This window comes from Bombina bombina, chromosome 6 (genome assembly GCF_027579735.1).
Source record: "Bombina bombina isolate aBomBom1 chromosome 6, aBomBom1.pri, whole genome shotgun sequence".
Classification (NCBI taxonomy): Eukaryota; Metazoa; Chordata; class Amphibia; order Anura; family Bombinatoridae; genus Bombina; species Bombina bombina.
In genome coordinates, this window is record NC_069504.1 from 402,189,697 (window position 1) to 402,473,057 (window position 283,361).

General features: G+C 38.1%; 1 protein-coding gene across 1 annotated transcript; it reads left to right on the plus strand.

The window, feature by feature from the left end:
- Nucleotides 1–82,590: 82,590 nt before the first annotated feature.
- On the plus strand, nt 82,591–241,109 carry NSG2 (neuronal vesicle trafficking associated 2). Its single transcript, XM_053717142.1, has 5 exons — nt 82,591–82,775; nt 83,212–83,362; nt 85,469–85,588; nt 238,046–238,156; nt 240,777–241,109. Exons 2-5 carry the CDS (start codon nt 83,234–83,236, stop codon nt 240,966–240,968), a joined length of 552 nt encoding a protein of 183 aa, XP_053573117.1. The 5' UTR covers nt 82,591–82,775; nt 83,212–83,233; the 3' UTR covers nt 240,969–241,109.
- Nucleotides 241,110–283,361: the final 42,252 nt, after the last annotated feature.

Consider the following 283,361-nt stretch of genomic DNA (forward strand, 5'->3'; position numbering starts at 1 on the left):
GGGCCCTGTCGACAATTAGTTCTTGTGGTTGAAGCGTGTCTAGGATCTCTTTGAATAGCCCTTGTAGATATCCTAGTAGGTCGGTTGGGGTGACCGATTCCGGTATCCCTCTAATTCTCAGGTTATTGCGGCGTGTCCTGTCTTCGAGATCTGCTAGCTTGCCTTCTAGGTCTGTGATCTGTAGCGCCAAGTTTTGGGAATAGTCAAGCAGGTTAGAGTGATCTAGAGAGAGATCTTCATGTTTCTTTTCCAAATTTTCAGTGCGCTCACTCACTGCAGACATATCTCGTTTTAGTTCAGTTACCGATTGTCTAAGTTCCTGACGGAGAGAGTTGTAGTGTGTGTCCATTTTGTCTGAGAGGGCCTAGATTGCATCCAAGAAAGTTGACTGTGAGAGGGAAGAACCCTCCCTGCGAGGATTATCTGACTTAGGTAGTCTAAGAAGTGAAGTTGTAGAGTCTCTGGAGTCATCCTCTGAGTTTTCCACCTCAGAAGTAAGTTTGCTGTGAAAATGATCTGTCAGGGTTCTCTTAGGGTTTTTTTGGGACTTTTGTTTTTTCCTCATCACATTTGCCATGTTTAATCAGGGGTTTAGAGGTCCCACCACCCAGTCTGAGTAGATGAGATAACAAGGGCCCAAATTTTGTTGTTGCCTGGAGGGCATAAGATCCCCTATCCCAGGTGGAGCAGCTTTAGCCTTGCATTATATTTCAATCTTAGCTCCGCTAGAATATAGGGTTAAATGCTTATGACTCAGTGCCTATGTGCGACCCCCTCCCAGGGGAGTGCCCCCTATTGGGCGAAGTGGGGAAGGGGAGTAGGGTATGACCCGCTGTCACTAGGGGCAGCGGGAAAGGGGGGGGAGGGTGTCTAGGCTTGGTGGATTGTTATCTCTAATCAATGATTTCAGAGGTGATAGATCTCTCTCTGCTTTCTTTCCCTTTCTTCTTCAGTGGTGCAAGGGAAGGCGATAAATGTTAGAGGTCTGATAGCCTAGGACACCCACAGAAACTTGGAATCCCCTGTTGAGTGCTATCTTTAATATTGATGTTGGCAGTGATCAGGGTGATAGCATGGTTGGGGGGACAATCATATGATGGCAGTGTGTATATTTTTCAGTGTTTGCAGATTTTCAGCCCTGCTAATGAGTCAAGGTGTCTTCGCCCCCCTGGATCTTTTATCTCAGGGGTTGGTGTTATTGCGGTTGTCCTATCATTTATGTACTGTACCCTGTGTTAAGTTTTAGCTTTAAAACAGAAAATGGTATGTTACTGTCTGAGTATTCCTGATAGTTAAAGGATCTTTTGTCCCCTGCTCACACCCTCTTCCTATGCAATGCGTGCAGTGAAAAGATTTTTTTTCTTTTTCTTTCCCCTTCCCCTTTAAAAGTTTTTTAAGGGCTGTGCTGGCCACGTGGGTGTATGCCTGGTTCATGTTTGGGTCTCCGGACAGGCCTCTGATAACTAGAAGGCTAACAAGAGGACGGAAGACTCACCCGTTGTGTACTTGTCTTGTGAGAGTTGCAGCCTCCGGTCAGACAATGAGGAGGGCCCTGCGGTGTCTGGGTGATAAGGCCCAAATATGGCGGACTTTCGCACCAAGAGACTCCTGGTGATGTGACCGGCCTCGGTGTACTCCTCTCTAAGGGTGGCGTGTGGCTGATTGTAGAAGATTGGTGGGTCAGAGGGGTCTCTACGTTGCTGCGGCTTGTTGTTAGTGGTAAGTCTGGGTATTCAATACCTTATATGCCGCTGTTGCTAATGGGAGCCTGGATCTCTGTACTGCAGGGGGTCCTCACTGTGTTGTCGCTGATGTTCAGTGTCTGTGTGCTATTCCGGAGCGGAACCCCGACCCTCCGGAAAGCAACACAGATGTTGTCGTTAGGTTTCCTACCAAAGCACTGGAGTGGTGAAGTTTGGTTTATGTGCTCTGGCTGCAACGGCTCGATGGTGCCGTGGGGTCTATGCCTCCTAAGTTATACTTTTGGGCTGTGAGTGAGAATTTCCTCTCACACAATCGCTTCCCTGCTTCTAGTGTGATATTCTAGGAGGTAGAAGTCAGTTTAGCAGCAACCTAGGGAGTATTCAACAGTTTTTTAGTAGAATATATGAGGAGCTCTTAAGAAAAGCGTCTCCTCAGCTTGACGGTTAGCTCCACCCCCCGTTTTATTTTATTTTGATAGGGTGGGCAGTAAAAGAGCTGAATGCCCTTTTAAGGGCAATGCCCAACAAATGCTCTTTTCAGGGCAATGGGTAGGTGTTAGGTTATTTTATTTGGGGGAGTTTCTTTTACTGTTAGGGGGGGTTGTGTATTTTCTTGTAAAAGAGCCGATTATCTTGGGGCAATGCCCTGCAAAAAGCTCTTTTAAGGGCTACTGGTAGTTTATTAGAGTAGGGGGTGCTTTTATTTTGGGAGGCTTTTTTTATTTTCATAGGGATTAGGTATAATTTTTGTAAAATGTGGTCATTTTCTTTTTTATTTTCTATAATCTTAATTTTTTTTATTTTCTGTAATTGTAGCTTAAAGGGACAGTCTACTCCAGAATTTTGATAAGACTGTCCCTTTAATTTATACTTAGTTTATTTGTATTTTTAAAGTAGTGTTAGGTTTTTTAAATTAATAGTAACCTTAGTATTTTGTTAATTAGGTAATTTGGGTTCATTTAGGGGGTTTTAGGTTAGGGGGGTTAGGGGTTAAGTTTATTGCGTTGTGGACTTTGGCGGTTTAGGGGTTAATATTTTTAATAGGTTTATTGTGTTGTGGGTTAATGGCGGATTAGGGGTTAATAGTTTTAATGTGTTTATTGCGTTGTGGTTTAATGGCGGATTAAGGGTTAAAAGTTTTAATAGGTAGGCCTAGATTTGGAGTTTGGCGGTAAAAGGGCTGTTAACGCTCCGCGGGCTTTTTTCTGGCCGCACCATAAAATTAACTCTGGTATCGAGAGTTCAAACAAATGCTGCGTTAGGCTCCAAAAAAGGAGCGTAGAGCATTTTTACCGCAAATGCAACTCTCGATACCAGCGGTGCTTACGGACGCGGCCAGCCTCAAAAACGTGCTCGTGCACGATTCTCCCATAGGAAACAATGGGGCTGTTTGAGCTGAAAAAAAAACCTAACACCTGCAAAAAAGCAGCGTTCAGCTCCTAACGCAGCCCCATTGTTTCCTATGGGGAAACACTTCCTACGTCTGCACCTAACACCCTAACATGTACCCCGAGTCTAAACACCCCTAACCTTACACTTATTAACCCCTAATCTGCCCGCCCCCCGCTATCGCTGACCCCTGCATTATATTATTAACCCCTAATCTGCCGCTCCGTAAACCGCCCGCTACTTACATTATCCCTATGTACCCCTAATCTGCTGCCCCTAACACCGCCGACCCCTATATTATATTTATTAACCCCTAATCTGCCCCCCTCAACGTCGCCGACACCTGCCTACACTTATTAACCCCTAATCTGCCGATTTGCTCACCGCTATTCTAATAAATGTATTAACCCCTAACGCTAAGTCTGACCCTAACACTAACACCCCCATAACTTAAATATAATTTACATCTAACGAAATTAATTAACTCTTATTAAATAAATGATTCCTATTTAAAGCTAAATACTTACCTGTAAAATAAATCCTAATATAGCTACAATATAAATTATAATTACATTGTAGCTATTTTAGGATTAATATTTATTTTACAGGCAACTTTGTAATTTTTTAACTAGGTACAATAGCTATTAAATAGTTAAGAACTATTTAATAGCTACCTAGTTAAAATAATAACAAATTTACCTGTAAAATAAATCCTAACCTAAGATATAATTAAACCTAACACTACCCTATCAATAAAATAATTAAATAAACTACCTACAATTACCTACAATTAACCTAACACTACACTATCAATAAATTAATTAAACACAATTGCTACAAATAACTACAATTAAATAAACTAGCTAAAGTACAAAAAATAAAAAGAACTAAGTTACAAAAAATAAAAAAATATTTACAAACATAAGAAAAATATTACAACAATTTTAAACTAATTACACCTACTCTAAGCCCCCTAATAAAATAACAAAGCCCCCCAAAATAAAAAATTCCCTACCCTATTCTAAATTAAAAAAGTTACAAGCTCTTTTACCTTACCAGCCCTGAACAGGGCCCTTTGCGGGGCATGCCCCAAGAATTTCAGCTCTTTTGCCTGTAAAAGAATAAATACAATACCCCCCCCCAACATTACAAACCCACCACCCACATACCCCTAATCTAACCCAAACCCCCATTAAATAAACCTAACACTAAGCCCCTGAAGATCTTCCTACCTTGTCTTCACCATACCAGGTTCACCGATCCGTCCTGGCTCCAACATCTTCATCCAACCCAAGCGGGGGTTGGCGATCCATCATCCGGTGCTGAAGAGGTCCAGAAGAGGCTCCAAAGTCTTCCTCCTATCCGGCAAGAAGAGGACATCCGGACCGGCAAACATCTTCTCCAAGCGGCATCTTCGATCTTCTTCCATCCGGTGCGGAGCGGGTCCATCTTGAAGCAGGCGACGCGGATCCATCCTCTTCTTCCGTTGTCTCCCGACGAATGACGGTTCCTTTAAGGGACGTCATCCAAGATGGCGTCCCTCGAATTCCGATTGGCTGATAGGATTCTATCAGCCAATCGGAATTAAGGTAGGGATTTCCTGATTGGCTGATGGAATCAGCCAATCAGAATCAAGTTCAATCCGATTGGCTGATCCAATCAGCCAATCAGATTGAGCTCGCATTCTATTGGTTGTTCCGATCAGCCAATAGAATGCGAGCTCAATCTGATTGGCTGATTGGATCAGCCAATCGGATTGAACTTGATTCTGATTGGCTGATTCCATCAGCCAATCAGGAAATCCCTACCTTAATTCCGATTGGCTGATAGAATCCTATCAGCCAATCGGAATTCGAGGGACGCCATCTTGGATGACGTCCCTTAAAGGAACCGTCATTCGTCGGGAGACAACGGAAGAAGAGGATGGATCCGCGTCGCCTGCTTCAAGATGGACCCGCTCCGCACCGGATGGAAGAAGATCGAAGATGCCGCTTGGAGAAGATGTTTGCCGGTCCGGATGTCCTCTTCTTGCCGGATAGGAGGAAGACTTTGGAGCCTCTTCTGGACCTCTTCAGCACCGGATGATGGATCGCCAACCCCCGCTTGGGTTGGATGAAGATGTTGGAGCCAGGACGGATCGGTGAACCTGGTATGGTGAAGACAAGGTAGGAAGATCTTCAGGGGCTTAGTGTTAGGTTTATTTAAGGGGGGTTTGGGTTAGATTAGGGGTATGTGGGTGGTGGGTTGTAATGTTGGGGGGGGGGGGTATTGTATTTATTCTTTTACAGGCAAAAGAGCTGAAATTCGTGGGGCATGCCCCGCAAAGGGCCCTGTTCAGGGCTGGTAAGGTAAAAGAGCTTTGAACTTTAGTAATTTAGAATAGGGTAGGGAATTTTTTATTTTGGGGGCTTTGTTATTTTATTAGGGGGCTTAGAGTAGGTGTAATTAGTTTAAAATTGTTGTAATATTTTTCTTATGTTTGTAAATATTTTTTTATTTTTGTAACTTAGTTCTTTTTTATTTTTTGTACTTTAGCTAGTTTATTTTATTGTATTTATTTGTAGCAATTGTGTTTAATTAATTTATTGATAGTGTAGTGTTAGGTTAATTGTAGGTAATTGTAGGTAGTTTATTTAATTATTTTATTGATAGGGTAGTGTTAGGTTTAATTATATCTTAGGTTAGGATTATTTTACAGGTAAATTTGTTATTATTTTAACTAGGTAGCTATTAAATAGTTCTTAACTATTTAATAGCTATTGTACCTAGTTAAAATAAATACCAAGTTGCCTGTAAAATAAATATTAATCCTAAAATAGCTATAATATAATTATAATTTATATTGTAGCTATATTAGGATTTATTTTACAGGTAAGTATTTAGCTTTAAATAGGAATCATTTATTTAATAAGAGTTAATTAATTTCGTTAGATGTAAATTATATTTAAGTTAGGGGGGTGTTAGTGTTAGGGTTAGACTTAGCTTTAGGGGTTAATCAATTTATTAGAATAGCGGTGAGCTCCGGTCGTCAGATTAGGGGTTAATAATTGAAGGTAGGTGTCGGCGATGTTAGGGAGGGCAGATTAGGGGTTAATACTATTTATGATAGGGTTAGTGAGGCGGGTTAGGGGTTAATAACTTTATTATAGTAGCGCTCAGGTCCGCTCGGCAGATTAGGGGTTAATAAGTGTAGGCAGGTGTCGGCGACGTTGAGGGGGGCAGATTAGGGGTTAATAAATATAATATAGGGGTCGGCGGTGTTAGGGGTAGCAGATTAGGGGTACATAGGGATAACGTAGGTGGCGGCGCTTTGCGGTCGGAAGATTAGGGGTTAATTATTTTAAGTAGCTGGCGGCGACGTTGTGGGGGGCAGGTTAGGGGTTAATAAATGTAATACAGGGGTCGGCGGGGTTAGGGGCAGCAGATTAGGGGTACATAAGTATAAACGTAGGTGGCGGTCGGCAGATTAGGGGTTAAAAATTTTAATCGAGTGGCGGCGATGTGGGGGGAGCTCGGTTTAGGGGTACATAGGTAGTTTATGGGTGTTAGTGTACTTTAGGGTACAGTAGTTAAGAGCTTTATGAACCGGCGTTAGCCAGAAAGTTCTTAACTCCTGCTATTTTCAGGCGGCTGGAATTTTGTCGTTAGAGCTCTAACGCTCACTTCAGAAACGACTCTAAATACCGGCGTTAGAAAGATCCCATTGAAAAGATAGGATACGCAAATGGCGTAGGGGGATCTGCGGTATGGAAAAGTCGCGGCTGAAAAGTGAGCGTTAGACCCTTTAATCACTGACTCCAAATACCAGCGGGCGGCCAAAACCAGCGTTAGGAGCCTCTAACGCTGGTTTTGACGGCTACCGCCGAACTCCAAATCTAGGCCGTAGTTTGCAACGTTGGGGTTGGTGGATTTAGGGGTTAATAATTTAGTTATTATTTGCGGTGTGGGTTTGATGGCAGATATAAGGGTTAATAGTTTAATTAGGCTTATTGGGTTGTGGGGGGTTGTCGGTCTAAGGGTTAATACATTTATTATTAGTAGTGAGAGGGGGGGATTGCGGATATAGGGGTTTTTACGTGTCGGGCTTATTTTTGTGAGTGCCGTAAGTCACTGGTGACTCCAGAAATTTGTATTTATGCTCATTTCTGGACATCACTAGTTTATCCGACTATATTGGTAACAAACATTTAATCAAATCTTAACATAATACCTAGTCTTACTATACCAATATGGATATCATAGAGCTTACTAACTTTATCTTGGCACTTTATCACAGAACATGGATCTCATGATACAAAGTCTTAGAGAAATTCAGACTGAAAATGAATACCTCAGGAAATTTATTAAGGAACATATAGCTGACAAAACCTCCTCATCTGATATTGCGCCCGAACCCCAGGTGTGTCCTCCGAGAAATTCTCTGGTGAATTCCTGCACATTATACTTCTCTCTAAAACCTAAAACGTACCCAACAGAAAAGGTAAAGGTACTTACAGTCATATCTTATCTAAGAGGAGATGCCTGCACTTAGGCAAATGAATATTACGAAAACAACTATCCCATCTTGAATTCCTTCGACTCTTTCTTTAATCAGATGTCGCTTCTATATGAGGATCATAACAAACAGAATACTGCTGAAACAGCTATAAGACAACTCCGTCAAGGCAAACGTCCAGTTGAGAAGTATATTACAGACTTTAAGAGATGGGCCCCAGACACCCTTTGGAATACTCCAGCATTAAAAAATCAATTTCGTATTGGATTATCAGAATCTTTTAAGGATGAATTGGCTTGTGCTGACATCCCAACTGATCTTGAATCTTTTATGACATTATCTATTTCAATCGACCGTCATCTCATGGAGATAAAACCTGAGACCTAGATTTGGAGTTTGGCGGTAGCCGTGAAAACCAGCGTTAGAGGCTCTAAGCTGCGACTTTTCCATACCGCAGATCCCCTTACGTAAATTGCGTATCCTATCTTTTCAATGGGATTTTTATAACTCCGGTATTTAGAGTCGTTTCTGAAGTGAGCGTTAGACATCTAACGACAATCAGATTGAGCTTGCATTCTATTGGCTGATCGGAACAGCCAATAGAATGCAAGCTCAATCTGATTGGCTGATTGGATCAGCCAATCGGATTGAACTTGATTCTGATTGGCTGATTCCATCAGCCAATCAGAATATTCCTACCTTAATTCCGATTGGCTGATAGAATCCTATCAGCCAATCGGAATTCGAGGGACGCCATCTTGGATGACGTCCCTTAAAGGAACCGTCATTCTTCAGTTGGACGTCGCCGGAAGAAGATGGGTCCGCGGTGGAGGTCTTCAGGATGGAGCCGGTCGTCATCGGATGAAGATAGAAGATGCCGCTTGGATCAAGATGGTTGCCGGTCCGGATCGCCTCTTCTTCCCGGATAGGATGAAGACTTTGGACCCTCTTCTGGACTTCTTCAGTGGATGTCTAGCCCCCGCTTGGGTTGGATGAAGATATCGGAGCCAGGACCGATCGGTGATACCCGGTGAGGTGAAGACAAGGTAGGAAGATCTTCAGGGGCTTAGTGTTAGGTTTATTTAAGGGGGGTTTGGGTTAGATTAGGGGTATGTGGGTGGTGGGTTGTAATGTTGGGGGGGGTATTGTATGTTTTTTTTTACAGGCAAAAGAGCTGAACTTCTTGGGGCATGCCCCGCAAAGGGCCCTGTTCAGGGCTGGTAAGGTAAAAGAGCTTTTAACTTTAGTAATTTAGAATAGGGTAGGGCATTTTTTATTTTGGGGGGCTTTGTTGTTTTATTAGGGGGCTTAGAGTAGGTGTAATTAGTTTAAAATTGTTGTAATATTTTTCTTATGTTTGTAAATATTTTTTTATTTTTTGTAACTTAGTTCTTTTTTATTTTTTGTACTTTAGCTAGTTTATTTAATTGTATTTATTTGTAGGAATTGTATTTAATTAATTTATTGATAGTGTAGTGTTAGGTTAATTGTAGGTAATTGTAGGTAGTTTATTTAATTAATTTATTGATAGTGTAGTGTTAGGTTTAATTGTAACTTAGGTTAGTATTTATTTTACAGGTAATTTTGTAATTATTTTAACTATTTTAGCTATTAAATAGTTATTAACTATTTAATAGCTATTGTACCTGGTTAAAATAATTACAAAGTTGCCTGTAAAATAAATATTAATCCTAAAATAGCTACAATATAATTATAATTTATATTGTAGCTATATTAGGGTTTATTTTACATGTAAGTATTTATCTTTAAATAGGAATAATTTATTTAATAAGAGTTAATTAATTTCGTTAGATGTAAATTATATTTAACTTAGGGGGGTGTTAGTGTTAGGGTTAGACTTAGCTTTAGGGGTTAATACATTTATTAGAATAGCGGTGAGCTCCGCTCGGTAGATTAGGGGTTAATAAGTGTAGGCAGGTGGAGGCGACGTTGTGGGGGGCAGATTAGGGGTTAATAAATATAATACAGGGGTCGGCGGTGTTAGGGGCAGCAGATTAGGGGTACATAAGGATAACGTAGGTGGCGGCGCTTTGCGGTCGGCAGATTAGGGGTTAATTATTGTAGGTAGCTGGCTGCGACGTTGTGGGGGGCAGATTAGGGGTTAATAAATATAATATAGGGGTCGGCGGTGTTAGGGGCAGCAGATTAGGGGTACATAGGGATAATGTAAGTAGCGGCGGTTTACGGAGCGGCAGATTAGGGGTTAAAAATAAAATGCAGGTGTCAGCGATAGCGGGGGCGGCAGATTAGGGGTTAATAAGTGTAAGGTTAAGGGTGTTTAGACTCGGGGTACATGTTAGGGTATTAGGTTCAGACGTAGGAAGTGTTTCCCCATAGCAAACAATGGGGCTGCGTTAAGAGCTGAACGCGGCTTTTTTGCAGGTGTTAGGTTTTTTTTCAGCTCAAACAGCCCCATTGTTTCCTATGGGGGAATCGTGCACAAGCACGTTTTTGAGGCTGGCCGCTTGCGTAAGCAACTCTGGTATTGAGAGTTGAAGCTGCGTTAAAAATGCTCTACGCTCCTTTTTTGGAGCCTAACGCAGCCTTTATGTGGACTCTCAATACCAGAGTTATTTTTATGGTGCAGCCAGAAAAAAGCCGGCGTTAGTTTTTCGGGTCGTTACCGACAAAACTCCATATCTAGCGGTGAGAAAGGTATAACAGACAGTATTTATAAGAAGCCCCCCACTCCAACTTTAAGTCTCCCAACAAGACCTTCTGAAGAACCAATGGAAATTGCCTTTGTTAAAGACCCTCTCAAGGCAGAAGAAACAGCCAGACGTAGGTTACTTAATTTGTGTTTATATTGTGCCGCCAAGGAACATGGAGTAAAGGACTGCCCTAGTCTCATGAGACAAAAAAGGGTAAGACATATAATGCCAGTACCTATCAAAATAATAATATATCAAGTACCTCTTCTCTTGTATCTTTTTATATCTCCCTACTGTGGGATCACCAACAAGCTGTGATAGACTCCGGTGCCACAGGAAATTTCATAAATTAAATTTTTGTGCACTTATTAAAATTCCTTTAATAAAGAAAAAGAATTCACTCTCAATACGTGTGGTTGATGGCACTTTTGTTAAATCTGGCCCTATAACACACCATACTAAAACAATTCTGGTAAAAAATTCCCTTTGGAATATTGCAGTTTTGATGTAATTCCATCTACCTTGTTCCCAATTATCTTAGGTCTGTCTTGGTTAAAATTACATCAGCCTACTATACATTGGAATGCAGGTTTAATTTCTTTTGAGTCCTCATTCTGTACTAATAAATGCTTTCCTAGTCATTCCATATTACAAATACAGGATCAAAACATACCACATTACTATTCAGATTTTAGTGACGTGTTTGACAAGATTAAAGCACAAAGCTTACCCCCACATAGGTCATATGACTGCCCAATTGACCTATTACATAACTCTACAATACCCTATGGTCATATCTATCCATTGCCAGATCCCAAATTAAAACATCTCAAAGAATACCTAAACGAGAACCCAAACAAAGGGTTTATTAGACCATCCACATCACCAGCTGGTGATAGGGAATTAAATAAACGCAGGTACCCTCTACCTCTAATTCCTGAACTTATTGAACGCCTACAGGGAGCTAAGATTGAGTGGCTCATGGCTTTCCGTACACGTTATGGAAGACGATGCTTCAGAATTTGCAATAGGAGCAGTACTCTCCCAAAGGAAATCTTCTAATGCACCCCTACATCCTGTGTCATTTTATTCCAGAACCATGAATTCAGCAGAATTGAATTATGTTACTTGCTATCAAGGCAGCCTTAGAACACTGGAGACAACTTTTAGAAGGTACCTATTCACCTATAATAATCTACACCGATCATAGAAACTTAGAGTACTTAAAAAGCAATAAGACTATAACTTCCAGACAGGTATGTTGGAGTATTTTCTTCTCCAGATTCGATTTCATTATCACATATTGACCTGGAAGTAAAAACTCAAAGGCTGATGCTTTGTCTAGAAAAGACCCCAGATCCCACTCTTTTAAACCACCTACATCTATTATTCCTTCTAATAGGTTCATTGGTCTCACTTTAGACAAGATATCATACTTTAAGGATCATCAAGGAAAAGATTTGACTACATCCCAACTTAACCTCCAAAGTGGTACAGATGGTCTTCTTTATCATGCTCATCAGCTTTACATACCAGTTTCCCTTAGGGATGAAATTCCCTCCACAGTTCATGATTCAGCCTTATCCGGACACCCAGGTTTCCGTAAAACACTTCATCTCATTTCTGGTTGCCTAAAATGGCTCATTCTGTAAAGCAATATATACAAACCTGTTGTATATGCATACAATGTAAATTTCAAATAATTAATCCTTATGGATTTCTCCTCTCCTTACCCATTGCAGATAGACCATGGCGAGATATCGCCATGGATATCATAGTAGATCTTCCTCCATCAAATTTCAATACAATTCCTGTCGTAGTCGACCTTTTTTAAAAAATGGCTCATTTTGTAGCTACCCATGGTTTACCTACTGCCTCAGAAACTGCCTCAGAAACTACTAAACTCTTCCGCAATCATGTAGTAAGTTTACATGGCTTACCAAATTCCATAACCACCAATAGAGGTTCTCAATTCACCTCCAGATTTTGGACAGAACTTTGACATACTCTCGGCTCTCGGCATTAAAAGGAAATGAAGTACAGCTTTTCATCCACAAACCAATGGTCAGACAAAAAGAGCTAACCAAACATTAGAACAGTATCTACGTTGCTATAGCACCTCACAACAAGACAATTGGTCCTCTTTATTGTCTACTGCTGAATTCTCCTACAACAACACCATAAATTCCTTGAGTAAATTAACACCATTTTACATAAATTATGGTTTCCATCCTTCATATCATCTGTATCAGAAGAATGAGAGTTCCTCACCTTTGGTTAATGAAACCATTAACTCCATCGCTGAAGGATTCTCTCTACTCAAAGAAACTTTGCTAAAAGCACAAGAAAAACAAAAGCTTTACTACGACCTAAGGAGAACAAAACTTCTGGAATACCAACCTGGAGATAAAGTGTGGCTCTCGACCAAACACTTAAAATTATCACTTCCTAACAAAAAGTTGGGTAGTCTTTTCATTGGACCATTTGTTATATCCAGTGTTCTCAATCAGAATGCAGTTACTCTCGATCTTCCACCTTCCTATAAAATCCATCCCACATTTCATGTCTCCCTCATCAAACCATACTTATATGTCAGACCAGATTCCTGACCTTGGATGGATTCTTCTCCTCAGCCTGAAGACATTGAATATGAAGTTGACAAGATTCTCGATTCTAGGTATCACCGTCGTGTCCTCCAGTATTTGGTACACTGGAAAAGATATGGAACGGAGGAGGATTCCTGGGAACCCACTTCTAATTTATCGGCTCCTAGGCTTATCCATTTGTTCCATCATAGAAATCATGACTGCCTAGAACCTTGATCTGCTGAGCGGTTCCTTGAAGGGGGTGTTCTGTCAGAACACTATACGAAACCTATGCCTTTAAGTTTCAGCTTACTTGTTTAGCATCAGCCTAGTTAAGGCTCCTCCTTACATAGCTCATTGCTAGGTAATTTGTATACTCAGTGAGACGTATCCTTCTATCTTACTGACCTCTAGCCTTATAGAAATATTGTTATCCACAGTGTGATCCAGAAACTTGTAACTCAACCACCTAGATTTGATTCCGTTTTACTTCCACTTCTTGGGAACTACATTCACTTTGTTTTTCCTGCATCATCCTCAAAAGCAATGACGGTAAGCTTACTCAGTTCCTCCGACATCTGACGCAGTGAAGTCATCCAGGCTAGACACTGCCTGTGGATTCACGTACTGACACGGTGCGCTGCAGCTGCAAACAAAGTATGGTAAAACAACATTATAGTGCTGTTGTTTCTGCTTTATACACAAAGACTGCCTTATTCGACTTCAACTTATTTCCAAGGCTACCTGATACGAGGTCTATCTGCATCTTATACCTGCAATTGTCTGCTAAGAATATTCTCTCTGTGACTATCTAACAAAAGTTACATTACTAATTATCAATATATATATATCCTTTGTATGAATTTACAACAATCAAGTTTTATGTGAATGTCTCCAATCCAATTTGAGTTGCACTGATCATTTGTTATCCTCTTCATTATAAACCCTGTATTCTCTGTTTGACTTATCCAAGTCACCCTCAGATCAATGAGCATATCAAGGTGCTTAATTATAACTCAAATCTGTGGTAAGGTGTGAGACTGAGTGGTTATATTGGTAACAAACATTTAATCAAAGTTTAACATTATTCTACTTGTGTGCATAACTGTGTATTCCTTTACCTATACACTTACCTGCCCTAGGCAATATGTCTCAATCTACTAAAAATAAACCGCAATATCCACCAAAAAAGGGGGTGATCGATCATTTTAACCCTATCACTTCTGTTCTGCAGATTGAATCTAAAAATCCTCCTAGATCTGAATCTGCTGAGTTTGCACTATCTGCTATGCAAGACATCCAACAATCATCTATAGCAGCAGTCACCCCTGCCTTCATACTTGACTCTCTGAAGTCTCTATTGGATACGCACCATGCCTCATTATTAACTAAACTCTCGGCATCAACTGCCGAATTGAAGAAGGAATTCTCTTCCACCAACAAACGCATAAACATCTTGGAAAGAAAGTACGATGATCTTGCAACTGAACAAACAAACATCCTGACTTTTACACAACACCTATCGGACTATTTCGACTTGGTGGAAGAAAAGATAGTTGACATAGAGGATAGATCTCAGCGCAATAACCTTAGGGTCCGAGGTGTGCCTGAGTCTATCTCTCAATCTGATCTACAGCCATTCCTAAAAGAGCTATTCCACTGTCTTGCTCCAACAACCACTGAGTCAGAAGACATCCTAGACCGAACACATCGCTCACTCAAACCTAAAGGCTTGCCTGATGGACAACCATGCAATGTAATAGTCAGACTACATTATTTTACTTACAAGGACAGAATCCAGAGAGTTCACTTCCAAAGGCCAGCACTTCCCGAAAAATTTAAAAACCTAAAAATATTTCCAGATCTTTCCATGCGAACCCTGCAGCAACAGAAAACCTTTTCAGAAGTCACTTCCACATTAATGAAAAATAACATCAGATACAGATTAGGGTTACTCCATAAAACTGTTGATCTTTAAGGATAACCAAAAGCACACCGCACTAAACACCTCCCAGGGTTATGAACTCTTACAATCCTGGAGCCTAATTAACGCTCAAGGAGAGACCCGCAGATACCATCATGCCAATTAAGAGCTACAGTCTCAGACTGAACATCGGCCGATTCACAAGGACAAACACGCCAGCGGAAGACCGCAAACACAGATTGGACAGCTCTCCCTCAATGGCACAGACTCAGTTCACCAGATTCCTGAAAGACAGTTCACTGTATAGAACTATACCCGTCTGAATCTGATTCTAGGTCTCCTTGGATCCTGGAAATGAATATTCCAACCCATTGAGACTAGTCGATATGTATACATTTAAGTATTTTTCTTTTGTGTCTCAATGTGTATTTAAGAAATGTTAGCTATGCTAATACAAATTCACTTAAACCTGGACTTTAACAACTATCCATTTGTGCTTTTTTTTTCTTTTCTTAATCTTGTGTGGTCACTTAACAGGAAACTTGAAATGTTCCCTGTGGATTAGAAGATAAGCTAAGGACATGCTTTTGACATTCATTTTAATAATATCAAAGACAGCATTACATACAAATTAATTAGCACTCTTGAGTAAACCCAAAAGATCCTCACTGGCAAAATCATTAGAACACTGCTCTGAGTGACTAGACAACCAGAAAGAAGAAGCAGCAGATACATCAGCAATAGAAATAGCAGGCCTAAAAAAATATTGTGCTTGTAGAAAGGCCCTTTTGAAAAAGGATTCTAACTTCCTATCTAAAGGGTCCTTAAAGGGACAGTCAACACCCAAAATAAAGTTGATTTAATCATTTACTTGCCACTCATCCTTCTTCCTATTCTGCAGTCCACAGTGAATAACAATTTTTTCAAAAAACTAACTGCTGTTCAGGTAAAAAAAAATCAAACCCAAACTCCTCCTAAGTTAACGTCATTTTGAAGCTGATTGTAACAGCAAATCACATGAGTGTTGGCCACGACGACTCATAAACGTTCACGCCCAATTGCGCATGCGCATTTATTTTGTATCATCACTAGTGGCCACTTTATTCAAGGAACTGTATAAAGCTTCCTATTTCAGTGACAGTTTCTGTATGAAAGAAGAAAAAAAAAGGACACTTTGCGCATGCGTTTAGCTAAAGGCTCGTCATCAAGTTTGGCGGGCACAATAATATTTGAAACAAGCTCCGGGTAAGAAGACAATGGGAAGAGGAGTTTGGGTTTCATTTTTTTCAAAACTGCTCAAATTCAAATTAAAAAAAATAGCGATTCATTGTGGACTGCAGAATAGGAAGAAGGATGTGTGGCATAATCGTGTGGCAAGTAAATGATTAAATCAAGTTTATTTTGGGTGTTGACTGTCCCTTTAAAGAAGTGCTGTCTTCCAAAGGTATAGTAGTACGCTTAGCCAGAGTGAAAATGGCCCCATCTACCTTAGGAACGGTTTCCCACAGTTCAACATTAGAGGCAGGTAAATGATATAACTTCTTAAACCTTGCAGAAGGATTAAAATAATTACGTAGTTAGACCATTTTTTAGAAACTATCTATACCTGGAATAGGAAAAACTCAGGGGTTCTAGCAACAGTTTTTTAAAAACTGAATCTAAACGATTAGAAGGCTTATCCTCATAACCCTTACAGTATTTAACCCCTAAAGTAAGTAAAACCTGTTTCAAAGGAGAAAGGATATGTTCAACTTTAAATAAAAAAAGAGGACATATCAGGTTCAACATCAGAGGAGGATTCCTCACCATCAGAAGAAACATCCCCCTCTGAAGAAACAACAGAATGCCTGACTTCAGGGGACATTGCACTAGTAGAAGGTAAATTCTTTTATGCTTACTTGAAGGTGGTAGAGCTTTAGAAACTGCAGATTATATGAGATTTTTCACACCAGGAGCAAAATCTGTAGCGTTCACAAGTAAGGAACAAACAGAAGAAGCAGTAATACATATAGAATCAGCATTAGGTTGATCTGAATGTATTAACATAATTAAACATGAGCCACATAAATAAGCTGGAGGAGAAACATTAACTCATTTACAATAAACACACTTTAATATTGTTAGGAAGGTGTTCTGGGGACTCAGCTTCTAAGGTAGATTTAGGGACTGAGTCAGAAAACTCCATTATAGCATTGAACTGCAATATAATAAAATATAACCCCTTAAAAAAGCTCTTGAGGACAAAACTTACCCACAAGAATGCACAAGCTTTTAATTGCTCTCACTTCTCTGGTACCCCAGTCTAAATCTTTGCCTTTAAATGAAGGTGAAGATTGAGGTGCTCCAGATTCTTTGATGGAAGGGGATTCTCAGACCTATGAGTGGCCCAGTTTTTCCCACACAGACCCAGGAAAGAGGAGAGGAAAATTTGGAGTACTGGGCAGTAATGCAGGAACACCCTCTGGAAGTTAGTCACACGCCTGCCACAGGTGTTGTGGAACTTGTCTCTAGCCTCCTCCTGTTAGGTCAGTCAACCTAAGGTGTCACAATCAGAGGGACTTGTCCTTAGCCTCTTCCTGGGTTTGTCTTTGTACTCCTCTTTCAGATCCCCTTCTGTTGTTTGTACAGCACTAGATGGGCTCTCTACTAGATGCAGCTTCTGTAACTAGTAAGCATTGGTAGAGTGGGTTCTTATATTTTAAGTGACAACAACATTTTTGCACTTGCATAGCCTGATAAGGAAACAATCTATTTGCATGTCCTATTTGAGGTACATCATATCCATGGGACACATTCATTTACAGACATTACATATACTAATTCTATGGGTCTAGAGTTTTAGGAGACAAAGGGGTAGATTTATCAACCAGCGGATGCTGCTTTCTGCGCCCATCGTTGCAGGCTCGCCTGAAACGGAAGTTAAGAAGCAGCGGTCATTCTAAGTGGCGGACTGAAATCATCCAGATCCAATATGATCGGGATAATTGACACCCTCGGTGAGCAAGGGCGGAATTGCACAAGCATTTCACTAGAAATGCTTGTGCAATGATAAATGCCGACAGCGTATGCTATCGGCATTTGGAGAGGTTGAGGGACATGATTCGCTACAGCGAATCATGTCTGCTCAACTTTTGATAAATATGCTATGTTTTTTCAACAATGTTTTATTCTCCATTGACTTCTATGGGTGAATACATGCATGTGCAAGCAAAAACTTGTTAGTTTTTTCACACTATTCGGGTTAACACTAGCACAAAATACATTTTTTTTTAACTTGTAATATAAACACACCCCGACAAGCGCAGAAATTAAAATCCTAGCAGAGTTTTTGCTATTTAAAATAAAAATAAAAAATACTGCGCCACTTGTAATCTAGCCCTTAATATATGTATATTCCATATACACAATAAAATGATTTTCGTGGTTTTATATTATTTGTCGTATTAATTGTGTACTTTATATGGAGATAAAGTGATAGATACATTTAGATCCACTTTACACAAAACAAAATTGTGTTTGAAAGTTTTATAATTCTGTATGGATCTTAATAGGTATTCTAACCAAATTAATACTTTTTTATTTTATTTTTTTCCTTCACAGGATTCTGTTTCCATTGTACAGGGGAGTTCTACAGATTTCACTGTAGGAATTCAAGATTCTCTGCAATCTACAATTCCTGAAGTCTGGGCAGCTATATCTCCTACATACAGTATATGTAGAGTATCATGTCCGTTGCACATCGATAAATGCTGACAGCATACGCTGTTGGCATTTATCATTGCCCCGGCAGTTCTTGTGAATCGGCCGCTAGCAGGGGGTGTCAATCAACCCGATCGTATTTGATCGGGTTGATTTCTGTCCGCGGCTTCAGAGCAGGCAGACAAGTTATGGACCAGCAGAGCTTGATAAAATCAGCCCCTAAATGTCATACTACAGTTGACATCTGTTTTATTTACTGATTTTCAGTCAGAACAGACCAGCTACTATAAAATCAGTCTTACTCATGTTTGTTTTCTGAAGGTACGTTTCTGATTATCAGGAATCTAATCCTGATACAGAATTTATATGGCTAAAGAGGTTTTTAAGTTTCTAATCCAGCTATTAAACAACTCTTAATACATTTTATTTGATTTTCTCTGTTATTGATCAACCTAGGTATATTGCATGTTTCTTAGGCAATTTCAGATTTATTTCCTAGAAATAAGTCTTCTCAGAATTGTATTGGTTCCAATTTTCTAGCCTTTAAAAGCTGTTTCCAATATTAGCTTCTATTGTAGAGCTTTGGGAATCTTTCTCATTGTGGATGTGACAATTTCCACTTTATCCATTTGATTTCCTATTCTCTTTAGAGGATAGTTCTTCAGCAAGGCTCTAAGGATAACACATTTTTTATTTTTTTTCCTTAGTAAGGCCTTTTTTCTTCAAGGGTTTTCCTTTTTTTTATATACAGATTTGTATAGCAGTCTCTCCACTCTAATTGAAATTTGTCTAATCTAGTTTTAGATTTTCTTCTTTTGTGGAATTTAGTGGAGCATGAAAAGTGGGGGGGGGACAAACAAACATCCTAATCACGCATAAACCTGATCGTGTTTTCTCAATTGCGCTAACCTAACATAAAATATTAATATTTCACATTCCAATGTTCTTCACATAGCAGAATATGTTCCATTTATTCATAAATACATATTTCTATATATATTTGATGTTTTTTGCTAATATATATATATTTACATATATATATATATATATATATATATATATGTGTGTGTGTGTATATATGTGTATATGTGTGTATATATGTATATGTGTGTATATATATATATATAGATAGATAGATATACAGTATATAGGAATATATATTTAAAATACATTGGAATGTGAAATATTTACAGTAAACACATTATTAAATATTAATATGCATAACATATATAATATAACAATATACATATATATACTGTGTGTATATATATATATATATATATATGCATACAACTGATTTTACATGTTTTCAGCTACTTAACTGCAAAGAGATCCAATCCACTTTATATTTTCATATATATATATATATATATATATATATATATATATTCATTATATTTTTAAAAAGAAAAATATATTAACACAGCAGAGCTATATGAGAGTACTATGTATAAAGTAGGGGAATACAGCACTCAGCACAAAATACTCCTGATTGATCTGATATGCAGATTAAAGGCTGAAACATTTGTATCCAGAAACAAAAACAACTGACACACCTCGGTTAACTCAAAAAGCCATGATATTTATTCCTTACAATAAAACAAAGCGAGCATGCAAATGTCACAACACATATAGAACCCCCCTGCAGTGGATAGACTAACCACAGTATATATGTTAGTACAAATACTGTTAGATATAACATGAGCTATGAAATGACAGAGATACATTGATATGCAATAGTATGAGGATTGTGCCAACAAGTAGTGACTGAGAACACCGATAGATGCATATATCTATTATAAAAGTCCTGATGAAAAGACTTGATGTAATAGGATTCCTTAGAGTCTCTAAGTCACTGATAAGGCATTAAAAACAACTGGTAGGAACTGACATTATCGAGGTGAGAACGTCCTCAAACATAAGTTAGCCAGATATCTCCAATCTCAGAAATTTTTAGCTTGTTATCCTTGAGCGGCACATGTAATTGTAACAAATGCATACGACCTTGTTTGTTGAAGCATGATCCGGGTATGCTAGGCAAAGAGGCATTCAGATAAGTGGACCGGGACTCCTCCTCTGACGTCCTTTCAATCCCAGCAGGTAGCGGTCTGTATCTTTGCTCAAAAGAACACAGGTCAGACTTGAAGCTCCGTTTATGGGTAAAGCTGATTTTCTTACGCCTCTGCCAAGAACTTTTCCGGCTCCTTTCGAATATGCACCCGCCAAGCTTTACAGGTGCTATACTTCTGCTGCTTCAGAGTGATTAGGTTGATGCGCGTTTCGCCCCACAATGCTGTGCAGTCGGGGCCTCGTCAGGACTATCAATCAGGAATTGAACTTGCTGCTTTTATTAATTGCTCACCTGCCAGTATAGAGAGGTGTTTTTATGCCAGCCAATCATCTTTGTTGAATGTATGACACCTTATTTTAAGAAAAACTGTTCGTTTATTACCCTTCTCAACCACTTTGATATTTACCTATAAAAAACATCAGGCACAAGGTTGATATGGATAAAAATACAATGTTATATCCATGGCGGTTTAAGCATGGTTAGAAGCAAGTTAAAAAGGAAACAAAAAATCACGGCATTTACAAGAAAACCGAAGTATGTCAAAATGACACATAAGAAAAAAACTAACTATTTTCTTCTGTATCTAGACAAAAGGTCTAGAGTAAATTAATGGGCACACTATACAAAGTGTTGATTTAAAAATAAAAAATTGTTCGAAGTATTCCTTAATTTAAAGGATACAATTGTTACAACATATGACGCTTAAATCATATGGATTGACTGAGATGCAGCTTATGAACTAAGGAATTCCTTTTCACATTAAATATCCCATAGTTTATATTTATATAGATGGTAAAGGTTGTTGATAAAAATATATGAAGAGGTAAGTTATGTATTTAACTATATAGTACTGTCTACATTCGCTAGAAAAACTATTTTAATTTAAGAAGGTGTAACATATCTCAGCCTAATGTCACTATCCCATTAAGACTTCCTTCTCTGACTGCTGCATTTGGGCAGTATTCACATTCAGCTTGCTTGCCTGCCTGATTAATCATTCATGCACCTGATTACCTCAGCCTCTTTTTAAGCCTTCTCAGGTCTAATGTGCTTTTGCATTAACATTGAAGTAGTGATCCTGAACAACAGAGGTCTGTGACTGTTTCCTGTATGAATTTACCAACTATTTCAACCTACAGCATTTTCTATTCCAATGCCTAAAATCATCAAATCGCAAGTATCCAAATAATTCCATTTTCAGTTTCCTGGACACTGCTACTTAACAAACTCAGAACTTTATTATAAATCAAGCATACTTTTGGTTATCATCACTCTCTAATTACAACAGCATCTTACTCAGAACTTTATAACTATTTCTCTGCTACAAGTTGTCATTGCTGAAATATCCTGCTGCAAATATGTTAACATATTCTGAACTCTGCATCTATATGTTCAATTAAAAGCTTTCATGTGATTCTCCAATATATGTTCAAACAGTAATTGATGCCTTAAACTTAACTTTCACCTGTGCTGCTCTGCTAATTACTGACATACAGCTCTTTATAATATTATATACTGTGAACTTGCAACAAACCAAGTTTGCATCTAAATGCACAAACAGTAATTAATGCCTAAACTTGCAGCTTGTCTAAGTACCTGTGCAGCTGTGCTTAAACTCTGGCATACAGCTTTATTTTGGTTATAGGCTACCGCCGGTATTTGGAGTCACTCAAAATAGGGTCTAACGCTCACTTTTCAGCCGCGACTTTTCCATACAGCAGATCCCCTTACGTCAATTGCGTATCCTATCTTTTCAATGGGATCTTTCTAACTCCGGTATTTAGAGTCGTTTCTGAAGTGAGCGTTAGACATCTAACGACAAAACTCCAGCCGCAGGAAAAAAGTCAGTATTTAAGAGCTTTCTGGGCTAACGCCGGTTTCTAAAGCTCTTAACTACTGTACTCTAAAGTACACTAACACCCATAAACTACCTATGTACCCCTAAACCGAGGTCCCCCCACATCGCCGACACTTGAATAAAAATTTTTAACCCCTAATCTGCCGACCGCCACCTACGTTATCCTTATGTACCCCTAATCTGCTCCCCCTAACACCGCCGACCCCTGTATTATATTTATTAACCCCTAATCTGCCCCCCTCAACGTCGCCTCCATCTGCCTACAATAATTAACCCCTAATCTGCCGACCGCAAAGCGCCGCCACCTACGTTATACTTATGTACCCCTAATCTGCTGCCCCTAACACCGCCGACCCCTATATTATATTTATTAACCCCTAATCTGCCCCCCTCAACGTCGCCTCCACCTGCCTACACTTATTAACCCCTAATCTGCCGAGCGGACCTGAGCGCTACTATAATAAAGTTATTAACCCCTAATCCGCATCACTAACCCTATAATAAATAGTATTAACCCCTAATCTGCCCTCCCTAACATCGCCGACACCTAACTTCAATTATTAACCCCTAATCTGCCGACCGGAGCTCACCGCTATTCTAATAAATGGATTAACCCCTAAAGCTAAGTCTAACCCTAACACTAACTGCCCCCTAACTTAAATATAATTTTATTCTAACGAAATAAATTAACTCTTATTAAATAAATTATTCCTATTTAAAGCTAAATACTTACCTGTAAAATAAATCCTACTATAGCTACAATATAAATTATAATTACATTGTAGCTATTTTAGGATTAATATTTATTTTACAGGCAACTTTGTAATTATTTTAACCAGGTACAATAGCTATTAAATAGTTAAGAACTATTTAATAGTTACCTAGTTAAAATAATTACAAAATTACCTGTAAAATAAATCCTAACCTAAGTTACAATTAAACCTAACACTATACTATCATTAAATTAATTAAATAAAATACCTACAATTACCTACAATTAAACCTAACACTACACTATCAATACATTAATTAAATACAATACCTACAAAAAAATACATTTAAATAAACTAACTAAAGTACAAAAAATAAAAAAGAACTAAGTTACAAAAAATAAAAAAATATCTTCAAACATAAGAAAAATATTACAACAATTTTAAACTAATTACACCTACTCTAAGCCCCCTAATAAAACAACAAAGCCCCCCAAAATAAAAAATGCCCTACCCTATTCTAAATTACTAAAGTTAAAAGCTCTTTTACCTTACCAGCCCTGAACAGGGCCCTTTGCGGGGCATGCCCCAAGAAGTTCAGCTCTTTTGCCTGTAAAAAAAAAACATACAATACCCCCCCCCCAACATTACAACCCACCACCCACATACCCCTAATCTAACCCAAACCCCCCTTAAATAAACCTAACACTAAGCCCCTGAAGATCTTCCTACCTTGTCTTCACCTCACCAGGTATCACCGATCCGTCCTGGCTCCAAAATCTTCATCCAACCCAAGCGGGGGTTGGCGATCCATCATCCTGTGGCTGAAGAGGTCCAGAAGAGGCTCCAAAGTCTTCATCCTATCCGGGAAGAAGAGGCAATCCGGACCGGCTGATCCAATCAGCCAATTAGATTGAGCTCGCATTCTATTGGCTGATCGGAACAGCCAATAGAATGCGAGCTCAATCTGATTGGCTGATTGGATCAGCCAATAGGATTGAACTTGATTCTGATTGGCTGATTCCATCAGCCAATCAGAATATTCCTACCTTAATTCCGATTGGCTGATAGAATCCTATCAGCCAATCGGATTTGAGGGACGCCATCTTGGATGACGTCCCTTAAAGGAACCGTCATTCTGCAGTTGGACGTCGCCGGAAGAGGATGGGTCCGCGGTGGAGGTCTTCAGGATGGAGCCGGTTGTCATCGGATGAAGATAGAAGATGCCGCTTGGATCAAGATGGTTGCCGGTCCGGATCGCCTCTTCTTCCCGGATAGGATGAAGACTTTGGAGCCTCTTCTGGACCTCTTCAGCCACCGGATGATGGATCGCCAACCCCCGCTTGGGTTGGATGAAGATTTTGGAGCCAGGACGGATCGGTGATACCTGGTGAGGTGAAGACAAGGTAGGAAGATCTTCAGGGGCTTAGTGTTAGGTTTATTTAACGGGGTTTGGGTTAGATTAGGGGTATGTGGGTGGTGGGTTGTAATGGTGGGGGGGGGTATTGTATGTTTTTTTTTACAGGCAAAAGAGCTGAACTTCTTGGGGCATGCCCCGCAAAGGGCCCTGTTCAGGGCTGGCAAGGTTAAAGAGCTTTTAACTTTAGTAATTTATAATAGGGTAGGGCATTTTTTATTTTGGGGGGCTTTGTTGTTTTATTAGGGGGCTTAGAGTAGGTGTAATTAGTTTAAAATTGTTGTAATATTTTTCTTATGTTTGTAGATATTTTTTTATTTTTTGTAATTTAGTTCTTTTTTATTTTTTGTACTTTAGTTAGTTTATTTAAATGTATTTTTTTGTAGGTATTGTATTTAATTAATGTATTGATAGTGTAGTGTTAGGTTTAATTGTAGGTAATTGTAGGTATTTTATTTAATTAATTTAATGATAGTATAGTGTTAGGTTTAATTGTAACTTAGGTTAGGATTTATTTTACAGGTAATTTTGTAATTATTTTAACTAGGTAACTATTAAATAGTTCTTAACTATTTAATAGCTATTGTACCTGGTTAAAATAATTACAAAGTTGCCTGTAAAATAAATATTAATCCTAAAATAGCTACAATGTAATTATAATTTATATTGTAGCTATATTAGGATTTATTTTACAGGTAAGTATTTAGCTTTAAATAGGAATAATTTATTTAATAAGAGTTAATTTATTTTGTAAGAATAAAATTATATTTAAATTAGGGGGTTGTTAGTGTTAGGGTTAGACTCAGCTTTAGGGGTTAATCCATTTATTAGAATAGCGGTGAGCTCCGGTCGGCAGATTAGGGGTTAATAATTGAAGTTAGGTGTCGGCGATGTTAGGGAGGGCAGATTGGGGGTTAATACTATTTATTATAGGGTTAGTGAGGTGGATTAGGGGTTAATAACTTTATTATAGTAGCGCTCAGGTCCGCTCGGCAGATTAGGGGTTAATTATTGTAGGTAGCTGGCTGCGACGTTGTGGGGGGCAGGTTAGGGGTTAATAAATATAATATAGGGGTCGGCGGTGTTAGGGGCAGCAGATTAGGGGTACATAAGGATAATGTAAGTAGCGGCGGTTTACGGAGCGGCAGATTAGGGGTTAAAAATAAAATGCAGGTGTCAGCGATAGCGGGGGCGGCAGATTAGGGGTTAATAAGTGTAAGGTTAGGGTTGTATAGACTCGGGGTACATGTTAGGGTGTTAAGTGCAGACGTAGTAGTGTTTTCCCAATAGCAAACAATGGGGCTGCGTTAGGAGCTGAACGCGGCTTTTTTGCAGGTGTTAGTTTTTTTTTCAGCTCAAACAGCCCCATTGTTTCCTATGGGGGAATCGTGCACGAGCACGTTTTTGAGGCTGGCCGCTTGCGTAAGCAACTCGGGTATTGAGAGTTGAAGCTGCGTTAAAAATGCTCTACGCTCCTTTTTTGGAGCCTAACGCTGACATTATATGGACTCTCAATACCAGAGTTATTTTTATGGTGCGGCCAGAAAAAAGCCGGCGTTAGATTTTCGGGTCGTTACCGACAAAACTCCAAATCTAGCCACTAGTTTGCATCTAAGTGTCAATCTTTTACTAGATTACTCTGAAGCCTGAACATTCCACATTGCTATATTTTTTCTCTCATGGAATCCTGCAGTTACTTCTATTAACTAACTATAAGTCACAGTGAAGTCAGAATATATTGTATACAAATGTTGCACTCTCCATTTATTCTACAATAACTTCTAGCAACTATGAATCACAGAATATCATCTATCCACGTCCAGGATACTCTTCCCCGGGTCAGGGGTCGGTGTCTTCAAATCCCTACCACTGCCCGAGGGTCTGTGTCCTGAGCGCATGTACACCGGATCATGACAGAATGTTAATGCCTAAAAAAGGGATCCGCAGTGGTAGTGGATGCACCGACCCTCAAAGGAAAATAAAAAATTACAACATATCTCAGACCCAAGCAATCCCTAAAGGAAAAACAGAAGATTTTCAAAAATTTAAAGACACAGTACTCCCATTCTAGACAATCCTCTACTCATGTTTGTGGTTACCATTTTGGTGAAACTGATCCTGAATCTGACTATGAAAATGAAGAGGATTTAACCATAGCTTCAGCAGAAAAAATTCAGATTTTTAAAGATTTAAAGAGACAGAACCACTTTTCTAAAATGTCATCTGTTCCTCAATTTCATGTCTACCATTTTGGTGAAACTGATCCTGAATCTGACTATGAAAACAAAGAGGATTTAACCATAGCTTCAGCAGAAAAAATTCAGATTTTCAAAGATTTAAAGAGACAGAACCACTATTCTAGAATTTCATCTGTTCCTCATGTTCGTGATTTCCATTTTGGTGAAACTGATTCTGAGTCTGACTATGTAGCTGAAGAGGATGCATTCATAGATTCAGCAGAAAAAATTCAGACCTTTAAAGATTTAAAGAGACAGGACTACTGTTCCAGAAAACCATCTACTCCTCCTGTTTGTGATTCCTATCCTGGTGATACTGATTCTGAGTCTGAATATGTCAACAAGGAGGATGACTTCACAGATCCAGCTGAATTGGCATTAGACTGGTATGAGCGCAACTTTAATTCGCCACAAACTCAGACAAAACCTCAACCTATTTGCTATAATGACATCCTTGGTTGTTATATTTACAATATGGATGATACAGACAGCTCCCATCATGAAACCTCTCATGGAAATACTGATCTTCCTATTTCTGATATTCCCATGGAATCGTTAGATTGGACAGATTCAGAGCTGGAAGAAAAGACATCTGGTTTACAGACAGCTGTTTGGAGAAAAGGTCCCCTCAACTACTATGCTGATTTATCACATCAGAATTATGCATCCAGTGATGAAGAGGATTTCTGTTCTCAACCTTACTACAAGCCACAATGGCAGCAACCTAAGAAGCCACAATGGCAGCAATCTAAGAAGCCTCATACTGGGAAGAAAGATCAGTTATCTAAGCTCTCTAAGAAAAAGAAGAAGAAGAAGAAGAAGAAAATCTTTCAGCCTACAGAAAATCAGAAGTGCAAAGAGGAAACTCAGCCTGAATCTCCTGTTTTAGTTTCTGTTGTACCAGACCCTCTCTTGCCTCATGACACTGTCAACACCGAGCTGGATGATGTCTCTAGTCACCATCTGTCTGTTCTTAAAGCATCTAATGGTATCTCTTCTCAGACTCTACAACAACTACAAAAACTGTTTCCAACTATTGATTTCTTGCATCCCACTCATGCTGCCTCAATGTCTATAAATCCTGTGCTAGAAACAAAAGATAATTTTGTTCCAGATATACAATCTAACAGTTTACCAAAGATAGTCCCTGGAGAATTTAGCTCTGATATTCAAACTCAAATAAGTATGCCTGCTGAACCCCAGACAACTTCTCAGTCAGAATCTTGTGTCACAATTCCTCTGCATCTACCTGAGTGTGGCATATTTCAGTACACTTCACCTTCTCAAAATTCTTCTGTTACTGCATCTAAGAAATTGTTTCCCTTGGGAGATACTTTGCACCAACCTACATTTTCTACTACATCAGTTTCCTGTACAGGAATTCCTGATACTCAATCCTGTGAGGACAACTTTGAACCAAGTTCGCAAGTGGACATTCTTGAACCTGAAACTTGTACAAAAGTTCTTCAAGAAGATTCCCCTGTGCCCATTCCTGTTCCTGTTTTCCATGATTACAGAGAGTGCAGAATTATTAGGCAAATGAGTATTTTGACTACATCATCCTCTTTATGCATGTTGTCTTACTCCAAGCTGTATTGGCTCGAAAGCCTACTACCAATTAAGCATATTAAGTGATGTGAATCTCTGTAATGAGAAGGGGTGTGGTCTAATGACATCAACACCCTATATCAGGTGTGCATAATTATTAGGCAACTTCCTTTCCTTTGGCAAAATGGGTCAAAAGAAGGACTTGACAGGCTCAGAAAAGTCAAAAATAGTGAGATATCTTGCAGAGGGATGCAGCACTCTTAAAATTGCAAAGCTTCTGAAGCGTGATCATCGAACAATCAAGCATTTCATTCAAAATAGTCAACAGGGTCGCAAGAAGCGTGTGGAAAAACCAAGGCGCAAAATAACTGCCCATGAACTGAGAAAAGTCAAGCGTGCAGCTGCCAAGATGCCACTTGCCACCAGTTTGGCCATATTTCAGAGCTGCAACATCACTGGAGTGCCCAAAAGCACAAGGTGTGCAATACTCAGAGATATGGCCAAGGTAAGAAAGGCTGAAAGACGACCACCACTGAACAAGACACACAAGCTGAAACGTCAAGACTGGGCCAAGAAATATCTCAAGACTGATTTTTCTAAGGTTTTATGGACTGATGAAATGAGAGTGAGTCTTGATGGGCCAGATGGATGGGCCCGTGGCTGGATTGGTAAAGGGCAGAGAGCTCCAGTCCGACTCAGACTCCAGCAAGGTGGAGGTGGAGTACTGGTTTGGGCTGGTATCATCAAAGATGAGCTTGTGGGGCCTTTTCGGGTTGAGGATGGAGTCAAGCTCAACTCCCAGTCCTACTGCCAGTTTCTGGAAGACACCTTCTTCAAGAAGTGGTACAGGAAGAAGTCTGCATCCTTCAAGAAAAACATGATTTTCATGCAGGACAATGCTCCATCACACGCGTCCAAGTACTCCACAGCGTGGCTGGCAAGAAAGGGTATAAAAGAAGAAAATCTAATGACATGGCCTCCTTGTTCACCTGATCTGAACCCCATTGAGAACCTGTGGTCCATCATCAAATGTGAGATTTACAAGGAGGGAAAACAGTACACCTCTCTGAACAGTGTCTGGGAGGCTGTGGTTGCTGCTGCACGCAATGTTGATGGTGAACAGATCAAAACACTGACAGAATCCATGGATGGCAGGCTTTTGAGTGTCCTTGCAAAGAAAGGTGGCTATATTGGTCACTGATTTGTTTTTGTTTTGTTTTTGAATGTCAGAAATGTATATTTGTGAATGTTGAGATGTTATATTGGTTTCACTGGTAAAAATAAATAATTGAAATGGGTATATATTTGTTTTTTGTTAAGTTGCCTAATAATTATGCACAGTAATAGTCACCTGCACACACAGATATCCCCCTAAAATAGCTAAAACTAAAAACAAACTAAAAACTACTTCCAAAAATATTCAGCTTTGATATTAATGAGTTTTTTGGGTTCATTGAGAACATGGTTGTTGTTCAATAATAAAATTAATCCTCAAAAATACAACTTGCCTAATAATTCTGCACTCCCTGTATACTACTAAACCTGACATCAAGGTGGACTCTCCTGTTTTTGACCCTGGTATGGGTATTCCTTTGTTTAACCCACAAATGGGTGTAATAATACTTGATCCTGAAGATAGCCATGCCCTCTACTCAGAAGCGAGTATGGTTCTTGGCTGTAAAGTGGGTCTTGTTAATTCTTCGTTTATGAACCCTGAAGAAAGCCTTGCCCTCTGCTCAGAAGAGAGTATGGTTCCTGGCTCTAAAGTGGGTTCTTTTCCTTTCTCTATAGTTGAATCTTGCCCTGGCATGGGCATTCCTTCACCCAATCCTACTGAGGATATTCCTGAACCTTGCCCAGATGTGGGTACTTCTGAACCTTACCCTGGCATGGGCATTCCTACACTTGATCCTATTGAGGATATTCCTGAACCTTGCCCAGATGTGGGTATTCCTGAACATGGCCCTGGTGTGGGCATTCATATACCTGTTCTTAGTGAGGACACTTTTGATTCTGAATCCAGTAAGGAGACATTTCATATTGAATTAGAAGATGGCAAGAACTGGACAAATCTTGCACTCTACACTCCTATCTCCTACTTTGAAGAAAGCCCTGCTATTGCGTTAGAAGTGGCTATAGCTTTTTCTTTTGGAGTATATCTAATCCTCAGCCAAGAGGTTAATTCTGAGGATACTCAAATCTCTGACCCAAAGGTGGTTAATCTGGTTATCAATCCAGAATACTACATCTCTATTTCTGAAGCTGAGGACTGGCTGCCTTTTCATTGGCTATGTACATGGTCATCTATCATGAAGAACATCCGCCTATCTACCCTCAGGATGATTCTGTGGTAGGAACCTCATTGTATGTTACGTTCATGCATTCTCACGATGACTATAAAAAAGTTGACTTCAAGTTTTGCTTTCATCATTGTCAAGATCTTTTGATACCTGAATTACATGGCCTTTACTTCGTCATTCAACTTTTTCAAGAGATCTCCAACCCTCCTTTCTTGATTTCCGATTGGACTCACTACCTCCATACACCTACTACCGGTTCTCCATATCATTTTTGTTCTCTCTCCTTTTGGATTGTATTGGGCGCCCGGAGGTCGCCTTTAAGGAGGGCGATCTGTAACATATCTCAGCCTAATGTCACTATCCCTTTAAGACTTCCTTCTCTGACTGCTGCATTTGGGCAGTATTCACATTCAGCTTGCTTGCCTGCCTGATTAATCATTCATGCACATGATTACCGCAGCCTCTTTTTAAGCCTTCTCAGGTCTAATGTGCTTTTGCATTAACATTGAAGTTGTGATCCTGAACAACAGAGGTCTGTGACTGTTTCCTGTATGAATTTACCAACTATTTCAACCTACAGCATTTTCTATTCCAATGCCTAAAATCATCAAATCGCAAGTATCCAAATAATTCCATTTTCTGTTTCCTGGACACTGCTACTTAACAAACTCAGAACTTTATTATAAATCAAGCATACTTTTGGTTATCATCACTCTCTAATTACAACAGCATCTTACTCAGAACTTTATAACTATTTCTCTGCTACAAGTTGTCATTGCTGAAATATCCTGCTGCAAATATGTTAACATATTCTGAACTCTGCATCTATGTGTTCAATTAAAAGCTTTCATGTGATTCTCCAATATATGTTCAAACAGTAATTGATGCCTTAAACTTAACTTTCACCTGTGCTGCTTTGCTAATTACTGACATACAGCTCTTTATAATATTATATACTGTGAACCTGCAACAAACCAAGTTTGCATCTAAATGCACAAACAATAATTAATGCCTAAACTTGCAGCTTGTCTAAGTACCTGTGCAGCTGTGCTTAAACTCTGACATACAGCTTTATATAATATTATGTACTGTGAACCTGCAACAAACCTAGTTTGCATCTAAGTGTCAATCTTTTACTAGATTACTCTGAAGCCTGAACATTCCACATTGCTATATTTTTTCTCTCATGGAATCCTGCAGTTACTTCTATTAACTAACTATAAGTCACAGTGAAGTCAGAATATATTGTATACAAATGTTGCACTCTCCATTTATTCTACAATAACTTCTAGCAACTATGAATCACAGAATATCATCTATCCACGTCCAGGATACTCTTCCCCGGGTCAGGGGTCGGTGTCTTCAAATCCCTACCACTGCCCCGAGGGTCTGTGTCCTGAGTGCATGTACACCGGATCATGACAGAAGGATCCATATTCAATTCTCTCATTCAGGCCAAGAGGGGACACTGTCTGAAGCACATATGTCCATCTTGCTTCTTTTTTGAGAAAACATGCATTATTATCCCCACCTCTACCATTCATGATCCCATGATCAATTGCTACAAACTTTAAGGAGGAAGTATTACTATTGTGGACATCTTTAAAATGTCGTGCTACACTAGTGTCTCTCTCATAAAGGATATCATCCCGGTGCTCCTGTATCCTGTCCTTAAACATGTGTTTGGTTTTACCTACATAGAACAGGGGACAGGAGCAACTCAGGAGATATATTACACCAACGATGTTACAATTAGAAAAGCATCTAATGTCAAAATGTTTCCCAGTATTTGCTGAAAATGTTTTACATTTGCGCATATAGGGACAGTATACACAATGTCCACAAGGAAAGTTACCCTTTACTTGTTGGTGTCTATTCAACCAACATTTTTCTGGTTCTGACCTCACAAATCTACTTTTGACTAACTTATCCTTTAAGTTAGGAGATTTCTTTGCAGTCAATAGAGGTTTACTTCCAACTTTTTCTACAATTTTGTCATCAATTTTCTTAAGAATGAAAACTATATTAGATTCATAACCACTTACAACTGCCAATGGCAAAATATAAGAGAGATTTTGTCACACAATTGGCATTTGCTTTCCCTTGATGACAAAATTGTAGACAATGAAAAACATGAAAACAGTTGTGATATCTGTGAAATACAATATTTGTCTGGTGTCTAACAGAGTTTTGAATCTATAAATGTCATTACATCCAAGTTGTGAGTCCGGGACCACAAGACATTTTAAATGGGAGAGTTCAGTGCCCATGGTTTGTAAATCTTGTGGTCTCTTTCTTAGATTTGCATTTTTCTTTTACATTAATAATATAAGTGCATCGTAAACAAACATTTTTTCGACCCTGCCTACCTGTTGTTGGTATATGATGTGTATTTAAGGGATAGGGGAGAGAAGTGTAATGTTTGGTTGTGTGATAAAATTTTGATGGTCAAAGCGTAGAAAAAGGAGAAAAAAGGAGGAAGAAGAAAAAAACAAACAAAAAAAACGGCCATGATTAAAATAAATGTATTTGATTTTACAAAGTGTTATTCCAGATAGCTAATAATGAAATTCTCATGAATTTCTAATTTATGCGTTTTCAAATAATGATACCTCTCTAGTAAGATTATATCATTCACAAGATGTTCATTTGTATGACCCCTATTCTACCTAACCAGGATAGTGGTTTATTCTTCCATGAGGAGAGGTCTCTGGAGATGTCATTTGTATAGGGTTAAATTACTGCTTTAAATGGTCATTTTCATTCCTTAGTCAATCTAGGAACTTTTCCTTCCATGAAGGTTATTATGGTATCCATTTTTCAAAGATTCTATACAGACAGGACTTCTTTTCTCCCCTTTTTTTGTTCTTGCTCCTAAAACTATTTTGGTTTTAAAAACTTGACCTATTTTCTTTGGAGTTCCTACTTTCAAGATTAATTCTGTTTGATCCAGTTTACCCTAGTTAATAGGGTTAGTTTATTTTCTCTTTTTCCTATTTTTGTCTTTCCAGATAAAAAATTTCTTTTTGTAACTCTTGCATTTGGAACTTACTATACCTCCCTTTATTTTTATATGGGTTCGGGGAACTCCTTTGTATGTTTTAAGACCTCAGTGTTTTTCATTGGTTTCATTTATTGTTCCAGTCTTTTATTGAGAGCCTTTGTAGTCTGTACTATGCAACTTTATTTTGCAGACCAATGCAGATCCAAGTTCAAACATCTTGTTCTGTCTTCCATTATTTTCCTATGTAAGGAAGTCTGGGTGAAGGGTTTCATCTTCAAATGCCCCATTGCATGTTCTATATCAGCCTTATAAGTTTGGGTTGCTATTTCCTAGGTTTAAACATTACAGTCTATTTTCTTAATTAACCCTTTTGGACTTCTCTGTAAAACAGTTTTTGTTGTAGTTGTTTCTTCTCATTTCCGTTTTTGAGAGGAGTTTTTTCTTCATCTTTTGGGTAATATTTTCGACAGATGCTAATCTCTCTACTTCGGGTGTAGTCTGGGTTGAGGAGAGCGCAAGGTATTGGTTTCCTCAGGAGGGTTGAGATTACAGATAACTAACTACGTTCCTTGTGCAATCCTATTTCTCTGACTACACCCTTTTTAAATAGTAAATAGTAAACCAATAGTAATAGTAAACCAATGTCACTGCTGTGGCAAATTGTGACCTTCTTAGGTACCCTTTAGTTTCCTTACTAGGTTTAAAAGTTTTTTGCATTTGCCTTGAACCGACTGCTGTTCTTTTTCTGCATTTCAGTTTCTAGGAGTGATTTTTTTTTTATTGCTTCAGTTTACTATTTCTTCATTTTGGAGAAAGGTTAACGTCAAGTTTTATCACGCACTTTGGTTTATCAGTAATTCTGATTGCTCCAGCTTGATCATGCAGAATTAGTTATGCAGGCCAAAAATCTTTTCAAGCCTATTGGTTTAAAGGGACATTTTTTTTTTTTAAATCTTTCCTTTAATTTGTTCAAAATGATCCACTTTACCTGCTGGAGTGTATTAAATTGTTTACAAGTATTTCCTTTACCCTTATATTGGCATTTGAAATAGTTGATTTAGCCTGTGGTATCCCCACCTATTCTGAAAGTTTTTGGCCTTAGGTCCAAGCTATAGATAAACTGTGTAAACACAGCCAGCAGAAGAAATTACACTCCCAGTGGGGTGTAGAAGAGATAAGGTAATACAATGTTAATTTTCCATTGTTCTCTCTAAGTATTGGTCTTTGGTTTATGGACATATATAATATAAACAAGCATGTATATGTACACAATGTGATAAAGTAATGAGGTCTGATTATATTTACAAGCTCAACTCATTTTATTAGGTTGTGGCTTTAAAACACAAAACTAGCTAATTAATATGCACAAATAAACCTTAAAAAACTAATTATCATACATTTTATACTCTGCAGTTGGTATAAAAGAAGAAATTGGAAACACATTAAGGTAAAAACTATTTTACAATATACTGTCCATTTAACAGCCCAGAGGCTGAACTTGTAAAGAGGCTAAACCTTTGAACAGGATATTTTAATCTTTTCTTCAGGCTCGCCAACCTGTAAAACGTTTTATTTTTTTCTCCAGCTTTTACCCTTTTATCTTAGCTTGTCCTATTTATATGATTTTTTACCTGTATTTGTTAACATTTTAAAGTATTTAAATTATTTCAATATGACTAGCTAAGGACTTATCTGCAAGTTCCTTATAATGTCTCTGACATTACGATCTTTGTTCTACTTCTAAATAATTTAAAGTCTAAGGTGTCAATTTACTATTGTGCGGACGGACATGATACGATGTAGCGTATCATGTCTGCCGCACATCGATAAATGCAGACAGCAACACCGCCCACTGCAGATTTGCGGCCAATTGGCTGCTAGCAGGGGGTGTCAATCAACCCGACCTCAGAGGCGGCGGATAAATTAAGGAGCAGCAGTCTTAGGACCGCTACTTCTTAACTTCCGCTTCAGGCGGAACTGAAACGGAGTGGGTCGGAAGCAGCATTCTCTGTTTCATAAATTGACCTCTAATAGTTAAGAGTTTTTCTGTTCTTGAGAACCTTATTGATTTTGAGAGTTCAAGCTCTTATTTTGAACCTTCGAATGGTTTAAACATTCTATTATATTGAAAGTAATTGTTTCTTGTAAGATTCCTTATCTTATTTTCTATTGGGATAAGGCGTTCTCATCCTATTAAAAATAAATAAATCAAAAAAATAATTTGTCCATGAGCGCAACGTCTACAGATGTTGCAGGACATTTTCTTCCAAAATATTCCCAGTTTTTTCTACTAGATAAGTTCCCTTTTGGGGGCCTTTTCTAAACTTGGGTTTCTGTTGTTTAGATTGCACAATAGCAACATGATATTCTTTGATCTACTTTCTGTTGGTATAGCTTTTTGCAGGTTCAACAGTCTTAGTGGCTGGTAAATAGGTGCATGCCTTAATTTTTGTCTTACCAATTTACTCATGAAGAAAGGAAGAAAAACCGAAGAAAAACCGGAGCCAAATTGCCAGTGCGATTCAAGATTTATTCATGCAGGTAGGAGACAACAGGTACAGTTCCTTCTATTTGACGCGTTTCACGCATGCATACATGCGCTTCCTCAGAGATAGTTACCTGATGTCACAGGTGAGCCTAAATAGGTTATGTTATCCAATAGGAAAGGGCCATGTTCACTCTAGTTGAAAAGAGAGTAGCAATTGGACTCAGGTGTGACATACAAGTACATTTGCAGATGGCAAAATAGAATGGTAAATGCATTTTCCAAAACACATAATACTTTTCACCAATATTACATTATATACACAGTTTGACTAAACTAACTGCCAAATCATTGCTAACAATAGTGTGTAGAATGTACTTTATAGTGATCTTATAGCTAGTGATTAAAAGGTAAATAATACAGGGAATAGATTTTTTTATAATACAAAAATAATATTTTTTTTGATAATAAAGTTAGAAAATAATAAATTGATAAACAAGAACATAAATGAAGAAGGAATAACAAGAAAGGGAAGAAAAAGAAGAATAAAGATAAATAAGGGTATGTATAATTGTATAGTCTAATATCAAAGGGTAAGTCAGATTTAAAAGAATAAGTGCTTGTATATGCACATTCTTAAAAGTCATCTATCTAGAATCCTATTTGATTCTATGTGGTGTATGTTACTTCTTGTGTAGGGAAACCCCACATAGATACTGATTGGCTTGTAGAACCTTCATATATTTATCTCTTAGTTATTCCTTAAGTACAAAGTGTCCAATATGGTCAGGGATATCATTGTATATATATTTTTTTGTATATGTTTAGATGTCTAGATTGTTAGATACAATCCATCACATTATGAATAGTAATAGTTGTAATGGTAAAGGAAGGGAACTGTGGGAAGATGAAAGATATCTTATATGTATTAGGCTATCATATAGGTAGTCTTTCCAAGGATGTTTGGGACAGTGGTGAGGTACATATTGTATTGCTAATGGAATGTGTATAAATCTAAGATTGTAGATGTTAAATTCATTCTACAAATAGGTATATATCATATCCTTTATTCTACAAATAGGTTTACGTCATACCTCCTATTGATACCTGTGGGTGTTCTAGTAGCTAGCACAAATATCCAATAGACCTCCCTTCTAAGTAGGGTTTTAAGTATATCTCCTCCCTGAGGGTCCCTATTTATACATTCAATACCTTGGAATGAGAAATTGGTTATGCGAGCTGCATGTGTATGAAAGTGTTTCGCTATTGGTGTTCTAGGTATTTTTTCTTCTATGGAGGTAAGGTGCTCCCTTATCCTGTCTTTTAGTGGACGGGTGGTTATACCTACATATTGGAATTTTCATTCTTTGCAAGTTACTAGGTAAATAACAAATGTGGATGTGCAATTTATTCTGCTCTTTATATGATATTCTTTTCCTGTTTGAGTTGATAAGAATGTATAGGATTTGTTGGTATACATGCAGCTTTTACATGGAATGTGTCCACATTTGTAAAAACCAGTAGGCGGTGTAAGCCAGTTTTCATGTGTAAGTTCCTTTTTATTAATTTTTTTCTTTACTATGTCACCTATGTTTGTGGCTTTCTTAGCTGTAAATTTTATCTTATTGTCTAGTTTGTACCTGAATGTAGTGTCTCCATTGAGGACTGGAAGATATTTTCTGATAATTCCACAGATTTTGTAAAATTGTATACTAAATCTAGTTGTAAAGTATATAAAGTCTGTGTCTCCTTTATCAGTGTCTCCATGTGTCACATTCGTGTTTGGATGTATGTTCTCATGTGGTTCTCTTTTTGTGATCTGCTTCATATTTTCCTTTACCTTATTTAATAGGGTATGTCTATTCATTTTAGCTACCTGTATCATTCTGTTGAGTGCTGTTTTATTATAACCTCTAGCTAGGAGTTTATTGGTTAGTTTTTGGGCTTCATGTTTATATAAATTGAGTGTGGAACAGTTCCTGCGTAATTGGAGAAATTGGCCTTTTGGTATCCCTTTCCTCATGTGTGGTGCATGGCAGGAATCTGTTCTCAAAATGGTGTTTCTAGCGAGAGGTTTACTATAGTTAGATATATTGATGTTGTTATTAACATCAATATATACATATAAGTCTAGATATTCAATGCTTCTTTGGTCAGTCTTATATGTGAACAAAAGGTTTAACTCATTATTGTTAAGATGTGTTATGAATTCTGGAATTGTGGTGACTTGATCATCTTTATAGATCAAAATCAAGTCATCAATGAACCTTCCGTATGTAATAATATTGGGTTTGAGATGTCAATTTACTCATGGACTGCATAGCTTAGATCTTAGTTCCCAGGAGTATTAGTTTATGGACTCTCGCCACCCTATGAAAGAAAACAAAATGAATGTTTACGTGATAAATTAATTTCTTTTAATAGTCGTGAGAGTCACTAAGATCCACGCTTTAATTGTTTTCTGGTAAGCAGCAGTTTTTGTATGCACCTGCTTTGTCTTTCTTACTTCACTATTTTTCTCCTTATCTCGACTATACATTAGATTTGGATACCAGACAGGTGAGAGTGATTTAAAGCAGGGGTCGCCAACCTTTCGGACCTAAGGGACCACTAAAGTCACAATTTTGAATCCGTTGGACAACTAACATGAATTTTTTTTTAAAGGTACAAACCTCTATAATGTGTGTATATATATATATATATATATATATATATATATATATATGTATATATTTCCACCTTTTTAAGAATTATTTTTTGGAACTGAATGACAGAACTGAGAGAATACTTTCAAATGACAGATGAAGAATGAGTGCCAACTTTTGAGCTGGAAACAGAGAGGCAGAAAGTGGGGGAAAAATTACGTTTAAAAGGACCACAAGACTTTCAAGTTACCTTCCAAGTTAGGAATTATTCAAAACTACTTATGATCATGGACAGACATTGGAGTCATAAATTAAGTTTATATCAGAAAGCTCTCAATAAGGATGTTAGTTAACCACGACTGATGTTACTGGCAATTACTATAATACTGGTGGGACATGGCTAATCTGCTGGATGGCAATTACTGGAATTTCGGTGGAATGGCTTTGTGCGTGGGAAAATTATTAGAATGAAAAATAATTATTATTTAATTAAAGAAAAAGTAGATGGAGGGGAGAAAGGCACACAGTGATGTAAGTCCATCTGAAGGAATTAGGAAAAGTACTAAAAAGAGACAGGTAAAGGGAAGAAAATAAATTAAATATGAGAAATTTTTTTTTAAGATTTTCTTTTTTATATACTTTAATTCCACTATTTTAAGCCAAGACTATACCAACCTCTGCTGGCTTTTGAATGGAAGCATCTTCCACTGAACAGCCCGCCAGGTAGGAGGAGTTAAAAATACAATCTAGCTACACAAGTTGTGCAGTACTACGCAACGTGCGTAGGGAGATTGTAATTTAAAGGGACAGTCAACACCAGAATGTTTGTTGTTTAAAAAGATAGATAATCACTTTATTACTGTCAGGGTATCTGTGAGTAACATTACATAAACTACAGATGTATCATAGATATCTAATATTTCATTTTGAAGCTAAAAATCCAATTTGATATGAGATGGTCTTGGCTGGGTGAAACAACCCGCATTCTTTTTGCTCTGAAACATTTGGTCATTAGTTCAAGCAATTTATTTCAAAGAGATGGTCATCTATATGGATGTGTATTGAAAATCTTAGATCAGACATAAGATACCTTACTCCTGATTAACATAACATCTGAGAACAGAGGAATTGCTTTCAAAGACTTCCTGCCTAAGGTGTGAAGTTAAAGTTCCTATCAGATCACAAGCCAGAATGTCCCAATTATCCATTTCAAAGGAGGCCTGGGTAAAGAATTTTTCCCTTATCTAAAAAAAACAGACGGTCCATCTATAGGAATAAGGGAATACACAAACATTCTCAAAAGATAGGTGCTCATACCATCTAGGTATAAATTAGCCACTGCAGAGTTTCCCATATGCAGCTCCCAGACAAGCTGGCATTTCAAGTAAGAAATAGCAGGGGGAAAAAAACAGAGAGACATGTTTAACCCTATGAGTGCTGAAAACATATAAGATATTAAACCCTGATTTTAAAAAGAGAAGTTAGAAATTCATCTATATGAACTGTATACTGTAATTCTCAAAAATGTAACTGATACTCAAACTGTATAAATATCTATAAATGTATATTTCCATTGGATCTAAGAGATGCCTTTCAGATTTGTAATAAATTAAATGAATAACTGCATTAGTATGTATACATGCTTGACTCATTTCAAAATAACAGCATCTGTTTCTTTATTTTTCAGACAATAAGATATCCTATGAATATTGATCATAAACATGAATATATGCACTCAAAAATTATTAGGAATGTGAAACATGCTGCGTTTGTATGAATATAATGCCAGGATGTTAAATACTATGATTCTGGGGAGAGCAAATGATTGACAGTGTAACTGCTTATTGGTATGATCACTAGAAACATGCTTGTATTTGGTATTGGAATAGTCAGAAAAATGACATTATATTATCCCATCTATAATTAAAATAGTAAATGATTAATACAAGAAATTAAAGTAGTTTAAATAATGACTTTATAAGGATGTATTTAACTGTGGCAATAATTGATGGTGAAACTGCATTTGCGGTTGTCTACTGCCCCCTAGGGGATTAAAACTGGTATGACAGCCAAATAAATTAACTATTGGAACACATGCAGAGCCAGATGAGCCAATCAGGGAAAAGCTCCGTTAAGGGCCTATCGAATTTATCACCTATGATTAGAATAAAAAGGGGTGGGATTATATTGCATGATATAACCCCAGGCAAGAGGGAAAAAAAGGACTCTGGTGCTGAATTTTGACTGACAATCTGTTGCCTTGGGATCCAGTCTATTATAAAGCAATCTGGGAGTAATTTTTATCCATCTTGCAAAAATTACCTCTTTTAATTTATGAGGTGAAATTGGATTTATCAGAGGAACCCTGGAAGAATTGATTTGCTTATTTGGGTGAAGTATAAGAAACTGTTAAATATATAACTTGATATTTTAAAGCAAATACATTCATTGTTGCCACAGTCTAATTGCAATTAGTAAATTTAAAAGGGCATAGTTGTATTTCAAGCTTGTGTTTCATAGCCCTGTGTAGTTTAAAACTAGTCTTTTGTATGCTAAGTAATTAATTTATTTGCTAGTTAATGTCCTTTGTGCTGCATATTTCTAAGTCAGGCCTATTATTGTAAGTACATCTCTCTGGTGTGCATTAAGTTATTGGCAACTATATATATTTTAGAACTTGCCGTAATTGTAGCTAAAAGAGATTTTATTTCAGCTCAGAGAAACTGGCTGTTAATGCACCTTGTTATATTGTTTAACTAAGTACTGTTAAAGTTAGTGATCCATACTCTGGTATTTCAATGTGGTATTTTAATGTAATCCATTGTGAATAAGGTAATTTGTAAAGGTACATTTTTATAATTTAAGTGTAGAATATAGTAACAGTTTAAGCTTGTATAGTTTGATTCATATCTGGTTGCTATAAATATAATTCAATGTGTTTATAACTTTAACTAATATAATAATATAATATAATTATATATAATATAATATAATTATATATAATATAATTTTAAATGTTTCATATATGCATTTTATTGGGGATTTGTTTTAAAGAATAATTATTAAATATATTGTATTATAACCCGGCCATATACTGACATTACCCATTCCCCAGTTTTGCATAACAAACACAGTTATAATAATACATGTTTTACCTCTGTGATTACCTTGTATCTAAGCCTCTGCAGACTGCCCCCTTATTTCAGTTCATTCGACAGACTTGCACTTTAGCCAATTAGTGCTCACTCCTCAGTAAATTCATGTGCGCGAGCTCAATGTTATCTATATGAAACACATGAATTAATGCCCTCTAGTGGTGAGAAACTGGCAAAATGTTTTCAGATTAGAGGGGGCCTCCATGGTCTAAGAAATTAGCATATCCTAGGTTTAGCTTTCAACTAAGAATACCAAGAGAACAAAGCAAAATTGGTGATAAAAATAAATTGGAAAGTTGTTTAAAATTACATGCCCTATTTGAATCATGAAAGTTTTTTTGGACTTGACTGTCCCTTTAACTCATCCTCCATATTTTTTCACTGATGTCCAGCCAGGGGGTGACACCATCAGAGGAGATTAATTCCTGCTTGATGGTGTCAAGGACCACCAACATCTTCTCTTGGACCACCAGTGGTCCATGGACAACTGGTTGTCGACCGCTGATTTAAAGCATGTGCATTGTTGGGTATCATTGCTTATTCCTAGTGGGGAGGAGTTGAATCCCAGGAGTAATACTTTGTGGACTCTCACCAAAATGAAAGAAATGAATTTATGAGGTAAGCATAAATTTTGTTTTTCCGAGACACACTACCAAATTAATAGGGGACAGAAGGATTTAATTTATTAGTTTAGGTTGGTCTCTGGGTTCATTTTCTCTAGTAAAGTAGGTGTTTAAGGGATGAAATGACTACCATATATAAGTATATTCAAAATATGTACAAGAGAGTTGATGGGGAAATTTGCATATCAAAGAAATTTAAGCGAGTTTTGGGCAGGTCAATCTTAAAATGTCTGTTGATTTTTCTTTTGTACTAGCTGCATTATGGCATCTGATGGTCACTTTCAGCTCCTATTGAAGTCAATGGAGCCATTACACATTTATTTTTGTTCAGCTCACACTGCAGATATTTACAACTTTCGGCTAGTAGAATGCTGATGTTAATGAGCAAACATGTATGTTTACCTTTATTATGTGAAAATGAATGCCCTTTACAACTAGCATAGCAAGTGATATACTTTTAAAACATATAAAACAAATACATTTTGAATAAAACCATATGAATATTTTAGAATGGTTTTGACAATAATAATAATATATGCAGTGGGTTTGTGATGTCTAATGGACGCAGGTCGCTATTTTAAACAATGCAGACTTAAAGGGACAGTCTAGTCCAAAATAAATTTTCATGATTTAGATAGAGAATGTAATTTTAAACAATTTTCCAATTTACTTTTATCACAAATTCTGCTTTGTTCTCTTGGTATTCTTATTTGAAAGCTAAACCTAGGAGGTTCACATGCTTTAAGGCTGCCTTTTCTCTCAGGGCATTTTGACAGTTTTTCACCACTAGAGGGTGTTAGTTCATGTGTGTCATATAGATAACACTGTGCTCACGCACGTGGAGTTCAGGTGAGCCAGCTCTGGTTGGCTAAAATATATGTCTGTCAAAAGAACTGAAATAAGGGGCAGTTTGCAGAGGCTTAGATACAAGGTAATCACAGAGGTACAAAGTGTATTAATATAACTGTGTCGGTTGTGCAAAACTAGGGAATGGGTAATAAAGGGATTATCTATCTTTTTAAACAATACAAATTCTGGTGTAGACTGTCCCTTTAAGAGTTATCATTTAAAGCACAGAGTTACATGTACTACATCTTATATAGTATATTTGCTACACTGTTCATGTAGCCTTTTTTGTAGGGAAGACCAGAGACAAGCTACAGATAAGAATGAGAACTCATCGAAGTGCCATATGTGCCGCTATAAGTGCCTGGCTGTCATACAATATTCACTATGTCTATTCACTGAATATAGTATCCATGGTCCTTGATTTAGACAGTATACAAATCTTGCTTTGATTTTGATAAGTTATTTTTGTGCCAGTGTAGTTATTATTGCTCAATACCTAATATTTCATTTTTAGGCAGGTTTTGTATGTTAGTAATTTAAAATTTTAGAGCTTTTCTGATTTCTATCTATCTACAGGATGCTTATTCTTAAGATATATTTACCCTGCTCATTTACATACATAGCAGATTTTAATAATAGTGCAGCTTTCTTTTTTTCTGGCTTTGTTTGCTATATCTATAATGTGCAAATATTGATATGTGCTTTGCAATCTAGGATATGAGACTGCTCTTTGTGACGCAATGTATTTTTTAGTATGCCTACTGGTTTTAATGTAAGCAGCTCAATGCTGTCTGGTTGTTATAGCTACAGGATGGGGGCGTGGCACAGCAGCCGGCTCCATGGCTGATGCTGGATAGGAAGTGAAGGTCTGATATGCCGCTGGGAAATAGATACACTGTCATTTTTAATTTTGTATAAATATGTTTACAAGTGAGAGCACTTTTTATTGTTATTAGTTTTGTTTGACGATGGGATTGAAGTCCTGAAAAGGTACATAATTAAATTCCTTCCATTTGGATAATATTGTTCAGAAAGGGAATTGTTTATTATTTGATGTGCAACCTGCCTTACATCACAGAGAAGTGAGTGCTCAGCCTGCAGTGTGTATGAATATAAAATATATTAAATCCTGAAAAAATATATGTAAAGAAATAAAGATTTCATAATTTTTAAAAATTATTTAGGAAAAGATTTCATCTGAAAACAGTCTAACATTCATGTAAGTTCATTCATTATTTTTAAATATGAGTTGATCACAGGTGGCACACAGAAATCAAGTTATACCATATGTCTACAGTTGCTAAGCAACATACTCTGAGATGCTAAAACTATCAAGCTGCTCAATGTTAAAGGGACATTCCGGTCAATATTGAAATGCACAAAGATGAATTACATATTTGAATAGAAACATATTTGCAATATACATGTATTGTCGAAAATGCTTCTAGTAAAAGTTATCACTGTTTTAGTGTTAACATTTTTCTCTGTATGTGCATTTGAAATATTGCTAGATATTCTTAGTGTTTTGGCATTTCAAATACTGCAGCTACTCAGAGCATCAGTGGGGTTTGTATATCATAGTATCAAGTGGGGGTGGGGAGCGCTAAGAAAGCTATGAGTATGGACGTGTCTATTCTCAATGATATTACTGTGTGTGTCTCAGCAGTTTTGCTAGTATGATTAGAATATTAGTCTCGTGTTTGTGTAGAATTTGGGGGTCGATCCGATAAAAATCGTCGCCGGCGACGCCGATATTTACGCTGGTTTGGTATCACATATACGGCGTAACCTAGAAGTTACGCCCGTATATTTCTGCCGTCGCCCGTAGTTTTTTGGGCCATAGGCAGGTATACCAAACCAGCGCAGTTTGGTATCCAATATGCAGCGTAAGGACTTACGTGGCGAAAATGGAGAAATCTTACTCCATTTTCACCTCGCCACAAAAAGCAGCCGTAAGAAGCCTTACGCTGACTATTCGAGCCCCGTAACTCCCTAAACTAGCTAGAAAATAAACCTAACACCTAACGCATGCGCAATGTCTATCTACCTGTCACCCGCGATCTGCTAAATAAAACCTAACACCTAACACATGCGCAATGTCTATCTACCTGTCAACCGCGACCCCCCCCCCCCGAAATCCCTAATAAAGTTATTAACCCCTAAACCGCCGCTCCCGGACCCCGCCGCCATCTACATAAACTAACCCCCTACTGTGAGCCCCTAAAACCGCCGCCATCTACCTTATCTATCCCCTAATCTGACCCCTTACACCGCTGCCACCTATATAAAAATTATTAACCCCTAATCTAATCCCCCTATACCGCCGCCAGCTATATTAATATTATTAACCCCTAATGTAAGCCCCTTACACCGCCGCCATCTCTATTAAAATTATTAACCCCTAATTTAATCTACCTACCCCGCCGCCAGCTATATTATCTATATTAACCCTAAGTATATTATAGTTAATATAGTTATTACATTATATATATTAACTATATTAACCCTAATTATATTAGGGTTAATATAGTTAATATAGTTACTATAGTATTTATATTAACTATATTAACTCTATCTAACCCTAACACCCCTAACTAAATTTATATTAAATTAATCTAATTCATATTATAAACTAAAATATTCCTATTTAAATCTAAATACTTACCTATAAAATAAACCCTAAGACCTAGATTTGAAGTTTGGCGTTAGCCGTGAAAACCAGCGTTAGAGGCTCCTAACGCTGGTTTTAGGCTACCGCCGGTATTTGGAGTCACTCAAAATAGGGTCTAACGCTCACTTTTCAGCCGCGACTTTTCCATACCGCAGATCCCCTTACGTCAATTGCGTATCCTATCTTTTCAATGGGATCTTTCTAACTCCGGTATTTAGAGTCGTTTCTGAAGTGAGCGTTAGACATCTAACGACAAAACTCCAGCCGCAGGAAAAAAGTCAGTAGTTAAGAGCTTTCTGGGCTAACGCCGGTTTCTAAAGCTCTTAACTACTGTACTCTAAAGTACACTAACACCCATAAACTACCTATGCACCCCTAAACCGAGGTCCCCCCACATCGCCGACACTCGAATAATTTTTTTTAACCCCTAATCTGCCGACCGCCACCTACGTTATACTTATGTACCCCTAATCTGCTGCCCCTAACACCGCCGACCCCTGTATTATATTTATTAACCCCTAACCTGCCCCCCACAACGTCGCCTCCACCTACCTACACTTATTAACCCCTAATCTGCCGACCGCAAAGCGCCGCCACCTACGTTATCCTTATGTACCCCTAATCTGCTGCCCCTAACACCGCCGACCCCTATATTATATTTATTAACCCCTAATCTGCCCCCCTCAACATCGCCTCCACCTGCCTACACTTATTAACCCCTAATCTACCGACCGGACCTGAGCGCTACTATAATAAAGTTATTAACCCCTAATCCGCCTCACTAACCCTATAATAAATAGTATTAACCCCTAATCTGCCCTCCCTAACATCGCCGACACCTAACTTCAATTATAAACCCCTAATCTGCCGACCGGAGCTCACCGCTATTCTAATAAATGTATTAACCCCTAAAGCTAAGTCTAACCCTAACACTAACACCCCCCTAAATTAAATATAATTTAAATCTAACAAAATTAATTAACTCTTATTAAATAAATTATTCCTATTTAAAGCTAAATACTTACCTGTAAAATAAATCCTAATATAGCTACAATATAAATTATAATTATATTATAGCTATTTTAGGATTTATATTTATTTTACAGGTAACTTTGTATTTATTTTAACCAGGTACAATAGCTATTAAATAGTTAAGAACTATTTAATAGCTAAAATAGTTAAAATAATTACAAATTTACCTGTAAAAGAAATCCTAACCTAAGTTACAATTAAACCTAACACTAGACTATCAATAAATTAATTAAATAAACTACCTACAATTATCTGCAATTAACCTAACACTACACTATCAATAAATTAATTAAATACAATTGCTACAAATAAATACGATTAAATAAACTAGCTAAAGTACAAAAAATAAAAAAGAACTAAGTTACAAAAAATAAAAAAATATTTACAAACATAAGAAAAATATTACAACAATTTTAAATTAATTACACCTACTCTAAGCCCCCTAATAAAATAACAAATCCCCCCAAAATAAAAAAATGCCCTACCCTATTCTAAATTACTAAAGTTCAAAGCTCTTTTACCTTACCAGCCCTGAACAGGGCCCTTTGCGGGGCATGCACCAAGAAATACAGCTCTTTTGCCTGTAAAAAAAACATAAAATACCCAAACCCCCCAACATTACAACCCACCACCCACATACCCCTAATCTAACCCAAACCCTTCTTAAATAAACCTAACACTAAGCCCCTGAAGATCATCCTACCTTGTCTTCACCTCACCGGGTATCACACCGATCCGTCCAGAAGAGCTCCTCCGATGTCCTGATCCAAGTCCAAGCGGGGGACTGAAGAGGTCCATGATCCGGCTGAAGTCTTCATCCAAGCGGGGCAGAAGAGGTCTTCCATCCGATTGAAGTCTTCATCCAAGCGGCATCCATCCGGAGCGAAGCGGCAGCATCCTGAAGACCTCCACCGCGGAACATCCATCCTGGCCGACGACTGAACGACGAATGACGGTTCCTTTAAATGACGTCATCCAAGATGGCGTCCCTCGAATTCCGATTGGCTGATAGGATTCTATCAGCCAATCGGAATTAAGGTAGGAATATTCTGATTGGAATAAGGTAGGAATATTCTGAATGCAAGCTCAATCTGATTGGCTGATTGGATCAGCCAATCGGATTGAACTTGATTCTGATTGGCTGATTCCATCAGCCAATCAGAATATTCCTACCTTAATTCCGATTGGCTGATAGAATCCTATCAGCCAATCGGAATTCGAGGGACGCCATCTTGGATGACGTCATTTAAAGGAACCGTCATTCGTTGTTCAGTCGTCGGCCAGGATGGATGTTCCGCGGTGGGGGTCTTCAGGATGCTGCCGCTTCGCTCCGGATGGATGCCGCTTGGATGAAGACTTCAATCGGATGGAAGACCTCTTCTGCCCCGCTTGGATGAAGACTTCAGCCGGATCATGGACCTCTTCAGCCCCCCGCTTGGGCTTGGATCAGGACATCGGAGGAGCTCTTCTGGACGGATCGGTGTGATACCCGGTGAGGTGAAGACAAGGTAGGATGATCTTCAGGGGCTTAGTGTTAGGTTTATTTAAGGGGGGTTTGGGTTAGATTAGGGGTATGTGGGTGGTGGGTTGTAATGTTGGGGGGCTTGGGTATTGTATGTTTTTTTTTACAGGCAAAAGAGCTGTATTTCTTGGGGCATGCCCCGCAAAGGGCCCTGTTCAGGGCTGGTAAGGTAAAAGAGCTTTGAACTTTAGTAATTTAGAATAGGGTAGGGCATTTTTTTATTTTGGGGGGCTTTGTTATTTTATTAGGGGGCTTAGAGTAGGTGTAATTAGTTTAAAATTGTTGTAATATTTTTCTTATGTTTGTAAATATTTTTTTATTTTTTGTAACTTAGTTCTTTTTTTATTTTTTGTACTTTAGCTAGTTTATTTAATTGTATTTATTTGTAGCAATTGTATTTAATTAATTTATTGATAGTGTAGTGTTAGGTTAATTGTAGGTAATTGTAGGTAGTTTATTTAATTAATTTATTGATAGTCTAGTGTTAGGTTTAATTGTAACTTAGGTTAGGATTTCTTTTACAGGTAAATTTGTAATTATTTTAACTATTTTAGCTATTAAATAGTTCTTAACTATTTAATAGCTATTGTACCTGGTTAAAATAAATACAAAGTTACCTGTAAAATAAATATAAATCCTAAAATAGCTATAATATAATTATAATTTATATTGTAGCTATATTAGGATTTATTTTACAGGTAAGTATTTAGCTTTAAATAGGAATAATTTATTTAATAAGAGTTAATTAATTTCGTTAGATTTAAATTATATTTAATTTAGGGGGGTGATAGTGTTAGGGTTAGACTTAGCTTTAGGGGTTAATACATTTATTAGAATAGCGGTGAGCTCCAGTCGGCAGATTAGGGGTTAATGTTTGAAGTTAGGTGTCGGCGATGTTAGGGAGGGCAGATTAGGGGTTAATACTATTTATGATAGGGTTAGTGAGGCGGATTAGGGGTTAATAACTTTATTATAGTAGCGCTCAGGTCCGGTCGGCAGATTATGGGTTAATAAGTATAGGCAGGTGGAGGCGACATTGTGGGGGGTAGATTAGGGGTTAATAAATATAATATAGGGGTCGGCGATGTTAGGGCAGCAGATTAGGGGTACATAAGGATAATGTAAGTAGCGGCGGTTTACGGAGCGGCAGATTAGGGGTTAATAATAATATGCAGGGGTCAGCGATAGCAGGGGCGGCAGATTAGGGGTTAATAAGTGTAAGGTTAGGGGTGTTTAGACTCGGGGTACATGTTAGAGTGTTAAGTGCAGACGTAGGAAGGGTTACCGCATAGCAAACAATGGGGCTGCGTTAGGAGCTGAACGCGGCTTTTTTGCAGGTGTTTGTTTTTTTTTCAGCTCAAACAGCCCCATTGTTTCCTATGGGGGAATCGTGCACGAGCACGTTTTTGAGGCTGGCCGCGTCCGTAAGCAACTCTGGTATTGAGAGTTGAAGCTGCGTTAAAAATGCTCTACGCTCCTTTTTTGGAGCCTAATGCAGCCTTTATGTGGTCTCTCAATACCAGAGTTATTTTTATGGTGCGGCCAGAAAAAAGCCGGCGTTAGTTTTTTGGGTCGTTACCGACAAAACTCCAAATCTAGCCGTAAGATAGCTACAATATAATTAATAATTATATTGTAGCTATGTTAGGGTTAATATTTATTTTACAGGTAAATTGTTAATTATTTTAACTAGGTATAATAGCTATTAAATAGTTATTAACTATTTAATATCTACCTAGTTAAAATAATTACCCAATTACCTGTAAAATAAATCCTAACCGAAGTTACAAATACACCTACACTATCAATAAATTAAATAAACTACAAATATCTATCTAAAAATACAATTAAATTAACTAAACTAAATTACAAAAAAAACACACTAAATTACAAAAAATAAAAAAAAGATTACAAGATTTTTAAGCTAATTACACCTATTCTAAGCCTCCTAATAAAATAATAAAGCCCCCCAAAATAAAAAAAATTCCCTGCCCTATTCTAAATTAAAAAAAAGTTCAAAGCTCTTTACCTTACCAGCCCTTAAAAGGGCCTTTTGTGGGGCATGCCCCAAAGAATTCAGCTCTTTTGCATTTAAAAACACATACAATACCCCCCCATTACAACCCACCACCCACATACCCCTATTCTAAACCCACCCAAACCCCCCTTAAAAAAGCCTAACACTACCCCCCTGAAGATCTCCCTACCTTGTCTTCACCACACCGGGCCGAACTCCTCATCCGATCCGGGCGATGTCTTGCTCCAAGCGGCAAAGAAGAATTCTTCCTCCGGCGATGTCTTCCTACAAGCGGAAAAGAAGAATTCTTCCTCCCGGCGACGTCTTCCTCCAAGCGGCAGCAAAGTCTTCTTCCTTCCGGCAGCATCTTCCATGAAGCGGCATCTTCAATCTTCTTTCTTCGCTCCGCCACCGCGGAGCATCCATCCCGGCCGACGACTGAACGACGGAATTAAGTTAGAAAAATCTGATTGGCTGATTGAATCAGCCAATCAGATTCAAGTTCAATCCGATTGGCTGAACCAATCAGCCAATCAGATTGAACTTGAATCTGATTGGCTGATTCAATCAGCCAATCAGATTTTTCTACCTTAATTCCGATTGGCTGATTGAATCCTATCAGCCAATCGGAATTTGACAGACGCCATCTTGGATGACGTCATTTAAAGGAACCTCATTCGTCGGGAAGTCGTCGTGCCGGAAGGATGCTCCGCGGCGGAGGAGCGAAGTAAGAAGATTGAAGATGCCGATTTCCTTGAAGACGTCGCCGATGGAAGAAGACTCTCTGCCGCTTGCTTCAAGACATCGCCCGGATGGAAGAAGACTTCACTGCCGCTTGCTGGAACACATCGCCCGGATCGGATCATGAGTTCTGCCCGGCGGGGTGAATACAAGGTAGGGAGATCTTCAGGGGGGGTAGTGTTAGGTTTATTTAAGGGGGGGTTGGGTTAGATTAGGGGTATGTGGGTGGTGGGTTGTAATGTTGGGGGGTGGTATTGTGTTTTTTTTTTGCAGGCAAAAGAGCAGTTTTCCTTGGGGCATGCCCCCACAAAAGGCCCTTTTAAGGGCTGGTAAGGTAAAAGAGCTTTGAACTTGTTTTAATTTAGAATAGGGTAGGGAATTTTTTTTATTTTGGGGGGCTTTATTATTTTATTAGGGAGCTTAGAATAGGTGTAATTAGCTTAAAAATCTTGTAATCTTTTTTTATTTTTTGTAATTTAGTGTTTGTTTTTTTTGTAATTTAGTTTAGTTTATTTAATTGTATTTTTAGATAGATATTTGTAGTTTATTTAATTTATTGATAGTGTAGGTGTATTTGTAACTTAGGTTAGGATTTATTTTACAGGTAATTGGGTAATTATTTTAACTAGGTAGCTATTAAATAGTTAATAACTATTTAATAGCTATTATACCTAGTTAAAATAATTAACAATTTACCTGTAAAATAAATATAAACCCTAACATAGCTATAATGTAATTATTAATTACATTGTAGCTATCTTAGGGTTTATTTTATAGGTAAGTATTTAGATTTAAATAGGAATATTTTAATTAATAATATTAATATTAGATTTATTTTAATAAGAGTTTAGTTAGGATGTTAGAGTTAGATAGGGTTATTATACTTAATATATATATAATATAATAACTATATTAACTATATTAACCCTAATATAATTAGGGTTAATATAGTTAATATAGCTGGCGGCGGTGTAGGGGGATTAGATTAGGGGTTAATACATTTATTATAGGTGGCCGCGGTGTAGGGGGATGTAGATTGTAGGCAAAAGAGCAGTTTACTTTGTGACAAAGCCCCGCAAAAAGCCCTTTTAAGGGCTGGCAAAAGAGCTGTTACTTTGGGGCAATGCCACGCAAAAAGCCCTTTTCAGGGCTATTTGTAGGGTTAGACTTAGGTTTAGTGGTAGGGATAGTTTAGTATTTTAGGGGTTAAATAATTTAATATAGATGGCGGCGGGGTAGGGGGATTAGATTAGGGGTTAATAATTTTAAAATAGCGGCGGGGTAGGGGCTCACTTTAGGGGGTAGGTAAGGTAGATGGCGGCGGTGTTAGGGGCTCACTTTAGGGGGTTATAGATTTAATATAGCTGGCGGCGGTTTAGGGGTTAAAAACTTTATTAGGTAGCGGCGGTTTAGGGGTTAATACATATTTTATTGTTAGGATAGTGAGGGGGGATAGCGGATAGAGGGTTAGACGTGTCGGGCTATGTTAGGGAGGCGTGTTAGACAGTGCGGGTGATTTAGACTTTAGTCAGGTTTTGTAGGCGCCAGCAGTTTCTAACGTGCCGCAAGTCACTGGCGACGCCAGAAATTTGTACTTGCGCAGATTTCTGGACATCGCTGGTTTGTCAGACTTACGGCACGTTAGCATCTGACGGCGACATATATGGGATAGCTCGAGTTGCGAGCTGAAACTGCGGGCGACGCGGGTTCCCTCGCTTGCGCCGCAAACTGCGATCTATATCAGATCGCGCCCATAGTATCTAATGACTCCTTGTGAGTTAGGTGATGATTGTTATAGGTATTAAGTGTTGCCTGCTGGCTATTTAGTTTGAACTATAAATATCTTCAGGTGATTTATATAGTGTATATCTATCACTGTGTTAAATCTGTTATGAACAATTATCAGATAATTCCTTATAATGTGTCGGTTTATATATTATCAAATTAGTGCTTATATATTTAGTGTTGGTTTTAATTGTTTCACCTACGTGACAAGTATCAACATGTGTTCAAATATAATTTTGTGATCGCATATTTGCCAAAAAAGAAATGTGCAAAAATAGGTGATGTGAGAAAAATATATATATAAAATGATATTATAATTGTTTTAGCACACAATTAAAATAAAATATGCAATGAAAATGTTTATTAAAAAAAGTTTTACTTCTCAATCTCATACAGAAACAAAGTTAAAATGTTGCAATAGTTATATTATTCAAAGTAAAAATGTTGCGATAGTTAAATTATTCACACATTGTCAATAACCATCTGTTACAATATAAAATTGTGTTTTTTAAAATCTCAATCGGAACAAATTTCCTTTAGCACAAATGTATTAGATCATAAAATTTGCTGTATATCGGTTTAGCTATAGCATTATTTGCAGTGTTATTATTAACTGATCAGTATACGTTTAAGTTATGGCCATAACCATATGTCCCAGTTTAAAAAGGATTGTATCCAAATGTCCAAAATTCGGATGTATTATCCTCTGTATATGTGAAAATCAAGTGTCGCTCCCCCTTACCGGACCTCCGATTGCTCTTACCTCCTTTTCTTTGTATCAGTGGGTCTTGGGAAGTGTGCTTGTATTTCTCTTTTTAACCTTGTATGAGAGGAAAAATGGAACTCGTCTCGAGTCGGCGTCTCTCTGTTTAGTTGTTCCCGGCAACTACTTCCTACCCAATCCTGTGTACTGTCCGTTCCACGTGACTCTGGAGAGCCTATCGGGTAACCGGATCGTGGGGGGAGTTGTCTTCTTTGAGCTTGCTTTATCGATGGAGCCTGTTGTATCCACACTGGATTGTCTTATGTCTACGCGTTTCAGCGCTTCACTGCGCCTTTATCAAGACTTCTAGTGTGTGTATGTAACTTGGCTCTTTTATGGTTCCGGTTGGGCAGTAAAACTCCTCCCATTTTTCTCTTTTATTTTGTTAAAGGACCAGATTCTTGCGAAGAGATTGTTTTTCATATTAATTTAACTTTTGTGCTTATTTACAGCATAAATTAAAGGAAAACAATTTTTCATGTATAACATTATTTGGAATTATATAACGTTAATTACATACATGTTTGGATTCTTATTTCAAATGTCACTTCAACATACGATCTGGATTAACTCTCCTAAATCCTTTAGATTCAATTATTCCAAATGTTACTCCTGAGTGTCTGCTAGAGAGTCTCTACAATTCTTTAAGCAATTTCTATATAGTATCTAGATTTATTATTCTGATTTAATAGCAGGGACTTTTGGTGACATGAAAATAACTTTTTATGGTGTTAAAACACATCCAATTCAAATCTATATGGTATTTGTTTCTAAACAAAGGTTATGTGGTTTCCCATTCGTCCATCACTATATTAATGAAAGCTACAGATGTCGAACTATATATAATTTGATATATATGAATTATGGGGATTGTATGTTTGATATTGTTTGTTTCGTCCCTATACATATATATGTATATATCAAAAGCAATATATATATGTTTTAATCGTATTTCTCCCGTTGTGTTTACTATTTTATTTAGTTTTGTATATCTATCAATTTCTTTATAATTAAACACTTGAATAAATGTATTTTATCATCTAAATAAATGGATTTAAGTCCAATTCTGCATTGAGATCATTGGGGTTCAGGGTATTGAATTTAAAGATTAATTCTGCTTCTTTGAGTAACAGAATTTTTTCTATATTTCCTCCTCTATTGTTTATTACTTTTTTTATACCCCAGTATTTAAATCCTATCGTTTTTTTGTCATGTATCTCTGTAAAATGTTTTGAGAGTAGATGTTTACAGTTGCCACGTTTTATATTAGAGAGATGCTCTCTTATTCTGTCATATAGTGGACGACTGGTTTGACCCAAATATTGCAAATTGCATTGGCATTGTATTAGATGGATTATGTTTGTATCTGAACATCTAATTGTCTCTCTTATGGGATATTCAAAATTGTTATTAGAAGATCTAACTTTTTTATCTTTTTTCCCAAACTTACAAGCTTTACAGCTGTTACATGGGAAAAAAACATGTAGTTTATTTCCTAGTAAATCTTGGTCTCTTGATTTTATAGTTTTATTAAATTGGCTTGGTGCTAATATACTTTTCAAGTTTGTTGTTTTCCTAAATAATACAGTTGGATGTTCGTCTATCACATCAGTTAAAAGTGGATCTTTTCTAATTATGTGCCAATGCTTATTAAGGATCTTTTTTAGGATTTTATAGTCATCATTATATTCTGTTATAAATGATGCTTGTTTATGTGAATCTATTCCTTCTTCTTTTTTTGTATTCCCCGTGTACAGGGAGTGCAGAATTATTAGGCAAGTTGTATTTTTGAGGATTAATTTTATTATTGAACAACAACCATGTTCTCAATGAACCCAAAAAACTCATTAATATCAAAGCTGAATAATTTTGGAAGTAGTTTTTAGTTTGTTTTTAGTTATAGCTATTTTAGGGGGATATCTGTGTGTGCAGGTGACTATTACTGTGCATAATTATTAGGCAACTTAACAAAAAACAAATATATACCCATTTCAATTATTTATTTTTACCAGTGAAACCAATATAACATCTCAACATTCACAAATATACATTTCTGACATTCAAAAACAAACAAAAACAAATCAGTGACCAATATAGCTACCTTTCTTTGCAAGGACACTCAAAAGCCTGCCATCCATGGATTCTGTCAGTGCCCAAAAGCACAAGGTGTGCAATACTCAGAGACATGGCCAAGGTAAGAAAGGCTGAAAGACGACCACCACTGAACAAGACACACAAGCTGAAATGTCAAGACTGGGCCAAGAAATATCTCAAGACTGATTTTTCTAAGGTTTTATGGACTGATGAAATGAGAGTGAGTCTTGATGGGCCAGATGGATGGGCCCGTGGCTGGATTGGTAAAGGGCAGAGAGCTCCAGTCAGACTCAGACGCCAGCAAGGTGGAGGTGGAGTACTGGTTTGGGCTGGTATCATCAAAGATGAGCTTGTGGGGCCTTTTCGGGTTGAGGATGGAGTCAAGCTCAACTCCCAGTCCTACTGCCAGTTTCTGGAAGACACCTTCTTCAAGCAGTGGTACAGGAAGAAGTCTGCATCCTTCAAGAAAAACATGATTTTCATGCAGGACAATGCTCCATCACACGCGTCCAAGTACTCCACAGCATGGCTGGCAAGAAAGGGTATAAAAGAAGAAAATCTAATGACATGGCCTCCTTGTTCACCTGATCTGAACCCCATTGAGAACCTGTGGTCCATCATCAAATGTGAGATTTACAAGGAGGGAAAACAGTACACCTCTCTGAACAGTGTCTGGGAGGCTGTGGTTGCTGCTGCACGCAATGTTGATGGTGAACAGATCAAAACACTGACAGAATCCATGGATGGCAGGCTTTTGAGTGTCCTTGCAAAGAAAGGTGGCTATATTGGTCACTGATTTGTTTTTGTTTTGTTTTTGAATGTCAGAAATGTATATTTGTGAATGTTGAGATATCCCCCTAAAATAGCTATAACTAAAAACAAACTAAAAACTACTTCCAAAACTATTCAGCTTTGATATTAATGAGTTTTTTGGGTTCATTGAGAACATGGTTGTTGTTCAATAATAAAATTAATCCTCAAAAATACAACTTGCCTAATAATTCTGCACTCCCTGTATAATAAATTTTATTTGGGATGTTTTCATCTCATGGTCAGAATTTAGATAATGTTCAGATGCTTCAATTCCTAGTTTATGTTTTATATTGGTATATAATGAATTTACGTCACAGGTGACTAATGTGTATTCATTTTGCCATGTTATATTTGTTATTGTGTTGAGAAAGTCTGTTGTGTCTTTGAGGTATGATGGTAGAGATTGGACATATTTTTGTAAAATAAAGACACCTCCAAAACTAATAAAGGTATATTTAATCTGAGTAATATACCGTTGAACAAAGAACAGGAAGAGATCTTAGCAAAATGATTATCCTTTGCTCCAACCACTAGATTGAATAAATTTAATACTCTGATCAACGCAAATCAATTTATACATAAATTAACCCTAAAAAGACATTTTTTAAAGAATCCCCTAAAAAGACAAACACAAATCGACACAGGCGCATATGTCCACACGACACTCAAACCCAAATCACAATATTATCCAACACATGATAAAGGAAAACATATTGAAATATTTTAAAAATAAATAAAAGAAGAGATATACAAAAATGTGAAATTAATAAAAGAAAACTACCAAATTTAACCAAAAAAGAAAGTTCCACATTAAATTAACTTAAAAATGATCCAAGAAAGAGAAATACGAGCACACTTCCCAAGACCCACTGATACAAAGAAAAGGAGGTAAGAGCAATCGGAGGTCCGGTAAGGGGGAGCAACACTTGATTTTAACATATACAGAGAATAATACATCTGAATTTTGGACATTTGGATACAATCCTTTTTAAACTAGGACATATAGTTGTGGCCACAACTTAAACGTATACTGATCAGTTAATAATAATGCTGCAAATAATGCTATAGCTAAACCAATATACAGCAAATTTTATAATCTAATACATTTGTGCTAAAGGAAATTTGTTCTGATTGAGATTTTAAAAACCACAATTTTACATTGTAACAGATAGTTATTGACAACGTGTGAATAATTTAACTATCGCAACATTTTTACTTTGAATAATATAACTATTGCAACATTTTAACTTTGTTTCTGTAAGAGAAGTAAAACTTTTTTTAGTAAACATTTTCATTGCATATTTTATTTTAATTGTGTGCTAAAACAATTATAATATCATTTTATATATTTATTTTTCTTACATCACCTATTTTTGGCAAATATGACATCACAAAATTATATTTGAACACATGTTGATACTTGTCACGTAGGTTAAACAATTAAAACCAACACTAAATATATTAGCACTAATTTGATAATATATAAACCGACACATTATAAGGAATTATCTGATAATTGTTCATAACAGATTTAACACAGTGATAGATATACACTCTATAAATCACCTGAAGATATTTATAGTTCAAACTAAATAGCCAGCAGGCAACACTTAATACCTATAACAATCATCACCTAACTCACAAGGAGTCATTAGATACTATATTCTACACAAACACGAGACTAATATTCTAGTCATACTAGCAAAACTGCTGAGACACACAAAGTAATATCATTGAGAATAGACACGTCCATACTCATAGCTTTCTTAGTGCTCCCCACCCCCACTTGATACTATTGTACTTCCATCCGACATTGGGAGGATATTGATATTGGGGTAGCATTGTGAGCCAAGTAGGTCTGGCATTAGTATTACCACACACTCTTAGGACACTGACTTATATATCATGTCAGCAATTACAAATTATGGCATTACCAGACGGTACAAGCACCTTAGGATCTCTGAGCTAATGCTGTGTTTAAAATGCTGGCGCACAGGGCATACTTAAATACACCTTTGAAACAACTATAGCTTCTATTAGAAGCATGTCTGCTAATACACGTATATTACAAAAATGCTTATATTCAAAACTGAAATGTATCCATGTGGATTGCAATTTTGTCTGGAATGTCCATTTAATCCTAACCCTAATCCATTTTCCTGTCAAATTAAATGAAGAAGTATGCAAAGTTACAAAAAAAAGCAAGATGCAACTATTTTACATCAGCAGAATTTAGTAACACTTTTTGACTCAATTTTAGTTTGCCATGCCTTAGGGGTAGATTTATTAACTGTGGGGTGGACATGATCCGCTGTAGCGGATAATGTCTGCCCGTCATCCCTAAATGCTGACAGCATAAGCATTTCTGGTGAAATGCTTGTGCAATGCCGCCCCCTGCTCATTCGCAGTCAATAATCTGCTAGCAGAGTGTGTCAATCATCCCGATCGTATCTGAGGACGAGTTAAGGAACAGCGGTCTTAACACCGCTGCTTCTTAACTTACATTTCTGGTGAGCCAGAAAGCTTGCGCAGAATAAGCAGCATCCACTGCTTCATAAATATAGCCCTTAGCGTAAATAGCGGTTACCTATTAAGGTTAGATGTCCTATTCCACAATAAATGGATGTTTGGCAGGAATAACAGTCATGCTCTGAAACGTTTGGAAATAGTAGTGAAGTTTAAAAAGGGCTTTGGGAACTAGTGCAAAACGTTCATTGTAATTTTTAATGTATTGATATTTTTTCTTTATATTTATTGATGTTACAACATTTATACATAAACTGTAAGTATAGCTATATTATATAACATCACTCAAGAAACAATTTTGTTATATAATCCCTGTCATAGTATTATTTAAGAAAAGGAAAAACATTTAAATTTTGCAAGAAAAGTATACATCTCTAAACCGCACTACCATCACGATCCTCTCATCTGAATGATCCTCAGCATATGATCAAGAAAAAGAGAAAGGGGGAGGGGGATGAGGGCTCCCAGCTTCACACTGGGCTCTCCACAAGTATAGCCACAACTCCAAGGAACGCAGGGGATACATGTTTAGCGTGATTGCCTGTATCCTGCTATAGCCTCAGTGCTGAAATTTGTACTGGTCCCAGTAAAATCTAACATTTTGGAAGAAATCACTTTTTTGTTTCCTGTTATAGCCATACCCTTCCAAAGCTAATAATTCCTCTGTTACGTCAATCCACATCTGTGGGAATTTGTTTCGACTTCCACAGTCTAGCAAAATAAGGATTTTGGACTATTGATTGATATTTGAAATAATGTGGTTCTAATTTTACGATCATCTGACGTTGCTAGTTCCCTTGTTCAGAGAAAAATTGCCTGATATTCCGTGGCAGGATTGACCTTGTTAGACAAGTTTCGGCTAAAATAATCCACTTCCAGGTGGTACCTAGGCTATAGAACAAACAACTGAGCTGTTCATTGTTGGCATATTGCTTCTCTTTCTGTATGTAATTCAGAAGTTTACAGGGACATTTAGGTTTATAATTAAATATGGCTTGGGAAGCCAGTAAAGTAAATTGTGCCCCAAATTGGTGTTTGCCAAGCATTTCCATCTCACAACAAAAAGGTTGTACATGTGCACAGGCCCACCAAACATGGAACATATCTCCTCTGCCTCCACACTTTCTCCAACAGAATTCATGCGTAGATTGTAATACTTGTTTAAGACGAGCTGGGGTTAGGTACCAGCGTGTTAGTATTTTGAAGTTTAGCTCCAACATATGCAGAGAGACTGAGGATTTATGTGCCCTAAGGAATATCTGGTGCCATACCTTGTTATCTAGTTCTCCTCCTAACTCTGCATTCCACTGCATGATATAGCTAGGAAGAGTCACCCAGTGGAGTCTACTTAGTAAGCATCTGGTAAATGCCAAAGATCCCCTTAACGGTGTATTAGCCAAGCACCATTTTTCAAATTTTGTAGGGGGTCTAAGAAAATCTTCTTTGTGTGGGGACGTGTTAATAAGGTGGTATACCTTTGCATATTCAAGCCATAAGGAGAAAGCCTCCCTACCACACAGTTAAAAACTCTCACTCTAGGTATCCTCAATATTTGTGAATTTAAAGAGACCCAAACTTTTGACTTAATAGCATTATGTCACTCCAATTCTCTTTTGAGAGTAATAGCTTGGTAGTATAGCAAAATATCTTGTAACATCTAACTCCCCTTTCCCTAGTGGTGTATATATCATTGTTTATTGAATGCTGGGTTTTGTAGATATAAGAATTAAGACACCTTTGCAATTTACTATCAAAGTTAGGGGAGAGTGAAGAAGGAACCACTTGCATTATATAAAGGACTTTTGGCAAGATGGTCATCTTAATAGCCTGTATCCCACCAAACCAAGATAAAGTTTTCACTGTCCAGTCTTTTAGTGTCTTTTGTATGTCAGTAAGTGTTTTCTGATATTTTAAGTTAGATAAGTGACTTGGCTGAATAACAAAGTTGGTTGTAATTTATATAGGCATACTGTCTTTAAGCATTCATAGTCTATGTCAGATAAAGTTATATTCAACATTTCTGACTTTTGCTTATCAATTCAGAAACTGGAATGTTTACCAAATCTATCAAACTCAGACAACAGATAGGGAAGTGAAGACTGGGGGGAGCCGGACAGGTACACCAACACATCATCTGCATACATGGACAGTTTATACAATTTTGGACCTATGATTGTACCTTTAACATTGTTCTGTCTAATGTGCACTGCAAAAACCTCCATGGTCAAGATAAACAAATTGATTGAAAGCGGTAACCCCTGGCGTTACCTTTATGAATCACAAAACGTTTGGAGAGGGGTTCTTTTACCTTTACTCTGGCTTTGGGATGCGAATATAGATGGAATATATGGGAGGTCATTTTAGGAACAAATTTAACTTTTTCCATCATTGCAAAAAAGAATCTAAAATTTAAGCGATCAAATGCTTTTTCTGCATCAAAAATAGCCTAAATATCATTGAGTTTGGAAAAGTCCATTATTTGCAACACTCTGATGGTGTTGTCCCTGGCCTCTCTATGCAACACAAACCCTGCCTGATCCACATGCACAATGTCTGATAAAATACGATTTATGTGATTAGCCAATATTTTGGAATACATTTTCAGGTCAGTGTTCAGAGGGGAGATTGGATGAATGTTCCACGGGGACATAGGATACTTATTTGATTTTAGTATAGCAGTAATATGTGACTCAAGCAACTCTTTAGAAAAATTACCCCTATCAGCTATGGAGTTATAAATGGTGTTGAAATGGGGAGCCCTCAACTGCCAAAACATGTATAATATTTGTTGTTAAAGCCACAAGGCCCTGGGCTCCTCCTGGAGGGCAAATAATTGATGGCAGCTAAAACTTCTTGAGTGGTAATATAGAGTCCCAATTATTTTGCCATGGAATCTGAAATTTCAGGAATATCCGCTTGAGCAACAAACTCAGTCATCCCATTTGAGGATCTATTGGATTTAGAATGTTGTATAAGGCAGCATAAAATATACGGAATGTTTTGGCTATGTTGCAGCACTCTCGCTTCACCCCACCCTCTGCTGTAGACATTTTGTGTATGTAGTTACAATAAGTTTGTTTCTTAACTAGCCAGCAATGGTTCTGATTTATTGCCTCCCTCGTAATACAGTATATCTTTTTGAGATTGTAGTGCTCAAGCATATGCCTCTTTCGGGAGGAGCTCACATAACTCTTTCATACATGTTTACAGTTGGTCTGTAACACATTGTAAGGAAATTTTTTATGGTTCCTCTCTGTCTCTCACTTTAACATACATAGTAACATTAACATAGTAGATGAAGTTGAAAAAACCCAGAAGTTCATTAAGTTCAACCTATACAAATCTTAATATACTTACAAAAAAGCTCCAGTTGATCTTAAATTAATCCCATTAAAAATGTGACCAATTCAACACAAGCAATTGAAGCAATCGTATCCCTGAATTCTGTTTCTAGCCAGAAATGAAGCTACACATTTTTAAATGTATGTAAGGTATTGACATTTACTACCTCCTCATCAAATATTCTAATCAATATAATCCCTTATAATCTCCACTATTGATGGCAGACTAACTGGTCTATAGCTTCCTGGATCAGCCCTGCTTCCCTTTTTAAAGAGTGGCACCATATCAGCTTTACGCCAATCCTGCGGTATTATGCCTGAGTACCTTAAAGGGACAGTCTACACCTGAATGTTTATTGTTTAAAAAGATAGATAATCCCTTTATTAGCCATTCCCCAGTTTTGCATAACTAACACTGTTATATTAATATACTTTTTACCTCTGTGATTACCTTGTATCTAAGCCTCTGCAGACTGTCTCCTTATATCAGTGCTTTTGACAGACATGATGTTTAGCCAATCAGTGCAGACTCCTAAATAACTCCGCAGGAGTGAGCAAGAATGTTATATATATGACACACATGAACTAGTACTGTCTAACTGTGAAAAACTTTCAAGATGCTCTAAACTCAGAGGCGGTTTTCAACGGTTTAGAAATCAGTGTGAGACTACCTAGGTTTAGCTTTTCAAAAATATCACCTAGGGAACAAAGCAAATTTGATGATAAAAGTAAATTGGAAAGTTGTTTAAAATTGCATGTCCTATCTGAATCATGAAAAGTTTTTTGACTAGACTGTCCCTTTAACTACTAAGAGCTATTATAGGTGGTTGTATAATCTTAGAAAATACTCCTCGATGGCCAATGTTATCTTGTCAACAACTCTTGGGTTGTGGAGGAGTGCTTTATCCAGCCTCAAAATAAATGGGTTTAGCGGGGTCATACACCAATAAAGGTAGGCCTGTCTGATCTATAAAGAAATAATCCAGTCTTGAAAAACTCCACAGGGGTGTGAAACAATGTACAGTCTCTTGTATACTGTTGTAATAGTCACCATGTGTCTATTAGTATAACCTCTCTATGTTTTCTATAGCGTTTAAAGTGTGTTTTGAAGAAAGTCTAAGTGCATGGGAACAATCCAAGGCTGGTTCAAGGGCAACATTATTATCTCCCCCTAAAAATGATTGTACCTTTTTAATTTCAAGCAATTTTTTGAGCACCTCTTTAAGGAAGGGAGCTTGGTTAATATTGGGGCTATAGACATTGAACAGTATTATCTACCCTCTGAATTTGTATTGCCTTGAGTATTAACTGGAAGAGAAGTTTTCTATGTAATAAAATACCCACCACAACTGAAATGGGAGATTACCTAGATGTGTACTGATGCTTCTAGGCTTTAGGGAAGTGGGTTTCTTGGAGAAAGATTATATCCCATGGTGTTGTTTAAACCAATTCAAGGCCACTGAGTCTTTGACCTCTAGTTATCAAACCGTCAACCGCAAATACGCTGGAATTCTGCAGCGTATTTGTGGCAAGGCTGATTCGCTGTAAATATCAAGCCCTACAGCCCGGCAAAAGTAGAATCTAGTGACGTAAGCTACGATCCGCCGGACTCAGTCCGACACAGATCGATTCTTACGTCACTCCAGATGTTCCGAACGCAAGTTTGGCACAATCTGACTACTTTCTTTGACTACTATCAAAGAACTAGCAGGTACGGTCGGCACTTTTCCAGCCCAGCGTACCTGGTTTTCAATCCGCCGCCTCCCATAGGAATCAATGGGAGTCTGACAGCAGCGAGAGCTCATGTTCGCTGCTGCCCGATATCCCATTGATTTCTATGGGAGATGTCTGCACCTAACACCCTAACATGTACCCCGAGTCTAAACACCCCTAATCTGCCCCCCTACACCGCCGCCACCTACATTATATTTATTAACCCCTAATCTGTCGTACTGACACAGCAGCCACCTACATTATACTTATTAACCCCTAAACCGCCGCTCCCGGACCCCGCCGCCACCTACATTATACTTATTAACCCCTAATCTGCCACCCCCTATACCGCCCCCACCTACATTATACCTATTAACCCCTATACCGCCGCCACCTAAATTATACCTATTAACCCCTAATCTGCCACCCCCTATACCGCTGCCACTTACATAAAGTTATTATTGGATCAGCCAATCAGATTGAACTTCAATCCGATTGGCTGATTGAATCAGCCAATCGGATTATTCCTACCTGAATTCTGATTGGCTGATAGAATCCTATCAGCCAATCGGAATTCAAGGGACGCCATCTTGGATGATGTCCCTTAAAGGTACCTTCATTCGGTGTTAGGACATCGTTGGAAGAAGATGGCTCCGCGTTGACTGGATGGAAGATGGCTCCGCTCCGCTCCGGATGATTGAAGATAGAAGACACCGCTTGGATGAAGACTTCTACCGGATGGAGGACCTCTTCTGCCCCTCTTGGATGAAGAGTTCAGCCTGGCTGGGTGAAGACTGCTCAAGGTAGGGTGATCTTCAGGGGGTTAGTGTTAGGTTATTTTGTAATTATTTTAGCTAGGTAGTTATTAAATAGTTAATAACTATTTAATAACTATTGTACCTAGTTAAAATAAATACAAAGTTGCCTGTAAAATAAAAATAAACCCTAAGCTAGCTACAATGTAATTATTCATTATATTGTAGATATCTTAGGGTTTATTTTACAGGTATGTATTTAGTTTTAAATAGGAATTATTTAGTTATTAATAGTAAGTTTTATTTAGATTTATTAAAATAATATTAAAGTTAGGGGGGTGTTAGTGTTAGACTTAGGTTTAGGGGTTAATAAGTTTAATATAGGTGGCGGCGGTATAGGGGGGCAGGATAGGGGTTAATAAGTTTAATATAGGTGGCGGCGGGGTCCGGGAGCAGCGGTTTAGGGGTTAAACATTTAATTTAGTAGCGGCGGGGTCCGAACTTAGGCTGGCGTATTGGGGCTGGCGAATGCAGGTAAGTATGGAGCTTAATAACTAGAGGCCTCTGGGTAATCAATCTTTAATTATCAACTGACATTCTATAGTATGTGGAATGTGTTTTGCAGAGTCTAAACAGTTTAAGGGTAGTTACAGATTTTGATTTGTAGCTGCGGGATGTCACTTCCCCGCCGGAAGGGAGATTGTAAAGGGATCATCTATAAAGCATGACTGTGGGATTGGTGCAGTGAAGAAAACATTCTACAATAGTCAGCAATTTAATGAAAAACAGCTATCCTTTATTGAAGAACTATTATGTGTAATTTTATACCATAACTAATTTCGATTCCAGGATTCCTTTTATTTCCAAAAACAGGAGATGGCTATGGGCTTGAATGTCACACCCTCATATGCCAATATATATATGGGCAATTTTGAGGAGAAATGTATTTATGAAAAAGCCCTATTCATACAATATGGTAGAATATGGTGGAGATATATTGATGATATTTTTGGCATATGGGGGGGGCGACATCAAGTCATTGCTGATTTTTGTGAAATAATTAAATAACACTGTAAGAGGTTTGAAGTTCACTATCGAATATAGTGAAGAATCTATCAGTTTTTTAGATACAAAAAATATATAGAGATCATAATGCCGTGAGCTTGAAATGAGATATTTAGAGTAAGCAGATAGAAATAACATACTACAATATTCCAGTTTCCATAATCCCAGACTCATTGAATCGCTACCTAAAAGTCAATTAATCTGTGTAAATAGGATTGTAAGCGATGACTCTATTATACAAGACAGACTCAATACTATGGGGGGAAAAATGCAATTTGTAGAGAGGGGGTACCCACAAACCCTTATTGATAAAAAGATAAGCAAAATATACAAGGCAAGGAAACAAAAACCAGTTGATGTAAGTCAGATAATGGAAAGTAAGAAAGTAAAGGATAATTCCAATAGGATGATATTTGTATCTCAATTTAATCCCAATAGCAGAAAGATTGAGTCAATTATGAGGAAGTATTGGCATATCTTGCAACAATGTAATACCCATGTACCTGAATTTCAAAATTTCACAATAATGGCCTCTAAAAGAGTGCCCAACCTTAGGGATAAATTATTCAAAACTGATATTGGAAGCACTAAGTAAAACATACAAAGTTATATAACAACAAAGAATCATGGCAGTTACCCATGTTTGAATTGCAGTAATTGTAACTCCATTATTAGAGGGAAGGAATTTCATCACCCAAGAACTGGATATAAATATCAAATAAATGGTTATTATACCTGCAATTCAACTCATGTGGTTTATTTAATCAAATGTCCGTGTTCCAGAATATATATTGGGGAAACGACATGTAAGAAACGTGATAGGATTAATGAACACCGTTAAAACATTAGGTGTGGCAATACGAATGCCGCTTTTTCCTCAATTTTTTTAGAAAAAGGTAATGTAATTAGTCAATTATATTGGCAGGTTATAGATTGTGTCAGGAAACCCAGGGGAGGTGGTAACTAGTGATGTCGCGAACCTAAAAATTTGGGTTCGCGAACAGTGAACGCGAACTTCCCCAAAAGTTTGCAAACCGGCGAACCGGGCGAACCGCCATTGACTTCAAAGGGCAGGTGAATTTTAAAACCCACAGGGACTCTTTCTGGCCACAATAGTGATGGGAAAGTTGTTTCAAGGGGACTAACACCTGGACTGTGGCAAGCCGGAGGGGGATCCATGGCAAAACTCCCATGGAGAATTACATAGTTGATGCAGAGTCTGGTTTTAAGCCATAAAGGGCAAAAATCACCTAACATTCCTAAATTGCTTGGAATAACGTGCTTTAAAACATCAGGTATGATGTTGTATCGATCAGGTAGTGTAAGGGTTACGCCCGCTTCACAGTGACAGACCAAACTCCCGCAGCGGGTACAACATCATCATCATCACACCGTACATCCATGTGTGTAATGCTGCCTGACTGAGACATATCCCTGTTATCTACATTCTCTGGCAATAATGGTTGCGCATCAATCATTTCTTCCAACTGATGTGTAAATAACTCCTCTGACAGATCAAGTGAAGCGGCTGTGGTGCTAGTGTTGGTGGTGGCGGCACGCGGGCGAGTGGTAACTTGAGAGGTGCCCGAAGCTAACCTGGAGGAGGATGGTGCGTCAAGGTTCTGAGCGAAAGCTGTAGAAGATTGGGTGTCCTGTGTTAGCCAGTCAACTATGTCCTCAAAAATGTTTGAGTTCGGGGTACGTGGCCTCTGAACACCGGGCATTATTCTAGGGCCAAAGGGAATCACAGCACCATGAACACGACGGCCCCTGCGGGGTGGCCTGCCTCTGCCTGTCATTTTTTTTTTCGATTGGTGGTACTATGCATGCAAGCTACTGTGACAACAGATATGAGTAGCACTGTGCACTGGCAGAAGTTAGCAGAGTAGACGCTGTAGGCCTGACACACGCTTGCAGACAACTAACTGCTATTCAATCTATTACAGTCAAAATTGTATTTTTTTTTTAAATGTACACTACTGTTACACCAGATATAAGTTGCACTGGTGTGACACTGTGCCCTGGCAGGCACTGAAACGCACACATGTGAAGGAAACTGACTGCTATTATTTAACACAGTCAAAAAATTTTTGTTTTTTTTAAATCTACACTACTGTTACACCAGATATGAGTTGCACTGGGGTGACACTGTGCCCTGGCAGGCAGGCCCTGAAAGGCACACGTGTGAAGGAAACTGACTGCAATTATTTAACACAGTCCAAAAATTGTTGTTTTTTTTAAATCTACACTACTGTTACACCAGATATGAGTTGCATTGGGGTGACACTGTGCCCTGGCAGGCAGGCCCTGAAACGCACACGTGTGAAGGAAACTGACTGCTATTATTTAACACAGTCAAAAAAGTGTTGTTGTTTTTTAAATCTACACTACTGTTGCACCAGATATGAGTTGCACTGGGGTGACACTGTGCCCTGGCAGGCAGGCACTGAAACGCACACGTGTGAAGGAAACTGACTGCTATTATTTAACACAGTCAAAAAGTGTTTTTTTTTTTTTAAATCTACACTACTGTTACACCAGATATGAGTTGCACTGGAGTGACACTGTGCCCTGGCAGGCAGGCCCTGAAACGCACACGTGTGAAGGAAACTGACTGCTATTATTTAACACAGTCCAAAAAGCGTTGTTTTTTCTAAATCTACACTACTGTTACACCAGATATGAGTTGCACTGGGGTGACACTGTGCCCTGGCAGGCAGGCCCTGAAACGCACACGTGTGAAGGAAAATGACTGCTATTATTTAACACAGTCAAAAAAGTGTTGTTTTTTTTAAAATCTACACTACTGTTACACCAGATATGAGTTGCACTGGGGTGACACTGTGCCCTGGCAGGAATGCCCTGAAACGCACACGTGTGAAGGAAACTGACTGCTATTATTTAACACAGTCAAAAAAGTGTTGTTTTTTTTAAATCTACACTACTGTTACACCAGATATGAGTTGCACTGGGGTGACACTGTGCCCTGGCAGGCAGGCACTGAAACGCACACGTGTGAAGGAAACTGACTGCTATTTTTTAACACAGTCAAAAAAGTGTTTTGTTTTTTTTTAAATCTACACTACTGTTACACCAGATATGAGTTGCACTGGGGTGACACTGTGCCCTGGCAAACAGGCCCTGAAACGCACACGTGTGAAGGAAACTGACTGCTATTATTTAACACAGTCAAAAAAGTGTTGTTTTTTTTTAAATCTACACTACTGTTACACCAGATATGAGTTGCACTGGGGTGACACTGTGCCCTGGCAGGCAGGCCCTGAAACGCACACGTGTGAAGGAAACTGACTGCTATTATTTAACACAGTCAAAAAAGTGTTGTTTTTTTTAAATCTACACTACTGTTACACCAGATATGAGTGGTGGCACTGGGCAAGTGGGCACAGTATACGCTGTGAGCCTGACACACACGCTGGCAGGCAGGCAACTGCAATTAGATTACACAGGAAAAAAAAAAAGCAGACTGATGTTCTAGCGGTGCTGACCTTACAGCAGAGATCAGATGAGTCCTTCAGGACTGTAGTGGACACTGAATACACTAGCCTAGCTATCAATTTCCCTATTAAATCAGCAGCAGCTACACTGTCCCTCCTCTCACTAAGAATGCAGCTTCCAAATGAATCTAAAATGGATGCTGTCCAAGAGGTAGGAGGGTCTGGGAGGGAGTGTCTGCTGCTGATTGGCTGGAATGTGTCTTCTGACTGTGAGGTACAGGGTCAAAGTATTACTCAAGGATGACGAATAGGGGGGTGTATCAAACATCGCATATGTTCACCCGCCACGGCGAACGCAAACATGCTACGTTCACCGGGAACTATTCGCTACATCACTAGTGGTAACTGGGAAACAATGTTAAAGCAAAAGGAGTTATTTTGGATTTGTAAATTGGATGCTATGATTCCTAATGGGCTAAATCAAGAAAAAGTTTTTTTCTGTTTGCTTATAAAGTCCCTTTATATTTGCTGATTAAAGATTGATTAAATGCTAAAAAAAAACCATTTCAAATGTATTTATATAGAGCAAAAGGTTTCTGTTTGTCTGATTAACTACTGAATTTTACAATGAAATAAATGGATTGAAATTCCAGCTGATACCTTTGTATATATGACACTATATTTTGCAACATTGTGTGTATACATACTGTTACATTGTTTTTAATATGGCCACTAGTTGGCAGTGTATAGAAATATATATATATTACCAAGGAGAGAGAGAGTACAAAGTGACATAATGTATTGTCACTTTAAAGAAAGGGGCAATTGCACACAGGATATATATTAGTAAAATGTTTTATTTAAAAAAACTATCAATCAAATTTAGATCAGCAATCTTGAACAAAATATCTTGAACAAAACAACAGTACCAACTTATAACACACAACTTAGTAAGACTAAATGTAACTAAATAGCAAAACAAGTGGAAAAATGTACCCTATTACAATGTATGAGAGCAAAATGCTGCACAAAAAGTTCTCAAGAGGAGGGACCACAGCCAAATGGCTGCACTCAAGGTCTTATTACTCACACAGTCCCCAGAGGATAGCAGTAGCTTGCAGAGGTATACCTCTTAACTTGAGGGAGTAAGTTGTAACACATCCGCCATTCACCTTCTTTTCCCCGGTCCGTGCCGGTTCGTGACGTAGAAGGTGGGAGTAGTAATCTTTTTTCTCTCTTCTCCTTGATTGGTATTTGGTGTTTCCAGTTTCAGACAGCCTCTGGGAAGAGTTTCCGGACATTCGTGTTACACCCTGTAAAGAATGTAATATTTGAGAGGGTTGGATCGGACATATCTGTTGGCATGTAAATACAGAACTGTATTTTGGAAATCCGAATATTTAAACTGTTTTTTGTATTGGGAGAAAGGTGTACCAAATACATCAGCTGAAAATCCTTACAACCTATGAGACAGAGTGTACGGAACACTGACCAATCAAGGAGTAGAGAGCAAAAGGATTACCACTCCCACCTTCTACTCCACAAACCGGCACGGACCGGGAAAAGAAGGTGAATGGTGGATGTGTTACAACTTACTCCTTCAAGTTAAAAGGTATACCTCTGGATCTAAAGCTTGCAAGCTACTGCTATCTTCTGGGGACTGTGTGAGTAATAAGAACTTGAGTGCAGCCATTTGGCTGCGGTCACTCCTCCTGAGGACTTTTTGTGCAGCATTTTGCTCTCATACATTGTAATAGGATAAATTTTTCCCCTTGTCTTACTATTTAGTTACATTTAGTCTTACTAAATTGTGTGTTTTAAGTTGGTACTGTTCTTTTGTTCAAGATTGCTGAGCTAAATTTGATCGATAGTTTTTTTAAATAAAACAGTGCAATTGCCCCTTTATTTATAAAATATTTTACCAGGAGGGATACATTGAACTTTCTCTCGTTTTTAAGTATGTCCTGGGTCCACAAAACATTGCATTGATACAATAGGATACAATAAAATTCAAAAACTATAATAATACACAATAGATGCAAAAATTTTACATAGAACAGGTAAGAAATATATAATCAACCATGACAGGTGCATTCTGTTTTGAGATATGTAGAGAGGGATCTCTTAAAGGATATTAGGCTTGGGGAAGGTTTGAAAGTGTGCCAGAGGTCATTCCATAACTGTGGCGCTCTGTAAGAAAAGGTGGATCGAGCTGCTTTCTTTTTGTATTGAGGCAAGCTAAATAATGTGTTGGTACCGGATCAGAGGTTATAGGAGGTGGGAATAGCCGGGGAGAGCATTCTGCTCCGGTAGGGTGGGAGCTTCCCAGAAATAAACTTAAACACAAGGCAGGAAAGATGGAGGGTGTGTCTGGATTCCAGCGTCAGACAGTTTAGTTCTTTTAGCATGTCACAATGGTGGGTCTTGTAGATACATTGTAGCACAAAGCGGCAGAACGAGTTATACAATGTATTAAGTTTATTAAGGTGAGTTTGCGGTGCAGGTGCGTATTCTACGTCCCCATAATCTATGATAGGCATCAGCATTTGCTGTAAAATAATTTCCTTTACTGTAGGGCTGAGGCAAGATTTGTTTCTGTACAGGGCACCTAATTTTGGATAACGTTTAGATGCAAGTTTTTCTATGTGGAGGCCAAAAGATAGATTAGGGTCTAACAAAATACCCAACTATTTGAAAGAGTGGACTGCGGTAAGCGTGCAATTGGATTTTGTTTTGATGCGTAGATGAGAATTTTGTAATTTGTGTAATTTAGGCCCAGTTCCAAAGATCATCAATTGCCCCTTTCTTTAAAGTGACAGTACCCTATGTCACTTTGTACTCTTTCTCTCCTTGGTAATATATATAACTTTTTAAGGGATGCATCGGATTTAGACTTTAAGTAGTATTAACTCCTCCCTCTTTTTCTCTTATATATAGTGTATAGAAATAGTTGGGTTTTGTATATATGGTATATGGTTTGGCACACATGTTTATTGTTGCTGGTAAATGGATGTGTATTTAAACACAGTCATCTAGATTACGAGTCTTGCGTTAGCCTTAAAAATCAGCATTGAGGGGTCTCAACACTGCTTTTTAACGCCCGCTGGTATTACGAGTCAGGCAGGAGAGGGTCTACCGCTCACTTTTTTTCCCGTGATTTTAGCTTACCGCAAATCCTCTTATGTCAATTGCGTATCCTATCTTTTTAATGGGATTTGCCTAACGCCACTATTACGATTGCCTGAAAAAGTGAGAGGTAGACCCTCTCCTGGCAAGACTCCTACCGCATATAAAAGTCAGTAGTTAAGAGTTTTATGGGCTAATGCCGTAACATAAAACTCTTAACTAAAGTGCTAAAAAGTACACCCATAAACTACCTATTAACCCCTAAACCGAGGCCCCCCCCCACATCGGAAACACTTAACTAAAATGTTTAACCCCTAATCTGCCGACCGGACATCGCCGCCACAAACCGCCGCACTCCCGCCTCGCAAACACTAGTTAAATTTTATTAACCCCTAATCTGCCGACCCCAATGCAACTATATTAAATTTATTAACCCCTAAATCTAACCCTAACCCCCCCTAACTTAAATATAATTTAAATAAAACAAAATTAAATTACTACAATTAAATAAATTGATCCTATTTAAAACTAAATACTTACCTATAAAATAAACCCTAAGCTAGCTACAATATAACTAATAGTTACATTGTAGCTAGCTTAGGATTTATATTTATTTTACAGGCAACTTTGTATTTATTTTAACTAGGTACAATAGTTATTAAATAGTTATTAACTATTTAATAACGTCCTAGTTAAAATAAATACAAATTTACCTGTAAAATAAACCCTAACCTAAGTTACAATTACACCAAACACTACACTATAATTAAACTAATTACCTAAACTACCTACAATTAATTACAATTAAATTAAATAAACTAAATTATGAAAAAAAACACTAAATTACAGAAAATAAAAAAAGAATTACAAGAATTTTAAACTAATTACACCTAATCTAATCCCCCTAATAAAATAAAAAAGCTCCCCAAAATAATAAAATTCCTTACCCTATACTAAATTACAAATAGCCCTTAAAAGGGCCTTTTGCGGGGCATTGCCCCAAAGTAATCAGCTCTTTCACCTGTAAAAAAAATGCAATACCCCCCAACATTAAAACCCACCACCCACACACCCAACCCTACTCTAAAACCCACCCAATCCCCCCTTAAAAAAACCTAACACTACCCCCTTGAAGATTACCCTACCTTGAGCCGTCTTCACCCAGCCGGGCACAAGTGGACATCCAGAGGGTCCAAATTTTCATCAGATCCAGCCAGAAGAGGACATCCAGACCGGCAGAAGGCTTCACCCAGGTGGCATCTTCTATCTTCATCCTTCCGGAGCGGAGCGGGTCCATCTTCAAGACATCCGACACGGAGCATCCTCTTCATCCGACGGCCGACAACTGAATGACTGGTCCTTTAAGTGACATCATCCAAGATGGCATCCCTTGAATTCCGATTGGCTGAAAGAATCCTGTCAGCCAATCGGAATTAAGGTAGGAAAAATCCTATTGGCTGATGCAATCATCCAATAGGATTGAAGTTCAATTCGATTGGCTGATCCAATCAGCCAATAGGATTGAGCTTGCATTCTATTGGCTGTTCCAATCAGCCAATAGAATGCGAGGTTAATCCTATTGGCTGATTGCATCAGCCAATAGGATTTTTCCTACCTTAATTCCGATTGGCTGATAGGATTCTATAATTATAATTTATTATAGTAGCGGCGACGTTGGCAGCGGCAGATTAGGGGTTAATAAATTTAATATAGTTGCGGTGACGTGGGGGGGGGCAGATTAGGGGTTAATAACTATAATGTAGGTGTTGGCGATGTTGGGGGCAGTAGATTAGGGGTTCATAAGTATATTGTAGGTGGCGGCGGTGTCCGGAGCGGCAGATTAGGGGTTAATAATTATAATGTAGGTGTCAGCGATAGCGGGGGTGGCAGATTAGGGGTTAATAAGTGTAAGATTAGGGGTGTTTAGACTCGGGGTTCATGTTAGGGTGTTAGGTGCAGACATAAAATTAATTTCCCCATAGGAAACAATGGGGCTGCGTTAGGAGCTGAACGCTGCTTTTTTGCAGGTGTTAGGTTTTTTTTCAGCCAGCTCAGCCCCATTGTTTCTTATGGGGAAATCGTGCATGAGTATGTTCAGCCATCTTACCGCTACCGTAAGCAACGCTGGTATTACAGTGAGATGTGGAGCTAAATTTTGCTCAACGCTCACTTTTCTGAGGCTAACGCCGGCTTGCAGAAAACCTGTAGTACCAGCGTTTGCTTAAGTGAGTGGTAAGAAATAAAGGCTCGCTAGCCCCGCACAGCCTTACCGACAAAACCTCGTAATCTAGGCGAGTGTATTTGAACCATTGTCATAGCATGATTAAGGGTGAATATCCCGAAATGTTGCTTTCTGTGAAGTTTTGGATTCTGATGTTCCAATAAACAAAGATGTTACTACCTTCAATAGTGCTGTGGGATTAATGGACTTGTGCCACTGACAACCTGACAGTCTACAAAAGGTAAAACAACACATTAATAACATATTACAATAACAAAAAATAGTTGATCAATAGTGAGTTAAATTAAACAGCAATTGTCTTGTACTTAATAACTGCAGGTTCTACAGAATTACTGTTGGGATCTGCAAACTAACGGGGGGGGGGGGAATAATTGGAAAGCTGAGCAAGCTTCATAGTTAGAAAATAATATAGAATGTCTGTTAAGTCATGTAAACAGGAAGAGGGGGAGGGCTGAGAATATTGGGCACTGGCACTACCCCAATTTATCAAGGGGTCTATTAGAGTCTAGACTATTGCTTTAGAGCAGGTACACTATCCTCTCAATAAAGAAAAGGTACATTTTGAACTTGTTACATTGCAGTAATAGAAAAATTCAACATTACAAGCAAGTCAATTATCCTCAAAGTTGTGATCCGTGGGATCTTCTGAAGGATGAGGAAATCAGAGTTCATCACTGTAAAATGCATCAGTGCCACTCTGAATTCTGTGGTCTTTTGGGTCCAGAGGTATCATATGCACTCTCAAGTTGGCATAGCAGCAGGTGATGCTGTCTGGTTCACCGATTTTTGGCCCCTTTCTCTTTTCCTGGTTACCAGTGGAGACGTTGTGGCTTTGATTGTTGCTTACTATTTTCCATTGACATAGATGCAACCTTGGTGGATATTGAAAGTAGAGAAGGCTGAGCTATGCCTATTTGAGAGAAAAAAGTCTCAATTTCAGGAGATTTATAGGTTGCCACTTGGTTATTTCTTACTACTTTTAAGCAAAAGGGGAAACCCCAAGTCTCTGAGATCTTAAATGAGTCATTGGGCATCCTGTATCTTGGCCAAAGTATGCAGACTCAAGTCGGAGAACACTTGTATACTGTGACCATTTTAAAGATATAGGTTGATGTTTTCTAGTAGCCGTCGCAAGTTATCCTTAACCAGAGAAGCGATAACATTTCATTCCTGGGTGTTGTAGGATTTTTAGGGGGTGGCTTTAAGGGTTCTATGTGCTCCAACTAATATCTCTTGTCTATACAGGGGATAATAGATTACTTTGGGGGGGTTCTTTGATGCCATATTGTGAGCTACGTATTACAGGCCTTTCCAATATTGAGAGTATTATTACCTGTGAAGAATCTCTTCTTTTTTGCACTGTATAGTCCTCTCAGAAGGAAGAAATAACAAACTCACACATATCTTCCCCTAAAATGAAATTGGCTTCCATATACAGTAAGGTGCAAGAGTCAATATTGTTGCAGGTCCTTTAGAGGTTCCTTTACTCTGCAGAATAAAAATGCCTTTACCAATGCTTAGTGCAAAATAAAGTTGCTGTAAATACCCATATAGCATATATTCCTGTCACTTTAGCCTTAGGGTGGTGTGTGATGTCTGGAATAACAAGTCTGTGCAAGCTATTTCCTCACATATATAAAAACAGACACTTGTTATCTTACCTCCATTCTTCCATGAATACCGTTAGCTGAGTCTGTAGACAGTTTGAGTCCTTTCAGAAATGGTGGTGGTTCCAGCGGCGCATAGGGCATGCAACGCATCAGGTTGGCTACAGGCCCCAAACTATTCAGCAGCCGGGGAGAACGTACGGTTTGCAAATTTCTCCTTGTCTTTTCAGGCACTACTCTCCCATGTAATGCAATGGAGTGCGCCTATTTTACTATACATCAAACAGTAAAGAAAATAGAAAAAAGAGAAACAAAAACATTCAACATCATTCAGCAACATTATTGCAGTACTAAATGATACTTAAAGTGAAGGTCAAGTCCGGGTGACTCACACTGTCATGCTGTTTATTAGAAATCATGTTGACGTTCATTCATCATTTTGCATACATTTCACTCATACTGTCTTTTTTTACCATTTATTTACCCTCCGTTACACTATTTTCGTCTCCCCGCCATCTAAGTTACCTTGATTAACAGCAATCGAATATCTAATTCTCCAATATCCGTTCCACCCCCGGGGCGTTCAGCCCCTTTCTCGCCACGTCACTACTAAGTGATGCACATGTGCAACTTCCTCAACAGCGTCATATGTCTTGTGCTAGTTTATGAGACAAATGCTGAATTTAGAGCTGCAACAACTAATCGGCATAATTGATAATAATCGATTATGAAAATAGTTGTCAACGAATCTCATAATCGATGAATTGATTAGTTGGTTTGCAATTAGTTGGTCTGTGCACAACACCAGCTGCTTCACTCCAATGAACTCCTGCATATGGTATTGTGTTTTATGGTTATGTCCTTAGCCTAAAGGACATCTACTTTTCACTTTTTCAGGACAGTATACGTTTACAACTACCCCTGGCTTATGTGCAACCCAGATATAATAGTCATCATTTGTATTGTTTATATTAAATCTGGTGATTTGGAACTATGCTTTTCATGATATAGTGCCAAGCTTGTTGTTTACACCTTGCCCCTAGATTGATGGGAGTTATTTAAATTGATGTGAACTATTATCTGTTTGCACAATTATTAGCGTATTGCTTGCTATTGCTGATTATATCTACTGTATAAATAAATGTGTAAGGCTTTGTCCTGTTATTGATATACAGTCCTTAGCGCTTTTGATCTTGTTTTTTATTGTTTTTTTTATATTTTTAATAAATTGTGTTAATATGTACCAGATTCAACCTTTATAAGTATATATTCGTTATTTTTAGAGCAGGCTAGATACCCGTATTTCCCCTAACCTTATAGCTGGTTATTTACCATTGCATATAGATATTCAAGATATTTTTATGTTAGAATGAAGTCAATGGTTACTTTATTGAGAGGTCCCTTGCCAAGGTAGAAAACACTTAGCATTGGTGAAGAGCTAACAAAGATAAATATCCCACTTTGGTGAAATTGGCAAAACCCTACTTATACACCTCAACAGCCTTTTCTCTGCTGCAGGAAATATAGCTGCAAACAGAGAACCAGCCTTAGCCAGAAGCATGTGGACATGTTGAGATTTTTGAATTTCAAAGCAAAGTTTCTGAAAGAGTGAATAACAGAATGTTATTAACAGTGATAGTCTAACTCTTTCTAGTTCTACCTCTTTTCAAACAGTTTGTGGTTTTGTTTTGTATAATTATAAAACTGTGCTCTGCTGCTTAAAAATTGAAGAAACAGTTGTGTTAATGTAAAGTTTTCGTATGAAGTTTATATTTGTAACACTCATTATGTGGATTTTATTTAAAACTATTATTGATTCTCTTTTTATCCGATTAGTCGATTAATCGAAAAAATAATCGGCTGATTAATCGATTATGAAAATAATCGTTAGTTGCAGCCCTAGCTGAATTATTTGAAAGTAATGCAGCATATCTGTAAATATTTTACTAGAAAATATTACAAGCATCTCTGTGCAAAAAACAAAGATATTTTACAGCAAAATGTAATGCACTCACCAGAGTAAGTGTCATCTGCGCGTGAAAACAAAAGAGCAAATTAGCATCACACGTGCTTTCATGCTTTGGTTTACTGTGATCTTGTGGGATTTCACCATAATCTCACGTAACTTGACAGTAAAGTCCCTTAAACTGAGGAATGAAATAAAGTGACTGTGTCTGCACATCCCAGATGCACACTTCCTTGCAAGTCCCAAGAGAGACTGATTGGATGCTTAAAAAACCCAAACATTTTCTTTCATGATTTAGATAGAGACTACAATTTTAAACAGCATTCCAATTTTCTTCTATTATCTAATTTCCTTTATTCTTTAGATATCCTTTGTTAAGAAATAGCAATTCACATAGCTGAGCCAATCACACAAGGCATCTTTGTGCAGCCACCAATCAGCATCTACTGAGCTGATCTAGATATGCATTTCAGCAAAGGATTTCAAGAGTATGAAGCAAATTAGATAATAGTAGTAAATTAGAAAGTTGTTTAAAATTGCATGCTCTTTCCAAATCATGAAAGAAAATATGAGGTTCATGTCCCTTTAAAGTTCATGTACAATAAAATAAGGCTGCTGAGGAAGTTTTCAGGTAAAATTACAGATATGTCCATGTAATATTTTCTAGCAGCTTTTAACAGATATGCTACATAACTTTAAAGTGATTCAGCCATGTGCCTCTCATATTGAAATAGGCAAATCCTCCAGTGAATTTTATGTGGGAAAGAGATTACTAAGGCTGAGCCGTGAAGCACCATTTTAAACTGGATATGTTGGATCTAATTTAGACTGCTTAGTCAGTCATTCATTTTATGTCACTGTTGTCAGCCAGTGAGCATACTGTCACTAGGTATGAGCTATGCACAAACATGCTTTTCTGACAGTTCAATTACCAATTTAACAGGTTTTATACAAATATATGTTTGTTTTTTATTTTTAAAGCTTTCCTTAGGATAAAATTGTAAGAATTTGTCTGTAGAAAACGTCAAGGCTTGTTCCTAAGGTACTATTATTTTTTTTAACCTCTGTTAGATTTCCCACAACTATTTGTTGATAGAAAGTGGATATATTGGAGTTTTTTTTAAGCTAGTGGAATTGATTTTATCTCAAATACTGGTCTGTGTGCTAAAAATGCTGATTTTATGGGTGATGTCAACAGACGTTTCCTCTATTGCTTTTTGCCCGGGCACTTGCTAGAAGCAGAGATTTGGTAATTCTTTGGAGTGTTAGACTGTTTTACGTCTTTATACTTTGGGTCCACAGGACAAATAGTAGTCAGTCTTTCTACATCCAATTTGACTCTAAAGGCTCATGTTCCTTCCTAATGTCTTTTTAAGAGACAGCGTTTTATGATTTCCAATATTCTTTTTTGAGATTCAATGACTTTACTGAGGCCTTGTTATCTATATATTTAGTGATATAGAAGGAGGGAGCGCCAAATAGGCTAAAGTATCTAATAGACTATACAGGCTAAAAAATCTATATAAATCTAAAAAAAAAAAATCTAAGTGTACAGTTATAGTCAAATTTATAGTTAACATTTATTATAAGAATACATATAGTAGGGTACCCTATACACAATATCATGTAAAGGCAAACACAAAAACAAAATATTATAAAAACAAAACTTAGAGTAAGTTAAGTCTTCAAATATTATAGAAAATGGCCAGTGATTACTGTGTAATATCAGTGTAATATCCTCAGATATTAAATATAGAAGGGGTCCAGTAGTGGATAGTGTCCAGTGATAAATAATAAGTGTCCTCTAATATTGTGTCCAATTTATATCCAAAAGAAAGTCTCCTAGTGTTGTAAATTCCAAATGAGTGATGTCCAGTTGATCTGATTAGATGTCCTCTCAGAAGAGAAGAAAAAGGTGAAAAAGTGAAAGAAATATAAGATAAAAATAAAATGAAAAATTAATAAAAATACTAAAAATAAAAATAAAATTGAAACTGTGAGCCAAAAAATATATTGAACCAAAAAAAAAAAAAAAACGTGAATCCAATGCAGTCGATACCTGTAAAAATAAAATTCACATAGTACAGTACTGTTTACAATAATATAAGGACTAATAGAAATAGGCTTACCCTATTTGCAGACTTGAGCAGTGACTTATATCTTTATGTTTTGGCCCCAACAAGGGCCTTTTCAAGGCCTATTTCTATTAGTCCTTATATTATTGTAAACAGTACTGTACTATGTGAATTTTATTTTTACAGGTATCAACTACATTGGATTCATGGTTTTTTTGGTTCAATATATTTTTTTGGCTCACCGTTTCAATTTTATTTTTATTATTATTTTTATTAATTTTTCATTTTTATTTTTATTTTATATTTCTTTCACTTTTTTCTTCTCCTCAGAGAGGACATCTAATCAGATATACTGGACATCACTAATTTGGAATTTACAACACCAGGAGACTTTTTTTTGGATATAAATTAGACACAATTATAGAGGACACTTATTATGTATCACTGGACACTATCCACTACTGGACCCCTTCTATATTTAATATCTGAGGATATGACTCTGATATTACACAGTAATCACTGGCCATTTTCTATAATATTTGAAGACTCAACTTACTCTAAGTTTTGTTTTTATAATATTTTGTTTTTGCCTTGTTTTCATGATATTTTGTATAGGGTACCCTACTATATGTATTCTTATAATAAAGGTTAACTATAAATTTGACTATAACTGTACACAGATTATTTTTTTTAGATGTATATAGATTTTTTTAGCCTGTATAATCTATAAGATACTTTAGCCTATTTGGCGCTCCCTCCTTCTATATCACTATCACTAACTTTTGAGTTTTTTAGGGATCTCATTTTGGGAGCTTGTATTGTTTTATGTTGTCGCTGTATATAATATAATTTCTTTGCAGTTTATATCTATATATTTAGCTTTGTAGATCAAGAGTTTTCTGAGGACAAGGTAATTTTTCATTTTAAAATGTTATGCTCTATCTGGACCATTTAAGTGTAATTTTGCCTTTCATGTCCCTTTAATTATGGCAGTGCTAAACTAACTTCTTTATTTGAATTATTTTGTATTTCTTTCTAACAGTAGAGGTCAGTAGTTAGTAGGTGGATAGGAAAGATCAACCCTGTGTCTTATCATATGCTGTATCCCTGACGGTTACTGTATCCCTAGCTCTCTTAAAAACTAGCATTCTTCTCCAAACCACACCCATGTTTCTTACAATTTCGTTCAAGTTTGTTCAGTTAAGGTGGAGTCGCACAATTGGGACTTGGTTTAGGAACATGGTAGTCAAAACAGAATTTCAGAGTGCGTTTCAGTTTCGCATAGATATAGCATGTTTTGCTTATATACAATTATTAGCAAAAATGCTTGTAGTAAAATGTACCACTGTTTCTGTAAGAGCAAGCACAGGCAAGCAAGGCATACGTATAAATCTTCTTTGCACACCGCGACAGTCTTACAGAAACAATGTTAGCTTTTACTAGAATAATTTTGCAAATATAAAAATGCTTGTATTCATAATTTAAATACAATATTATTTCAACTGACTATCATGTCTCCTAAGGAACACACTGAAAATAAATGCTAAAAAAAAAAAAGAGGACAGTCTAGATCTAAAAAATATCAACTCCGTCTCCTAGGATCAACTTCTAAACTACAACAAAAGCAAAACGTAAACCTTCTTAAATTGAAATAACTATTTGTTTATCCGTTTGCATGCAGCATATTAACATCTTGTTAATCATCTTAATATTTCAAAATATTATTATAGTAGCGGTTCTTTAATTAAATAAGTGAATGATCATTCCTACTTTATCAATTTTACTAGGAAGCAATAAAAATTCTACCTTAGGTAAACACAGTAAAGAGATGTTGGGAGAGGTAGGGGCGGAGTTACTATTTGAATGCCTTTTCACGGAAGAAAGGGATACGGAAACTGCTGGGGATACAGAATCCGATACTACACCGGTGACTGCGCGTGAGGTGCTGCAGGAGCTTTGTGCTGCAATATCATTCGCGCCTTCCATAGCCCTTGGATGCTGCTGTCTGTAGGAGAGTTGATTTCAGCACCACGAGCAGCTCCCGTTTTACTTCTTTGTCTGCTGTATCCAGCCATCCCATTGAATAAACAACCGCCAGTAAGTAATGAATGAATACATTATATCATTATATATATATATATATATATATATATATATATATATATATATATATATATATATATATATATATATATATATATATATATATATATATATATATATATATATATCTCAAATAGATAGATGAGTGATCTGACAAAGGTAGTATATGCATTTTATAGGGTGAGCAACCTATCCTTATGCCACGGGATTAATGCAGAATAGAATAGCGTTTTCCTTTGTATAATGGGATGTATTACATATTACTAGAAATATTCTGCAAATATATAGTGCAAACATAGGATATAAAGGTAAGGATTATATAAAATGGAAAGCATTGTTAATGGTACATATTTAATTTTATCTGATAAAACTGCTGATTTCAGTTAATTCTATTTTTTAACATGGAATATATATTTTGAACATGTTTGAGGTCTGGCAAGTGAGCAGTAAGAATGGTGAAGCTGGGGAGTAATCTGAGTGACAAGAACAGCAAAGATCCCTCTGGTGAGGATGGGTTTCAGACTGTACCTTTGATCACACCTTTGGATGTAAATCATCTGCAGTTCCCAGCTCCTGAAAAGGTAACTATATGATGGATGATCTGAAAGCCCAAGTCTAGACATTTTTACATCACAAGCTATCTATTAATCCATCAACCAGTCACCTGCTTTTTTACATCTAATCATTTATGAATCATTGAATCAGCTGAATTAAAGGCACAGTTACCTGTATAAATGACATTGATGCATGCCTTTATTGTACATGCTTTCTACACAGTGACATAGATATAATATCATTCCCACATCATTTAATTTCCTTCAGTTGTTATGTGTAAAATTGGAGAACACATGAATTGTTTTAATATTTCATTGAGGCAGAAAAGTCTTTAATTATTAAGATTAAATATATATGCAAATGTTTTACCCTTTCTAATAGAAATACAAAGAAAGACTAGTCTAATGTAAAAGCTTGCATTTATAACATTGCAATACTCATAGGTAGTCTTTTTGAATTGTAATCATATAAAACAGTTTAATTAAGGTAAATTAATACACTATAAGAAAAAAGTGACATTTGCATTACACATTTTAACTGTTAAAGGGCAGTCAACCTATACAGAAATATTATGCTTTACATTTTATTTTCTCTATACCTGTGCATCTCAACATTAAAACAATGTAGGATAATAGAATCTTTGAATATTTAGAATGTAGAATATGTAGCTATTCTGATTTAATTTTCAGTGCTTGGAGACCAGTCATTCTGTTTGAAATGTTTAGCTTTTAAATAACTGTTAGATTGTTTATGTGTTTTTATATTTTAAATGTACTGATTACTTTTAATTTTAAATAGGCTATAGCATTTGTGGTACATGACATTTACAGCAGGATATTCAATCACATTATGAATAAATAATGTGTAGTTCTTCTGCTGTGCCTAAATGTGTATGAAACCCTTTGGGTTGTGAGCCATGAAATATGCCACATCCTTCATTTAAGAGATTTAGAAAACTAGATACTAGATAATTGGTTACAGCAAGACTACTTGGGTTGAAGTCTTCCAATAACATTAATTAGTCCCTCTTTAACTGGCTATTTCTGCACAGTAATATGATGCTACCTAAAATGTTAGTTGAGTATGACACACACACACACACATAATGCCTATGAAAACAGGGTGTCTCGCTAAGGGGCGTATACTGCATTTTCGTATAGGAAGTAAATGCATAAATTACAAAAGTGCACAATTAAATTTGTATTTAAATCATATTAAATATGCACAGCGTAAATTTTAATTTTAGTACACTGGATGTACCAAAAAAATAGAAATTCATACTTATAAGTACAAAAGACAAAGTGTAATTTTTGCTTTGGCGAAAAATGGGCGTTCCATGGGCGTATATGAAATTGTCTCTCTAATCCCAGCATAATTCTGTAAATATTTTTGCACTGCAGATCTCACAGTTTTTCTCGCCAGCTAGAAGATGGCTAGATATTCTCAAAACACTCAAAATAATTATAACCCTAATAGACAAACACATGTATACGAAAATAGAAGCAGAAAGCAGCGTAATGTGATTTAAATTGGCTGCAGGATTTAATTTCTTGCTTACTGCTAACTTTGTTCTATGGAGCGGTGTCCCTTTCCAACGAGAGCCATCTCGCAACTCACAGGGACTATTTTTTTACAATAATTCCACCATGGCAGCACCTGAGAGGGTCAGCATGAAAAACCATATCTGATCTGGATAGATCTGAGAATCGGCCCCTAATTCTGGTCTTAAAGGGACACAAGTCAAAATTAAACTTTAATTATTCAGATAAAGCATGTATTTTTGAGATGCTTTTCAGTTTACTTCCTTTGTCAAATGGTGCACAGTCTTTTTATATGCACAATTGTGCAAGAGTTCACAGTATATACATATGAGTCTGTGAATGGCTGATGTCTGTCACATGATACAGGGGGCCAGCAATTAAAGCAACGTTAAACTTGTTAGAAAAAAATATTTTTCTCATTTAAAATTCAGTGCCATTTCATTGTCTTTTTATTATGCAGTTTTTGATAATGATATTCTAATGTATTTAATAGTCCTTTAATGCGTTTATATATTTATTTTTACGTCTTTTCATATTTTGATATGTCTTATCATGGTTTCAATAGCTATTTTTTTTTTTTTACTGTTTAAGGTGGTTGTAAAAACAAGGACAGAGTACCAGTCAGAACAAAAGAATAAGGGAAAAACCAAAGTGCCAAAAATTGCTGAGTTTACGGTCAGCTTTACTGATGGGGTAACGGAAAGGTTAAAGGTAAGTGACAGACATTCGGCTATTGAATTTTTTATATCATATATATTTTTTTCGTTGCCTATCAAGTGCTTTAAAGGGACATGAAACACAAAATTGTTATTTTTGTGATTCAGATAGAGCATGCAATTTTAAACAACTTTCCACTTTACTTCTTTTATCTAATTTGTATTATTCTCTTGGTATCCTTTTTTGAAAAGCATACTTTGGTAGGTTCAAGAGCAGCAATGCACTACTTGGAGCAAGCTGCTGATTGGTGACTGCACATATATGCCTCTTATCAATGGCTCACCTGGTTTGTTTAGTTAATTACCAGTAGTGCATTACTGCTCTTTAAACAAAGGATAACAAGAGAATGAAGCAAATTTGACAATAGTAAAATAAATAAATCTAGTAATACATAAAGTAAATTGGGAAGTTGTTTAACATTGTGTGTTCTATATGAATAATAAAATAAAAATGTGGGTTTTTATTTCCTTTTAACTCTCTACATGCAATATTTTATTATAATAATTTAAGTTGTATATACTGCTCATACGGAAAAATTGAGTACACAAGCTTGCAGTTTCAGTTATGTAAGACATATTCTAATGATACAAAGTAAGAATGTTTCAGACTTTGCTATAGTTGTACTATTTATTTATTTGTCTTTTGAATTACATTTTTGCCTAATTGTATGTTTTATACAATGGGGGCCCAACTAAATCCCCTCATTTAAATACATTTTTTACAGTGTTTTTTAATTGACTTAATTTTTCCTTTATATAGCACCTTATTATTAACATCAACCCTTTCCTATAGTTTTGTGTTTACTTTTACTTAACATCCTTCTGACTTTTATTCTCTTCTCCTGGCAATTTTTTTCTGGAGTAATTGTTAAAACTACTGTAAATGTTTAATGAAAAGTAGTATATAAATTAATGCAGTGTACATGCATTATTATAGCTTGGGTACATCTGGTTTTTAACCATGACAAAGAAAACCAGGTCAAAGTACTTAGAGGGTTTTCATTTCAATCCCCAGACTTCCCTGGATCTACAATCCCATGTAGAATTTTACTAAAAAATTAAAGGTTTTAAATGATTAATTTTGTATACCTGCATTTTGCAATGCTTTGCATAATTGCTGGTATACAATATAGTATAGAATGTATATTTAAAGAAGAAATTTAATCTTATGGGAGCCAAATGGTTAATGTTTTCTCTCCAAAGATGCCTTTTTGAAGAAATGGCCCCTTTTTAATAGGATAAATTGTCAGTTTCTCTACTTCCAAAGAATCTTGATGAATATGGGAGTTTTGCAAGGGAGTTGCACAAAGTTAACTACAGAGCTAAATATTAAAAGTGCAGGACGTACTTTGTGGACCTTACCACCTCATACTTCCTATCCTCCCTTTACATCTTTTTGTTCTGCATAGATCACTAAACATGCACAAAAGCACTGTCTAGCACCTTTAGGGCATCTAGCGCATTACAAGCTTGTGTGGGGCTATAGTAATTGTTGTGGATGTCTAGGACACTATAGAAACATAACTCAAATGTTCACTTTCATTTAGCCATGCAATGTGTTGTTTTGTACCATGCCAGCAAAAAGTGAATGTGTAGACTTCAAGACATGCAAAGAGATGTGATGAAATTCTGGTGCTGAAAATGATCTTTGTACAACCATTAATGAGTTGGTATCTATGGAAAGGATGAAAGATTAGAATTAGTCTTGGAAAGTTTAATAGAAAATATGAATATGGTGATGCAGCAATGTCAGATATGGTAGTGCATTTTCTGGGACAACTGAGATAAAGCTTTTCTAGCTATTTGTGCCTAAATATACAAGTTCTAAATATATAGGTTAAAAAATAAATGAGTTCTCATTGAATTAAATGATGTAACTATTACATATAGGAAAAAACTGCAATTTAAACCCCTTCTTATCTTGAAAATGTGAAGTAAAATCTGTTTAAATGTCTAATCCCACAGTATGTAAATCTGTAGAAGCAGAGAAAAGAGAGGCGCCTTATGGGACAGTATCGTTGTGCAGCATCAAAGATACAGGAGATAGCACACACTAAATGTCAGGGTACTCACAAGGATTGTGGCATAAACGTATGCCTCACTGAGCAGGACAGAACCTTAGTCGCCCGCCTGACAGACCAATAGGGATAAGTAACCGGAACTCCAGAGACCAATCCTCAGCTACAGATAGTGGGAACGTCAAGGGAAACAGATTGTCCGTGATACAACCAATCACTGTGAGCTCCTAGTTTGAGAGGCAGGTAGCCGGACCAACCATGAAGCAATAAACGAAGAGCGGGGATATCGTAGAAACAGATTTATTAAAATCACTGTTAAAACATAAGTTGAAAGTAGAATGGAAACAGCAACGCGTTTCTCGACCTTCCGGTCGTTTCATCAGGCTGATATTACATTTGATAACCCCGCTCTATTTAACATAAGAATTGTCCAATCACAGACCGGTCTGCGTCCACACCCTTCATGAGGCCAATCGTAAGTTAAGATTGACATCTGTAGTGAAAGTAGCACCTACTCAATAATGAGTGAGAGATGACGAATGTGGAAACGGTGCCGACTGTAATATACATACATGGTAATCATATGTTACATATAAAATGATTAAAACAGATGAAATTGCTATAACATCAGAACAAAGTCCACGATCACATACAGTTCATATATAATTCGTATAATCAAAGCCTTAAATTCAGTGAAGTGCCTAAAACAGTAAATAAAACTATATAGGGTAAAAGATTCTTAGCTACGTATTAGGTTTGTGAATGAAAGTCATAAGCAATTCAAAATATAAACTAAGCATATACAAATATGGCTAGAACCTTATGAACAGATCACAAGCTAGTCTGCATCTGCATTCCTCATGTTAACAATCGTAAGTCAAATTGGCAAAATAATGATGTTGGTGGCTACTATATATATAGAGGAGAAGAAAAAATGAAGCGTGCAGATCCAGCACCAGCTAAATTGCGAACAAATATATACCCATGTAATAATGAATGTCTGATAACATTGCCAATACAAAAATCATTGGCGATGAGCTATAGTGGTCTAAACCAATATAGTATATAAAAAGTGACTATATACTTGAGAAAGTAATATTTCATAAATGATCCTCAGCCACACTACATAACTTTAAAATGAGTGATAAGGTTAGACATTTAAAAACTGTGGATGATGACAGCACACAATAAATAGAATAAAAGGACCATATATTATGACAGATGAGTGTCAATGTATATTGGGATGAAGATCATCTTATGTTGAGATCAGAATATTAATGTTAAACAAAATCTGGCAGATAATTCTATCATAATGCGGACAATTAGACAAGAACAAGGTAAAACAGGCTCAGGCAGAGGGACATCAGGATCCAGCCTCTAAGAGAAGGCCGCCAGATCAACGCATAAATTGAGACCGTCTGGATGCATGCTTTTCAGCAAATGGATCCAATAGGTCTCCCTCTGTCTGAGCCTAAAGAATCGATTATATAAATGGGATTTGGGAACAAATTCAATAGGAACCACAGAGTAGCAGTTGAGGTCTCCCTTGTGTACATCATTACAATGTCTTGAAACACTATGGAGTCTGAAGTTATTCTTCATATTCCGATAGTGTTCAGACCATCTAGTACTGAGATGTCTACAGGTACGCCCAACATATTGGGCCCCACAGACACAGGTGAGTAGATAAACCTCGTAAGTGGAAGTGCAAGAGGCATGGCCAATTATAGTATAAGACTTATTGGTGACACTAGAACTAAAAGTCCTCTGCTGATTACCAATAAAATTGCACATCTTGCGGCGGGCTCGTCTACATTTAAATGACCCATGTCGCAAATTATTACTGTTAACACCAAGAAAAGACTGTCTATGTTTGACAATCTTACTCGGAGCCAACATTGTTTTAAGAGTCGGAGCCCTTCTGTACACTACTCTGGGTGTATCATCCAAAGTTTTTTTCAAAATAGGATCCTTAAGCAAAATTTTCCAATGTCTAGTGACAATCTCTCTAATTAAGTTGTGATTGCAGTTGTTTTTGTAATAAACAAAGGATCTCTATGAAAATCACTATTAATTGTGGGTCCCAGTTGTGCATTAGAACCAGTGAAGTATTTGTCCCTATCATCAGGGCTTTAAATGATGATAGGGACAAATGATGATAGGGACAAATACTTCACTGGTTCTAATGCACAACTGGAACCCACAATTAATAGTGATTTTCATAGAGATCCTTTGTTTATTACTCAGTTCAACTGCAATCACAACTTAGAGAGATTGTCACTAGACATTGGAAAATTTTGCTTAAGGATCCTATTTTGAAAAAAACTTTGGATGATGCACCCAGAGTAGTGTACAGAAGGGCTCCGACTCTCAAAACAATGTTGGCTCCGAGTAAGATTGTCAAACATAGACAGTCTTTTCTTGGTGTTAACAGTAATAATTTGCGACATGGGTCATTTAAATGTAGACGAGCCCGCTGCAAGATGTGCAATTTTATTGGTAATCAGCGGAGGACTTTTAGTTCTAGTGTCACCAATAAGTCTTATACTATAATTGGCCATGCCTCTTGCGCTTCCACTTACGTGGTTTATCTACTCACTTGTGTCTGTGGGGCCCAATATGTTGGGCGTACCTGTAGACATCTCAGTACTAGATGGTCTGAACACTATCGGAATATGAAGAATAACTTCAGACTCCATAGTGTTTCAAGACATTGTAATGATGTACACAAGGGAGACCTCAACTGCTACTCTGTGGTTCCTATTGAATTTGTTCCCAAATCCCATTTATATAATCGATTCTTTAGGCTCAGACAGAGGGAGACCTATTGGATCCATTTGCTGAAAAGCATGCATCCAGACGGTCTCAATTTATGCGTTGATCTGGCGGCCTTCTCTTAGAGGCTGGATCCTGATGTCCCTCTGCTTGAGCCTGTTTTACCTTGTTCTTGTCTAATTGTCCGCATTATGATAGAATTATCTGCCAGATTTTGTTTAACATTAATATTCTGATCTCAACATAAGATGATCTTCATCCCAATATACATTGACACTCATCTGTCATAATATATGGTCCTTTTATTCTATTTATTGTGTGCTGTCATCATCCACAGTTTTTAAATGTCTAACCTTATCACTCATTTTAAAGTTATGTAGTGTGGCTGAGGATCATTTATGAAATATTACTTTCTCAAGTATATAGTCACATTTTATATACTATATTGGTTTAGACCACTATAGCTCATCGCCAATGATTTTTGTATTGGCAATGTTATCAGGCATTCATTATTACATGGGTATATATTTGTTCGCAATTTAGCTGGTGCTGGATCTGCACACTTCATTTTTTCTTCTCCTCTATATATATATAGTAGCCACCAACATCATTATTTTGCCAATTTGACTTACGATTGTTAACATGAGGAATGCAGATGCAGACACTAGCTTGTGATCTGTTCATAAGGTTCTAGCCATATTTGTATATGCTTAGTTTATATTTTGAATTGCTTATGACTTTCATTCACAAACCTAATACGTAGCTAAGAATCTTTTACCCTATATAGTTTTATTTACTGTTTTAGGCACTTCACTGAATTTAAGGCTTTGATTATACGAATTATATATGAACTGTATGTGATCGTGGACTTTGTTCTGATGTTATAGCAATTTCAACTGTTTTAATCATTTTATATGTAACATATGATTGCCATGTATGTATATTACAGTCGGTACCGTTTCCACATTCGTCATCTCTCACTCATTATTGAGTAGGTGCTACTTTCACTACAGATGTCAATCTTAACTTACGATTGGGCTCATGAAGGGTGTGGACGCAGACGGTTCTGTGATTGGACAATTCTTATGTTAAATAGAGCGGGGTTATCAAATGTAATATCAGCCTGATGAAACGACCGGAAGGTCGAGAAACACGTTGCTGTTTCCATTCTACTTTCAACTTATGTTTTAACAGTGATTTTAATAAATCTGTTTCTACGATATCCCCGCTCTTTGTTTATTGCTTCATGGTTGGTCCGGCTACCTGCCTCTCAAACTAGGAGCTCACAGTGATTGGTTGTATCACGGACAATCTGTTTCCCTTGACGTTCCCACTATCTGTAGCTGAGGATTGGTCTCTGGAGTTCCGGTTACTTATCCCTATTGTTCTGTCTGGCGGGCGACTAAGGTTCCGTCCTGCTCAGTGAGGCATACGTTTATGCCACAATCCTTGTGAGTACCCTGACATTCAGTGTGTGCTATCTTCTGTATCTTTGATGCTGCACAACGATACTGTCCCATAAGGCGCCTCTCTTTTCTCTGCTTCTACAGATTTACATTACCACTTCTCTCCAAGAGTGCTGCCGTCTACATTGGTTGCTGGATGATCCAGGAACTCTGCCTTCTTTGAGACTGTGTTTGAGCCGCGTCTCGGCTATCAGCTGTGCGCACCTCCATAGGATTTTTCCTTCACTTTCTAATCCCACAGTATCAATTGGCTAATTCACACTAATGTTTGTTTGGAGAATAGGTACCTCTTACTAAGCATAATACATAATCCTGCTTATTATGCCAATCTGACAGTGAGCATGAGCAGGAAATATACAAATGATACTGCTGTATTAATTTTAGCTGCCCATCTATTAACAAAACTGACCAATAGTTTTCTGTGCAATGGTTGATATACTCCGATTTCATTGTGTTTTTTCATTTTATGCTATTGAGTGATATAGTCCTTGGGACGTCACAGATATTTTTAATACATTGACTTTGCCATAATCAACTCAGTTATTTTTGGTTTTCTTGCCAATAGTATTGTAATTAAGTATAAATGTATCTGTTTTAAATCATTAGTCCATCTCAATTACATCTTAAAAAATTCTGGAACATCTTGATTTCCTATACTTGGATTCAGTAAACAAGCAGGAACCTAAATGTTTTTGCAGGTTTTTCATAAAGCAACATAGAAGTAAAATATAAACGGCCAATAAAATAGATGACATTCACCCAAAAATGATTAATTATTACTGATGACGGCCTTGTGTTGGATTGAAGGTTCTTAGAGTTTCCTAATTAAACTCAATGTATTACATGTGTAAAATCGACCCTTTCCTATAGTTTTGTGTTTAATTTAATTAACATTTGTATAAAGTCCAAACACGTAATTGCAGTCATGAATGGACATTCACAGATGTAAGTGAATCACTACAACGAGTCAAAAGTTAGGAGATTCTCATGATTACCTTTATGAAATCAGCTAATGGCTGTATCTGTGCCTTTTGTTACCCATATTACTCTTCCAACATCTTGAATGGAAATCTAAAAGTTACCAATATCCTGGTTGCGGACATTTCACTCTCTATATTTTAATGACACTAGCAAATGATTTTGCCTATTAAAATGTGAACTGAACTCTTACCCCCACATGTTTAGATCCACTTTTAAATGGTTTATATGGCTGGAGAAGTATTCCTATATGGTAGGTAACTCTTAGCGCTTAGTTCCCTTCCCCAACCCTTTATGTCCATAATAGTGAGCCTAGTACTGCTACATTAATACAGCTTATGTTATGTATACAACTATGCCATTTTTTCCTTTTTTTTAACCTATTCAGATATCTTGCACACCCACAGAGGAAAATCTTGAAAATGTGACTTGTATCTCATGTATGTATTGCATTGTTTTACTGGTCCATATGTCTGCATTTTATCAATGTTATGTGTTAAATTCTAAATAAAAAATATTATTTAAAAAAAAAAAAATGTGAACTGAACATACACAAAATTGGCAGTCCACCCCTCAAAAAATGTGCCAATAAATAAAATATTGCGTGAGAAGTTTGAGGAACCTCATTAAAGTGCTTGATTAATAAACTCATTGTGAAGTAATTTGACAACCATTAGAAAACAATGCTTCCTCATGTAACAGAATGCCTTTAAATTGGAAAATGGCTTATCAAACTGAATAAACCTGTTAGAAGAGTTTGTTGAAAAGATTGTTGACAAAACTCTTAATTAGAGAGAATAAATCCAATATAGAGACCATAAATCCAAGACACTATATAGCACTGTTCTCATTATTTTAATTGTTAGAGAAAAAGGGATAACATTTAAACCACAAACTAGAGAAGTTTTAGTTATATTAGCTTTGCTCAGGAAAACATAAATCAGGGAGAAAGATGTAAGATTAAATTTAATAGAAAATTGACATTTTTAGCTTCCGTTTCAAAGCCATCTCAAACCATTGCTATAGCTTTTATTTGAATTCGTAAAACCACAGCTATTAGTAAACTTTGTAACACCAAATTCTAATGAAACACACAAGGAGTTGATCTTAATTTTAAATAAAAAAAAGCTCAGGTGTACATTATAAAAATTACATCAAAGAAACTTATGTTGACTAACATATCCCTTTAATCACTGATATAAATGTGCGTGCAATTAATAATTTCATACAATGTTAACATGTTCAAACTCTCCTTTGCTGTTATCACATAACATTCCAGTAGCTGCATTTTTTAGTATAAGTTTCATAGTTTAAAAGTAGTTTCAACAATGTTTTTATTCTTTTATTATAAACTAAGCTTTTATCTGTCATACAACAGTTTATAAGCTGACATAACTTTATGTGGATAATTTAATAAAAAAATATTAATCAACTGTGAGTTAATTCCAACAACAATAAGGTGAAACCATAACCACCCACAGTGCAAATAACTTAACCACTGCTAACTTATTTCCCCACCTCCGTTAAACTCTAACTACACCTGATCCAAAAAAAACTTAAACATGAATCCTGTCTGTGAATTTGCTCTAATCTTACCCAGTCCTGTACAATACAGCATTAAATGAAATGAACCCCCTTAATGTTACTCCTTCTTACCCCAAACACACCACCTACTGAGTAAACCTCCCATACAATCTCCATACTGGTGAACCCTATCTATACAACTAATTCAACCATCACAAATACACTCCAGGCACCTAACACCTCACAGAACCCAGAGTTACAAAAAAGTCCTAAAATAATATTTAAAAAAAGCAACAACTTTATTTTAGGACATTACACTCTATTAAAAAAAATCCTGGCGAATAAGCTTAATCGTTTTCAGTTGCGGATGGACGTGTCTTTTGTCAAAATAGAGCTTGCCCACTCATCCATTTGATTAGTGCAAGGAGGTTTAATTGCACTGGGGTATAGTCAGAGTTAGGGTTAATGGCATGTATATTGGGGCTGCAACACTTCAGTTCAATTCCATTAGCTTAAATGGGTCAGTGATGGTTATTGTTAATGGCAATGAGAGGTTAAATAGGGTTAGCAATGGGGTTTATTTTGGGGGGAAATATTAGATCAGTTTGGATGGAAATGGTTTAATTGCAGTGGTACCAGTGTTTTACCAGCTGGGGGCAAAACCACCAGGTCATATTAACTTGCTATCAGAAGCCAACATTATTTTAAAGGGACACTGAACCCAATTTTTTTCTTTCGTGATTCAGATAGAGCATGAAATTATAAGAAACTTTCTAATTTACTCCTATTATCAAATGTTCTTTATTCTCTTGGTATCTTTATTTGAAATGCAAGAATCTAAGTTTAGATGCTGGCCCATTTTTGGTGAACAACCTGGGTTGTACTTGCTGTTTGGTGGAAAAAAATAATCCACCAATCAAAAAGTGCTGTCCAGAGTACTTAACCAAAAAAGCTTAGATGGCTTTTCAAATAAAGATAGAAAGAGAACGAAGAAAAAATGATAATTTTGATAATGAGGTGTTGCTCAGGCAGGTGTTGCTTAGCTCGCAGCTCCAGTTCGTTAGCCACTGGCGGTGAAACTTTCTGCGCCTTACCTCAAGTTTTTGAGGCTGCTTTGGAGGACAGATATTAAAACCATCTCTGGAACCTCACCAGTGGACTTCCACCCCACTGGTTTATGTTGGATACCCGCTACTTGGACCCAGTGTAGCTATCTATATAGACCAACCGGCCTGATTAAGGAGCAAAATAATTTATCTGAAGTTCCCGCTCCAAAGTTACTTTTTCCTTTTTGCCTATCTGGAGTGACTCTCCTGCCGTCTCCACTCCCCCTCTCTGGGTCTGCTGCCCGCCGTCTTTGTCTGGCTAGATTCGGATTCCAAGACGCTGGGGTTCTCCCCTCTGCAGCCTCACCCGCATTGCGCTCAGGAGACCTATACCATTTGCCTGCAGGCTCTACCGACCGACGGCCACCCCGCCCCCTCCCCCACCGGTGCTGCGCAGGAGGAGGCTGGGTACGGTCTTGAATCGGGGACCGATTGCTGGAAATCATCTGCATTACCGCTGGAGTGTTCTATCGTCTCCCCTCCCACCGATGTTGCGAGAGGGGAGCTATATCCTTGGCTGCTGGTTGTGAATTACAAGCTCCTGACGTCGGCTGCCTCCGGGACTGATTTACCCTTCAGGGATCTGTGAATCAAGAAACAGCTATGGCGGGCAGCCCGACACCGTGAGGAGGGGTGAGTGTCTTTTTTCCCTCTACTTATCTTCATTATAAGTGCTTCTTGCAAGGGGAATAAAGGGAAGGAAAGACAGATATATCAAAGCAGAACGTGACAAAGCTGGGAGTGAGAGTCCCTGCTGGTTACTTGACCAGTATCCCTTCTGATATAAACCTGCAAGGCTGCATGAGCTGAATGGTCAGGACCTATTGGTGGACATTGTATTCTCTTTCATTTGTCTAGATCAAAACAAAGCTATTACAGACCCTGAAATAGGGAATTTGGTTAACAGGGGCTCTTTGTGACTATACTAGTACACTTCAATGACTGGGACTTTGGGAACAGTATTTAAGTGAATTTTATCTAGGAAAAGCACGCAGAGAGGAGGGGAAATGAAGAAATTATTATTTATTTTTTTCGATTTTAGGGGAAAAGGGAAAAGTGGTAACAATAGTATCAAAAGCAATAGTAACAATAACGATATTTTTGGATGTTCACACTGTTTACACTGTATGATATCATATTGTGTTATATTGTCTCCTGACTCATTGAGACTTCAGCTGCTCTTGTTCTGATGATTCTTGTGTTTCTATCCCTTTTTTTTTTTTTTTTTTTTTCTCCTCTCAGTAGCCATAGCTGATTAACTGCAGCATAAGCTTGTTGTTAACAATAATTGTTATAATCCCTAAGGAATCTACAGGGAACTTGTAAACAGTCAAGAAGGAAAGGGAAGGGATGAGGGTAATTGCTATTTATTTCTATCTCTCTTTTGTACCTGATTCACTAAGAACAAATCTCCCCCTCTCCCCTCTGCATGGAAATTTAAGGGGAAAGAAGGAGGAAAAGAAAAAAAAAACTTAAGTAATATATACTGATTACTGCTGTGTATGCAGGACAAACCTTGGGGCCTATATTTATATCTTATAAAGTAACTGGCGCTGCTTAATTGTGGATAGCCTCACGTCATTAATTTGTGTGGAATAATAGCATATGAATGTGTAAGAACTGATCTAAGAACGTTCTTTCTAATCTGAGGCCTCTTATTTTCTTTTACTAATTTCAGTAAAAAATCCTATGCTGCCATTTAGTCACTAAACATAAGAACGGATAAATAAGGCCTAGATTTAGAGTTGGGCGGTAGCCGTCAAAACCAGCGTTAGAGGCTCCTAACGCTGGTTTTTACCGCCCTCTGGTATTTGGAGCCAGTCATTAAAGGGTCTAACGCTCACTTTCCAGCCACGACTTTTCCATACCGCAGATCCCCTTACGTCAATTGCGTATCCTATCTTTTCAATGGGATCTTTCTAACGCCGGTATTTAGAGTCGTGGCTGAAGTGAGTGTTAGAAATCTAACGACAAAACTCCAGCCGCAGAAAAAAGTCAGTAGTTAAGAGCTTTCTGGGCTAACGCCGGTTCATAAAGCTCTTAACTACTGTGCTCTAAAGTACACTAACATCCATAAACTACCTATGTACCCCTAAACCGAGGTCCCCCCACATCGCCGCCACTCTATTAAATTTTTTTAACCCCTAATCTGCCGACCGCACACCGCTGCCACCTACGTTATCCCTATGAACCCCTAATCTGCTGCCCCTAACACCGCCGACCCCTATATTATATTTATTAACCCCTAATCTGCCCCCCTCACCGTCGCCTCCACCTGCCTACACTTATTAACCCCTAATCTGCCGAGCAGACCGCACCGCTACTATAATAAAGTTATTAACCCCTTATCCGCCTCACTCCCGCCTCAATAACCCTATAATAAATAGTATTAACCCCTAATCTGCCCTCCCTAACATCGCCGACACCTAACTTCAAGTATTAACCCCTAATCTGCCGATCGGAGCTCACTGCTACTCTAATAAATTTTTTAACCCCTAAAGCTAATTCTAACCCTAACACCCCCCTAAGTTAAATATAATTTTATTCTAACGAAATAAATTAACTCTTATTAAATAAATTATTCCTATTTAAAGCTAAATACTTACCTGTAAAATAAACCCTAATATAGCTACAATATAAATTATAATTATATTGTAGCTATTTTAGGATTAATATTTATTTTACAGGCAACTTTGTATTTATTTTAACCAGGTACAATAGCTATTAAATAGTTAATAACTATTTAATAGTTACCTAGTTAAAATAATTACAAAATTACCTGTAAAATAAATCCTAACCTAAGTTACAATTAAACCTAACACTACACTATCAATAAATTAATTAAATAAAATACCTACAAATAACTACAATTAAATAAACTAACTAAAGTACAAAAAATAAAAAAGAACTAAGTTACAAAAAATAAAAAAAATATTTACAAACATTAGAAAAATATTACAACAATTTTAAACTAATTACACCTACTCTAAGCCCCCTAATAAAATAACAAAGCCCCCCAAAATAAAAAAATGCCCTACCCTATTCTAAATTAATAAAGTTCAAAGCTCTTTTACCTTACCAGCTCTGAAAAGGGCCCTTTGCGGGGCATGCCCCAAAGAATTCAGCTATTTTGCCTGTAAAAAAAACACATACAATACCCCCCCCCAACATTACAACATACCACCCACATACCCCTAATCTAACCCAAACCCCCCTTAAATAAACCTAACACTAAGCCCCTGAAGATCTCCCTACCTTGTCTTCACCTCACCGGGTTCACCGATCGGTCCAGAAGAGGGTCCGAAGTCTTGATCCAAGCGGCAGCTGAAGAACTCCATCATCGGGCTGAAGTCGGAAGTCCATCATCGGGATGAAGTCTTCTATCAAGCCGCATCTTCAATCTTCTTTCTTCCGGAGCGGAGCCATCTTCTTCCAAGCCGACGCGGAACATCCTCTTCAACCGACGCCTACTCGCCGAATGACGGTTCCTTTAAATGACGTCATCCAAGATGGCGTCCCTCGAATTCAGATTGGCTGATTGGATTCTATCAGCCAATCGGAATTAAGGTAGGAATATTCTGATTGGCTGATGGAATCAGCCAATCAGATTCAAGTTCAATCCGATTGGCTGATTGGATCAGCCAATCAGATTGAGCTCTCATTCTATTGGCTGTTCCGATCAGCCAATAGAATGCAAGCTCAATCTGATTGGCTGATTGGATCAGCTTTGGGGGTTAATCCATTTATTACAGTAGCGGCGAGATTCGGTCGGTAGATTAGGGGTTAATACTTGAAGTTAGGTGTCGGCGATGTTAGGGAGGGCAGATTAGGGGTTAATACTATTTATTATAGGGTTATTGAGGCGGGAGTGAGGCGGATTAGGGGTTAATAACTTTATTATAGTAGCGGTGCGGTCCGCTCGGCAGATTAGGGGTTAATAAGTGTAGGCAGGTGGAGGCGACGTTGTGGGGGGCAGATTAGGGGTTAATAAATATAATATAGGGGTCGGCGGTGTTAGGGGCAGCAGATTAGGGGTACACAGGGATAATGTAGGTAGCGGCGGTTTACGGAGCGGCAGATTAGGGGTTAAAAAAAAATATGCAGGTGTCAGCGATAGCGGGGGCGGCAGATTAGAGGTTAATAAGTGTAAGGTTAGGGGTGTTTAGTCTCGGGGTACATGTTAGAGTGTTAGGTGCAGACGTAGGAAGTGTTTCCCCATAGAAAACAATGGGGCTGCGTTAAGAGCTGAACGCTGCTTTTTTGCAGGTGTTAGGTTTTTTTTCAGCTCAAACTGCCCCATTGTTTTCTATGGGGATATCGTGTACAAGAACGTTTTTGAAGCTGGCCGCGTCCGTAAGCACCGCTGGTATCTAGAGTTGCAGTGGCGTTAAATTATGCTCTACGCTCCCTTTTTGGAGCCTGACGCACTGAAAACCCAGCCATTCTGTGAACTCTAAATACCAGCGGTATTTAAAAGGTGCGGGAGAAAAAAAGCACGCGTAGCTAACGCACCCCTTTGGCCGCCAAACTCTAAATCTATCCGTTAGTCTTATTGAACCTAACCTTTACAGTTTCTATTTAAACTAAGCCTTACTGTCACACAATTGTTATAAACCCCGTAGCTTAATCCCTTAGCCTTTTCAAATTAGGGTAATATAGCTGTGTATTCTTATACTATTCACCAAGCTCATTGTGTGGAAGCTACACTATTCTTCCCCTCACTATTGCGGTTGTAGTTCACCAGGACATTTTTCACTTTTATAAGTTTCTCCAGTGTGGTAACTTTTCACTTATTTAACAGTAACTGGGCAACACATTTCACTGCCCATCTCACTTTGTCCCGGTGCCTCTAGCACCCATAATCAGCACTAAATTAATTTTTCCTTTTTCCACCGGGGTCACTTCTATTTTCCCCCTTTTTTTTTTTTTTTTTTCTCTCTTCTTCCTTATCACTTGGCACGTAGAATAATTGCGCACCTTTTCTCACGGTCACCGAACCACAACTGGTACATGGACAAGTTTCTTGGTATTTCTGCTAAAGCACCTTCTCCAGCTATGTCAGCTAGGCAAAGGGACAGAAAGCCCAAGGGAACACAGGACCCTGTCCCTGATCTCCACTCAGCCTTAGTAAACACACCTATGCCCAAAGCATTAAACATCCAAAGCCTAGCGGTCAGTATCTCTGAGGCCCTTTCTCCTAAGTTTGAGGCCCTGAAGATGGAAATCAAACAAGACATATCTTCTTTATCGCAAGAAGTTATACAATTTTCTTCCAGGCTTCTTGAGGCTGAGCAGAGAGTGTCAGATCTAGAGGATCTTACAACAGTACATGGTTCTAAACTTGACAATATTAATAGTAGTATTCAAAAAGCTTTTTCGAGGTTAAAAGACTTAGAAAACCGCAGCAGAAGGAATAACATCAGAATAATTGGTCTCCCAGAGGAAAGACAGTATGAGAACTTGTTCTTTTTTATTACAGATACTCTGACCACTGCACTCAAACTTCCTTCTACAAACCATCGCATTGTAGTAGAAAGGCACAGGCTAGGGCCACCCCGTATAACAAATAGAAACACTACCAGGCCTAGACCTGTCATTGCAAAATTACTTAACTATCAAGACAAAGTTGTTCTCTTACAACATTTCCGGAAAACACAACCACTTATTATTAACGGTGCTAAGATCCTTATATTCCAGGACTTCTCGGCTGAAACCGCCTCTAGGAGGAGAGAACTAGCACCTATCTGCACTAAATTTATAAATAATGGTTTTGATGCCACCATACTGTACCCTGCTAAACTTAAAGTATCAGCGAATGATGCAGTCCACTTTTTTCAGAGGCTCTGGAAGCTGAGAAGTTCTTTATATCTTTGGATTCTCTAGCTTCAGAAGGGTCTGCTCCGCCATAGTCAGAATTGGCCCAGTAGTTGGGATCATCCCTTGGGTTGGGGGTTATGTGCGTATGGAATGACCAAAAACTTATTATTATTATTTTTTTTTTATTCCCCCCCCTTTTTTTTTTTTTTTTCTTCCCCCTCTCTTCTCCTCTCTCCCCTCGCCCCCATACCGATTAATATTATAAGAAAATGGAAGGGTGTAAGATAATTTCGTGGAATGTGGAAGGGATCTCTACCCCTATCAAGCGAAAAACCATACTGACCCAAATGAGAAAATTTCAAACAGATATTGAATTTATCCAAGAAACGCACCTGAGCCTGGAAGAATCCCGCAAACTCAAAGCTTCCTGGGTCAGGGACGTATTCTTCTCACCTAGTGTCGGGGAAAAAAGGGGGGTAGCTATTTTAATAGGGAAAAGGATTCAGCTTGAAGTTGTGCACTGTGAACCGGATCCGGGTCGAAGATATGTTCTATTAAAGGTTCGAATCGCCCAAGAAATGTATACCTTATGTAACATTTATGGCCCTAACTCCTTTGATTCAGAATTCTGGGACAAACTACAATCGAAAATTCTCCTATACACAGAAGGGTATTTAATTTTGGGAGGGGATTTCAACATGGCACCGCAATGCCCGCTAGACAGACTTCGAGATAGCACGAAACAGAAAAGACAAAAAAAGGACAACTTAGAATTTAACTTGCTTAACAAAATAAAACAAAACTTAGCAATACGTGACATATGGAGAAGTCAGAACCCAAATATCCAGGAATTTACCTGTCTCTCAAAAGCACATAAGACTCTCTCACGTATTGACTTATTTTTGACAGATGAGCGATTGGGATCTCTAAGGATTCAGGCGAGTATTGCTCCCATTCTCTTATCAGACCACGCCCCCATAACTTTGGCTATACAGCCTAAACAAGCAAGACCCAAGGTTCTGCGCTTCCACTTTTCAGATTTTCTAGCTCCTGATATGAAGTTTAAAACCTGTCTTAGGTCAAAATATGAGGAATTTCTGCATTTTAATTCTAATTACATAGATCGCCCCGCCTTGTTCTGGGAAACCGCTAAAGCGGTTCTCAGAGGCAAAATTATTGCTTTTAATATAGTTCTATCTAAGAAGTTGAGGTCAAAGGAAAAAGAAATACAAAAAGCATTATCTAATTCATACAACAAATTTCTGATGCAGAAAAACTCTTTAAACTGGGCCAAATATGTACAAGCTAAAGAAGCAAGAGATACATTTATTTTGACCCAACAAGCACAAAAAGATTTAAGAATGCAAGCAAAGTTATATAGATTTGGCAACAAGTCTGGAAAGATGTTGGCCAGACTAGTTAAGAATGAAAGAAAACAGTCATATATTGAAGAGATTGTAAACAAGGATAAGCGAACCTCGAATCCAGATGAAATTGCATCTGCATTTGTGGCGTACTATCAGGATATATATTCCTGTAGAGGATACGATAGTGGTAAATCTGCAGAATTTTGGGACAAAATCGTGAGCCCGTCATTAACAGAGGAGTGTATTAATATTCTTAATTCTCCTATCTCAGTCCAGGAAGTTACAGATATTATTCCCAAACTCCCCATTAACAAAGCGGCTGGCCCAGACGGGTTACCAAACGAACTCTATAAGAACTATCTGCTGAAATCACCCCTCATTTAACGAATTTATATAATGACATTTATATCAACGGCAATTCCGTCACACCTTCTTTTTCCTCCTCCTACACTAGCCTTATACTTAAGGGATTGAAAGACCCGTCGAAAATGGATTCTTATAGGCCTATAGCTTTACTTAACTCAGATTACAAGATTCTAACTTCTATCTTAGCCTCTAGACTGCAGCTCATTCTTCCCAAAATAATTCATCCGGACCAAGCCAGTTTCCTACACAAACGAAATTCGTCGGCTAAAATTCGGGAGGTTCTAGTTATTTTGGAATACTTTGAAAAAATATTACAGTCTAAAAAGGTGAGTGACAATTAATCAGACATGGCTGTTCTTTCCATTGACGCAGAAAAAGCGTTTGACTCTGTCACCTTCAAACATCTTAACACCTCTCTGCTTAAGTTCGGAATCAATGGTAAATTCCCAGAATTTATAGAGAACTTATATAACCACTCTGTTACAAGCTTATTAGTCAACGGATCTGTTTCCCCTCCAATAGTATTAAAAAGAGGAACACGTCAAGGATGCCCCCTCTCTCCACTCCTCTTTGATATTGCCATTGAACCATTGGCAATTACATTAAGACAAAATTTGGAAGGTATAAAGATCACGAAACATGAGATTAAAATTGGCCTATATGCGGATGATGTTCTGCTGCACATATCTAATACTAAAACCAACATCTCTAGGCTTTTGAAGATAATTGACCATTTTGGTACTTTCTCGGGATACAAGATAAATGCATCTAAATCAGAAATATTATGGATTCATAAGAGGAACGATTCCTGTGTCATTAATCCTTTTAAAGTAGTAACAGAGGCTTTTAAATACCTAGGGATAAATATTCCAGTAAAGTCTGGTGATCTTTATAAATATAATATACCTCCAATTATAAGTCAAATCAGGGAAAAACTTAGGCAATGGCAAAGCCTACCACTATCAATCTCAGGTCGAGTCGCAATATGGAAAATGATTCTCCTCCCAAAATTGTTATATATACTCCAGAATGTTCCGCTATTCCTCTTTGAAAAAGACGTCCGGTTGTTAAACAGTTTAATTGGTCAATTTTTTTTGGCAGGGGAAAAAAGCACGAATCTCTCGCACTAAACTCTCTCTTCCACGCGAGTTTGGAGCCCTGGCACTTCCTGATATTAGAGCTTATAATCTTAGTTTTCTGGCCCGGATAGCAACAGGGTGGATTCTCTCCAAAGACTATGTTTTAAATAATCATCTGGAAACAAATATGTGTGATCCATATCTTCCTCAAGCTCTTTTACATTCCCCATTTAAAGAGATGCCACCAGAGATCAAGAGATTCAAAACGATAGTTAATCCTATGAAAGCCTGGTGGAAGATATCAAAGCTTCTTTCAGTTAATCCCAGAATTTCTAACTATTTACCTTTAATAGGCAACCTAGGATTTCAACCTGGGTTACACTCTGAGGTTTTTCTTAGATGGCACAAGAATGGCTTAAATAAGTTATCTTTATTGATAGATGGTGACAGTAAATTGATCAAAACATTTGAAGAACTCAAAATGGAATTTAACTTACCTAACAAAGACTTCTTTGCCTACCTACAGATTAGGCATTTTATCTCTGGAATAATCAGAGAAGTAGGATGGTCTTGGACATTGGGTAAATTAGAAAGTTGGCTTACACTCATTAGAGTGGATAGGATGTCCATTTCTTTCTGCTATCTTTTACTTGCCACCGACAAAGGAACTTCGACTCTAGTAAAACTTGCTTTAACATGGTCTTCAATCTTGGGTCAGACTATAGTGGAACCCAAAACTTTACAATATTCTATAACCAAAGTAGCAAAGACATCACTCTCTGCCACATGGCGGGAGGCACACATTAAACTGCTGCATGGAGCATATTTCACCCCGGAGAAGGGCCACAGGATGCACAACTCGGATTTTGACAGATGCCCTAAATGCTTACTTCCTGCAGCTGACCTTAAACATATGTTTTGGCTTTGTCCAAAAATTAGAAAAGTGTGGGGTAAGCTAGAATACTGGCTAAATAATGTGCTGAAAATCTCCCCAGTGACCCTTTCCCTTTTCCAGATTATATTTTGTTTCGACAATTTAAATAAGCGTCACCCAAATGATAACATTGTATCCATGTCTATATTAGCAACCAGATATCTTATATGTAAAAAATGGAAAATGCGCTCTATACCTACTGTCTCTGAAATTCAGAACTGTTTGAAAAAACAGTGTGTATTGGAACAAAAGGATACAGATATAGATAACGCAGAAGACATAAAGAATTTCTTCACTAAATGGGCTGTGTACATTAAAACACTCCCTGAAAATGAAATTGACTATGTGATTTTTCCATTTCAAAATTCAGAGTTATTGCTTCTGAGTGTTTGGTAGAGGGAGCGATGGGAGAGAATTGGAGAGAGGGTTACCCTCCTCCCCTTTTTTTTTTTTTCTCTCCTTCCCCTTTTTTTTGGGTCGTGGGGGGTTCACGGTCATAGGAATACTGAGTGAATGATGATTAATGGATTATAAAATACCGCTGTGCAGAAACATAATACAGGGTAAAAAGCTTACATTAAGGTTGATAAGCTGACTGAATACCAGTGTAAATTATGATAATTACGTTATTGATTACATTTGTAATGAAAAGTGCTGTTGGATTTATGTTGTTAACACAATTAACTGGAAACTTTATGTTTATTTTTATGCTTGCTTTTGTTTTTTGCACAGTGGAAAATAAATAAATATTTAAAAAAAAAAAATTGCATGCTCTATCTGAATCACAAAAGAAAAAAATTGGGTTCAGTGTCCCTTTAAGGGACACTAAAGTCAAAAATAAACTTTCATGAATCAGATAGAGCATGCAGTTTTAAGAGACTTTGCAATTGACTTCTTTTAACAAATTTAGCACATTATTTTTATATACACACTTTCTAAGGCACCAGGTCCTACTGAGCATGTGCACAAGTTCACATGGTATACATATATTAGTCTGTGATTGACTGATGGCTGTCACATAATACAGGGGGCTGGCAAATGAGGAAAAATAAATTTATCAGAAAGAAATCTACTGTTTATTTGAAATGCATTATTATTACATTGTCTTGTTTATCATGCACTTGTTAATTACACAATTCTACTGTATTTTGTGGTCCTTTTAAAGAGGCACATATCTCATTAAATACTGTGGCATGAGTTTGATCAGGGTGCTGAAAAAAAGCCACTATGAGAATTTATTTTGTTGTTGAAGACTTGACTATAATATGTATAGCTTAGCTGGGTTAAGTGAGAAAGAAGTATAATGTCTCATTTTCACAAATGGTACAATAATAAGGGGGGGGGGTCATAAACTCATGTTGAAGGGTTCAGACACAATTTAATTAAGTCGTTTTTGACAGTACAGTCAGTAGAAGTGGTGGGGACATTTACATTAGCAAGTTCATAGAATCCTGGTATATACATAAGGCTATCCTGAAAAATAATTAGCCAACACTTCACACAGTACATACTGGGACATCCTGCCCATTCTCTGATGTCAAAATCTATGTTTCCTTGTGTGTGTTTTTTTTTTTAACTGCTCTTTTTCAAAAGAGAATCTATTTTTCTTAAAAAAAAAGTATTAGATTTATATTATTGTTTTCATCTTGTTAGCTGAGCAGATTTTTATGATACATGCAAACAGAATGAATGTTAAGCTGCAGTATGATGCAGACATTGATAATATCCTATTACAATATTTCTGCTGTACGTTTATTGCTCCACAAATTACTCTGAAAGAAGCAGACATAATTTCCAAGAATCATTAATGAGAAGAGATTCTGGTAAAATGTTCAAAAATAAATTGCACTTACATAAAAAGGGAAATGAAAGCAAAATCTTAACACAAAAAACACTTTGTCAAGTACATCATTAAGCAGAATTACTAAATGAAGTGAACTGAAATCATCAACCTAAAAAACCCATATTTCATTATGACATATTTTTATGTTATCTTTACCTAATGGCTGGTCAGCTTTACAACTCATTTTTCCTTACAAAAATAAATAAATACATAAATAAATACAAATCTGCTTCCACAATCTCCACAATCTCAAAACAAGATTTAGTATTAAAAATTGATTCTTTTTTCTATAATACTAATTCATCATCTGATTCTGCATAATCACATTCACTATAGAATTGAAGACAATCTTGGTAAACATCTTTGCTTTGCACTGTAAGGTTAAAGCCACCTTTCAGGTTTATTTCTTCATAGACTTATTCCTACGCTTGCTTTAATTTAGTGTTGCTATGATAAATGAGTCATCCTTCATAGCTGAGAGAAGAGAGTTTGCCTGGATTCTGTGTTTACCGTGCTCGCTCTCCCACTATCATAGCTTTTTTTTTTATTGTCATAGCAATTTTCCTTTCTATACTGGAAAGTCTTTATCCTTGTCTGATAATTCAAACTGTATTATTACTTTCATATTTTAATTACTTCAATATTTATAGTATAGTGTATAGATTGTCAATATTTAGGTAACTGGGATAAATATGTATTGCAGTGTAACATATTTATTCTCTTACAGTCAAAAAATGGTTTACTACGTAATTGTGTTGTCACAGCACATTGCAACACATCTCGGATAAATGACAGTGAAGAAAAAAGAATTGTAAAAAGTAAAATATATTAACACTGACCAGTATATTGAAGATAATTCCATAATATCAGGATTAAAAAACAGCACCAAAAACAACAACACTAAAATCTGCAAATAGAGTTTTTTTTTAAAAAAAGGTCTGATTACAATCAGCTAGATTACAAGTTTTGAGCGATATAGGGATTTTAACAACCGCTATAAAAGCGGTGTTATTTCACCTCCCTATAGCGCTGCTATTACAAGTTTAAAAAAAGCAGGCTTATGCGAGCGATATGGTGGCGTTGAGCTCCATACCGCATCAAAATCAAGTGCTGCTTTGAAGTGCTCGTGCACGATTTCTCCATAGACATCAATGGGGAGAGCGGGCAAAAACAAAAAGCCTAACACCTGCGATCGCAGAATGAAAAGCTCCATAACGCAGCCCCATTGATGTCTATGGGGAAATAAAAAGTTACGTTTAAACCTAACACCCTAACATAAACCCTGAGTCTAAACACCCCTAATCCGCCACCCCGATATCGCCGCCACCTACATACAGTTATTAACCCCTAATCTGCCACCCCCAACATCGCTGCCACCTACATAAAACTATTAATTCCTAATCTGCCGCTCCCGATGTCGCCGCCACTATACTAAAGTTATTAACCCCTAAACCTCTGGCCTTCCACATCACTACCACTAAATAAATCCATTAACCCCTAAACTTAACCCTAACGTAACCCTAACACCCCCTAACTTTAACATAATTAAAATATAGCTAAATAAAAGTTACAATTATTCACTAAATAATACCTATTTAAAACTAAATACTTACCTGTAAAATAAAACCTAAGCTAGCTACAATATAACTAATAGTTATATTGTAGCTAGCTTAGGTTTTATTTTTATTTCACAGGTAAGTTTGTATTTAGTTTAACTAGGTAGACTAGTTTGTATATAGTTATCAACTATTTACTAACTACCTAGTTAAAATAAATACAAACTTACCTGTGAAATAAAACCTAACCTGCCTTACACTAAAACCTAACATTACATAAAAAAACAAACACTAAATTACAAAAAATAAGAAACAAATTATCAAAAATAAAAAAGAATTACACCTAATCTAATATCCCTATCAAAATAAAAAAGCCGCCCCAAAATAAAAAAAAAAACCTTAGCCTACAATAAACTACCAATGGCCCTTAAAAGGGCTTTTTGTGGGGCATTGCCCCAAAGATATCAGCTCTTTTACCTATAAAAAAATACAAACACCCCCAACAGTAAAACCCACCATAACCAACCCCCCCAAATAAAATAACTATGCCAATAGGATGAGAGCTCAATCCTATTGACTGATTGGAACAGCAAATAGGATTTTAGCAGCTCTAATCCTATTGGCTGATTGAAATCTTTCAGCCAATAGGAATGTAAGGGACGCCATCTTGGATGACGTCACTTGCATTGAAGTTCCAGTTTACGGCGGGAACCCTATGAAGAGGATGCTCCGTGCCGGATGTCTTCAGGATGGACCCGCTCTGCGCAGGATGGATGAAGATAGAAGATGCCGTCTGGTTGAAGACTTCTTGCCGCATGGATGAGGACTTTGCCGGCTGGATGAAGATGGAAGAGGCTGCCCGGATGAAGACTTCTTGCCGCATGGATGAGGACTTCGTCGGCTGGATGGATCCTTCAAGCGGGACTTCAAGAATTGTAAGTAGATCGTTGGGGGTTAGTGTTAGGTTTTTTTTTAAGGGTTTTTTGGGTGGGTTTTATTTTTAGTTTAGGGTCATGTAAAATAGCTAAATACCCTTGTAAGGGCATTGCCCATACAAATGCCCTTTTCAGGGCAATGGGGAGCTTAGTTTTTTTTAGATAGTTATTTTTTTTGGGGGGGTTGTTTGTGGGGGTGGTGGGTTTTACTGTTGGGAGGTGTTTGTATTTTTTTTATAGGTAAAAGAGCTGATTTCTTTGGGGCAATGCCCCACAAAAGGCCCTTTTAAAGGGACAGTATAGACTCATTTTCATATAACTGCATGTAAAAGACACTACTATAAAGAATACAATGCACAGATACTGATATATAAATCCAATATAAAACTGTTTAAAAACTTGCTTAGAAGCACTCAGTTTAGCTCTGTTGAAAAGGTAGTTGGAAAGCCCACTGCAAGTGGGAAATTAGACGCTCCCCCCCGTTCTTTTGCATATGAAAAGACCCTTTACACAAACAGGAGCAAGCTGGAGTAGGTAGCTGACGGTATTCTCATAAAACGTTGGGGCTTGGTTAGGAGTCTGAAAATCAGAGCACTTTTATTTAAAAATAAGCAAAACTATACATTTAAAAAAAAAAACTAAAAACTTTATGGGCTATATAAATAGATCATCTACAAAACATTTATGCAATGAGAAAATGAGTGTATAATGTCCCTTTAAGGGCCATTGGTAGTTTATTGTAGGCTAGGGGTTTTTTTTTATTTTTGGGGGGGCTTTTTTATTTTGATAGGGCAAATAGATTAGGTGTAATTCTTTTTTATTTTTGATAATTTGTTATTTTTCGTAATTTAGTGTTGTTTTTTGTAATTTAGTAATATTATTTTTTTGTAATTAGATACTTTTTGAAATGTTTATAGTAGTGTTAGGATTTTTTTAATGTGTAGTTTAGTTTAATTTAATTGGTAGTTTGTTTAATTGTAGTTTAATAATTATCTTAGTTTAATTGTTAGTTTAAAATTAATTTATTTAATTTGACAGGTAAGTTTTAATTTAATTTAAGCTAGGGAAATTGTAATTTTAATATAAAGTTAGGGGGGGGCGTTAGGTTTAGGGGTTAATAGTTTATTTAAGTATATTTCGTTGTGGGGGTCTGGTGGTTTCGGGGTTAATAGGTTTATTATAGCGGCGGTATGGGCGGACAGCAGATTAGGGGTTAATTATATTTAAATAGTGTTTGCGATGTGGGAGGGCAGCGGTTTAGGGGTTAATAGGTTTATTATAGTGGCGACGATGTCGGGAAGCGGTGGAATAGGGGTTAATACATTTTAATAGTGGCGGTCGATGTCCGAAGCGGCAGTGTTTGCAATGCGGGAGGGCCTCGGTTTAGGGGTTAATAGGTAGTTTATGGGTGTTAGTGTACTTTGTAACACTTTAGCTATGAGTTTTATTGTACAGCTTTGTAACGTAAAACTCATAACTACTGACTTCAGATGGCAGTATGGATCTTGTGGTTATAGAGTGTACCGCTCACTTTTTGGCCTCCCAGGCAAACTCGTAATACCGGCGCTATGGGAGTCCCTTTGAAAAAGGACTTTTTTTAAAGTGCGGTACTGACGTTGCGTGACAGGCTAAAAGGTGTGCGGTACACCTATACTGACAAGACTCGTAATAGTAGCATTAGGGAAAATGAAGCGTTATGGGCGATAATGATGCTATTTGACTCATAACGCAAAACTCGTTATCTAGCTGAATGTTTCTTATTGTTGTTAGGGGTGGTGGTATTATTATTACAGTACTAACATATTTATAATGTGTTATCATACTACATTTCAATTAGCTGCCATGTTTTGCTTTTACATTGAATGTATATATACCTTACCATTCAGTTTCATTATAGACCTTCAGAAGCTTTATTCTAAAAATACATCATTCAATCAAAACGTTGAGCACTTATAAAAGTCTCCGTCTTCCAGATTTTCGTGTGTTTCCCAAATCTGAGTATAGGAAAACCAGATTTTCCTATGGTATTCCAGGTTTCAATTGCCACATTTGCAATGTCATACAATGTGTATAAAAGATTGGAACAGGTGTCTAGCTAGAAGGATCTGAGGCCTTGATTTCAAAAGAGCTTACAATCTAAATCATTATTTTGGGGAGAGAAAAAGTGAATTGGTACTTGAAGAATGAACTGATTATATATATATTCAATACCTGTGACCATTAATTGGTGGATATATGCATTTAGATTAGTAGTGACAGGTTCTGTCGCTGCTTATCTATCCCAGTGGGTATGTGATTACCCTCTTTTGGCTTGAACAGCAGCTCCGAGCTCTGTGAGTCATCTGTATTTGCAGCTTTTCCAACTGCATTTTGCTTATCTATTGAGGTTCTTCAGTATGGCAATCTTGGGAGGGGGAATACATTTTCTTCCTCATTTTCTCTTGTTTCTCTTGATATATATATACTATACGAGTTTGTCAGTCATGTAATAATCTATTAACATCTATTTCATAAATCTACTCTCACTTAGCTAAGGAGCTACTTGTGCTGAAGTATTCTATATTTAATGGGTTATTTTAAGAGAGTTATGCCACTTTTTAATTAGACAAATTTAACTAATATAAGACAATTTATGGTACTGTTTTTTTTTTTTTTTTTAAATGTTCCTATTATTTTTATTCTTTTATATATCTGTCAACTCCTTTTAGTTCATGTTGTAATATATTACCTTGTTAGATAATTTACAATGTAACCCCTATGGCTTAGAAGTTTGTATTTTGAACACTTCAGTATAAGAGATGTAGGTATTTTAATCTGTTATTATGATTTACAATGTGATATTTCCATTGTTTTTTTTTTATCAATTCACAGAGAAGTCACAGGTTGCTATGACAACCCACTTCCGGTAAAGTTAAAAATCTCCGGAAGTAGCAGATTTATGATTCAGGGTCTATTTGTTCGCTTTATTCTGTTTTATTCTAAAGAGGGGGTAAGACTTTGAAATGTCAATAGATTCATTTTATAGAAGACTTCTGAGTGCATTATATTGGTGGTATTTTTTGTAGGCGGAGCACACAGGCAGCTGACTACTTTGGAAATTTGAGTGCCATCTTTTTTTTTGTTTTGTATATTTGTTCATATAGCAAAGGGCTCAAAGATATGAGGTCTCGGGTGTTAGAAAAAAAAAGCTGCAAAGGTCTTTAACATAGCGATACATACATATACATGTCTAAAGATTTATATGTATGTATATAAATATATGTTTATATGCATGTGCATATGTATTTATGTATTCATATGTGTATTTATCTATTTACAGACATATTTGCACATATAAACACATAAATACATATGTATTCATATATAGGGGTAGATTTAACATTACACAAGCATTTCTAGTGAAATGCTTGTGCAATGCTGCCCCCTTCTCACTGGCAGCCAATCGACCACTAGCAGGGGCTATCAATCATCCAAATTGGATCGGGATGATTTCAATCCGCGGACAGTTAAGGACCACTGCTTGTTAATTTTCGTTTCAGGCGGGCCTGAAACGATGAGGCTCCGAAGCAGCAACCGCTGCTTAATAAATAGAGCCCATAGACATATTTAAATATATAAGTGCATTAAAGCCCTTTGCAGTTAAGTAGATGGAAAAATGTTAAAAAATATGTATGCAATATTCATAACGTGTTAAATCGTTGTATTTACTGTAAATATTTCATATTCAATGTTCTGCACATAGCAGAATATGTTCAATGTATTTTAAATATATAGTCCTGTATATATATATATATATATATATATATATATATATATATATATATATATATATATGAATATATATATATTACAAAAAATATATATTTTCATGTCGGTTTAGCGCACTTGAGAATATGAGATCGGGTTTGTGTGTGAGTAGTGTGTTTTTTACTTTCAACTTGTAATACAAGCGCTACTGACTCGTTACAAAAGCTTACTTCTAGCAGACTTAGCCACAAGCGTCAAATATCGCTTCACTTGTAATCTAGCCATAAATGGGAAAAATAATGTTAATGCTAGAATTTAAATTCACACTCAAGCAAAAGGCAGGAAAATCCCAGCTTCAGGATTCTTCTAAAAGAAAGCTAAAACTTAAAGGGACAGTAAAGTCACAATTAAACCGTCATGATTTGGATAGCATATGCCATTTTAATTTTTTCCCCCAATTTGTTTGTTATGAAAATGACTTTATTTGTTGAAGAACACATCTAGAAAAGCTCTGGAGTGTATAAATGTCTTTGGCCTTCTAAAGCAGCAGTGTTTGTAACAATTCATGACTTCGCTGCAAACAGACCCAGGTAGAGTAGCACAGTTTTGCTTGTATATAGTGTCTTAAAGTTTTTTTTTTTTTTTTTTTAAAGCTTTTGTTTATAATTTTGTTGCTTTTTTATTTTGATTAAGAATGTAAACTTAGTGTTATTGTCATTTTTGTGGCATTCAATTAAATTATATAATAGTCAAAACTGAAAAATGAATGAGTACATTTCAATTTTGAATAGAAGCATTTAGCAATATGCTGACATTAGCAAATATTTTTCTAATAAAAGCTATTACTGTTTCAGCACCATATACACATATGCTGTGGTGCCATATACACATTTGCTGTAACCCCATGCGCCAGCATCCAAACAGAATGGGTACTTGGAACTGGCTTGTTTGATAGAAAATAAAGGAACCTTAAACATGTCTTGATTTGGTTTATAACCCTCTGTGAACCTCGTACCCAAACGAGACCTCAGATCTAAATCAACTTGCCCTGCAACCTCTCTAGAAATATCATACCCTCATCAGACTTCACACTAGACCTATACTGCATTGCAATCCTTCTAGAATACCTATATCATGTCCAGAAGACATATCAAATGGCCCCACCTATGTCAGTTTCACTCCCACAAATGTGTTTAAAACCTGATTTATTAATCATTCAAATTCCCAGTTGGCTTGCAACATATAACATAGTTCTAATACAACAGTCTAGTGTCATGATGATAAGATTCTCCTGCTTGGAGAGAAATTGTAGTGTAGACTTCACAGGGGCTGAAATCCCAACACTGCAAGATCTTGCAGAAGATTCTAGACAGGAAAATGTTGCTATACTTCTCTAAGGGGCATTCCCTGCATTTCTGTATGTGAAGGAGAGGCAAGCCCAGTGCAGTATAGCCCTGCATGATATGAGAGTTTTGTTACACTTATGCTGTGCACTTTCTATTTTCTATTTTATTATATTTAGATTTAGTTTTAGATCTAACAGTTATTTTACAAATTCTGATTATGTTTTGAAAGTGTCTGTGTTATTTCTGTGTATCTTTTACAAATTACATTACACTTTGTATTTTCCCTATTGTAAAATAAAACAGAGCTTCAGAAAGTGGCAGTTCCCTGGGATAAATAGGGAAGTTCCCAGGGTATGCCCGAAGCATTTCTTCTGAAATGCTTTAAGCATTTTAAACAACCTGGTCAAACTAAATTATGTTGCCAGCTGTATGCAGGTCAGGTGAAGTTTGCTCAAAATTCACAATACACTTATTTAACGGACATCAAATTAATATATGCTATACTACTGGCAAAAACAAGTTACATTGTAATGAAAACATTTCAGTTTAAATTATATTTGCTGCAAACCGAGACTTTTGTATCAGCCCTAGGTGATCTCATGTTTTACTTCTCTATCCCCTGTACAATTCTGTATCCAAGAGAGCCTCATTACTTTCTATGGAAGACATCTCTCATCTCTCTCGGACTTTCAGGCCCCACCATTTTTCTTATATAATTCAGTGAGTTCAGCTCCTGTCAAGCCTTTACTATAATTTCCCTCCAAACTGGAGAATATTTGCTTATTTTGTGCATAGAACGGTGTAAAGCTCTCAGGGAAACAAGAAAAAAGATACACATAAATATACAAAGTATGAGCCTAATGTATTAAAGTTACACAAACACTGTGAAAGCATAATCAGAGTTTGTAAAATCACAATAAAAAATACAGTACTGTATATAAAATAAAATACAAAATAGAAAATGCAAAGTTTAAGCATAATAAAACTTAATCTGAATTCTAAAGTAATATAAAGTACAAAGTGTAAATGCAGCAGAAGTCTCATATCATCACAGTGTTATTATACTGGGCTTGTCTCTCCTTCACAAACAAAAATGCAGCAAATGCCCTTTGGAGAAGTATAGCTAAATCTGCCTTTTTAGACTTGCTGGAAGATCATTTTACATGATCTTTTCTTATAAAACAACTCACCTATGCTTTCCCTGCCTCCTCTACCTAGCTTCACCTGTGCTTCCACACCTGCCCACACACAGTGTTTATTGGATGTTAATCTGCTTAAAACAAATCATGGTGGTGATTGGACCAATCTACAATGTTCTAGCAGGGTTGTTACATTCTGGCCCTAGACAATATGTCATCTGATTACTGGCCAGCTCACTGTGCATTTACTTGGTGTGTTAATATTTTGTCAATAGAATGAGACTTAGGTGATGGTGTAATTAAGAGCTGTCAAACCTATGACTAGAAACCACAATGCAGCTTTCTAGTGCATATTATGTGTTGCCTCACTATGCCTTAGTCTTTATCCATTCCCAACCCAAAGTATCACTCTTCTCTCTTTTAATGGCTTATCCCTCTCATAATACCAAAGGAAAATGATCTGATTTTACATAAAATATTGCATACATTTCAACAAAATAAATTGTATAATGCACATTCGCCTAGATTTAGAGTTTGGCGTTAGCCGTCAAAAGCAGCGTTAAGGGCTCCTAACGCTGCTTTTGGGCGCCCACTGGTATTTATAGTCAGTCAGGAAAGGGTCTAATGCTCACTTCCAAGCCACAACTTTTCCATACCACAGATCCCCTTACGCCAATTGCGTATCCTATGTTTTCAATGGGATCTTCCTAACGCTGGTATTTAGAGTCTTGGCTGAAGTGAGCGGTAGAGCCTCTACCGACAAGACTCCATCTGCAGCAAAAAGTCAGTAGTTAAGAGCTTTCTGGGCTAATGCTGGTTTATAAAGCTCTTAAATACTGTGCTATAAAGTACACTAACACCCATAAACTACCTATGTACCCCGAAACCGAGGCCCCCCCACATCGCCGCCACTATAATAAATATTTTTAACCCCTAATCTGCTGACCGCAAATTGCCGCCACCTACATTATCCCTATGAACCCCTAATATGCTGCCCCTAACATCGCCGACACCTACGTAATATTTATTAACCCCTAATCTGCCCCCCCAACGTCGCCGCTACCTACCTACACTTATTAACCCCTAATCTGCCGACCGGACCTCGCCGCTCCTCTAATAAAGTTATTAACCCCTAAACCGCCGCACTCCTGCCTCACAAACCCTATAATAAATAGTATTAACCCTTAATCTGCCCTCCCTAACATCGCCACCACCTAACTTCAAGTATTAAGCCCTAATCTGCCGTCCAGACCTCGCCGCTACTCTAATAAATGTATTAACCCCTAAAGCTAAGTCTAACCCTAACACGCCCCTAAATTAAATATAATTTTAATCTAACGAAATAAATTAAATATTATTAACTAAAGTATTCCTATTTAAAACTAAATACCTGTAAAATAAACCCTAATATAGCTACAATATAACAAATAATTATATTGTAGCTGTTTTAGGATTTATATTTATTTTACAGGCAACTTTGTATTTAATTTAATAGCTACCTAGTTAAAATAATTACCAAATTACCTGTAAAATAAATCCTAATCTAAGTTACAATTAGACCTAACACTACACTATCAATAAATAAATTAAATCAATTAACTACAAGTACCTACAATTACCTACAATTAAATAAACTAAACTAAATTACCAAAAAAACAAACACTAAATTACAAAAAATAAAAAAGATTACAAGAATTTTAAGCTAATTACACCTACTCTAAGCCCCCTAATAAAATAACAAAGCCCCCCAAAATAAAAAAAATTTCCCTACCCTAATCTAAATTAAAAAAGTTAACAGCTCTATTACCTTACCAGCCCTTAAAAGGGCTTTTTGCGGGGCATGCCCCAAAGAAATCAGCTCTTTTGCCTGTAAAAAAAAACCACAATACCACCCCCCAACATTACAACCGCCACCCACATACCCCTACTCTAACCCAACCCCCCCTTAAATAAACCTAACACTACCCCCTGAAGATCTTAGTAGTAGAAAAATTGTGTGAATGCGCATAAACAGCACGGGGATAAAGGTGAATTGTTTATTTGAGCAAAAAATAGATTAGTTTAGTATGTTTCTTCTAAATTGGATATATTAATTTTAACTATAGTGATCAATGTTGACTAAGCTTATTTGGTGTAAATGCTATATAGAACTGGGCATATATAGAAAGATAAAAGCCTCACCAAAACTCTACGATATTTTTCAACAACAGAAACGAAATTTTACTTTCTTAAACTTCTCTCATTTTGAACTTTTATAAGAAACCAACATATAGGTTCAAGAGGGATTCTTATTCAAAATCATTCAATAATTTTTATCGATTTTTTAACCATACGTTTTTTACTCAGTGACTGGTCACCACAGGGTTTTATGTATATGTTTTCAAAGTATATGTGCAATAAATTGTATTAATATATTTACCTAAGATTGGTGTTTATTTTTCACTCTGTATTATTTTATGGTATACATTTCCATTTAGAAAGTGCAATATAGTGCAAATCTATACAGTTATACCGCATGCAATCCAGCCTATAAATACATAGTGCAGGATACTTTTTTGTTACATACGTATCACTAGTTAAGATCCAGCTGAAACTTGGATCAAATAGTACGTAGGACTTTTTAGGTCCAATTATCCATACAAGTTTTTGCTAACAGCAATGCCAATCTGAATTCTTGTTTTTTGATTTTTATTCTATAGCATCTTATAATTAAGCTATATAGCATTTACACCAAATAAGCTTAGTCAACATTGATCACTATAGTTAAAATTAATATATCCAATTTAGAAGAAACATACTAAACTAATCTATTTTTTGCTCAAATAAACAATTCACCTTTATCCCCGTGCTGTTTATGCGCATTCACACAATTTTTCTACTACTAATATCTTCTTACACTGTACTTTTTTGGGAACAGGGTAGTGTTTATGCAGGGGTAAGATTTGCGCACCAATAACCTTTCCAAAATTAAACCCCCTGAAGATCTCCCTACCTTGAGCCGTGTTCAACCAGCCGGCCACCGATGGACCAAAAGAAGACATCCGGAGCGGCAGAAGTCTTCATCCTATCCGGGCAGAAGAGGACATCCGGACCGGCAGACATCTTCATCCAATCGGCATCTTCTATGTTCATCCATCCGACGAGGAGCGGCTCCATCTTCAAGACCTACGGCGCGGAACATCCTTCCTCAACGACGACTAGACGACGAATGAAGGTTCCTTTGAGTGACGAAATCCAAGATGGCGTCCCTCGAATTCCGATTGGCTGATAGGATTCTATCAGCCAATCGGAATTAAGGTAGGAAAAATCTGATTGGATGATTGAATCAGCCAATCAGATTCAAGTTCAATCGGATTGGCTGATCCAATCAGCCAATCAGATTGAGCTTGCATTCTATTGACTGATCGGAACAGCCAATAGAATTCAAGTTCAATCGGATTGGCTGATCAATCAACCAATCAGATTGAGCTTGCATTCTATTGACTGATCGGAACAGCCAATAGAATGCGAGCTCAAGCTGATTGGCTGATTGGATCATTTATTTAATTTATTTATTGATAGTGTAGTGTTAGGTTTTATTGTAACTTAGGTTAGGATTTATTTTACAGGTAATTTGGTAATTATTTTAACTAGGTAGCTATTAAATAGTTATTTACTATTTAATAGCTACCTAGTTACAATAATCAGATTGAGCTCGCATTCTATTTGGTGTTCCCCTAGTATGTGGGTGGTGGGTTGTAATGTTGGGGGTGGTATTGTGTTTTTTTTACAGGCAAAAGAGCTGATTTCTTTGGGGCATGCAGCGCAAAAAGCCCTTTTAAGGGCTGGTAAGGTAATAGAGCTGTTAACTTTTTTAATTTAGATTAGGGTAGGGAAATTTTTTTTATTTTGGGGGGCTTTGTTATTTTATTAGGGGGCTTAGAGTAGGTGTAATTAGCTTAAAATTCTTGTAAGCTTTTTTTATTTTTTGTAATTTAGTGTTTGTTTTTTTGGTAATTTAGTTTAGTTTATTTAATTGTAGGTAATTGTAGGTACTTGTAGTTAATTTATTTATTTATTTATTGATAGTGTAGTGTTAGGTTTAATTGTAACTTAGGTTAGGATTTATTTTACAGGTTATTTGGTAATTATTTTAACTAGGTAGCTATTAAATAGTAAATAACTATTTAATAGCTATTGTACCTAGTTAAAATAAATACAAAGTTGCCCGTAAAATAAATATAAATCCTAAAATAGCTACAATATAATTATTCGTTATATTGTAGCTATATTAGAGTTTATTTTACAGGTAAGTATTTCGTTTTAAATAGGATTAATTTATGTAATAAGAAATAATTTATTTTGTTAGATTAAAATTATATTTAATTTAGGGGGGTGTTAGGGTTAGACTTAGCTTTAGGGGTTAATACATTTATTATAGTAGCGACGAGGTCCGGTCGGCAGATTAGGGGTTAATAAGTGTAGGTAAGGTTAGGGGTGTTTAGACTCGGGGTTCATGTTAGGGTGTTAGATGCAGACTTAGAAACAGTTTCCCCATAGGAAACAATGGGGCTGCGTTAGGAGCTTAACGCTGCTTTTTTGCAGGTGTTAGGTTTTTTTTCTGCCCAAATTGCCCCATTGTTTCCTATGGGGGAATCGTGCACGAGCACGTTTTTCCAGCTAGCCGCTACCGTAAGCAACGTGGTATTGAGGGTTGAAGTGGCGGTAAATATGCCTTTACGCTCCCTTTTTGGATCCTATCGCAGCCCTTCAGAGAACTCTAAATACCAGCGTTGTCTTAAGGGTGCACTGGAAAAAAAAAACAGCGTTAGCTGCGCGGATCTTTACCGACAAAACTCTAAATCTAGGCGATTGTGAATATGTATTTTTTTTACTAGGGAAGGAAACAAAGGCTTGTTTATGGTCCAAAATGCATATTTAATTTTTGTGACTCTTTATTTCGCTCTTACACTATTTTTTGCTGATCTATAGTGCGGCCACCTGATGCAAGATTGCAAGTGGAGCGCAAAACTGCTATCGGTATTAATTATTAACATTGCTGGATTGTAATCAATGGTGCTTGGTACATATATTGTGTTAGCAGTAGTATAATACAAAATCAAGAGTGCATCATGACATCCTTTTCTTTTTTCTTTCCTTTGGAAAAGATTTTAACAACCCATATGTTCGTAAAAGCTACATAGTATGCTAGGAACACATTTGAAAAAACTTTTCAGTTAGTATGCAGTTAATATAAAAAAAGCTGATATAGTTTATTACAGTCTCTAAAAATACACAGCTGCTGATTGGCACATTTAGATCATTTGCCAGATGCCAAGATCTCCAAGATCACCATGGGGACCATTCAATATCAACATCTGGAAGTAAGCACAAGGTTATGATCTCAGTGGTAAAAAATGCTAATACCATCTTTTTAAAAAAATACCTTAATATTGCAAAGTTTAAAATTATATACTAGGGCAATATTGTTCCAGCACTGTATTTCACTAATGTCCTTTTAATATGTATGTACTGGAGATTAAAATGTTGCCTGTGATATGATAAAAACATTCAGAAAATATTAAGACATAATGCTTAAAGAATAGTTTGTGTAAGGCCCACCACATTTTTTTTTGTTTTGTTTGTTTTTACAGAAAGACTAGTTATTTATAGCCTTTCCAGAAAAAATAGTTGCCATAAATATAGTAAAATAATTAATGGAAATGTAGTTTTTGCATAAAGCTGTGATAATTATTGATTAGCCTGCACTTTAGAATATTTACAGGGGAGAAGTCAGATTACAGTTGCCACCTTAAAGAAGAAAATACTGTCTGTAGTAATTAGCATGCATTAACATACAGCAAGATTTCAAGTTTTGCGGTACGGCTATACCGCTGAAAAATTGGCCATTGCGTGCAAAATATGCAGGTCTCTCGTATTACAAGTCACGGCGGTACGGCTGTACCGCTAGCATTTTAGCCTTTACGCAACTCTCCATTCTGCACTCAAAAAAATGGCTTTTGAGTGCGGGATTTTCATTGCACTTGTATTACAGGTTGTGCGGTCCGGCTATAACGCTAGCGTTATATCTTACAACGCCGCAATCCATTCCTCTATCTGAGACCAGTATTTATGGATTTTGCGAAACAAAAATGTTTCACAAAACTCATAACAAAAATGTTACAAAGTACACTAACACACATAAACCACACTATTAATCCCTAAACCGCCATCCCCAGCATCACAAATACTATATAAAACCTATTAACCCCTAATCTGCTACCTACCCACATCCCCAACACTAAAATAAAGTATTAACCCCTAAACTGTCACCCGCATCACAAGTACTATAATAAACCTATCAACCCCTAAATCGCCGCCCACCCACCTTGCTACTACTAAAATAAACCTATTAACCCCTAAACTGCTGGCCCCCCACATCGCAACACACTAATTAAACTATTAACCCCTAAACTTAACACCTCCCAACTTTAAATTAAACTTACAATATAACTACCTTCAAATAAATAAAAAACTTACCTGTGAAATAAAAAAAACTAAGATTAACCTATAAATTAACCTGGGGGGGCGGAGCTAGCCAGCCTAGGAGATGGCTGCTTTCATCTGAGCTCCTGAGCCCTATCCGTGAGAGAGCGTTAAAGGCTAGTGCCATTCAGTTTACTTTGGCTACCCACAAGCTAATATGTGAGACAGTGACCTATGGAACAAGATAACGGATCACCCGTGGGTCATTTGAGACCTCTTCATTAGTTTGCTGCATACCAAGACATATAGAGCTGCGCCATCACAGCAGTAACATGGAGAAGCTGTGAGATACACAGAGGAGAGCCGCATCAGCCTGAAGTGCTTACCCGACTTCACCTCACAGCCGGACTTACCCCTCAATCTGTTCGTCACCCGACGAACATCTATCACCACGGATCCGGAGCGACCATAAACCTCCCGGTGCAGGCCACAGCCTGTGTTGCAGTGAAGTGCGCGCATCGCTTAAGCGCACCTGAACAGACGCACCGACAAGGCCTGAAATCATCTAAAGGGTGAGATCTGTGACACAGAAAAGTGGAAACTTATATTGTGCAGAAATAAATGTATAAGTCAGCCTTAAGGTTATATATACCGCTTGATAGCAATACCTTTGGATAGCTTAAACCTCACCTACAGAGATACAAAGCACCATTAATAATACAGTGTAAACTGAACTCAAAAATTGTGTTTATGTCTTTACTTGCTTGAGGATGATATCTCCATTTAACTTCTAACTTTAATGCAATAACTAACAGCAAGGATAAAGAGCACAATGAACTTTTTGCTTTCCAACACCTTTTCTAGAGCTTAAAGAAAAGTCGATAAATATACAAGACACTAGTTAACCCTGGGGGGCTGTCTGTTTGGACTGAGGTTCTATTTCTTACACACACTTCTTTGGGAGTAAATCAATCTGTATGAACTATGTTTATCACACTCTCTGACCAACTGTGGGCAGTATATTCACACCTAATAATGTCTCCAAAAAAAGGCAGCAAACCAAGTAAAAACATTAAACAGCTGAAGACACCAGCTCACACTGTCAACAACTTCTTTAAGACCTTGGAAGCTAAGGCTCCTAGCCCCACAGATGCAAACCCACCAGACCAAGCATCATATCACAGCTCCTCAGACTCAGACAGTGATCAGACATCTGAATCTATCACAATTCCTAAAGCACTGTTTAACTCTATCCCTTCTAAAAAAGATTTCTCTACATTAATAACTCAGGTTAAACAGTGCATCATGGACGAAATATCAGACCTCAAAAAAGATATTTCAGAGATTGGATACAGGGTTGAAACTCTCGAAAATACACAAGATTTACACTCAGAAGCGTTAACTGATTTAAACAACACCATACAGCATCAAGGTGCTACTATCACGGAGTTAGAGGATAAATTAGATGACGCTGAAAATAGAAGCAGACGCCATAATATCCGACTTCGAGGGATCCCAGAGGCTATCTCACCATCAGACCTGGAACAGTACTTACAGGATTTTTTTGGCTTCCTAAAGAAAGAAGAAATACCAATAAAAGTGGACATAGATAGAGCACACAGGGCCCTGCGCCCTAAACCGCAAGTGGGCCAACCGCCAAGAGACGTCATCGTCCGCATAACCAACTTTCAAGTGAAAGAAAACCTCATGAAACTAGCTAGAGAGATGCAACCCATAAGATATGAGAACTCAGAGTTACAAATGTATGCAGATCTTTCCCAGCGTACTCTCTTCAAAAGAAAGGAACTTAAACCACTCACAGAACTGCTGAGGGATAAGAATATCCCATACCGCTGGGGATTTCCGTTTCACCTGGCTATTATATGGAAAGGCAGGCGGCTAACCTGCACATCAGTTAAAGACATTGCGCTCATATGCAAGGACTTGGATATTCCTCCTCCTCCAACAGAGGATTTAGCTGCTCATCAAGAAGATCAATCTAAGCGGAGGAAATCCCCACCACCACTTCCTCAAAGAGGGATTTGGCAACAGGCGATCCAAAAGAAAGCACAGAAGTCCGCCATGCCTACATCTCCTGTAATGATGGAAAAAGATTGATAATGGAACCCATTTCATGAATCCCCAATTGATCTTTTTGGTCATGAACTTCCTCATCGTTAAAGGGCACTCTTTAACTGGTGCTGCCTTTTTCTTCAGACTCCTCACTGGACCTAGGGCTTTCCTTCTGCCTCGAAGGCCCTTCATGTGGTATTTATTTTCACCTAAGGTTATCTAATGTTGTCTAATGTTATCTAATGTTATCTGATATTATACAGTTGTTTTGCATGCCTTCCTGTACTACTCGACTCTCTAGAGAATGTTGAGTTTATCCACAACATTATTCCAAGACTAGGCATGTCAATGGTTGAATGTTAAAAGTTCTTTGTTTGTTGCTAATTGTCCTTACAAGGAAAAAATAAAAAAAAAAAAATAAAAAAAAAAAAAAAATCAATCTTTGCCAAGGAATGATGTCTAATAGAGTTTTGTTGCTCTCTCACGGTCGGGAGATTATCTCCTTGTAGAGAAAATGTTACTCATTGAGTATTTGTTTAGTATTGTAAGTTGTCAATGTGTTTTTTCTTCCTCTTTTTTCTCTCTTTTTTTTTTCCTCTTTCTCTTCTCCCTTCTCTTTTTCTTTTCTGTACACCAACTGTGCCTATACATCAAACGCAAAATATATCCCAAATCACCAACCAAATTGAGCTTCTATACACTTCCCACACATGAATAGTCATAAACCGCAGGAACTTATTCTTTTTACACAAAATACCAAGGGCTTAAACTGTCCCAATAAAAGGAGAATGGCTATGTTGGACTTCCATAAACAAGGGGGTCACATCCTATTCCTCCAGGAAACCCATTTTAAGGCTAAAAACTACCCTAAATATTTTTCCTCTAATTATCCAGTACATTATCATAGTACCCACCCAAATAAAAAAATTAACGGAGTTAGTATTCTAATTCATAAATCCATCCCCTTTACCAAAACACAATTAATTTCAGACAAAGAGGGAAGGTACTTGTGTTTAAAGGGCCTCCTTTATGGTAAACCAGTAACTCTAATGAATATCTATGCCCCCAACTCACACCAGGATAAATTTATAGCTACGATAACAGATCTATTAGTTGGAGAAGTTACAGGCTCCCTAATACTAGCAGGAGACATTAATTTTCCACTAGACCCTTCAATGGACTGTTCAAACCCAAACAATAGAGTCAAAACTCCAAACCTTATCAATATATGGGGAAAATTGAAATTACTGGGCTTACACGACACCTGGAGATTCTTTAATCCTCAAAAAAGAGATTACACCTTTTTCTCGCATCCTAACCGTAGTTACTCCAGACTGGACTACATTTTTGTAGACCATCTAATCCTCTCTCACACCAAACACTCAGGCATAAAACATACAGCATGGTCAGACCATTCATTAGCTACCTGTGTTATTAATTGGCCCTCAGCTCCATTCCGGTCTTTCCAATGGAGACTAGATGACTCTATGCTCCTAAACCCAAGTCTGATAAAGCAATTTACAAAACATATAAAATCATATTTCTCTTTAAATAATACATCGGATGTTAACACAGCTACTGTATGGGAAGCACACAAGTGCACCATGAGAGGGGAATTCATCAAAGCCAGAGCACAAATCAATAGGAAAAGTAGGGAAGAGGTAGAAACTATCACCACAGAGTTAGCTGATTTAGACTATGCACATAAAATCAACCCCACAGACAACGCTATCCTTGAACGCATTAAAACATCTAGAGAGAAACTAAACGCCATCCTCCAAACTAAAGCCCAAAAACAGCAACTTCATATTCAACAAAATTTTTACAGGGAGGGTAATAAACCGGGGAAACTTTTGGCCAGGGCGCTAAAGAACCAACAGCAGAAAACATATATTCACTCCATTAAATCCACTCAGGATAAGCACATAGAAGATACCAAAAACATAGCAAAAGAATTTAAAGAATTTTACCATAAACTTTACAATCTCTTTCCCGCGAGAGACCCCCAAGCCCATTTCCAACTATGTAATCAATATTTAGACCAAATTCCAATACCACATTTAACCTCAGAACAACGCGAACATCTAGATTCACCTATCCAAGCATCTGAGATACAGGATGCAATAAAACAACTAAAGCAAAACAAAGCCCCAGGACCCGACGGCTTCACGGGCCTATGCTATAAAACTTTTGCAAAGCTCCTAATACCACATTTAACGTCCCTTTTTAATTCCATCCCAGAACTACTACAATTCCCAGACAACATGCTACAGGCAAATATATCTGTCTTAGCTAAGCCCGGTAAACCCCCAAATACCCCAGCAAACTTCAGACCGATTTCGTTGCTTAATGTCGACCTAAAAATTTATGCTAAGATCCTAGCCACACGACTCAATCAAATTCTCCCAACAATCATCCACCAGGATCAGGTCGGCTTTGTGCCACACAGGGAAGCCAAGGACAATACGGTCAAGGTACTCAATTTATTAGAATATATAACACAAAACAAAATCCCATCCATTTTTCTGTCCACAGATGCCGAAAAGGCTTTTGACCGTTTAGATTGGACATACTTGCAGGCAACCTTACAACATTTTCATATACCAAACTCCTTTATCCACAAAATCTTAGCCCTATATACCAACCCTACAGCATGTATAAAAATCAATGGTACACTCTCTGATCCATTTGAGATTCGGAACGGGTCTAGGCAAGGTTGCCCATTATCCCCGCTTCTCTTCATTATGTCCCTAGAGCCACTAGCTATTAAAATTAGACTCAACAACCAAATCAATGGGATAACTATAGATAATCAGATTCACAAACTCGCCATCTTCGCAGATGACTTACTCCTGACATTAACAGAACCCCTTACGTCCACACAAGTGGCTATTTCAGAACTCACGCAATTCGGCACCATATCCAATTTTATGGTAAACCTGTCCAAATCGGAATATCTACCCATTAACCTCTCCCCTCACTCTTTAGATATATTATCTAGGACATGTCCCCTGAAACAACAGAAAAAATATCTAAAATACCTAGGCATACATATCTCCCCAGATAAAACAGATTTAAGAAAACACAATTACGGAAAATTAGTAACAGAATTCCAGACTCTCACGTCCAAATGGCTCCCCAAAAATATATCCTGGCTAGGTAGGATCCAGGCGGTAAAAATGACCCTTCTCCCCAAAGCTCTCTACATCTTACAGACGGTCCCGATCTCGGGTATACAGAAAGACCTCGCTACTATGCAAAAAATTATTAACGACTATATTTGGAGACGTAGGCCACCGCGAATTAATAAAAACACTCTCTTTAAATCCCCCCTGGAGGGAGGACTGGGAGTTCCCCATCTCCTCTCCTATAAACTAGCGATTTCTCTACAGAGAATTTCGGATTGGTGTAGATTTGATGGCCCAAACTCTAGGCGATGGATTCACATTGAAAATGCCCTAGCATCCCCACACAAATTACAAGATATATGCTGGGACCCTGCATGCTTTAATAAGTACACAATCTCTTCTTCTTCAATTACTAACGAAACCTGGTCAGACTGGAGACTAATTCGCAATCCTCCTAATAAAATCTCCTCCAGATATTCACCACTTACCACCTTATTAAATAATCCAGAATTTAACCCAGGTATGTTACCAGAATACCTACATGTCCCTGATCTTCCGCAATCGCTTCCAATACATTCTTTGCTAGAAAATTCTAGTAAAATAAAAGATAAAAACCAACTTAGTTTATTGGATCATCCTTTTCTATCTTCCTGGTTTCGCATACATCAGATGAGGCATTACATAATCTCCCATAAATACAAAAAAGATCTGACTCACCCTCTTACACCCTTTGAGCAATTATGCATAACCAGAGACCCCACAAAAAGGACGATCTCCAAACTTTATAAAATCGTACTATCAAATACATTCCCTCACCCTCCTACATACACCAAAAGATGGGATAAAGAGCATAATACTAACACATCCTTGAAAGTTTGGGCTGCAGATTTGCGAACTTAACTCACTCAGGCCACTCGGCGCAAGCAAAAGAGACAAACATTAAAATAATGATGAGGTGGTACCTAACCCCAGCTAGAATTAAATATATCTTCAAGAAATCCTCAGGGATGTGCTGGAGGGGCTGTAGACATGAAGGGCACATCTCACACATATGGTGGGAATGTAGAAACATTAAAACATTTTGGTCCGGGGTCTTTAAGAACATTAATAAAACCTTGAATACAGATATCTCACCATCCCCAGATATAATAATGCTGAGCCATCCCCCCCCCCATTTCCTGCAAAATAAGAAAACATTTGTTTCAGATTCTGCTCAACTCAGCCAATCAGCTGATCCCAAAATTGTGGAAATCCACCCGCATACCCTCGATTTCAGAATGGAAAGATTTAGTCAATAAAAATCTCCTGCTCGAGAGGTTTTACTACCTTAAATTAGGCCAACTTTCACTATTCCAGGACATGGTCTTCCTCTGGGAATCTAATATATATGCAGGTACATAGCTTTTGATTTAGATAAAGGGATATGTACACATTAAATTCTCTCTTGCCCTCTGCACAAATCCCTAACTTGTAATCAAAACAGTCAGTGGTGGGTACAGTTGGTGACTTAATCTAATCTATCTTTCTTTCTTTTCTTACCATTTCTACCTCGTGTAAGTAAGGCTCATTGCGGGCAGGTAGCCAATTGCAATTTCAACTATGAGCAATTCGTGGGGGGAGTCCCACTCCCGGATGCCCAATAATTAAAACATCCTGAGGGCATGATTAGTCTGTTCAATCTTTTTCTTTTCAACTAGAACTCTCAGTACCCATAGCACATATGTGAAGGAATAAGGAAACAAACGGGACATTTGGGGGGGATGCTTTTCCCTACGTATCATGTCACTTGTTGCTACCTGTCTGTTTTATTGAATGGTGAAATGTAAAAATGGTTTCTTTTCTATGTCTTTTATTGTCTTTTATTGTTATATTTTTACAAAATAAATAAAGATGAATATAAAAAAAAAAAAAAAAAAAAAATTAACCTAACATTACTATTTAAAAAAATAAAAGAAAATAAACATAAAAAAACAAAATTACAAATAAAAAAAACCTAATACGAAAAAAATAATCTAAAATTACCAAAAAAAACAAACACTAAAATTACAAAAAATAAAAAACCACTAACATTACAAAAAATAATAAACGAAATTATCCAAAATAATAAAAATTCAACCTAATCTAATAGTCCCATAAAAACAAAAAAGCCGCCCCAAAATAAAAACACCCCCTAACCTAACAATAAACTACCAATAGCCCTTAAAAGAGCCTTTTGTAGGGCATTGCCCTAAGTTAAACAGCTCTTTTACCTACAAAAATTACAAATTCCCCCCTAAAAGTAAACCCCCCACCCAACCAACCCCCCAAAATAAAAAAGGTAAGTCTAAAAAAATAACCTAAGTTACCCATTGCCCCTAAAGGGGCATTTGTATGGGCCTTGTCCTTAAAAGGGCATTCAGCTCTTTTGTGCCCATTAAAAAAATGTAAAAAAAAAACACCAAAAAAAAAACTAACACTAACCCAAGAAAATGTGCTCACCGTTCCTGAAGTACACTAACCCCAGAAAATGTACGATCTTCTTTCTCCTTCCCGGAGGTGCGGAGCGGTCTTTTTTGTACTTTTTTTTTTGTATAACTTTAAACCACAATATGGTGTTGCTATAAATCTAGGTGCAGTATGTGTAAGTGCGTAAAAAAATGGCACAGAGACTTTTCAGTCTAATATCACAGGAGAACAATTTACTATTAAGAAATGCCTAACATGTGAATCCACTTTTGTGGTATATTTGATACAGTGTGTCTGTGGGACGCAGTATGTGGGGCGCACGAGCCGCAAAGTCAAGAGATGTTGGAGCATACATATTCGTAATAATAAAGACAAAAGCTCCAAAACACTCTCTATTATCTCGATTTAACAAATATCCAGAAATACCCACAACCCTCTACTATTTCTTAGACGTATAGAAACATACTGGATTCACAAATTACATTCCCTGATTCCAGAGGGTTTAAACGAATGTGTGGACCAGGCTGCATTTGATCTTTGACACGCAAACAGTTAATCCCTCTCATTTGACCCATACATTTAGCCCCCTCTATTCCCCTGGCACCCCCTTTTTTGCCTTTCCTTCCTTCACATCTCGTACAGCATATTTAGATCTCACATATCCCCTCTACACACCATCTTCACCTATTTTTATTCTTTGTCTTTTCCCCATACTTTCTCTCTTTTATATTCTTTCACATCCTCTACACTCATTCCTTTTCCTTTCTTTTCACACTACAGTTCCCCCTCTGTTTGAAACACTGTGAGACATAACCATAATGGCCACTCAAGAAATTATTGTGTATATGAATACTAGGACCCCCTCTCTATAACCTCTCTATAACCAATTTTTGGTTGTTTCCACCCCATTCTACAATATAGATTTCTACACACACTCACTCATTTGATTCTCTCCACACACATACAGGTAACATGACACTCCCCTTTCTTTACACCCTTCTCCACTTTGACACATCATTGACACTGGTCAATCCCTATATGACCTATATGTAGGGTTAGGAATACAATACTCATACACTTTTAGATTTATAGTTCTTTTATCACAATCCTTTATTATTTTTAGTTCCTTTTCTTTAGACCCTGTTATGTCTATTATTGTCAATCACACTGCCCTATCCCTTTAAGAGATAGATTTCCTTGAACATATGTCACATTAATAAGGTATATTACCCTTGGGTTTTCACAACTATTTGGATAATTTAGATCTTATGTGATCACACATCACTTCATAGTCCCCTCTGAATTTACCTAGTTTAACAAATTGTACTTATTTCATTTATCTAGTATCATACAACACTAATTTAAATTTAAACTAACGTTCTATTCTTAGTCTAATATATAAATTGCCCTGATGGAGTAAGCGCATAAGCAATTATGATATAGCACTTTGACATTTTATGCCTCTTTTTGTTTATATTAACACACTGTTATCTTTATTATTTCTGTGCTTCTTACTGACACTTTCATATTATCGATGTAGCCGTTCGTTTCTCATAAACAGCCTACAACACTTGGGGAGGATTAGTGCTATGACGCCTCTCTCAGCACTTCCTATAATTTCATACCATGTATACCTCAAGTCCCTCCTACTGCGTCATCATTTGGTGCAAATATTCAGTATTCACGGATAGTAAGTACGACTAACACCTTATCCTCACACTGTTTGACTTGATTTTTTATCTATTGATTTTTTTATTTATTGATTTTTTTAAAAGCCATTTGCTAACCTCACTGAAATTGTGAATTACTTCACATTCATTTGGCGATTTTGATCACAAATATGGAGCCACTAAACATTTCCAGTAAGTATAATATACATGAAAAAATTATGTCATCGCTCTGAAATTCATATTTTTCTTATAAGTCACTCTCTAACTATGCGATCTCGCACACATACATGGATTGATTGCGTTTTTAATGGAAATTGCCTTGTGAGTTTCCTTATAAGGAAGATGTGATAATTTGAGCAAGTGCCCTTTTTGGCATGCTTTTCACATATGAAAGCACTTCATAACAAACAATGTTTTATATGTATATAGAAACATTGGAAACATATATAAAACTAAACCTTTCCATAAGGGATGTTTATAATTATATGATATGTCATTTTTTTATTATATGCCACTTAATAGATGGAGTTTAAAACATTTGTTATAGCATATGTATCTACTGTTGATATTGGTTGTCATGACACCTGTGATTGGTCAACACCCACTCACAGGTGCTGTTTATTGTAGTGATTATGTGTTTGGTATATATAGCAAGTGAATTGTTACTATTGTATTGAGCCTGATGAAACAGCTACTTGTGAGCTGAGAAACGCGTTGCTGTTTTTATATGTTTTTATTAAAGTAAGCTTTGATCTAACCACTTGCTGCCACACAATTATTTACCCTCTGCACTATTTTTTGAATGAGCATTTTGGGACACGGTATCCTGATTCATCTCTTTCCACTGCTGTCAGAGTTTTGCCGGGAGCCAGTTTGCTGGATGACTGTTTGATTCCAGCCTGCGCTACTTGCACCAAGAGGAATTGTATATTTAGGTGTTAGCAATGCGGGGGGCGGGGGGGGGCGGGCGGTAGTTTAGGGACAGATTAGCGGTATTTAGACTAGGGGTTAATGTTAGGTGTTAGGTTTTTACATAACTTTCTTTTCCCCATAGACATCAATGGGGATTGCGTTACGGCGATTGCCATTCCGTGATCGCAGGTGTTAGTTTTTTTTCTCTCCATTGATGTTTATAGGGGAAAAAACGTGCACAAGCATGTCAAGTCAGGCCTTGGTTTTTGTGCGGTATAGAGCTTATCGCACCATATTGTACAACAAAAGAGGGTTTTTCAGTAACTTGTAATGGCAGTGTTATGGAGAGTGCGATACCGCTCATTTTTTTGCGTTATTTACATTATTTACATACTTGTAATCTTGGTGATAGTTAATTATGCAGGCTATATCAGAAACTAAAGCCTCTAGGACTGATTTTAAATGGTTATTTATTAAAAATGTGATTACCACACAAAAAAATGAATATTACAATAAATGCCGGTCATGTTGGAGAATTCCAAATGACTGGCAGATGTTATCTATTACGTATGATGTCATCAACTCAGGAAAATAGGGATGCAGAGAATAAATTCTATACATCTTGTGTTTTTCTGTATTAGTAAATTTATTTTGTATTACCTTTCTTACCTTAGCATTATGTTTTACATCCATTATTATGTATATGTATCAAGAGTACTGTTGTCTATGAAATGTTACCTTGACATTTTGCTGCCTAATAACCCCATCAACTTAGCTACAAGATACATATATTTTTATGCGCTTATTCCTATAAATGTGTTTTTTCTACATATACTGATTTTATAAAGTGATAAGATAAAACATGTAAATGGGACCAAATGATTGATTCTGTGCCAAAAACCCCCCAGTAATACGCTACTATATAGAATTGTTTTTTTTTCATTGTGCAGCAGTGAACAGCATGCCTGACTGATAAATAAGTAAAACTAAGCTACATTAAAGGAACATTGGCATGCAGTGTTTGCAAGTATTCCAAGTGGAACAACAGCAGTTACTTGATAATATGCATAAGAGTTAGGGAGGGGGAGAACTGAGTGAAAATCATGCCTGGAAGAATTGGGCTTTTAATTTCTCTGTAATCACTGGGGATGAATGGACAGATGCAGGCAATTTATTCTAGAGGAGAATATGTTGCTTTTTCAGCCACAGCATAAATGTATACCTATTATATATTATATATATTATATATATTTATAGATATATGTTAAGCTATATATATATATATATATATATATATATATATATATATATATATAGGTTTATCTATTTAGAACTAGATGCAGAACAAAGGAATGTGAATATTTACAGTAAATACATAGTTGAAACCTTTATTAAATATGCTATTACATGTTTTCATCTACTAAATGTCAAAGGGCTATATATGTGTATATACAGTATGTATTCGTGTTTATATGTGTATATATATCTTTAAATACATATATACACATATAAATACATATATATATATATATATATATATATATATATATATACACAAACATACATACATATACATATTTAGACATGTATATATGTATATTAACACCTGAGACCTCCTTTGTTTGAGCCTTTTTAACTTTTGTGTGCAATATTATTATTGGATATTTTTTATTAGATGGTTTTATTATGAGTGTAAATGTACTTTGTAATTGTTACAGAAGCATTAGTTATTTTGTTGTGAAGAGCTTATTTCCCAGCAGCAATGCCTGAACCAGCAAGCCAGCGCCTAAGAAGGGCTCCAAGAAAACCGTAACAAGTATCATTTCATAAAGAGTTAACTTTTTTCAGCTTTTAGAAACTATTGCCTAAATACACATTTGCTGGCTTCAGCTCTAAGTTTAGAGATAACCAATCCCATTGTCTAATCACCTCCGGAGCCAGACTGCTAATTGATAAGATGAACTTGTAAACTTGTTATCTTAAGTACTGTAATCCTATTGTGGCCTGTCAAAGGACAGTGCTCTCTATCTAAATGTGTGATGGGGGATTTTGTGCTTCCCCCCCTCTCCCCCTGGGAGTGCCCTGTGTGCATGTAACCTTAATAAAAAGCAGGCTGGGCATCCCAGTCCTGAGTTCTTGTTTGACCCTCAATCGCAGCGTTGACTCGTTTTTGTGGGCAGAAGGGTATCCTAGCTGTACTGCAGCTAAGGGAGATTATTCTATATTTGCGAGACTCATATAGAATACTATGGAAAGCAGCTTCTCCCCTCTTTAGCAATAGGGATCCAGGCTACTAAGCGGTCCATCTCTCAGCGAGACTAAGGGTAACCGTAACATTTGGCGGCAGCGGCGGGATTTTCCTGGATTTCCTAGGAGAGGTACAGAACGGATGGAGAGCGCTTACGAAAAATTGAAGCGTACAACCCTAAAGGATTTACTTGAAAGCAGAGGGGGGTACGCCAGCAACCGGCCGAGGAGAGAGCTGATCACAGAATTGACCGAACTGGATCAGAGCTTCACAATGGCGGAAACACCGACCACGATTAGTGACGAAAAAACCAGGATTGTTCGGGAAAGGCTCTCATTATACGGGCCGAACCCCTCCATGGAATTGGTACAGCAGTTGATGGCGGAGGCGGATGAGGATATACGAGAGACTCGAGCCCACGAACTCAACCTAGCGAATGCACACCGCAATGCTGAAGCCCCGCAGGTAATCATCCCTGTCGAAAATGCTGGGAGGCCCAAGATACCCTATGCAGCATTTCGACCCTTCCTAGAGAGCGAGACAGGGATTGATGAATATTTGTCGGACTTCGAAAGGCAATGTGCCCTGCACCAGATTCCCAACAGAGAGTGGCCCACGATATTGTCTGGGAAACTATCCGGGCGAGCCCTGGAAGCCTTTCGTACTCTGGGTGCTGAGGAAGTGACACAGTATGAGCTAGTTAAGGAGACACTGTTGCGACGGTACGCTGTAACTCCGGACACATATCGCCGACAGTTTCGGGGCATGAAAAAGAAGCCTAACGATACCCATATGGAATGGGCGCACCGAATGCGGAGAGCGGCAAATCACTGGCTGAGCGGAAGTAAAGCGGTGACTGGTGAGGAAATTTTACAATTGTTTCTCTTAGAACATTTTTATAATGGCATGGAACAGCAAGGGAAGGAATTGCTGCTAGACAGGCGGCCTTCTACCTTAGAAGAAGCAGCCAAATTGGCCGATGAACATTATGACTCCCGTCTTCACGAACCCATGAACTACCGAGCTCCAGCACGGGTCGAACCCAGAGAGGTTTACCGTGCACCCCCTCGTGCTGAATTTCGAGCCCCAGTGCCCACAGGGCCCGTCCGACACTCAGGACCACCCAATAACAGCTCTGAGCGTCCCAGACCGACTTGCCACCGATGCAAGCAACCAGGGCATTTCATGGCTAGCTGCCCCCTTAATACGCACCAGACACCCAGGAATTACAATTACCCCTCTGGGTCCTATCGTCCGGCCCGGGCCCTCTGTGTTAACCAAGAGGCCCCTATGGAGGGATATGTGGGGCCGCTTCACGAGGCAGACCCTGTATATGCTGCCTCAGATAACCGCCAGCACCATCGGCAGAGGGTATGGCTCGAGGGGCGATCTACCGAGGGATTGCGAGACACAGGGGCTACTATCACGCTGGTACAGAGTCATTTGGTGCCAGAGCACAAGCGATCCGGACAGACTGTGGCCGTTAGAGTGGCGGGGGGGGATGTGTACAAAATTCCAACAGCTAAAGTGCATCTTGATTGGGGAGCGGGAAAGGGGGCTGTGAACGTGGGCCTAATGGATAATTTACCTGCCGAAGTACTACTGGGCAACGATTTGGGCCCCATGACTTCTGCCTATGCTCCAGTATGCAACAACGAGGCGGACCCAGTGACTACACGGGCCCAAGCCCGGACGGAGCGAGAGCTCTCACCAGTGCGGGAGACACAGGTAAGACCTACCCCGACCTTGCCTGACAGGTTAGGCCCCATACCCTGGGACACCCCAGATGCTTTCGAGGCAGAGTCTAAGACTGACCCGACCTTACAAAAGTACCGGGAACGAGCAGAGACCGGAGGGGGCGGGGCAGATAACGAAACATTCTTATGGGAAAAAGGGAAACTATACCGCTGGACAGAGAAAAGGGGACAGCGTAGGCGACAGCTGGTAGTGCCCCACAAATACCGTCAAGAAATCCTCAAAATAGGCCACGACATCCCCTTAGCAGGCCACCTAGCCGTAACCCGTACCCTACACCGCATTACTCACACGTTCTTTTGGCCAGGGGTGCACGCTGACGTTAGAACTTACTGTAACACCTGCGATGTGTGTCAACGAGTAGGAAGGCGAGGCGATCACCCTAAAGCCCATCTAGTAAATATGCCCATTGTAGAGGAACCCTTCAGCCGGGTTGCTATTGACCTAGTGGGACCACTGGCTACCCCTAGTCCCTCCGGTAAGCGCTACATTCTTACCGTAGTGGACTACGCTACCAGGTACCCAGAGGCTGTCGCCCTATCCAACATACAAGCGGATACGGTAGCGAATGCACTAGTACAGGTGTTCTCCCGGGTAGGATTTCCAAAAGAAATCCTATCCGACCGAGGCACCCAATTTACAGCTGAATTGACCCAACAACTCTGGCAGGTTTGCAAAATTAAGTCCCTCCTGAGCTCCCCATACCACCCCCAGACGAACGGGCTGTGTGAGAGGTTCAATGGGACCCTCAAGCAAATGCTCAAGACGTTCACTCAGGAATACCGAGACTGGGAACGCTTCCTGCCGCACCTCCTATTTGCTTATCGGGAGGTGCCCCAGGAAACGACAGGGTTCTCTCCCTTCGAGTTGCTCTACGGAAGAAAGGTACGGGGACCCCTCAACCTGATCCGGGAGCACTGGGAGGGAGAGATGGAGGCTGACGGTGTCCCCATTGTGCCATACGTGCTGGAACTCAGGGACCGAATGGAGCAATTAGCCAAATCCGTGCGGGCTAATCTCCAGTTGGCCCAGAGAAGACAGAAAGTATGGTACGATCGTGGGGCCCGAAAGAGAATCTTCACCATAGGACAAAAGGTGCTAGTACTTAAGCCAGTGAAGACAGACAAATTGCAGGCGTCCTGGCAGGGTCCCTACCAGATCGTAGAGAAAAGGGGAGACACCACTTATGTGATAGCTAGCTGCCATGACAACAATCTTAGAAAGACATTCCATGTAAACATGCTCAAGGAATATTTTGAGCGACCAGAGAACGTGACGGCCGTATGTTGTTCCCCTCAGGAAGACCCAGACAGTCTACCCATTCCAGACCTATTAGAAAAGAGTCTCCCCACCGGAATAGTGGCTCAGGTTCAGATAGGAGACCGACTTAGCCCCACTGAAAGGGAGCAGCTCAGCCAACTCCTCCAGTCCAAACACCTCACCTTCTCCCCGAAGCCAGGGTACACTACTTTAACCACCCACCAGGTAGATACTCCGGGACAAGCTCCCTTGCGCCAGGCTCCGTACCGAATCCCCGAAGCAGTTAGGACAGGAATGAAGAAGGAGATCGATGAGATGCTCCAGCTCAGGGTAATTGAGCCCTCCGATAGTCCCTGGGCCTCCCCAGTTGTCTTGGTGCCCAAGAAAGATGGGACCACCCGGTTCTGCATAGACTATCGGAGGCTCAATGAAAAAACCGTGACGGACGCTTACCCTATGCCCAGGGTAGACGAGCTACTCGATCGTATAGCCAGGGGAAATTACCTGACCACTATTGACCTCTGCAAAGGTTACTGGCAGATTCCCCTGGCCCCGGAGGCTATCCCCAAGTCGGCATTCGTCACCCCATTCGGCTTATATCAGTTTAGGGTAATGCCGTTTGGAATGAAGAATGCCCCAGCTACATTCCAGCGCTTGGTGGATAGGCTCCTGGATGGCTTCCAGAGTTTTGCTTGCGCCTACCTGGACGACATAGCGATCCACAGTGAGTCCTGGGAGGACCACTTAGCTCATGTAGGAATGGTTCTGGATCAGATCCGGGCTGCTGGCCTGACTCTGAAGCCAGAAAAATGTCACTTTGGGATGGCCGAGGTACAGTACCTGGGTCACCGGGTGGGGTGTGGAAAGCAGCGACCAGAGCCGGCCAAGATAGAAGCTGTCGCCAATTGGCCCACCCCCATCACTAAGACTCAGGTCCTAGCCTTCCTGGGCACGGCAGGGTACTATAGACGGTTCGTACCAGACTACAGCACACTTGCCAAACCCCTGACTGACTTGACCAAGAAGAACTTACCTCGACAGGTCCTGTGGTCTCCCCACTGTGAAACGGCTTTCCAGGCTCTCAAAAATGCTCTAATTAACGCTCCTGTCTTGGCGGCCCCAGCCCTTAACAAACGTTTTATCGTCCATACAGATGCTTCCATGTTTGGGCTGGGAGCCGTCCTCAGCCAAGTAGGCGAAGATGGAGGGGAGCATCCAGTTGCCTACATCAGCCGGAAGCTCCTGCCCCGCGAAGTCAGCTATGCAGCGGTCGAAAAGGAGTGTTTGGCTTTGGTGTGGGCATTAAAGAAATTGACTCCCTATTTATATGGGCAGGAGTTCACTCTGGTCACCGACCATAACCCGTTGGTGTGGCTGAACCGGGTCTCTGGAGATAACGGCAGGCTATTACGTTGGAGCTTATCGTTGCAACCCTTCAATTTCACCATTACTTACAGACCTGGGAAACAGAATGGCAACGCCGACGGGTTGTCCAGACAAACCGACCTCAGCCCCGCATAACCAGCGGTCTGGACAGCCTTAGTCTGCCCCGAAAAGGGGTCAGACCGTGTCTGCCAGAGTGTTCCACAGAAAGGGAGCACTGTTACAGAAGCATTAGTTATTTTGTTGTGAAGAGCTTATTTCCCAGCAGCAATGCCTGAACCAGCAAGCCAGCGCCTAAGAAGGGCTCCAAGAAAACCGTAACAAGTATCATTTCATAAAGAGTTAACTTTTTTCAGCTTTTAGAAACTATTGCCTAAATACACATTTGCTGGCTTCAGCTCTAAGTTTAGAGATAACCAATCCCATTGTCTAATCACCTCCGGAGCCAGACTGCTAATTGATAAGATGAACTTGTAAACTTGTTATCTTAAGTACTGTAATCCTATTGTGGCCTGTCAAAGGACAGTGCTCTCTATCTAAATGTGTGATGGGGGATTTTGTGCTTCCCCCCCTCTCCCCCTGGGAGTGCCCTGTGTGCATGTAACCTTAATAAAAAGCAGGCTGGGCATCCCAGTCCTGAGTTCTTGTTTGACCCTCAATCGCAGCGTTGACTCGTTTTTGTGGGCAGAAGGGTATCCTAGCTGTACTGCAGCTAAGGGAGATTATTCTATATTTGCGAGACTCATATAGAATACTATGGAAAGCAGCTTCTCCCCTCTTTAGCAATAGGGATCCAGGCTACTAAGCGGTCCATCTCTCAGCGAGACTAAGGGTAACCGTAACAGTAATGTATTTTTGATGTGTATCTTCAGATGGTGAAGTTTCCTCTGGGGAAGAGGATTCCTCATCTGAATTGAATCCGGGTATTTTCTCTTTTTTATTTAAAGTTGAACATATTCGTTCTCTTTTAAAGGGGGTTGAAGATCCTAAAACTTCTGATGATAAACCTTGTATTCATTTAACCCCTTAATGACCACAGCACTTTTCAATTTTCTGTCCGTTTGGGACCAAGGCTATTTTTACATTTTTGCGGTATTTAAGTTTAGCTGTAATTTTCCTCTTACTTATTTACTGTACCCACACATATTATATATCGTTTTTCTCGCCATTAAATGGACTTTCTAAAGATACCATTATTTTCATCATATCTTAAAATTTACTATAAAAAATTATAAAATATGAGGGAAAAAATGGAAAAAACACACTTTTTCTAACATTGATCCCCAAAATCTGTTACACATCTACAATCACCAAAAAACTCTCATGCTAAATAGTTTCTAAATTTTGTCCTGAGTTTAGAAATACCCAATTTTTACATGTTCTTTGCTTTTTTTTTGCAAGTTATAGGGCCATAAATACAAGTAGCACTTTGCTATTTCCAAACCACTTTTTTTTTCAAAATTAGCACTAGTTACATTGGGACACTGATATCTTTCAGGAATCCCTGAATATCCCTTGACATGTGTATATATATATTTTTTAGAAGACATCCCAAAGTATTGAACTAGGCCCATTTTGGTATATTTCATGCCACCATTTCACCGCCAAATTCCATCAAATAAAAAAAATCGTTCACTTTTTCACAATTTTTTTCACAAACTTTAGGTTTCTCACTGAAATGATTTACAAACAACTTGTGCAATTATGGCATAAATGGTTGTAAATGCTTCTCTGGGATCCCCTTTGTTCAGAAATAGCAGACATATATGGCTTTGGCGTTGCTTTTTTGGTAATTAGATGGCTGCCAAATGCCACTGCGCACCACACGTGTATTATGCCCAGCAGTGAAGGGGTTAATTAGGGAGCATGTAGGTAGCTTGTAGGGTTAATTTTAGCTTTAGTGTAGTGCAGTAGACAACCCCAAGTATTGATCTAGGCACATTTTGGTATATTTCATGCCACCATTTCACCGCCAAATGCGATCAAATTGAAAAAAAACTAAATTTTTCACAATTTTATGTTTCTCACTGAAATTATTTACTAACAGCTTGTGCAATTATGGCACACATGGTTGTAAATGCTTCTCTAGGATCCCCTTTGTTCAGAAATAGCAGACATATATGACTTTGGCGTTGCTTTTTGGTAATTAGAAGGCCGCTAAATGCTGCTGCGCATCACACGTGTATTATGGCTAGCAGTGAAGGGGTTAATTAGGTAGCTTATATAGAGCTTGCAGGGTTAATTTTAGCTTTAGTGTAGAGATCAGCCTCCCACCTGACACATCACACCCCCTGATCCCTCCCAAACAGCTGTCTTCCCTCCCCCACCCCACAATTGTCCCCGCCATCTTAAGTACTGGCAGAAAGTCTGCCAGTAATAAAATAAAAGTTTTTTTTGTTTTGTTTTGAAAAAAATAATAGTTCTGCTGTGTAGGACCCCCCCCTAAGCCCCAACCTCCCTGATCCCTCCCCCAAACAGCTCTCTACCCCCATCCTCTGCCTTATTGTGCACCATATTGGGTACTGGCAGCTGTCTGCCAGTACCCAGTTTGAAATCAAATGTTTATTTTACATTTTTCTGTAGTGTAGCTTACCCCCCTTAACACCCAACCCCCCACCCTCTCCCAGATCATTAATATTTTTTATTCCCACCCTCTCTCCCACTGAGTCCCACCTTGTGCCTCTTCAACTTCAATGCTAACTTATGGGCAGTTTCACACGTGCACGCGCGCCCGCTCCCGTGCACACGTGCGCACGCTCCCGTGCACACACGCGCACGCTCCCGTCCACGTGCACGCGCACCCACACGCGATCCCGCCCCCCTCCTCTACTGATGGCCACCCACTCGCCTCCCTGGACACGCTCCCACCCACCAACGATCATAGCCATCAATAGCCGATGCAGAGAGGGCCACAGAGTGGCTCTCTCTGCATCGGACTGCTTAAAAAAGTTATTGCAGGATGCCTCTATATTGAGGCATCACTGCAATAACATGAAAGCAGCTGGAAGCGATCAGGATCGCTTCCACTGCTTTCAAAGACCAAAGACGTGCAGGGTACGTCCTTGGTCGTTAAGGACATTTTTTTGGAGGACGTGCCCTGCACGTCGTTGGTCATTAAGGGGTTAAATTCAGTTTTTTGGACTGTTGGTAATCTCCCTAACCTTTCCCCTTTGTCTGCTGTCTCTGATCTGATTGCTAGGGAATAGTCTTAGCCGGGTGTGTCCTTTTATCCTTCTGCAAGGTTGAAAAGTTTATATATCCTTTACCTGCTGCTAATCTGGAGTTTTGGGAAGCTGTTCCCAAGTTGGATGGGGCCATTTCCACTCTGGCTAAACATACTACTATTCCTTTGGAAGACAGTACTTATTTTAAAGACCATTTAGACAGAAAGTTAGAATCCTTTTATAGAAGGGCATTTTTACATGCTGTTTATATTCTCATGATATCTATTTCTATTGCTGATGTAGCTTCTGCATCTACCTACTGGTTATCCAGTCGTTCAGAATAGTTTTCTGATGACCCTGTTAGTGCAAATTTGCAATTTATTGAGTTTGCTTCAGAGTGCCAATTATTTGTGATGATGTGTTTGATATTATGAAAATGAATGTCAAAAGAATGTCTTAAGCTATTGTTGCCAGGAGAGCCTTGTGGCTTAAATACTGGAATGCTGATATGGTGTCTAAATCTAGATTAATGTCTCTTTCTTTTCAGGGAAATAAGCTATTTGGGTCTGATTTAGATTCTATAATTTCTACTATTACTGGAGGTAAAGGAGCATTACTCCCTCAAGACAGGAAGTCTAAAGGAAAATACAAAGCTTCTTATAGTTTTTGTTCCGTTCATCAGAATATTGAACAGAAAACTGACTCCTCTGTTCAAAAGCAAGGTTCCTCTGGTTCAGTCTGGAGACCTAATGCTAACTGGAACAAGTCTAAACAGAGTAAGAAATCTGTCCCCTCTTCTAAAACCACATGAAGGTGTGGCCCCTGACCCAGTAGTTCTTATGGGGGGCAGATTAAACCTCTTTCAGGAGGCTTGGTTTCAGTCTGTCCCAGATACCTGGGTTCAGAATATTCGGCCAGATTACGAGTTTTGCATTAGAGGCTATGCGGTGCTAAGGAGCTGTTTTTTCTCATCGCTCACTTACCTACAGCGCTGATATTACGGGTTTTTATAAACCCGGCGTTAAAAGGCAAGAAGTGAGCGTAGAGCAAAATTGTGCTCCTTACCGCACTCCAATACCAGCGCTGCTTAAGTCAGCGGTGAGCTGGTCGTACGTGCTCGTGCACGATTTCCCCATAGGAATCAACGGGGAGAGCCGGCTGAGAAAAAGTCTAACACCTGGGGGGCGTGACCGGACCAGCACCCAAGATGGCCACTTTAATAAGAGCTCTCCACTTAAGGGCCACAATCTATGAAAGAATTTAACTCATCTCATGCCATCCAAAGCTGATTACTATCGCAGTCTACTAGGCTCATCTTCCTGCACCGAAGGACACCTATATTATATTTTTTGGGAGCCTCTGAGCCAGCCGTTGAGCCCTTATCATATACCGCCACAGACAGCTCTCTAACTCCTCTTCAGGCAAACAAGCACACAGAGACCATACTACCGTTTCTAGACATGCCATCTTCCACAACTATTGAGGACTTTGAGGGTACAGTGCGGGCCCTTTTAATAGCCCTTGAGACAAAGATGGCACGTCAGTTTCGTAGCCTACACTCTATACTGCGCCCAGGTCACATGGATATATCCACTCCAAACATGGCGGAGTCAGAGGAGCTTAATGAACACCACGCACAGCCTAAAAACGGTGCCACTACTTACGATCCGACACAACTACCTAACTCTCCAGAGGGCTCTCCTTTACCTAACCCGGAGGATGCGGCTGGCCTTGGGGGAGGGGAGGAGAGTCGATTGCTAGTCACCAAAAAGCTCTCTTCTGATGGCGCTATGAAAAAGAAGGCCCCGGCCAACATCTACAATAATTACCACTACCGAGACCTCTCACTTCTCTATAGTATGCACTCGAGCTGGTTGGATGACATCGGCAGCGGGCTGCTTGGCGAGGAACAAGGCAAGTTTTTTTTTTCTTAACTCTACCAAAAGGCATTTGCCGACTAGTCCGCACCTGAGTCCAGCACAAGCACCGGTCATTGTAAACAGGCTCCCATCCATCGCTACTGTCTGTGCGGGGCATCAGCAGTTCACGGGGCTTGGTGTCTTCTTGTACACTGCTTCTCATCAAGGAGCCGTTCGCAGTCAGTGTGGGACTCCCACCCGCTCTAGAAGAGGAATTGGCTAGCAGATTGAGACGTTTCTTCCCGAGACGTCTGGCAGCCAAAAATGTTTAGTCAAACAGGCCATCTGGAACTCTTTCTGAACTCACCCGTTTGGTGTTAGTTTAAGCTTTCTGTTTGTTACTCTCATTTTTTGGGACACTTATACAAAAGAACTAACCTGGATAAGGGTTGTATTTGGGACTATGAAGATATCTAGAGGGGTTTCCCCCTGTCCATAGTGGTACTGTTATTGGGAGTAATGTATCTTGTCGGTTTAAACTTCTAATCTAGAGTTATTAGGGTCTTAGCCATCACGCACTGATCCCAGAAGTGAAGCCAATACAAATGCACTTATTAACATATTATCATTTAGTACACAACTTTACCTTAGATTATATAAACCTTATGGTGGTTTTGTTGGCAATTTTAACATAAACTGAATATTGAACCTAGCAGGTACCCCTTATGTCCTCCCACTCATGGTTATAATCCCTTCTAATTTAATAGCATTGCTCCCTGCTTATTTTGATCTTACAGGAAGGATACCATAGCCCTAGCAACAAGAGTCTAGAATTGCCCCCCTCTTCATAACACTAAACCTTAGTTGTTTGCAAATATTCTTTAACCACCCCTTCTGATATTGCTAACATTATATTGAAGACAGTTAAAATGTTCCTCAGATCTGCAATGAACAGGACTACACTGTGATGTTTACGCTTCCTATAGCGTGCATAGGATCTGCTTTTCCTACATTTTTGTTATGAGCTTCCATGTATATTATGCTGTCTATGTTTGCTGAGTTGCTTAATGCCTGCTATTATTTGATATTTACTTATGTACGGCAGAGGCTCATTGTGTAGGGGGTGAAGTGGGGGTTAACTAGTTGAGGACCAAACAGTTTTTCATGTAAAATATAGCATAGTTTGACGTATCTCTCCCATGAACTCAGCCAGTGGGCAAGATGTATTAATAAGGCTTGATACCTGACTCTGACATTATTACTTTGTTATACCAATGCTAATTTATAGTTACATGTCTTTTAGTAGTAATGGTTATAATTGTCTGGAAGTACATACATTTATTGAAAATGCTCTCCACCCACAAACCCAGGAACACTGATTATTTTCTATATCCCACTGATCTTAACCCTATTAAGACCATATATACCTGGTCTAACAGCTGTAGCAGACAATATCCCTCTGTACCTGTTACTAATATGACTGCCTGTCTGCCTAAATTAATTGCTACGTAGACAAGAGCTCCTGTTAGGCTGCATCACTGTTTGTTATGGTTTTCATAATCATATGTCTGCTCCTAACATAAGGGTCAATAGTTTTTTTTTTTTACATTAAGATATTTTGCAGTACATTAGACTCATCTATTGCAATCAGCTCTGCCACCCTATATGCCATGGTGTTGCCCCTTCTCCCTTATTATTCCTATAAGTGTAATAGTACTAGTGGCCCCATAATATTATCCCCCCTAATATAGTTTTCTACCTATTGATAGCTCTCGCTAATGCCAGACCTAAGTATAGAAAGAGATTACTAATGGCTTTCATTGATGTAACAATCTCTCACATATATCATTACATACCTAGCAGGTCTAGGTTAACATTCTTCCCCTTCCTAAAGTGTGAGGAGACACTTTTATCACACATATACAGGCCCCTCTACAGCCAATTCTATCAGCTGATAGTGAAACCCTCAGTTATGTAACTCTACTTACTGCTACCCTCTTACATTACCATATAACATAAAACTGCTCACCCCTCAGTATTAATCCAGCCCATAGCAGCAGTCCCATTGTATTCCCTCTTCTCAGGCCATTTTAGCTATGTCCCCTCTCTGCCTCTCATCCGAGTTTCCTCTGAGTCTCCCACCTAAGATAGAAGCTTGTTTATAGACCTCCATAACCTACCCTCAGGCCTAGACTGTAAATCATATCTGCATATCCATCAGACCACGTTACATCAACATAATCCCGGACACGTCCCCCTCCCCTCCCATTAATATCAAAGCGGCTTTGGCCCGCTGTCTACCCCTTATGCTTTATTTTTCATTTTATCACATACTAAAATTACCCTATATAACAAAAGGAGATTTCTTCCTGCTAAGTTCATTCACATACTCTTAAAGGGAGTTATACGACGACCTATTGAGAAGTGCCCAGAAAATTCATATTCCATATTCCAAAAACTTCTCTTTTCTATGGCTTACATTCCCAGTACATAAATAGGTCCTATCTCCCACTACCTGTATTGTCTACCCTTGTATTCTATGTTTTATGTAAATCATATGTCATTGTGAATGAACATTATTCAAGTTGTTATTTTTGCCAATAATCTCAATAAAAAATTGTTTCAAAAAAAAAAAAAAAAGTCTAACACCTGCAAAAAAGCAGCGTAAAACTCAGTAACGCAGCCCCATTGAGTCCTATGGGGAAACCTAACACCCTAACATGAACCCCGAGTCTAAACACCTCTAATCTTACACTTATTAACCCCTAATCTGCTGCCCCCGACATCGTCGCCACCTACATTATACTTATTAACCCCTAATCTGCCGCACCGGACATCGCCACCACCTACATTATATTTATTAACCCCTAATCTGATGCCCCCAACATCGCCGACACCTACATTATATTTATTAACCCCTAATCTCCCTCCCCCAATGTCGCCGCAACCTACCTACATTTATTAACCCCTAATCTGCCGCCCCCAACGTCGCCGCCACTATAATAAACATATTAACCCCTAAACTGCCGCACTCCTGCCTCGCAAACACTAGTTAAATATTATTAACCCCTAATCTGCCATCCCTAACATCGCCGCCACCTACCTACATTTATTAACCCCTAATCTGCCGCCCCCAACGTTGCCGCCACTATACTAAATGTATTAACCCCTAAACCTAAGTCTGACCCTAACACCCTCTAACTTAAATATAATTACAATAAATCTAAATAAAATTACTATCATTACCTAACTAATTCCTATTTAAAACTAAATACTTACCTGTAAAATAAACCCTAAAATAGCTAAAGTATAACTAATAGTTACATTGTATCTAGCTTAGGGTTTATTTTTATTTTACAGGCAAGTTTGTATTTATTTTAACTACCTAGCTAAAATAAATATAAAAGTACCTGTAAAATAAAACCTAACCTACACCTAACACTACACTACAATTAAATAAATTAACTAAATTAAAAACAATTAAATAAATTAAATTAAATTAGCTAAATTACAAAAAAACCCCCACTAAATTACAGAAAATAAAAAAAATTACAGAGCTTTAAACTAATTACACCTAATCTTAATAGTCCTATCAAACCCCCCAAATAAAAAGCTAACTAAAAAAACCTAAGCTCCCCATTGCCCTGAAAAGGGCATTTGGTTGGACATTGCCCTTAAAAGGGCAGTTAGCTCTTTTGCGCCCAAACCCCTAATCTAAAAATAAAACCCACCCAATACACCCTTAAAAAAACTTAACACTAACCCCCTGAAGATCGACTTACAGTTCTGAAGATCGGACATCCATCCTCAAGGAAGCGGCAGAAGTCTTCATCCAACCGGGCCGAAGTCCTCAATGAAGCCGGGAGAAGTCTTCATCCAAGCCGGGCGGTGGTCCTCCAGACGGGCAGAAGTCTTCATCCAGACGGCATCTTCTATTTTCGGGTCCATCTTCAAGACATCCGATGTGGAGCATTTTCTTCATCCAGAGTCTTCTTACTGAATGACGGTTCCTTTAAATGACGTCATCCAAGATGGTGTCCCTTAGATTCCGATTGCCTGATAGAATTCTATCAGCCAATCGGAATTAAGGTAGAAAAAATCTTATTGGCTGATACAATCAGCCAATAGGATTGAAGTTCAATCCTATCATGACTATTCTGCCTTTTGTTCAGCTAGGTCAGTTTATGTTCACAAACGATTTAAAGGATGCTTACCTTCATATTCCAAATCACAGAGAACATTACCAGTTTGAGGTTTGCTTTTCTGGACAGGCACTTTCAGTTTGTTGCTCTTCCATTTGGTCTGGCTACAGCTCCAAGAATATTTACCAAGGTTTCTAGGTGTCCGTTTGTCTGTAATCAGAGCTCAGGGTATTGCAGTATTTCCTTACCTGGATAATATCTTGGTTCAAGCTCCATCTTTTCATTTAGCAGAATTTCACACCAATCAACTATTGTTTTTTCTTCAAAAACATGGTTGGAGGATCAAGTTTACAAAGAGTTCTTTGGTTCCTTACACAATGGTTACTTTCCTGGGTTTCTAAATAGCCTCAGTGTCCATGAGTCTTTCTCTTACAGAGCAGAGATAGTTGAGATTGGTGTGAGCTTGTCTGAACCTTCAATTTCTTCCCTTCAGTGACTCTGTGTATGGAAGTACTAGGTCTTATGATTGCAGCTTCAGATGCAATTCAATTGGTTCGATTTCACATGAGACCTCTTCTGCTTTTTATGCTGTGTCAATGGTGCAGGGATTATACTCAGCTGTCTCAAAAGACAATTTTATATCCCAGTACAAGTCAGTCTCTAACTTAGTGGTTGGATCATCAGTTTATTATTCAGAAGGCTTCTTTGCTCATCCTACTTGGTCTGTGATTACTACAGATGCAAGTCTGTCACTTTGGGGAGCTGTTTGGGGGTCTCTCACAGGGGGTTTGGGATCCTCAGGAGGCAAGGTTGCCAATCAATGTTCTAGAACTCTGTGCAATTTTCAGGGCCCTTCATGCTTGGCCCCTGTTAAAAAGGGAGTCTTATCTCTGTTTCCAGACAGACAATGTTATAGAGGTAGCTTATTTCAACCATCAGGGGTGGGAACTCACAGCTCCCTAGCTATGATGGAGGTGTCTGAAATTCTTGTCTAGTTTCTGCAATTCACATCCCAGGAGTGGACAATTGGGAGGCAGATTTTCTCAGTCATCAGTCTCTACATTCAGGGGATTGGTCTCTTCAGCAAGATGTGTTCAATCAGGTTGTGGATTTTTGGGATCTCCCAGAAATAGATGTGATGGCCTCTCGTTTGAACAACAAACTTCCCAGTTACTTGGCAAGGTACAGGGATCCTCAGGCAGAAGTTGTGGAAACTCTAGTAGTTCCTTGGTCATTCCAGCCTGCTTATCTGTTCCTTCCTCTGGTTCTTCTCCCCAGAGTGATTTCCAAGATACGGTTAGAGAAATAGTTTGTTATCCTTATTGCCCCAGCGTGGCCTCACAGGATTTAGAATGCATGTAATGCTCGTGGGATATTTCCCTATCAGACCAAACTTGGCCAGCAGTCTTCTTATCCCGGTGTCAAGTGGAAGGATAAGGAAATATCCCAGAAGTTTAAGAATTGTAAGAAATGAGGTAAGCAGTATTCACGGTAGACAGGGTAGTCTTTCACGGCCATAAGATTAAGGCAGAGAATGGTCAGAGACAGGCAGAGGTCAGCAACAAAAGATAATCTAGCAGTTAAGCAGTTCAGGGGTAAACCAGGCAGTGTAGTCAGACAGGCAGAGTTCAGCAATGATAAGGCAATCCGGCAATCCAAGGGTTAAACAGGCAGAGTAGTCAGACAAGCAGAGTTCAGCAATATTAAGGCAATCCAGCAATTCAAGGGTTAAACAGGCAGTGTAGCCAGACAGGCAGAGTTCCGCAATAATAAGGCAATCCGGCAATTCAAGGGTTAAACAGGCAGAGTAGTCAGACAACCAGATTTCAGCAATATTAAGGCAATCCAGCAATTCAGTGGTTAAACAGGCAGAGTAGACAGACAAGTAATAAAGCACCTAGGAGCACACACAGTAACACCTATACTTGGGCAGTTAATGTAAGTTATGCAGGTACTTACATAGACGCCAATTCGCGCCAAGGAGTTCAAAGGATCCGGCTTGCAAGGGGAATAGATGTGCAGCAATGATATCATTGCTGCACACACTCACAGCAACTGCTGCGTCCCTGGCAACTGCCAGAGCAGCAACCTCTGCGTCCCTGGCAACAGCCAGAGCGGCGCAAGGGAGCGGCGTGACAATGCAAATCTAATTCAGATGTTCAGTAGCCCTCCTTGGCCTCTTCCTCTGCAGTCAGACAGTCTATCCCAGGGCCCTTTTTTCCATCTGGATCTCAAGTCTCTTAGCTTGATGGCATGGAAATTGAATGCTTAGTTTTGAGACATTGGGGTTTCTCAGATTCTGTGATTGAAACTCTGATTCAGGTGCATAAAACCTGTTTCTAGGAAGATTTATCACAAGGTTTGGAAACTTTAATTTCTCCTACATTGGTGTGTCCGGTCCACGGCTTCATCCTTACTTGTGGGATATTCTCTTCAACAACAGGAAATGGCAAAGAGAGCACAGCAAAAGCTGCCCATATAGCTCCCCCTCTGGCTCCGCCCCCCAGTCATTCTCTTTGCCGCTCTGAACAAGTAGCATCTCCACTGGGATGGTAAAGAGTATGTGGTGTTAGTTGTAGTTTTATTTCTTCTATCAAGAGTTTGTTATTTTAAAATAGTGGCGGTTTGTACTATTTACTCTACAACAGAAAGTGATGAAGAGTTCTGTTAAAAGAGGAGTATGATTTTAGCAACAGTAACTAAAATCCATTGCTGTTCCCACGCAGGACTGTTGAGCCCAGAGAACTTCAGTTGGGGGGAACAGTTTGCAGACTTTTCTGCTCCAGGTATGACTAGTCTCTTTTCTAACAAGACATAGTAATGCTAGAAGACTGTCATTTCCCTTTTGGGATCGGTAAGCCATTTTCTTAGACTCATAACAGAATGAAGGCTTATAAATGGGCTATATACTGGTTGACACTTTTGTGGGCTAAAACGATTGATTTATATAATATTTATATGATTTTTGGAGTGATTTGAGACTTGGAAACACTTTTGGGAACATTTTATTACGCCTGGCAGTGTGTTAGACACCTAATCTAGTCAGGAAGGCCCCTTCACTCTGGTATGCAGAGGGAGGAAGCCTCATTTTCGCGCCTTAATTGCGCAGTTACTTCTGGAAGCAGTGCATGCAGCTTCATGTGAGAGGGTCCTGTGGCCACAAAAACGATTCTAAGAGGCTTATTTCTGTGGTGAATGACCCCCAAGGAAGGTAAAGCCGCAGCAAAAGGCTGTGGCAGGGACTGTAGTGGGTTTAAACTGCTAAATAGAACAATTAGCTCCGGTTTACTCATTTAAGGGGTTAAAGAATTTGGTGTGCAATACTTTCAAAGCATTAAGACACTAGGGTGCAAATTTCGTAAAGATCGGATAATTCCTTCATAGTTTTTCAAACATTCAGAAATAAAGTGTACTCTGTTTATTATTTAAAGAGACAGTAACGGTTTTGTTTAAAAACGTTTTTTTTTGCATTAATAGCCTGACTAAGTCTGTCTAACATGTCTGTACCTTCAGATAGATTATGTTCTGTGTGTATGGAGGCCAAGGTGATTCCCCCTTTAAATGTATGTGAAAATTGTGCCATGGCGTCCAAACAAAGTAAGGACAGTAATGTCACATTTAATAAGGTTGCCCAAGATGATTCTTCAATTGAAGGTAGTGGGGATAGTTCATCATCCTCTCCTTCTGTGTCAACACCAGTTATGCCCGCGCAGGCGACACCTAGTACATCTAGCGCGCCTATGCTTGTTACTATGCAACAATTAACTGCAGTAATGGATAATTCTATAGCAAATCTTTTATCCAAGCTGCCAACACTTCCCAGAAAGCGTGATTGCTCAGTTTTGAATACAGAGGATGAGCAAGTGGGCGCTGATGATAGTTTATCTGTAATACCCTCACACCAGTCTGAATTGGCAGTGAGGGAGGAGCTGTCTGAGGGAGAAATTTCTGATTCAGGAAAAGTTTCTCAGCAGGCAGAACCTGATATCATGACGTTTAAATTTAAGTTAGAACATCTCCGCGCCCTGCTTAAGGAGGTGCTAACTACTCTTGACGATTGCGACTCTTTGGTAATTCCAGAGAAATTGTGCAAAATGGACAAATTCCTTGAGGTCCCTGTGCACGCTGATGCCTTTCCGATACCCAAGAGGGTGGCGGACATAGTGAACAAGGAGTGGGAGAAGCCAGGTATACCTTTTGTCCCACCTCCTATATTTAAGAAAATGTTCCCCATTGTTGACCCCAGAAGGGACGCATGGCAAACAGTCCCTAAGGTTGAAGGAGCAGTTTCTACGTTGGCCAAGCGCACGACTATTCCCATTGAGGACAGTTGTGTTTTCAAAGATCCTATGGATAAAAAATTGGAAGGATTGCTTAAAAAGATATTTGTTCAGCAAGGTTTCCTTCTTCAGCCAATTTTGTGCATTATTCCTGTCACCACAGCGGCGTCTTTTTGGTTCGAGGAACTAGAAAATTTGCTTAATAAGGAGACTCCATATGAGGAAGTCATGGACAGAATTCACGCACTAAAGTTGGCTAATTCCTTTATTTTAGATGCCGCTTTGCAATTGGCGAAATTAGCGGCGAAAAATTCAGGTTTTGCAATTGTGGCGCGCAGAGCGCTTTGGCTAAAATCTTGGTCGGCGGATGTGTCATCCAAGACAAAATTGCTTAATATTCCTTTCAAAGGTAAGACCCTTTTTGGGCCAGAATTGAAGGAGATTATTTCAGACATCACTGGGGAAAAGGCCATGCCCTCCCACAGGATAGGCCTTTCAAGGTTAAGAACAAATCTAATTTTCGTTCCTTTCGCAACTTCAGGAACGGACCGTCTCCTAACTCTGCAGCCTCTAGACAAGAGGGTATCGCTTCCCAGGCTAAGCCAGCATGGAAACCAATGCAAGGCTGGAACAAGGGTAAACAGGCCAAGAAGCCTGCTGCTGCTACCAAGACAGCATGAAGGGGTAGCCCCCGATCCGGGACCGGATCTAGTAGGGGGCAGACTTTCTCTCTTTGCTCAGGCTTGGGCAAGAGATGTTCAGGATCCCTGGGCACTAGAAATAGTCTCTCAGGGTTATCTTCTAGAATTCAAGGAACTTCCTCCAAGGGGAAGGTTCCACATGTCTCGCTTATCTTCAGACCAGATAAAGAGACAGGCATTCTTATATTGCGTAGGAAATCTATTAAAGATGGGAGTGATACACCCAGTTCCAACAGTGGAACAAGGTCAGGGGTTTTACTCAAACCTGTTTGTAGTTCCCAAAAAAGAGGGAACATTCAGACCAATTCTGGATTTAAATTCGTTCAAAATGGAAACCATTCAAACGATTTTACCAACAATCCAGGAGGGTCAATACATGACTACCATGGATTTAAAGGATGCGTACCTACATATCCCTATCCACAAAGATCATCATCAGTTCCTAAGGTTCACCTTTCTGGACAAACATTACCTGTTCGTGGCTCTTCCATTCGGTTTAGCCACTGCTCCCAGAATTTTCACAAAGGTGCTAGGGTCCCTTCTAGCGGTTCTAAGACCGAGGGGCATTGCAGTGGCACCTTACCTAGACGACATCCTAATCCAAGCGTCGTCCCCTTCCAGATCAAGGACTCATACAGACATTGTATTAGCTTTTCTCAGGTCTCACGGGTGGAAGGTGAACGTGGAAAAGAGTTCCCTGTCCCCGTCTACAAGAGTTCCCTTTCTAGGAACAATAATAGATTCTGTAGAAATGAAGATCTTTCTGACAGAGGTCAGAAAATTAAAGCTTCTAAATGCTTGTCAAGTTCTTCAATCTATTCTTCAGCCTTCCATAGCTCAGTGCATGGAAGTAATAGGTCTAATGGTTGCAGCAATGGACGTGGTTCCTTTTGCTCAAATTCATCTAAGACCATTGCAACTGTGCATGCTCAAACAGTGGAATGGGGATTATGCAGACTTGTCTCCCCAGATTCAAGTAGACCAGTTTACCAGAGACTCACTCCGTTGGTGGTTGACTCAGGATCACCTGTCTCAGGGAATGAGTTTCCGCAGACCAGAGTGGGTCATTGTCACGACCGACGCCAGTCTATTAGGCTGGGGCGCGGTCTGGGACTCCCTGAAAGCTCAGGGTCTATGGTCTCGGGAAGAGTCTCTTCTCCCGATAAACATTCTGGAACTGAGAGCGATATTCAATGCGCTCCGGGCTTGGCCTCAACTAGCGAAGGCCGGATTCATAAGATTTCAGTCGGACAACATGACGACTGTAGCTTACATCAATCATCAGGGGGGAACAAAGAGTTCCTTGGCGATGAGAGAGGTATCCAAGATCATCAAATGGGCGGAGGAACACTCCTGCCATCTATCTGCAATTCACATCCCAGGAGTAGACAACTGGGAGGCGGATTATTTGAGTCGTCAGACTTTCCATCCGGGGGAGTGGGAACTCCACCCGGAGGTCTTTGCCCAGTTAACTCAATTATGGGGCATTCCAGATATGGATCTGATGGCGTCTCGTCAGAACTTCAAGGTTCCTCGCTACGGGTCCAGATCCAGGGATCCCAAGGCGACACTAGTGGATGCATTAGTGGCGCCTTGGTCGTTCAACCTAGCTTATGTGTTTCCACCGTTTCCTCTCCTTCCCAGGCTCGTTGCCAGGATCAAACAGGAGAAGGCCTCGGTGATTCTGATAGCTCCTGCGTGGCCACGCAGGACCTGGTATGCAGACCTGGTGAATATGTCATCGGCTCCACCATGGAAGCTACCTTTGAGACAGGATCTTCTAGTACAAGGTCCATTCGAACATCCAAATCTAGTCTCTCTGCAGCTGACTGCTTGGAAATTGAACGCTTGATTTTATCTAAACGTGGGTTTTCAGATTCAGTTATAGATACTCTGATCCAAGCCAGAAAACCTGTGACTAGGAAAATTTACCATAAAATATGGAAAAAATATATTTGTTGGTGTGAATCCAAGGGATTCTCTTGGAGTAAAATTAAAATTCCTAGGATTCTTTCCTTTCTCCAAGAGGGTTTGGATAAAGGGTTGTCAGCGAGTTCTCTAAAAGGACAGATATCTGCTCTGTCTGTTTTGTTACACAAACGCATGGCAGCAGTGCCAGATGTACAAGCATTTTTACAGGCCTTAGTCAGAATCAAGCCTGTTTACAGACCCATGACTCCTCCATGGAGTCTAAATTTAGTTCTTTCAGTTCTTCAAGGGGTTCCGTTTGAACCTTTGCATTCCATAGATATTAAGTTACTATCTTGGAAAGTTCTGTTTTTGGTTGCTATTTCTTCTGCTAGAAGAGTTTCTGAATTGTCTGCTTTGCAGTGTGATCCACCCTATCTGGTATTCCATGCAGATAAGGTTGTTTTGCGTACCAAACCTGGTTTTCTTCCAAAAGTGGTTTCCAACAGGAATATTAACCAGGAAATAGTTGTTCCTTCTCCGTGTCCGAATCCAGCTTCGAAGAAGGAACGTTTGTTACACAATTTAGATGTGGTCCGTGCTTTAAAATTCTATTTAAAAGCAACAAAGGATTTCAGACAAACATCATCTTTGTTTGTGGTTTATTCTGGTAAGAGGAGAGGGCAGAAAGCTACTGCTACCTCTCTTTCTTTTTGGCTGAAAAGCATCATCCGATTGGCTTATGAGACTGCCGGACAGCAGCCTCCTGAACGAATTACAACTCACTCTACTAGAGCTGTGGCTTCCACATGGGCCTTCAAGAACGAGGCTTCTGTTGATCAGATATGTAAGGCAGCGACTTGGTCTTCTCTGCACACTTTTGCCAAATTTTACAAATTTGATACTTATGCTTCTTCAGAGGCTATTTTTGGGAGAAAGGTTTTGCAAGCCGTGGTGCCTTCCGTTTAGGTAACCTGACTTGTTCCCTCCCTTCATCCGTGTCCTAAAGCTTTGGTATTGGTTCCCACAAGTAAGGATGAAGCCGTGGACCGGACACACCAATGTAGGAGAAAACAGAATTTATGCTTACCTGATAAATTTCTTTCTCCTACGGTGTGTCCGGTCCACGGCCCGCCCTGGCTTTTTGTCAGGTTCCAAATATTTTCTTTCTATACACTACAATCACCACGGCACCCTATGGTTTCTCCTTTTTCTCCTAACCGTCGGTCGAATGACTGGGGGGCGGAGCCAGAGGGGGAGCTATATGGGCAGCTTTTGCTGTGCTCTCTTTGCCATTTCCTGTTGGGGAAGAGAATATCCCACAAGTAAGGATGAAGCCGTGGACCGGACACACCGTAGGAGAAAGAAATTTATCAGGTAAGCATAAATTCTGTTTTCCTGGTTTTTAAATAGTGTTTTTTCCTGGCATTCTCTTAATATTCTTAGGATTCTTAAGTTTTTGCAGGATTGCCTAGATAAGAGTTTATCTGCCAGTTCCATGAAAGGGCAGATATCAGCTTTTTCAGTTTTGTTCCACATAAAGATTGCTAATCTTCCTGCTGTTCATTGTTTTGTTCAGTTTCTGGTCTGAATTAAACCTGTTATCAAGCCTATTTTTCCTCCTTGAAATCTTAACCTAGAGTTAAGGGTTTTGCAGGCTCCTCCTTTTGAGCCTATGCATAAATTGTACATTAAACTACTTTCTAGGAAAGTGTTGTTTCTTTCGGCTAAATCATCTGCTAGAAGAGTTTCTGAATTGTCTGCTCTTTCTTGTGAGCCTCCTTATTTGATTTTTCATCAAGATAAGGCTGTTTTATGGACATAATTAAATGTTTTGCCTAAGGTTGTTTCTTCAGATAACTTTGGTAGAGAGATTGTTGTTCCTTCTTTGTGTCCTAATCCTAAAAATGCTTCTGAAAGATCTTTGCACTCTCTTGATAATGTTAGGGCATTGAAATATTATGTTGATGCTACTAAGTATTTTAGACAAACTTCTAGTTTATTCCTTTTTCTATGCCCAGGAAAGGTCAGAAGGCCTCTGCTATTTCTTTAGCCTCCTAGTTAAAGTTTTTGATTCATAGAGCTTATTTAGAGGACGGCCAGCCTCCATCACAGCGTATTACTCCTCATTCTACTAGGTCAGTTGCACTTCTTGGGCTTTTAAGAATGAGGCTTGAGTCTTCTTTGCATACTTTTACTAAATGTTACCATTTTGATGTCTTTGCTTCCTCTGAAGCAGCCTTTGGAAGTTGTCTCAGTTTGAAGATTATGCCTGTTTTGAAAGTATATATATATATATATATATATATATATATATATATATATATATTATCAGAGAAAGAAGGCACTCACTGGATCTTGTCCGTCCTTAATATTTTTATTCGTGACGTTTCGGGGTTGCCCCCGTTTTCAAACACACATACATATCCAAAACAGTGTACTCACCCAATATATAGAAACCCTTCATATCCGAAGGCGGCGCTGCCGACGGCGTTATCGGAAGTATATCCTCCCCCTGAGGGTTACGTTACGTAATATCCGTAACTATAGCAACCGGACGCTAGTCAGCAGCGCCTAAGAAGAAGAAAGTGACAACAATATGGCAAGATAACATAATAGACGTAATTTTTACCAAACAAAATCAGTACCAAACAAGATCTTATGCAATGCCCTGCAAGAAATTCCATATGCAACTTATGTGTAATGGCAATCCATGATTACGGCTAAACACTAATGTTATAAATGTATAAAGATTTCCTACATCTTTACTTTCTATACAATATTTTTTGCAAACTGTTTTACACTTTCTTGTGCAGGATATAAGTATGCCCTGTATTCCTGATAATAATACCCTAAGGGAAAATAAGATAAAATAGGGCGCTATAAGTACCATATGGGGAACAAATAAATTGTTCTATTTCAGCACAGAGAGATTAATAACAATTAGTTATAAAAAAGCACAACTTGGATACAAAACCACAGCGAAAACTGGTTACTCAGAGATTGGTTGTAAGAAGCACACACAGTGATTGGTTATAAAAAACAGTGCCAATCTAAATGTACGTTCAATCCCTGTGGTGTCATAGTCCCCAGAGTATATGTCCATCTAGCTTCTTGCTGCAGTAGAAGCTTTCCTCTGTCTCCTCCTAGTGTTAGTGGGGGTATGTGGTCTATAATTATGTACTTTAGATCTCGTGTAGTATGTTTTGCTTGGGCGAAGTGCCTCGCCACTGGCTGGTCAGAATCACCTTTGTCTTTAGCTTTTCTAATGGCAGAATGGTGATTTGCCATCCTCGTCCTGAGATCGTCAACAGTCTTACCTACATAAAATAGATCACAAATACAGTGGAGCAGATATATGATGAATTTGGTCGTACATGTAACCCTATATTTTATATGGAATTTCTTTGTGCCATATGGATGATTAAAGCTGTTCCCTGTTGTTAGACCACCACATGTGGTACAGCCCAGACATCTGTAACATCCCGGTTTGTTTTGTAACCAAGTATCTTTGATGTAACAATTCCTGGGATCAGTTTTAATTAGTTGGTCTCTCAAGGAATGTGCCCTACGATACCCCACTCTAGGTGGATCAGTATTCTGTAGAGGTAGACCTTTGACAGTGGTTAACAGAGTCCAATTATCTCTCATGGTCTTAATAATATCATTTTTCCCCAGGGTGAAGGTGGTAGTAAAAGTCATTCTATTATCATCCTTTGTATATTCCCTTGATTTCAGCGCATCCTCTTGAGTAAGGTGCAGGATCTGTTCTTTACATTCTTTCAGTAATCTGCTCTGGTAGCCCCTTATGGCGAATTTGTTTTCCATTTCCAAAAGTTGTTTGTTCTTTAAATTGAAGTCTGTATTGTTGCGGATCGTTCTTTTGTACTGAGAGATTGGTAATGCTCTTTTTAGACTGGGAGGGTGGAAACCCGTTGCATGCAACAATTAATTTTTATCTGTGGTCTTTGTATACAGTGTAGTACAAATCTTGTTCTTTTCTTTGTATATCCTAAGGTCTAGGAAATCCACAGTATTCCTATCGTATGATAGTTTGAATTTCACTGTTGGATGTATGTCATTTAGATCCTCCATCCATTTTTGAAGTCCATCCTCTGTTCCCATCCACAGTAGGAACAGATTGTCGATGTATCTACGAAATAGAATTATTCTCTCATCCTGAAATAGGTTTGTGCCTGTAGTTTACAATTCCGCCATAAACATATTTGCGTAGGCTGGGGCCACGTTGGACCCCATAGCCGTTCCAGCAATCTGCAAATAGTAATCTTTCTCAAAGCGGAAATAGTTTAGTTCTAGGCGAACTCTAAGAAGTTCTAATAATACATCAATAGCGGGTCCAGTATACGGATATCTTAGCAGATGATTCTTTATAGTCCTGATACCCTCTTCATGGGGGATGACGGTATACAGTGATGTAACATCAAGTGTAGCCAGTATTATTTCTTCATCCATTTCTGGCTGTTTACGTAAGAGCTGTATTATACTATTTTAATCCAGAAGGAATGATGCAGTATTTTGTACTATGGGCTGTAATATCCTATCCAGATATGTAGCCACAGGTTGAAGCAGTGACCCTATTGCAGAAACAATTGGTCTGCCTGGTGGGGATTCCAAGCTCTTGTGTACTTTAGGGAGCATATACAGAACTGGTACTCTTGGATGGTCTGTTATCATGTATGCCCCCAGGTCTTGATCAATGTTGTTGCTTGTCATAAGGTCATTGATTAAATCATCCAATTGTTTCTTAAATTGTGTAGTAGGGTCACCTCTTAGTCTTTTGTATGTGGCTTGATCATTCAGTTGCCACATTAATTCATTCCTGTAGTCATTATAATTAAGTAGAACAATAACTTCACCCTTGTCTGTTTCCCATAGAACTATTGTGTTGTCACTCTGTAAGGACTTAATAGCTTCCCTTTCTATTTTAGAAAGGTTATTTCTATAGTTTCCAATTCTGGTGTTCGGATCGTTGGTCATTTGTATCATTAACCGAGAGAATGTTTTTATAGATGCATTATTGCTCTGAGGATCAAAAGGTCCTTTCTTCTTAAATGTTGTCTCTTCCATAATTTCAGATTGGTCTTTAAAGAATTCTTTTAATCACAGTTTTCTTGTAAACTTTTGTATATCATTAAAAAGATCAAATTCATCTTTATGTGTGGAAGGTATAAAATAAAGTCCTTTGTTAAGAACACTTATTTCATCACAGGTTAGGATATGTTTACTTAGGTTGATTATTAGGTTCGTATTCTGCTCCCCCTCCGGAGTGCTCTTGGGGGTCTGCCAGTGCCCCCCCTCGTATATATCCTCCGCCTTCCTCTTTTTTTTGAACAAGTAACCATTCCTGATCTGCTGGCATCCTGTGGAGTTGTGGTTATAGTAATGTTGTCTGAGTCTGAACTATTGCCTGATGTGTCCACAGTACCTACTGGTCTTCTCCTGTTATACCTCTGTCTCCATGGTCTGTTCATACAATATTTTGTACGTTCCTCAGGGCTCAATTGCCACCTGTACACCGTCTTGTTTTTATAATCGTTGGTAACATCCTCTAATTTTCTATTTTTAAAAAGTAATAAGTTCATTCTCGTATCTGTCCACTTCCTCTTTTAGTTTGTTAATCCAATTCTTATTCTTCTCTGCCTCCAGTTTGCCCAGATGTATTTCTTCATACTTATTAAATTCTGTTCTATTGATCCCTAATAGTCTTGTAACTTCTTCTATCACCATCAATATTAAGTCCAGTGAACATTTATTCAAGATGTTACACCATTTAATACAGAATCCGGGATTATTCCTCCCTATAGTAGGGGTATTTTTTATTCTAAAACCCTGCGGTATGTATTTTTTTCGGTGGTATTTGGACAAATAGGAGCCATGTAGGATTAAATCCTGTTCTTTTTTCTTAAGTTTCAGCAGCTTGGGGTATATTTGGGATGTGTGTTGTACTAATGCTTTTTGGGGGATAGCTGTGAATCTAATTCTGGAGGCATCTTCCTCTGTGAAGAAGAATTCTTCAGCTCCCTTAATTTCCATATCCTGAGTTATATCCTCCTCAATGGTAACTTCTTCATTGATATCCGCCATGATAGTATAGGTAGTCTAAGATTAGCAATCAATAGACTGGTGCAGATAATAAAAACAAGTAGTGACCAGGTGATTCAAAGGTGTGTCTGCATAATAGTTCCGGGTGCTATACAAGAGTTCATATAGATACAGCAAGGGGTAAAAGCACTCCAGGTAAAAGATTTGTTCTGCCCGTGGTGCCCAGGGTGCACTCCAAATAGTAATACAGTATCAGAGAAAGAAGGCACTCACTGGGTCTTGTCCGTCCTTAATATTTTTATTTGTGACGTTTCGGGGGTTGCCCCCATTTTCAAACACACATAGTGTACATATCCAAAACAGTGTACTCACCCAATATATAGAAACCCTTCGTATCCCAAGGCGGCGCTGTCGACGGCGTTACCGGAAGTATTTTCTCTTATGGTATTATTCTCAGGAATACAGGACATACTTAGTGTATATCCTGCACAAGACAGTGTAAAACAGTTTGCAAAAAATATTGTATAGAAAGTAAATATGTAGGAAATCTTTATACTTTTATAACATTAGTGTTTAGCCTTAATCATGAATTGCCATGACTTTTACACATAATTTGCATATGGAATTTCTTGCAGGGCATTGCATAAGATCTTGTTTGGTACTGATTTTGTTTGGTACAAATTACGTCTATTATGTTATTTTGCCATATTGTTGTCACTTTCTTCTTCTTAGGCGCTGCTGACTAGCGTCCGGTTGCTATAGTTACGGATATTACGTAACGTAACCCTCAGGGGGAGGATCTACTTCCGGTAACTCCCTCGGCAGCGCCGCCTTGGGATACAAAGGGTTTCTATATATTGGGTGAGTACACTGTTTTGGATATGTATGTGTGTTTGAAAACGGGGACAACCCCGAAACGTCACGAAAAAAAATATTAAGGACGGACAAGACCCAGTGAGTGCCTTCTTTCTCTGATACTGTATTACTATTTGGAGTGCACCCTGGGCACCACAGGCAGCACAAATCTTTTACCTGGAGTGCTTTTACCTCTTGCTGTATCTATATATATATATATCTTTGGGGTTGTGTATTTATTTTTTCAGTAAAAAAGATGTTTTTAAATCCCTCTTTTTATGTTATTACTCGTGAACTCCACAGCTTGGGTAAAAGTGCCCATGAGTAATGGATTGTGGACTCTCAACAACTGTATGCTTACTCGATAAATTAATTTCTTTAATGGTGGTGAGAGTCCATGAGACCCCATCCTTTGTTTTTTTGGGGTTAGATTTTTTTCAGCTCATCTTTTTCCCTGGTCCTTTTTTGGCTCTTATTTCCCTTTCTTACCTCACTTGCTTGGCTATACGCTAGACTAAGATATGTGTGAGGTGGGAGGGGTTTTATAGCGCTCTTGGGGTGTGGGAATCTTTGCCTCTTCATAGTGGTAGAGAAAAGTAATTTCCATGAGTAATGGATCGTGGACTCTCACCACCATGATTGAAATTAATTTATCGGGTAAGCATAAATTATGTTTTTGGCTATTGCTCAAGTGATAGTTCGAAGGTGCACTAAACTGAAGATGCTCTAAGTCGAAGGTCAAATTGTGGACTGTTCCACTAACTTTCAAAGTTTGATTTTCTATTGAACTATATTATATATATATATACTGCACACATACATGCATACACATACATATGTACATACACACACACACATATACAGTATATATACACACATTCATATATGTACATAAACACACACACATATACAGTATATGTAAACACATACACACACATACAGTATATATACCCCACACACATACACACATGTACATCCACACACATACAGTATATATACACTACACACATACATTATATATACACACATTCATATATGTACATAAACACACACACATATACAGTATATGTACACACATACACACACATACAGTATATATACACCACACACATACACACATGTACATCCACACACATACAGTATATATACACTACACACATACAGTATCTCACAAAAGTGAGTACACCCCTCACATTTTTGTAAATATTTTATTATATAAAACAGAGCATTATCACCTCCCTTCGGAGACTGGTCCGCAGGGCAGTATTCCAACATGATAACGACCGCAAACACACCTCCAAGACAACTACCTTGCTAATGAAGCTCTAATGACCGCTGCTTCTTACATTGCGGGAAGCAGGCTCACATATGTGAACCTGCCCCACAAGGGCTCCAGAGCAGCTTTCGCTGCTTCGTACATGGAGCCCATAGAGTATATATACACACATACACATATGTATGTACATACACACACACATGCAGTATATATAAACACATACATATATGTACGTAAACACACATACAGTATATATACACACATTCGTATATGTACATACACACACATATACAGTGTACATATATATACACACACATATACAGTATATACAGTACACACACATACATATTTACCTTTGAGCCCTTCCTAGTCCAGCACCTTGTCACATATCATATCCCTTTAAATGACTGTTAAAACTTTTTATTTTATTAATAAACATTTATTTTACATTTTAATTAATTTTTATTATTTTATAAATGTTTTTGTTATGCATTTATTCAAGTGTTATTATTTTAGTTCAGGTCTCCAAAAGCATTTTCCGGTGCTATTTTGTGTTGCACTCGAGTGCAAAACTTTACTCACCACTTGTAATATGAGTTATAATAGCACACCCATGTTAAGATTCTCTGGTAAACCTCATTAACCATTCACATGCAATACCAGGTTGTGCACTATTATTAGAGCAGGGATGTTCTAACGACAATGAACCCTGTGCTATCAGTTGTGCTCCACTTGCAAACTAGCCCATAATGTTTATGATAGTGCTACATCTCTTTAATAGAACAGGTATGAAGTTAGCTTTTTGGTGGTATTGGAATGTCAGGGGAAAACCTGTTCATAGTTTTCAGCTTTATCATCATTTTGTTTCAAGTTGTCAGATGAAAGTCACAGGAAAAAATAAACTGATTCTATGCAATTAGCTGGTAAAACTTGATTGCTTCCATGATACTGTGCAGAGATATTGTTTTTAGAGGTAAAATGAAATTTCAATGCTGCATGCAGGGAGAATGTGATAATGAGGTAGTTGAGAACAAAGGCACATAAAACAAAGCCAAAAAATTGAGACTAATTCCAGCTGGGACCCATGAAATGCAATACATTGATTCAATTGCTTTTTCCCCCCATTAAAACAGAGAAGCAAAGTTGTATGACTATACATACTGTATCTATATCAAGTAATATCTAGCTACGCATTTCCTACACTATTTGCTTTGGTTTCTGAGGTAACACTCAACATTTCAATTGTTTTCAACTCAAAACTATATATTTTTAAATGTATTTAGCTTTCAGAAAATGCAAAAGCACATAGGCTTGGATTCTAATCTACCTAAATAGCCTTTTAATAATTATCGAATGGGTTGCCATGGGATTATCGCATTCAAGACCATTGTAATCTATTTATCAACCCTACACTATCCCATTTAGCTAAAGAGTACACTTAGTGATAGCAAGCGTCACTAGGGTACTTATAAGAGGCGCCTGGAGGCAAGTTAAATTGCCACAATATGAAAGATAAGTAATAGGTAGAATGTAAGAATAACTAGATGATTCAATGGACCAACAATAATACAGCAGCAATAAGTGAGAATATAAATAAGCAATATGATACAACAATAGCCAAAGGGCAGGTGTATAAATATACAAACTTAGAAGTCCAGTGAGTGATTGGTTAAGGGAGTCCTCTTATATGCAAATCCAGAGGTTATAAAATGAGGTACATCCAGGGTAAATAGGTCGCTCCTCCAGGGTGTCTTGCCACAACACAGGAAATAAGATCTAAAAAGAACAGAATAGAGGGCGCCACATAGTGCAGATCATAAACAACTTAGGATAACGGGCGATGAAATGAGTGAAATCCTACTCACACAGCATAAAGCGTAGATGTGCAGTACCAGCAGTCCGAAACCACACGACGTCCGGTGGACCAACAGAAGATATCGCTGATGGGAGTCCTCTTCTCGCCAGGGAGAGTCCAGAGATACCCAGATATCAGTGGTCAGGATATGCCAATGGGGCAGGGATCAGTGGGAATCCACCAGTAGGTCCAGGGGAGCAATACCACGTGTGCAAAAAGTCCAAGGATAGATTTCACCAAGGACAAATATAATGAATCAGCAGCAGATGGAGAGTTAAAAAAGGATTAAAATTTATTATAAAAATAAAAACAGCAACGCGTTTCTCAGTGCTATACACTGTTTCATCAGCCTGATGAAACAGTGTATAGCACTGAGAAACGCGTTGCTGGTCTTTTTATTATTATAATAAATGTAATCCTTTTTTAACTCTCCATCTGCTTCTGATTCATTATATTTGTCCTTGGTGAAATCTATCCTTGGACTTTTTCCACACGTGGTATTGCTCCCCTGGACCTACTGGTGGATTCCCACTGATCCCTGCCCCATTGGCATATCCTGACCACTGATATCTGGGTATCTCTGGACTCTCCCTGGCGAGACGAGGACTCCTATCGGCGATATCTTCTGTTGGTCTACCGGACGACGTGTGGTTCCGGACTGCTGGTACTGCACATCTGTGCTTTACGCTGTGTGAGTAGGATTTCACTCATTTCATCGCCCGTTATCCTAAGTTGTTTATGATCTGCACTATGTGGCGCCCTCTATTCTGTTCCTTTTAATACCCCATTTAGTTCTTCTAATGCTTTCAACTTTAGTTATTACCCTTCCCCATATACCTTACATTTTGATGATTTGAGATCACTATTCTTATGTCAGAAATCTTTTTATGAAATTATTTTTGGACTTTTCCAATTCTTCAATTTGGACTTGTTGAGAACATAGTTTTGATTATTTTGAATGGAATTTATAAGAACAAACTCTACAAGATATGTGTTGCAGGTGGACATCAGGAACAGGCCAAGGTCATCCCCAGGAAAGCAGGAACAGCCGTCAGCAGCCAAAGGATAGCCAGAAGAGTAGTCAGTGAGGGTCCAATACCAGTTTATCAGATAATAGCCAGACATCACAGCAAAACTGAAGAGCAATAGAGCAGTCAAAGTTTTATTCCAGAAGTAAGCAATAAGTTATCAGTACTGTAATGTGTGAAGTTTGCTGCCAATTCTGCTGCAGTGTCACTTCAGATGCTAAGGGCAGAAATAGTGCCACCTTAAGCGCAAGTCACACAATCTGAATAGTTATTAAAGAAAGCCTGAAGATCCTGTGCGCTAAGCTTACAGCATCCATCTGTAGCCAGATACATACGGCGCACCCCGGGCTGTCAGCCATGTTAGACTTCTTCCGTTTAGTGCAGCCCTGGAGTTTTATTTACCTTGATATTATCCCGTTTTTTTTCTGATACCCTCTAGAGATAACCCAGTTATTGGTATGGGTTTGCATGCTCTAGTTTGTTTTTCCCATTCGTTCCTCTCTTGTGTATACTGAAGAAAAGAACTGGTTTAGTACCTCAGCCTTCTCCCTGTCACTGTTAATCATGCTACCCATCACACATTTTAATGTACCTATATTTTCAAGTTTTGTTTCCATTTGTATACTTAAAAAGCCATTTAGGGTGTGATTTAGAATCCTTTGCAAATTTTAATTTTCAATGTTGGATAATTTGTTTTTTGCATGTTTTGTTATATATTTGTAATGTTAAGTCTGTACTTTTTTTCTTTGAATAATTTAAATTAAATGTCAACTTTCAAGAATGAGTGCCTGGTTTTTAAAAATACTATTAAAAACAGGGGCACTTTCATTCATGAAATTTTACATTTCACCTGTTTTGTTAAAATACTTACCTTTTCTTCTTGAAGCTAGAGAAGTGATTCCCCCTTGTGCCGCTCGTCTCTTCTTACGTCTGCAATGACGAATACGGCATCCTCTAATCATGGCTTACCCCCCAGGGAAATTATTGCCTGAGGCAACGCAGTGATTGGAGGAAGTCAGATTCATCATTGCTGACGTATGAAGTGATGAGCGGCAGGAGGGGGAATCGCTTCTCCGGCTTCAAGAAGAAAAGGTAAGTATTTTAACAAAACTGGTGAAATATAAACTTTAATGAATGAAAGTGCTCCTGTTTTTAATAGTATTTTTGAAAACCGGGCACTCATTCTTGAAAGTTGACATTCACTTTAAAATCCCTACATTAATTTTCCTAATTTCATATTTTTATTTAGTCACATTGTTTTGGATTTATTTATTTTTCTTTTATAACTATGTGTTGTGTATATTTAACCTTCATTAATGTATCCTCTGTGTTTTTATTTAAGAATAAGTGATTGTTGCTTTCTTAAAAGTAAAAGTGGTTGGTTGAACCCTTGTAACACTGCTTATAGAAAGTTATTTTAAATGTGACTATTTTATGATCTCCATTACCCAAATGTTATTTGACTTGCATGTTTGATATTATTTCTGTATTGTTTGATAGAACTAAATCCAATATAACTTAATTCATAGTTGGCACCTCTATTTGTTGTGACAGGAAGTTATCTTTGAGAACATTTAATAATCTATCTCCCTGTGCTGTATTGCTAGTTTCATTGGCCCATAATTACAGCACAGTTATTAGCAGCATTTCCTATTTGGGGGGCTTGCAGCATGTTCCTTGTAAAAATTTTTAGGATTTCCCCCAGCCACTTTTATTTCAACCCACAGTGTCTCTACATTATCACCTGTATCATTATAAATATCTTCCCTTGTAGGTTTAAGGTCAGGTTTAATATACATGCAAATTCCTCCTCCCCTTTTATTACTCCTGTCCCTCCTAAATAAAGTATAACCCTCTAAGTTAACTGTCCATGCCACCAGGTTTCAGTTATACTGATAATATCACAATCCTCTTCTGCAGCTAAGAGCTCCAGCTCCCCCGTCATGCTTCTGCATTTGCTATCATACATTTAATTTGAATGTTCTTTCTGCTGCTACTTGTTGTGCTTTCCGTCATACTTCCTTATGTTACATTTCCCAGGTGTACCCTTCTGTCACCCATTTCTTGAGATATTCTAGGTGTGTCATATTCACAGACTGATCTGTATGTTCTATTTATGTTTGGACTGACCCTCCCCTCCTTCCCTAGTTTAAAAAATACTCTAAACTTGGAAAATTGGTTAGGTCAGACTAGATCAGAACAGACCTACTGCAATTATTTTGTTTCGGTGCATGATTTAACTACAAAACTCTAGCGAAGACCATTTACATAGAACATTAATGTACGAACACATTTCAGCAGTGTCTATGAAGAACAAACTGTCTATTTAGTTGTTTGAAAATGTCATCAAGGCTCCTGCCATACAATTTAGTTCAGCAATAATGTTGATTTACTTGTCTGCAGAGGATTTTTACAATGTGATGTGATGTGATGAAAATGAAAACTGTTATAACGATTATGTCAATAAAAGGTTACTGGCTTAAAGTGACAGTCTAGTCAAAATTACATTTTCATGATTCAGATAGAGCATGCTCTTTTAAACAACTTTCCAATTTACTTTTATGATCAAATTTGCTTTGTTCTCTTGTTATTCTTTTTTTGAAAGCTAAACCTAGGTAGGCTCATATGCAAATTTCTAAGCCCTTGAAGGCCGCCTCTTTTCTCAGTGCATTTTGGCCGTTTTTCACAGCTAGACAGCGCTAGTTCATATGTACCATATAGATAGCATTGTGCTCACTTATTTGGAGTTATTTATGAATCAGCCTTGATTGGCTAAAATGCAGGTTTATCAAAAGAACTGAAATAAGGGAGCAGTCTGCAAAGACTTAGATGCAAGGTAATTATAAAGGTAAAAAGTATATTTATATAAACATGTTGGTTATGGAAAACTGGGGGGAGGGTAATAAAGGGACAGTTGACTGTCTCTTTAATTTCTAGTACAAACACTTTTTTCATATAAAAAGTCACATATAATAAATTATACTAAATTGTTCTAAACTTACAACACTAGGTGCAGATCAGAAGGCATAAGTGTTGGTGTGCCTGTTCTCCATAGAGAAGATTTTATGGTATTTGTCTAAAAAATGTATTAAATTGATAGGCAAAGAAAAACTAGTGCTAGATTTTGTGTTCTCACTGAAAGTTTTAAAACGCTATAAATTATTATGCTCTCAAAACATGGGATTACTACAGTATTTTGACAATTAAATGAACAAGTGGGCCTAGTCTTACTATTCACCAAACAGTCGCCACCCTTGGGGCGCGATCCGATATACGGCGTCCTTTTCGGCACAAGGGAGGTAACCTGCGCCGCCCTTAGTTTCACCTCACACATCGGGGTATTACATATACGGCGATGGCAGTTGCTAAAGGGCCGTAAGTCAGACAAACTAGCAATGTCCAGAAATAAGTGTAAGTACAAATTTCTGGAGTCGCCAGTGACTTACGGCACTTTAGAAACTGCCGGAGCCTAAAATAACGAACTAAACTTTTAAATCTGCCGTAACTGTCTAACATGCCTCCCAAAAATAGCCCGACACGTATACCCCTCTATCCGCAATCCCCCCCTTTCACTCCTAACAATAAATGTATTAACCCCTAGACCGACAACCCCCACAACGCAATAAGCCTATCCTAGTATTAACCCCTAAACCGCCACTCCCGGACCCCGCCGCCACCTATATTAAATGTATTACCCCTAATCTGACCCCCCTACACCGCCGCCACCTATATTAAATATATTAACCCCTAAACCTAAGTCTAACCCTAACACCCACTAACTTAATTATTATTTAAATAAATCTAAATAATATTAATATTATTAACTAAATTATTCCTATTTAAAACTAAATACTTTCAAGTTCAAAAAAGGGGTGTGTATGCTGTGAACAAGCTAAACCAGAAAAGCCTTTCTCCTAATTGCACTTCTCACAATTAGTGCAATACAATCTAGAAAGAAGTTAAAAAAAGGGGGTTGGAGAAGGCGCCACAGGCTATCTGGTGCTAGACCTAAATTAAATTTCTCCAAAATTGAAGTAAATATGCGTATATTACTAACTGACTTCTATAGGGGTATACAAAAAATAAAATATGGCTAAAACGTATAATCCAACACTGTTGTGACAATAAGGCAATTCACTGATTACAATTTATAAAATAACATTTAATGGAACAAACAATTTATCATAAAACAATTAGTACATTTCTCTGATTTAATAAAACAGTTAATGAGCTTCACTTCAACATAAAAACCATATGGCAATACTAATACACACTAAAAATAATTACACTCGTTCTAAGTAAACCTTGTATTAACAATATAATACTTAATTGGTACAAAGTAAAAACAGGTTAGCAGAGCTAGATATAGGGCTGATTGCTTCAACTAGCTAGTCTTGAACCGGATATTATAAACCTGAACGCTGTCTGTGACTATTAATTGGTGACATAAATTTTGACAAGCACAGTCTCTCAAGTTTCAGTTAGTGGGACTCCAAATAGATCGTTTTCTGCTTAGGAAGTAGGTAAAATACACAATAGTTCTTAAAGTGCAATATAACCATAAGACTTTGAATCTTCACCCTCACTTCTAAGGGTCTTTGTAAAAGGAAAGTCAGTAGTAAGCACTTACCCGGTGCTCCGGTGCTATGGGCGGGACTTTTTCCTCCGCTCACCTGTAACGCACCTTGTATATCTTTTCGTCGGTAACAATCTTACAATATTTCCGTGGGTAGATTGCAGCTTCAAAGTGTGCACACTTTAGATCCTCCTTAGATTGATGCTCCTACCGTTTTCGCTCAGTAGATAGATCCACTTGGTTCTGGCATTACGGTCCTGGGAGCTTATTGATTACAAGTCTTTTTCAAAACAAGCCGGATACTGGTATGGTCTACGCGTTTCAGCTCACCAGGGAGCCTTTGTCAAGATACCTTCCTCCAGCTGTGATCCCTTTTTTAAAGGATTCCTCCATTAACCCTATATGTGCCTTCCAAATAATCAGTGGTTCCTTCTTTCATTATTTAATGTGCCCTGTATTTTGTGCATTATAAGTCACCAATTTCAGTGCAGGTTAAACCGGTTGTGAAGTTACTAAAGTGCCCTAATAGAATCAATATTTAAAAAGCCAAAATATTATCATTACAAAAATTATGACTTTCTTCTAGTTTCTACATTTGTTAATCTAATTTATAATTATAACAGTTAATTGCCTCACAATCGCCAACGAAGGTCACAACCATAAAAGTGCATCTGGCCCGAATTTATAATTCGGGTCTTTTAAAACAATTATGTGTTTAATTAGATAAAAAATGATTCCAAAAAACAAACAAAAAATTATTTTCCTGCTTGGGTTCAAACTCACAGACCTTATAACTGCAGTCTGACCACCTAACCATTAGGCTGTGTTGGAAGTCATCTCAATAAGATTTCAATGTTAATATTTGGCCTTTAACTAGCTTATATATAATCCGATAAGTAATCTTAGATTATCTATTTGGCATATATCTTAATGATTGATTGGCTTAAATTAGATTTGTAAAACAAATCTTTCTTAGCTTGGACTCAAACTCATAGCCCTTACGGTGAGAGTCTAACTTCTGATCCATTGTGCTACGATGGATGTTCAAAGGGATCAAGTTCTCTCCTTCTATACAACCTTGAGCTGTTAACTATTTGGATGCAACAGATGGTCTATAGAAAAAAATAGGCATATTTCTAAATGACCGGGTGGATTCGAACTCCGGACCTACTGTGTGTAAAGCCTATGCACTAGCCACTCGACTATTGACTCATTGATGAATTTGTGCTTCTATTTGGGTCTTTCAAAGGATAGAGTTTGATATTAATGGGCATTATTCTTAGACATTTATTTATAAATCGTTAACAGTTTTTTATTATTATTGTTCCTAAATAGGACATAGAAGAGTTATTTAGTAAATGATATTCGTAGTCACTCTGTTAATTCCCCCCAAGAAAAAACATATATATAATCAAACTTTTCTAACCAGTTTGACATCTAAAATATTTAAATACAGTATATTTAATCTCGTTCATTTTGCTGGACATAATAAATCCTTCTATTTATATGAGGGCATTCAAGTCCATTTCACTATTCAACCCTTTGGGGTGGAGTGTACCGAAATTATAGATGAATTCTGCTTCCTGTCTGAGCAACTTCTTATTAATATTCCCTCTTCTTCCATCCTGCACTATTTTCTTAATGCCCCATAATTTTAGTGTTTCTGTGTTGCCTTTATGAACCTCTTTGAAATGTTTATACAGAGTTGTGTCTTCTCTTTCATGCTCTATTGCTAACAGATGTTCACGTATACGGTCTTTCAATTTCCGTCCTGTTTGACCAAAATACCATAGATTACAATCGCATTGTAGCATATAGATAATATTTGTATCGGTGCATCTTATAATATCTGTTATATTAATAATTCTCCCGTCTTTCTCAGACTTAATCTGTTTTAATTTCGTACTATGTTTACAGGACTTGCATTGGTGGCAGGGGAAGAACCCCTCTATCTTATTGCCCTCAAGTGTTCTATACCCTCTATTGCACATTTCATTCCCCCTTTTGTATTCGCTCGGAGCCAATATCGTTTTTAAATTCTTAGCTTTTCTGTAAATAAAATTGGGGTTTCTTCCTAGGTTTGGGCCTATTATGGGGTCTTTCAATAAAAGATGCCAGTGTTTCTTAACCAATTTTTGAAACTGTTTGTGATGGGCAGAATAGGTCGTGATTATGGGTATATCCATTGTCTCTTTTAGCTTCCCCTTATAAGGTTTTTCTTTTTTTCTTAGTAATTCCTCCCTATCCATCTTTTTAACTTCATTCGCTGTCTCTAAGATCTTTAGAGTGTCATATCCCTTCTCTTCGAATCTTTTTATTAATACTTCTGATTGTTTCTCAAAATCCACTAGATCTGTGCAGTTCCTCCTAACACGCATCAGTTGACCCTTTGGTATGTTCTTTTTCCATTGGCTATGGTGACAACTCTCAGAATCAATATAATTGTTAGAATCAACCTTTTTAAAAAAGGTCTTTGTTTTAATTGCATTATTGATTATCTCAATTTCTATGTCCAAATAATTAATTTCTCCAACATAGGTGTGTCCGGTCCACGGCGTCATCCTTACTTGTGGGATATTCTCTTCCCCAACAGGAAATGGCAAAGAGCCCAGCAAAGCTGGTCACATGATCCCTCCTAGGCTCCGCCTACCCCAGTCATTCTCTTTGCCGTTGTACAGGCAACATCTCCACGGAGATGGCTTAGAGTTTTTTAGTGTTTAACTGTAGTTTTTCATTATTCATTTAAATAAATGTGATTTATGTGATAATGACAATGATGCCCAAGATGATTCCTCAGGTGAGGGGAGTAAGCATGGTACTGCATCATTCCCTCCTTCGTCTACACGAGTCTTGCCCACTCAGGAGGCCCCTAGTACATCTAGCGCGCCAATACTCCTTACTATGCAACAATTAACGGCTGTAATGGATAATTCTGTCAAAAACATTTTAGCCAAAATGAACCCTTGTCAGCGTAAGCGTGGCTGCTCTGTTTTAGTTACTGAAGAGCATGACGACGCTGATATTAATATCTCTGAAGGGCCCCTAACCCAATCTGAGGGGGCCAGGGAGGTTTTGTCTGAGGGAGAAATTACTGATTTAGGGAACATTTCTCAGCAGGCTGAATCTGATGTGATTACATTTAAATTTAAATTGGAACATCTCCGCATTTTGCTTAAGGAGGTATTATCCACTCTGGATGATTGTGAAAATTTAGTCATCCCAGAGAAACTATGTAAAATGGACAAGTTCCTAGAGGTGCCGGGGCTCCCAGAAGCTTTTCCTATACCCAAGCGGGTGGCGGACATTGTTAATAAAGAATGGGAAAGGCCCGGTATTCCTTTCGTCCCTCCCCCCATATTTAAAAAATTGTTTCCTATGGTCGACCCCAGAAAGGACTTATGGCAGTCAGTCCCCAAGGTCGAGGGAGCGGTTTCTACTTTAAACAAACGCACCACTATTCCCATAGAGGATAGTTGTGCTTTCAAAGATCCTATGGATAAAAAATTAGAAGGTTTGCTTAAAAAGATGTTTGTTCAGCAGGGTTACCTTCTACAACCCATTTCATGCATTGTCCCTGTCACTACTGCCGCATATTTCTGGTTTGATGAACTGCTTAAGGTGCTCGATAGTGACTCTCCTCCTTATGAGGAGATTATGGACAGAATCAATGCTCTCAAATTGGCTAATTCTTTCACTCTAGACGCCTCTTTGCAATTGGCTAAGTTAGCGGCTAAGAACTCTGGGTTTGCTATTGTGGCGCGCAGAGCGCTTTGGTTGAAATCTTGGTCGGCTGATGCGTCTTCCAAGAACAAGCTACTAAACATTCCTTTCAAGGGGAAAACGTTGTTTGGTCCTGACTTGAAAGAGATTATCTCTGATATCACTGGGGGTAAGGGCCACGCCCTTCCTCAGGATCGGCCTTTCAAGGCAAAAAATAGACCTAATTTTCGTCCCTTTCGTAAAAACGGACCAGCCCAAGGTGCTACGTCCTCTAAGCAAGAGGGTAATACTTCTCAGGCCAAGCCAGCTTGGAGACCAATGCAAGGCTGGAACAAGGGAAAGCAGGCCAAGAAACCTGCCACTGCTACCAAGACAGCATGAAATATTGGCCCCCGTTCCGGGACCGGATCTGGTGGGGGGCAGACTCTCTCTCTTCGCTCAGGCTTGGGCAAGAGATGTTCTGGATCCTTGGGCGCTAGAAATAGTCTCCCAGGGTTATCTTCTGGAATTCAAGGGACTTCCCCCAAGGGGGAGGTTCCACAGGTCGCAGTTGTCTTCAGACCACATAAAAAGACAGGCGTTCTTACATTGTGTAGAAGACCTGTTAAAAATGGGAGTGATTCATCCTGTTCCATTAAGAGAACAGGGGATGGGGTTCTACTCCAATCTGTTCATAGTTCCCAAAAAAGAGGGAACGTTCAGACCAATCCTAGATCTCAAGATCTTAAACAAATTTCTCAAGGTCCCATCGTTCAAGATGGAAACCATTCGAACTATCCTTCCTTCCATCCAGGAAGGTCAATTCATGACCACGGTGGATTTAAAGGATGCGTATCTACATATTCCTATCCACAAGGAACATCATCGGTTCCTAAGGTTTGCATTCCTGGACAAACATTACCAGTTCGTGGCGCTTCCTTTCGGATTAGCCACTGCTCCAAGGATTTTTCACAAAGGTACTAGGGTCCCTTCTAGCGGTGGTAAGACCATTACAACTGTGCATGCTCAGTCAGTGGACTGGGGACTATACAGACTTGTCTCCGAAGATACAAGTAAATCAGAAGACCAGAGACTCACTCCGTTGGTGGCTGTCCCTGGACAATCTGTCTCAAGGGATGATGTTCCACAGACCAGAGTGGGTCATTGTCACGACCGACGCCAGTCTGATAGGCTGGGGCGCGGTCTGGGGATCCCTGAAAGCTCAGGGTCTTTGGTCTCGGGAAGAATCTCTTCTACCGATAAATATTCTGGAACTGAGAGCGATATTCAATGCTCTCCAGGCCTGGCCCCAGCTTGCGAGGACCAGGTTCATACGGTTTCAATCAGACAACATGACGACTGTTGCGTACATCAACCATCAGGGGGGAACAAGGAGTTCCCTAGCGATGGAAGAAGTAACCAAAATAATTCTTTGGGCGGAGTCTCACTCCTGCCACCTGTCTGCTATCCACATCCCAGGAGTGGAAAATTGGGAAGCGGATTTTCTGAGTCGGCAGACATTGCATCCGGGGGAGTGGGAACTCCATCCGGAAATCTTTGCCCAAGTCACTCACCTGTGGGGCATTCCAGACATGGATCTGATGGCCTCTCGTCAGAACTTCAAAGTTCCTTGCTACGGGGCCAGATCCAGGGATCCCAAGGCGGCTCTAGTGGATGCACTAGTAGCACCTTGGACCTTCAAACTAGCTTATGTGTTCCCGCCATTTCCTCTCATCCCCAGGCTGATAGCCAGGATCAAGCAGGAGAGGGCGTCGGTGATCTTGATAGCTCCTGCGTGGCCACGCAGGACTTGGTATGCAGATCTGGTGAATATGTCATCGGCTCCACCTTGGAAGCTACCTTTGAGACGAGACCTTCTTGTTCAGGGTCCGTTCGAACATCCGAATCTGGTTTCACTCCAGCTGACTGCTTGGAGATTGAACGCTTGATTTTATCGAAGCGAGGATTCTCAGATTCTGTTATCGATACTCTTGTTCAGGCCAGAAAGCCTGTGACTAGAAAGATTTACCACAAAATTTGGAAAAAATATATCTGTTGGTGTGAATCTAAAGGATTCCCTTGGGACAAGGTTAAGATTCCTAGGATTCTATCCTTCCTTCAAGAAGGATTGGAAAAAGGATTATCTGCAAGTTCCCTGAAGGGACAGATTTCTGCCTTGTCGGTATTACTTCACAAAAAGCTGGCAGCTGTGCCAGATGTTCAAGCCTTTGTTCAGGCTCTGGTTAGAATCAAGCCTGTTTACAAACCTTTGACTCCTCCTTGGAGTCTCAATTTAGTTCTTTCAGTTCTTCAGGGGGTTCCGTTTGAACCCTTACATTCCGTTGATATTAAGTTATTATCTTGGAAAGTTTTGTTTTTAGTTGCGATTTCTTCTGCTAGAAGAGTCTCAGAATTATCTGCTCTGCAGTGTTCTCCTCCTTATCTGGTGTTCCATGCAGATAAGGTGGTTTTACGTACTAAACCTGGTTTTCTTCCAAAAGTTGTTTCTAACAAAAACATTAACCAGGAGATTATCGTACCTTCTCTGTGTCCAAAACCAGTTTCAAAGAAGGAACGTTTGTTGCACAATTTGGATGTTGTTCGCGCTCTAAAATTCTATTTAGATGCTACAAAGGATTTTAGACAAACATCTTCCTTGTTTGTTGTTTATTCAGGTAAAAGGAGAGGTCAAAAAGCAACTTCTACCTCTCTCTCTTTTTGGATTAAAAGCATCATCAGATTGGCTTACGAGACTGCCGGAAGGCAGCCTCCCGAAAGAATCACAGCTCATTCCACTAGGGCTGTGGCTTCCACATGGGCCTTCAAGAACGAGGCTTCTGTTGATCAGATATGTAGGGCAGCGACTTGGTCTTCACTGCACACTTTTACCAAATTTTACAAGTTTGATACTTTTGCTTCTTCTGAGGCTATTTTTGGGAGAAAGGTTTTGCAAGCCGTGGTGCCTTCCATTTAGGTGACCTGATTTGCTCCCTCCCTTCATCCGTGTCCTAAAGCTTTGGTATTGGTTCCCACAAGTAAGGATGACGCCGTGGACCGGACACACCTATGTTGGAGAAAACAGAATTTATGTTTACCTGATAAATTTCTTTCTCCAACGGTGTGTCCGGTCCACGGCCCGCCCTGGTTTTTTTAATCAGGTCTGATATTTTATTTTCTTTAACTACAGTCACCACGGTACCATATGGTTTCTCCTATGCAAATATTCCTCCTTAACGTCGGTCGAATGACTGGGGTAGGCGGAGCCTAGGAGGGATCATGTGACCAGCTTTGCTGGGCTCTTTGCCATTTCCTGTTGGGGAAGAGAATATCCCACAAGTAAGGATGACGCCGTGGACCGGACACACCGTTGGAGAAAGAAATTTATCAGGTAAACATAAATTCTGTTTTTTTCTTTACTAGATTCATATGTGAATTGTAAACCAAAGCTATTGGAATTAAGGTCATCAATGAAGATATCTAATAATTCTATGTCTCCCTTCCAAATGAAAAATAGATCGTCAATGTAACGTCTATAGAGCACAAGGTTCGCACCCCATGGGGATCTTGCTATCAGTTCTCTTTCGAAGACCCCCATGAACAAGTTGGCATAACTGGGTGCGAACCTTGTGCCCATAGCCGTACCCTTTATTTGTAAAAAATAACTGTTCTCAAACTTGAAATAATTGTTACTCAAGATAAATTTTATACATTTCAATAGAAAATCTCTTTGCGTGCTGGTCATCTCCGAGTCCTGCCTCAAAAAGTATTCTATAGCTTGTATTCCTAAATTATGCTCTATGTTAGTATAAAGTGAGCTAACATCACAGGTGACCAGCACAAAATTCGGTTCCCATTGGATCCCTCTGAGTACTCTTAAAAAATGTGCCGAATCTGATAGATATGAGGGAAGTTCTTTCACGTAGTTTTGCAAGAAATAGTCAATATATTGGGACATATTGGACGTTATTGAATCTATGCCCGATATAATCGGGCGTCCTGGAGGTTCTTTGAGATCCTTGTGGATCTTCTGTAAGAAGTAAAATATGGGGGTTCTAAAGTTCTTAATCAACAAGAAATTATACTCTGAATCTTTCACCAAATTAGTTAGTTTCGCATCATCAAGCAATATTTTAAGTCTCCCTTGAAATTCATCCCCTGGGTCACTAAGTCATTTTTTATATGTTGTCGTGTCATTCAATAGTCTGTAAGCTTCAGTTAGATAATAAGTATTACTCATGATTACCACTCCGCCCCCTTTATCGGCCTGTTTAATGACTATATCGGTCCTAGATTGTAAATCTTTTAATATTGATTTTTCCTTCAGATTAAATTCCACTTCATATTATTGGTTTGTTTGGTATCAATATCCTCCAAATCCTGCTTCACTAATTTCTCAAAGGATTCTATATAGTTCCCTTTTTCTTGTGTTGGGAAAAACTGGGATTTTGGTCTAAAATTAGTGTGAATAAATTCATTTTCTGTCTCGGAGGGCTTAATATCTTTAATAGGATTCTTTAAAAAGTACTTTTTTAAAGTTAATTTTCTTACGAATTGATTAATATTTACATAATGTTCAAACTTATTAAGTTTGGAGGTGGGAGCAAAGGAAAGCCCTCTGTTCAGAACAGACTCCTGGGTCGTCGTTAGTTGTAAATTACTTAGATTAAAGATCCCATTATTCTCAGTTGATTTATGCATTCTAGTTGTGTCTTTATTGGTAGTTTCATCTGTATCTAATCCTCTAAATCTTCCCCCTCTTCTCCCTCTCTTCTTCTCTTTCCCTTCGGTGGGTTGTGATTTCTTTCCTGACTTATTCCTAAAAAATTGGCCGATGTAGTTGCTCTTTGGGGTGACTGTTCTACTGTTCTCAATGTATCAAATCTATTAAATGATGGAACCCTCCAATCTTGCTGTGTTTGTTCTGTTCGATTTCTAAATTCACGTTGATCCATATCCCTATTATGCCAACCTCTCTGGTGATGTCTGTTATCGTCAAAATGTCTGTAGTGTCTGTTTTCATACCTTTGGTGTCTATATTCATCTCTACGTTTGTCCCTCATTCCATTGTATCCATAGTCCTGATCAAAATTTCTGTAGTATGGATAGGAATTATTAGCACTCCTGGGATTCCAACTATTATTATTTCGAGGAATCCTACTGTTACTGTAATCCCTAGATCTGTTATTCCCATAATAGTCCCGTCCCCTCAAGGTCTCCCTTGGTTGTCTCTCTATTCTATCTCCTCTTATCATATTTTCTTCAATAATTTGACCTTCCCTTTCATATACGTTTGTATTCCTATTATTCGCCAAAAATTTGTTACTACATGTATCTCCTTGTTCTCTTTGTATCCTATTTTTTAATTCTTTATTATCCCTCTCTTCTGGCCTATTTTGTGGCCTATTTTCCTTCCTTTTGCTAAACAGTGTGTTATTCTTTTTCGTTATAATTTGTACACTTTCTCCCTGTTCATCCTCTTTATTCTCTTCCAATTTATAATCCTCTCTGTCCCTATTATATTTTTTCCATTTGTTATTCAATAGGTCGACATTTAAATCACCTAACTTTTTAATGATTGCACTCTCTTTTTCTAGAGATTTACTGTCTTTCCTCTTTTTATCAAACATTGTTTTGGTTTGAATAAGTTCTTCATTAATTTCCTTTAACGCAATATTTCTGGCCTTAATAATAATTTTAATAAGGTCTATTGATGCCTTTTCTAATACATCAAACCACTCAATTTTTAAATCTGTTTTCAATTCAAAAGTGCAGTCTTTTTTCAGACGTAATCCCCTTGGTACCATCCCTATTTCTATATATTTTTCCATGAATTTTAGTTCAGTTTTAATTTTTAATTCCTTAGTCAGTAGGTCCTCTAAAGTATTTAAGGTTGTATTAATATCCATATTGGAATTTGAAAGTAAGTTATCTATTGTCTGGTTATTGTTATCCATTGAAGTATCTATGGCCAAAAGTAACGTATCTCTCATTGCGAAAAGGTCCATCTTAAAATTAGGGGAATATAATACAGACTCAAGAATAAATCTAAATCACTTATCGGATGTAAATATGCTTAACACAGCTAACACTAGTGAGAAGTATAAAACAATCAAGTTAAAAAAAGGGGTGTGTATGCTGTGAACAAGCTAAACCAGAAAAGCCTTTCTCCTAATTGCACTTCTCACAATTAGTGCAATACAATCTAGAAAGAAGTTAAAAAAAGGGGGTTGGAGAAGGCGCCACAGGCTATCTGGTGCTAGACCTAAATTGTGAATTTCTCCAAAATTGAAGTAAATATGCGTATATTACTAACTGACTTCTATAGGGGTATACAAAAAATAAAATATGGCTAAAACGTATAATCCAACACTGTTGTGACAATAAGACAATTCACTGATTACAATTTATAAAATAAAATTTAATGGAACAAACAATTTATCATAAAACAATTAGTACATTTCTCTGATTTAATAAAACAGTTAATGAGCTTCACTTCAACATAAAAACCATATGGCAATACTAATACACACTAAAAATAATTACACTCGTTCTAAGTAAACCTTGTATTAACAATATAATACTTAATTGGTACAAAGTAAAAACAGGTTAGCAGAGCTAGATATAGGGCTGATTGCTTCAACTAGCTAGTCTTGAACCGGATATTATAAACCTGAACGCTGTCTGTGACTATTAATTGGTGACATAAATTTTGACAAGCACAGTCTCTCAAGTTTCAGTTAGTGGGACTCCAAATAGATCGTTTTCTGCTTAGGAAGTAGGTAAAATACACAATAGTTCTTAAAGTGCAATATAACCATAAGACTTTGAATCTTCACCCTCACTTCTAAGGGTCTTTGTAAAAGGAAAGTCAGTAGTAAGCACTTACCCGGTGCTATGGGCGGGACTTTTTCCTCCGCTCACCTGTAACGCACCTTGTATATCTTTTCGTCGGTAACAATCTTACAATATTTCCGTGGGTAGATTGCAGCTTCAAAGTGTGCACACTTTAGATCCTCCTTAGATTGATGCGAACCTTGTGCTCTATAGACGTTACATTGACGATCTATTTTTCATTTGGAAGGGGGACATAGAATTATTAGATATCTTCATTGATGACCTTAATTCCAATAGCTTTGGTTTACAATTCACATATGAATCTAGTAAAGAAAAAATTAATTATTTGGACATAGAAATTGAGATAATCAATAATGCAATTAAAACAAAGACCTTTTTTAAAAAGGTCGATTCTAACAATTATATTGATTCTGAGAGTTGTCACCATAGCCAATGGAAAAAGAACATACCAAAGGGTTAACTGATGCGTGTTAGGAGGAACTGCACAGATCTAGTGGATTTTGAGAAACAATCAGAAGTATTAATAAAAAGATTCGAAGAGAAGGGATATGACACTCTAAAGATCTTAGAGACAGTGAATGAAGTTAAAAAGATGGATAGGGAGGAATTACTAAGAAAAAAAGAAAAACCTTATAAGGGGAAGCTAAAAGAGACAATGGATATACCCATAATCACAACCTATTCTGCCCATCACAAACAGTTTCAAAAATTGGTTAAGAAACACTGGCATCTTTTATTGAAAGACCCCATAATAGGCCCAAACCTAGGAAGAAACCCCAATTTTATTTACAGAAAAGCTAAGAATTTAAAAACGATATTGGCTCCGAGCGAATACAAAAGGGGGAATGAAATGTGCAATAGAGGGTATAGAACACTTGAGGGCAATAAGATAGAGGGGTTCTTCCCCTGCCACCAATGCAAGTCCTGTAAACATAGTATGAAATTAAAACAGATTAAGTCTGAGAAAGACGGGAGAATTATTAATATAACAGATATTATAAGATGCACCGATACAAATATTATCTATATGCTACAATGCGATTGTAATCTAAGGTATTTTGGTCAAACAGGACGGAAATTGAAAGACCGTATACGTGAACATCTGTTAGCAATAGAGCATGAAAGAGAAGACACAACTCTGTATAAACATTTCAAAGAGGTTCATAAAGGCAACACAGAAACACTAAAATTATGGGGCATTAAGAAAATAGTGCAGGATGGAAGAAGAGGGAATATTAATAAGAAGTTGCTCAGACAGGAAGCAGAATTCATCTATAATTTCGGTACACTCCACCCCAAAGGGTTGAATAGCAAAATGGACATTGAATTCATCAATGAGTCAATAGTCGAGTGGCTAGTGCATAGGCTTTACACACAGTAGGTCCGGAGTTCGAATCCACCCGGTCATTTAGAAATATGCCTATTTTTTTCTATAGACCATCTGTTGCATCCAAATAGTTAACAGCTCAAGGTTGTATAGAAGGAGAGAACTTGATCCCTTTGAACATCCATCGTAGCACAATGGATCAGAAGTTAGACTCTCACCGTAAGGGCTATGAGTTCGAGTCCAAGCTAAGAAAGATTTGTTTTACAAATCTAATTTAAGCCAATCAATCATTAAGATATATGCCAAATAGATAATCTAAGATTACTTATCGGATTATATATAAGCTAGTTAAAGGCCAAATATTAACATTGAAATCTTATTGAGATGACTTCCAACACAGCCTAATGGTTAGGTGGTCAGACTGCAGTTATAAGGTCTGTGAGTTTGAACCCAAGCAGGAAAATAATTTTTTGTTTGTTTTTTGGAATCATTTTTTATCTAATTAAACACATAATTGTTTTAAAAGACCCGAATTATAAATTCGGGCCAGATGCACTTTTATGGTTGTGACCTTCGCTGGAGATTGTGAGGCAATTAACTGTTATAATTATAAATTAGATTAACAAATGTAGAAACTAGAAGAAAGTCATAATTTTTGTAATGATAATATTTTGGCTTTTTAAATATTGATTCTATTAGGGCACTTTAGTAACTTCACAACCGGTTTAACCTGCACTGAAATTGGTGACTTATAATGCACAAAATACAGGGCACATTAAATAATGAAAGAAGGAACCACTGATTATTTGGAAGGCACATATAGGGTTAATGGAGGAATCCTTTAAAAAAGGGATCACAGCTGGAGGAAGGTATCTTGACAAAGGCTCCCTGGTGAGCTGAAACGCGTAGACCATACCAGTATCCGGCTTGTTTTGAAAAAGACTTGTAATCAATAAGCTCCCAGGACCGTAATGCCAGAACCAAGTGGATCTATCTACTGAGTGAAAACGGTAGGAGCATCAATCTAAGGAGGATCTAAAGTGTGCACACTTTGAAGCTGCAATCTACCCACGGAAATATTGTAAGATTGTTACCGACGAAAAGATATACAAGGTGCGTTACAGGTGAGTGGAGGAAAAAGTCCCGCCCATAGCACCGGAGCACCGGGTAAGTGCTTACTACTGACTTTCCTTTTACAAAGACCCTTAGAAGTGAGGGTGAAGATTCAAAGTCTTATGGTTATATTGCACTTTAAGAACTATTGTGTATTTTACCTACTTCCTAAGCAGAAAACGATCTATTTGGAGTCCCACTAACTGAAACTTGAGAGACTGTGCTTGTCAAAATTTATGTCACCAATTAATAGTCACAGACAGCGTTCAGGTTTATAATATCCGGTTCAAGACTAGCTAGTTGAAGCAATCAGCCCTATATCTAGCTCTGCTAACCTGTTTTTACTTTGTACCAATTAAGTATTATATTGTTAATACAAGGTTTACTTAGAACGAGTGTAATTATTTTTAGTGTGTATTAGTATTGCCATATGGTTTTTATGTTGAAGTGAAGCTCATTAACTGTTTTATTAAATCAGAGAAATTTACTAATTGTTTTATGATAAATTGTTTGTTCCATTAAATGTTATTTTATAAATTGTAATCAGTGAATTGCCTTATTGTCACAACAGTGTTGGATTATACGTTTTAGCCATATTTTATTTTTTGTATACCCCTATAGAAGTCAGTTAGTAATATACGCATATTTACTTCAATTTTGGAGAAATTCACAATTTAGGTCTAGCACCAGATAGCCTGTGGCGCCTTCTCCAACCCCCTTTTTTTAAAACTAAATACTTACCTATAAAATAAACCCTAAGATAGCTACAATATAATTAATAATTACATTGTAGCTCTTTTAGGGTTTATATTTATTTTACAGGTAACTTTGTATTTATGTTAACTAGGTACAATAGCTATTAAATATTTAATAACTATTTAATAGCTACCTAGTTAAAATAAATACAAAATTACCTGTAAAATAAATCCTAACCTAAGTTACAAATACACCTAACACTACACGATCAATAAATTAATTAAATAAACTACAATTATCTAAACTAAAATACAATTAAAAAAACTAAACTATATTACAAAAACAAACAAACACTAAATTACAAAAAATAAAAAAATATTACAAGAATTTTAAGCTAATTACACCTAATCTAAACCCCCTAATAAAATAAAAAAGCCCCCCAAAATAATAAAATTTCCCTACCCTAAACTAAATTACAAAAGTAATAAGCTCTATTACCAGCCCTTAAAAGGGCCTTTTACGGGGCATTGCCCCAAAGTAATCAGCTCTTTTACCTTTAAAAAAAAAGAACAATCCCCCCCCATTACAACCCACCACCCACACACCCCTACTCTAAAACACAACCGATCCCCCCTTAAAAAAACCTAAGTCTAACCCCCAAGTGGTCCTTACCTGGTCTGAAGACCGGCGGAGAAGGTTCTGTTCCAGGCGGTGAAGTCTTCTTCCAAGCGGAGACCCCAAAGACCGTTGACCGCGAAGCTGAAGACCGTCAACTCTGGAACTGAAGACCGGCAATGCTGGAACTGAAAACCATGGAACCATGGAGCGTGGAAGATCCTCTTCATACGATCTCCGCTGTACACTGAATAGGAATTCAAGGAATAAGAGCTACTGACATTCTATTGGCTATTCAAATCAGCCAATAGAATTACAGTAGCTCTTATTCTATTGGCTATTCAAATCAGCCAATAGAATTACAGTAGCTCTCATCCGATTGGCTGATTTGAATTAGAAGGCTCAAATCAGCCAATAGGAATTCAAGGGACGCCATTTTTAATCTCGTACCTTGAATTCCTATTCAATGTACAGCGGAGATCGTAGGAAGAGGATCCTCCACGCTTCATGGCTCCACGGTCTACAGTTCCAGCGTCTCCGGTCTTCAGTTCCAGAGTCGACGGTCTTCAGCTCCGCGGTCATCGGTCTTCAACTCCTTCGCTCCCCGCCGGCTGGTTCCTGGAAGAAGAGGTCGCCGCTTGGAAGAAGACTTCACCGCCTGGAACATGACCTTCTCTGCCGGTCTTCAGGACAGGTAAGGACCACTTGGGGGTTAGACTTTTTTTAAGGGGGATCGGGTGGGTTTTAGAGTAGGGGTGTGTGGGTGGTGGGTTGCAATGGGGGGGGTTGTTCTTTTTTTACAGGTAAAAGAGCTGATTACTTTGGGGCAATGCCCCGCAAAAGGCCCTTTTAAGGGCTGGTAATAGAGCTGATTACTTTTGTAATTTAGTTTAGGGTAGGGAAATTTTATTATTTTGGGGGGCTTTTTTATTTTATTAGGGGCTTAGATTAGGTGTAATTAGCTTAACATTCTTGTAATATTTTTTTATTTTTTGTAATTTAGTGTTTGTTTTTGTAATATAGTTTAGTTTATTTAATTGTATTTTAGTTTAGATAATTGTAGTTTATTTAATTAATTTATTGATAGTGTAGTGTTAGGTGTATTTGTAACTTAGGTTAGGATTTATTTTACAGGTAATTTTGTATTTATTTTAACTAGGTAGCTATTAAATAGTATTTTATAGGTAAGTATTTAGTTTTAAATAGGAATAATTTAGTTAATAATATTAATATTATTTAGATTTATTTAAATAATAATTAAGTTAGGGGGTGTTAGGGTTAGACTTAGGTTTAGGGGTTAATATATTTAATATAGGTGGCGGCGGTGTAGGGGGATCAGATTAGGGGTTAATATATTTAATATAGGTGGCGGCGGTGTAGGGGGGTCAGATTAGGGGTAATACATTTAATATAGGTGGCGGCGGTGTAGGGAGATCAGATTAGGGGTAATACATTTAATATAGGTGGCGGCGGTGTAGGGGGGTCAGATTACGGGGTAATACATATAATGTAGGTGGCGGCGGTGTAGGGTGGTCAGATTAGGGGGTAATATATTTAATATAGGAGGCGGCGGGGTCCGGGAGCGGCGGTTTAGTGGTTAAACACTTTATTAGGTATTGCGGCGGGGGATTGCGGTTGACAGGTAGATAGACATTGCGCATGCGTTAGGTGTTAGGTTTTATTTTGCAGGCATTTTAGGGAGTTACGGTGCTCCAATACTCAGCGTAAGGCTTGCTATGCCTGCATTTTGTGGCGAGGTGAAAATGGAGTAAGATTTCTCCATTTTCACCACCTAAGTCCTTACGCTGTATATTGGATACCAAACTGCGCGTGTTTTGTATATCACTCTATGGGCCAAAAAACTACGGCCGAAGGGTGAAATATAGGAGCGTAACTTCTATGTTACGCCGTATATAAGATACCAAACCAGCGCAAAATTTGGCATCGCCGGCTTTTGCGGGCGACGCTCCATATCGGATCGGGCCCTTGATATTCTATCTAAAACATTTGTGTCCTCAGTCTAAATCAGCAATTGGACAATCCTACATTCCATACATTATACATTAGCATTGTCATTAGAAAAAAGACAGATCATTATATTACATTGCAGAAAGCAGGCTCGCAAGTGAAGGGACATGAGATCCCATTAGTTTTTTCATGATTCAGATAGAGCATGCAATTTTAAACAACTTTCCAAGTTATGTCTATTATATAATTTGCATCATTCTCTTAGTATTGTGTGTTAAAAAAGCATAACTAGATAGTCTAGCTCCCAGTAGTGCATTGTTGCTCCTTCATCAAAGGATACCAAGAGAATGAAGCAAATGTAATAATAATAATAATAATAATAATAAAGTAAACTGGAAAGTTGTTTAAAATTTTATTTTTTATCTGAATTATGAAAGAAATATTTGTCTTTCGTGTCCCTTTAGCTAACATTAAACTTTTCACTTCACATGTGAGCCTGCTTTCCATCAGAAGCAGCAGACATCTGTCACCTTATGGCGATTGACAGGCCCTGGTCACATAAGTGTAGGGGTTAGGAATTCCTTGTGTAATGGTACATCCGGGCAGCAGAATACAGTGTCCTCTGTCTGTTTGCAATGAAGCAGGTGGACAGGGTCCCAAGTCGAGAACCTGGTCCATTCACGCTTCATTGTGTGGGGCCCCATGTGTACAAGTAACAACTTTCTCCTGCTTGCATATATTTATATTTTGTTGGCATTGCAATAAAGGGAATTAATATACACAAAAAACATATACCAAGCAATACACACTTTAACCATTGCACTCTATAACCATTAGCTTTTATAAGATGCTGTTTAAGTTACTTCTTTGAAGAAAAAGGAGACCAATATTTATTTTCTGACAAAAGGTTTAGCCTGGGTTTTAAAGGTGAATTGATGTGGAAAGTATTTTTTTTCTGCTTAACATCTAAGAACAGTCCTACAGAACGTATAAAAATATGTTTTGAAAGATATGTCAGGATCATAACGTTTGTATAAATAAAACAATGTGATTCAAGGTGGTTTGTGCTGAATTTACTGTAGATTTGTTGAGTAGCTTTTCTTAGATATATATTACTTCTGACTTCTCATTAAACATTTTGGGCTAGATTACTAGTTGTGCATTAACAGTTATGCGCAAGCGGAAAGGGCTTTAACGCAGGTGTTTATGCATGTCGGGTTTTCCGCTCATAATACAAGTTGAAAGTAAGAGACTGGCTAACTGTTTTGTAAAACAAAAAAGTGTCACAAAACACAACAAAAATACATTACAAAGTAGTTACACTCATAATAACATTATCTAATAAAAAATTATTTTAAAAAATATTGCATGAAAACGTTATAAGGACTCAAAGATATGAGATCTCAGGTGTTAGGAAAAAAAAGGCAGGCAAAAGGTTTAACATAGAAATACATACATATACATTTAAGCTCAAATTTATATACCACATTAGGTGGCTCTAATGTAAGCCACACATCAGTTCTGACTAGGATCAGTGATACAATAGGTGCGACACTTGCACAGGGGCTCTTGTTAGAGCGTTTTCCTAGTGCAATCATATGAGAACTGAACAAGTGCATCTAACAACCTTAGATGCTAAGTGAACACACAGTTTGATGTTGCATTTATAGCCTATAATAACAGGTGAGCAAGCGGTCATTTTGTTAATGCTAGATACTGAGTGTATACATAGGGCGCCATGTACTAAGCTTCGAAGTGACCGTCCGACTGTATTTCCGCGTCAAAATTCGCTCACGATCTGCTTCTCGTATGTACCAATCTGCGATCGGGTCGAAAAACCACTATTTTCATCAGCGATCGTAATTTTACGCAACTGATCGTTCCGAAGCCTTTTTCCACTTACTACATGTTCGATCGCACGTTAATTCGCTGTAATCGGAAATTATGAATGTTACAACTAATCCGTCCACTCCAACTTTCACTGTAACTTCGCGTGATTTGCTTCACGACCATTTAGGTAGCGAATGCAATAGAAAACTATAGGGGGTATTACATGGCCGCCAGGTAGAAGTACTTAAGTGAAAGGACTAGACTACTATTGTATTGGTTTTTGGATCACTGAATGAAGATGGAGACACTTTTACACATGTTTCTTTTCCGATTGATTCAATTACGAGGAAGAAGGGCTATACAGGCACCGGTTGACAACAATGGATTGCAAAGAAGGAGAGGTAGAAGAATCAGAGTCCCTAGAGGCAATTTTGGATTTTGTTTGACGCTTGATATCGTTGAACCTTTTTTTGCAGGACTCGATATCTTTTTTAGTGGGTCCTTGAGCACTCACTGCGTCACTAATTTTCTCCCAAATAATCTTCTTACGAGCGCCGGGGGTTTGCTTGACTCGACTACCATAAATATTGTCATAATATTAGAGTACTAGATCAACAAGTACAACATTCTGTTCATGCGAGAAGTTAGGGTTGCGAGTCTTCTTAGAAGTAGCAGAATCTCCGGAGCAAGCCATCTTGTCAAAGTGAATACCAAAAAGTAAATAAACAATATTCTAAGATTTCTGGGAAAATGCACATTCTTATACATGTCAGCAGCCAGACGTTGCCGCTTGTCTGACGATTATGACACCTAGATCGTCACGTGGGTAAAGAACTAAACCAATCAGGTCGCAGACTGCTTCTTAACTTTGCTCTTTCGCGCCGAACGAAGCTTCAAAGTTATCAATAATCCGATTGTCTTCGACACACAATAGACGCGAAATTTTACGGCTTGGTTTTTAGTACATTCATGTAACGAAGTTCCATCCGCATGGTGCGAATGCCGGTGGGTTATTTCGATACGGTCTGTGCAAAAAAATTGACGCCTTAGTACATGGCGCCCATAGTTTTCTATCGAATTGCAAGCTTACAATATTTTTGTCTTAGCTTCACAACAGTTTAATGATATAAACATCTCATTTGGAGAGTTTTATGTTAACATATATATAAACTGATAGTGACAATCGATGCAATAGACAAACTGCTCAATCACAAGTTAACTCTTTTTAAGCGTGTTCATTATTTAATATAAGGTTGTATATATGATCCAGACATGGATATTAGCAAATACTGACCCATAAAATAACACTCCTATATATATATATACATCATTATTTTTTCTGTCACCAAAGCATTCAAAACTGAGGTTGTTGTGATAGCCTACTGTAATTTAGCTAACTTCCATAAGTGAGGATTGTAACACACGAATATTAACTTACCACTTGTGGCCATTATGTTAACTTTTATGTTTAAAGAATATAGCGGGTAATCTATAAACAGGCAACTGTGACCAACAACTGCTTTTTATTAATGTGCTAATTAAGCTATAATATATAATCTGAGGACCTATATATCAGCAAGCACCTTTTTAAGCAGCCAAATACATTATCTTTTGACACAGTGTAACATCTTGAGTGAGGGCCTTTTAGCCAATATTTGTGTACAACTCCAGTTAACTATACCCAAGTGTATGTCACACACAATTTCAATAAGTGAGACTGTCAGTACTGATAGCCTAGTAGGTATTTAGCATTGGTCTCTGTTACATAGAAACCACTGAGTTTTTAACGTGTGTTTTCTCACCCTTTTTAATTATTATATCAATAAAGAATATTTTTATTTCTTAACGATTTGTTTCTATACTTCCTCACTATCGAAGGGATGAGTGCTGTTGTATGTATCCTGTTCAACTCTCTGTTGAAAATGTTAACAAATACTTTTTGTTGATACATAGCACCCCTGCAGCTAAGATTACATTACTTCATCATTTAGTGAAGATTTATATACAAATCTGCATAACCCTTCTAATTACAAACACAAGTAGTGCCATTGTCCTTTGTACATACTAAATGTATGAATATTCACTCATCGGCCACTTTATTAGGTTCACCTGTTCAATTGCTTGGTAACACAAATTGCTAATCAGCCAATCACAAGGCAGCAACTTAATGCACTTAGGTATCTAGACATGGTGAAGACAACTTGCTGAAGCTCAAACCGAGCATCAGAATTTAAGTGACTTTAAACATGGCATGGTTGTTGATGCCAGACAGGCTGGTCTGAGTGTTTCAAAAACTGCTGTTCTCCTAGGATTTTCACTTAAACCATCTCTAGGGTTTACAGAAAATGGTCCAAAAAAGAGAAAATATCCAGTGAGCGGCAGTTGTGTGGATGAAAATATCTTGTTGATGTCAGAGGAGAATGGGCAGACTGGTTTGAGGTGATAGAAAGGCAACAGTAACTCAAAATCTACTTGTTACAACCAAGGTATGCAGAATATCATCTCTGAAACCACAACACGTCGAACCTTAAAGCAGATGGCCTGCAGCAGCAGAAGACCACACCGGGTGCCACTCCTGTCAGCTAAGAAGAGGAAACTGAGGCTGCAATTCACACAGGCTCACCAAAATTGGACAATAGAAGATTGGAAAACGTTGCCTGGTCTGATGAGCATTGATTTCAACTGGACATTCAGATGGTAGGGTCAGAATTTGGCGTAAACAACATGAAAGCATGGATCCATTCTGCCTTGTATCAGTGGTTCAGGCTGGTGGTGGTATAATGATGTGGGGGATATTTTCTTGGTACACTTTGGGCCTCTTAGTACCAATTAAGCATTGTTTAAACACCACGGCCTACCTGAGTATTGTTGCTGATCATGTCCATCCCTTTATGACTACAGTGTACCCATCTTCTGATGGCTACTTCCAGCAGGATAATGCACCATGTCACAAAGCTCAAATCATCTCAAACTGGTTTCTTGAACATGACAATGAGTTCACTGTACTCCAGTGGCCTCCACAGTCACCAGATCTCAATTTAATAGAGCAACTTTGGGATGTGATGGAAAGGGAGATTCACATCATGGATGTGGAGCCGACAATTCTGCAGCAACTGTGTGATGCTATCATGTCAACATGGACCAAAATATCTGAGGAATGTTTCCAACACCTTGCTGAATCTATGCCATGTAGAATTAAGGCAGTTCTTAATGCAAAATGGGGTCCAACCTGGAACTAGCAAGGTGTACCTAATAAAGTGGCCGGTGAGTGTATATGTCTATATATGTGTACATATGTATTTATGTATTTATATGTGTATATATGTATTTACAGACATATAAACACATAAATACACATGCATACATATATAGACATCTATATAAGTGCATTGGAACCATTTACATTCAAGCAAATGAAAACATAAAATAACGTATTTATGCCATTTTCTTATTTAATAAAGTGTTTAACTATGTATTTACTGTAAATATTTAATATTCCAACGTTCTTCACATAGGGGAATATGTTTCAAATATTTTTAAATAGCTATTCCTATATATATATCTGTATATATCTATACCTATATATTGGGCTTGATTTTTCATTGATTTTCTCCTAAAAGTTTGCATGAGAAATAATGCCCCTATTTATAATTTAAAAATGTGCCTAAAATTGGGCAAGTTCTACTGTAAAATTATCCTACTCTGTTCCGATTCTCATTATAGAATATGTGCTCCAAAAAAAAGATTACAGTCAAAGAGATAGTCAACTCTAATATTTTTATTGTTTAAAAAGTTAGATAATCCCTTTATTCCCCATTCTCCATAACATGGTTATATCAGTATACAGGGCCGGACTGGGAATAAAAAGCAGCCCTGGAAAAATTGCAGAAGACCAGCCCACCAGCCCAATAATCTGTGAAAGCCATTATATATATATATATATATATATATATATATATATATATATATTCACACAAACACACAGACAGTGCGCTCAGACACACACTAACAGACATATATACACACACACTAAATCAGACATATATAAACACACACACACTAACAGACATATATATATATATATATATATATATATATATATATATATATATATATACATACACACACACACACAGACAGACAGTGCACACACATACACACAGACAGTGCACACACACACACATACATAGATACACACGTACATACATAGACACACAGACAGTGCACACACATACATAGATACACACATACATACATAGACACACATACATAGACACACACACATACATAGATACATACACACATAGATACACACACACATACATACATAGATACACACACACACACATACATAGATACACACACACACACATACATACATACATACATAGATACACACACACATAGATACACACACACATACATACATACATACATAGATACACACACACACACATACATACACACACACATAGACATATACAAACACACACATAGATACACATACATACATACATACATACATAGATATACACACATACATACATAGATACACACACACATAGATAGATACACACACACACACACTAAATCAGACATATATAAACACACACACACTAACAGACATATATATATATATATATATATATATATATATATATATATACACACACACACATAGACACACACACACATACATAGACACACACACAGATACATACACAGATACACACACATACAAAGATACACACACACACACAAAGATACACACACACATACATACATACACATAGATACACACACACACATACATACATACATACATACATACATACACATAGATACACACACACATACATACATAGATATACACACATAGATACACACACACACACATAGATAGATACACACACATAGACATATACAAACACACACACATATAGACACATACAAATACACACACATACATACATATGCACACATTTGAATTATGCTTTTACATGTGAACTTTCTGCAAAAGATTTGTGTGCATACAACTTGAGAAAATTAAAAGCAAAATGCTCTGCTTGTGCCCTGTGGTGTGGTGTCTGTATAAATCACTATATGTCCAGTCAGTTGTTTCTCCTTTAAATAACAGCACTGCCCTTTACACATCATAATCCAGCTCAGCTGTCACAAGAAGCAGCAGTAACCAGCAGCCTTACCTTACCTTCTGTGTCTCTCTAGCAGACAGACATTATACAGAAGGGTAAATTCACAAGGCTCTCCACTGCTCTCCAGTAGTAAATTATCAGCAATAGTCCCACCCCTCCCCCACATGTCACACTCGTTACCGGCAGATCTTCTGTGTCTGGGGGAGTTTACAACACTGGCACTGCTGATAGCACGGAGCTAAAGTGGTTCTGGATTCCCAAACATTTTCCTCTGTGTTTTTGTTTGCAGTCACAGCCCTGCCAGCACTGTGCTAATGCACAAAACGGTCTTTGATGAGAAGCACATGGAGGAAAATGTTTGGGAATCCAGAACCACATTGTTTATTAAAAAAACAAGGAGAAGTACTGTGCAGGAGTCTAAATGCAAAAATGTAAGCTGAGAGCTCCCAAGTAAATCAAATAGTTAGCCACTAGTGAAGCATTATTTTATTACCTCACTGCTGTTCTTATGCTGTCCCTTGGCGCACCATTCAGAGAGTCGACATTACAAGTGCAGGCACTGTGAGAACTTGACTTCCTCTCCCTGACACCTGATTCTCCCGCTCTCTAGCACAGCACAGTTTAGCGCTCCTCATTCCCTAACCGGTGCCATTTTAAATGGGGGCTGAAATGCACTTGTTACTGTTATTTCTTCATTTATTTTATTTTTTTTGTTCATAACGTACAAGCAAATCTGCCAACTTTAACAATTACTTCATAGTGTGAAATCATTTCCATGTGCAACTATTTCTTAAAAGGGGCAGTTACAGTTCCCTACCCTAACTGACCCGCCGTAAGACCCACATGGACTCACCTGCTGCAAGTTACTGAGTGTCTCCGTCCTCTTAGTCGGCTCTCACGCATGCGCAGGCGCTCCCAGGGCACATGTGGTGTGAGACTGAGAAGTTAAACAGAAGACACAGATTCAGTCTACACTCAGTGACGTCACTCATGTAAGCCGCCAGCCCGCCCCACCTGACCCGGCCCGCGGCCCTTCGCCTCATACTCATGCTTTGTTGACACTGTGAGTGACATGACACAGACTGAGCTGAGCCTCTGTGACTGACTGTGAGTGACAATTTAACACAGCAGTTACAGACTCAGCAGACAGTCACTGTCTGAGTCACTCTGAGCTCCCGGCCTCAATATTATTTGGCAATGAAGTCAGATTAGAAATACTACTTGAGTCTTGCGGTAATAGTTTAGTTACATGAGAATAACATAAATGACACACATGATGTCAGACGGACAGTGGTGGACTGTAATTCATACCGGCATCTCGTGCAACGCATTATAGCAGCAGCACTGCGGCCAGCCAGCCAGCCTGAGCAGCTGAGCTGAGCCCGGCCCAGCTGAGCTGCAGGCAGGCGGCCCACCGGGATTTTTCCCGGTATCCCGGCTGCCCAATCCGGCCCTGTCAGTATACTTTTAACCTTTGTGATTACCTTGTATATAAGCCCCTTTGATAGCCCCCTGATCAGATGGCTATTTATTTATTATCTATTGATTTGCATTTTAGCCAATTAGTGCAGTGCCATTCACAAGCTACGGGCGTGATCACAATGTTATCTATATGGCCCACATGAACTAGCAGTTTCCTGTTGTGAAAAGCTAATAAAAAAGCATGTAATAAGAGGCTGTCTTTAGTGGCTTTTAAACAGGCAGAAATTTAGAGGTTTAAATGTTATAAAGTATATTAATATAACAATGTTGGTTTTTCACAGCTGGGGTATGGGTAGCAAAGGGGTTATCTATCTTCTTAAACTATAACACTTTTGGCGTTGAATGTCCCTTTAAGTAGATCCTTTTAGGGGGCGGAGCCTGGAGAGCCCGAGAATGGCCGCATATTTTCCTGCTCTGAGCATGGCTGCACTATAATTGTTTTTACTTGCTACTCTCTGATGAGTTGAACCCTGAAAAACTACTCAAGCATACCCTGGACTTTGGTCTCATAGCTGGTGATGCCGAATTTAATATAGGGTGTCATCTCTTTGACTCAGTACCGGAGCCTTACTTTGAACCTACACAAGCAGTGGCCATCTTAACAACCTCGTGGCCATAATATCCAACTACCACCAGGCTTCCAACTTACGAGGAGTGTTAACATCCTTAAAACCCCCCGGCGGGTACCCCGTGTGGGCCTGTCGTTAGGACGCAGTATTACCTAGTTAACCACTGCAATTCCGCAAAGCACAAGAGTACATACATTTATACAGCGTTTTTTTTCTCTCAGTGTGCTGACTTGCCGATTCATTCACGGCTTCATTATGGACATGGAGGGAGTCACTACCTTCTTTGAAGCGCTGAGAAACCTATTGTCGGCCCACCATGATGCCTTAGAAGAAAAGCTAACCGCAGCGTTTAAGCCTGGAGTGCCCCAACAATCTACACCACCCGGTCCTGTTCTGGCAATACAACTCAGGGATGGCACTTTGGGGCCCCGGTGCCACACACTTACCTTAGTCGATGAAGACGAACCACCCGCTATTACGGGACCGTCAAATGGTGCTGAGAGGATCGCAGAGGCTAAAACTGACCGAGCTGCCACTGGTGGCGCAACCTGTGCAGAGACTAGCAGCATCGGCATAACAGAGGCCCAACCAGTCACCCTGCTTATTACAGAGAGAACTCTTGCTGATCGCACAGTTCAGGGCCGGATGACTTGGATCATTATTCAGAAACAGCGACACTGCCTTGACACAAGAGCCTCTCTGGAACATTTGCTCAGAGATCATGAAGGTACATGTATACTAGTACAAGGACCCTTACTGCCTTTACAAGCTTGGCGAAACCTTTGTTACACAGGGGCAGGGCCGCCCATCTGGATCACTTCTCAGGGACATTATTTTCCTGCTGTGCCTTGGTTAAAGAGGGGACTTTGTGTGAACTGGCAGCTAGCTGACATAAGAGACTGCAGCGGTAGAATTGTCACCGGAGTTGGTTAGCCCTATCTTATGTAATGTTTATACAGTTCCGAGTTAAATGTTTTCCTCTTCCTAAAATAGCATTCTAACACTAGGCATACCTCTTTTCATTAGGTGTGTTCCCTGACATGCTCCTTTTAATGCTAAAACAAGGTTCATTTGAATATTTTATAAGCAGTAATTGTTTTCTTTGCAAAATACTATACCATAAACCTAAGTGTTTACAATATGTGCCATGGTTAGAACTCTTTAGTGGCTCCTCACCATCGTGGCTGTCTTATTTTCAGATTCATACAATGTGTATCCTCTCCCCAAAATAGCATATTAATTCATATGGGCATACTTTCCCTTACAGTATATACTTTCTAGCACTGCAACATCTTCACAGAACTTATAGTGGCTGTACTGTTATTCTAGACCTAATGTGCGCTGTTTTGCAGCCTGCGGCCGGGGCTGTAGATCTTGCGCATATCTAAATAGCCAGCCTGTACACCTAGAGGAGGGTATAGCATATTGTCTAGTTCAGGCTTAGACTCCACATGTTAGCTAGTAAGTCTTTATAACATTGCTTTTGATATATCAGATTCCCAACTCACATGACTAGATATAGTTTTTCCCTGCTTTCACTAGATTGCCATATAAGATGCCCTAAGATTGTCCCTTTTTATTAGCTGGTCAGCACAGAAATTTTTTTCAACATAGCATATGTTAATATCATCATTTTTTCTAGATAGCACCTGAAACACTGAACCCCTTAACATACTTTTGCCTATACAGTAAAAATTTTCAGTTTTCTAGTTATCAGTTATAGCATTCTGCCACTTTACTAAAAAAAAAAAACAAAAAAAAAAAAAAAAAAGGAGGTTCCCACTTAAAGATCCAAAAGTGGTCTTTTATATTTGAAATAGCCCCCTATATATGATTATATACCATTGTTCGAGGTCCAAGAGTGGCCTCTGGTACCATCTAGGGAGCATACAGAGTACTAGGCATTATACTTTCACAATGTTATTTTACATTATTTCTTTTTCATTTCAGGTATGCATTGTCTCTCCATTCAAACCTATGTTATAATCTACCTGTTATATTTTTTATTGTGACGCTTTCTTTATTATACTCTATGTATGCCTTATTCTGAACCTCAATAAAAATTATATAAAAAAAAAAAAAAAAAAGTAGATCCTTTTAGTCGTATTTCATCGTATTTGATATAGTTCTCCTCATTAATTCTACTAGTTTCAAATGTATCATTTATATTCTCCAATAGAGGACTGAAAGTTCTCCTGTAAGTTCCTGTATTAAAGTTTTCCATAGCTATTCTAGAGAACAGCATTAGAAATATGTTCTCTACCAGTTGTAGAAGCAATGTTACAAAAAAAAAGGGCTCTACAAGGTGCAAAAATTATTTATAACAAAGCACAATAATAATGCTTATTGGAGTGCAATAACAATTTATATTGGGGTGGTAAAAAATATATAATGGGGCACCAAAATAATATATAACAGAACACAAAACTGATATCTATTGGGGCAAAAAAAAATAATCTATTTTCTTACAACAGTTTGTTGAAGAGGGGCGTTAACAAAGCCACTAGAGGGCTGTATAAATATTTCTATTGTTTTATATATGACTTACAGTGAAAATAGTTGCTTATTTTCAGTGATAAATAAGGCGCAGATACTAATCCGACAAGAGAAATTTATCATTGGTACTCCTCAGCTCTCCTATGTAGAAGCGCAAAGAAAAAACATTTTGTTGATAAATTTGAGCACACAGATGCGCTTCTCTAAAGGAGAGCTGAAGAGAACACATAGGAGAATTATGTATCAGGTAGCGTGCAAGCGAAAACTTTTTGCTTTCAACTAGTAATAAGATTGATACCCAACATGCGCATAAAGTTTACTTCTAGCAGAGTTAACGCAAGAGCGGGATGTTGTGCAGTTTTTTTTTCTTCTGATGCTGTATATTTATGTAAATATACTACATAAACACAATCTAAAAACAACAAAACAAAGAGCGTAATAAACAGTACTGTAAGTGGATAACATTTCCCCAGCGTCTCTCTCCATTGCGCAGCTATTACAAGTCTTGAAAAATCGTGACTACACGCGCACATTCGCCTTTTACTCAACAATCCTTTAGGTGCTTGAAGAGCTGTAGATAACAGTTTTGTGCAACAAAAAAGTTTCACGTAACACTTCAAAAATACATTACAAAGTACAATTACACTCATATTAACAATGTCTAATAAAAAAATATTGAAAAAAAATATTGCACACAAAAGTTATAAGGGCTCAAAGATGGGAGATATCAGGTGTTAGGGGAAAAAATATCAGATGCAGGGATTTTACATTGACATGCATACACATACTTTGAGAAACATGGATTTATATGTATAGATACTGTATATGTTTAACAATGGATATAATGGAAAGATTTTACATTACAATATTATGCACATTAAACATTATTGAAAATTAAAGGGATTTTCAAAGCGATGTTTGCATATAGATCTCGAGATATCTAGAAATATATATATTCATATACATATCTCGCTATAAATAGATATATCAGTCCAAAAATCATCACATGTATAGAGAAATATTTATTTATAAATAAATCGAACATATATCGTTATGAAAACATTTTCGCGATATGAAATATTCACATTTTCATGTACTCTTTTCGAGGAAAATAGGTCAAGGGCTTTGCGCAACAGATTTGTTTGTTTTTTCTGTTTGTTTTTTCCATTGACTTCTATGGGGAATACGTGAAAAGGCATGCATTTTGGCTGCTTAGATTACACGGCTTAACGTGCGCACAAAACAAGTTATTTTTCAACTTGTAATAGCTGTGCAACCACAAATGCAAAAAAGCCATAACGCACGCAGTGTTTTATCAACTGATTTGCTACGCGATTTGTCATCTTGCCCAATATACAGTAATAACATTTAGCTTAGAGTTCTGGACACTTTTAAGGATTTATAGTTTATCAAGTAGGGGAACTATCAGAAGTTCATTTTATTAGAATTTGGACATTGTAATTTGTTTATTTTTAGCCATACATCTATGTATACATATATTATGCATTTCTTAAATCCACTTTAACTTTTTTTCTCCAAAGATAATGGTAGCGTATTTTAATACTGCAGAGTTGGTTTCAGTGATGAGTCAGTACTTTAGTGTATGTTTTGTACATGCACACAGATTGGCAGACACCCAGTATTAAGGGCATATTTAAACATCTTTTAATTACTTTTTTACTTGACTAATTATCTTCTGTTTATGATTATCTGCTTATCTGAGCATGGAATGAGTTAGATTGTTTCAGTCTGCATATTTTTTTTTCTTGTTAGGCTCCTATGTTTTTTTTAGTTGGGTTAGAATTGTATTTAATAGTTTTAGCCATTAAAAGGACAGGAAACCCCAACATTTCCTTTCTTGATTTGGATAGGACATACAGTTTTAAACAACTTTACAATTTACTTATATTATCAAAGTTGCTTCATTCTCTTGTTATCTTTTGCTGAAGGAACAGCATTGAACTACTGGCAGCTAGAGTAGGATATTTGCGTATTCTTTTTCAACAAGGGATACCAAGAGAACGAAGCACATTTGAAAAAAGAGGTGAATTTAAAAGTGTCTTAAAATGACATGTTCTGTCTGAATCACGCAAGTTTATTTTTGACTTACCTATCCCACAGTATGATCAGTGGTTGGAAATGCATCCTCTAGTTTAAATTCAGTCTTCAAGACTTAGACATTTTACAAAAATGTGTTCACACCTCTTAAATGATTATTTTCATACTCTCTGGGGTCTGTTCCATTCCTTAAGATTAGTAGTACAAATAGCTTTGCATGGGTTATCACACCGTTTTCAGATCAATTTCAATAGATTTAAAATGTAGGGTTTGATCAGAATCTTTTATATATTTTTAGCAAACAATATCTGACCTTTGGACGTTATTATCTATGTGCATGTCTAGGGCAGTTAACGCTTGAGTAGGAGAGTTAAATAGCTCTCTACTCATAATCTGGTCATTAATCTCCCTTTAAATATCAAGAACCAGGATTGTGATCAGTAAAACATGACTAGCACTTGTTAAGAACAGACTATATTTCACCGAACCGATAATGAAAAGCTGAAAAGAATGCAGGCAATAAACAACGAAAATGTCTTAGTGATTATGTTGACATTTAAAAACGTCTCATCTGCAGCTGTAAACATGCTGATAATTATCAATGTTAGTCTGATCAACCCCTTAGTTATTGTGTAGATTTTTAGTTCTTTTCACAGTTTAAAGAGACATAAAAAGCAAAAAAAAAAAAAAAAATACATGCTGTGCTTAGTTAAAGTTCCAAAGCAACAATGCACTACTGGGAACTAGCTGAACACATCTTGTAAGCCAATGGCAAAAGGCATATATTTGTAGCCACCAATCACCAGATAGCTGCTCCTGAGCATACCTAGGTATTTTCAAAAAAAGGATACCAAGCAACAAATTAAGGCCTCAATAACAATCTATCAGCTGAGACCTTTTCTGTATTTTTCTGGCCAAAAAATGCTTTTGATTCAACATAGTCACAATACCATTACCATTTTTTCAGCTGTTTTCCACACCCACAAGCTTGTTTTCGGATAGTCGCTAAAAGCAATATTTTACTATGGGGGTGAAAGACCACAATCCATTTTCGATTCATTTTTCAACAGGAGGACAGTTTTGACTTTTCAAATTCGACACCTCAAAGCACTTGAAAGAGGCATTTTGAACATCTATGCCCCTATTTCAAAATGGGATTGCTCAATGGTCTCTTCCATTGGCATCTGTTGCAATCTGTTTCCTTCCATACCACTGCTAAACCATCTGAATACCAGTTGTATGTTGGCATGATGTACAGACTGTAGTACCATTTTTCTATCACTATAGTTTCAGTTTTAAACTTTTTCAAGTATTGTTTTTAAACAATATTTTTTAACTGTTTGTTAAAGTATCATTTGTATTTTGGCGTGTTCTGAAAACAAGATGGCAACTACTGGTTTCTATTGAAAAGACTTATAATTTCTTCTTATACTGGATTTTAACATTACTGGAATGGTAAAGCGTGTTTCCCCTTCCCCACAACATTGTTTCTGCCCAGGAGACCTTAAAAGGAGATTGTGTCCTTGTGACTGGGTTTTATAGGGGACACACCTTCATGCACACTAAGCCTAAACACAGTCACAACAGTGCATTTCAAAGTGCTTGTGTCTGCATTATTGAACTTGTAAACTGAAATGCGCCTTTGTTATCATAAGCTTAATTGAAGTATGCCCATCATGCCAAGGTACATATGGCATTGAATTTGTTAATCAGTGATGAGGATGGCAATTGCAATAGACTGTCAAACATGTAAAGCACATAAAGAGATATTTGTGCTCCACTTGCCTAATATAACTAACTTGTTAAAAGTTCATATGCATAGTATTATTTTCTTTTTGTCTTAAATGGTAAATATAGATATTGGGGCCATCTATCATATATTAATATAGATATTAGGGCCTATGTTTCTGGCGAGTCTTCAGACTTTCCAGAAACAGCAGTTATGAAGCAGCGGTCACAAAGACCGCTGCTCCATAACCTGTCCGCCTGCTCTGAGCAGGAGGACAGACATCGCCGGAAATCAACCCGATCGAGTACGATCGGGTTGATTGACACCTCCCTGCTGGCGGCCCATTGGCCGCGAGTCTGCAGGGGGCGGCGTTGCACCTGCAGCTCTTGTGAGCTGCTGGTGCAATGCTGAATACGGAGAGCGTATTGCTCTCCGCATTCAGCGAGGTCTGGCGGACCTGATCCGCACTGTCGGATCAAGTCCGCCAGACTTTGTTAAATAGAGGCCATTGTTTTGTTAAAGGGACAGTATACACCAATTTTCATTTAACTGCATGTAATAGACACTACTATAAAGAATAATATGCACAGATACTGATCTAAAAATCCAGTATAAAACCGTTTAAAAACTTATTTTGAAGCTCCCAGTTTAGCTCTGTTGAAAAGATTAGCTGGAACATAGCAGACATTCCCCCCTCCCCATTACTCTGCATATGAAAATACTCTTTAAACAAGAGCTGGAGTAGGTATACATCAGTACTCTCCTAAAACTTTGGGGCTTGGTTAGGAGTCTGAAAATCAGTGCAATGTTATTTAAAAATAAGCAAAACTATACATTAAAAAAAAAAAGAAGCTGTATAGGCTATATAAATGGATCATCTACAAAAAATGTATGCAAAGAAAAATTTAGTGTATAATGTCCCTTTAACTTCTCTCACATCAATCTATGTTAATTCCCACATTGCTTTCTTACATTTCAAGCAATGCAGAAATCATCACATAAAACTGTCCTTAACCCATTTATCATTTTAGATGTTAAGCCAAGAGTATTGATGTGCTTGCTCCTTAAGCACTGCTCACTTTAGCACAGATCAAATCTGACCTTATCAATTCAGCTTTGTATATGTCAGTACAAAACAGCAATGCTGCCATTCAGGCTATAAAGGTTTACAGATTTTTTTTCATATCTTTTTTTCCCCCTGATTTGCATGCCCTGGACCCTGGCTGTAATTAATTGAAACCTGGCCATTTTGATGTTTATTGTTTGCACAATCGCTCCATCATGGGGAAATCAGTACTGATAGGTTGTCATTTTTTGCATTGAACTCAGGATTTTTATTCTGAGTTGGATCTATTAGATCTATTAGCTCTAAGTTCCTGCCTTTAAAATATGATAATCAATCCATTGTCCAATTGAAACATGACCTGCACTAAATTCTGTTAACCATCGTCTAGATTTAGAGTTCTGCGTTAGCCGTCAAAAGCAGCGTTACGGGCTCCTAACGCAGCTTTTTACTGCCCGCTGGTATTTAGAGTTAGCCAGGAAAGGGTCTAACGCTCACTTCCAAGCTGCGACTTTTCCATACCGCAGATCCCCTTACGCCAATTGCGTAGCCTATGTTTTTAATGGGATCTTCTTAACGCCGATATTTAGAGTCTTGGCTGAAGTGAGTGTTAGAGCCTCTACTGACAAGACTCCAGTCGCAGAAAAAAGTCAGTAGTTAAGAGCTTTATGGGCTAACGCCGGTTTATAAAGCTCTTAACTACTGTGCTCTAAAGTACACTAACACCCATAAACTACCTATGTACCCCTAAACCGAGGTCCCCCCACATCGCCGCCACTATAATAATTTTTTTTAACCCCTAATCTGCCGACCGCACACCGCCGCCACCTACATTATCCCTATATACCCCTAATCTGCTGCCCCTAACATCGCCGACACCTACATAATATTTATTAACCCCTAATCTGCCCCCCAACGTCGCCGCTACCTACCTACACTTATTAACCCCTAATCTGCCGACCGGACCTCGCCGCTACTCTAATAAATGTATTAACACCTAAACTGCCTCACTCCCGCCTCAAAATAAATAAATATTACACTTATTAACCCCTAATCTGCCGACCGGACCTCGCCGCTACTCTAATAAATGTATTAACCCCTAAACTGCCTCACTCCCGCCTCAAAATAAATAAATAGTATTAACCCCTAATCTGCCCTCCCTAACATCGCCGACACCTAACTTCAAGTATTAACCCCTAATCTGCCGACCGGACCTCGCCGCTACTCTAATAAATGTATTAACCCCTAAAGCTAAGTCTAAGTCTAACCCTAACACCCCCCTAAATTAAATATAATTTTAATCTAACGAAATAAATTAAATCTTATTAACTAAAGTATTCCTGTTTAAAACTAAATACTTACCTGTAAAATAAACCCTAATATAGCTACAATATAACAAATAATTATATTGTAGCTATTTTAAGATTTATATTTATTTTACAGGCAACTTTGTATTTATTTTAACTAGGTACAATAGCTATTAAATAGTTATTTACTATTTAATAGCTACCTAGTTAAAATAATTACAAAATTACCTGTAAATAAAGTTACAATTAAACCTAACACTACACTATAAATAAATAAATTAAATCAATTAACTACAAGTACCTACAATTAAATAAACTAAACTAAATTACAAAAAAATCCCCCACTAAATTACAAAAAATAAAAAAAGATTACAAGAATTTTAAGCTAATTATACCTACTCTAAGCCCCCTAATAAAATAACAAAGCCCCCCAAAATAAAAAAAATTCCCTACCCTAATCTAAACTAAAATAGTTAACAGCTCAATTACCTTACCAGCCCTTAAAAGGGCTTTTTGCAGGGCATGCCCCAAATAAATCAGCTCTTTTGCCTGTAAAAAAACACAATACCACCGCCCAACATTACAACCCACCACCCACATACCCCTACTCTAACCCAAACCCCCCTTAAATAAACCTAACACTACTCCCCTGAAGATCTCCCTACCTTGAGTTGTCTTCACCCAACCGGTCCGAACTCTTCATCTGATGGACCAAAAGAAGACATCCGGAGCGGCAGAAGTCTTCATCCTATCCGGGCAGAAGAGGACATCTGGACTGGCAGACATTTTCATCCAAGCGGCATCTTCTATCTTCATCCATCCGACGAGGAGCGGCTCCATCTTCAAGACCTCCGGCGCGGAACATCCTTCTTCAACGACGACTACCCGACCAATGAAGGTTCCTTTAAGTGACATCATCCAAGATGACGTCCCTCGAATTCCGATTGGCTGATAGGATTCTATCAGCCAATCGGAATTAAGGTAGGAAAAATCTGATTGGCTGATTGAATCAGCCAATCAGATTCAAGTTCAATCCGATTGGCTGATCCAATCAGCCAATCAGATTGAGCTCACATTCTATTGGCTGATCGGAATGGAGCTCACATTCTATTGGCTGATCGGAACCGTCGGATGGATGAAGATAGAAGATGCCGCTTGGATGAAGATGTCTACCGGTCCGGATGTCCTCTTCTGCCCGGATAGGATGAAGACTTCTGCCGGTTTAATTGTAACTTAGGTTAGGATTTATTTTACTGGTAATTTTGTAATTATTTTAACTAGGTAGCTATTAAATAGTAAATAACTATTTAATAGCTATTGTGCCTAGTTAAAATAAATACAAAGTTGCCTGTAAAATAAATATAAATCCTAAAATAGCTACAATATAATTATTCGTTATATTGTAGCTATATTAGGGTTTATTTTACAGGTAAGTATTTAGTTTTAAATAGGAATACTTTAGTTAATAATATTTAATTTATTTCGTTAGATTAAAATTATATTTAATTTAGGGGGGTGTTAGGGTTAGACTTAGCTTTAGGGGTTAATACATTTATTAGAGTAGCGGCGAGGTCCGGTCTACAGATTAGGGGTTAATACTTGAAGTTAGGTGTCGGCGATGTTAGGGAGGGCAGATTAGGGGTTAATACTATTTATTATAGGGTTTTTGAGGCGGGAGTGAGGCGGTTTAGGGGTTAATACATTTATTAGAGTAGCGGCGAGGTCCGGTCAGCAGATTAGGGGTTAATAAGTGTAGGTAGGTAGCGGCGACGTTGGGGGGGGCAGATTAGGGGTTAATAAATATAATATAGGTGTCGGCGATGTTAGGGGCAGCAGATTAGGGGTTTATAGGTATAATGTAGGTTGCGGCGGTGTACGGAGCGGCAGATTAGGGGTTAATTGTGTAATGCAGGTGTCAGCGATAGCTGGGGCGGCAGATTAGGGGTTAATACGTGTAAGATATGGGGTGTTTAGACTCGGGGTTCATGTTAGGGTGTTAGGTGCAGACTTAGAAAGTGTTTCCCCATAGGAAACAATGGGGCTGCATTGGGAGCTGAACGCTGCTTTTTTGCAGGTGTTAGGGTTTGTTTAATCCCAAACTGCCCCATTGTTTCCTATGGGGATATCGTGCATGAGCACGTTTTTCCAGCTAGCCGCTACCGTAAGCAACGCTGGTATTGAGAGTTGAAGTGGCGGTAAATATGCCTGTATGCTCCCTTTTTGGAGCCTAACACAGCCCTTCAGAGAACTCTAAATACCAGCGTTGTTTAGAAGCAGCGCTAGAAAAAAAACACACGTAGCTAACGCACCCCTTTGGCCGCAAAACTCTAAATCTAGGTGCATGCAATTTTTGGACTATTGGCCCTTTTTAGGCTATGGGCTTCATTTATTAAAGATTAAAAAAATAGAAGTGAGTGTATGTAAGAAAGTCTGCGTCATTTTGAGTTAGTGTCCAATGACAGAATGTATTAAATATAGCACTGGATATCTTTGAGTTAAACCGGACGTGATGGTCGGCGAAGATTGATAAATTAGAAGCTAACCTAAACGCTGATTTCTACAGGGGTACCCTGCGTCACCTGAAAAAAGAGAAAACAAATGAATAAAACAGACCCAAATATAAAGGCTAGGCTACAGATGACTGTTGCTGAATGGTCTATTTAGTTGCCAGGACTGATATTTCTCTGGAGTCGACCATATGCAATTTATTTTCGACATTACATTATATACACTATAACAGTTCAGAACATCCACTCTCTAAATTTAATATTACAAAAAGTTACATTAAATGCCACTACATTGGATTGACAAGCTAAATATCATTTTAATAACCTTTTTATTACAACTAATATACTAACCATGTAGCCATCCCTCTGGCATTTCATTATTTTTGAACTGAGCATTAAATCCAGATTGACACAGAATTTAGAAAATAAAAATAAAACGGAAACAATGAAAATTCACTAAATGCCATTCCTCAGGTGCTTCAGAGGCAAACATGAAGCTTTAATATTGTGTGCATGGCATCTAATACAGTCCGTAGGTGTCTAGAGAATGTATGTTGACTAATACCGACCACAACACTGGACACAGTTTCGAACAACCTGGTGATCATGAAATGCAGAATGGCCAAAAATGTCAGCATTGTAGAAAAAGGCAGGTAGGTGACAAAAAATTTATTATTTCATTGTTACATAGACAAGCAAACAGGCAACTCTTTCGGGAGACAATCCCTTAGTCATGCCATGACTAAGGGATTGTCTCCCGAAACTTTGCCTGTTTGCTTATCTATGTAACATTGAAATAAACCATTTTTGGTTGTCACCTACCTGCCTTTCTCTACTATTTGACTGGGGTCTTCTGGCAGTGGCCCTGAGGTGACGTGCATCCACTCCAGAGTGCTGGATTTTTTTAACTTAAAAAATGTCAGCATGCCAGGGATAGCATTTGCTCTGAAAGTAACTATCTCCAAATAGTTTTGTATCTGGTCAAACAGCATTATAATTGATTGCCTTGAAAGACAGAATCTCTGCAATATCTCACGGTCTGTTAGAGCTTCAAGACCGCAACGGGGAAAAAATAATTTCAGCACCCTTATGTGCCGTCTTTGTCGATTAACCTCTTCATTTTGCTGTAAAGCAAGCAGTTGTCTATGGGGCCTTCTAAGAAGAAGGGTTGCTGCAACGGTAAATAGTGATACGTCTATTGCCAAACACATATAAAACTAACAATTTATTTCTATGTCTCTACTCTACTATATTCACTCCGACTTCCTGACTCTCTATTATTTTCAGTTGCGTTTGATTGTAGACATGTTTGGAATACACATTCATTATACACCTGTTATACTTAACAGGCTCTTGTGACACTGCTTTGATTTAGACTCCCAGACAATTGTTTTGTATGGAGTACACGGCAAAGCAGGTGATGAATACTCATTTTGCTATCTGGGCGGACTTTTAGATGTGACTTTCAGACTACGCAGTGTGATAACTTGAATAACTTAATCAGATTTGGCTTAATATGGGTGGAAAATATGTGAAATCAATGAAATGTGAATACACATCTTGATTCAATCTGGGCACAGGAAAAAACATTGTTTTGAATAGAATGCATACCTTGATAAATCTTAAACCTGAATTGCGGGCATATACTGAAGCACGAACACAGGCGGATTAAGGGTTGAAGGCTTAATCAGGTGTGTGACGAGTGCTGCTGATTGGATCTGCGGCAATTTCTGCAGGTTTGGAATGGTATTTCTGCTATGTGTTTAAACACTTTGTGGAGGTTTAACACATAGCATTGAAGGGTCATTAGTTTTAAAATGACATGCTCTAACAAATTGCAACATGCAATTATATGACTATGATGACCCTTTCAATTATTTATCTTGTTAAGTAGATTACCATTTAAACCTGCTAGCTTTGAAGACTAATATATACCTTTAAAATGGTTCTTGGATATAATCTATAATGAAGAATGAAACTGAATAAAAATAAAGACATAAATGTAGGTTTTGCTCTAAAAGAAGATATGATAAAAATGACATTTATTGTATCAAATGAGATGGTTGGAGATCAAATCCTGCTCCTTTGATTCTTTTGATTAGAACACATCAGGTGATCCCTTCTGCCTTGCACATCCATGGCATAGGCTAGAGAGTTCAACAGAAGCAGAATCCTGAACTCCTTCTGAACTGTGTATTTACTTTTCTGTTATTAATCATCATAATCTTGTATGGAGTTATAGAATATATTTGTTCTCTATAAATAAATAACAATCACCTAGATTACGAGTTTTGCGCTAAACAGGGTGCAAAACGAACACAACTAAAGTTACATTATTTCACTCTCCATAGCGCTGCCATTACAAGTTTCTGAAAAGCCTCCTTGTGCGTGCGATATGGTGGCATTAAGCTCCATACTGCACAAAATCCAAGGGCTGCTTTGAAGTGCTCATGCACACTTTCCCCCATAGAGATCAATGGGGAGAGAGCGTTAGAAAAAAACCTAACACCTGAAGTGCGGAATGAAAAATCTCCGTAATGCATGTCTATGGGGGGAAAGTTACGTTTAAACCTAACACCCTAGCATAAACCCCTAGTCTAAACACCCCTAATCTGCTGCCCCCGACATTTCCGACACCTAAATAAAGTTATTAACCTCCGCCGCTCCCGACATCGCCAACACTATAATAAAGTTATTAACCCCTATCCCCCCAAACCCCTACATTGCTGCCACTATAATAAAGCTATTAACCCCTATTCCGCCACTCCCCGCCACTCGGGCCTCCAACATCTCTGCCACTAAATAAACCTATTAACCTCTAAACCGCTGGCCCCCCACATTGCAAAACACTAAATTAAACTATTAACCCCTAAACCTAATACCCCCCTACTTTTAATTAAAATATAACTCTATTTAAATAAATAAAATCATACCTGTGAAATAAATATAAACCTAACATTAAACTATAAATTAACCTAACATAACTAATCTAATATAATAAAAAATGCAACCAATTAAAATATACAACAAGGGAGTTTAGTTAAGCACACCTAACAAAAACATTGGTATATTAGCACACATATTGTGAGAGTGCTGCCAAAATGACCAAAATATGTATAAAACAAAAACAGGTATTGGCGCACATCCAAACACATAAGACCACTTATTTTTACACATATTTTTAACATTTTTAAATGCTGCAAAAAATTGCCTGCTTAATATTTTTTAAATTTTTAAATAAAGTTGGGATCTTAGTCACACAATATGGCCATATTCTGCTCAGCCAGTCACCACTTACAAGGTGTCCTAAAATAGACTGGTCCTAACACTATAAACACTATTTTGGTATATTAAAATCAAATGATTCAGCCCAGTAAGGCTAAACTTTATAGTGTTAGGACCAGTCTATTTTGGGACACTTTGTAAGTGGTGACTGGCTGAGCAGCATATGGCCATATTCTGTGACTAAGATCCCAACTTTATTTAAAAATGTAAAAAATATTAAGCAGGCAATTTTTTGCAGCTTTTAAAAATATGTTAAAGATATCTGTAAAAATAAGTGGTCTTATGTGTTTGGATGTGCGCCAATACCTGTTTTTGTCTTAAACCAATTAAAATATCTAAATGACAAATTTAAAAATATCTAACACTACGAAAAAAAATAAAAAATCTAAATTACAACTAAAAAAAACATCCTACGAAAAAGTTTACCCAAAATAATTAACACTATAATCACGAAAAATAAAAAACACTAAGATTACAAAAAATAAACAAAATTATCAAAAATAATTACACCTAATCTAATAGCCCTATACAAATTAAAAAGCCCCCCCAAAATGAAAACACCCCTTAGCCTACAATAAACTAACAATAGCCCTTAAAAGGGCCTTTTGTAGGGTATTGCCCTAAAGAAATCAGCTCTTTTACCTGTAAAAAAATACAAAGTCCCCCAACAGTAAAACCCACCACACCAACCAACCCCCCAAAATAAAAAACCTAACTCTAAAAAAAAACCTAAGCTACCCATTGCCCCTAAAGGGGCATTTGTATGGGCATTGCCCATACAAATGGGCATTTAGCTCATTTAGCTTGTATGGGCATTTAGCTCTTTTGCTTTTTCCTTAAAAGGGCATTCAGCTCTTTTCCAAGTGCCCATTCCTAATCTAAAAAAAAAACACCCCAAAAATTTTAACAAAAAACTAACCTCCGAAGATCTATTCACGGTTTCTGAAGTCCGGACATCCATCTCCATTCAGGCGGCAAGGTCTTCATCCAGGCGGCGAGGTCTTGATCCATCCCGGGGTCTTCTATCTTCATCCCGGTGGCGTGGAGCCATCCTGGAAGCTGATCCCATCCTGCGCAGAGCTTCCTCTTCATACGGTTGCCGCCTTACACTGAAATTGAATGCAAGGTAGCCGTTTCAAAATTGGCGTCCCTTGCATTCCTATTGGCTAATTTGATTCTTCAAATTCCAATAGGATTTCAGTAGCTCTCATCCTTTTGGCTGTTTTGAACAGCCAATAGGATTTCAGAAGCTCTCATCCTATTGGCTGATTTGAATTTGAAGAATCAAATCAGCCAATAGGAATGCAAGGGACGCCATTTTGAAACGGCTACCTTGCATTCAACTTCAGTGTATGGCGGCGACCGTATGAAGAGGATGCTCCGCGCAGGATGGGATCAGCTTCAGGTTTTTTTAAATTTGAAATTTAGATATTTTAATTGGTAGTTTTTTGTTTTATTAGAATAGTAAGGTTAGGTTAATTTATGTTTAATGTTAGGTTTATTTTTATTTCACAGGTAAGTTTTTATTTATTGAAATATAGATATATTGTACTTTTAATTTAAAGTTAGGTGGGTGTTAGGTTTAGGGGTTAATAGTTTAATTTAGTGTTTTGCGATGTGGGCTTGCTGCGGTTTAGGGGTTAATAGGTTTATTTAGTGGCAGAGATGTGGGAGGCCGGAGGTTTAGGGGTTAATAACTTTATTTAGTGGCTGGAATATCGGGGAGCAGCGGAATAGGGGTTGATAACCTTTTTATAGTGGCAGCGATGTCGGGGAGTGGCATTTTAGGGGTTAATATATTTAAATAGTGTTGGCGATGTGGGTGGGCAGCAGATTAGGGGTTAATAGGTTTATTTAATAGCCGCAATGTGGGTGGTCGGCAGATTAGGGGTTAATAATAATAGGCTATAGCGACACAACTCCCAATAGTACGTTCCTGCTTTTACGCTGAAATTGCCATTTTTTCAGCGTTAAAAGCCGCAACGCAAAACTCATAATCTAGGTGATTATTAATAATGAGGGTGGTTATCTAAATAAATATTTACTGTCAAGGTAAGTTTAACAAGACAAGGCCTATATCTTATGCAACCCGCTATTGACACTAGCAAAGTTGCAGTGCTGGCGCTATCATCAGAAACTTGTGAGCAGTCAGACTCCTACTGCTCAAATGCTGAGCCACTCTTAAATGATTACTGACTCTGTTCCCCTGTAGTAATTAGCCCTAATCACAACCTCACCCACACCGCTGCAGGTAATCCTTATGGCTAACTAGATACTCTCAGCACATTTAAAGCTATGACCTCTTCCCCCATAAGTAACCCTCATGACTAGCATGCTACTCCCAACGCAATTAACACTAACCATGATCTCCCTCAATTTAGAATAAAACTTTGCTGACCCCAGTGCATGCAACTTTTGTGCAACCTTCTTCAACCACAAGTAACTCCAATGGCTGAATGGATCCCCCACCTCTACTGTTTTAACTGTGACCCCACCCTGCAATTATAGTCCTCTTTATCTCTAAACATCCCCTATTCAGACCCCCCTCATTGGTAATTGCCACAGAATTGATTCACCTATACACAATTACCCACATGTAACCCCGCTCTTGCATGATCCCCTCTCCATTTCAAAAGTAAATAATAAGTTAAAAAATTTAAACAACCAATACAAAAAAAGCTACAATAATCTTGCCAGTGTTGGAGTCATTTTGGTCTCCAGCTTCCCCATTTTCTAGCAGCAACAGGTCATCTTTTATCCAATCCTCATTGTGTTAATTTTTCTACTAGGTTTTCCAAATCTATTTAAAATAACATTTACCAAGCCTACATGCTTTAAGTTAACCAATTAGAATGGCTTGTGGATCATACTGACCTCTTAATGCATTCATTTTGTTTACAAAACCTGAGACTATTTCTTTCTGTAAACAGATATGTCCAGTTAGTATCTTATCCATTCCTTTACAAAATATTGCAACATTTTTATAGCTGACCTCACTGCTTTACATTATCTTTTCCAGCATTCAAAACAAATTTTAAGCCACTTTAAAACTTAGTTTCTCTTCCCTCTTAAAACTATTCAACAAACTTAGATTAAATCATGAATAATATATAAAATTGTTCAATTATATTTCTTTTTTTTTTTTATATGGACTGTGCCTTATAATATCCTTATGATGTTCTCAGGAGTATCTGCTGGCCAAAACAATGAATAGAAAGAACAACCTTATGGCTTAAATTATTTATAGTGTTTGTTCTATGCCTCTGCAATACAATGACAACTTCTATATTTTAAATGCCCTTGAGAGAGGTTTTTATTTATTTATTCATTTATTTATTTACTCATATTTTAAGATGAGACTCCGTAAACACTAACCATCCAGTGAGAACAGCTGTAGTTACTATTGCCAGATAAAGAAAATGAAGATGTGCATAGATTAGACAAAAGTATTACATACTTTATTGAAATGTATCTGTATGTAGGTGTACACACATTTCTCTACAGATATAAGTATGACAAGGTGAAAGCTTTTATCTGATAGTAGTAGCTAGGTGTACTTAAAGATCAAGGCTTCTGCAAGGAATACAGAATACAAGGATTATGCAATGGGGTAAGTATCCAGTTACGTAGCACATGAGATCGAATATTAGACTACAGGGAATGTATAGTCCTCTAGGAAACAGCTATAATGGTATGAGTAAAGTTCGGCATACAAGAATACCATACGTATAGGGAAAATGCTAGATACAAACCCACAAGTATGGAGCAGAGCTTGGCCTTTAACCTCAGAACCCCATTTACAGGACAAGATTAAAACTGACAATAAAGGAAGTCTGTATAGTTGAGACTGATACTCGTCACAAGAGAGGCACCAGGTATGTCTTGTAAACTAATATGCTTAAATAACTCAGGAGCAATGCACAAGAGTGTGGTTTATGAATGCAGACTGAACCTATACAACACATAAGTGCAGGTTAAACGAATCAGTAATGTAGTCACTGATAAAGTGCAGAATAATACACAGCTATGCTGACTTGTCTCTAAAGGAACATATGGTATGCAAGATACCCTGCTATGTAAGATTGCATTTAGAGACACAAAATACTTGCATGATACACAGATATGCGTACAGAATACACTGTTATACTTAGCAGAAGAGCTTACACTTTAAAAGCATTGGAGGCCAGGGGTAGTTTAGAAACAGAAGTTTCTTTAGTGGCTTAGGGAAACAGCCAAGCATCAAACTGATGCTCGCTTGATCCTAATATAGTGCCCAGTATGCTGCACAGGAATGTAAGAGTGCTGTTAAAGCCACAAATGCTTTTTGACTGTAACCATAAGTTAAGACATTAGCTTAGCAACATATATTCCAAACTAGACCTAAATTAATTTCACCATAATTTAGAGATGAATTGTATGTTCATTAGCTAAACCCCTAGAGGAATCATATAATCATGATTTCATGTGACTTCTAGATCTAGACATCTGACTATATCTTGAGCAAAAGTTGAGTTTATCTGGTATTGAGCAAAAGCTTAACAAATGTAGTGTATTTTTTATACCGCTCACGCATGAGAGGCATAATAAAAAAAACATACTATAAAGCTTTATTCTGCAGGATGTACTGACAGGTTTTTCATCAAGCTAAAAAAAACACTACTCAATTGCCAGATTTTACAATTATTGGTATGATATTCTTCACTTTGTATAAAACTCCATATATATTCATATTTAAAAATGTCAACAGACAGATTTACTTTACATTTGCAGAAGTAGTAATGGTTTGTAGTGACTACCAGTATGTAGTAAACTACTTAACTGCAGCAAAATAAATGTAGTGGAATTCATGTAGCCTTGCTAGAGCTATCTATTATCAAATTAGCTTTGTTCACTTGTTTTATCCTTTGTTGAAGAGTAAACGTCAGTAGACTCTTAGGAGCCTGCAGGTGACTTTAGCACTGTATTGCAGCAGTGCTTGCAGCAATGTTTATGGCAATGATATAAGTTGCTGCAAACACTGCAGCCTTAGAGTGCTAAGACACAGCCACTCTCTTGGGCTCCTATGAGCCTACTGAGGTTTACCCTTTAATAAAGTATACCAAGAGGCCAAAAGCATATTTTATAACAGAAGTGAATTGGGAAATTGCATGGGTTATCTGAACAATAAAAGTTTAATTTTGACTTTCCTGTCCCTTTTAATATAGAATGCTAATTTTAACTGTGGCTGTACAGTATCAGATACACTATCAAACATTTTGTCAGATGCAGTAATCAAAGAGCTTTGGTAATGGTCGAGTTACAAGCTTCATTTTTTCCCACCTCAAATGTAACTACCCAATACACAGGATGTTGACTAATACAGATATTTGTAAATAATGTATCAGGTTTTGTTTTTTACTTATGTCAGGAAATGAGTTAAGGAGTTTGGTTCATACATGTAGTATACACACCTCCCTTTGGGCCTTATTACTAGGTTTTGTGGTTACTATTAAGCTATACTTTCATGCATCAGTGATAGAGCACTTTCTAATAACTTTGAGCTGTGGAGTATCATTGCTTTCTTAGCATCAAAACACATTTGAAAGCATTTTTAATGACATTTGAGCCTCTCTCACATGAACCTGATGCAATTGTTTTGCTTCCCCTTCATTAAATTTAGCTTCTCAAAAGTTGTTACACACACTGTAAAATAAAGAGTATGTGATAAATTTATTGTGAGTGATAGAAACATATATATATATATATATATATATATATATATGTGACTCCTTGGTACGAATGCAGCCCCAGGCACATTTGTTCACCTCACTACCTGAGTACTTGTAGCAAATATATGTTCCATTTGTCATCTGTGTGATGTGCCACTTGTTCAGAATCATATATTTGAAAAATAATTTTAACTACTACGTTTTCTGCATTTTCTTTTGTTCAAGTGGAATCCCTCTTGATTGGGTGGTAGGTCAGCACCACAATGCATATTTATAGTTCACATTATGAGACCTATTTATCAAGTTATCAACCGCAAAAACGCCGGAATTCTGCAGCGTAATTGTGGCAAGCCTGATTCGCCCTATTTATCAAAGCCTACAGACCGGCAAAAGTTGAAATTTGTGACATAACATACGATCTGCCGGTCTCAGTCCGACACAGATCGATGCTTACGTCATTACAGATGTTCCAAATACAAACTATCTTACAAAGTTTGCTAGTTATCAAAGTTCTAACAGGTACACTCGCCACTATTCCGGCCCAGCGTACCTGCTTTTCAGTCCGCCACCCTGGAGGTCGCGGATGCCATAGAAATCAATGGGAGTCTGAAAGCAGTGAAAGCTTATGTTCGCTGCTGCCCGATACCCCATTGATTTCTATGCTAGAATAAAAGTTACGTTTACACCTAACACCCTAACATAACCCCCCAGTCTAAACACCCCTATTCTGCCGCCGACATCGCCGCCACCTACATAATGTTATTAACCCCTATCCCGCCATTCCCGGACCCCGCAGCCACTAAATAAATATATTAACCCCCTATACCGCCGCTCCGGGACATCACTGCAACTAAATAAAGTTATTAACCCCTATACTGCTGCTCCCGGAGCCCCCCACAACTAAATAAATGTATTAACCCCTAAACCTCTGGCCTCCCACATCACTACCACTTACTAAACCCCTAAACCGCCAGCCCCCCACATCGCCATAAACTAAATTAACCTATTAACCCCTAAACCGCCAGCCCCCACATCGCTATAAACTAAATTAACCTATTAACCCCTAAACCTAACAACCCGCTAACTTTATATTAAATATTAACTCATCCCTATCTTATAATAAATTTAAACTTATCTTTAGAATTAAATTAAACTATATTAAGCTATTAACCTACCCTAACTATTATACTACAATTACATTAAACTAATAATTAACCTACCCTAACTATCATACTAAAATTACATTAAACTATATTAAACTAATAATTAATCTATCCTAACTATTATACTAAAATTACATAAACTAAATTACATATTTAAACACCTAACCCTACTCAAATTATTTAAATCTTCTATTAAATATTACTAAGTTACAAAAAAACTAACAACTAAGTTACAAAAAACAAACAAACACTAAGTTACACAAAATAAAAATTAAATTATCAAATATTTAAACTAATTCCACCTAATCTAAGAGCCCTATTGGAATAACCCCCCCCCCCCCAAATAAAAAAAACCCTAGCCTACGATAAACTACCAAAGGGCTTTTTGCAGGGCATTGCCCCAAAGAAATAAGCTCTTTTACTTGTATAAATAAAAATACAAATACCCCCAACAGTAAAACCCACCACCCACACAACCAACCCCCCCAAATAAAAACCTATCTAAAAAACCTAAGCTTCCCTGAAAAGGGCATTTGTATGGGCATTTCCCTTAAAAGGGCATTTAGCTCTTTTTCAGTCCAAACCCCTAATCTAAAATTAAAACCCACCCAACACTAACCCCCAAAGATCCACTTACAGTTTTTGAAGACCCGGCATCCATCCTCAACGAAGTGGCAGAAGTCCTCAGCGAAGCCAGCAGAAGTCTTCATCCAAGCGGGCCAAAGTCTTCATCCAACCGGGCAGAAGTCTTCATCTAGACGGCATCTTCTTTCTTCATCCATCCAACGCAGAGCGGCTCCATCTTCAAGACATGCGGAGCATCCTCTTCTGACGATGTCTTCTAAACATTGAAGTTTCCCTTTAAAGGATGTCATCCAAGATGGCATCCCTTAGATTCCGATTGGCTGATAGAATTCTATCAGCCAATAGGAATTAAGGTTGAAAAAAAACCTATTGGCTGTTGCAATCAGCCAATAGGATTGAGCTTTCATCCTGTTGGCTGATCCAATCAGCCAATATGATTGAGTTTGCATTCTATTGGCTGATTGGAATCCTATTAGCAGCGAGATCGATGACTGTTTAGTTAACAACAGTCCGCTGCTCATCGCCCCGTACTTGGTGCGCAGCTTTTTGACAGCTTTTTTGATAAATAAGGAGAGCGTATTCAGGTCTGCGGCTGCGATGTTAGGCAAGCGTATTGGTCCCGGCAAATACAGCACAGTTGACAGCTTGATAAGTAGGCCTCTATATAGTGAGGTTTAGCATTCAACGTGTTCACTGAATTCTTGATTGTGGAAATCTTTCAATCAATATTTGACAATTTATTAGTGATTCCATTAGCTATCCAAAATGCTGATGCTGACCAGATTCAGATGTTTAATATACTCTTACACAGTGTTTTAGCATGGTAAAACTAATAATGTCTCTAAGTTGTAATATCTGATCTTATCACAGCAATATAGCTGCTATATATATATATATATATATATATATATATATATATATACACACACACATAAACACACACGGCACAGCATGTGGCACAATTAATAGTATTCTTAAAGTTTGCTCATCGGTCTACCAATCTCCCTTTTAAATCAGTTTACAACATATGATAGAGTCATATTATTTCTGTTTTCTAAAAAAAACAAATATATATGGGGTATAACCAAATGTTTAGTTGTATGCTTTATTAGTGTAGACAATGAAGATAATAATAAATTGTACTGCCAGGACAATATCAGCTGATTATGTGAGAATAGAAGCAAAACTTGTTCACAATAAATTAAAATTAAAGTCAAAATTTCAAATGAAGTTTGCTGCAGATTTGTTGACAAGATGAATGTACTAAGATCTAGAGATATAGTTTTATGGTGCCCTACAGCCATGTACCCTCTAATTCCCTTCCTATTGAATTTGTTTTCTACCTCAGACATGCTTGAACTGTATTCTTTTCATAGATTTCGTGGTTATTTGTTTGCATTTCTACCTGTCTCATTAAATATGAACAGACATGAATCAGATTTTCTTTCTCTTTTTTCATTGTGGAGGAGAATCTCAGCTCCACTGAGCTGGTTAAGTTACATCACTGGTGGCTATCTTTCAAATACATAGCTACTGCAGATCAATATTGTAGAACACTTAAGGTGCTGCATATACATTTGTTGCTATTAAATACACAAATAACAAATATATTTCTTAAAAATGTCCAGATTTAGGTACGGATGCAGTGTAACCTATGTGTACCGTTCTCTTTTTTTTGCTTCTGGAACCTCAAAAACTTTTAAGGCTGTGACACACTGCAAGCGATGCGGCGCGAGGCAAAGCAGCTGCTTTGCTCCGCGTCGCATCGCTTCTGAAGTTCAAATATTTCATCTCTGAGTGCTTAGCTACGCGACCTGACGCAGCAGAGTGTTCAGAGATGAAAAGGCAAGACACACTGAGCACGCACAGCTGCATCTACACGTTGCGCGTCGCTCTGCTTGCAGTGTGTCACAGCCTTTACAGAGATTTAAGGCTGTGACACACTGCAAGCGATGCGGTGCGAGGCAAAGCAGCTGCTTTGCTCCGCGTCGCATCGCTTCTGAAGTTCAAATATTTCATCTCTGAGCGCTTAGCTACGCGACCTGACGCAGCAGAGTGCTCAGAGATGAAAAGACAAGACACACTGAGCGCGCACAGCTGCATCTACACGCTGCGCGTCGCTCTGCTTGCAGTGTGTCACAGCCTTTACACAACATTTCAGGCACACTTTCTTGTTATAGAGCTGAAATATTTATTTGAAGCAATCTATATCACAAATTAGAGTCACAAGCAAATTTCTCTTGTAAGATGTATCGAGTCCACGGATTCATCCTTACTTGTGGGATTTTCTCCTTCCCTACAGGAAGTGGCAGAGAGAGCACCCACAGCAGAGCTGTCTATATAGCTCCTCCCTTATCTCCACCCCCCTTAACTGCTAGGAAGGTCAAAGAGCTATGTGGTGACTAAAATGTGGTGACTAAAATGTTCGTTTTTTATTTCTCAAGTAAAAGTTTATTATTTTAAATGGTACCGGTGTGTACTATTTACTCTCTGGCAGAAAAGGGATGAAGATTTCTGCAAGGAGGATGATGATCTTAGCACTTTGTAACTAAGATCCACTGCTGTTCTCACAAGGACTGAAGAGTACTGGAAAACTTCAGTTGGGAGAACGGTTTGCTGGCTAAGCTGCATATGAGGTATGTTCAGTCTATATTTTTCTAGACAGACTGTGTTAATTCTAGAAAAGGCTGGCAATATCCCCATGAGGGAAGGGTAAGCTGTATTCAGACACTTTGATAGGAATTTCAGCTTGCTTGAAGGGCTTATTAGTTACTGGTGACACTGTTTGGAAAAAACGTTTTGTTTATTGAGGGCAATTATAACGTTTTTTGAAGGGACTAAAAGGGTTATTGTGGCTTGTTTTTGAGTTTTATAACTCACATGGTTAATTAAGAGACACTCTGGTGTTTCTCTGATAGGCCTCAAAACATTGAGTGAGGTGGGAGGGGCCTATTTTCGCGGCTCAGTTGGGCAGTTTCCTTTCCTCTGAGACATCCAACTGCTTCTCCTGAAGTTCCTGCTGTGTTTGAGGGCTGTAAAAAAAGTTTTGTGCTGAAAGTCTTTTTTAACGGTTTTGACGTTTTTTTCAATCCGTTTTTGCTATTAAGGGGTTAATTGCTCAGCTGATTCAGCTATGGGGCACACCAGAATTGGATCTGATGGCGTCTCGTCAGAATGCCAAACTTCCTTGTTACGGGTCCAGGTCCCGGGATCCCAAAGCGGTTTTGATAGATGCTCTAGCAGTGCCTTGGTCCTTCAATCTGGCCTACGTATTTCCACCGCTTCCTCTCCTTCCACGTCTGGTTACCAGAATCAAGCAGGAGAGAGCTTCGGTGATTCTGATAGTACCTGCGTGGCCACGCAGGACTTGGTATGCAGACCTAGTGGGCATGTCCTCGGTTCCACCGTGGACCCTGCCAATGAGGCGGGACCTTCTAATTCAGGGTCCGTTCTCGCATCCAAATCTAGTTTCTCTGCGTCTGACTGCTTGGAGATTGAACGCCTAATTCTATATAAGCGTGGGTTCTCTGAATCATCATTGATACCCTGATTCAGGCTAGAAAGCCTGTCACCAGGAAGATCTATCATAAGATTTGGCGCAAATATCTTTATTGGTGTGAATCCAAAGGTTATTCGTGGAGTAAGATTAGGATTCCTAGAATATTGTCTTTTCTCCAAGAGGGTTTGGAGAAGGGATTATCAGCTAGTTCTCTTAAAGGGCATATATCTGCTTTGTCTATTCTTCTACACAAATGTCTGGCAGATGTCCCAGACGTTCAGACTTTTAGTCAGGCTTTGGTCAGAATTAAGCCTGTATTTAGGCCTGTTGCTCCGCCTTGGAGCCTAAACTTAGTTTTTAGAGTTCTTCAAGGGGTTCTGTTTGAACCTATGCATTCCATAGATATTAAGCTTCTATCTTGGAAAGTTTTGTTTTTAGTTGCTATCTCTTCGGCTCGAAGAGTTTCTGAGCTATCTGCTTTACAGTGTGATTCACCTTATCTTATTTTCCATGCAGATAAGGTGGTTTTGCGTACCAAACCTGGGTTTCTTCCTAAGGTTGTTTCTAATAAGAATATCAATCAAGAGATTGTTGTTCCTTCACTGTGTCCTAATCCTTCATCAAAGAAGGAACGTCTGTTGCACAATCTTGATGTGGTTCGTGCTTTAAAGTTCTACTTACAAGCAACCAAAGATTTCTGTCAAACATCTTCATTGTTTGTTGTTTATTCTTGAAAGCGGAGAGGCCAAAAGGCTATGGCTACCTCTCTTTCCTTTTGGCTGAAAAGCATCATCCGTTTGGCCTATGAGACTGCTGGAAAGCAGCCTCCTGAAAGAATTTCTGCTCATTCTGCTAGAGCTGTGGCTTCCACATGGGCTTTTAAAAATGAGGCTTCTGTTGAACAGATTTGTAAGGCGGCGACTTGGTCTTCGCTTCATACTTTTTCCAAATTTTACAAATTCAATACTTTTGCTTCATCGGAGGCTATTTTTGGGAGAAAGGTTCTACAAGCAGTGGTGCCTTCCGTTTAAGGTCCCTGTCTTGTCCCTCCCTTCATCCGTGTCCTAAAGCTTTGGTATTGGTATCCCACAAGTAAGGATGAATCCGTGGACTCAATACATCTTACAAGAGAAAACATAATTTATGCTTACCTGATAAATTTATTTAGAGTCCACGGCCCACCCTGTTTATTACGACAGGCATATATATATTTTTATTTTTAAAACTTTCAGTCACCACTGCACCCTATAATTTCTCCTTTTTCTTCCTAGCCTTCGGTCGAATGACTGGGGGGTGGAGCTAGGGGAGGAGCTATATAGACAGCTCTGCTGTGGGTGCTCTCTCTGCCACTTCCTGTAGGGAAGGAGAATATCCCACAAGTACATCACAAGAGAAATAAATTTATCAGGTAAGCATAAATTATGTTTTTTAAAATAATGCCCCCCAAAAGAATAATCCCTTAAATACAAGGGGAAATATATTTCCTTTACAATGTATGCTGCAGCTTAAGATTCAACATCAGTGAAACCCACTGGCAATAGTCATTGAGATCATTTAGTTTAATTACTATGTAGAGATCAAGGAAAATTAATTACTCAGTAGGTTTTATTGTACAGTCAGGATATGAAAGGGACAGTCAAGTAAAAAAGAAACTTTCATTATTTAAATAGGGCATGCAATTTTAAACAACTTTCCAATTTACTTTTATCACCAATTTTGCTTGTTCTATTGGTATTCTTAGTTGAAAGCTAAACCTAGGAGGTTCATAAACTAATGTCTTAGACCTTGAAGGACACCTCTAATCTGAAAGCATTTTGACAATTTTTCACCACTAGAGGGCGTTAATTCATGTGTTTCATATAGATAACATTGAGCTCATGCACGTGAAGCTCCTAGGAGTGAGCACTGATTGGCTAAAATGCAAGTCTGTCAAAAGAACTGAAATAAGGGGGCAGTTTGCAGAGGCATAGCTACAAGGTAATTACAGAGGTAAAACTTGTATTATTATAACTGTGTTGATTATGCAAAATTGGGGAATGGGTAATTAAGGGATTATCTATCTTTTAAAACAACAAAAATTCTGGTGTTGACTGTCCCTTTAACTATCATCTCCTGTCCACTCTTTTAACTGTAAACGTTTTTAGTATTTCATACTGGTAAATTATTAGAAATGTGTTCCATATGTGGGTAATACAATGTGCTATATAAAGGAACATTAACAAAAATACATTTCATTAATTCTGGTTTTGTTTTAATGTTAATATAGCATCAGTTTTGCCCACCCACATATTCCAAGAAATTCTGAATTGATTGAGTTGTATCTACAGATTTTATAATGCTAAATCTCTTCACTAATATTAGCTCTTATTAGTTTCTGTAATCAAGACGAAAAGATAAAAATGTACCTTTTTGTGTCATTATTAGGGTAAGACATAAACAAATCAACTTTACAGTTTGACAAAAAAAAAATTGTATTTCAAATATTAAATTAATTACTTATTGCAAACATGGACATGCAAACTGGAGTGTCTCATTAATTTTTTCTTTAATGATTTTGATTTTATTGCTCATAATGTTGAAAATGCATTTAAACATTATTTAAAAATATGTCAACACACAATAAACTGCATAGTATTGTTTGCTAATTTAGTTTTCACTGTGAGTTATTCCTGTGTCAGTGAAAAATTGTCTTGCTGTTCTTTACCGTGTGTGAGAGATCTGTATCTTCAGGTATCTTAAAACTTGTGATAGAAGAGGAACTGGGACAAAATAAAGGGGGTTCAATTTTGAATATTAATTGAAATGTAGACTACTATAGTCACATGACACTGAGTTTATTTCAAGACTAGTTTATCCTTCTGAAGAAGTATGTATGGTGCTTATGATGATAACTCTTGACCTCAGCTGGAAATTTTAAAACAAACTTCATTCATTTGGTTAGATCCTTGTTAGATCAGGTTAGATCTAGCATACAGGATGTGGTATTAACAATTATGTGAATTATTTGGATGGGGGCTAAGCCTTCATCAGCCCCCTTAGATCAGTTTAGATTATTGTGCCAATTTATCACAGCCTGAATGGGACAGTATACTGCGGAACTGCAGGGGGCGGCATTGCACAAGCAGTTCACCAGAAGTGCTTGTGCAATGTTAAATGCTGACAGCGTATGCTGTTGGCATTTAGTGATGCAGGGCGAGCATGATTTGCTATAGCGAATCATATCCGCCTGGGTTATGATAAATCAACCCTTAAGTGTTTAACTTTCAAAAGGTGGTATTAATAATCATGTAGTGGGACTTTCTATGTATTTGGTATGGGGTGCTAGCCCACCATAATAAAAAAAATGACAAAATGTTATATAATTTGATAGATAGATGTTAGATCAGGTATGGTCAGTCCATTGTTTTGTTAGACCTAATATAATTACAGAGATATTAGGTATTACATTGGGGGGACTAGCACTCCACTTAAAAATGCCAGACAAAAAATCTTTCAGGATAATAGATCTTTGTTAGATAGGATTAGATCAAATGTTTATTCTGTTAGATCTAACAGGTAAAAAGTAGGTACTAAGAAATATTTGGTGGGTGGCTAACCCAAAATCAGCCCCCTTAACAAATTAGATAAAAGGTATAATTAGTCAGTCGTTTTTTTAGATCTAACATAAATATTAGATATTAAAAAGGAGGGGGACTGACCCCCCAAAATCAAAATTTCAGACAGAAAAACATTTAGGATAAGAGACCTTTGTTACATCAGGTTAGATCACATGTTTATTATGTATAATAATAGGTGGTAATAGGTGGTAATAGGTGGTATTAACAGACATCCTAACTCTCCCTGAAGTTCAGGGAGTCTCCCTGATTGTAATAGCGGCTTCCTGATGCCAGCAAATGGAGTGCAATCTCCCTGAAACTCCAAGTACCATGATCCAATGTGGCCCAAATCCGTAAAAGTGTTTCTTTAAGGAGAGCCTTTAGTTGCTGGGACGTTATAGAACCCTCAAAGCCTGCACCAGTAACTAAAAAGCCCTCACTCATTCTAATAAAATAAAAAATAAAAATACTACCTTATATACTGCAAGTAATTAAACTTCGTATTCTAAAATATTTAAACATTCAACAAGCGTACAATCACTGGAAAATAGGTTTGTTGTATGTGGTTGCGCAATAAACCTACTTTTTTTTAATGTGACTTTAGTGGGAAGCGACTTTAATGATAAGTCTCTATCTTATTTAGGGTTTCAAGGAGTTCAATATATAACTGGGAGGGGGGGCGGTGGCGGCGAAGTAGTGGGTGAACCCACCTCCCTGAAAGGAGTTTTTGCAGGTTGGGATGTCTGTATTAATAATCATATATTTGGGGCCTTTATGTATTCAAATAAAGTGCCATCCCCTCTTAACAAACAATTGTACAAAGAGTTATGAAATTGAATAGATATGTGTTAGGTCACTTATGATTATTAATTTATTAGATATAACATTATTACAAAGATATTAGGTATTAATTTAGAGGGCTACCCCCCTATCAAAATTTCAGACAAGATTTAATCAGGCTAATAAACCTTTTTTTTATCAGGTTAGGTGTTTATAACATTAGATCTACTGTGAAAAACCTGTCCACCTGACATCACGGCCAGCAATATGCTGACTGCATTTAAAGGGACAGTCTACACCAGAATTTTTATTGTTTTAAAAGATAGATAATCCCGTTATTACCCATTCCCCAGTTTTGCATAACCAACACAGTTATAATAATATACTTTTAACCTCTGTTATTATCTTGTATCTAAGCCTCTGCAAACTGCCCCTTTATTTCAGTTCTTTTGACAGACTTGCAGTTTAGCCAATCAGTGCCTGCTCCCAGATAACTTCATGTGCACGAGCACAGTGTTATCTATATGAAATACGTGAACTAACACCCTCTAGTGGTGAAAAACTGTTAAAATGCATTCTGAAAAGAGGTGGCCTTCAAGGTCTAAGAAATTAGCATACGAACCTCCTAGGTTAAGCTTTCAACTAAGAATACCAAGAGAACAAAGCAAAATTGGTGATAAAAGTAAATTGGAAAATTGTTTAAAATTACATGCTCTATCTGAATCATGAAAGTTTATTTTGGCCTAGACTGTCCCTTTAATATTGCACCCCATAATGAATATATAGAGGCTCCCACAATATACCGTACTTATCAATAAGACCTTTTGCAATTTAGATCTTATGTAATAAATACTTGATTTAACCTGATCTATCAAAGTAGCCTAAATTATTTTGTGTCTGAAATTTTAGTATGGGGAGCAAATCAGGCTGAAGTGGGTTGGCACTAGTGATGTCGCGAACAGTTCGCCGGAGAACAGTTCCCGGCAAACATAGCTTGTTCGCGTTCGCCGCTGCGGGCGAACATATGCGATGTTCGATTCGCCCCCTATTCTTTATCATTGAGTAAACTTTGACCTTGTATCTCACAGCCTGATGACACATTTCAGCCAATCAGCAGCAGACACTCCCTCACAGACCCTCCCAGCTTCTGGGCAGCAGCCATTTTAGATTCATTACGATCTTGCTTTCTTAGTGAGAGGAGGTTTAGTGTTGCTGCTGCTGACATTATAGGGAAATAGATAGCTAGGCTAGTGTATTTAGTGTCCAGTACAGTCCTGAAGGACTCATCTAATCTCTGCTGTAAGGACAGCACCCCAAAAAGCCCTTTTTAGGGCTAGAACTTCAGTTTTTTTCAGTCTTTTGGTTAATTGCTCTGTGCCAGGCACCACTCATATCTGCTTAACAACAAAACTTTTAAATCATTTTGCTAGTGTAATCTAATTTAATTTTCTATCAGGCCTGTGTGTCAGGCTTACACAGCATATACTGTGGTTAATTGCTCTGTGCCAGCAGCCACCACTCATATCTGCTTAACATTATTGTAATTTTTTTTAAAAAAACCTTTGAAATCATTTTGCTAGTGTAATCTAATTTCATTTTCTATCAGGCCTATGTCTCAGGCTCACACAGCATATACTGTGGTTCATTGCTCTGTGCCAGCCACCACTCATATGTGCTTAACATTAGTGTAAATTTAAACCAAAAAACTTTTAATTCATTTTGCTAGTGTAATCTAATTTCATTTTCTATCAGGCCTGTGTGTCAGTCTCACACAGCATATACTGTGCTTAATTGCTGTGCCAGCCACCACTCATATCTGCTTAACATTATTGTAAATTTAAAAAAAAAACTTTTAAATCATTTTGCTAGTGTAATCTAATTTGATTTTCCATCAGGCCTGTGTGTCAGGCCCACATCATATAGTGTGATTACTAGCTCTTTTTTCCACCACTTATATCTGGTGTAACATTAGTGTAAAATTTTAATAAATTTTTTTTTTACATCAGTCCTCTTCTAGTGTTATTTAATGTTAGTTGCCAGGCCAGCCTGGCTGCCATTAGTGCCAGCCTGTGTGTCAGGCTGCCATCATATACTGTGCCTACTTCCATCCTCAGTGCCAGTCCACCACTCCTATCTGGTGTAACATTATTTTAAATTTTGTAAAAAAAATAATTTTACATCAGTCTTCTAGTGTTATTTAATTTTAGTTGCCAGGCCAGCCTGCCACTAGTGCCAGCCTGTGTGTCAGGCTGCCAGCACATACTGTGCCTACTTCTATCCTGAGTGCCATCACTCCTATCTGTTGTAACATTACTGTAATTTTTGTAAAAAAATTTTTTTTACATCAGTCTTCTATTGTTATTTAATTGCAGTTGCCTGTCTGCCAGCGTGTGTGCCAGGCCCACTTTCCAACTAGTGCCATCAATCATATTTGTTATTACAGTAGTGTAAATATTTAAAATAAAAACTTTTTTGACTGTGAATCATCAGTCTGCTAGTGCAATTGAATTGCAGTTGCCTGCCTGCCAGCGTGTGTGCCAGGCCCACTTGCCAACTAGTGCCACCAATCATATTTGTTATTACAGTAGTGTTAATATTTAAAATTAAAACTTTTTTGACTGTGAATCATCAGTCTGCTAGTGCAATTGAATTGCAGTTTCCTGCCTGCCAGCGTGTGTGCCAGGCCCACTTGCCAACAAGTGCCACCAATCATATTTGTTATTACAGTATTTTAAATATTTAAAAAAAAAACTTTTTTGACTGTGAAGCATCAGTCAGCTAGTGTAATCTAATTGCAGTTGCCTTCCTCCCAGTGTGTGTGCCAGGCCCACTTGCCAACTAGTGCCACCAATCATATTTGTTATAACAGTAGTGTAAAAATTACAAAAAAAAATATTTTTTGACTGTGAAAGATCAGTCTGCTAGTGTAATCTAATTGAAGTTTCCTGCCTGCCAGCGTGTGTGCCAGGCCCACTTGCTGCCAACTATTGCCACCAATCATATTTGTTATAACAGTTTTGAAAATATTTAAAATCAAAACTTTTTTGACTGTGAATCATCAGTCTGCTAGTGCAATTGAATTGCAGTTGCCTGCCTGCCAGCGTGTGTGCCAGGCCCACTTTCCAACTAGTGCCACCAATCATATTTGTTATAACAGTAGTGTAAATATTTAAAAAAAAAAAAATTTTGACTGTGAAACATCAGTCTGTTAGTGTAATCTAATTGAAGTTGCCTGCCTGCCAGCGTGTGTGCCAGGCCCACTTGCCAAGTTAGTGGCACCACTCATAACCCACGTTATTCCAAACAATTTAGGAATGTTAGGTGATTTAGGCCCTTTATGGCTTAAAACCAGACTCTGCATCAACTATGTAATTTTTCGTGGGAGTTTTGCCATGGATCCCCCTCCGGCATGCCAGAGTCCAGGTGTTAGTCCCCTTGAAACAACTTTTCCATCACTATTGTGGCCAGAAAGAGTCCCTGTGGGTTTTAAAATTCGCCTGCCCATTGAAGTCAATGGCGGTTCGCCGATTCGCAAACATTTGCGGAAGTTCGCCGTTCGCGAACGCAAAATTTTAGGTTTGCGACATCACTAGTTGGCACTCCTTAATCAATACATAGAAACTGATTATTAAGGCCAGCTTTTGTGTGTGATAAACACTTACTCTAAACTGATCTAGAAAATATCTATTAGCCTGAATGTTTTTTACTGAAATTTTAAAGTGAGGGCTAGCCCCCCAAATGTAATACCTATTGATGTTAGATCTAACAAAAAACTGAATGATTATATCTGGTCTAATAAATATCTATAAAATTCTATACCTCTTGTTGTCCAATTGTCTGTTATGAGAGGCTGGCACTCTATTTAAATACTATGATTATTAAAGGAACTTGATACACAAATGTTAAAGCACTTGAAAGTGCTGCATAATAGCTATAAAAATCTGACTAGAAAATAAAAAGGAAGACATTGTACCTCAAAATTTCCTCGGTAGCCAATGTCCCTAGTCCAGCTTGTCCCAGGACTTTAGACATGCCATGTTTACTATGAAATATCACAAGATTTCAGTGAAATCTCATAAGATCACAGTAAAGCAAAGTGTGAAATGGGCAGTGATGAAGCTGACTGGCTGTTTATTTATTTTGTTTTAACATGCAGCTGACAGCAACAGAAGGATTGCTTTAAACAAAGCAATTACTATTGTAAACTAAAAGATTTTTGAGGTAAAAGGTATTTACAGTTATGCTGCACCACATTCAAGAGATTTAGCATATTTATATTGTGTCTCTTTAATGCCACCTTTTACACCTAAGATTTAATATAATAAATATGTGATTGAACGTGATGTAACAAAGGTCTATTAGCCCAAATGCTTTTTTGCCTGGAATTTTTAATTGGGAGCCAGTCTCTTCTAATGTAATACCTAATATCTCTGTAATTATGTTAGATTTAAAAATAATAAATAGCTTTTCATCCAATTTTTGTTATGCACCCTCATATTGCGTATATATAGAAGCTCCCGCTAAAGGATTATTAATACCACTCTTTGATGTTCAATCTAACATAATAAACACTTGATCTAACCTGATCTGATAAAGATCTATTAACCTGAATGATTTTTGTCAGAACTTTTTATTTGGAGGGGGGGGGGCTGCTCCCCCATTTTATATGTAATATCTCTGTAATTATGTTAGCTAGCAAAAGAACTGACTGATCAAATCTGATCAAACAAATATCTATAAATTGAAATAACTTTTGTGAAGAGGGGCTCATGACGTGATAGCCCCCCTCCAAATAATTGTTAATACCAGCTTTTGCTCATTAGATCTAACATAATAAATACTTGATCTAACCAAGATCTATTAGCTTAAATAAAAAAAATGACTTATCATACCTCACGTTACAAATTTCTATCAAATTAAATAACTTTTTGTCTAATTTTTTGTTAAGGGGGACCGATGATGGGTTAGTCCCCTCCAAATAAATGTTAATACTGCTTCTTGCTAGATCTAATGTAATAAACACTTGATCTAACCTGATCTAACAAAGATCCATTAGACCCCCTAATTTAATACATAATATTTCTGTATTTACGTTAGATCTAACAAATCAACTAACTGATCATATCTGATTTAACAAATATTTTCATATTCAATATTTTTTTAACCAATTTTTTTTTAGGGGGAGGGGATGATGACAAACAACAATTGATCAAAGCTGATCTGACCAAATTAATTAAGTTTATTTTAAAATATTTATTTTAGGGGGTGTAAACCTGTCTGAGGTTAATTCTTGTAGTTCTAGTATTCTTCTTACTGAAGTATTACAAAAGGGTAGGCGATTTTCAATGTAATATGCTATAGGGAAACTTTCAGCCTTTTAATGGAGGTAAGGTCAAAGCATGCTGGAGGAAAAGCCACATAAAGGAAAAAACTGAGCTTTGTTGTAGCTTTCAGATGCTAGATGATCAATGACTCGTGAGCCCTTTGATTCATGATATTTCTGATATGAGCACCTTTGGTTACTACCGCTGGGTTTTTGAATGAAATAATCTCTCAAACATTTTAACACAAGTAGATGCTTTTCTTTCATCTTGTTTTCAAGATTATAATGGCTCACATATTTTGATGTGTAGAACATTAAGTATTTAATAATGTTGATCACTATTTTCATCTGTTTTCTACCACACTCCTGTTGGTTTAAAGACACTCATCTAATTTAGAGAGACAATATTGAGAATCTATACTTTTTTTGGGGGGGTTGGGGGTCATATGTATATGTTCTGCTAAAATAATCTGCCTTTTCCATAATGGCCATTTAAACATACATTTTATTATATATTATTTTAAAAAATAATAATAATAATTAGACCTTACCATATATTTAGATGGTGATAAAAAGTTGTGAGTTTTTTTTTACTTAAATTGCCAGTGAACTTATAGGGACTTGGAACCCAATTTTATTTCTTTCATGATTCAGACAGAGCATACATTTTTAAACTGTACAATTTACAGTAGTGAACACAAATTAAATTGAAGCTTGTAGATATTCTTGTAAAGAACATTCACAGAAGCCTGAGAATTGTGACCTCCATTGAATCTATATTTTCCACTTTCCATTAAGATACTGCCTTGAACAATGTGAATCATTATTAACGTAGACTGAAGTTATGTCATCTATCCTGGTAGGGTTTCTAGCAGAGTTTGATTTATGTACAAATATATATTACAATGAAAACTATACTTAGCTGTAGTTGTGTCATTGTATATCATAATGTATATGCTCTTATATAGTATGTATATACTTTGGGCTAGGTTACAAGTGGAGCGCTAATCTATTACAGGCCAGTAAACGGACAAATTCACCCATTTACTGGCACACAATAAATAACCGACCATTACAAGTGGCTGATTATTGCTACCGTGAGCTTGTGGTAAATTTTCCAAATGTCCCCCAATTGGCCCCAAATTTAAGAGCCTTTTTTAAAAATAAAAAACAAATGCATGAAGCAGTTTTTAGGGGTTTAAAGTGGAGGGTGTTGGGTGTTAAAAATAAATGGCACTGAAAAGTGCCCTTACATTGCGGTCTATAGGAAACTGTGTGTTCCCTGTAAATATATATGTATATGCTTATATACATATATATGTGTTAATATGTGTATATACACATATTAACACATAAATATATATGTATATAAGCATATACATATAAATTTAAGATCTGCTGCTCATTGTTGCGCTAGGTGTCTGATGGCATGAGAACGAGGCTCCCATTGGGGCCTATAGAAGCACACTCTCATGAGCGCAATACTTCCCTGAAATGTGAACGAGACCTAACTTGTAATACCAGGGCACATTTGCGTGCGCTGGTTTTACTAAGTGGAGTGCAAATATCGCCCTTGCGAAAGCGATAATTTGCGCTCCATTGGTAATCTGGCTCTATATGTACTGCATAAACATTTAGTGCCAAATTACAAGTGGTGCGCTATTTAGCACTTTCCCTTGAGCGTAAGCTTTTTGCATGCATCGGGTTGCATGTGCATTACAAGTTAAAAGGAAAAAGTTTGCACATGAGTGAAACCCGACAAGCAATAACCAAATTCCGTGAACACGTTAACATATCATCCCCGTATTTCGATTCGACCACAAAGTTACCAATAAGGTCCATCAGTTGATGGACATTTGTTATAGTGGAAGAAAGTATCTAAAATGCTACATAAAAAGAAATAGAAATGAATGTCAATGCAAATAAATGACCATATCAGTGACTTGTGACTATTGTAATACTTATGTTATGTGTTTAATTAATACATAGAAATGATTACTGTCTTACAAATATTTTGAGAATAATGTATCCCAATTTCTGTTAACAATTTTCTTAAATAATATTAAATTCTTGTAACTGCTTATGGTGAATTATATAACATGGTCTGTGAAAAGGCAAGGTTGATATGTTACTAAATTTTCATCTTCCATTAATAGTGAAATAACAAAGCCGTAACACTTTCAATATTTCTGTTTGTTTTAATTCACATAATAATTTTTTATTAATTGCATCCCCAAAGGAACCATTTTTAGTAATTTGGCGAGATTTATCAAATGCTGTGTGGACAGGGGCAGACATCTCCGCCTTGTCCGCCCGCCATTGCCGCTAATAGCCAGTAATAAGCTGCCCGCATTTATCATTGCACAAGATGCTGCTCCAAAACTACATTCACTGCTTCTTAAACTGAACCAATAGTCTGATAATCCTCTGTTTATGAATATATATATATATATATATATATATATATATATATATATATATATATATATTAAGTGGAGTGCCTTCTTCTGTTTTGGATTATAAAGTTTAAGCACACACTGGGTAGATTGTATTGTTTCACTGGACTATACTGTATATAATATATATATATATATATATACAGTATATATAAAATGATATTTATTTTTTGTTTGTGTCTGTGCATGAGATATACGTTAACTGTTAATTTAATGTCTAGATTCTCTGTTAACCTTTTTCTAGTTATGCACAATAAGTATGTATTGCCATTTCATATATTTTGCCAGATCCATGTACTATAGTGTTTATTTTGTACCAGTAATATAAGAAGTCTTGATCATGTCCATACTGCAAGATATCTTCTTTAGTTCTATTAAATACAACAGAATTTGATAAATCCTTTTTCAAAATTGATTTAATCAAAGTATGTCAATAAATGTGGGCAAGAAATTAGACTTCTGAATTGGGATTCAGACAAATGCAAAACATCAACAAATAATTCAGTTGAATTATTCATGTAGTTAAAACCATTACTCTAAAGCAGTGCTTTCCAAACTGCGTGTCGTCACACATTAGTGTGTCGGCAGCAGTGTGTAGGTGTGTCCCTGCTTCAACACACATTTTTTTGAATTTAAAATATTTTTTGGTTTCCGACTTTCTGCCTGCCTGCTACGCATATCACGTGGTTGACACCTAGTGGATCACATATTATCTCTTAACATATTGGCGCAGCTGAGCGGGAACTGAAACTATTCCCATTGGCGGCTTTGGCAGCACATTGGCTCCTGACTGCATGTGTAGTCAGTGAGTGGTACAGCAGTGTGTTTGCAGCGCTGGCAGTAGTCAGTCAGACTTGCAGATCTCTGAGCGGGGCAACTTATACGCTGAGCTGAAGTCAAAAGTCAAAGTGATTTGTTTTTTTGCAGCTAGTTCCCAGTAGTGCATTGCTGCTCCTGCTCTTGATATATGGATAGGAAGTGGAAGCTTAAAAATGCTTGATGATGAAATGTGAGTGTCTTTCTCTAATAGTCCACCAAATATTCAGAAACTGTGTTCATCACATCAACCTCATTTATCCCATTAAGATAGTAAGTAGCTATTGGTGTTATTAAACTTTTTTTCTTAATTCTTACATACTGTTACTTGTAAATACATTTCGTTATTATATCATTTATGTATGTGTCCGTATCTCAAACAAGTTAGTTTAACCTCCTGTTTGCTAGTACAACTGAATTACTGTGTTGCGAAATGATGTAGGTCTAAAAAGTGTGTCACCAACATGAAAAGTTTGAAAAGCTCTGCTCTAAAGGCAGGAACGTCTTTATATTTCTTTTAGATGACGTTATCGTTTTTTACTGTGTTTTTCTTCACTTTCCCCCTGTTCTCCCCATGGTTTAAACTGTACTAGTTATCCCCTACTGTATGTCCTTTTTACTGTGTTGATTATTGATGAGTTCCTTATTTCTTCAGACTGGGCTTCTGTTGTTAGTTAGACAATTTAAATGGACATTGTACTGTTAAATGAATGTGTTTCCAATGACAGGTTCGACCAGCTGCAGAATATAAAATGTATCAGAAATAACTCTTATATTTATTTTAGTATATGAAATAGTTGGGGGTTTTTCAAATTGAAAACACAACCCATAAAAATGGGCTGAGTTGCACAAAGACCAGACATTCTTACCTTATAATGTCTCTATACCCTCATGCCTCTTTATTTTATCTTTTTGTCTATATACAAAAGCTGATATTTTGTGCTGATTATGAAACACTTGCTAGTATAAAGAGAAATCACGCAAAATCTTTGCTTTTTTTTAAAGAATTATATTTAAATGTAGGTATCTCTATTTTATATACAGAACGCTGCATAATGAGATGAACAGCTCTCAAGCTAAAATGTGCCGTTATAACATATGTTTATGGTACTTTTGCCTTGAAGAGGCCTCTTAGATAATGTTGCCAGAGTGTAGACCTTTAGATCCTCAGGCCCTTAGAGAGACCAATTGAAAATGAACATTTTAGCAGCTTTCACTCCTTCCCTCCACTGGGCTGCTGCTGATTCTTGTTTACATAGCTTTTCTTAAGAGAATACAAAAGTATTCCTATTTTAAGCTATTATAAAGTAAAGTGTAAAACTGTGAATGTATTTGTAATAAAGACACAACAATTTGCTTTAATATAACTGATCCTCTGATGACACCTATTCAAATGAATTGTTGCATTTTTAAATGAGTTGGTGTTAGATTATAAAATTATTTAGTAGTAATTTATTGTGTCTACAAGAGGTAATTCTATATCTGCACATCTTTATTATTTATTCTCAAATATGGGTATTTTTATTCATTTTGGCCTAGATTTGTACTTTATCAAATATATACATATTGTAGTTTGGCGGTAGCCGTGAAAACCAGCGTTAGAGGCTCCTAACGCTGGTTTTAGGCTACCTCCGGTATTTGGAGTCACTCAAAAAAGGGTCTAACGCTCACTTTTCAGCCGCGACTTTTCCATACCGCAGATCCCCTTACGTCATTTGCGTATCCTATCTTTTCAATGGGATCTTTCTAACTCCGGTATTTAGAGTAGTGTCTGAAGTGAGCGTTATAAACCTAACGACAAAACTCCAGCCGCAGAAAAAAGTCAGTAGTTAAGAGCTTTCTGGGCTAACGCCGGTTCATAAAGCTCTTAACTACTGTACTCTAAAGTACACTAACACCCATAAACTACCTATGTACCCCTAAACCGAGGCCCCCCCACATCGCCGCCACTCGATTAAATTTTTTTAACCCCTAATCTGCCGACCGCCACCTACGTTATCCTTATGTACCCCTAATCTGCTGCCCTAACATCGCCGACCCCTATATTATATTTATTAACCCCTAACCTGCCCCCCACAACGTCGCAGCCAGCTACCTACAATAATTAACCCCTAATCTGCCGACCGCAAAGAGCCGCCACCTACATTATAGCTATGTACCCCTAATCTGCTGCCCCTAACACCGCCGACCCCTATATTATATTTATTAACCCCTAATCTGCCCCCCTCAACGTCGCCTCCACCTGCCTACACTTCTTAACCCCTAATCTGCCGAGCGGACCTGAGCGCTACTATAATAAAGTTATATCTGCTCGGCAGATTAGGGTTTAATAAGTGTAGGCAAGTGGAGGCGACGTAGAGGGGGGCAGATTAGGGGTTAATAAATATAATATAGGGGTCGGCGGTGTTAGGGGCAGCAGATTAGGGGTACATAGGGATAATGTAAGTAGCGGCGGTTTACGGAGCGGCAGATTAGGGGTTAATAATAATATGCAGGGGTCAGCAATAGCGGGGGCGGCAGAATAGGGGTTAATAAGTGTAAGGTTAGGGGTGTTTAGACTCGGGGTACATGTTAGAGTGTTAGGTGCAGACGTAGGAAGTGTTTCCCCATAGGAAACAATGGTGCTGCGTTAGGAGCTGAACGCGGCTTTTTTGCAGGTGTTTTTCAGCTCAAACAGCCCCATTGTTTCCTATGGGGGAATCGTGCACGAGCACGTTTTTGAGGCTGGCCGCGTCCGTAAGCAACTCTGGTATCGAGAGTTGCAGTTGCGTTAAATATGCTCTACGCTCCTTTTTTGGAGCCTAACGCAGCCTTTCTGTGGACTCTCAATACCAGAGTTATTTTTATGGTGCGGCCAGAAAAAAGCCAGCGTTAGCTACGCGGGTCGTTACCGACAAAACTCTAAAACTAGCCGTTTGTTTGGTATTTATTTTCAGTAAAGTATCAAAAATATATTTGTACAGGTCTTAAACAAAAGCAGTAAAGTGTCAAATCAAAACAAGTAATGTGATATTCTATTATGATAACATGCCAATAAAATATTATTTTTTCATGTATAATTGTATGTGTTTTAGAGAATGTGTTATATTTTTTTATCTTCATATAAGCACACACATGATTTTTGTTTATGGGTTTCTTTGATTAGTTTGTTTTGTGCTTCAAAATATCTTTATGTAATTACCATAAACGCACCACACATAGACAAAAGAAGGAAGTCACATGATTTTAAAGATTGGAGGGAGACTGTTTGACCACATCTGATCTCTTAATGGAAAGAGATGTAAGTATATTATTTTTCTAACAGCAGATGGGTTGAAAGCACAGCCCTCTTAAAATGCTTTTCATCCTTTGAAAACTATGAGATGCTCTGTGTAATTACATTTACTAAGCATTATCAAAAGGTCATTCAAAATATGATGTCAGATTCCAGGAACATCAGACTAAGCTTTTTAGATCCCATTGATGTTTAGGTATCATAGTGCCTCAGCAATACACTCCAAGAGGAAGCGGCTCATTCAGTTTTATTGATTGAGATTGATTGCAGTTATATATAGTATATATACACGGGACAGAGCAAGGCTTTGAAAACAACATATTATTTATTTTCTGAACAACCAATCTGATTTCATTTGGGAACATTAAATAAAATAGTGTTCGCCAATTGCATGTTTATCTTGGTTTTTTCTATGCCTCCCTTTCTCTGAGTCTCATAACATTTTTTTTTCTTTTCAGGTGACAATCTTAATAAGCCTGGCTCTTGCCTTTCTGGCATGCATAGTGTTCCTTGTGGTATATAAAGCCTTTACTTATGACCACAGCTGCCCAGATGGATTTGTGTATAAGGTAGGTTTTGAAGAACAGACAAATTAACAAAAGGTGTAAATACAGTATAATGCACGTTATCATAAAATGATATAGCCACAGCGGGGCTAGTGCTGGTGTGGACTGTTACTATTTCACTTTTTAAAAGTGATCCCCAAGTTCACTATTACCTGTATTTTGTACTCAACTTGTAACATCAAGGTAAATGCGTCCAACGCACTTTTCATTATAAGAAAGGTATGCTAATTTAATCACTCACAAGAAATAAGTATTTGGTTACATTTTTTTAGCCAACACCTTGTTATACCAAATTGAGTGCTACTGATTGTGCGAAGCTGGCGCAACATAACGCACAACATGTAATCAGCTATACTCGCCGTGCAAGTCTTTACTTTCTTTTATTAAAGAGACAGTCTAAACAGAATTTGTATTGTTTAAAAAGATAGCTAATCCCTTTATAACCTATTCCCTAGTTTTGCATAACTAACACAGTTATAGTAATACACTTTTTACCTTTGTGATTACCTTCGGCTAGATTACGAGTTGTGCGTTAGAGTAAAAAAGCAGCGTTAACAGGTCCTAACGCTGCTTTTTTACGCCCGCTGGTATTATGAGTCTTGCAGGTTTAGGGGCACCGCACAATTTTTTAGCCTTACCGCAAAACGACTTACGTAAACTTCATAAACCCTTTTTTCTATGGGACTTCCATAGCGCCGGTATTACGAGTCTGTCCTGGGAGGCCAAAAAGTGAGCGGTACACCCTACCCCGTCAAGAGTCCTAACGCATTTTAAAGTTAGTAGTTATGAGTTTTACACTACAACGCTGCAGCATAAAACTCATAACTAAAGTGCTAAAAAGTACACTAACACCCATAAACTACCTATTAACCCGTAAACCGAGGCCCTCCCGCATTGCAAACACTAAAATAAAATTATTAACCCCTAATCTGACGCTCCGGACACCATCGCCACCTACATTATATTTATGAAGCCCTAATCTGCTGCCCCCAACATCGCCGACACCTACATTATATTAATTTACCCCTAATCTACCTTCCCCAATGTCGCAGCAACCTACCTACATTTATTAACCCCTAATCTGCCGCCCCAACGTCGCCGCAACTAAAATAAACATAGTACCCCCTAAGTCTAAACCTAACCCTAGCACCCCCTAACTTAAATATAATTTAAATAAATCTAAAGAAAATTCCTATCATTAACTAAATTATTCCTATTTAAAACTAAAAACTTACCTATAAAATAAACCCTAAGATAGCTACAATATAACTAATAGTTACATTGTAGCTAGCTAAGGGTTTATTTTTATGTTACAGGCAAGTTTGTATTTATTTTAACTAGGTAGAATAGTTATTAAATAGTTATTAGCTATTTAATAACTAGCTAGCTAAAATAAATACAAAAGTACCTATAAAATAAAACCTAACCTAAGTTACACTAACACCTAACACTACACTATAATTAAATACATTAACTAAATTAAAAACAATTAAATCAATTAAATTAGCTAAAGTACAAAACCCCCCCACTAAATTACAGAAAATAATAAACAAATTACAAGATATTTAAACTAAGTAATTTTTAGTTAGATTTATCTAAATTATATTTAAGTTAGGGGGTGTTAGGGTTAAACTTAGATTTAGGGGTTAATAACTTTAATATAATGGCGGCGACATTGGGGAAGGCAGATTAGGGGTTAATAAATATAATGTAGGTGTCGGCGATGTCGGGGGCAGCAGATTAGGGGTTCATAAGTATAATGTAGGTTGCTGCGGTGTCCGGAGCGCAGATTAGGGGTTAGCAAGAATAATGCAGGTGTCGGCGCTGTCGGGGCGGCAGATTAGGGGTTAATAAGTGTAAGATTAGGGGTGTTTAGACTCGGGGTTCATGTTAGAGTGTTAGGTGTAGACATAAATTTTATTTCCCCATAGGAATCAATGGGGCTGTGTTACTGAGTTTTACGCTGCTTTTTGGCAGGTGTTAGACTTTTTCTCAGCCGGCTCTCCTTGTTGATGCCTATGGGAAAATCGTGCACGAGCACGTACGACCAGCTCACCGCTGACTTAAGCAACGCTGGTATTGAAGTGAAATAAGGAGCAAAATGTTGCTCAACGCTCACTTCTTGTCTTTTAACGCCGGGTTTCTGAAAACTCGTAATACCAGCGCTGTAGGTAAGTGAGTGGTGAGAGAAAACTGCTCGTTAGCACTGCACAGCTCATAACGCAAAACTCGTAATCTAGGTGCTTGTATCTAAGCTTCTGCAGACTGCCCCCTTATTTCAGTTCGTTTGACAGACTTGCAATTTAGCCAATCAGTGCTGACTCCTAGGTAACTCCACAGGCATGAGCACAATGTTATATATATGTATAGCACATATGAATTAGCGCCCTCTAGTTGTGAAAAAATTCAAATGCATTCAGATAAGAGGCGGCATTCAAGGGCTTAGAATTTAGCATATAAGACTACCTAGGTTTAACTTTCAACTAAGAATACCAAGAGAACAAAGCAAAATTTATTATACATGTAAATTGGAAAGTTGTTTGAAATGACATGCCCTATCTGTATCACGAAAGTTCATTTTGGACTAGACTGTCCCTTTAAGCTGTTATCTTCTCCATTGCAGCATAAGAGATGCATACCATCATCTTTGGATGCTTACTACTCAGCACAGGATTCCAACTCAAGAGGAAGGTTCTACACTGTTATCAGTCATTACAGCATGGCGAAACAAACAAGCTCACGATCTGTATCCCCCTGGCTTTCATCAGGATCCAGTAATCATGAAGCAAAGGCAAGCAAAACTGACGGCCACTAGAAAGTGAAATAAACCAAGGACAACCTGGTTTCCAGCGTCATGGGCACGGCTCGGTTGAGGTGCTTTATTGAAGATGCAAAGTTAAATAAGAAACTTGTTGGAGTCATAAAAACCCCCCCATTAAAAATCCTTTTTGTGTAATGTTTTTGTTAATTTTATCCAAATCACATTCTTGTAAAAAAAAAAAAAAAAAAAAAAAGGCATGTTTGGTGTTAACTTATGATTGATAAGAAAGAAGCAGATATATATATATATATATATATATATATATATATATATATATATATATATATATATATATATATATATACATACAGTATATATATATATATATATATATATATATATAAATAATTTGAGAATTTGTAAACCAAGATTGCTTCTTAATTGAGGTGCAACCAGATGTACGTGAGTAGGTTCAAATACAAATGCTGTTCTCTGTAATTTAGCACAGGTGTTATGGAACACAAAAAATTATATTGCAACATGAAAGGATTAAAGGAATCATAGATGGAAGTGCAGAGTTTATGGATAAATCTAAACAAGTTATTTGGACTGTGTTTCTTTGCGACATTTGGAGGTAACAATATTTTACTTTAGTTCAAATAAATCACTGTTACTAAAATTTAAATATCTTAACAGACAAGTAATATCGGCATAAGTGTTGCATGTTTATTGCACTTTCATTATTTTCTCTACTTCTTTACTGAAGTAGAAATATTGGTTTCTGATAATATAATTTTAATAAGTCTATGTAAGACGTATTTCTTAATAACTTTAAGAATCAAGCAATGCTTATGCAATTTCTAGACTTTTCTAAGACTGCATAAAAACTATAGTATTGTTGATAAAAGTAAAATATACCATATATCATTTAGATGGCTGCTATTGTGCTAGAAGATATTTAAAACTTAATTACATTTGAATTGGATTATTACTGCAGTTCTTACAAAATAGTATTATACAGTATATAGCATTAAATTACAAGTGAAATCGAAAAATCTTTGGCCTATAATTTGATGGATTATGGGAATAAAATCACAGAGATATTATTTGTTAGGCTTGCATGAAAGGAGATAAAATGGTTTGTCTGTATAAATTAAGGGGGTGTGTAGAAGAATGTTATGTATTCTAACATATTACAGTTTCCCAAAATGTGCTGTGCTACTATGTGTATACTCATTAACGTCAGCTGTGTGCTGTACCTACATTTTAGTGCCAAATTCTTTTTTGGGTTTTCTTCTTAAATGTCTCACCTGTAAATCCATTTTCACTTGAAATGTATACAACAATCCACTCAAATGTTAATACTTTTGTGCTGTGTTTGTCAGTAGCTAGCAGAGACTGGAGTATTTTGGTGTATTTCTTGCACTTTTCACTGATGGGAAAAATAAACCTGGATGTGTCTTAACAATGTACTAATTTGTCTTGTTAAATGAAAATAAAATAACGAAGAGCGCAAAAAAGTAAATTTAAATGACTAAGCCACTATTTGTTTTAGAAGCCTGGAAACTTGCTTTGTATTCTACTGTAGTAGTTCAGTTCCACAATCCCAATATATTTGTCAGCAATGTTTGTACCTTGATAGATAATTAGTCAGTACTATAACGTTTTAACAAAGAAAACAGCCAGGCTTGAGTCAATAATGCTTGTTTTAAAAAATTAGAGAGAAATGAGACTCCTTATTTCAAAGAAAGTATTTCCCTCTTTTGAATAAGTCCTGTCCCTCTAATGTAGTCCTCACTATGGCAACTGTGATCACATGCCCCTAAGGCAATGTTTGATAAGTGGATGGGTCTACTAACTTCAGTAAAAACACAAAGGGTTTTAAAGGGACATTATACACTCATTTTTTCTTTGCATAAATGTCTTGTAAATGATCTATTTATATAGCCCATAAAGTTTTTAAAAAAATGTATAGTTTTACTTATTTTTAAATAACATTGATCTGATTTTCAGACTCCTGACCAAGCCCCAAAGTTTTATGAGAATACCGTCATCTACCTTCTCCAGGTTGCTCCTGTTTGTGTAAAGGGTCTTTTGATATGCAAAAGAAGGGGGGGGGGTGTCTTATTTCCCACTTGCTGTGGGCTTTCCAGCAACCTTTTCAACAGAGCTAAACTGAGAACTTCTAAGTAAGTTGTTAAACCGTTTTATACTAGATTTTTATATCAGTATCTGTGCATCTTACTCTTTACTAGTCCTAAAGCCCGTTCACACTGGCCATTTTTTGCAGTACAGTGGTCCCACCCCTTGCGTTCTCTCCCTCCCACTCTCTTTTGCTTTCTCTCTCTCCCCACTCTCTTTTGCGCTCTCTCCCCCCCCCTCTTTTGAGCTCTCTCTCTCCCCCTCTCTTTTGTGCTCTCTCTTCCCCCCCTCTCTTTTGCACTCTCTCTCCCCCTCTTTTGCGCTCTCCCTCTCTATCTCCCCTCTCTCTCTATCTCCCCTCTCCCTCTCTCTCTCTCCATCTCCCCTCTCTCTCTCTCCGCCCCTCTCTCTCCCCCCTCTCTCTATCTCCCCTCTCTCTCTCTCTCTCTCTCCCCTCTCTCTCTCTCCCCTCTATCTCGCTCCCCTCTCTCTCCCCTCTCTCTCGCTCCCCTCTCTCTCTCCCCTCTTTCTCTCTCCCCTCTCTCTTTCTCTCTCCCCTCTCTCTTACTCTCTCCCTCTCTCTTTTTCTCTCCCCTCTCTCTCTCTTTCTCTCTCCCCTCTCTCTCTCTATCTCCCCTCTCTCTCTCTCTCTTTCCCCCCTCTCTCTCTCCCCTCTCTCAACCTCTCTCTCTCTCTCCCCCTCTCTCTCTCTCCCCTCTCTCTATCTCCCCCTCTGTCTCTCTCTCCCCTCTCTCTCTCCCCTCTCTCTCTCTCTCCCCCTCTGTCTCTCTCTCTCCCCTCTGTCTCTCTCTCTCCCCCCTCTCCCCTCTCTCTCTCCTTTTCTCTCCCTTCTCTCTCTCTCTCTCTCTCTCTCTCTCTCTTCACATCTCCCCTCTTTCTCTCTCCCCTCTCTCCATCTCCCCTCTCTCTCTCTCCCCTGTCTCTTTCCCCCCTCTTGATCTCTCTCTCCCCCCTCTCCCCTCTTTTGAGCTGTTTGAGCTCCTTTCACGGCCCTGCCCCCGGCCCCGCCCCTTCACGGGCCTGCACGCTAGACCACGCCCCTTCATGGGTCTTCATGCTAGGCCACGCCCCTTCACACTCTGTCATGCCCCCCGCACGCTCGGCCACGCCCACTTCTCACGGCAGTCGGCAGATCAGGTAGGGAATCCAAGGCCAGGTGTGTTTGTCCTCATGCTGTCTCTACTGCGCATGACAGCTTCAGACAAACACACTTGGCCTTTTATAGTATAGGATAGTAGTGTCTATTACATGCAGTTATATGAAAATGAGTGTATACTCTCCCTTTAAGTCCCAGTTTTTTGGGGAGTAGTGCTCCCTTCCAGTAGGGCCTCTTTGCCTTTATGATTGGTAGAGGATTTATATAATATATAAGTGAACAGAAGAGAAATCTAAATCAAATCAATATTTGGTGTTGACCACTCTATGAGGCCCATTTATCAAGCTCCAAATAGAGCTTGATGGCCCGTGTTTCTGGTGAGCCTGCGGGCTCGCCAGAAACAGCATTTATGAAGCAGTGGTCTAAAGACTGCTGCTCCATAACCCTGTCCGCCTGCTCAGAGCAGGCGGGCAGAGATTGCCGCAATTCAACCCGATCGAGTACGATCGGGTTGATTGACACCTCCCTGCTGGAGGTGTCAATCTGCAGGGGGCGGTGTTGCACCAGCTGCTCACAAGAGCTACTGGTGCAATGCTGAATACGGAGAGCATATTGCTTTCCACATTCAGCGAGGTTTGTCGGACCTGATCCGTACTGTCCGATCAGGTCCGACAGACCTTTGTTAAATAGGCCTCTATGCCTTAAAAACAGCATCAACCCTTCTAGGTACACTTGCACACTGTTTTTTAAGGAACTTGTAAGGTAGGTTGTTCCAAACATCTTAAAAAACAAAAAAAAAAAAGGTTAGTTTGGAAAGATGAATATTTCTTTCATAAAGGTGGTGAAAGTCCATGATCCATTATCCCTGGGAATTATACTCCTAACCACTAGGAGGAGGCAAACATTCAAAAACTCACAGAGCCCTTAAAAACCCTTTCTACCTTACTGGACACTACTCTTGTCTTTGCCTTCGCAGGAAGAAGGTGAAGAAAGAAGGTTCTCCAGGTGTTTATAAGAAGGGTTCTCAGACCGATTTGGGGCCCCGTTTCCTCCTCAGTGAGCTAAAGTCTGGACAAAGGGATGTCGTTGGAGTATGGGTAGTGGCACAAGAACACCGTATGAGAGTTATTCGCAGGCCTGCCACTGGTGTAGCAGGGACCAGTCCCTAGCCTTCTCCTGCTGGTTCAATGTTATATACTGTATATATATTTTCACCCTATGTAGGCCTTGAGTTGCGTTAAGTTTTTAATTTTTCACATTGGTTTATTTACGTGCATCATTTTTTTAATGTTGGTTTGTTTTCCAAATGTCAGTTTGTTTGTGTGTGTTAGTTTTTTTGCTCGTTGACTTGATACATGCATCATTTTATTCATGCCATGGTGTGATTATGCTCATCATTTTTTCACGCATTAATTATGTGTGCTTGCCAGGTTTTTAAAAAGCTTTGTTTTTTTCTCACGCTAAGTATTATGGGCATGTCTGTGTGATTGGCCTGTCATCGGGTATCGCTCATCCGATCTACTATGGATGATTAATGCTTCTAAAGCCTGCTTTAACCTCTGGGGAAGGGGTAAGACTCCACTGCTCTCAAGAGCTGTTTTTTTGGGTGTAAGGTTACTTTATTATCCTGCCTTTAATGTAATGTTTAATATAAAAAATATGTATATTGATTTCTTTCATTACTTGCCCGTTTATTCTATTATTATTCATTATGGAGCATACTATCCCCTCTTCTGTTAATATTTGTACCTCTCAGAAGTTAGATCCTCTAAACACTTTCCTACTAATATTAAGTGTATCTATTGCAAGCTGGTTGATATACAGCAATCCCCCCTGCTCAGCATTGCAAATCATGAACAGATCATCTTATGCATTCTGATCAGTCTAATGCTGCCCTTACTTCTAAGGTATCTGTCTTCCCTCTGTTTGTTCTACACAGGGGAGTTCTTCAGATTTTGCTTCAGGATTTTAAGATTTTATATGCTTTATTATATCTGGGATGTTGGCAGCCATTCCCCCTCCAAGTAAGCATAAGAAGGTGGTTTCTGTTAATCCATCTACTAGTTTATTTGATCTCAGTAAATGTAAGTCCATTAAACTGTATGTTTCAGGTACTGTTTCTTCTGAATTATCCTCATAGGGTGAAGTATTTTCAGATTATTAAGAGTCAGTCTCTGGTCAAGAAATAGAATCTTCCTATTTTTTGTTTAAACTCGAACTCTGTTATCTTTTATGAGAAGTGTTATGCACCTTAGATGCCTTAGGAGAAGTCTGTTAAACAGCTGGTTTTCATTTTTAAACCTTCTGTTAAGTCTCATTAAAGGGACAAAAACCCAAAATTTTTCTTTCATGATTCAGATAGAGAATATAATTTTAAACAACTATCTAATTTACTTCTATTATCAAATCTGTTTAATTCTCTTATTATCATTTGTTGAAGGTGCAGCAATGCACTAATGGTTTCTAACTGAACTCATGGGTAAGTCAATCACATTCAATATATATGCAGCCACCAATCAACAGCTAGGACCTAGGTTCTCTGAAGCTCATGAACTTGCCTAGATAAACCTTTCAGCAAATGATAACAAGAGAAGGAAGCAAATTAAATAATAGAAGTAAATTGGAAAGTTGTTTAAAATTGTATTCTCTATCTGAATCATGACAGAAAAAATTTGGGTTTCATGTCCCTTTAAGTATTTCCAGTTCCTGATGCTATCTCTGAGATCATGTCTAAGAATGGTCTAAGTCTGGTATCCCTTTTATAATCCTGCTCAAGGATTTAAAAGGATGCTTTCTTATGCATACTTCTAATTTAGAGCTTTGGTAATCAGTACTTGTGGATTTTATTTTTTTTAGAGTTCCTATAGAAATTAGTCTTTTCACAGAAAGTTTTTTTTTCAGCAAACAGGTTTTCTTTTTAGGCTAGCAATTAGCATTAGGATACAAACAGGATAATTAGCATTACTTGCATTGCTTTGACCTTTACCCTTTGGTGTGAGGGTTTATTCGAGCAGCCCATTTGAGGAGTCTGCTGGTGATGAGATTTTTAATCATTTAAAACCATTGGATACAGCTAATGCTTTTATTTGTGATGATTTTTATTAAGATCAATGCTAAAAAATATTGCTCTGGCAGTTTTTGTCTTAAGGGCCCTATCGTTGAAATCATGGTCTGCTGACATGGTTTTTAGATCAAGATCCCTGTCTCCTTTTCAAGGGAAGGTGTTGTTTGGGTTCTGAACTTTTTTCCCTAGGATACAAAAAGTTTCAGTTGAGGTTTCTCAGGGGAGGGTTTCTTCTGTCTCATGTTCCAAATAATCCTTTTTAGTTAATTTCAGATCTGGATTCTATGGGCATAATTGTTCCTGTTCCAGATTTGGAACAGTGTCAGGGTTTTCATTCCTACCTTTTAATTGATCCCAAGGAAGAAGGAACTTACAGACTTTAAATTTAAACTTTTCAGACTACTCTTCCTCTTGTTCAATGAGGACAGTTTATGTCATCTATAGATCTTAAGAATGCTTATTTTCATATCCCTATTCTAAGGGATCATCATTGTTAGTTTGGTCTGGCTTCTGCTCCCAGAATGTTCCATCTTAACAAAAGTCTGATGAAATGAGAGACTGCTAAATGTAGTTTCTTCAAGAAAGGGGTTGGAAAGTAATCTTTCCAAAAAGTTCTGTGTCCCCTCAGTCAGTCCAGAATTGTTTTTCTGGGTTTATTAATAGTCTTTGTCTCCACAACTCTTTATTTGACAGATTAGAGAAGGATGATGTTTCTCCCAGCTTTTGTAAATCTTTAGTTAGTTCCTTCTTCTGTAGCTCTTTGTATGTAAGTTTTTGGTCTGATGATTAACAGCATTGCATGTGATTCCTATTGTTTGGTTTCACATGAGGCCTCTTCAGCTTTGTTTGATATATGTCTGTTGTTTTTTCCTGGTGGATTAATCATCAGTCCCTTGTTCTGGTTGCATTCTTTGTCCATCTAAATTGGATTGCAATCTCAACATATGCAGGACTTTCATGTTGGGGTGCAGTCTGGGGGTACCACAGAGCACAGGGAGTTTGGTTACATGTGGTTTGCAAATAGTGTTGACTGACAAAGTTTTACCAAAGTATTCCCGAGCCCATGTCAGGATATCTATTACTGACTCATGATGGTTTTTGAGACAGTAATGTCTGAGTGATCAGAGATCACGCACATTCAGAAGTGGTTTTCGGCCTTACCATTTACGCACCGAGAGTTGACCATATTCCTTGAATCTTTTAATTATATTGTGCACTGTAGAAAGTGAAATGCCCAAAATCCTACCGATTTGTCTTTGGGGAATGTTGATCTCAAAGTGTTGGATTATTCGCTGACGCATTTGTTGGCAGATTGGAGAGCCTCGACCCATCCTTGCTCTTGAAGGACTAGGCCTTTTTTGGAGGCTCCTTATATACGAGTACACGATTGCCTCACCTGTTTCACATCATCTTCTTATTTCAACTTGTCACATCACTATTTGTCCTAAATTGCCCCTCTCCCAACTTTTTGGAAATATGTTGCAGTCATCTGATTTGAAATGAGTGCATATTTTTAAAAATACATTAAATTCACAAAGTAAAACATCAAATTATGTGTTAATAATGCGTTTTCAATATAGTACAGGGTGAATTTAATTTTCAAATTACTTTTTGTTTTGTTTTTTTGCATTTTCCATACTTTCCCAACTAATTGAGGTTGTATATATATTTAAAAAATGCTTTGAAATAGGATTTTCACCATTCCAAATAACAGGTGTTGAGTATGATGATTGTAAGTCTAATCACTGGAGCTCCTGAGTTGTTGCAACAGGTCAGGTGATTTTGAATTTGTAATTTAAAATATTGATTACTGCCTTTACTGATATAGCTCTCTTCAACGAATCATTGCTCTTAAGAAAGACGGCTGCGACCATTGAAACACGACTGTGGAGCTGCTTCTATCTAAAATAATCTTTGGTGTCCTTTTACTCTTGTGAGTACATTCCATTTAGTCAGTCAATTATTTTTTATGATCTGCATTATATTGGGTGTTTTTTCTCTCTGAGGTGAATTGTTGCACCACCATTGGCAAGCTTAGAACTCTCCAAGGTTAAAGAGAGTTAACCCTTGGTGAAATCTAGCCCATACCATCCTCTTTTAAACTCTAATTTTGATGATCAAATGATCCTTCTTTTGAAAGAAGAGAGGCTTTCTTATAAGGGTGAAAATATGTTAACATTTGTTCCACATACAAAATTAGGGACTGATTACAATGCTTTAAAAAAATGTGTCCAAAGATTTTCCACACCATTAATGTTTATTGTTATTTTCATAGATAAGATTCTAAAAAATTGTAATCAACCCCTTAGTAACTTCAATATTAAACCTACCTTATTGACCAGAGTCCAGTCAAATTGCAGTTACTTCTGCTGCACAATAATTGGCTATCCCTATTTCATCACAAATTTGATCTAAATGACAGGGAGGCAATTCATTTCAAATTTTGTGGGCTAAATGTAAATAAAATGTGTGTTTATGTCAACCACTGTCTAAGCAACTTGGTTCAACACAGAAGACCTTTCAAAACAGGAAACAAAAATAGTCCAAAAAAAAAATAAACAGCTGCAAGACCTTTGGAACAAAGATAAATAGACCATTAAAATACCACCAAGATACAATGTCAGAAAGTAAAACAGCGGTGTACTGACTAATGACGGCAACGTATAAGCCATGTAGCACCCGTATCTTTTATCAGTCCATCCCTTCATACACCATCTCCTTTTGAAACAAAGTGAAACTGCTACTGTCATTAGTTGTTACATATCCATCCATCCAGCCAGAGGTGTTCATTGGAGGGCTATTATCTATATATGACAGCTTGGTAGGGAATGGTCATGACGTAAACTACTTTCTTACTATCTGCTACAGTATGTACCAACATCTGCTCTTTATGGTTGTGGTTCATTGTCACAGTTGACCTTGGCTCATCCTATAGTGCTGCTCTTACCCTCCTGAGGTGTAGAACCTATTTGATAGAAAAATGGTAACTATAGCCTTTTATAATTCTTGTACTCTATACAAAAAAAAATGTTGTCATTCCTATTATAGGGTTATTGGTACAACTGACTGTAAAGTGGAAAACAGGCTTGATGCGCCACACCAGTATATTGTGTAACATAGTGACCCTATGGAGCCAGCCATCGCTGCTCTGTGATTCAAGTTGGCACTTTTATTATTGGGTTAATTTATAATACAGTAGCCAATAGAGATCACTGATACAAGAGCAGAGTAACAAAGTGGTACTAACTATACTGTAGCAACAACACTTAAGTATCAGAAACACTGGCAATGAACACAGTGACCACCAGCACTTATTCTCAAATAACATTCAGTGATAGGTAATCATACACCCAAAAATATGGAGGTTTGATTCAAACAATGATGAGATGTACACAAATGTCTGCTACTATTGCTTTAAAAATGTCCTTGTTTGAAAGGATATTTAATAAGAAGTTACTAAGGGCTGGTACCAAATCACGTTTTAATATTTGGCTATCAAATCAGTTAATAATATTTGAATTTAGCTGACTACTGCTGAGGAAGAGAAGTCACTTTTATACTAGACTGCAGCTCTTTACAAACACTGCAGGATACATTGACTTAACTACATAACTAGGAGATGGCTGAACTGAGAAAGGGTCTGTTCACTAGGAAAAAAGGGCCGAACAAAGAACATGTGGCAAACAATCTTCAAGAGGCTCTCAAATACATTTCTTGCATTGGTTCTTGCTTGTATATTGCACAAGGATTAATATACAATTAAAATTATATAACATAGGTAGAAAATTCCATAGCCGATGCACTAAAAAAAGTCTGCCACATTTTGTTGACCTTAGTGAGCTGGAAAAAAATCCAAAAATGGTCCCTAGCACCATTTTTTGTCATATTTATAAGAAAGATCAGATAAAGTGTTTCAGTATGAAATCCCTCTACTTTGAATCCATTGCCAAGGTTGCGTGCCAGCTTGCATAAAAGTAAACTCTTGTGCATATCAGTTATAGCTTAATGTTTTATACGAGTCACACATATAGGACTAGCACACCAATCACACTCCTAGCTCCTAGCATATAACAAGCTGTGAGAATTTCATGCTTATACTAAAGTATTTTTTTTTTATTTTGAACTGGTAGACAGAACTCAAGATTCCCATTGTTTCAGAAAGACTCCAATGTGGTAGCTACATCTCAGGCAGCATTGGATTAATATTGAATGTTCAGGTTAGGGTTTCCATATTGCCACTTCAAAAAAGGAGAAGGGAGGGATAGGCCTACCAAGACACCGCTACAGCTACTGGGGCAAATCATTTACAGTACTATGGGGTGGTGCCGCTGGTGCTTGAGGCCTTTGCACTGATCTGTTACCGTGCGACAAGGTGGAGAAGTCAGAGACCTGTGCAACTGTCCCAAACACCCTACACCTCTTAACACAGACCTCTACTGCTCAGAGCCAGCTGCACAGGAGTGTGGACTGCCTGTGCACTCTACTGCTGCCATTCCATCTTTCTACAACAATGAGTTGTATCATTATAATATACTTCTGCATATATTGTTATACAGAGGGTACAAATAGGGGAAGGCATCATAAACATCAAGGCCCATATTTATCAAGCTCCGTACGGAGCTTGAAGGGCCGTGTTTCTGGCGAGTCTTCAGACTTGCCAGAAATACAAGTTACGAAGATTGTAATTAACCCCTTAGTAACTTCAATATTAAACCTACCTTATTGACCAGAGTCCAGTCAAATTGTAATTACTTCTGCTGCACAATAATTGGCTATCTTTATTTCATCACAAATTTGATCTATATGACAGGGAGGCAATTCATTTCAAATTTTGTGGGCTAAATGTAAATAAAATGTGTGTTTATGTCAACCACTGTGTAAGCAACTTGGTTCAACACAGAAGACCTTTCAAAACAGGGAACACAAATAGTCCAAAAAATAAATAAACAGCTGCAAGACCTTTGGAACAAAGATAAATAGACCATTAAAATACCACCAAGATACAATGTCAGAAAGTAAAACAGTGGTGTACTGACTAATGACGGCAATGTATAAGCCATGTAGCACCCGTATCTTTTATCAGTCCATCCCTTCATACACCATCTCCTTTTGAAACAAAGTGAAACTGCTACTGTCATTAGTTGTTACATATCCATCCTTTAGAAATGTTTTTTGTTGCTAAGCAGTCTTCTTTATGTGAAACAGAGATTCCTACATTACAATACAAGGTCTAAAATAAATCCCAGATTTTGTGTGATTTTTCTCCATGCCGGCGAGGATTTGAATATCAGCCTTTTAGTAACATCATAATCTCTAGAAAATATTAGCAGCTTGAGAATAAATAGTTTGGCATGTACATGATATATATGTTTATAAAATATAGTTGAACTGTTCTAGTGTATCTGTTAGAATGGGCATCAAACCAAGTGAGGTTCTCTGTACACTTTCTGTGGATTCTAATGCATTCATTTCTTATAACAGATGGTAAATTTGAATCACAAAGCACCTTAATAGGTAATCTTTATAACACACTCACAGCTTCTATATCAGTCTATTTAGTGGTCTCACTTATTATTCAATGATGAACTGACCTTCCACTGAATTATGGTTGCTGTTGACCTTTGAGATTTATTTCAGCAATATTCTTGAAGCGTGCACCTAGTGAATCCCAAGGTTTCTAATTTAATACTTTAATGTGGTGATTTGTAATAGTATGCCTATTGATTCCATATTGCAGGCCAGACAGTAACCTTATAGTGTCCCTATACATCTATAAAATAATCAATTATTAACAATTAGATATTATAGTAAAAAATAATTTTGCAGTCATATTTTTGCAGTTATGCCAGTCTATAAATAAAATAGCTAGCTATTTCATATTTCAACACATCTATAAAATATTTGGGTTGATTACAATCCTGTAGAAAACCTTTTCTAATGATTTATCTACACAAAACTCCAAAGATGTTAATTGTGATTTTCTGTTAAAACTATCCCTGTGTGGTAGGGACATGGCATAACTACAGCTTACAATACTTATTACGCACAGGCACTTTACAGGTGCTTACCATCTTTATTTAAGAACTGAGAACACAAAACATGTTTCCAAATGCTGATCCCTTTGTCCTATTTGGTGACATTCCCTCTTGCGTCATGTAAGTGATCTTCCTACATCAATTGTTAGTTTCCTCCTAACATACTGTCCATTTCTAGAGCTCTCCTCTAATGCAGATAATAACTGTGCTGTAGGCTATGTGGATATCTTTTATATCATAATTTTTTTTATTTATGTTCCAGTATTACAAATTAGCTATATGCTTGGCTGATCAGTGTATTAGTACAAAGAGTTAGTAATGGCAGAGACAGCACCCACTTTACTCAAGCTCTAATAATACTGAGACATTACACAGTTCATTACTTGAATACTGCAGCTCTGCTTGATACAGGAATACTGTTGTAGGATTGGCGAGGGCAAGTTCTAGTCTTCTCAAGCTCTCTAGTTTCCATAGTTTATTATTTTATGACTTCTCTAGTGAAATGAATAATGCAGAAACTGAAGTGGTTGGAGAAGCTTGAGATTGATCATAGAGAGATTTCTCTGTGAAACATACTGGGCAAGATTACAAGTGAGGCGCATATGGTTTTGCGCTAGAGCAATTGTGTTTTTGCGAAATCGTGATTGTACTAGCACAATCGCCCTTTATGCTTCAATCCTTACAGCAATCTCAGAGCTGTGGTTAACATGTTTCAAAAACAAAACAGTTGCACAAGTCGCTTCAAAGATAAATTACAAAGTACACTTACACTCATATTAACATTGTCTAATAAAAATGATTTCAATAAAATATTGCACAAAAAAGTTATAAAGGCTCAAAGATATGAGATCTCAGGTGTTAGAAAAAAACCACAGGCAAATGGCTTTATATATGTACATTATATATTAATGTATTTAAATGTCTATATATCGAAAAAAAAAGCAGAAGTGTGGTGCTCAAAGTATATAAGTTCCTATTTTATTTTTGCATTCATTTAAAATGCAGCATATAGCTGTACATGTCACACAGGTAGAAAGGTGCATTAATAAATCGATCTTACGCGTTTCAGCATGTTGCCTTAGTCATAGATCCTAATTACACATTACATCTGCTAGTTTAAAAAGCCTGTAGTTTAAGACTATTGGCTGTTAAAATAAAAAACACACCCCTCACTTACTATGTGTCCTATTAACCCTTTTCCAATCTAAGGTTATTTTAGGCAGCAAAAACATAGTGATAGATTGCAAATAATTTTAATTATATATGCTAAAACATCATGACAATTTAACAATTGCTATGATTACTTAAATCAACATTCTATGGTAGTAGATATACATATGAAGTCAAGATATTAATAATGTTAGTAAAAATCTAACACAGTATTTTTTATGTTTTTTTACAATATTTTTTATGCACTTATTAGCAGAGGATGGTTAGTATCCTTTCTTAATTAGATGTTATATCAACATGTTCATAATCTATCAAAGCAGTTCAAAGTGGAATACATATATGTTTGCTTATTGATAAAAATGTATGATATCGAATTCGGAATTAAACCCATTTGGTATCTGTGTATCTAGTGTAAGTATTCAATATGTTTCCTGCTTTGATAGTATGTCCATTTTGTTATCACCTCTCCTTGGTAAATTTATTAATTCTATTGATGACCACTTAAAATACCTCACATCTTTTTTGTGATCTTCAATAAAGTGTCTAGCAAGTGCTGAGCATGAAATGTCATGTTTATATACCCCAAGTGTTCTCTAATTCGTTTTCTTACAGTTCTGGATGTCATACCTATATATTATTTTTTGTGTTCAGAACATTTAATAATAAACCCTTTTGTGCGAAACTGTTTCCCATTACTGTAAGAAAAGAATTATGTATCACCACTTTTTTGGTAGTCGCATGCTTTACACAATCTCTTTCCACATCTGAAGATACCATTACAAGTGAGTCATGAACTCTTCCATTTTTTATCAGGAAGCATATTTGGGGATAATGTGTTCCCTAAAGTCATGTTTTTTTGAAAAAACAAACCTACATCCCTTTTCTATTTCTTCCTTGAGTATATCATCGCCTAGAATAAGTGGCATATATTTCTTTACAATATCACAAATAGTATAAAACTGCCTTGAATATTGCGTTATAAAAAGAGGTTGTTGTTCTTGTTTTTTCCTTTGCTTTGTGTGCAACAGGGTATCCCCATTTAAAGGTTCTATCTGATCTAATGCTTTTATTATAACATTCTTTTTATAACCTCTTTCTCCAATCTCTTTGTGATTGTGCTGCTCTCCTTTGTAAATGTTGACTCTGTGGCACTGTCAACACGTTGTGTCTCCAAGTTTCCTGACAGAGTAATATCAAGAAAATTTATGCTATCTTTCTTCCACTCTGCAGTAAATGAGATCCCAAAACAATTGTCATTTAAGTACTTACCAAAGGAAATAACTGACATCTCATCTGATTTTCAAATAAAAATTATAGATGCTCTAACAGTGACCCAATGCCTGAGAGTATCAGATGGCCCTTAACAGAATCCAACACTTTGTGTGTTTTAGGTAGGTGATGGAAGATGGGCGTAATTGGAGTAATGACATATAAAAGTCATATCTGGCTCTATCAAACAGACCTTCACATAATCCATCATCTAGTAAATCCCTCAATTCTGCCTGGAATCTGCCGGTGGGGTTACCTTGCAGGCTCATGCATGCAGCATTGTCATAGAGTTGTCTTTGGCCCTCTTTAATGTATTCAATCTTATCCATAACAACCACAGATCCTCCTTTATCTGATTGCCTAATGACAATCGACTGATTATCTTGTAATTTTTTGACTGCAGAAATTTCCTTATTGGTTAAATTGTTTCTGCTTGGCAGAACTGTCTGCTTTAAACTAATAAGGTCCTGAACTACTCGCTTTTGAAAAATGCTTTACCCCTTGAGTGCAGGGGATAAAAATTGGTTTTAGGTTTAAAGCTGGGTAGTGTTCCATCTATTTCTGTGTCATTCATAGGTTGTTCATCCATAAGATTCTCTAGGGCAATTACATCACATGCATCTTAGATCTTAAGGCTTAAGAGGCTGCTTTTAATATCAATTCCTTTAGCAGTAAGTTCAGTTTCTCTATCATTCTCAAGATGATAGAGCTTGTGCAGGGTCAAGTTCCTTACAAATCTCTTTACATCTAAGATTGTACGGAACAAATCAAAATCATTTGTAGGGCAATAGTTTAGTTTATTCAAGCACCTTCGGTTCATCAGTAGATAGAACAAGAGGAAAGGTTAATAACTTTGTTATAGTTTGTATCTGTTACACGTTGTAGTTATTTGTTTCCCATAGCTGGTATCTGTGTTTTATCCCATTTTTTTTAAACTTTTGCCTTCTGTGTTCCCTGTTGATTTCAGGGCCGACTGAAAAACCTGGGGGTTAACACTTTTGTTACCATTTTGTCACATTTCTGTTTTCATTGTATTAATTTGTGCAGGGCTGGTGCTAGGATTTTTGGCCACACAGGCAAGGATAAATGTTGTGCCCCACCTAACAATTACATATCATTGCAATTTTTTCAAAATGTTACAAAGATGTGCTAAAAAAAATCAGATTTTTATAACTTGAGGAATTTCTTCGAAATCTATGAGTAAAAAATGGGGCAGCCACGATTGTGTTCATATGCATGTGTGTATCTATATACAATGTATATATATATATATCCTATATAATCAAAGGCCAAGTGTGTTTGTCCGAAGCTGTCATGCGCAGTAGAGACTGCGCGTTAGGACAAACACACCTGGCCTTCCAACTAACCTGCTGTCGTGTGGTGGAGTGGGCGTGTCCGGCTGGGTGCAGAGTGAGCGTAACCGGGCGGGTATGTCGTTGGCGTGGCCTGACGATTGCAAAGTGGGCGTGGCCGGGAGTGCCATGGGCGGGGACGGGTGTGACGCGAGTGGGGGCCGGGTGGGGCCAGATGCCGAGAGACATAGAGCTCTAAAGAGCGGGGATAGAGAGAGCAGAAGAGGGGGGATAGAGAGAGGGAGTTGGGAGAGAGAGACAGCAAAAGAGAGAGGGGGAGAGAGACAGCAAAGGAGAGGGGGAGAGAGACAGTTAAAGAGAGGTGGGAAAGAGACAGCAAAAGAGAGGGGGAGAGAGAGCAAAAGAGAGGGGGGAGAGTGCACAAAAGAGAGGGGGAGAGTGCGCAAAAGGGAGGGGGGAGACAGCGCAAAAGAGATGTGGCAGAGTGCGCAAAAGAGAGGTGGAGAGTGCGCAAAAGAGAGGGGGAGAGTGCGCAAAAGAGAGGGGGAGAGTGCGCAAAAGAGAGGGGGAGAGAGCGCAAAAGAGAGGGGGGAGAGAGTGCAAAAGAGAGGGGGGAGAGAGCACAAAAGAGAGGGGGAGAGTGCAAAAGAGATGGGAGAGAGCGCAAAAGAGAGGAGGAGAGAGAGCAAAAGAGAGGGGGGAGAGCGCAAAAGAGAGGGGGAGAGAGCACAAAAAAGAGGGGGAGAGAGCGCAAAAGAGAGGGGGAGAGAGCGCAAAAGAGAGGGGGAGAGAGCGCAAAAGAGAGGGGGAGAGAGAGCAAAAGAGAAGGAGAGAGACAGCAAAAGAGAAGAGAGAGCAAACAAGAGGAGAGAGAGAGCAAACAAGAGGAGAGAAAGAGCAAACAAGAGGGGAGAGAGCAAACGAGAGGGGGGAAGAGAGAGAGCAAAATAGAGGGAGAGACAGCAAAAGAGGGGGAGAGAGAGCAAAAGAGAGGGAGAGAGACAGCAAAAGAGAGGGGGAGAGAGCACAAAAGAGAGGGGAGAGAGAGAGCGCAAAAGAGAGGGGGAGAGAGAGCGTGCGAAAGAGGGGGGAGTGAGCGCAAAAGAGAGAGAGAACGCAAAAGAGAGGGGGTTGCGAGAGCATAAAAGAGAGGGGGGAGAGAGAGAGCAAAAGAGAGGGGGAGAGGGAGCAAAAGAGAGCGGGGAGAGAAAGCAAAAGAGAGGGGGGAGAGAGGGAGCAAAAGAGAGGGGGGGGGGGAGAGAGAGCGCAAAAGAGTGGGGGGGGAGAGAGAGCACAAAAGAGAGGGGGAGAGAGAGCGCACAAAAGAGAGGGGGAGATAGAGCGCAAAAGAGGGGGAGAGAGAGAGAGCGCAAAAGAGAGGGGGAGAGAGAGCGTGCAAAAGAGAGGGGAGAGAGAGAGCGCAAAAGAGAGAATGCAAAAGAGAGTGGGAGAGAGCGCAAAAGAGAGGGGGGAGAGAGCGCAAAAGAGAGGGGGAGAGAGCACAAAAGAGAGGGGGAGAGAGCGCAAAAGAGAAGGGGGAGAGCGCAAAAGAGAGGGGAGAGAGCGCAAAAGAGAGGAGGAGAGAGCGCAAATGAGAGGGGGGAGAGCGCAAAAGAGAGGGGGAGAGAGCACAAAAGAGAGGGGGAGAGAGCACAAAAGAGAGGGGGAGAGAGCGCAAAAGAGAGGGGGAGAGAGTGCAAAAGAGAGGGGGAGAGAGCGCAAAAGAGAGGGGGAGAGAGAGCAAAAGAGAAGGAGAGAGACAGCAAAAGAGAAGAGAGAGCAAACAAGAGGAGAGACCAAACAAGAGGAGGGAGAGAGCAAACGAGAGGGGGGAAGAAAGAGAGCAAAAGAGAGGGAGAGAGACAGCAAAAGAGAGGGAGAGAGAGCAAAAGAGAGGGAGAGAGACAGCAAAAGAGGGAAAGAGAGAGAGCAAAAGAGAGGGGGAGAGAGAGAGAGAGCACAAAAGAGATGGGAGAGAGAGAGCGTAAAAGAGAGGGGGAGAGAGAGCATGCAAAAGAGGGGGGAGAGAGTGCAAAAGAGAGAGAGAACGCAAAAGAGAGGGGGTTGTGAGAGCATAAAAGAGAGGGGGGATAGAAAGCGCAAAAGAGAGGGGGAGAGGGAGCAAAAGAGAGCGGGGAGAGAAAGCAAAAGTGAGGGGGGGAGAGAGGGAGCAAAAGAGAGGGGGGGAGAGAGAGCGCAAAAGAGAGGGGGGGAGAGAGAGCACAAAAGAGAGGGGGAGAGAGCGCAAAAGAGGGGGAGAGAGAGAGCGCAAAAGAGAGTGGGAGAGAGAGCGTGCAAAAGAGAGGGGAGAGAGAGAGCGCAAAAGAGAGAATGCAAAAGAGAGGGGGGAGAGAGAGCGTAAAAGAGAGGGGGAAAGGCAAACGAGAGGGGGAGAGAGAGGAATCAAAAGAGAGGTGGAGCGAGAGAGAACGCAAAAGAGAGGGGGAGAGAGCGCAAAAGAGAGGGGGAGAGAGAGCACAAAAGAGAGTGGGTGAGAGAGCAAAAGAGAGGGGGAGAGAGAGAGAGCAAGGGGTGGGACCGCTGTACTGCAAAAAATGGCCCATGTGAATGGGCTTTAGGACTAGTATATATATATACTGTATATATATATATTTACTATATACAGTTAATTCCAGTGATATGGGACACATGCAGGCCAGTTCCCTAACAACCCGGTACTAGTACTCCCAGTCACAGAGCCCCCAAGGAAGGAAGGATATATATATATATATATATATATACACACAAACTATATATATATATATATATATACACACATACTATATATATATATATACACGCAATATATATGTATATATATATATATATACACTATATAAATATATATATTATATATATATACACACACACTATATATATATATATATATATATATATATATATATATATATATATACTATATACAGTTAATTCCAGCCCAGGGGGTATGAGACACATGCAGGCCAGTTCCCTAACAACCCGGTACTAGTACTCACAGTCACAGAGCCGCCAAGGAAAAATTGAGGAGCGCCAGAGCAGGGTGACACACACTATCGTGAAGCAAGTTGAAGCCCCCAATAACCGAACTCACTGTACTGTACACACACTGTCACAGACAGACAGTGAAAGCTGGCCGGCCGGGATGGAAGAGGGATCAGGGATGATTGCTGGTGGGTGACAGAGCACTGTGCACTTTAGGGTGGAGGAGGAGCTTATACCGGCACTGACTGCTGGCACCTTAGAGGGAAACGGTGCTGCTGGGCCCTCCTAAGTGGCGGATCTCCAGGGTCCGGTGGCTGCAAATGGTTTATGCGACCTTTGGGACCCTGGAAGTTCCGTCACTTGTAAAATGTAAAAAAAAAATATATTTTTTTTAAAATCACTGCTCTCTAATTTTGCACCCTAAGGCGGTTGCCCAGTTTGCCTTATGCAAGCGCCGGGCCTGAATTTGTGCATTACTTACTGATTTAGGTCTGACCCCAAGTTGTGTGAAATCTGCTGTCTTTAGGGGTTTGGCTACAGGAGGATCCAGTTCTGTTGTTTCAGTACTTCCTCCACTGGCTATAATAATTTCAGATTCTAAGTCTGAGCCAGAGGTTTCATCAGCAGAAGTAGAGAAAGCAACAGATACTGTTTCATCATCAAGGGTTTCATTGTCAGAGAATGTAACCTTCTTTTTATTATTGTTTCTATCTCTGTGCCTTCTATGTGTATTGGTGCCAGTTGTTGGCTGGTTAGTTGTTAAATTTGGTGCCCCACTTTGGCCTCTATGTCTATATATGTATTTACAGTCATATATAAACACATATAAAAACATTATATATATATATATATATGTATATATATATATATATATATATATATATATATATATATATATATATATATACATATATATATACAGGGAGTGCAGAATTATTAGGCAAGTTGTATTTTTGAGGATTAATTTTATTATTGAACAACAACCATGTTCTCAATGAACCCAAAAAACTCATTAATATCAAAGCTGAATAGTTTTGGAAGTAGTTTTTAGTTTGTTTTTAGTTATAGCTATTTTAGGGGGATATCTGTGTGTGCAGGTGACTATTACTGTGCATAATTATTAGGCAACTTAACAAAAAACAAATATATACCCATTTCAATTATTTATTTTTACCAGTGAAACCAATATAACATCTCAACATTTACAAATATACATTTCTGACATTCAAAAACAAATCAGTGACCAATATAGCCACCTTTCTTTGCAAAGACACTCAAAAGCCTGCCATCCATGTATTCTGTCAGTGTTTTGATCTGTTCACCATCAACATTGCGTGCAGCAGCAACCACAGCCTCCCAGACACTGTTCAGAGAGGTGTACTGTTTTCCCTCCTTGTAAATCTCACATTTGATGATGGACCACAGGTTCTCAATGGGGTTCAGATCAGGTGAACAAGGAGGCCATGTCATTAGATTTTCTTCTTTTATACCCTTTCTTGCCAGCCACACTGTGGAGTACTTGGACGTGTGTGATGGAGCATTGTCCTGCATGAAAATCATGTTTTTCTTGAAGGATGCAGACTTCTTCCTGTACCACTGCTTGAAGAAGGTGTCTTCCAGAAACTGGCAGTAGGACTGGGAGTTGAGCTTGACTCCATCCTCAACCCGAAAAGGCCCCACAAGCTCATCTTTGATGATACCAGCCCAAACCAGTACTCCACCTCCACCTTGCTGGCGTCTGAGTCGGACTGGAGCTCTCTGCCCTTTACCAATCCAGCCACGGGTCCATCCATCTGGCCCATCAAGACTCACTCTCATTTCATCAGTCCATAAAACCTTAGAAAAATCAGTCTTGAGATATTTCTTGGCCCAGTCTTGACGTTTCAGCTTGTGTGTCTTGTTCAGTGGTGGTCGTCTTTCAGCCTTTCTTACCTTGGCCATGTCTCTGAGTATTGCACACCTTGTGCTTTTGGGCACTCCAGTGATGTTGCAGCTCTGAAATATGGCCAAACTGGTGGCAAGTGGCATCTTGGCAGCTGCACGCTTGACTTTTCTCAGTTCATGGGCAGTTATTTTGCGCCTTGGTTTTTCCACACGCTTCTTGCGACCCTGTTGACTATTTTGAATGAAACGCTTGATTGTTTGATGATCACGCTTCAGAAGCTTTGCAATTTTAAGAGTGCTGCATCCCTCTGCAAGATATCTCACTATTTTTGACTTTTCTGAGCCTGTCAAGTCCTTCTTTTGACCCATTTTGCCAAAGGAAAGGAAGTTGCCTAATAATTATGCACACCTGATATAGGGTGTTGATGTCATTAGACCACACCCCTTCTCATTACAGAGATGCACATCACCTAATATGCTTAATTGGTAGTAGGCTTTCGAGCCTATACAGCTTGGAGTAAGACAACATGCATAAAGAGGATGATGTGGTCAAAATACTCATTTGCCTAATAATTCTGCACTTCCTGTATATATATATATATATATATATATATATATATATATATATATATATATATATATATACACATATAAACATATATATAATATATATAAGCCCTTTTCAATTAAGTAGAGGAAAACAGGATACAAACATGTTTATGCAATATTCATATTTAATAAAGATTTATACATTGTATTTACTGTACATATTTCACATTTGTATGGGGAATGCAAAAATGCGATGGCGTTTTTGCAATCTCGGGTGTTAGGTTTTTACCCCACTTTTTTCTCCATTGATCTCTATTTGGGAATGCATGCACGCAGACACAAAAATGTAAGTTAGGTTTTTCGCGCTATTTGGGTTAACGATAGTGCAAAAAATGTTTTTTAGGAACTTTTAATACAAAGGCAACGCAAAAAGCACAAAAATGAAAATCCTAGTGGATACAGCGCCACTAGCCCACTGTGTTTCAGATTGGCTGGGGTTTGATAATGCATAAAAGGGACAAATAACGTCACTGCACAGCTCACATTATTAAACGATTCAGCCACAATATACATAGAGTAGTAAACAGTTACCTGTGCACTATCCCTAAACTTACATGAAAAATGATAGGCTCATATAAACCTCTCTCAATGAACCCTTTTAGGGACATACAAGTACATTCCTGCCAACCATCCTGCTTGTCATGAGTTGGAAGGTCTGGCCCACTTGCCATCCACGGCCCCTCGGTGTCCCAGTTATAAGGGATTAACAGAACCTCACCTATACCCCACCGAACATGGCCACACCCTGCCCAGTTTAGAGAGCCAAAACCCAAGAAATGTTTTTTTTTCTTCAGGAAAATGCAAAATACAAATATATTTTGCAAAAGATATGCTTAAAAATATATGATGTGATTATAAGTAACTGAGTATTAATAGTGTTGCTATTATCTTTCCTTCAGGTTAATAATCTAAGGATTTCTCTCAATGTAAAATTCTAGAAGCATTTGAGTAAATTTGTAATACTGCTGGATCTTTTAGATAATCTTACAGGAGTGGCAAGCTTGTGAGAATACAGAGCAATAGTCTGTGTGTGATTGCACACTATTATGCTTGGTATTGTTATTGTTACAAACTGTTCATTGTGGTATTCAGCAGTATATTTCTACTTGTTATAAAGCTTCTGCATGGTATAGATACAGAAAGCATTGTTTGGTACATAAATGCACTACTGTGCACATGATATATGGTGAACAGGGGCTGTTTTATCCTATAAAATTTGTGTATTTAAAAAGTTTATCACCAAACTAAATATCAAGGGTGCCAAGAATACTGTGGGGGCAACCTCATATTTCATTACCTATGCCTACCTATATACCTATGCCTACCTAAATACATATGCCTACCTACATACCTATGCCTACCTATATACGTATGCCTACCTACATACCTATGCCTACCTATATACGTATGCCTACCTACATACATATGCCTACCATTATACCTATGCCTACCTAATTACCCTAGATACCCCTACTTCCTAACTTACATCTTTTCTTGCTCTGCATAAAGCACTGAACTAGCACATTTAAAGTTCAGTGGTAAAATAGCAATGCATGGGGGAGCAAAGTTTAGAGTTGTCACCTTTTAAAAAAAAATACAGTCTGTGCTCATTAGCATACATTTGCATAAACAATTATACAGCAAAAAAATCAGGAACTAAAGCTTTAAGGACAGATTTTAAAATAATCATTGGTTTATAATTAGATTCTAACACATCTAGAAAGAACTTTCAACATGATATCTTTGTTTCTTCATTTAAAGGCGTAGTCTAGTCAAAACTAAACTTTCATAATTCAGATAAGGCATGCAATTTTAAACAACTTTCCACTTATCACATTTTATTTGTTCTCTTTTGAAAGCTATATATAGGTAGACTCATATGCTAATTTCTAAGCCCTAGAAGGCCGCCTCTTATCTCAGTGCATGTTGAAATTTTTTTTTTACAGCTAGACAGTGCTAGTTTTACAGCTAGACAGTGCTAGTTCATGTGTGTCAAATAGATAACATTGTACTTACTCTCATGGAGTTACCTAGGAGTCAGCACTGATTGGCTAAAATGCATGTCTGTCAAAAGAAGTGAAAAAAGAGGGCAGTCTGCAGAGGTTAGATACAGTGCTAGTTCATGTGTGTCATATAGATAACATTGTACTTACTCTCATGGAGTTACCTAAGAGTCAGCACTGATTGGCTAAAATGCATGTCTGTCAAAAGAAGTGAAAAAAGAGGGCAGTCTGCAGAGGTTAGATACAAGGTAATCACAGAGGTAAAAAGTGTAATAATATAACTGTGTTGGTTATGCAAAACTGGGGAATTAGTAATAAAGGGATTAACTATTTTTTAAACAATAAAAATTCTGGAGTAGACTGTCCCTTTAAAATGTATTTTCAACTTTGACCCAGCCATGTTGGTAAAATACCGGCTGGGTGGAAATCGTACCCCCTATTATGAATGCATGATTGCAAACAATCGGCTAGATTACGAGTTTTGCGGTATGAGTGAAAAAGCAGCGCTATGGCTCTTTTTCACTACCGCTGATATAACGAGTCTTGCAGGTATAGCTGTACCGCACACTTTTTGGCCAGAATGCAACATAACTACTGCAGCTTTTAAAAAGTCCTCTTCAATGGGACTTCCACAGCGCCGATATTACGAGTTTGTCTGTCCGGCCAAAAAGTGAGCGGTACAGCCTATAAAAAGTACTAAAAAGTACACTAACACCCATAAACTACATATTAACCCCTAAACCGAGGCTCTCCAGCATCGCAAACGCTAAAATATAATTATTGACCCCTAATCTGCCGCTCCAGACATCGCCGCCACTATAATAAACATATTAACCCCTAAACCGCCGCCCCCGCATCATAAACACTAGTTAAATATTATTAACCCCTAATGTGCTGTCCCTTACATCGCCACAACCTACATTACTGTTATTAACCCCTAATCTGCTGCCCCCAAAATTGCCGCCACTATACTAAAGTTATTAACCCCTAAACCTAACCCTAAGTCTAACCCTAACCCTAAAACCCCTAACTTTAATATAATTAAAATAAATCTAAATAAAAATTACTATCATTAACTAAATAATTCCTATTTAAAACTAAATGCCTATAAAATAAACCCTAAGCTAGCTACAATCTAACTAATAGTTACATTGTAGCTAGCTTAGGTTTCATTTTTATTTCACAGCTAAGTTTGTATTTATTTTAACTAGGTAGACTAGTTACTAAATAGTTATCAACGATTTAATAACTACCTAGCTAAAATAAATACAAATTTACCTGTAAAATAAAACCTAACCTGTCTTACACTAACACCTAACCTTACACAACAATGAAATAATTTACATTAATTAAATACAATTAACTAAATTACAAAAAAAACCCACTAAATTACACAAAATAAAAAAGAAATTATCAAATATTTAAACTAATTACACCTAATCTAATAGCCCTATCAAAATAACCCCCCCCAAAAAAAAACCATAGCCTACAATAAACTACCAATGGCCCTTAAAAGGGCCTTTTGCGGGGCATTGCCCTAAAGAAATCATCTCTTTAACCTGTAAAAAAAAATACAAACAACCCCCCAACAGTAAAACCCACCACCCACACAACCAACCCCCCAAATAAAATCCTATCTAAAAAACCTAAGCTCCCCATTGCCCTAACCTAAAAATAAAACCCACCCAATAAACCCTTAAAAAAAAACTAACACTAATCCCCGAAGATCCACTTACATTTTTTGAGAACCGGACATCCATCCTCAACGAAGCAGCAGAAGTCCTCAGCGAAGCCGGCATAAGTCTTCATCCAGACGGCATCTTCTATCTTCAACCATTCGGCGCAGAGCGGCTCCATCTTCAAGACATCCGGCGCAGAGCATCCTCTTCTGACGACGGCTAACGAAGAATGAAGGTTCCTTTAAGGGACGTCATCCAAGATGGCGTCCCTTGAATTCCGATTTGCTGATAGAATTCTATTAGCCAATCGGAATTCAAGGTGAAAAAATCCTATTGGCTGATCCAATCAGCCAATAGGATTGAGCTTGCATTCTATTGGCTGTTCTAATGATGTCCCTTAAAGGAACCTTCATTCTTCGTTAGCTGTCGTCAGAAGAGGATGCTCTGCGCCGGATATCTTGAAGATGGAGCCGCTCCGCGTTGGATGGATGAAGATAGAAGATGCTGTCTGGATGAAGACTTCTACCGCCTTGGATGAAGACTTCGGCCCGCTTGGATGAAGACTTCTGCTGGCTTCGCTGATGACTTCTGCCTCTTCATTGAGGATGGATGTCAGGTCTTCAAAAAATGTAAGTGGATCTTCGGGGGTTAGTGTTAGGTTTTTTTAAGGGTTTATTGGGTGGGTTTTATTTTTAGGTTTGGGTTTGGGCAGAAAAAGAGCTAAATGCCCTTTTAAGTGCAATGCCCATACAAATGCCCTTTTCAGGGCAATGGGGAGATTAGTTATTTTACATAGGATTTTATTTGGGGGGTTGGTTGTGTGGGTGGTGGGTTTTACTGTTGGGGGGTTGTTTGTATTATTTTTTACAGGTTAAAGAGCTGGTTTCTTTGGGGCAATGCCCCACAAAAGGCCCTTTTAAGGGCCATTAGTAGTTTAGTGTAGGCTAGGGTTTTGTTTTTTTTTGGGGGGGGGGCTTTTATATTTTGATAGGGCTATTAGATTAGGTGTAATTAGTTTAAATATTTGATCATTTCTTTTTTAATTTGTGTAATTTAGTGGGTTTTTTGATGTAATTTTGTTAATTGTATTTAATTAATGTAATTTATTTAATTGTAGTGTAAGGTTAGGTGTTAGTGTAAAACAGGTTAGGTTTTATTTTACATTTAAATTTGTATTTATTTTAGCTAGGCAGTTAATAAATAGTTAATAACTATTTACTAACTAGTCTACCTAGTTAAAATAAATACAAACTTGCCTGTGAAATAAAAATAAAACCTAAGATAGATACAATGTAACTATTAGTTATATTGTAGCTAGCTTAGCATTTATATTATAGGTAAGTATTTAGTTTTAAACAGGAATTATTTAGTTAATGATAGTAATTTTTATTTAGTTTTATTTTAATTATATTAAAGTTAGTGCGTATTAGGGTTAGACTTAGGGTTAGTGGAGGTGACGTTGAGGGTGGCAGATTAGGGGTTAATAAGTGTAATGTAGGTGGCGGCGATGTTCGGTGCGGCAGATTAGGGGTTAATAAATTTAGGTAGGTGGCGGCGATATTGGGGGTGGCAGATTAGGGGTTAATAAGTGTAGGTAGGTGGCGGCGATGTTGGGGGCAGCAGATTAGGGGTTAATAAGTATAATGTAGGTGTCGGCGATGTCGGGGCAGCAAATTAGGGGTGTTTAGACTTGGGGTTTATGTTAGGGTGTTAGGTGTAAACATAACTTTTGTTTCCCCTTAGGAATCAATGGGGCTGCGTTACGGAGCTTTACGCTTCTTTATTGCAGGTGTTAGGCTTTTTTTTAGCCAGCTCTCCCTATTGATGTCTATGGGGAAATCGTGCACGAGCACGTAAAACTAGCTCAAAGCAGCGCTGGTATTTGAGTGCGGTATGGAGCTCAATTTTACTCAACGCTACAATATTGCCTGCTAACGCCGAGTTTTTTGCAAACCTGTAATAGCAGCGCTATAGAGAGGTGAACGGTGACAATAACTTGCAAGTTAGTACTGAGCCGTTCTTACCGCAAAACTCGTAATCTAACCGAGTAATTGCTACAATGAGCATGGGGCTCTTGCTAAGGGTATATTACTCTTCTATATTATTAAACTAGTAATAATAATTACATAAACAAGCTATAATCTCTTATCATAATAATGAGAATGAGTGCATAGAGTAAGGGAAATTGTAAGTGTGTGGGCGAAGGTTTGTCAGTTTGCCTGATTTCAAAAACTTTCATAAGTAATAAAAGACTGCATTCATGTAAACTTCACTGTGATAGTGTGTGTGGGTGCACTAATGTTCAGAGCTTTTGAAAACCTTTTTAAGAAGTAAAAGATTACAGTCAATAATGTTTATTTAAGATGCCCTGATATCAATTTCAAGGTCAGGTTTTTCTCATCTGCAAGCTGCTTTTCTTGGGCAAGTGAGCACAATTAACATCAACCTTTTTTCTCTGTGAAAACTATATCCAATAGCTTTGTTATCTGTCTGTATGTCCGTGTGTGTGTTAGCAATTTCATCACTAGGTTAAAAACAACAAAAAATAACCCTAAAATAAAATAAAACAGTAAGGCCTAGATTACAAGTGGAGCGCTAATTTATAACAATAAATAACCAGTCCATTACATGTGGCTGGTTACTGCTACCGTGAGCTTGCAGTGGCAATTAGAGCTTATAAAATTAACCAGAGATCAGATCTCTGGTTAATTTGATACATTTCCACCAAATGCCCCCAAAATACAATGTCATATACTTTATAAAAAAATAAAGATAGTAGCATCTTTTTGTTTTAATAAAGTAACTACACATAGCAGTTTTGGGGGGGGGCTTAAGATGGCGGCTGTAGGGTGTTAGAAAAAAAAAACGGCACTGATAAAAGCCTTTACATTGCAGTCTATGGGAACTGTGTGTATATGCTGATATACATATATATTTAAGTGTTAATATGTGAATATACACATATTAGCACATAAATATATATGTATATGTACAAACATGTTCTTATAAATTTACAATTTGCTGCCATCGCTGCGGGACTTACCCCTTCGCTGTGCTAGTTCTCGTGCTGTGTTTCACATCATAAGAACAAAGCTCCCATTGGAGCCTATCAAAGTGCGCTCTCTGGCTAACTTGTAATACCAGTGCAAAAGTGATATTTTCCGATCCACTTGTAATCTAGTCCTAAATATTAAACAAGTTAATTTATTAACCCCTTAATGACCACAATGTACCCTGTATGTCACTGGTCGTTAAGGGGTTTTTCAGGACATAATAGCACAAGTCTAGCAAGAACACGCTATTAATGCCCTCTCTCCAGCAGGCTTTGTGGAATAGAGCAGTCTCAATGCTGGTGGCAAGACTGTGCTATAAAACAATCAAGTCCCAAAAAAAGGCCAGCGACATACAGGGTACGTCGCTGGTCCTTAAGGGGTTAAAGTGAATAATGCAGAATGTACAATGCAGTGTAAGTACATCAGTGGTCCAAACAAAAGTTTATGAAATTAAGTATTCACATTAAAAAATATTTATAATAATAATAATTATTATATTAAAATACATTTCGGAATGATAATAGAATTCAAATCTAACTGATTGAGAGTCATGTATTAAATTTTATTCTGTACTACTGAAGTCTTCCTCCGAGACCGACCACCATCTCAAACCGTTTTTCAAATACCCCATATTAAACATGTAAAACTTAACTTTTATACAAATTAGAATGCATAATTTATTAAAGAGACACAAAACAAAAAAAATATTTCATGGTTCAGATAGAGCATACAATTTTAAACAACTTTCCAATTTACTTCTGTTATCAAATGTACTTCAATCTGTGGGTATCCTTTCTTAAAGGAGCAGCAATGCATAACTGGGAATCAGCCGAACACATCAAGTGAGCTGTGCAACCACCAATTAGAAGCTAGCTCCCAGTAGGGCTTTGGTGCTCATGCGTCTACCTAAGTATGCCTTTTCATAAAGGATACAAAAAACAGGAGCAAAGGAAACTTCGAGTAGATTGCAGCATCTGCTGCCTAATAAATCTACCCCTATCTATTACACAAAGGCTGGATTAATAACTAAAATAATATATTTAAAGGGATAGTAAAGAACAAAAATGTTATTGTTTAAAAAGATAGATAATCCCTTTATTTACCATTCCGCAGTTTGGCATAACCAACACTGTTATAGAAATATACTTTTTACCTCTGTAATTACCTTGTATCTAAACTTCAGCAGACTGCCTCCTTTTCTGAGATCTTTTGACAGACTTGCATTTCAGGCAATTAGTGCTGACTCTTAAATAACTCCACGTGCATGAGCACAATGTTTTTATATGAAACACATGAACTAATGCCCTCTAGCTGTGAAAACTGTCTGCATGTGAAAAACTTTTCTGCATTCAGAAAAGAGGCAGCTTTCAATAGCTTAGAAATTAGCATATGAGCCTACCTAGTTTTCGCTTTCAACTAAGAATAACAAGAGAACAAAGCAAATTTGATTATAAAAGTAAATTAGAAAGTTGTTTAAAATGACATGCCCTATCTGTATCATGAAAGTTTAATTTTGGCTTTACTATCCCTTTAAGATTACAGATCAGAAATAATTATCAGCAAACAATATCAGTGCAAAAACATTTTTGTTTTGATATTTCATAGTTATCACTATTAGGTTAAAACATAAAATAAAGCAAAATAAACATTTTACTGAAACCATTTTTCAATGACCCTTCTTTACAGTAGCTTTCATGTTAAGAAATAAACTGCTTTTGTTTTAATTTGTTAACATAAATGGTAAGCGCTAGGTAAGCTAATAATTTTTCCAACCAGAAGGAAACATTATTTTACTACAATATTCCTGATTGACCCAGCATTATGGTCATTTGTTTATTTAACAGAGTTATAACCATAGAAACCTGCAGCAAAAAATGGGGAAGATCTGCAGCATCTAAATATATAATGAATAATGCCGTGTTTGCCCCCCTCTGAGTTCTGTATGCAAATGAATGTTGAATAATTCTAGTGTTAGAGATTGTCTCTGTATTTTTTGCATCAGACTGGTGTTAAGTTATAAATCAACCACCTTATCTGTGTAAGGATATTTACACAAAAGTAATTAACGCTGGAGAAATATGAAGCCCTTGCATCCCATATTTATGTTTATTGCTTATTGCATTATGCAAATTACAACGATAGGAGAGGGCTGTTCAGAATGCGTAATAGATGTTAGTACAGCTTCATTACAATCTAGGGCCTAGATTTGGAGTTTTGTCGGTAAGGACTCGCGTAGCTAACGCCGGCTTTTTTCTGGCCGCACCATAAAAATAACTCTGGTATTGAGAGTCCACATAAAGGCTGCGTTAGGCTCCAAAAAAGGAGCGTAGAGCATTTTTAACGCAGCTTCAACTCTCAATACCAGAGTTGCTTACGCAAGCGGCCAGCCTCAAAAACGTGCTCGTGCACGATTCCCCCATAGAAAACAATGGGGCTGTTTGAGCTGAAAAAAAACCTAACACCTGCAAAAAAGCCGAGTTCAGCTCTTAACGCAGCCCCATTGTTTGCTATGCGGAAATACCTCCTAAGTCTGCACCTAACACCCTAACATGTACCCCGAGTCTAAACACCCCTAACCTTACACTTATTAACCCCTAATCTGCCATCCCCGCTATCGCTGACACCTGCATTTTATTTTTAACCCCTAATCTGCCGCTCCGTAAACCACCGCTACTTACATTATCCTTATGTACCCCTAATCTGCTGCCCCTAACACCGCCGACCCCTATATTATATTTATTAACCCCTAATCTGCCCCCCACAACGTCGCCTCCACCTGCCTACACTTATTAACCCCTAATCTGCCGACCGGACCGCACCGCTATTATTATAAAGTTATTAACCCCTAATCCGCCTCACTAACCCTATAATAAATAGTATTAACCCCTAATCTGCCCTCCCTAACATCGCCGACACCTAACTTCAATTATTAACCCCTAATCTGCCGACCGGAGCTCACCGCTATTCTAATAAATGTATTAACCCCTAAAGCTAAGTCTAACCCTAACACTAACACCCCCCTAAGTTAAATATAATTTTAATCTAACAAAATGAATTAACTCTTATTAAATAAATTATTCCTATTTAAAGCTAAATACTTACCTGTAAAATAAATCCTAATATAGCTACAATATAAATTATAATTACATTGTAGCTATTTTAGGATTAATATTTATTTTACAGGTAACTTTGTATTTATTTTAACCAGGTACACTAGCTATTAAATAGTTAAGAACTATTTAATAGCTAAAATAGTTAAAATAATTACAAATTTACCTGTAAAATAAATCCTAACCTAAGTTACAATTAAACCTACCACTACACTATCAATAAATTAATTAAATAAAATACCTATAATTATCTACAATTAAACCTAACACTACACTATCAATAAATAAATTAAATACAATACCTACAAATAACTACAATTAAATAAACTATCTAAAGTACAAAAAATAAAAAAGAACTAAGTTACAAAAAATAAAAAAATATTTACAAACATAAGAAAAATATTACAACAATTTTAAACTAATTACACCTACTCTAAGCCCCCTAATAAAATAACAAAGCCCCCCAAAATAAAAAAATGCCCTACCCTATTCTAAATTACTAAAGTTCAAAGCTCTTTTACCTTGCCAGCCCTGAACAGGGCCCTTTGCGGGGCATGCCCCAAGAAGTTCAGCTCTTTTGCCTGTAAAAAAAAACATACAATACCCCCCCCAACATTACAACCCACCACCCACATACCCCTAATCTAACCCAAACCCCCCTTAAATAAACCTAACACTAAGCCCCTGAAGATCTTCCTACCTTGTCTTCACCCTGCCAGGTTCACCGATCGGTCCAGAAGAGCTCCTCCGATGTCCTGATCCAAGCCCAAGCGGGGGGCTGAAGAGGTCCATGATCCGGCTGAAGTCTTCATCCAAGCGGGGCAGAAGAGGTCTTCCATCCGATTGAAGTCTTCATCCAAGCGGGATCTTCTATGGTCATCCATCCGGAGCGGAGCGGCAGGATCCTGAAGACCTCCGACGCGGAACATCCATCCTGGCCGACGACTGAACGACGAATGACGGTTCCTTTAAATGACGTCATCCAAGATGGAGTCCCTCGAATTCCGATTGGCTGATAGGATTCTATCAGCCAATCGGAATTAAGGTAGGAATATTCTGATTGGCTGATGGAATCAGCCAATCAGAATCAAGTTCAATCCGATTGGCTGATCCAATCAGCCAATCAGATTGAGCTTGCATTCTATTGGCTGTTAGGTGTCGGCGATGTTAGGGAGAGCAGATTAGGGGTTAATACTATTTCTTATAGGGTTAGTGAGGAGATTAGGGGTTAAAAAAATTTAATCGAGTGGCGGCGATGTGGGGGGGCCTTGGTTTAGGGGTACATAGGTAGTTTATGGGTGTTAGTGTACTTTAGAGTACAGTAGTTAAGAGCTTTATGAACCGGCGTTAGCCCAAAAAGCTCTTAACTACTGACTTTTTTCCTGCGGCTGGAGTTTTGTCGTTAGATGTCTAACGCTCACTTCAGACACGACTCTAAATACCGGAGTTAGAAAGATCCCATTGAAAAGATAGGATACGCAATTGACGTAAGGGGATCTGCGGTATGGAAAAGTCACGGCTGAAAAGTGAGCGTTAGACCCTATTTTGAGTGACTCCAAATACCGGAGTTAGCCTAAAACCAGCGTTAGGAGCCTCTAACGCTGGTTTTCACGGCTAACGCCAAACTCCAAATCTAGGCCTAGGATTTTTTTTCAACTAATGATTAAAATGACTTTATTACATGTTAAAGAGACATGGCACCTCGACATTTTCTTTTATGATTCAGACAGAGCATAACATTTTTTAAAAGTTTCCATTTTATTTCTGTTATCAAATTTACTTCATTCTCATGAATGAAAATATGCCCAGGTTGGTAGTGTGCTCGTGTCTGAAGCACTACATGGCAGGAAAAAGTGCTGCCATATAGTGCTCTTCCAAAACTCCTGCTATATAGTGCTGCAGACACGTGAATGCTCCTGAGCTTACCTCCCTGCTTTTCAATAAAGGATACTAAGAGAATGAATAACATGTTATAGTGGAAGCAAATTGGAAAGTTTTTTTTTTAAATTGCATGCTTTATCCCAATCATGAAAGAAAAAAAAAAATGGGTTTTGTGTCCCTTTAAGGTTCATTGTATCGTTACTGAAATATACATGCTGAATGACCAATCAGATTTGATTTGTAGACTGTTAAATAAGACTAATTATCATTATATAAATAAACAGAAAATAGAAAGTGAGCATTACACTTTTTTTTTGTACTGAATAGATCACTCAAAGGACCAGTAGACATGCAGAACCAACAAATGCATAATACAAAATCAAAGTAATAATGTTTTGAATTTCCAATGAGCAGTAAATGTTTTTCTCCCTAAACTTTCATTCTCTTTTCATTTCACTATCAATCATCAGCCAATCACAGAGTCATTTACATATATGCTGTGAATATTTACTGGTTAATGTAAACTATATTTTGCTTCTATTTGTATATGTGTCTAGATTTTAATCTATAGCAATAAGGTTCACAACTGAGAGACACAACTAAGATTTTAATCCACTCTCTCATCCTTTCCCACCTCGACTACTGCAACTCCATCCTCTCTGGTCTCTCTAGTTGCCGCCTAGCTCCTTTACAATCCATAATGAATGCCTCTGCAGGCTCATCTTCCTTACGCGTCGCTCTTCAACTGCTGCACCTCTCTGCCAATCCCTTCACTGGCTTCCTCTTGCCTCCAGGATTAAACACAAAATTCTGACTGACATACAAAGCCCTTAACTGCACTGCTACCCCCTATATCTCAGACCCTGTCTCCAGATACTCTCCCTCCCGTCCCCTTCACTCTGCTCAGGACCTCCTACTCTCCTCCTCTCTTGTTACCTCCTCACACTCCCATTTACAGTACTTCTCCAGACTGGCTCCCCTCTTGTGGAACTCTCTCACAGGGTCGCCATCAGGGGGTGACAGGGGTGACTCCTGTCAGGGGCCCAATGGGCCAGGGGGGTCCCATGAGGCAAATTTTTTTAATTTTGGCAGCCACCAGTGGGTACTACAGCAGAGTGGCACTTTGTTTTTACAGTGTGTGCCTGAGTCAGACGGCAGATCACTTTAATTTGCAGAGGAGGTAGGACTTACTTAGCATATGTTTTTTTATTTCTTTGTGCAATTTCGGATTGTAACTTCAGTGTGGTAGTAGTTGTATGGTGGGGCCAGGGGTCCATAAAAACACATTTTTTTTTAGCAGCAGTGTATTTATGATTATTTGACAATGCTGTAGAAATTCTATATTTAAAACCATGCAGAAATGTTTCCTCCTTAATACACAAATGGTAGGTGCCCTTTTGGCAGATATGCATTTCATATATATATATATATTTACACTACAGCTGACCTAATTTTGAAATACATACCAACAAACCTAAATCCTGAATTTAATAAGATCTAATGGTATGAGTACCACAGCTTATGGTTCCACCAAGACCATATAGAGTACAACATTTTCAAAATCCATAAGTACAGCTGACAGATGGGAACATTTGTACACTATATTTGAAGTGGTGCTCTTGGTTGGGGAAAATGGAAAAAAAACAAACAAACATATGTCAACCTTTTAAAAGTACTTTTCTTAATCTAGCCATCTACCCAGATCACAGAATTAATTTTGTTTGCGCATTTACAAATATGATTCTTTAAAAAGTGATCTCTTAATTTCTGCATTTTTTTTATCAAGCATGTCACACAACGTTGATTTAGGGGAAGAAAGGTGCATAAATGTTTCCTCCTGTGAGTGTTTTTGTGGGTGTCTGTGTTTATGTCTTTGTGCTTTGGTTTGTGTCTCTATTTGTGTGTATGCATTTTTTGTGGGTCTCTCTGTGAGGGTGGGTGTATATGTCTGTGCATTTTCTGTGGATGTCTGTGAGGGTGTGTGCATATGTCTTTGAGCTTTTTCTATGGGTGTCTCTGTGAGGATGTGTGTATGTTTGTCTTTGTGTATTTTCTCTGGATGCCTCTGTGAGGGTCGGTGTGTATGTCTGTGTTTTCTGTGGATGTCTCTGTGAGTGTGTGTGTGTTTGTGTATGTATGTATGTCTGAGTTTTCTGTGGATGTCTCTTTGAGGGTGTGTGTTTTCTGTGGGTGTCTCTGTGAGGGTGTGTGTATGTATTTGTGTGTTTTCTGTGGATGTCTCAGTGAGGGTGGGTGTATGTATGTATTTCTGTGTTTTATGTGGTTGTCTCTCTGTGTGTGTATGTCTGTGTGTTTTCTGTGGGTGTCTCTCTGTGTGTGTATGTCTTTGTGTGTTTTCTGAGGCTGTCTCTGTCGGTGTTTCCTTGGGTGTATGTGCAAGTTTGAGTTTGTGTGTGTGTGTGTCCATTGTCTGTTCCTTTTTAGGACATTTTGACCTTAGTACTGATTATTCACATTTTTCTACAGACTTTGAGACTAATGAGATCTTTCCGGAAGTCACCTAATCCACCATTAACCTTTAAATTATTGTTTAGGCAGTTCAGGTCCCTTCATTTCAGCCACTGCATGCTGTTGTCATCATTTAGTTGGCATCTTCCTTTACAAAAAGATAATCAGAACTCCATATTTTGTTTTCTAAATCTCTTTTTTTTTTTACAAAACTGTAGTCTACATCATTACTTGTGAGGTCAATGTAAACAAGTGCTGATTGTCTGTTTGGGTGTCTGTGTCTGAGTGTGTTTCTTTGCGTGTCTGCTAGAGTGTCTATATGTGAATCCTTATGTGTGAGTGTGTGTTTGTATGTTACTACCTTTACAACATTTCCAAGTTTAAATAGACACTTAAGAATAAAGTGCATATAAGTTTTAGTCACTTGGTCAAAAATTGCACGTCAAAGGGGGGGGGGGGCTGATCATTGGTTAAGTCAGGGGCCCCAAAATTTCTAGTGGCGGCCTTGCTCTCTGCCTCGCTCTACAAGACTCTCCCCTGGTTTTGAAAACTTCAAGTGCTCCCTAAAGACTCTACTGTTCAGGGATGCATACAACCTACACTAACCTTTCTTAACCTCAGTTCCTCTCCTCCTTTGCTATCTGACTAAACCCTCTTAGCATGTAAGCCTTTGAGCCCAGCTGTTTGTAGATCACCTTCATATGAGCTAACTACAACAGTGCAACTCTTTGCAGGGCCCTCTACCCATTTGATCCCTATAAATGTTAACTTGTATACCGCCTAAGTTTACAGCGCTGCAGAATCTGTTGGCGCTCTACAAATATCTGATGATAATAATAATAATAATAATAGGGTATTGCTGATTTCATTATGAAGAGCTATTACATTGCTCTATCTCAATTAGTATTATTAGTAGCAAAGTATTCCCCTTCCATTGAATGAAGTTCTTATTACTTATCATGATAATTTGGCAGTGTAACTAAATCATATTTTTTTAAGAAACTACAAGGTGTTTATTTTTTTTATTAAATATACAGTATATTACTGTGATTTTAACAGTGAAGTACATGTTCTTTCCCCCTCCTGATTACCGCTTCCTATATCTGAGCATATAAGGCTTAGTTCAGTAAGTTTACATTTTGAATATTGCGGTAGTGCAGGGGTTAACATCACGACATTCCCTTTAAAAATAGAAGTGAACTAACCTTGAGTCATCCCTGAGGAAATGCTCTATGCATGAAAACGCGTAAGATGTATGTGGCTCAGACATCTAACACTATGGGTGCTTAGCCGTTCACTTTTTAATTATGATGCTCAATAAAGTTTGTTTTTACTTTTAACTGCCGCTCTATGCGAGTAAGCGACTGCATTATCCTTTAAGTTTATATGTATTTTATAGGCAGGTACACAATATCTCGTACAGCTAACAAGATCTGCAGGAAACCTGAGAAAATGGAGGTCACAAACTCAATATCAAAAAATGGCATTTAGCAAATTTGCACCATTAATATCTTTGCTTTTATTTCATAAATTCATTTTTGGGATTGTAAAATGCAGTATTCTATTGTCTTTAGGAATGGGGTCTCTCAATCATGTCTTCATGGTCAGGAGATAAGTATTTTCCATTCAGTCTTATTGTTAAAAACCGCAATATTCTTACAGTTATAGAAATGCAGCAAAAAAAAAAAAACATTCTGTGAGAATGCAGTTTGGAAATCTCGGTTTGTACAGTGGTTTTGTAAAATCGCAGTCCGTACAGTGGTGTTTTTAAGGTGTTTTTAAAGTTCTTGAACTTTGGACTATCTTGGTAATTAGCAATTTCATGCCATTGTGAGAACTATTAAAATCCCATTTTAGAATATATTATGGAAATTAATATCACTCACCATACTTCTTGCCAAAATGGAAAACTATTAAAAGCCTGAAAAGATCATCGATTAAATGTGCCCATTATAGCCATCATGCCCATATACAAATGTTGTTCAGATTGTTTGACCCTTATCAGAAAGACCTCTCTATCCAATTGCAGAACACAGACATGGATTCATTAACCCCTATAACCCTTTTGGTATTTCAGTGATCGGCATCCTTTATTGCCAGTTGCAAGTGCTGTTGTTGGACAATGGAGATCAAGGGCTGAATGGCCCCTAATGCCCCTGTTTCCGCATGAGCCTTCAGGCTCGCCCGAAACAGCAGTTATGAAGCAGCGGTCTTAAGACCACTGCTCCTTAACTGGTCCGCTGCCTCTGAGGCTGCGGACATCAATCCAACCGATCATATACGATCAAGTTGATTGACACTCCCTGGTAGCAGTTCACAAGAACTGCTTGTGCAATGTTAAATGCTGACAGCAAGTTCGCCAGACTTCGATAAATCGGCCCACAAATCTTGTGTGAGTTAACGATGTCAGCAGTGTTGGACTCTGAATGATTGTGCTCACTTTGTTAACAAAAAAAAAAGCCTCTTCCCTTTTTTTCAAACATTTAATAAAAAGGAAAGATTGAAGTCAACCTTACAATTTTTTTTTTATATTGCGTGCCATAGGTAAATTGACATGAAGCGACATAAAATTGCAATATAAAAAAGATTCTAATGCATTAAAAAATTTCTTATTCTATTATTGTATTTTTTATATATACAGGGAGTGCAGAATTATTAGGCAAATGAGTATTTTGACCACATCATTCTCTTTATGCATGTTGTCTTACTCCAATCTGTATAGGCTCGAAAGCCTACTACCAATTAAGCATATTAGGTGATGTGCATCTCTGTAATGAGAAGGGGTGTGGTCTAATAACATCAACACCCTATATCAGGTGTGCATAATTATTAGGCAACTTCCTTTCCTTTGGCAAAATGGGTCAAAAGAAGGACTTGACAGGCTCAGAAAAGTAAAAAATAGTGAGATATCTTGCAGAGGGATGCAGCACTCTTAAAATTGCAAAGCTTCTGAAGCGTGATCATCGAACAATCAAGCGTTTCATTCAAAATAGTCAACAGGGTCGCAAGAAGCGTGTGGAAAAACCAAGGCGCAAAATAACTGCCCATGAACTGAGAAAAGTCAAGCGTGCAGCTGCCAAGATGCCACTTGCCACCAGTTTGGCCATATTTCAGAGCTGCAACATCACTGGAGTGCCCAAAAGCACAAGGTGTGCAATACTCAGAGACATGGCCAAGGTAAGAAAGGCTGAAAGACGACCACCAATGAACAAGACACACAAGCTGAAACGTCAAGACTGGGCCAAGAAATATCTCAAGACTGATTTTTCTAAGGTTTTTATGGACTGATGAAATGAGAGTGAGTCTTGATGGGCCAGATGGATGGGCCCGTGGCTGGATTGGTAAAGGGCAGAGAGCTCCAGTCCGACTCAGACGCCAGCAAGGTGGAGGTGGAGTACTGGTTTGGGCTGGTATCATCAAAGATGAGCTTGTGGGGCCTTTTCGGGTTGAGGATGGAGTCAAGCTCAACTCCCAGTCCTACTGCCAGTTTCTGGAAGACACCTTCTTCAAGCAGTGGTACAGGAAGAAGTCTGCATCCTTCAAGAAAAACATGATTTTCATGCAGGATAATGCTCCATCACACACGTCCAAGTACTCCACAGCGTGGCTGGCAAGAAAGGGTATAAAAGAAGAAAATCTAATGACATGGCCTCCTTGTTCACCTGATCTGAACCCCATTGAGAACCTGTGGTCCATCATCAAATGTGAGATTTACAAGGAGGGAAAACAGTACACCTCTCTGAACAGTGTCTGGGAGGCTGTGGTTGCTGCTGCACGCAATGTTGATGGTGAACAGATCAAAACACTGACAGAATCCATGGATGGCAGGCTTTTGAGTGTCCTTGCAAAGAAAGGTGGCTATATTGGTCACTGATTTGTTTTTGTTTTGTTTTTGAATGTCAGAAATGTATATTTGTGAATGTTGAGATGTTATATTGGTTTCACTGGTAAAAATAAATAATTGAAATGGGTATATATTTCTTTTTTGTTAAGTTGCCTAATAATTATGCACAGTAATAGTCACCTGCACACACAGATATCCCCCTAAAATAGCTATAACTAAAAACAAACTAAAAACTACTTCCAAAACTATTCAGCTTTGATATTAATGAGCTTTTTGGGTTCATTGAGAACATGGTTGTTGTTCAATAATAAAATTAATCCTCAAAAATACAACTTGCCTAATAATTCTGCACTCTCTGTATATATATCTATATACATCTGGCTTATATATATTGGTTCAGTACTAGAGTCATCTCTCCCACTCGTTTCTTTGTTGGTTTTTTGTTTATATGTATGTACATATTTATATGTGTATATATGTATTTACAGACATATATACACATATAAACACATAAATACCATATGTACACACATATAGACTCGTAAAGAAGTACATTGGAGCCCTTTGCATTTAAATGGACAGTGCACACCAATTTTCATATATGCATGTAATAGACACTACTATAAAGAAGAATATGCACAGATACTGATCTAAAAATCCAGTATAAAACCTTTTAAAAACTTACTTAGAAGCTCCAAGTATAGCTCGGTTGATTAGATTGACTGGGACACCCAGTTAAAGGGGCTGGAAAAACAAAAAGAGCAGACACTCCCTCCTACCCCAATTCCCTACATATGAAAAGACAAATAACATAAACAGGAGCCAGCAGTAGTCTGTAAATGCATGTATACATCTGACACTGTAGTGCTTGTTAGAAGTCTGAAAATCATCACAATGTTACTAAAAAATAAGCAAAACTATACATTGTTACAGAAACTCTCCCTGATGGGCTATATAAATGGATCATCTACAAAACATGTATGCAAAGAAAATCTAAGGTACAATTTCCTTTTAAGTAGATGAAAACATGTAAAAACATATTTATGTAATATTAATTTTTGATAAAGGTTTTAACTATGTATTTACTGTAAATATTTGACATTCCAATGTTCTGCAGAATATGTTCTATATTTCTAAATATATCTGTTTATATCTATACCTATATATAATCATATATAATCATATATATATATATAGGTACAGTAGGTATAAATAAATATTTTACCAAAATACCATCAGACATATATAGAAATATTTATTTATGAATAAATAGAACTCATTCTTGTAAGTGAAGAACATTGGAATGTGGAATATTCATATTTTCATGTCAGGTTAGCGCACATAAGAATATGCGATCAGGTTTGCGTGAAAATTGGGTGTTTTTTTTTCTCTATTATCTTCTGTGCGTGAATACGTGAATAGTTTTCATGCTCATCAGGTTAGCGCATGTGTGAAAACAGTTTATTTTAAACTCATAATACGAGTACAACCCAACAAGCATAAAAAGCTTACTTCTAGCGCAGTTAACACTCGAGCAGGAGTGTTAATTAGCGCTCTGCTTATAATCTGGCCCTTTATATTTATTTACATCTCATTCAGGATAGATAATTCATTTTTCTATAGCAATGGCTGTCAGTAAAAGCGGAAAAATTTTGGAAACATAATGAACAGTGTTGCAGTCAATACACTACCTTGCTACTAAGGTTAATTTTCTTGTCCACGTTTATAATTTATTTTATGCTCTTTTTTTGCCAATATGGCGTAAACTTACTTATCAGTCTTCCTAAAGCAACAAGGATAGAAAACTGACAACATACATTATTGAATTTAGCTCACAAGCTTCTAAAAAAGCAAGGACTTCTAGAATAAAAATAAAACGTACAATCACCTATTAATATTTTTTTAAATTCTGTGTATGTTGAGTCTAATTGTATACAGCAGTAATAGGACTCTATTTATCAAAGCTTAAACAAGCAAACCGCCTGGGTTTGAGTTTCAAACTACGTGTGTAATCCAACTCGCATCCAACAATCCGATCATATAGCCAATATGTATTTGGTACCTTTCTTGTTGCAAACACCATAGAAAACAATAGTCTGGAAGTCTGTATGAAATTATCTCATCGTCTCCCATTACTAGTATATATGAAATTGTCTATTCGGCAGTAGTTGTCTTTCAATTACCAATAGTCAATCTTGAAGTTTGTATGAATATATGTCAGGCCAGAAAAAAGTCACATAACTTTTATAGCTTTGAGAATGGAAGTATTTACATTTGCAACAACCCTACTACTACTTAGGCACCATAGACATTCTCTTGCTGTACAGCAGAAGCAAGAGGTTATCCGTCAAAGACAGCACATAAGAGTGCTATGATTCATTTTTCCCCATTGTGGTCTGAAAACTCTTACAGTCTGTGAAATGTTGCAGCAATTCAGACTGCCAAGGCAATTAATCATGAGGACTATTTGGAGCCGTTCACCTTCAAACCAAGGGCTATTCCTTGTATGCTCAAATTGTTGTCTGTCCTGAATTTCAGGGCTACCGGGTCTTTTCAGTCTGCGTCCAGTGTTCGGGTCAGCATTAGAAAACCAACATTCCCCAGGAACCTTCAAACTGTTGTAGACACAATGTACATTATTTTAAGTGTCATGTTTGTCTACCAGAAACTGCAGAGGCATGACAATCAGCAAAATCTATTTTTTTCATATTGCTGGTATCCAGTATTGCATTGAGAGCCCCCAAAGAAAGAGAGGAAATGTTTTGCATTCTAAAGCATTTCCAATCCATCAATGTGGATACCCAACTGCGTATAATAAGTGTT

What these genes read in the sequence shown, in the direction of transcription:
- NSG2 (XM_053717142.1), top strand. Translation starts at nt 83,234, where the DNA reads ATGGTGAAGCTGGGGAGTAATCTGAGTGACAAGAACAGCAAAGATCCC. An exon ending in AGTTCCCAGCTCCTGAAAAG is followed by an intron (nt 83,363 to 85,468) that starts GTAACTATATGA and finishes TTACTGTTTAAG; the next exon opens with GTGGTTGTAAAAACAAGGAC. An exon ending in CAGATGGATTTGTGTATAAG is followed by an intron (nt 238,157 to 240,776) that starts GTAGGTTTTGAA and finishes TCTCCATTGCAG; the next exon opens with CATAAGAGATGCATACCATC.